The sequence below is a fragment of the Molothrus ater genome, chromosome 11, assembly GCF_012460135.2.
Source record: "Molothrus ater isolate BHLD 08-10-18 breed brown headed cowbird chromosome 11, BPBGC_Mater_1.1, whole genome shotgun sequence".
NCBI lineage: Eukaryota > Metazoa > Chordata > Aves > Passeriformes > Icteridae > Molothrus > Molothrus ater.
Window position 1 is genome coordinate 1,524,739 of NC_050488.2, and position 269,178 is coordinate 1,793,916.

Below are 269,178 nucleotides of genomic sequence, written 5' to 3' on the forward strand. Positions count from 1 at the left end.
AGGTATAGGTTGGGAAAGGCTTTAAAAGGGGAAGGGCTTTAAGGCCCTTTCCAACCTAAACTATTCTGTGATTTTATTTGTCACAGCTGTAAACCAAGTAAAACCAAGCCAAGTATCATGGCACTAACCAGCTTACTGATGATAAAGTAAATTTTAAGAATACTGCCTTCTTTATCATTAAAAGAAGACTGTATTAGTATGCACAAGATAGTAAAGCAAAGTTGTCTTTATTCAAAACTAAGCAAGGGTTTCTTGCTAAATTTAGACTAGATCAAGAGAGACGGAGAGGGTTTCTGCCTGTTTTCATCACATTATTTTTTACTAGATATGTTTTTAACAATAATAGGACACCCTAGGAAGGATCCAAAGAGCTGTCAGGGTTTTCACTGAATGCTGGGACATTTCCAGAGTACTCTGAATGATTCAAATAATGAAATGTGATAACTTCTGGATAAAACCCCTGTTGGATAGTTGAATATTGCTTAAACACCTTTTGGGTGTTAAATTGCCTCAGAAGGGACAAAGAGAGGAGTGATTTTGCTACATTCCCACCTTGCTCAGCCAAGGACTGGATGAGATACATTTGCTTGGAGAAAAACAGAAGAAAAAATTTAAAAAGTAAAGGAAAAAGCTCTTGGGTCATTAATACTGATACATCATAACTTAACAGTGTTCATCCCTGTCAGTCAGAACATATTAAAACAACCCACTGTTATTAACAACTCAACATCCACCACTTCAAGATGGTTGCATTTTCCAAGCAAATTAAGGCCCCATCCAGCTTTACCTGGATACATCATTCTAAGAATCCAAAAGGCCTTCCATTGAATTACAGCCAATTTAAATACGTTTCTTCTTATAATTTCTTAAAACCAAATACATTACACCTTTTTTTGCAAACTCAAAAGGTTACAAAGGCATGGGGTAGATTTAAAGAATTGCAGCAGGTTTTCCTAGAGGCATGAATTTTCCAGATCTGGTTCAACTCCTAAAGTTTTTAAATGACAGATTCAAAAGGAATTTAAGCAGATTTTGGAGTACCCTCCTGGAACCCATCTGTGTATCTTTGTCTTCTCTGTGTGCATCCTGCATTCTAAGCCCCCTTGACAGAGCTGTCCATCTGCTCTCCATGTTCTGAGTGTGTGTGTGGGGCCCTTTGGAGTGCAGTGCCATGGGAACAGCTCATGGGCTTTCCCTCTTCATGCTCCCACTGGAGCTGCATGCTCCTCTCCATCTCTGCAGCCTTCCCCTGGGGTCTGAACCTCCACTTCTCTATTTTCTCACAGACAAAGATAGAAAAAATTACTTTGGGGGCAAAACTTCAGAACTAGACAGAGTTGTTGCTTAGCTACACACAGGCATTTACATTTGTATTGCCTGTCAAGAGGAAAAAAGACAACTCCATTGGAGTAGCAGGGATAAAACAGCACTGTAGAGAGGTCACCCAGCCCAGCCTGATGCTCTGAGGCAGGCTCCTCAAAGCATGCACCACTCCTGCCAAGTTACATGTTGTTCCAGCCTGTTCTTAGTAGACCTCCAGTGGTGGATAATCCACGTCTCACAATGCAGGCCAGCGGCCAGGGCCCCGGTGGAGGATCCTTCCCTCACACCAACAATGGTCCTTTTTATTCTGTTCTGGCAAACACAGAAAGGGATTTCTTCTATCCCACAGATCAGGCTAATTCTCTTGCTTGGTTTCTGCCAGCTGAGCTTTGAAGATGCCCAATAATTCTAGTCCTACAAGAGTGTTACGAGCTGTTGTCTGACAAGCACATCATCAAGGGTAACACTTGAATGGTCTTTAAATTGTTTCTCTTAGTCACAGAATCAAAATAAAAATTAAAAAGAGACAGAAGAAACAGTACAAGCTTTAGACAAATATAAAAGGAATGCTTAGACACTATGAAAACCAAGGGAGAACATAATTACAGACCATGTTTCACTGAGAGCATGACTCATTAGAGAAGACTAAAAAAACACCTTAAACATATATATCTAACTGTTTGGCTGATAATAAAAGTGATAATTAAAAACTCCAGACACTTTGGGACTCCTTGAATCCCTCAGATTCTTCCATCCAGAAATACAAATCTAAGCACAAATCCTCAGGTGGTGCACGGAGTGTTCCAACTCCCCCAGGTGCCAGATGGCTGCTGCAGCTGCAGAGCATCTGGACCTCGGACAAACCACACATGCAGACCTATGGGATGGTGGCAAACAGGAGTTGGTTGTACATATGGCTGATGCTTGAGTGGTGCATGAGCCACATCAGGCTGGGCTGGCTGTGAACAACCACGTGCCCCAGCAATGTTGGGTGTGCTGGTAATCTCAGACAGCAGCCAGGGGAGGTACTTCCAATTCAAAGAGATTTGAAAAGGCCATTTCCACCCCCAGTATGCTCACCTGTACCTGTACAAGATTACTGGAAGCTCAGTATCTCACAGCACACTGTGTGTTCCATCACAGAAGTGGTTTGAGCCTGAGTTATCAGCAATGTCTTGCCAAGATTGCAAGGGGCAAGGTCATTCCAGATGTGCACAAGGACACAGCAGCAGCATGGTTTAGATTATGGTTTTGCCCAGCTTCCCAGCAATGGAAAAGAAAAGCAAAACTTGACATTTCTTTACTGAAAAAGTGGTAAAGTATTGGAACAGGCTGCTCAGGGCAGTAATGGAGTAGTAAGGCCAACAGGTAAGGCCAGATTTAAGGTTCTATGATGCCTGTCTTTTGCTGAGAAAAGTGAAAGAAAAAGAAATCCGTTGATATCTGATCACTGAATAGATGTACTCCAACAGGATTTACATGAGCACCCACATACACAAGATGTTGTCTGATGTGTGTAAATGCAGATATATAAAAATAGATACATGTATTGATTAACTCCTGCAGCTCTTTAAACCTCCCAGCTATTAAAAACTCCAAAAAGGCAGTCAAATTGCTTAAAAGCTTAAGGAAGAGCTACTTTTCAGCTTTTATTATTCTGCATTCAGTCCAAGAGCATTGCAGAAGTCTCAAGGCATGCCTAGAGAGACATAATCATGCTGGTAAAATAACCTCAAGATGCTTTTGTGGAAACCTGTATTATGCTGTGTCCCTGAAGTCCCATCATCCCCTGAAGATGATGTTTCCATAATGAAATTGCAGCTGCATGATATTACCACTATTGCATTTTAAGAACACATGCTTAACTGTGTAAGAGAATGAACAAGAGCACTGGAAAAAGCCATTGCACAGTAATCGTACTCTAGGCAATTTTCTTCAAAAAAATTTTAAAAACCCAGCAACCCTGATTTTACATAAGTTAATTGCAGAGGTGAAAAAATGTAATGAGAGGTGTTAGAATTGTGCCACAGTTAAAACACAACAGTCAGCAGGGCAAATTATGGACTGCTTTTAAAATTAATATCAAACGCCATGCACAAAAAACCTAAATATGTAAATCTTGGCAAAAATTCAGCTCTTTTCTTAAAATCAAATGTACAGGCTCCTCTTTGGAGTGTATAATGTATCCTTTGTGCCTCTGCCTAGCAACAAACTGCCTGGGGCTGGATGCTCTCAGGAGGGACATTCCTATTACCCAGACCTACCATCTCTTCACATCTTCTGCTGGGTTTTTAGGAGAAGTCAGTCCTATTTCAGGTTTCTCCATAGTAGTAGGGTTTCTCCACACCCATTCTGTCTGAAGCAATGGTGTAAGGTGGGTAGGCTGCAGAGTTCTTACATTAAACAGACTACTGCTGAGCTGTATTCTGTCACTGCACAGTTGTATTCACAATTACAGTCTCACACTCGATGTTGATTGTGTTTACTGGCAAGACCTATCTTGTCAATGATGACCAATGCCTAATTTGTCACCTAATGGCTTGAACATATTTATAGGACTGCACAAAGGCTTTAGACCCAACCTTTGCTCTCATATTGCCAAAGGCTATAATTAAATTTTAATTGACAGCCTGAATCCACCCAAGAGTTATTTCCTCACCTCTCCCAAGGGCTTGCAGGGTATCGTTCCCTGGACCTGGCTTGCACTTACTCAGAGCTGAATAGTACTCACAGGAGCATCAGGGTTTTTACCAAGCTTAATTCAAGATCTAGAATAAAGAGTAACACTCCTAACCTTTGTCTGAATCAAAGACTTTTCCATTTCATGTGATAGATTAGAATTCCTGAGGATGGTGGCCATTCCCCATGGGAGGGCTGCCAGCAATCCACCATGTACCTGCATGAATGCCTCCTACAGCTCCAGTCTGAACAGAGAAACCCCTTGACTAGTGGTCTCAGACCCTGATTGTCAATGATGAGGTTTGATAAACTCTGTAAAAAGGATATCTTTGCTCTTCCAGCCTACACCTCAGTAGAAAAAGATCTTCTGCTAGAACCAAAGGTCACCTTTGCAGCTGGGGTTGGAAGCTGTGGAGTCTCCCCCAGAAATGAGGGAAGGAAAGCACTGGCAGAGAGCACACATGAAGGTATTTGTCTCTGTACATGTTCACTTAACTTCATTTCCATTCTACACAAAAGCTTCTCCCACCCAAAACCACCCCAACAAGACCCCACAGCAATACAGATTTTAAATAAGGGTTTTTTTTCACATACAGGATGTGAAAGTGAATGGGACGTTTGATGCAGGCAGTACATTTTTATTCTGGAAGCAGCCTGGTTCTCCCTCCTGCCACTGTATATTATTCCTAGAAAAGACTACCAGCTAAGAAGGGAAATCCACAGCTACAGACTCTGTATAAACTGAGTCTGAAAAAAGAAAAGCTATTGTAGGCTAGGGAGATCAAACATGCAAGCTACACAACAGGTACCAAATGTCTTTTTTTTTTCATTTTAACACAAGCATTTTTATATGTTTTATTGCAGTATTGGTTCATGTTCAACACAGCAAAAGCTCACTGCAGGATTTCCTTCAACTTTGACAAGATCTGGATCAACTCACAAAAATACAGGCTCCCTTTCCACTACAGAATCACAGAACCATAGAATGGGTCAGGTTGGAAGAGACCACAGTGGGGTCACCTGGCCCAAACGCCCTGTCAATCATCTCCCTAAGGTCACTGGGAGAACTTTCTCATAAAAGATGCGGAGTACACACATGCATGACAAGCAAGAGGCTCACCCACAATCCACAACTTGGAAATCGTGTTGGTAGCAGCTCCCTGCCCATGAATGACTTCATCTCAACAATCAGAAGTGTCTGTAAAGATGCATCAGGAAGGTTACTCTGCACTGGCAGACTCAGGAATGTTGTCTGGCAGCCAGCACACACAGCTGTGCTCTGTACCACAGTACCACCCAGTTAGGATATAAACATTGAAGTGGGGTAGGCAGTTTAACTCTTTTTCCAGTGCATTTTTCAGTGTAGCTATTAGGGAGATAATGCCTGGCTGTGCCAGGTTGTTTCTCAAATCACTAGCCCCATGAAAAAGCGGTTTGGATTATGTTTGCATATGTCTGCAGATCTTCTCCTTAATTAGGCTGTTGGCCTTTCCAGTAACACTTTTCACAGCAAGCCTATAGTGAATTGTGTTTGAAGAGAATGGCCCTAGATATCCTTGAGCTTCTTTAAATCAAAGCAAGCTGTATATCTGAACCTGAGCAGATAAACAGAGAGATACAAGAAATACTTTTTAAATCTTACTCTCCTTTTGCTAATTCAGTGGCATAGCAGAAAAACATGTGCAAAAGTCTACGATTGTATTCTAGAATCATACTTCGAAAGACTTACCTCAAATGTACTGTCTACAAGCCTGCTTTACCTTTACTAAAAGCCTTTGCTTATTATGGGTAATTTCTGAAGGCATGTTTCACCATACTTTTGATTCTTGGCTTCTAACTTGAGCTGGAAACTGAGAGCAGCTTTCTTGTTTCAGTGCATACTCAGGCTCCTCAGCACAGCAGAAATCTCAGGGCGTCTGATGGCCTCAGCACAAAGCTGCTTTTTGTTCTGCCAATCTGGAGCCCACTTGATGTGATGGCACACCAGGTCCTGCTGCAGGGAAAGCCTTGCACACCACAGCACAGCTCCACGGCAGTTCTGCTCCCAGGAAAACTCTCCACAGGCACAGAGGCAGTAGCTTCCCCCACAGCCTTCCCAAAAGGGCAGAAATCCTGGACCTCAGCTCTCACTCAGCATTACCCACAGACACAGTTTTATTACTTACTTTGTTTGCAGCTGCTTAACCAGGCTTTAGCTCATTATTTAATAAGGCCCTTTATTTTGATTATTCAGGAATTTAAGAGTTTTGTTAAAACCTTTGTGAAAAACACAAAGTTAAACACAGCAGCCATTTTCAAATCGTCCGAAAGGATCAAAGCAGGTTAAAGAACTACAACGTGCAGTTGGTTAATTTGTGCTGGTTTGGCTCTGTGGGGCTGGGGTTTTTTCAAGCCTTGTGTACCTCTCCTTACTTGTACTTTCAATGAATTCCTGAATGGACAGGCATGCTGTCTACAGCAAGGCACAACACTTAAAAGAAAAGCAAATAATTTCTTGGGATCATTACTTCAACATGGTAACATAAACATATATTTTGTGCCTTGAGCAGTATCAGAATAAACTGACTCAGAGCACTGACCAAAGATGCCCTTTCCTACTGCTTTTGACACATTTATTTTAAAAAGAAATAAAAATTAAAAAAAAAAAAAGAGAGAGAGAGAGAAAATCTATTGTTGGATAGTCAGAGAAACTGACAGACAAGCTTTGTATATACTTAGTGGATTAAATTTCCTTTTATAAACTGGAGCCATTTCAATAACAATAATAGACTCCTAGATGTTGGTTTCCAACAATTCATCCCATATAACAGTGCAATTTCACTTTGCATTGTTTTGACTATGACTTGGATGAACACCATCGAAAGGCAGGATGTTGGGAGGATTTACATTGTGAACTCACCTTCAGACCTTGCCCTAAGGTTACCAAAATAATTTAAAATTCCTGGAAAGCCAAACTGATCCCATGTCTCAGTGAAAATGGAATAAATATCTCATTTCTTTTCCTAACAGCTTTGCTGTTCTGCCAGAACAGAACAGGATGGATCTCTTTACCTGCTAGCTCATACACATACCTCTTATTTTATCCCATTATATAGATGCTTTTAAGAGTCCACCAAAATTCATAAAGATGCATTTGACTATGTCTAGTCTGAAAAACAGTTAAGAACACTTAATAAAAAAAAAAAATTAATGATATTTGGAACCAGGATGTTAAAGCCCAACTTGGTGTCTAAACTGTATGGTCTTTGATCCATGTCACCAATGGATCTGACATAAAGATATCAAAGCTGAAGTTTTCAGGAGTTTTAATTCTGATTTCTTTTATACATTAAGACAAAATTATTTGGAACATATATGTAACCAGAAACTGGCACTCCTGAAGTTGAGACAATTGGACATCATAGTTTTCCTACAATATTTTCAGACAGGTGGTCTGGAAAACAGCCCCAGTTTTAAGCTTTTCATGCTCATGGCAGTTGTACTAGGTTTGGTAGAAATGTGGTTTTAGGAGGTAAGTGACTGATCAGTAGCAATTAAGTACATCAGAGCAGTTTTATGTCTCACACTTTGCATTTCTCCTGACACGAGTTCTTTAATGTCTATGCTCAAGGTATTAATGCCTCACTTCCCATACAGCCAGCACCATTGCAGAAGCCTCTGCCAGGGAAATCTGCAATGTTACTTACCCAGAAGGAGACTAACCATAATTGTTGACAATAATACCTGTCAATATTTACACTGTAGCATAAACCAAGGCTTACACCATAATATAAACATGGTGGCTGGAGCATGGTGCAGCCAGACTAAGGAGCCCACATATAGATTTCTTTCTCATCTTCTTAATTAATCTTTTTATCACCACCGATATTAAAAAAATGCAGCATTTCCAAGCTAGGCTGAAATTCTGTGTTTTCCTTTCTTAAAAATACGAAGGTGTTAATTTCTGTCTTGATCATTTTCTTTTTTAACCTTTTCAAAATTGCTGGTCTGTATTTTGAGTCTATAGTTGCAATGCTTTTATAAAGGTCCTGAGACTGCCCAGTGTTGTGGTGTAAGTATTTGTTACTCTTAAACACTACCATTAGAGTTTCTCTTCTGAAATAAAAAACAAGTGCCTAGAGATGCAGCACACAACAGCATCCAAACCACAACTGCCCTGGCCTCAGCATTAGGACATTTCCTGTCTCTGTCATTGATTATCTCTGGTTTGTATATTAATCCTGCAGGAAAGTAATCGCAGAGAAAAAGATAAATTCATATCTCAATCCCCCTGCCTACTTAGGAAGTCAGAAAAATGGTTTGGCGGTGCTCAAAAAGGAAATCCTCAGAAGGGACTAATGACTTCCCCTTGAATTATAACCCTTGCACAATCCATCACATTGATTTAGGGCCTCACAGTTCGCCCTCCTGATAGCCACTGCACTGCAGTGATTCTCTACAGTCCTACAGCAGAGACAGCTCTAGCTAAAAAGATTCAATTCTGCCTGCATCCACACCTTGAGCCCAGCCTTCCCTGGGCCTGTGGAGGCTGGCAGTAAATAAGAGCACAGGTGGGCAGATGCAGGCACCTGGAGTCTGCTCCAAGCACTGGATGTATCTTGTGTTTAGTCGCTGCAAGCTCCCTCAGGAACCAGATCCACTACAGAACTTGCATTTAGCAGTGCTTCATCCTGAAGCAGCTGATCCCAAAGCAAATCAGGGGATTCTGTGGCTGTACCCAGTTGTTATATCACAATGGGATTGGACACAGCCAGCAGTGCTGGATTTCCCTTTGGGGCTTACTCTCATTAGCATGCCTGGCTTGCCAATGCTTTGAGGCAGCAGCTTTTTCTCCTTCTATCCTCAGACATTCAAGTCACCCAGCTCCAATGAAGGTTCACAGCCTAGAACGGTTTTCCTCCTCCAGCAGATATGTGAAATTCTTTTCTGAAATGAAGGAGTGTGTTTTGCCTAATAAAGTGCAGCAGTGTAGCTGTCAGAGCACTCAGCTAACTCCTTTACCAACAGGAAGGATCAGGCCTGTGCCCCAGATACCATAATCATGGCTTTGTCACTGTCAGGGTCACGGTGATCTGCCTCTCACACTGCAGTCATGTCACTTCCCCTGAAAATACTTGCTGGATCAGCAAAAGAGTGATTTTGGATTGACTTTCTCTTTGCTCCCCAAAGCATTGCTGAGCAGCTCCATGCTGGGCTGAGACACTAAACTTCTCGCACTTCTGGGCATAATCCCAAACTTTTATCTAGTACTACCAACTTACCGCCTCTAAGGCCTATGATTTAAAGTGAAATTGCATCTTCACCCTGTAGACAAGAGGGACCTGAGTCTTGTCAATATAATCTGGACATCCCTGGGGTGGATGGGGAACAGCTTCATCCTCAGACCCTCAGGGAGGTGAGTTAACCAGGGTTCAGCTTTCAGGCAGATTCAGCAGCAGGATGCTCAATGAAAGGATTTCTTTAGGTAGAAGCACAACTGTTGATTTTAATCTCTGACTAGACAGAGGGTTTAAAAACCACGATCTTAACGCCATTTATCTATTGGAAATTTCCTCCACACCTCAGTATTTCAGTAACACTGGACTGATGTTCAACTCCTTCACATGAGTAATAGGAGCATTAAACAGAGATGTTGGCAGCACAGTTTGGCAATGGCAGAAACTGTCACAGCAAAGTTAAAACAGTAAAACATACATGCTAATGGGGCAGTTATCCTAAACTTACATTCCATGTAAGTTTCTACAAAGCTTCTATGAAAACAGATAGGAATTAATTATAACAAATACCCTGTAAATACAAGCTGTTTATATATCCATGGGCTATATAACTGACATTATTATATTCTTGATACCTTTCATACTTATTTTATGTACTATTATTTCCATGATCACTATACTCTAAGTCAAAGAAAACTATTCACAAGTAGTGCAATCATCAAGATTTAATAAAAACACAAGAGTCACTCAGCAAGTAAAAGTAGAAAAACCAACAATGGGAAATAATTGCTAGTATAAGGAAGTGAAAATGTGGCAACTGTGCTAATAAACTGGTTGAGTTGAAATTAGTTTTATACACTGCAACAAATATTTGGTGAAAAAAAGGAAGAGAAAGCCAGATGGCGCTGCTTTCATCAGGCAACATGTCTTGCAAGGAAAAGCCCATATGTTTATATGAGGTTTTGGAGATAGGAACCAGAAGAGAGAAATATTTGCAATGTCTTTCTGATAGTCTGCCAGTAAAACACCAGAAAATTTGTATTTTTACAGGCAGCCCTCACCATAACTGCAGAGGGGAATACAGACCACAGGCAGAATTAATGTCTACAGGTTCTGCTGAGGCCACTCAGCACTTCAAGGTGAAACAGATTTTAAAATTTCCTTGTGTATCATATTTAACAGCTTCAGTCCAGTCTAGTCTATAGGCTGAGATTTTACCACGTCCCAAAGCTGTCAAGTTTTTTTAATGTCAGCTTTAAAAGCAATGCCAAGGACTCCAACAAAGCCAACTATCCTTCTCTGGTTCAACCACAAGCTACTGGGCAAACTGTGAGTGGTGCTGCATGAAATTCAAGCAATAGGGATTTCTGGCCATAAAATTCCATCTGGGCTTGAATATCCTCTTACTATTTTAAACTGTGTGTCAGTAGTAAACAACAATCTGTGTTTGGTACCTATCTGGTCACTTTAAATCATCCAGACCAAAAGATTTCATGCGCTTTTCTTTAAAATTCAAACAAACAAATGAAAAGTTATACTGTCAAATTCTTTGCTTTTCAAAAAGCTTCTCTCTATGAATCTGGCAAAAGAAAGCATGGCAGGGATGGAAATTTATATTTGCAAATTCATATATTGGAATATTATCATGACAAAGAAACTACCAAAAAATGCTCAAAGGCCAATGAGCATGAGCCAGCCCTAAGTCACCTGGTGTGGCCTCACAGCTTACCCTACTTGAGCAAAATGTTAGGCTAGCTGACCTCCTGATGTTTCTTTCAACCTGGATTATGCAGAGAATCTAGCAAAGACTTCTGGAAATTCTGGAAAAAACAACCTTAATTAGGAACTCTTTCTAGAGAACAAAACCAGCCCCACTGCTTGTACACTCCAGACACGTGAGTTCCCATGCTGCACACATCGGTCACACTCACAAGCCTATTTCGCAGTATTTATGGGCACATGCAATGCATATAAACTTATCCCATTGCACACTGTGGAACCTGAACTCAGTCTTGAGAGAGCACAAAAACCCCAAAAGGGATCAGGCCCTAGAGCCCTGTGCACAGACGCAATCCTACTGCTACACAGCAGTTCTAAAGGCTTGACTGATGCTGCAGAACTGGGATACCTGGCAAACATCACCTGGTTTTTTGTTGTTGTATTTTTTGGGGGGGTTATTTGTTTGGTTTTGGTGGCTTTGTTCGTTTGTTTGTTTTGGAATTTGTATGTGTTTTGGTGGTTTTGTTTGGTTTGATTTGGTTTTGGTTTTGGGTGGGTTTTTAAGGTCAGTAATATTAATAAAAGACACAACAAATGGGGACAGGCTGCACCTTGGTAATGAAGGCTGCTTCTTTCATCCCTTCCCTCTGGGCCATTGCACGGCAGGAGCTTGGGCTCTTGGGGGCCTCAGCACTGCTGTCACCTGCGGAGCCAGTGCTCTGCCTTGTGGGGAAATATCTTTTTCTTCCTTCCTCTCTCCCTCCTCTCCCCATACATCTTGAAAGCTGGGAACCACTCCTGAAAACATTAATCTGATACAAAAGAACCCTTGGAACAGCAATTTATTTATTTTCTTTATTTTTCCTTTCCTCTTTTCTTTTTTTTTCTTCTTTTTTTAAATGCATTTCAATAGCATGCATTGTTCTATGACGTACATTTGGGAGTAATTCCATACACAAAGGCCTTTTCAATTAACTAGATTAGTCATTTCATTGAATTACTCTTTCCCAACAGTAGTTCTAGGGTCTGATTCTTCTCTTACTTACCTGGTTGCTGACAAGTTATGTGGGGACATACAATTCAGATTCACACCTGTAATGAGACCTGGCATTTTAAACAGATGCATTCTTTACTCTGGTTTACAGATAACCTCCTTCCACTCCCTCTTCTAGACCACTGCTGCACTTCTGCACAATCCTGATAAATACATTAGGTTTGATTTTTCTTTGAATTCTTTCTTTTGGGGTATACTGCTGCAAATGGTTCATCTCTGACCTATCACTGCCTATACATTTGATGAAAAAAGTTTAAATTCACCTTTCAAAAGTAAACATTAAATCCAAGATTTGCACATAGATGTATTTAAATCATTCTCCATCTATTTGATATAACAAAATCTATAAAAAGAATTTATTGATCATAAGAAAGTTCTGTTGGTGAGAACAACACAGTTTGGGAACATAAATGCAACTGACTCCATGATCTCATTCATTACCTAGATTAAGATTCAGCACCTCTGAAGTGAACTGAAGTACATCCTCTAAAAACGCATCACCACCTCCTAAACACTGTGTTGTTTGTGTATTTTGTAACAAACCGCTGAGTTACGCAGCTTCAGGCACATGCAAATGTGATTTTCTGAGCAAGACACTTTACCAGCTAACAGAAATCATTAACACAGTTTTAAAAAAGACAATGCTCAAGCACGGCAGAACTTTTATACCAGGCTTACCATGCCAAATTTGCAACTTTATATACCATTTCGTTTCAGCTCCACAATTTCCTCAACAAATTTTGCAAAAAACTACATCCTCTAATTGTACTAGTGTGTAAATATATACACATATATATATGCTGTCATTAAAAAAGGTGCAGAGATTCTACTAGGACTTTTGAAAGAAGAAATCAATATATAGAAATAGACTAAGCTATGCAATTTCAGCCAGAAAGTATAAAAGCTATGAAGTCTTTAAGACCAAGGATAAAAATAGGAGCTTTATTTCCTGCAATTGAGTCTCTTCTATCCAAACTCTTGGCATTTCTTTCCTATTTTAAGTACAAGGCTGTACCTAGTTTCTCAGATAGCATTGTGTTGTCACACTTGCTGAAGCAGGAAAGGTGCAGCAGTATAAGCACACCCCAAAGCAGGTGTTCCAGGAGGGAGTTAATAGAAAGCTTAAGCCAGGAGTGCCAGATCTCCTCAGAAAGTGTGCTCCAGAATTAGAGAACAGTACAACCACCTAACAACCTGGCAGGCTGTCATAATTTTCTAAAAAAATATGTAAAAAACTGATCATCAGACTCTCCAGGGAGGAATGCCAATAATTTGTGTAAAGGGCCAGGCTGGGGGATCACACAGCTGTCTCTGAACACGAGGTTTGGACTCAGACAACACGCTGCCATGCCATGCCATGCCATGCCGTGCCATGCCATGCCATGCCATGCCGGGCCCAGGCACAATCCTACGGTCTCCAGATGACTTGTGGCCATGCTGCAAATTTGTACTTCACATTCAGATGAGATACCCATGAGCACTCCCAGCCACCTCCATTCCAGAGAAGCCCAGAGCCATCAGGTCCCTCATCTCCCTAAAATCAGCCCTACCAGGCATAGTCTTACTGACATTTGCACTGCAGGCAAGTTGGCTGCCCAGCAAACAGCACCCAGCATTCCAGACTATGGAACAGCTGTTTGTTCCATAGAAACTACAGAGGCAGAATGGAGCAGCTGAGAGGCTGATTCAAGTGTACAATCAATGTGCTGTGAACACAGCACACTGCACAGCAATGAGTGACTGTGGAGGGCAGCAAGCCCAGGGGAAGTGAGCGCTACTGCACAGAGAAGTCTTTTGTCTAATGGGTAGTACTTGCTCTTTACAGAGAAAATTAAGTACCTTACACTTCTAAATGCATCAAAAAATAATCCAAAAGAGTATTGGTAAATTGTATATTCACGTTAAGAGCATTTTCACAAACTCCAGACGTCCCCATTTTAATGCTAAACAACTTGCATAGATGTTTCTGCTTATTTCTACATAGGAGCTTGCTCATTTCCTTCTGGCACAAGTCCAGCACTGCTGGAAACGTTCTCTTTCTCAGAAAGTCTGTTCCAAACATGTGTGTGCCAAGCAAGGCAGCACATCTTAAGCAAAAAAAAAAAAAAAAAAAAAAATTTAATCACTGGCTTCAAGATTTTAAATCCAAAATGGAGAAATGTGATTGCTGAAACTGATCTTCCCAACAACAGAGGCTGGAAATTTCCTTATTTGCTTCAGGTATTAAGCCCACACCAGTTGCATGTGAGCGAGCAAAACCAAAATCAGAGTCATGGAATGTTTTGGGTTGTAAGGAACCACAAAGATCATTTTGTCACAACCCTCCTGCCATGGACAGGGAATCTTTCACTAATGTCTTTCCAGAATGTCTGGAAAACGTTCTGAAAAGTCTTTCCAGCTCCTACTGATTAGGAAAGAAGGGCACTATCCTTTGCCTTGATTATTGGCTTTTCATGAAAGCTCAGAGTAAATAAAAATATTCAGGTCACTTTCAGGACTCTGATATTGTCGTAACCGTTGATTCCTCGGGCCCTCGGGCCGAGCGCTGAGCTCCGCCGGGCCCGGCCCTGCGCGGAAACCTCCGCCCGCGGGCAGGGAGGGGGAGAGCGGGGAGAGGCAGGCAAGGAGGCGGGGAAGAGCCGGGAAGAGCGGGGAAGAGCGGGGAACAGCGGGGGAAGAACGGGGGAAGGCGGGGGAAGGCGGAGGAAGGCGGAGGAAGGCGGCCCCGGCGGCGGGAGTGGCCCCGGGCGCGGTTCGGGAAAGCCGGGCCAGCTCCGGGAGCCGCTGCCCCCGGGGAACCTTCCCCTGCCCCCGCCCGGAGCAAGAGGGGCTCGGGCGGCCGCCATGGACTCTGGCAGCGAGACCCACGAACTCAACGGGACGGCGGAGGGCGCGGAGTCGGCGGCCGAGGAGCAGGTGAGGGCCGGGCCCGGCGGGACGGGGCGGGGGGATCTGGCGCCGTGTCCATCCCGCCGTGTCCTTCCCGAGGCCGGGCGGGACGGGGACTCTGCGGGGTGCGGTGGCGGTCGGTGCTGCTCGGTTCTTGCTGGCTTTTTAGCCTGCCTTCCGCGCGCTCCGCGCCGTTCCTGCGTGGAGGCCGCTGCGCGGGTTCCGTGTGCCCGGGCAGGGCCGGGCAGAGCATCCCCGGCCGCTCCTGGCTCCTACAGCTGTCACCTGTCACCAGGGGGCCACCAGGGCTGCTCCTGGCTCCTGCAGCTGTCATCTGTCACCAGGGGCTACCAGGACTGCTCCTGGCTCCTACAGCTGTCACCTGTCACCAGGGGCCACCAGGGCCCTCCTCGTCCGGGGCCCGCCCGCAGCTCGCCGCACCTGCAGGGCTCTGCCCACCCAGCTGGCTTGGGAGAGGACATCCGCGCGAAATAAGCAATTACAAAACCAGGAAGAATAACTGAAGTGGTTGTGCCTGTATGGTTAATTTCCATGCAGTAATCAAAATAAAAACCAGAATACACAGCTTTTTCATACTATGTATAGTCAAAACATGACCAGACATCCTCACTGGGAAATGTTCATTCGCATTCTGTTTAAGTATAAAGGATATTTGCAGAACATGCCACTTATCTGAAGAAAACAGACGGGTAAAAGAGTGTCTTTTATCTTGTTTTGGAAAGACTAAACTCTAAAGGCAGCTCTTACTCCAGCCTAAGTCTCTGACACACAGAAACCACTGTACTAAACCCTCTTCTGTGTCACTGGTAAAATGTTCTGGTTACAGACAGACTGGGCTGATTGTGTAGCACATCTGTCCTTCCTCCAACACTCCCTCCCTAACAAACATTTGGAGTCATGAATATGAAACCAAGAAAAATAAAAATCTGTTTTCAATAAATCCTGGAAATCCTACCTTAAGTTAATCAAGCCTAGGATATGCAAGTAAAGCTGGTGGTCTGGAGTGGTTTCCTCTAAAACTCTGACTTCTCAGGAGTTCTCTCATTTTCTTGATGCAGTTTTGTGATTGCATCACAAGTACTCTTGATGGGGTATTTTTCCCCCAATGTGGTCTGCTCCAAGAATTTTTCAGCAACTTACCTGCTTTACTGCATCTTCAGTTGCAAGAAACCCTCATTTTGTTAATCGTTCCCATCAAAACTCAAGTTCTCAGTGAGTGCCATATAAAGAATAAGCAGTGAGACATGCTATTCCATTGTTTTAAATGTATTTAGTGGCACTTCAGTGAACTTCATAAACACTTTCTAAATTTTCTCTCTCTCTCTCTCTCACACACACACACTCACACACACAAAGTATATGCAAGGTAAAACAAATAGATTTTTCAAAAACCCATCTCTGAATAGAAGATACCTTAAAAACTCTGCCAGTGTTCACAATTCCCACAAACAAAAGAACGCCCCAGCTCAGCAGCCACCTAAACCTGGAGGGACCATCTGCAGCTGCCTGAATCTTCTGTATTGGAGTCAAAAGTGTGTCTGCTTTGAGGAATGCTCACAGGCATCGGAACATGGGTCAGTCACTCTTGTTTCCTTCCTGCCTGTCCCAGCATCTGTCCTCTCCTCAAAACAGACTCTCTTGCACACCTTCACCACAGACCACTGCCTTCTCATACAGAAGAGCTGACATGAAATGCAGATGTAGTTGTTACCTTCAAAGCAATCAAAACATAAGAATTTTTAAAAGACCAGTTAAGCTCTCAGTAGATCTGAACAAGGGTCACACAGTGGTTTGATGTGGTTTATTTTTACTCCAGCATTCATTTGAATACATTTTTTTAGCAGATGTCAGGCTTTTGGAAGCAAGAAATTCCTTGCTTCTAGGATTGGTCTGGCATGGCACACCTCACTGACTAATATGTGTGATTACACCTGGCAGAAGTATCTCATCTCTTCTTCAAAGGATCTGTTCATACAAATACAGATCATAACTAGTTTTTCATCCATCTAGTTGCTTTCCGTGTTCATGGTCCATATTGAAACACTCTCCATCCACCATGTTGTAAAATCTAGTTTAGTCTTTCCAAGATAACAGGACGTGCTAGATGAAGAGTTAAGGAAGAGCTATGAAAAAGCTGAACAAGAATTGGATAGTAAAATAAACAGTTTTAATCATGCTATTCCTAAAAATGTGTTGAAGTCCATATATTAATTGAGGGGTAATTTGGAACATGAAAGTAATTTGAAACATGGCAGTTTCTTGGCATCATATTGCAAGTAACCAGCCTGTAGGAGCTTGAAATTATTTTGCTGCATATAGCCTGAAGTAGTATGTTCTCATTACTCATATCAAACTGAATTTGGAGTGTTCTATCTACTCCAAATATTGATACTATTGGTGTTAAGTTTTTGCTTGAATATTTTTAAGTAGCTAGAATAAACAAACAGTGTGTTAACCACACAAAATAGACAGTCCACAGCCCAGTTGTGAGAAATAGTATTGTAAGACCAAATGAGTGGAATGAGTAGTAATAATAATGCAAGGCAGAAAAAATTATACTGGAGCAAACTTCCATTTAAATAGCTGTGTGAACAAATTTAAGTTACTCCTTCATTTCACAAATTTAGTCATGAGGTGTGCTGCTTATTTTACAGTAATTTAATGAGTAGAAATATTTTAACTGGACCCTGGAACCAGTACAGCTTTAGGAAAACAGTGCTAAAGCTGTTAAAACTGCTAAAGCTGGCCCTCAGCAGCCTGTACTTTTCCCTTTTTTAATATTAACTTTTTTAGCTCTCAGAAGTCAACATGATTGCCACAGTTTTTTTCTTAATGTAGTCATGCTTGCACGATCTGTTTGTATAAAAGTGATTCTTCTTAAGCACAAAGTTTTGGAGCTGCTAGAAAATCATGATGTCTATGAAATACAAATACATGCTGAGTTTTTCCCTTTTTTTCTTTTTTTTTTCTTTTTTTTTTTTTTTTTTTTTTTGTATTTGCCAGCAACCACAGCATGTGATTGCAGAGTTCTCACAAACTAGTTAGTGTTACACTGGGTTGCTACTTGGGTGAACATCTCCCCTCTCTCCTCAAAATGAAATTTCCATGGGAAATGAAACTGATGATTCATTCCAGAGCCAGAGTAGGGGTTTTTCTCTCTTGAGTCAGTACTAAGCTGAACAAATGATCTAATGTCTTTTTGAAGGATAAACCACAGAGTATCCTCTGAGGCGGTGTACAAAGGATCCATTAGAGATAAGGAGGCCATGAGGATGGTGAAGGGCCTGGAGGGGAAGCCTTGGTCTGTTCAGCTGGAGAAGAGGAGGCTGAGGGGAGACTCACTGGGGTCAACAACTTCCTTGTGAGTGGCAGAGGAGGGGCACTGATGTCTTCTTGTGGTGACCAGTGATAGGACCTGTGGGAATGGCCTGAAGTTGTGTCAGGAAGGGTTAGGGTGGATCTCAGGGAAACGTTCTTCCCCCAGAGGGTGCTGAGCACTGCCCAGGCTCCCCAGGGAATGGGCACAGACCCGAGGCTGCCAGAGCTCCAGGAGCATTTGGACAGTGCTGCCAGGGATGGACAGGGTGGGATTGTGGGGGGGTCTGGGCAGGGCCAGGGGCTGGACTTGGTGGTCCCTGCGGATCCCTTCCAACTCAGCCTATTCTGTGAATCTGTAATCATCCATTACATGACTGATATGGCTTAAAATATTTTTGTTGGACAAATACTTTTTTTCTTTGTTGAATATTTTACCTGACTGCTTTTAGATCAGCAAGGTCTCTGAGATGGACGGGAGGTCTGACTCAGAGTGGCCATAAATGGCCCTTTGCAATTTCAGTGTGTAGGTGATGGAGATATGGACAAAAATTCTACAACTATAAGTATTATTAAATACTAGTGCAAAGTTGTTAGTTCAATCCTGTAGCGGTAAGTTTGATCTTACAAAAAAATAAAAGTTCTGAAATGGTGTTCTATTTTAGTCCTGTATTATTCCTTTTATGTCTGATCCATCTCTTTTTTGATTTAACTGGAATTTTTTCCAAACATGAAATTTTCCCTCAAAGATCTGGAAAAATCAGCCATGTGGTATTTTTCTGAAAGATTATTACTTCAAAACCATAGTAAATTACTTCTTAAACAAAATTCTTTTTAGCATCTTTTTATCAGTTCTGATTGGGAAGAATATTGCAGAACACAGTAAAGACCAGCCCCACTAAGTTCAGTATGGCTCAGCTTTAGTTCTGCACAGCTTCATTACTATTTAGCAAGTTTCCATTGTTTTATAATTCAGACTTATTCCTAAACACGAGATTTTCAGGAAGCTTGCTCTATGGCATTGCAAACCCAGAGGTCATTCTGGTCCATTCTCATTTTCAATCAAAGCTGTTGGCCCATAACATTGCATTAATAACTAACCCCAAATAGAAAGAAAACTGCTGTAATCCTTTCTATAACAATTTACTGTATTTAGCAAAGATACTTTATTGTTTTCAAATATTTCCATTTTCAGTGCTGTTTCCTTCCTGTTGAATCACCAGGTGGGGCTTCGCTGTCATACACTCAGCACCTAAGGACATTTGCTACAGAGCCGCTTGTATTTGCTTTTTAATAAATGTAACAAATAGATCCTTTCTGTACTTGAGAGGGACTCAGTTTTTCTGGGTATACCATTGAAAGAGGGAGTGAAGCAAAGCAGATGCAGAGTGTGTACTAACACAGAGGTACTGTGAACTGTGCAATCTTGGAGTGAAGGTTCCGTCAGAACCAAAAGCATGCCTGTTTATGACATGGCATTGTAGCTTTATCCTTGCAGAGTGCAGTGCTCTGGGCAAGCAAACAGCCCCTGCTTCTGTGAGGAGACCTAGAGTGGTACTGCCTGTGGGGATAGCACCATGTCACTGTGAAAATAGCTCTTCCATGGTATTCTTCCAGTCACAGATGGAGCAAGAGGAAGAGGCTTTTCACTCCCATCCTTTGTCTAACTGTGCATAGACCAGCAGGGCAGGTTGTTGTGCTGTGAGGCTGAAGCTTTGCAGCACTGAGGCCCTGAAGGCAAGCAGGGAATGGTGTCCCAGATGCATATGGCTCTTATATGTGAACGCACGTGCTGGCTTTGCTCAAAGTCCTTTGGAGACACAAACACAAGGCCTTATCTTGTCTCTGCCAAGGAATTTGAATGTTGAATGTGTGTGAGGAGATGTTTTGGTTGCACTAAGGCTGAAGCAGGTCCTGTGCAATGCATACTGCTCTTTTGCCAAGTGACACCTGCAGGAAGAGCACTCCTTTATGTGTATCCTAGAAAATCTCCAGACATTCCACTGTCCCTCTGTACTCCTGTGGATAATCAAAGCACAGGAAGTGTTGTTTGGTGCTGTCAGCTGCACATGTTGCTGCATTCCTGGAATCCCCCTGAAACCATAAAGCCACATAACCAAGTTCTACTATAATTTCTGTTGTACAGACTGTCACTCTCCTGAGGTTAAGGCAACATCTCTTTTTTCTTTACCTGTGTATATATTGCTGTGTAACACACAATCTGATCTTAAAAAGTACCCATGTAGTACTGACTGCATCAGCTTCAATACCTCTGGCAGCAGCCTTCAGCTTGCTCCCAGAAGACAAGGCTAATTTGCTCTTTTTTTTTGGATTTTTGTTTTCTGGTTTTCCAACATCAGTCAGGAGGCAGGAAGTGAATGTTTGAGGGGTTTTCATGATTACAGGTCATTTTTCCTGGTGGAGGCAAGATCACAGGCTGAGAAAAACCTCTGACATTTTCTGCTGCCCTATTACACTCAGTCAAACATTTAGGCTTGTGATGGATGACGTGTCTGGTGAAAACAGGTCAAGTTTGGTATTTAAATGCCCTGAAAAAACTGGCAATGTGTATATGAATATCTACCCTGTTTAAAAGGAGGCTTTTAGGTCTGGACTGTGGCAAGCCTGGCTTGGGAGTTGATAACGTTTAGTGCTGCTGAGGAGAGTAATTAGAGGGTGTCTTCTGCATTTGAGCTAACCTGCAAAGCCAGACTCCTTTCACAGGAGTCTGGCAAGGAGCAACGTATCTGGGCAGTAAAAAAGTCTCTAAGAAGTAGGTTTAAAGAAGACAGCTAGAACAAGTTTACTTTTCATATATTTCTCTATTATTTTTAAAGTCTAGAAGAGCAGAAAGAATAAAATTCCTAACCTGTTCAGAGACAGCAGGATAGAGGATCACTTACTCTTCCTTCCTCCTGGAGCTGGGCTGCTAACTCTAACCTAGTTACTCTAAGCTGCACCTAATCCATAGAGAAATAGGCACCGCTGGGAGACAAGCAGTGACATTTCAAGTCAGGTCACATGAATCATCATCAGGAAACACTCATATATTCATCCCATTGGGTTAACTAGCCCTAAGTTTGCCCTGCAGCAGGTTTTTATTTTCCTGTTTGTTTGCAGAGCAATTTAAAAAATACCAAACAAATGAAAAACAACCCAAACAGCTGATGTGAAAATGGGGGAAAAAAGATTCCCTTGTAATTGGGCAATTCTTGGCAACAACACATCATATGATATGATGATAGTAAAGTGGAAAAACATCTGTGTATGGGGGTATGGATGGCCCTGGACAGTGGCATGGTGAAGGAAGGAGTAGCAAGGAAAGGAGGGCAAGCAAAGCTCACACAGTGGCCAACTTCACATCTGTCTTTAAAAGAAGACTCATGAGTAAGGAAAGAACTTTTTGGATGTGTAAGGAGAGAAAGTGAATTTAATAAATATCTGTATTTTTAAGTGTGCCTTCAGGAGTAAATTAGTTACAACAACCTGTTGTTTGCTGGATTGTGTTACAGTGGTTTTTCCCTCCCAACTTTTTCTCAGTGCAAACTTTGGTAGAAACATGCTGACTGTTTAAACTGATCCTATAGGCAAGCTGGAAAAGGTGTAAAAGGGCAGTAGAAGCAGGCAGGTTTCTGCTCTCCTTCTGGAGGATGGGGCTAACAGGGGAAAGCTGCACAGAAGATCTCAGCACTGCTGTGGTTCTGCCCATATGGTCACAGGAATCATTTGATGGGCCAAGTGATATCCCACTCACCACCAATTAAGAGATGGGAATAACCATTTTCCTCTCTGCTGGCTCCAGCGCAGAAGGTGGCAATGGTTCCAAAGGAACAGACCCATCAACATCAACCACTATGCCAACAAGAAGAGCGCAGCCGAGAGCATGCTGGACATCGCCCTGCTGATGGCCAACGCCTCCCAGCTCAAAGCTGTCATGGAGCAAGGACCCTCCTTTTCCTTCTACGTCCCGCTGATCATTCTCATCAGTCTGTCGCTCACCCTGCAAGTTATGGTGGGAGTGCTCTTGATATTCCTTGGTAGGTAACAACAGCAAGAACCACTGACTCATATTTTTCTTATAGGACACAGCCTATAGGATGGTAAATAAACACCCTTTGCTTTTAAAAAGCCTTTACCTCAGAACCAATTCAGGTTAGAATCACAGAATCATTTAGGTTGGAAAAGACCTCTAAGATCAGCTAGTCAAAAAGTTAACCCAGCACTGCCCTGTTCACCACTAAACCATGTACATACATAAACATCACAATTGCACATCTTTTAACTATCTCCAGGGATGGTGACTCAACCACTTCCCTGGGCAGTCTGTTCCAATGCTTGACAACCCTTTCAGTAAAGAAATTTTTCTAATATCCAAAAATGCAGATTTTCTCTTGAAACCATAGAAATACTGCAACAAAGGGAGGAAAGGCAACTTTATGTGAAATCTTCAATTTTTATCACCTTTCTCCTACTCATTTGCCCATACTATGAATATTTTTCCTCCAGAAAGCCTGAGGAGGAAGGAAAGTTATGAAATATTGTAAAAGAAACATCAGTAGGCCAGACAGGATAGTGAGGTCTATCAAGTTTCATAATTATGTTTTTGGCAAGACTGTTACTTAATCTTATGACTGAAATGTATTTCTTCCATATCATATAAGAAAATAATGTGAATGGGGAACTCCAAAAGGGAAGTGAAAGTCAAAATGTCCATCGTCATGTTGGTGTGGCATGTTGTCTTTAGCTTGGCTGTGTTGCAATCAAGCTGCATCTACCATTGCCCACCTGGAATAAATGACACTGCCAATGGTAGGAAACAGCTGTGGATCATTTCTGCTAGTGATGTGAGATCATTTATTCTTATAACATTTTTCAAATCTCATCCTTTACCTTAGTGGGAACTAGATAACTGACCTTGGGCCTAATGTAAATGAAAAGCCAGACTTCACACATGGCATTTAATGAGTTTGGCATCCCTGACAATCTTTCAGTGTTCTGCTCACTTATCAGAGCTGAAAAAATAATGTTCTGTTCAAGGAGAAAGTTCCTAGGGATCCAGGATATACATGGCTTGTAATATTCACAGTTGATGTGGCTTGTTTCTTTCTTACAAAAGAGATGGAATACAGCTGTCTCTGCATTTGTTAGGGTTGGTGCAGAAGCAGAATCCAGGTCTTGGCTCAGAGGAGATTGCAGAAGGGGACTGGAAAAAACCCAACCTGTTGATGCTGGCAGGTGTGGGAAACAGGTAATGGAAAAATCAGTAAAATACATCTATGTTCCTCAGTTGAAGGCGTCTCCCTGGTTGCTTCATCAGGCTTTGAGGCTGTAAACAAGCTCCCTGTCTTTCTGCTGGGCAATAATTTCTCAGTATATGCTGAGATACTGCTTTTTAATGCTTGTTTCTGCAAGACACACTGCTTAAATGGTATAAATTGCTATTATGTTACGGGCCACATGTTCAGTCCCTTAGGTGGTTGGAGACAGGGACGACACACACACCTCAAAGCTCCATTTGACAAACAGCGTGTTTTGGTGTCCAAACCTAGTAAATATAGGGGATTTGAAAACCCTGGTCTCAACTGCTAATTGGTCTGATCCCCACACAGCGCAGCTCCTGACCAGTGAGATGTCTGCAGCTTAGGATGGAATGGAATTGGTTGAGGTTCCTGTCTGTCAACCCAGGGGCCAGTTTATGGAACCAGTTGGGTTTCTTATTTATAGCCAAATCAATTGCCCAGTACAAGCCAGCTTGTACTGTGACAAATTGCTGTCAATTTTATCATTGTCACAATGAGGCTAACAGAGCCCTTGGCTTATGGTGATGCACTCTTGGAGCAGTGTTGTCCTGCTAAGGTCAAAGACAGGAAGAAGACAGGAAACAGGACACAAAGGTATGAAAATGCAGGCATCAGAGCAAGAACTTTCTTTTCACAATGTATATTTTATAGTTTTGGCTTGCAGGAATAGTTTGTTTCTGTCCAGCCATGAAATTCTGTCTCTTCAAGCTCTCACACGGCCAAACAAAAGTCTGTGCCATGATCCAGTTTCTTTCCTTGAGTCAGGGTTTTATCCTGGGAACTACCAGTTCTCACAGTTTCTACTAGGCATTAAAAGCTTTTCCTCCTTCTAAAGAGCCTTTCATGAAAACAATGTGAGAAATGTTCAGCAAACTTGTCCTTGGAAGGGATTTGGTCATCTTAACTTTTTGGAAGAAAAGAAAAGAATGTCTTGAAATAGTTTCAGTGGCTTGAAATCATAGTAATCCATTATAATAAAATACTTGATGAATAACTGTTCTTAAGAACATTTTCACAAACACCCTCATCTTAAGTGCTGTAATTACAAAGATAGAATTACTGCAATTCTACTTGAAAGTTTAGAGCTTTTCCTAAACTGACAAGTATTACTTGTCTTCCCTGACCCTCCTGTGGACAAAGGGACAGCTCTGAAAGTGTCAGTTTGCCTTTCAGTGTGATTGCTTTTTACTCACATAACAGGTCAGGCCATTATTACCTTTCTATTTTTATCCAACTGTGCCAAATGCTGTTATTCTATGTTTCAGAACTAATGATTCAGTTTCATTTATTCTTCACTCACATGGAGTCCTTCCAGGTCCTATTGGGGTGCAAGCATCCACATGCCTCCAGATACTTTACAGATGTGTATACTCATTTTAAGGTCGAAGTATTTACTGAACTTAAATTATTTAATGCCTGCAAAGGTGTGCAGTAGCTTCTCAGGGCAGTTCCCCCACACTGTTCTTCAATGCTTTGCCTGGCCTGTGATGTTTGACTACACTGCTTTAGCAAACAGGACTTGAGCAGGTGCTCAGAATTCCTTGAAACCAAACAGCATTATTAAGAACCCCAGGTGAACCTGGCTGTTAGCACTTCAGCATCACAAGTGTGTTTGCGACCATTCAACAACAAGGGATATTAGTTCAGTGGTTCACTTCTGCAGTATGGAACACAGTGATGATGGTACAAGCAAGTAACAAGATTTATTTTGTGTTGTAGAGTCATAAGTTGTATGTCTATGTGTGTGCCTATCAGAAGGAGCCCTAGGTTTTATGTTGCTGTAAAAACTTGTCTGGTATAAACTTTCTCTCACATGTTGTGCACATGCAGACACAAGCTCCAGTGATATATGCTGTTGAGAACTTGGAGTCTCAACAGACAAAACTCATTCTCAAAACATGCTTCAGAATTCATCAGCACTCACTCCATCAGCATCAAAGGAATGTAGCCAAGGGTCTCAGCTGCAGGGCCCTTGCTGCCAGAGAACAGAGACAGGAAACTCTTGGGTTTTCACATGGTATTTCAGTGGGCATAGTATTTGGTCAAAGTTGGATCTGATGACCTTGGAGGTCTTTTCCAGCCTTAATGATTCTATGATGCCAGGCAAGTGCCCCAGACTTCTCACTGTCTTAAAACCAAACCTATTATCAGCCCGATGTAACTAATTTGTATGCTATCACAAGGCCTGGAATCAAAGCTTACACTCCATTAATGCTTGTGTGAGCCTCCCTCACTCCCTTTAGCAGTTCAACCGAAAAACAGCTGCAAGAAACAAAGGAAAATGTTTCCACAGCAGATGCTCTCTGTAGAAAGGACTGCAGCTACACTGCTCTGACACCTCCCTCTGTTTAACAGATAGAGTACCCTTGCTTTCTAAAAACAGAATCAGGGCAAAGGCAGGGAGTAAAAGGGAATACAAGCTGGGGAAGGGCACCAGTACAGAAAAAATCCAGCCCTGGTAATGAGATTTGTAGCATTTTAACTAGGAAATTCAACTTCATCCTCTCAGGGCTTCAAGTTTCATATATTCAAGACTGAAATAATTTTTAAATGCTTAAAGTCTGCAACAAAGCTCGGCTTCAAAACATCAAGAACTCGAAAGATTTCTAGTGATGTTAGTGCATCCATTACTTCCCATGTGTCTCCACAGAGATTAGATGCTAATTACTTGAAGTTAATAAGCTCCTTGTGGTTACAGACCTTCTCCTTAGCACTTTCAGTGACACTGCAGAATCTGACTTCCCTTTTAAATATGACTGATCCAAATAGCTTAGCATAAGATAAATTCTGTAACTGCAGCAGAAACCTTTTATTCTGGATTTTGAAATATACATATTATTAAACATTTTTTCTCCTTTCTCTTTGAAGTAAAATATGACCTTAACAACCCTGCAAAACATGGAAAGCTGAATTTCCTCAACAACCTTGCAACTGGACTAGTATTCATTATAGTAGTTGTGAATATTTTTATCACTGCCTTTGGAGTGCAGAAACCAGTTGCTGAGCCAGCATCAAGACAGTAAGGACCAGGTGAGTGTGGTCTCCTGCAGCATGAGGTAGCAGAGCACTGCATCCAGCAATGCAGAGCACACTGGAGCACTTCAGAAACAGCCACAGGCTGATCTGTACTGTTGAAGTTCTTGCAGATACCTGAGCTCACTTCCCATTAGTGCAAAAGCAGAAGCTGCTGGGAACTGGTAAGCTATTACAATGTGTTTGTGAATGTGGAGTTCAAAAGTTGATGGCAGCACATGTCACCCGTAGGAAGTGTAAGGATCGTCCTGGCCTAGCCACTCCTTTTCCTTACTGCTGACTGAGACAATAAGGGAAATAATGTTGTTCTGCTTTCTCCAAATGCCTCTCCTTTTTTTAAGGAAGGTTTGCATCCAGTCTGTTACTTAATGCTGAAGACAATCTGTTTCCAAGTAGCTAGGGCTGTTAAATCTGACATGTAACACTGCACATGCTGGAGTCTCTCAGTTTCTGGGCTGGCTCCAGATCGTGTGGCTGCTCTGTCCTTCACAGGACGGGGCTTTGCTCTGTGGGAGACTCAGCTCACAGAGATGAGCACTGTCACTTCACATGTGGCCATTTAGGACAATCTTGTTGCTCTACCTGCACTTGCAGCTTTGTTCTTTACTTATACAGAAGGATAAATACAGGAATTGTGGGGATCAAACTGGGTGTCTTCCTAGCTATGATGAGCAGTTTGGGAGGACATAAACCTAAATTATAGGCTCGTAATGCAAGAAGCACCATGGTCAACATCTGCCTTTAAAATAGCAGTGCTAAGTCTGTGCGTGCCAACATTGCTCTGGCACTTGGTCTCCCAGATGTCAGTCCAGGGTCAGAGACCTGCTGAAGAAGGAATGGCTGGGCTGACAGGCCATGGTTGCACTCTGTACTACACAGACAGCCCGTGCAAATAACATTACTGCTTTGTGCAAACTTCTACAAGAAACCCTTTCTCCATAAAAAAGAAGATACAAGGCCTTTAAACTATTAATCTGTAGATGAACGGTGCAACAGAAATCTGTAACAAAAATGGGAGTCAAACCAAAATTGATCATCAGTCAAAACAGCATGAGGAGAAATCATTGTAAAAAGTTACTAGGAAAATTAAGAACTACAGTAATTTATCTCAGGATATGGGTGTAATTTTCTCCTTTAACCAAAACCTGTGAAATTCTGGCAGTGAAACAAGATCGTTTTAATGCATTTTCTGGCCATAGTTGCTACAAACAGACTAATAAGTATTTAATTTTAACAGCGAAGAGCACATAGATTATCTGAGCTATTACCTGAAATGCAGGTAGAATGTTAATTTCAGGAGAACATGTTAAAGCAGTACTGAAGCAATAACCCCAAAATTAACACTGGCAAAACCAAGGGAGCTGCATGAAGGATTATTGGAATTTTAGCTGCCTTCATGGGACAAAACACACAAAACACCCGGGACAGAGGCAGAGACAAGGATCTGAAATAGGCATAAGGAAGCTCAGAACAGAACCAGAAGCTGTGGGCTCCTGCCTCCATGCTCTCACACATGCAGTTTCCTAATTAAACAGCCAAATGTGGTGTCCAGAACCTATTTTTTGCTGCAGACTTGTTAAATGTGAAAGTTCTATATTGCTTTGGAACATTACAGCTGTTGTTTGCTCATTTGTACACATTGCCCTTGCTTGCCATCTGAATGTAACCTGAGAAATAAGTGTTTTTCAGTCTGTTGCCACAGTCTCCTCAAAACCCTGAAAGAAAGGAGTAGCCATGCTCTGGCTTCACCTTTACTATTATGCACCCTTTTCCACCGAAAACTTAATTGCCCCTTTAAAGTAAATGTATCATTTACTATAATTCCTGTATCACTAAAATATCAATATCTTTGTGTTTCAGAGACCTGGAGCATTCATTTTAGATGCCATTTGCAGTTGAGCCAGCTACGCTGGACACAGTGGGGAAGAAGAAGCTGGACACACCAAGCAGCTTTCTCAGGCTTCCAACACACCTGTATACCTGAAATTTTCCCATGTCTTAATATTTAAATTGTTTGGCATCTAAGAGAAGGTTAGCTTCGCCCCAAGGATGCTGTTTTTCTGGAATATTGGCATTTCAATTTCTGAAGAAACTTATTTTTTTTTCAGAGAAGTGACATAAATTCATGAAACAAGGAAATATCATCTGGTAGCATTTCACAGGATTTTTCTTTTTACATGCCTTTGGTTTTTGTGGCAATTTGTCATTTCACGATGGTAAGGAATGTCAGGCCTTTGATTCTGCCGTGGTCACATTGTCCGTTTATTTCACAGCTTGGCACCAAGCCCATGTACTCTGTAGCCGAGCGGTGTGTAAAGGTGGCTCTGCTTTTGCACAGCTTTTTGTTTTGCATTTTTTTCCACTCTAGCTAAAGGAAAGATGAGACAAAAAGAAATAAGCAGCATTCTTTTGCCCAGTTTTGTTCACAGGTAATCGTTTGAATTGTTTCTTCTGGACACACTTAAAATTTCCTGTCCTTCATGCACAGACACAAATCACCTAATTTTTAATGGTTTCTTACCATGTATTGCTATTCTGTGTATTCTGTCCATTATATGTATTTATTTGAATCATAGAGTAGTTTGCATTCAAGGGACCTTTAAAGCTCATCCTGTTCCATCCCTGCCATGGGCAGGGACACCTTTCACTTGCTCCAAGGCCTGGCCTTGGACACTTCCAGGGATGCAGGGGGAGCCACAGCTGCTCTGGGCACCCTGTGCCAGGGCCTCACCACCTTCATTGTAAAAGGTTCTTTCTTATATCAAATTTCTGGAAACCCTATTACTAGTGCCACCTTTTCTAGGCTCTACTGGTAAACTGGAAGATCCAGGGTGAACTTTACCTGTTAAACTGGTACCAAGTGCCTGTCAGCAGCAACTCAAATGGCAAAATGAACTGAATTTTTCTCTCTAGTTCCCTCTCTCTCTTCCCATCATTGATTGCTGCAGTTTTGTTCCTTTTATGAGTTTATGGCTAAAAGCAAAATAAAATTTTCAATTTTTATTTTTAAATATATGTAGAGAGTTAGAAATGTCTTCTAGTCTCTTACCTGCTGGCTCAGGGACTTACACTTTTTCTAAATACACTATTGCTAGTAATAGTGTAGGTTACAATAATTTCTTCAACAAAAATATTTTAGTCATTTTATTTCCAAAGTATCATACCTACAATCAGAAAAACCTAAAAGTTTTCTAGATTGCACTTATATGTAAATGCAAGATGTAGATTTGTATGAATCAATTTTCTTGATGTCAATTTTCAAAAGCTCCTTTGTACATAAGAATAGAAGATTGATTTCATGTGTCTCATCTCATTTACAAGTTTTATTACTGACTTTTCCCTTTGGCTATGTCTCAAAGCCCACTGATGTACCAGACTTTCATGTATATGTTCTGTAAGAATTACTAACAGAAAACAAATCAAACTCACGTGATTAGTAATGGAATAGATATTCTTTTTTTATTTTCTAATTTGTCTTTTGTTGCTTCATTTCCATTGTTACATGTGTTTAACCAGTATCCAGCAGGCAGTGGTTTAATTTTGTGGGCTATACTAATGTAAACATAACTCAGAACAATTTCTGAAAGAGGCACACAGGACAACTTCCTTCCTGTATTTATTTTTCACAAACCACCAACTGCTGTAGGACTCTTCATGCCCACTGGCTGTCTGTCGTGGCTGTCACACTTCTGATGCTGCTTCCCATGTCTTTTATTGTGATTAAGTAAGATTTGCAAAACATTCTTATACATGAAATCTGTATTTTAAGTCTTTGAAGCCTTCAGAGTTCATGTATTTTTTAGCAGACAGAAGCATCTGCAAGTTGGTTTCAAGTATAAATAATTTAATCACAGGATTATTATTCTTTTAAGTCAGGTGCTGCTTTAAAATCCAGGCAAGTATCTCAGAGGGGCAGCAAACAAATACATATGTTTGACTCATTCTTTGGTTTGCTGTGCTTTTTCAGAGTTTTTGGTTGGAGGCAAATATCTCTTTTAAAAAGAGGTCATCAATAATGAAGCGAGATGAATTTTCCAGACTCTGTGGGGAGCAGTTCGTGCCAGGTCAGCCGTTTGCTCCTGTTTCATAAGCTCTGGGCAGGGTGAGCACTGCTCATGGTCCTTCTCATTAGTCCCTTCAGCATGCAGAATAGCCTGGGCTGGGATTTTCAGTGTAGCTGTACTTACTGAAGCAGGTGACAACAACCATATTTACTGGAACTCTGAGTATTTGTCTTCTAAACCAGGTCACTGCTGGAGCTCATGCTGATGCTGCCTCTTATATAAAATGGGCTGAAGCAGAAAACACCATCCTGGTTTCTGTATCCCCTCAACTGCCATTCAGTTGTTTGAATTGACAACTTCTTTACCTCAGTGAGTTTGCAGATGACACTAAGGTTGCTGGGAGTATTGATGTGTTGTCAGGCAGGAAGGCTCCATAGTTTTATCTGGAGAGGCTGGATCCAAGGCCAGCGATTGAGGTTGAACAAGGCCAAGTGCCAGGTCCTGTCCTTGGGTCACAACACCCCCTGCAGCTCCAGGCTGAGCCAGAGGGCCTGGAAAGGCCCTGGGGGTGCTGGTGGCAGTGGCTGAACAGGAGCCCAGGTGGGTAAGAAGGACCAGGGCACCTTGGGCTGTTCAGCACTGGTGTGGCAGCAGGGCCACGGCAATGCCCATCCCCTGTGCTGGACATGCTGGGGTCAGTTTTGAGCCCCTCACAACGTGAAAGAGCTTGAGGGGCTGGAATGTGTCCAGAGAAGGAAATGGAGCTAGGGAACGGGCTCAGCCTGGAGAAAAGGAGGCCCAGGGGGGACCTCTTGGCTCTGCACAACTCCCTGACAAGAGGGGGCAGCTGAGGGGGTTCTGGCCCTGCTCCCAGGAAACAAGGACAGGACGAGACAGAATGGCTTCAAACTGTGCCACGGGAGGGTCAGGTTGGGTGTTGGGAGGAATTGGACAGCACCAGTTCCTGGAGCAGGTGGTGTTTCTGATAAGCCCAAGAGAAGCTGAGCCCAGGTACATTTCTCAGATCGTGGTGCAACTTGAAAAGGGGCTGGGGGAGGCACCACCACCTGGACCCCACCAGCCAGTGCATGCAGCAGTCTTGCTGGAGAAGCCCATTAGTATTCATTCACAGGTGATCAACAAAGCTGAGACAGAAGCTGAGACGTCCCTAGAGAAGAAAGTAAACTGAAATAAATGAGAGAAGGTACTCCAGGAAGAGATAAATAACAACATGGTCATAGCAGGCCTTAGGGCAGAGTTTCCATCAGAGGCTGGGTTGCACCCAGGTGCTGCAGCATGACATGTCAGCTGTAGCTGGAGTTTCACTCCTCTCCCCATCACTGAGTATCCCCATCCTGACATTGGAACACGTTCAGCAGCGGTGGGAGGGCAGAAGGGCAGAAGCATGGACAGAACTGACCAAACAACTCGAGCTGATTGATAGCAGACAGCTCTTGGGCATGTCAGGAAGCAAACACACATTGTTGGAAGTACATCTACAGCAAAGAGACAGGAGAAAATGTGGTATATAAAGGCTTCAGCTGTTTGCAGGAATTTCTTCTTTTCACACTTGATCAAATTATTTTCACTGTACGAAATCATGAAGTCACAGAATCACTGAATCATTTAGGATGGAGGATACATCAAAGATCATTGAGTCCAACTTTTGACTGACTCCACCTGTAAATGCCCCCCCTCATCCTTGCTCCTGATGTTCATGTAGTCCATGGCTGTGCCAGTCACTGACGTGTCAGTGCAGGATAGGGTGTGAAACACAGGATACAATCTTTTCAAAATAATATCTAACCAATAATTATCCAACTTCCTAACAGGGTGGTGACAAAACATAACCTGCCCTCCTATGGGATACTATGGGTTATTTTGAATTAACTTTTCTCCTCCTCCACAGTCTGTTGAAGATTTTCATGGTTCGTTTTATCATTTTATTTTGGGTTCTCATAACGAGAACTATTTACTAACCTGGCTGCCTTCCCAAGAAGAGTGCCACAGCTCCAAGTCAGGAACAGAGACTTATCAATAGCTCCTCATCAGGCAAGTCAGGCTTTGTCAGAAATGGAGATGGCAAAAACTCCGTTTTCATTCAGCCTCCTTTCTGATGTTTTCTGCTCCTCTTTTTCCAGTCTTCCAGCCTAGAAGTTGCCCCACCCCTTTTTTAATGGTACGAGTTTTAACTAGTTGAGAGGTGAGTGTAAATATGGTGCCATGCTAGGAAGCACTACACCAGGATTACTGAAACATTGCAAAACATTTTCACTGGTACCAAAAATATTTCAGAATAAATCAGTTTCATCACCACTCAACATTACCACAGATTTCTGGCGGGAAGGATGAAAATAGTCTAAACTCTTGGGAAGGCCTAATGTTTCAGATTTGTTTTGGACTTGTGGAAGATATGGAGGGAGACAGCTATGTGTCTTTACCCTGAAATAGGAGTCAATTTTTTCTGTGTCAGAAAACATGATTCACCAGGCATGCCAGGGAGAGAACTGCTCAGGAAAGAGAGCCCTCAGGCCTCTTCATCCCTTGTAGAGTTTCAAATCCTGGCAACATGACTTGGGAACATGACTGAACTTCACAAACTGTATGAAGTGCACTAACTGGGGAACATTGGGAGCAAGCCACAATGTGCCTGTGTGGGTCACTGTTCTCCTTCGTACTCAATAAAAATTCTTTCTTCTCCATGCTAGTAGAAAAACAGGTTTGAAAGCCCACATCCCAGCTGCACTGGTAGGATGCCTCACAGCCTCTTGAAGGGACCCTGGTTATCACACAGAAGTCCTGCAATCTTCAAACCTGATATCACTGATAATATTTTGCTTAATTTGCATGTCCTCTTCATTTGCAGACAGAGGGTGTGATGGCATGATGTGTCTTGTTCATCTTTCCAGAGTCAGGACCAGCCTAGACTCATCCAGGGCTGAATTTCATCCAGCTCAGAATGAGGAATTTACTTCCTACTTGTTTTCTTATTGACTCTGAGATCACCAAGATGAGTTTCACTTGTATCTCACAGGACTCCTAGCTTGGGAATACCCTGAAAGATATCAGTGCAATTCTTTCATAGAAACCTGCTATCTAAATGATTACCATTAATAATAATTTTTATTTTCTGCTATAATTTTACCTGTTATACCTGGACTGTGAATTTGGTTCCAATCTGATGTTAGTTATCTCCCTACCTCCTGGCAGAACAGAGTTCTTTCAAAGCAGAGCAAAGTAGCCGCATTAAATTGGCTGTGAGCCAGCTCCAGAGGCACAGGTGAAACAAAATCCAGCTCTATGCAACCATTATGGATCAGGAATATTTAAGAGGCACAGGCATCATCTTTCCAGCCTTCACTGGGAGCTTTTAAAATAAATTAGCTCAGAGCCCACAGAGGAAAAACAACGTCAGCTCTCTCTGTTTCTGCTGCAGCGGAGCGTTCAGCAGGGAGCAGCCCCGGGGACCCCACAGCCCTGCAGCTGGCACGCTGAGGCACCTCAGGACAGCACAGAGCAGCCTTGGGCCAGCACCCACAGGGCTGGAGCACTAGGAGACCCCCAGGGTAGCTAAATCCAGGGCTAAAAAGGAAAACAAAAGCCACCTGAGAGTGATGAAATATTTTGCTATGGAGAAGATTTGCTGTAAATCATGCTGTGAGAACATGTCTCGCCTGTGATTTATCCAAGCTTCATGTGCAGTGGCACTCTGGCTGCTGGCACCCGACTTCACCTGTTACCAGTTTGTGAAGCACAGACTGAGTCTGAAAGGTTTTTGCTTTACTAGACACAATGTTATTAAAGATTTATCAACAGCACCACGGCAGAAAGTGTTTCCCTGTGACAACAGTGTAAAGTGGCCTGTGTTCCAAAATAGCAAGGGCAGCTCAGGATTCCCCTAAAATGTTCTTTTATGCCAAAGCAATGGGACTGAATTAACTGGAGCAGTGCTGCTGCATAGCTGTCTCATCTCCTGCCTCTGATTTCTTTCTTTCATTTGGCTCTAATAACATCTCTATGCAGTGGGTGACATGAAGATAGAAAATTACCCCCTCTCCTGAATCCTATAATTTTGTAGTTTCATCAGGCTGTTGTTTCACTCATATCCAAACCTTGGTGATGCCCCTGATGCTCTGCTCTGGTCCCTTCACCTGGCACCTGGCACAAGGCTGCTCCTGCAGAGGCAGAGGGTTGGGGCATGCTGCCCAGCACAGGCACCAGCACAAGCACAGCCTCCCACTAAGAGCTGCTCCTCTCCCCAGAGGGCTACAAACCAGTGGGCAAGGGGGGAAGTCCAGTTCCCACTCATCAGGGAGTCAGTCCACAGAAGGGCACAGGATGAAGTTTCTTCTCCTGATGAAGTTATCCCAGAGATGCTCCTCCATGACCACTCAGGCCCTGTTCAACAGAATCCAGTGCCAAGCTCTGGCATGGGCTGCCCAGGACAGTGGTGAAGTCACCATTCCTGCAAGTGTTTAAAAAAACATGTGGATATGGCACTTTAGGACATGGTTTAATGGTGAACATGGTGGTGGTTCAGCCTCAATTATATTAAGAGCTCTTTTCCAACCTTAACAATTCTATGATCCCATGATTATCCTGCTACAGCAACAAGTTCCTTTGATGGGATGCTCAACACTGCTCATAGAGGCACCCATGCCAGCAGTTCCCCCTTACCCAAAGGAACAGGCCAGAAACAAAATGAAGTCCCTTTCTGGGTGGCCCAAGTAGCACTTCAAATGAACTGTGTGTCAAAGTCCCTTTACAGCAAGCACCAGTGCACCTCCAAGGCTTCATGGGCAGTGACCCTTGGAACTCCCAAAATGACACAAAAGCAAGGATTCACCCAAAGACACCCAGTCTTTGAATTGATGAGCCCTGTTTAACTCCAGATCCCTAAACAAGCTAAGCAGAAAAACTGCAATTTTGAAATTGGGTGAAAATGTTAAAAATCCTGGTGCAAATACCCAGAAAAATTTAGCCATGAGAGGCAAGAGCCCAGGAGGGGTCAGTCAGCAGCCACAGGAGGGCAACAACCAAGGGGTGCTTCTGCAAGGAAGAGCAGTGCATTAACTACAAGAAAAACAGCAGCATTCTTCTCCCAGATTTTATTTCAATTTAATTGACAGCTTCACCCCATTAAAAAAAGAAATACAGTAATTTCTAAAGGATGTAATTCAGAGAAATTAATACAGGACACAGGCCCTGTGAAGTGCAGCAAACTGATTCTTGCCAGCACAGCCAAGGCATGGCATAACATGGAGTAACATCTGTGCACACAGAATGGCAGGGAAAAGCATCCACAATGGCACATTTTGATCAAATATGTTTTCAATTTATTACAATATGAGAAAAATAACAACAATTGAAAGAAACAAAAGGAATAACTTTGTCTTGGCAAAGGCACTTGTAACTTCCAATTCCATCCAGCAGCTGTAAAGCAGCCCAGTGCATCCCAGAATGAATCATCACTCCATTCCCACTCCAGCTCATCAGGCACATCATCCTTCACCAAGTCCTTTAAATAGCAGTCTGGCTTTAAAGAGAATTGTGCAAATTCTTTGTAGGATCTATCACTTTGCTTCCCAGCTCTCTGCACACAGACAGTCCCATACTCAGCCTTAACCATTACCATGGCTCAGGCCAGTACCTGTTTAGCTCCTGGACAATTCCTGCCTACAGCATGGCAGCCACAGTGTTCACCAGGATGGTCTCCACCCTTGGCATGGAACCACCTACAACCCAGCCAGGACAACTTCCCTGCACAAAGTGTGAACCATGTTTATAAATCAGTACCAGCACAGTTTCAGCAGCAAAGGCCAAGCTGTTCTTGACTTGCCAGGGAAACCAGAATTCTGCAGCTAAACAGCTTCATCCAAGACCCTGCTTGATTTATTCCCAAGTCTGTAACACTGTTTGCCTAAAAGGACCTGACTCCCATGCAGGTGCACATGTGCTTCCTCCAGGAGCTGAAAATGGAATTATCTCTGTCCATATGTGCTGCATAGATGTGCTTGCAGAGAAGCAAGCTCCTGAAAGAAAAATATTCTAAGAATGTCTCCCAGCCTGTGCACATGCCAATTGTATAAGCAGCCTGACATTCACTGTTCATATTAATAACTGGCACTAATGAAAGAACAAATTGTTTTCTATTCTTTGCTGTTAGGTCCTTTAACACTAGGATGAACCTAGACTCACTTTTTCTTCCTCCTTCCAGCTCTAACCCTTGGCATAGCTCATTCTGGATAATTTTTTTCCCTGAGAGATATCCTCATCTCAAGCAACCTCAGGAAGGGAGGAAAATGTAGCCCTAGCCATAGTAAAATTTCCTGTACCATACTGGGAAAGAATTCTTCCCCCAGCCCTGGCACAGGTTGCCCAGAGAAGCTGTTGCTGCCCCATCCCTGGAAGTGTCCTTCCAAAGCTCTCTAGTAGTTTAATATCTTTCTTATATTGTGATGCCCAAACTGCCCCCAGCACTCGAGGTGAGCCTGCCCCAGTGCAGAGCAGAGAGGGACAATCCCTCCCTGGCCCAACTGGCCATGCTGGGCCTGGTGCCCCCCAGAACAGGGATGTCCCCCCTGGCTGCCAGGGCACTGCTGACTCATATCCAACTTTCCATCTGCTAGGATTCCCAGGTCCCTTTGCATGGTGCTGCTCTCTAGCATCTCATTCCCCAGCCTGTCCATACATCCAGGGTTGCACCATCCAAGTGCACAATCTGGTACTTTCCCTCGTAGAACTTCACTGAGTTGGTGATTGTTCAGCCCTCCCATGTGTCCAGGTCTCTCTGTAGTCTCCCTTTACTTCACTGGGAAAGGGAAAGCCAAATGAATCTGGAACATTTTCTTGGTAGTCTGAAGTGCTTCAGGTCAGACATTCCACTCCCTGGAACGGCCCATGGGCTGGGAAGCAGCCTGCAACAGCTCCAGGGCATTCAAACCAGGGCCAGCAGCTGTGTCAGACTGGGAACAAGGCAGACTGGGATGAGGCACCAACAGGGAATCAGAAGACACAATGAATACAAGGCACACATCAAGGGAACTGGCACCCATAAACTTTTTACAGGTACCAGTACACCTGAGCTCAGGCAGTGATTATAAAGGGTCTAGACAAAACAGTTCTGAGATGGAGATCCATTTCTTAGTAAGGGCTTTGAGTGCATGTGTTTAAGTTCTTTTCTTAAATTACTTCTCACAAAAGGAAAGCCAGAGTTTTTCAAACAGTTGTGATCCTTCATTCCAGTATAGAAAACACATACGCAAACATGGCTTCAGACCCATGCTCACTTAAGAGATCATTTTAAAGCTTATAATAAAAATATTTTTTATACAAACAATAAATACTTCAAGCATTTACAAAAATACACGGTCCATTCCTATAAAGAAGGACATTTATAGCTGAAATTTTGAATACATCTGGAGGCAAGGCAATTATTGATTAAGCCAGTTAATAAAATCTTTGGTATGAGTAAAGGACATTTTTATCCACTGTTGGCTTCCTTTGGTGTACTGTACAGACAAGCAAAGATACAGCTTTTCCTTAATTTCTTGACATGTCTTCCAAATACAACATACAAATATTTCTAACATGTCTTCCTATGATAATAGGAGAAAAACCCAAGATTCTCCTGGCTCTTCCTATGACTTGCGTTTCTAAAACGGAATGATGAGAGGAAAAAGAGAAAGTGAGCAGTTAGATTTCCTTTTATCTAGGAAGCAGCATCTGCAAAAAATAAAAACCAACTAAAAATAACTCTAGAGGAAAGCCCATTTCCTTCAATTTGTAGAAATCAACTGCCAAGAGAGGTAAACAAGGAATCTGTTCAGATTCATTGCTGCAATCTCCTCTTCCTGAGACAGGAAGAGGAGATTGATCAGTTAGGGAAGGGGGCAGCTTCACCCCTGAGCACAGCACTGGATGGTGTGGAGCCAGTATGGACTGTCAGGTGGCAGTTAGAGCTAACACCCAGAGCCAGCAGCATGGGGCAGCTGTAGCTGCTGGAACTCAGCAAATCCAGCCAGCATCCCCCAGCCCTGGCCAGGCTTCCACCAGCTCCCAAGGGGTGTGGAGCCAGAAGGTTTTGGGCGTGTCCCATGACTGCTGGGAATCATGACCCATTGCTATAGCAACAGGAGTTCACATGACTACTGCATTTAAAAAGTGCCCCTATTGGTGGCATCTTCTGTAGGCAAAATATCCATTATTTATACCTCAGCATGTTTGCTGTGCAATTTGTATCCGGAGCTCATTAATGAATGATGACGCCTTGACCCACCCTGTTAGGGAGCCCTGTCAGATGAGGAGCCCAGCTCATTCCATCCCTGCTGAGGGAAGGCAGGCAGGAGAAGCCCCTGAGAAGCTCACCTGAGTTACAGCAGTACCAGAAAAGGGCCAGTCCTGCAGCCACGCTGAAACACGCCAGGAAAAACACTGGGCCTACAGAAAATGGCAAGAAAACACATTGAGACAGAGCAGGGCACCAGAAGTTTAGCTCAGCTCACAAATCAACAATTGCTATCAATATGCATAATTAAGCATATTCAAATGAAGCTAACATATTCACAATTCTGTATGTTCTGTAGCTAATGTACTGTGAAGCACATTTATTAGACTGCAATTAATTTTTACTACAGTTGCTCTGCCACCATTCCCTGTTCCCCTCTGCTCACCTACCAGCTACAGACTACGACATTTAAGGAAAAGTTTCCAAACCAAACCTCCTGGAAACTGCCTGCCTGGAATTACACACAGTTTAATGGTGATGGTCAGTACTGATGTTCAATAAAACCTTTCAAATTCACACTTAGCCACTGACAAAACAGCATTAAGATTTATATCTGCTTCTTTATTACGTAACACTCTATTTGTAGTTACTATCTCACTAGAAACAGAGATACAATTAAACTACACATCTACTTGTAGATACAATTAAGCTACACCTCTCAATTTAAGGTCAAGTGTACTGCCTCAACAAATTCCTGGAGCTGACTGCATGGACAAGGACATTGGAGAAACACCAAAGGAGCACAGATTTGGTTGTTCTTTGGCATGTAACCTCCCAAGGAGGGTGGCTAGTGGCCAAACAATCTCTAGTCTGAGGCCAGGTCAGAAAAAAAAACCCAAAAAACAAAACAAAACAAGCCCAAAAAAAACAAACAAACAAAAAAACCCAAAACACCTTCATTTTCTTATTTCCAAACACTTTCTCTGTTCATCCTGTACTGTTATGCTGCAGACAGCATCAGCAATGTGTAAACTCTGAACAGCAATTTGGTTCAATATTCACAGAAACACCACCACCACAGACAAAAATATACATTGAGTTAAACAGTGTTTCTGTTACTTATTTCAGTTTTTTCTCAGGAAACTGCAAAAAAGGCATAATTCACAGAAGGTGTTTTGAATCTCTCATTATTGTATCTAAATCTCTAAATAAAATACTGAACTTAAATGACACAATAGTTCATTATAAATGGTGAGAATTCTTCATCTTTATTTGAGATCTTCCTTTTCAAAATATCCTACCATGAAAAAAATATTTGTCTCTGTGATCTGGCATTGAACAGAGGAAAGTGAAACTAATTAATATGTTTTCCTAAGGAAAATATATTTAAGCTTTTCCTGCCTTTCCATCATTGCTTTCAAATGACTTGTAGTTAAACTGAGAGCTTAAAAAAAATGAAAAAAATTGAAAGCCAGATCAAAAAGTTATTGATGGCTTTATGCAAAATGAATAGACCTTACTGTTCAGGCATTGAAGAAATCACAGGAAATTAAGAGTTTAGCTGTAATAGTGTAAGTAATACCATTGTAAATATTGATTAAACTCTACAGTCTCTTCAATTTCCTGGCACTGGTTTCCTCGACAGTAACTCAGAACATTTTCCTCCATTAGTTCTACTTAACTTGTGACAGTAAACACATCATAAGCCAAAGTAGTTGCTATATACAGCGCAAATTACATGATATAATAAATTGCATCATAATCTGCAAAGCCATTCCATCCGGTGACACTGTATGATTTATTTACCCCTGTCATTTAGCATATATTGCTCCTTGTCAGTGTCTATCTCTGTGGGATCTGGGGTTTCTAGAAATAAAAGCAATACATGAAAAGTTAGTACTCAGCTCAAGCAAACAAACAAACATAATCAGCACATGCAAAATGGTGCAAAACACCGTATTTCAGAAAAATATCCAATATTGACATAAAGTATTAACCCCTCCAATGGTAAACCATTGCTAGAGTTAAAGTTGGACTGACCAAAAGACACAGGCATAGAGTCATCTGAATGCAACTACAAATAGCTGCAGTCCCACCTCTGATCAGCTTAAGCACTGACCACATAAATAACATTACACTTTTTTCCTAAGTTAGGAAAGCAGGAGATAATCCTTCACAATACCAGCAGTTTTCATTGTAATACATAGAAACTCTTTGTTAACAGATGCACTAATATCAAAACATCTCTATAATTTAATGTATCACCATCCTTTGTTTTTGAGCAAATCTCTGGGAATTGATGTATTTAGCAGGTAAAGCACATAGAAAGAACTTCTTGGTGTAGATTATTTACTAAATGCAGGTCTCAGCTGAAGGCATTCTTTAAAACTCTGTAGGTTCTACATGTTAACATTTGGCACAAGTAATTTCAGCCTCTATCTTTCTGCAAATTCTAGTAGAAAAGGAGGCTGGCCATAGGACAAGGTGTTCAGTAGTTTCCAGTCTGTGCAGAAAGACCCTTTCAGAGCTGCCTTTGCCACACAGATGTGGAGATTATGCTGTCTGCAGAAGGGGGATGCACAGCTGTCACCAGACATGGCAGAAGAGTGACTTTTCCTAACACATCACTGATCTGCAACACTGTTTTAGCCAAAGCTTTTTGTTGTCATGCAATCACAGAATCATAAAGGTTGGAAAAGACCTCTATGATCACCAAGTCCAACTGTCAAAGGGCTAGGAGGGTTAAAAAAGGAAAGGAAAAAAATTAAGAGTTCTGAATCTGGCTGTCAATAGGGAAGAATTTAAGACTGATTGGCTTCAACTGCTCTCCTTCTCTCACATGACACCAGGATGTAGGAGAGGTGCCTCGAAAACTGCCCAGTCCACCCAGACAGCGACAGGGGAACATCCATCTCCCCTGCTAAGGATATCCCTCTCTGTGGGGGGACAGGGCATGGCCCTGGAGCAGGACAGAAGCACCTGGTGCCCTTTGCTGTGAAGCCTGAGAGTCACCAGAGCAGCAAGGACTGCTGCAAAGCTCCCACAAGCTTGGTGTGCCCCTAGCAGCCTCACCCAGCCTGCCCCTTTGAGGAGCTGATGTCCTTCCTAGAAATTCCAACTAGGAATCCTCACACTGCACAGGAGAGCACAGACAAATCTCTGCCACTTCTATCACTGCATGGGGCTGATCCAAGCCTTTATCCTTTAAGTCTATGTCAGCATGGAGAGAAATAAAAACATTTTCTGAGTCCCTTGGAAACACCCATTTGCTTCAACAGCTCTGAGGCTGCCCATACCATGTGCCTTACCTCCCCTCTAGTGGAATGTTCAGACATTACCAGATACTTCATTGGCAATTTACACTTCAGGCAAAGAAATTTTGTTCTAGCATGAATTTTAAAGATGTCATAAAAATGAAAAAGAAATATTTGAAAGGATTTCCTCTGCTGAAAAAAATCTTTACATGCAGCATGCATACATATGTCCTATGTATAGCTGCATGTAATCTATTACAGAACTACAGAGTTCATCCATGAACCATCGATGGTTCATCTATGTCCTCATTGATAATTTCTCCAGCTGTTTGTAATGCTGCTTGTTTCAGCTCAGCCTGCATTTAGAAGAAAAGCCCCATGTTAGTGATTCTCCTTGTTCTTCATATTTACAAATTCTAGTGGCAGTTCTGTAAATGCTTTGTGCTAAATTTAACAACTACTGCTAAGAGCACTATAGAATGATAGCATGGTTTGTGTTGGAAGGGACCCTGAAAACCACCCAGTTCCAACCAACCTCCTGCCATGAGCAGGGACACCTCCGCTGACCAGAGTGCTCAGGACCCCATAGATTTTGGCCCGTAACACCCCTTAAGCACTTCCAAGAAGTAAAAATTCGAGTAACAAATTCTGTGTGTTGGAAGTCTGAAGGATAATGCCTTTGATATTGAAAATGTCCAAGTTCATTTAAATGAAAAGTTACTCCTCATATTGACAGAAGGAGCTTTTCCTGAAGCATAAAGGTGTTTGCAGTTTCAGCTTAAAAAGCTGCACAGATGTTTCTTAACCATTCAATCCAGAATGCAGACATTTGTTTTAATTACAGAACTCTAAGAAGCAGCAAGCATATTAACACAATCATCTAAATATTTATTTCTTAGGTCAACAGAAGAAACTGCCGAATCTCAGCACACAGTAAAGTTTTAACTCAGTTCTTTAAATTATCCTTATCCTTCTGAGGATGGTAACATAAAAGAGTGTACCAAGATAACAGAGAATTTAATGACTTTTCATGTTTACTGAAGTCAGCAGTTTGCAGCAGCAGCAGAAAAACTGTTTTTGGGTGCCACAAGGAGCTGTATGTTTAACGTGAAGCACTTCTAGCACAGGTATTAGCTATGCAGAGTCTGAACATGAGAAACCCTCACCCTGCCTACTCATGGCTACCTGAGGAAAGCGCAGAGTCACCACATAAGTCATGTGCAAGGATGAGCACATTTCTGCTCTAGCTAAAGGTGAAAACATCCCACAGACCCTATCCAAGTCTCCTTGTAAAGATACATTTTCAAAAATGGCTTGTGGAATATGCTATTGAACATTTAAAAAGCTTTAACTCTTAAACATCAAAACAGTCTTAAAATTTTTCTTCTTAGTGATTACACCAAGACTTCTCAAACTGCTCTTAATTCATAAAGGCTGTCTGCTAACTGCTAGTCAGCCTGGTAGAAAAACTTGTTTCTTGACCTCTACCAAAATAAAAATGATAGATCCAAGACAATTTGATTGAAGAGCCTGTTCTCCAAAGTGCACAACTTCTGCAAGGTGAACATCAGATCAAAGCATTGCCTTCAAGTTGCTGCGAGGCTCAGTCAGTTGGGACTGGGGCTCATCTGAGATTCTGAGGCAGGATGGGCCCAGACTTCTCCAGTTCAAAAGGGTTCAGGTATGGAAATGGGGTAACTCTGCAGCCTCCCCATGCAGGCAAGAAAATGGTCCTCCACCAGTTTGTGCAGGGTAGATACAAATGACTTCTTTCAAAATGAAAGACAAAATTAAGGAAATTACAATTTTACATTACAAAATCCCCTTACAGCTTTTGGAAAACTCAAGTCAGAAGGAATTAAGGTACACCCCAAAAATTATTTAAGTAACTTCTTTATTTGTATTATTTATAATCTGTTTAGGTTGTTTAAATGACCTACACTACATCTGAAATTAGGTTTTGTAATACACTGGTGAGGAAATCCACAACTCAATCAACTTACAAGTCAACTTACTCAAGATTTTCCTGCTTGGCAGGTCATTATACAGCTGTTCAGCATTGATCTGCAGAGCCCTGTAAAACTCCTGACAGTGTCTGTCTCCTTTCTTTTGGAGGTGTTTTAACAGATCTGAAAGCCTGGTATGGAGTGATGCCTTTGGGTTCCTGAACTGCAAGAGAAAAGTGCTCATCAGACAAGAGATTAAAACAGAACACAGATGAAAAGATCAATTTTACATCACTATGCCAGTTATGTAGCTTCTTTATAGAGCTTCTTTGATATTTACTAAAAGAATGGGCCAAAAAGGGAAACCTAAAAGGGACATACATGCAGTGCACAGCCCTGAGCTCCATGTGGTCAGCAGAGTCTGATGAAGAGCATATTGTCTCTGCCTCTCCTCCTTTTTTCTATCCCAGTCAAGTGAAAGACACTCTGCATTTGACATCTTCCCTGCATCCAAGCTGCGATGGTACTTGCTATTGTACAGTTTAATTCTGGCAGCTGTAGATAGAATATTTCAGCAAATCTTATAATTTGAAATAAAGTTTGATTTTTTCAAGTTTGCCCTTAGCTGCCTAGTAAGGATCCCCTAAAAGGCACTTTATACTGCTTATCCTAGTCCCAGTACTGGAGTGTTCATCATCCCAAGATTTCATATTTCATGGTTTTTTATTGTTTCCAGCCAATTAACTGCTGTACACCCACTTCAACAGGCACAAATTCCCATTACTCAGGTTGGCAAACAGTTGCAGTGGGAAATACATTTTTTCTGTAGTGCTAAATGTGATGAGTATTAGCAGACCTTACAAAGAGAAGGAAAATGCATCTCTAGCTTTACACTTCAAACCATTCTCAGTTTATTTCAAAAAAAATCCAAAGCCATTCTCAGCAAAACACCATATTTCATAGCAGCACAGTGGAAAACCTTTGAGGCATACTGAGTTGGGAACAATTGCTGCTTGAGGGGGACAAGAATGCCACAGATTTTACACAATACTCCTTATTCTGACAAAATTCCCACAGGGTCTTCCAGATACAGCTGAGATTATAAGCTTCCTAAACATTCAATAGAGTTGACACAAACTTGCCTGAATCTATTAAAAAGCAGTTCATTTCTGCCTAAGTGCAGAAGTCACAAATCATGTTTCAGATTCTTTATGGGTTTATTTTGAAACTCTTGAGGGAAGTGGCAAGACTGGCTCAGTAAATGATCTAGCTCTGCTCTACACCACAAAACACTATTTGTCTCCATGAAGTTTGATTCTGGTAGAATTGGACCTATTTTTCCTCACGTTCAAATACTGATATACCAAAACTCTTTGCAGACATGAAGCCAGTAGACGGTAAGTACAAACTATTGTAAGTAGTATTGTGGAAGCTCTTAGCTGACTTTAATTTGGTCTCCACACAAGATTAGAAGCTTTTTCTCCCTAGAAAGAGCTACTCATTTTGAAAGGTTCACATCAGGGAGGGTGGCCTTCCTCCATACATGGTGGCACCACTGCAAGATATTATTAACTCCACCCACTTCCCACAGCTCCACGCTTACTAATGGGACTAAAACCCCCCACTTCTCTACCAATACTTAAAATTATTAATTCGTTACCAAAACTGATTGAGCTAATATAGATGATTTTGTGGGCAGAGATGGATGCAGCACAGATCATCTTGTGTGCCACTCCACAGCACCTCGTGGGAGGAGACAGGCATGTCAGGCATGTGGTCACAGGATGGGTGCCCTCCTGCCCAGGGACTGGCTGCGTGACTGTGTGCCCCTGATCATGGCAGGGACCGTGGCATTAAACTGCTGCTGAAGAGAGCATTCTCTCCCATGACCACTTGGCACAGAGAACGTGCCAGCCCTGTGACTGCTCCTCTTACATGAGATGCCAGACATAAGTGGTCAGCAAGCAGGAGGTGAGGCAGGCTGGCTGCATGTGGCACCAAGAGTTGTGTCAGGAAGAGGGCAGCTGGGGTAGTGACCCGCAGAAGCAATACAGCAGTCAGAGACACAGCAAAACTCCTCAAATTACCTTTTCTGCTTCTTCATTGGTAAGAATTTGGGGATAGACTCTGTTGAGCTGAAGAACTATTTTATCAACCACTTGCTCATTCAGTCGGCTAGTGCTTGTAAGGAAATACATGTCATGCTGCAGCCGATGACAATACGACTGATCTAAAGATAAAATAACACAGAAGAAACCAATGCAATTAATTAATAAGCCAATTTTAAATTCCATACATTTCATTTTACTACCAGTGATTAAATAGCTAAAATAAAATTATCACCACCACCTAATATTAGCAAGCTGAACTATCTGTTAGGGAAACATAACACTGCCATGTGCTTTCAAAGACTCATCCATTTGAAATTACACAAATCAGAACTTCTGGCTGGTCACTCCTACTGCCTCTCTCCTTCCAAAGGGAGAAGGCTATAAATCATTTAGAAGTCAAGCTCTGAAGGATATTTAATCAAACACAGCCTTAAAGTTAATGAATTACTGCAGATAAATACTCTATCACTTATGAAATCAGATTATGACATTTAAGGCACCTGCAAGATGCTTCTCCCATCCAATGGGACGCTGTCATTCTGCTCTTGGAAATAATAAGGCTCATAAAAAAACTTATCATACATGACCATAAGGTGCCAGACTGTCTCTGCTAGAGCACCTGCAGAAAAAAACATCAGGGACACCCTTTCTTAAGTTCTTCAAACAGGGAGTTTGTCAGACACAATTCCCAACAGAGGAAGGGATATGCCAGACCCTGGCAGCAGCCAGAACGCTGGACAAACCCATATAAAGCACTCTGCTTTATATGCCTGTGCTGAGGTGTGTGGCTCCTGAAAGCTGTCACTAGCGCCCCTGGCACAACACAAACTAGAACTTTCAAGTTACATTGGTTGCTAAAAACCCCTTTGTAATTTTGTTTCTGCTTAACTATTTTTAGCATAAAACCCTCATGTTGCTTTCTGTACAAGAAACATCAAACAGGATTTTTTCACCATCCCCTGCCTACATTTCTTCATGATCTACATTCACTGCCTTTCTGGATAAAGCCACAGGGCCCTAAGGAGTTGCACTGCCACTTCATATTTATCACAGTAAATTAATAAATACAGCTGCATTGCAAATTTATAGGCCGAGATCAGTCCTTCCCTGCCCCGCTGCAACATGCAAGCACTCTCATCCACACCCAGGCCCTGGGAGCTTCCAATCACCTTTAGTCAGGCAGGTACACACTCCCAATTAATAAGTCCAACAATATTTACATAAGGACTCTGGACACTGTCTCTGACATCACTGTATCTTTATTATGGTTTCATCTTTGGTTTGTTTTCCCCTTAAAAGCCGTCTTAAGTTTATCAAGCAAACAAACAGGATCATTAAGGAGATAAATTTAAATACAACAGACATGAAAACCAGTGCAGCCCTCTGATGTTCTCTTGAACTTGCAAACATCCATTCCAGAAAGCTCAGTAGCGTCTGCTGTGCAGTGCAAACACGAGTTGCTACTTCCTGTAAAATTCCTGGGTGATTTTCATAAATATACAGAAAAGCTGGCAACTAAAACCTGGAAGGTTTGGATCTGATGATCAAACCATTTGTACGTGTCCGTAAGAACTCCTTTCAGAAGCATTTCAGGAAAGAGGAAAAAGACTCTCTCAACAAAATGTTAGCTTAACACTAATTTAGTTTTGCCTCTTCCCTTTCAAGATCACAAGAAAGGAATGGCAAGGATTTAAGAAGACTGGCTGCAGAGAAATGGTCTTGAGAAGATCAGATGGCACTGGTTACCAAATGCACCCATGAAGAGCAACTGGTCTGTTCCTCTGGGCTGAAAGGATGACAGAGAGGTGAAAAACAAGATGCCACCCTCCTCTGCTACTGTCGCCCACTGCCATGTGCTACTGGCAAGTTACCAGAAGTCAAGGGACTCTGACAGCAAGTCAAGAGAATCACAGAATCATTTAGGCTGGAAAACAACCTTAAGACTTTTGAGTCCAACCATTAATCCAGTATCATCACCATGTTCAGCACTAAACCATGGAGTCGTGGAGTGTCACATCCATATGCTTCTTGAACATTTCCAGGGACGATGACTCCACCACTGCCCCGGGCAGCCCGTAGCAGGCATGGGCAACCCATACCAGGCCTGGGCAATCCTTTCAATGAACGAATTTTCCTTAATATCCAACCTAAACCTCCCCGTGTGCAACCTGAGACTGTTACCTCTCATCCTGTCACTTGGTGCTTGGGAGGAGACTGACACCCACCTGGCTACACCCACCCATCAGGGAATTGTAGACTTCAACAACTGCAGTGAGCAAAATATTAAAAAGCATTTGATACTAGAGTGCGACATTAGGTTACACACAGTCTCAATCCTCCAAGCTCCAAAAGACGGCTAAAACAACCGGAGTCACCAGGAAAACTAACCTGTGTGCTCCCCAGGTGTAGAGGCACAGTACCAGCGAGCTGGATGGAGGCTAGGAGTAAACAGCAGACTTCGCTGCCACACAACAGGCAGCCAGTGTGCCAGGGTGTGAAACGTGGCACTGCCCGGCTACACCGGACACGCCAGGCTGGGGCTCCGCACGCCCCTGCTGCCTCGAGCCCCGCGCCCGGCCCCGCCCCGCCCGCCGTCCCACGGCCCGCCCGTGCGAGGCCCAGCAGCGCTGCCCGGGCCGGCCATGCCCCGGGGCGGTCAGCCCGACCCACGGCCGGGCCGCGGCCGCGCACCGAACCGCCGGGGCCACCGCGCTGGCGGGACCGCTTCGGGGCGCGGGGACACCGCGACATCGGCGCTGCGGCCCCGGAGGCTCCGGCCGGGCCTGGGAGCGCAGCGGCGCTCACCAAGCCGCCGAGAATCCCCGGACCCTGCCCGTCCCGCACTCACCGGCCATGGCAGCCCCGGCCCCGCCCGGCCCGCGGGCTGCGGCCTTCGGACGGCGGCCTTCGGCCTTCCTGCCAGGCCGGGACGGGGCGGGGCGGGGTGGGGCGGCCCGCGCAGGGCACCGCCTCCCGGGCCCGGAGGCGGCGGGGGAAGCGCGGAGCGGGGGAAGCGGAGCGCAGGGCTGGGGGCAGCCGGGGCGGTACCGGGGCAGGTCCCCCCTGAGCGCCCCCGTAGGCCACACCGGCGTTCCCATCGCCTTGACCTCCGAGGTAAAACATTTCTTCAAACGTCTGTGCTCACCAGCCCGTCCCGTGTAGAAGCATGAATTTACACTTGCACAGCCACAAGTTTTTAAACAATTAATGCATGATTCGTAAAGCCGCGATTTCCTTTTCCAGAAGAAATTACAGTGTCCAAAATACCATGTCTACATCTTCACAACATCCATGTAGAATTTATATTTTCCTTGTGCTGCAGCACAACACGCATTTAAGTGCAGCTGGACACGTAAGGTACATTGGGCAGGTAGTGACTCAAGCCCAAGGAGCAGGGACAATTTCTCTCATAGAAAGAGTTTCAGTGAAGCACGTAATTAGTTGGGATAGTTAACTTTGTGAGTGAAAAAGTACAAGCAAATCTGTGGATGTAAAACCTGCTATTTGTCCCAAATTTCATCAACAATTAATTACCTAGCAAGGAATGGAAGAGAATATGCCTTGCTAGGGATAAATGCTGCAGAGGATTGAAGCATTGTCAATTGCTGTGACATTCACGGTGCATATCCTTGAGAAGATTAGTAGAGTATATACATCCTGAGTTTATCCTATTTACCCTCCGGAATCCAGATCTTCCTAACAGCATGAAAATACATTTTAAAATAATAATATTAATATTAATATTAATATTAATATTAATATTAATAATAATATTAATAATAATAATAATAATAATAATAATAATAATAATAATAATAATAATAATAATAATAATAATAATAATAATAATTATTATTATTATTATTATTATTATTATTATTATTATTATTATTATTATTATTATTATTATTATTGCACATGGAGACCTTGATCACACCTGCATTGGTGTGATTTTTGGCAATGTATTTAAGTAAAGAAACAGAAATCTTGTGAAAAGTAACTTGGAATTTTGTAATTCCTTTTGTGATATATTTTAACATCATTTTGGATGGGGCTGAGCTACCTGGCACAGTGGAAAGCGCCCCTCCCCATGGCAGGGGTTTGGAACAAAATTATCTTTAAGGTCCCTTCCAATCAAACCATTCTTGTATTCTACAATTCACTTCCATATGCATATTAAACCATTACAGCAAGAGGGGTTGCCTAATACTAAGAAGCAGTGGGAGAATGTCATGCTGAGGATTTGTTTTTATGACCCCTTTATACCTCTGTGAATTCACTGCATTTTGTGCTCTACTAAAAAGTTTCCCTGGAAGCTTTTAGAAATTTTGGAAATTTTAAATTTAAAAGCTTTTAGAACTTTTGAAACTACTAGAATCTAAATCACTAAACAGAAAACCTGGTCATCTTAGTGCGATATAGACTGAAATCTCTAATATAAATCTAAATGTTTTTCAGCACACAGTGATTCAAAGCACAGTGAGTGAAGTGGAAACGAAAATCAATCCCTCAGGAATGCTGCGATATACAGTGCCACACTGCCTGGAGATATTTTTGTCCTGCAAACTCAGATAAATACACAAGAAGCAGAGGTTAAACATATCTCCTCCTCATGCCGGTGGCACGCAAGACCTCTGCAGCAGGATCGCTGTCAGGTTCGCTTTGCACAGACAGATCCTGGCGGAGCCACACGTCCACAGCAGAGGCCGCCGCCGTGCCCGTGCTCCTAGGGAGGGAAGGACCAGGCTGGGGCTGGTCCCGAACGCCCTCCCATGGTGACAGTCACAACCCGTGACAGCCACAGCGCGCAGCCGGGTGGGGAAGCCGCATCGCGTCCCTCACCCCGCTGCGGAGAGAGCGGCACGCCGCGAAGCCCCCGCTGCCTGACAGAGCCCAGTGCCCTTCCAAAACTCTAATTCATTTCAGAGTTCTGCCTCCGCATTTAGTGGCCATGCGAAGTGACCTGCACAACGTTTCTTTTCCCAGCAGACTGATTTCCTGCTTAGCTAATCTCAAAAGCCAGTACTGTTTCCCCCCGCTAAAGCGACCGATTTGTTTATTTAAGTGAACTATTTTACTTACTAAATAACACCCTTGTCCTGGCAACATTATCATGTAGTGTTTTATCTGTTAACTGTTGGATCACAATACGCTTTGTTGTTTTCCCACCGCCAGAGGACTGAATCTCTTTAGCAACAAATTAAATCTAGATAGCGCAAGCAGTTCCTCTAACAGTCTTTCTTTGTGCTTAAGAAAATACAATCAAGTATTTCTTAACAAGGTCAGATAGCGCACTAGGCTCCCTTCAGTAAGTTTCAGTCAATAATTTACCAAAAAAAAAGCTCTAAGAAGGGGGAAAAACGTGAAGGCAGTGACGGGTTGGCCACTCCCGTCAGAGCCACTGCCCCTCTGTCTCTGAACTCCTGTTCCCACAGATTTGCACCTTTCAGACCCTTGTTTTGCCCAAATTCCTCGCTACAAATGTGCACTTACAGCTTCTGTAGAACATCATCCATCGGTTTTAGGGTGGGTGTGTGCCGTGCCCGGCACACGTCCCACGCGGGGCGGCCGCAATGCAATTCTCCTTGATGGGATAAGCGGAGGTCACGGGCAACTGGGAGAAGCGAAAGTAAAAGAGGGAGGGAGCGAGTCCAGTTGTGACAGCCGGCAGAGCTCCGCCGGGAGCGATGGGCGGCTGCTCCTCTGTCCCTCGGAGTCAGCAGCAATTTGCTGATGATTTTAGGGGACGTATAACTAGCTCTGAAAACCAAGATGTTTGTTTGCTCAGAGTTATGAAGGCTTTTTGTGTGTATGCTAATAATTTCTAGAGTTGCTTTGCATATAAAATGGGATATTTTCCAATCTTATTTATATAGTCAGAGTATGATCATTGGTATGATTACTTTGTTGGCTAGAAGGAGATGAAGAAAAGAATTATCTGACTCCAAACACAAAAGCAGAAGCTGTGCTGCAAATTCCCAGCTCTTTATTCCTAACCAGTTAAGCCAAACCAGTGAAATGGGAACAGAACTGACTTGGATGAAACTTCCCCCAGAGGGTGCTGGCACTGCCCAGGCTCCCCAGGGAATGGGCATGGCTCCGAGGCTGCCAGAGCTCCAGGAGTGTTTGGACAGTGCTCCTAGGGATGCCTAGGTTGGGATTGTTGGGGTGTCTGGAAGGGCCAGGGGTTGGACTGGATGATCCCTCAGGGTCCATTTAAGCTCAGGATATTCTATGATAGCCTGGAGCATCCACAGGTCTGGAAACCCCTGGTCAGTTTTAACTTCCTGTATATTCACCTTGTACCTGGTGAATTACACACCCCTGGTTCTGCTCTATGCTACCCTATCATTGGAAATTTTAACAGCGTAAGTAAAACAAGAAGATGATGCAGATAATGAAAAAATTGTGTATCTCATTCCTGGCACAAGAGAATAATGGGCATGTAGAAAAAGTGTATACTGATCACACATAGTCCTGGTAAATACTGCACAGATTCTGGAGAATGAACAACCAGCTTCACAAACATGTTCAATACTGCACTTGGCTCCTTATCTAAAGCACAAATCAAATTGTACCCATGAAAAAAATACTCAGCTAATTATTTTTACAAAAAAACCAAAAAATTGAATTCTTTGAAGATAGGAAGCAAATAAAGTTGTTAGAGCATCCTCCTCTTAAAATAGGTGTGTAAATAAACAGTTGACAGATTTGGCAAACTGACATTCTGCAGAGCTTTGGGAAGGGAACAAAGCCACTTCGGGTACACATCTTCACATGGAAGTCATCCCTGTGCCAGCTCTGGGCCTCATCTGACCCCCACAGCCAGGAATGAATGAGAGGATGGTGTGCAGCCTGTGTGAAGTAAAGCCCTGGGCATGGGTTAGTGTAGGTCCCTTAGAGTTCTTGGGTCATCCTTGATGGAGAGCTGCTGCAGTGTGATGGTCTGCTCAGATGGGTGGATGCCTTTATCTTTTGTAAGAGGGATTTTGGGGATTTTAGTTGTAGTCATAGTCTTGTTTATGTTTTCCTCTTTAGTTAAATGTTTACAGAAATCCATAGGAGAGGCCTTTTTAATAAATAAAGGGGAATTGTGGAGGCCTGTGGACCTGCTAGGGGACTTCCTGCACCTATGCCCTGGAAGAATGTCCACTGGACTTCAACCTCTCCCATGGACTCCTGTGACATGCTGTCAGTCAACCTCAGTGCCACACCCCCTGTTGGCCCATTGGCTGTTCAACTGCCTGTTAACCATATGTGGTTAACAGGTTCTAGCAGTTTCTTTGTTCTTTGTACCCTCGTTTGTCTGTACCCCTGTCTGTTTACGCTTGTGTTTCCCTTTTGGTCACTGTAATCTTCTTCCCCGCTCACACTGTCAGGTAATTGTTGCAGCAGGGGCAGATGCTTGTTGCTGTTGGCTCTGCCCCTTTGTAACAGTAGGTGGTCCTGGACCCTCTACATCTCCCTGTGTTTGTCCCTGGACCCTTTCAGAGTGTAGGTGAAATAAGCTACCACTGGAAACCTATACAAAGAACCTTCCTGCCTCCGCTGTCTCACATAAGCAGCTGCTGCGTGTGAGTGTGGTATTTGCTGTGTGCTTGGTGGAGCGCTTACTCGTGGGGGCACTTCAGGAAGGTTTCAGCAAACAACCATCTGCCCGTGCTGCAACAGGTTAGAGGCCACTGCAGATTCCAGCTCATAGATACAGCTTAAGTCCTGTGGGAAAGACCTCTGTGAGCAGTGTGCAAGTCATCAGTTTCACAAAATGCACAAGGAAATGCAAGTGTTCTGTAGCAGAAATAGGAGCTTGAATCCAGCTGGAATCACTGGCCAGCAAACATTTAAGGGTTATAAGGTTTTAAATGTCTATTTTAGAGTCTCAGTTGTTTTTGTCTCCTTCCTGCACAGCACTTACTTCCCTTCTGACAATAAATTATATTTGCACGAGCAATAAAGCTAACTCCAGGGGGTGCAGCCATCAGAACTAAGCACAGTCCCAGAGGAAGCCAAGCCACAAATCTTTCACAAACAGTTTGGGTGTTGCTTCCTTATCTTGGTGTAACTTTGCTGCCTCTTGCATTAGCTGCCCAAATAAATGACAGTCATTTAGCTCTGGCACAGGGACAGTGAATTTACCTGCCTTCTGGGGTGCTTCCCATGGCTGCCAGCATCCTTGGCAGCTCAAGGGTGCACTTTTTGTCCCATCCAACATTACTCAGCTTCTCCTCATGCAGAACAGGAGAGAGGCTGTCTCCTCACACAAAGTGTTGACTCAAACATCCCAACAGGGAATTTATTTCACTTGCAGTCATATTATTGCATTTTAAAGCCAAATAATGAAATTAAAACACTAGGGAACTAAATAATGGAATTCTGTGAGCATAATCATAGAGATGGAAAGAGGAAGGAAATTCAAAAGAGCTACAGAGAGGCAGGATCAAGGATATCTTGGCCACCCTTCACATGTGTACCTTAAGCATAATATTGCCAGTAGGGCAGAACACCTCCCTCCCATGCCTATAACTCTTTTTAATCCTAGGCTGAGCTGTATCTTCTTTGTGAAGGACTTGTTTAACCATTTGCTCTACACTTCAGGGGATCAGAGAAAGCCTCCCATTCTGGTACTTTTGAGGTTCTCTTCTCTCCCCTTATTAAATTTGCCCTTTTCCATTTTCTAAGGGCCAGGCCCTCACCACCCTCTCAGACAAGAATTTCTTTCCTGTATCTCATCTAACCTTCTGGCAGTGGGGAACCATTCTCCTTTGTCCTCAGTTCCTCTCCAGCTCTCCTGGAGCCTCTTTAGGCCCTGGAAGAGGCTCTGAGGTGGCCCTGGAGCCTTCTCCTCTCCAGGTGAGCACCCCCAGCTCTCCTAGCCTGGCTTCAGAGCAGAGGGGCTCCAGCCCTTGGAGCAGCTCCTGGGCCTCCTCTGGACTCTCTCCAGCATCTCCATGTCCTTCCTATGCTGGGGCCCCAGAGCTGGACACAGAGCTTCGGATGAGATCCTAGCAGAGCAGAAGGACAGAACCATCTCCCTTGAACTGCTGCCCACACTGCTGGGTAGAGAAGCTGTCTGGGTCTGACAGGCAACTGAAAACTGCAGGCAGAATAGTTCACAGCACAACTATATCGTGATAAACACTAGCTAGTACTAATTGGATGAATTGAGAATGTAATTGGGTGGAGTGATGGGAAGTGCATCCATTCTCCTTTTTGCAGTGCATAGTGAGAAGTGTGTTGCAGGATGCACCTTGGTGCAACCTACAGTAGAACTGAGCTTATTAGAAACAAGAAAAAAGTCTTTTGCTGCAACTTTCATCTTACTGAGTTTCAAGCACGTGTTTTTGATCTCTGCAGAGTATGGCCAGGATAGAAGAGGGCATTTGCCAGCAAGCTACAGTAATTTGAATTTCAAAACTGAAGCTTCAGAACTGCAGGTTGTGAGATGATACCTGATTCATACCAAGGGAATATACCATAAAACAATTACTGCAGCCTGCTATAAGGTCATATTTCTACCCACGAGAGAGATGTGATGATACCCATTAAACAGACAGCTGATGACAGTATTAAGTAAGGCTTCAACTGGAACAAAAAGAACTATAAGTAGTATATACATCTATTTGCATATAAACAGTAGAAAAAAGCACTGTATCTGTTACTTAACTATTCAAAAAGGACAAAAGAAGAAAAAAACCCACCTTTTTTCCCCACATGATGTACAGATGAACAACAGAAAAGAAGGCAGGCTTTCAAAAGCTACCTCAGCCCTTTATTTAGAGAGGTCTCATAGGGATGATGCTGCAGTGATCCCGAGCTGGCTGCTCCAGGAAGGCTGCACTGCTGTCCCCACCTGCACACCAACTGCTCTTGCATTGGGACACCAGTAGAAGCTACAGGAGGTCACTGGTGGGGGCCCCAAGGTGTGCCACAGCATGACACCACATCCCTCCATGTGCCATCTCCTCTCCCACAGGCTGGCAGACCTGCAGAGGGGCCTCTGCTGCACCCAGTCTCACATGGTCTCTAAACACAGAGCAGATGAACTAAAGACCTTTCTGATACAAAACAATGCAGAATTTAATTAAAAACAAATTTTTTGTAGTTCTATCATGCTACTTTGTAAAAATATGGGGGACTTTTCTTTCTAAATTCTTAAAAAACCCACTGATTCAGAGAAGATTGGAATCTGAGGGGTGTGTAGTTATTATCAGCAACTTCATATGAGGCAAATATGCAAACTGGGTACCACCCCTCTAACTGTGCAGAAGGGCATTAAGCTTTTGCCATGGTCACACTGCACAGCACACCACAGAGAACACCTCTGGACTGACAGCCCCAATATTCATATCTTTATTTGTATCAGACCTTGAAGCATTTCTCTTAAATAACCATCTTGGAATATAGAAAACTTACAGTTCATATGAATAATGAACTTTCTGTGTTGTCTTTAAGGCACATATTTCTATCAACATTTCATTTTGGTCCAGAGAAGCAGTTGCATTTGAGACACCAGCTATCCAGGTATCTGACAGGTTGGTTTGTTGTAACTATCCTTATGACTGTAGACTTCAACAACGTGTACGGAGTTCACCGTCTGCAGTGCAGTGTTGTGTCTCAGTACCGTGTGTGCCCCAGGTGCACCACTGCTCTTGGCTACCTTCAGCAGGTGACTGTTGTCTTTGCAACACCCAGGAATGACGACATCCCAAGTCTGCTCTTCCTGGGACCTGTAAGCACAAAGGGTAAAGTTATTTCTGTTTCATTAATTCTGGTGAAGGTACAGAATTTGTGCATTTTATTGGCACATCAGGTGTTTTGCAAATGACTTGTGCTGTAACATGAAAAATTGCTTCTCCCAGCATCAAAACCAATTGGCAGCAGTGGGGCAAATAATTGTGTCTCTGTAAAACCTCAACAAGACCTCAAGTACCTTTTTGCTGGGTACCAACTGAGCACTGAGCACCACTGTGACCTGCCATCAGGGAACAGAAGCTACATGGGGTAATGCTGCACACCTCGCTGCCAAAAGAAAATCTTCTGACATACCTGCTGTTGTGCACTTATTTATTTTTTTTTATAGTATAAGGAACTTGGTTCCATCTTCTTGAGTTGGTAGTCAAAGGTCAAAATAAAAATCAAATCAAAGCAGCACACAGACAGAGAAGGACTGGAAAAAAGCTTTGCCTGGGCCAGCAAAACAGCCTTTGAAAAAAAAGTCTTTGCAAATTGTTCTGCCAGGATTATAGCTCAAGTCTAGGTGTGCTGGTTATAGAGCAATAAATCCAGTCCACCTGGGCAGAAGTCATCCCACTCTGATGTTTTTCCCTATAAATCTCTATGTTGTGAAACACTTCAATTACCCATAGTCCACCACTCAGGAACCCACACTGGCTAAAACTGTACTTGGAGAAGAAATGTACTCCTGGCTTAGCAACCCATTCCTCCCATTACAGGAACTATTAAGCTTTCATTGACATCAGCTAGCACAGGGTGCCCAGAGTAGCTGTGGCTGCTCTATCCCTGGAAGTGTCCAAGGCCAGGATGGATGGGGCTTGGAGCACCCTGGTCTAGTGGAAGGTGTCCCTGCCCACGGCAACGGGGGGGAATGGGATAGTCTTTAAGGCCCCTTTCCATCCAAACCATTTCATCATTATGTGATTCTATAAGTGTAGGGTGAGACAGTAGGCACCTCTCTTCCCTGCAATAGATTAAACCCTGAGGACATCAGAGGGACAGTAAAGGCAGTGAGGTTTCACCTCAGCAGAGGATGAGAAGAGCTATTAAGCGGGTTGCAGTGTCACCAAGGGACAACTGTGCATGCAGTGGGCTTTGCTATGTGTGCATGACCTTCAGTCAGACACAGTCTTCAGTTTGCTCTCCTCTCATCCTTGGAAGCTCTGTACTTTGTCCTGAATAAGCGTGACTGTTTTTTCAAGCACTTCAACTTTCCTTAACTCCAGTTCCCAACTGAGCTACTTCAAAACACCACAGCAAGGGATTAGAACCCTTCTCTGCACCCTTACCTGGCTATACAAACCTGCCCTGGGCACTGCACAGCCAAGTGCATGATGCATTTGACAAGGACAGACTGTATCTGACAGATAAAATTTAGAACTCCCATCAGAGGAGAAGAATAGCCATCACAGCATTTGTCAATGGGATTTAGAGGATTCACAAGAATATTCTTCTGTGTGACTTGAGAGATGCTCCTTGCTGGAGGGAAAACACTGTTAACAGGACATCCGAGATGTGTGAGAACGCAGCCACAAAGCTGCCTGGTGCTGGTACTGCCTCTCAAAACAGCTTTTATACTAGGGGATGGGAGGGGATTTTTTTCTTGCTGTATGCCTAGTGGCTTTGTACAAGACCCTGGGGTAATCAGGAAAGCATTATGAAAACAATAATAGCAGCTCTATTGAAAGCACATGTTGCTGTACATGCCCCTTTCTAGCTCTTGCAATGACAATTAAGACTGAAATTCTGAAATGGGTGTAACTTAAAAGCCAGTTTATCCTACCCTTCTAACAGGGCCCCAAGGTGAAACCACAGCTCACTTCCCCTGTCTCAGCTTTCTTTGAAACCTGCATGTTGAAAGGTACTGGGAAGATCTGAGCCTCTAAAAGGTGGTGGTGGGGAACACAGAGCACAGGAAAAACAAGAGGTAAAAAAAGAATAACTCCATGAACAGAGAAGCTCAAGGCTGGACCAGTCATGGGCAAAAGCAGGGAAAAGCAGGGAAAGGAAATCTGCCCCTCTCCTATGCTGGTGTCTTCCCTTCATGGTGCCATGCAATCAAACATTTTGTGTAGGGAACTGTATCAATTCCATACAATTGTATCAGTGAATGCTCTATGCGATGCAGCATTAAACCCCACAGTGATGCTGAAAATGCTGAGCTGCCTCTCCTAATAGCATGCTGGCTTTGTGATTTTTTACAAAATCTTTTCAGTTGGAATTCTTTGTTGTTGGATTGTCCTTATTTGCTTTTTGCCAGGTAGAATGGTAAAGCATCTTGTAGTCAGAAAGGTCTCTGGTACAAAAATTTCAGCAACTAAAAATATCTTCTGTGGGAGAATATACCAGCCTGCTTCTCTGCAGAAGGATTTTTTCTTCTTGGTAATATGTTCCAGCTGTGTGAATAGCTGAAAGGAGGACTTTAACCCTACTGAGACATGGGCTTTTCCACTTGACTAGCTTCTGCAGTCAGATCAACTACTTCACAGAGAATGTTTTGTAACTTGACTTGAGCTGTGAAAAATAATTCACCTCTAAGCAGTCCAAATTTGAAATGTCCAACTTCTTCCAAATGTTTCCATGCTAGACAAAAAACCACACCAAATTTCTTTGATTCTCTTTAGATTGCATTTTTGAGCTGGACTACTTTTTTTTCTTGTTGTCATCTTAGCTGGCAGAGAATGAAAAGGAGTTAGTGTACAGCTACATTCAGCTCTCCTGAGTATGGAAAATGCTGGATCATCAATTCTCCCTTACAAAAAATCAGCACATCCCTTGAGTCAAGGGAGTATCTATTCCAGGACAGGTTACAGGACTTTTACACTGAAAAGCAGAGCAACAGAGCCAAGGTGTGGCTATTTCTGACCATCACTAGGAAGATGATGCAAACTGAAATGAGCTCTCAGCAATTTCTTTACACTTGCTATCTGTGCTGCTCCTGGGACAGTATCTTCTACACATGCAGATATATAAATAGGTTCCAAAAGAGGAGTGCCTGATTCTTTAATGTCTCTTCATGCCAGAAGGGTTTACTGTTTGCTCTCACAATGTTAGACTAGGTTGTGCATATTTTGTCAGAACTAAAGTGGTTCCAGTTGGATTCAGGATCCCATTTCTGGCACAGAACACTTGCATTTCCTCGTGCTTTTTATGGAACTGATGGCTTCACTTCCAGAACAAATGTAAATGCTACAAACTACTTAAACAAGCACAGGACAGTTCTCTTCCTGAATGGATGCTTACAATTTAATTGATGTACATTACAGCAGTGGACAGGACAATTCTTTACAAATTTAAAAACTGGCAATGATGTTTATCAGAGCAATTGCTTATTTGCATTTCCTCACGCTGTATTCCTACAGCAACAGCTCTGCTGAGGCTGTTGCACTAGTTTGCTGTGAAGCTTTGCGTCCTTGCTGAAAACTGAAGGCACTTTTTAAGCTCTGTCATTTTGGGGGAGGTTTAGGTTGGATATTGGGAAAAAATTCCTCACAGAAAAGGTTGTCAAACCCTGAAATACCTTCACCTGGGGAGCAGCTACAGCTGACCGTGAGCAGTGGGTGAGCATAGGCCCCTCCAGCATTAAGCTGACCCCACTCTTCTTTTGGACACCCATTTTCTTTAACATAACGTCTCAGTGATCTTCATTCCATCTCTCAAACACTACTAGCAGCTGGCACAGAGGAAGGACAGCTGCCATTAAGTTTTTCTTTACTGATATTTTACCCTGTGTCGGTCATGTGGCAGAGGACAACCTGTCTTCTTGGGCAGATGCCTGATCCTAGCTCTCCCACATTGCTGCTTGCTGGGAAGGCAGAGAGCTGTTTGTCTTGGGTGGTGGGTGCCCAAGCAAGTGCTCCAGAGAACAGTTACTGCAGGGTCAGGTATTATTCTTCATCATAAAATAATTGACTCAAAAATAACACATCCTGGTACATCTTGCAGTCAGGCTCTGAGAGCCATTCCCAACATGCTGACAAGCCCTCTGCCCTGAGGACTGCTTTGGAGGCTCATGGGCATTGTTCTCCTCTAACTACGTGGCCCAGGGCTGCAGCTAATCTCCCTTCCCTGGACACAGACCCTTGTTTTCAGCTAATCTGGCTCAAACCTCTGCACTACAGAGAAAACTGCTATCTCTGCTGCTCTGAACTTCTAAGAAGCAACGCAGGGGAAACACCTCCCTCCGAGCAGCACCATGATCTGTAACTTGTTTTTCCCTGCTCAACATTATTTAGTGTTTTCAATAATATAATGGAGCAAATACGCTGTAAATACTTGCAGCTCATGCATATAAGACCTTTTTCTGCTAAAAATTGGTATGTTCATCCATCCACCTCATTATGATTCTTTACATCCAAATGAAAGAGGTAGCATCTGGAGTGACAGCACTCTGTAGTTAATGATCCCGGGTATTTGTACACATATTTCTTATCATTTTAAAGCAATTTGTTCAACCAGAAAAGCAGTCAGAATGAGAATCGTTATAATTAAAGCAGTTGCCACTAAAATCCAATGTTTTCCTGCAAAACTACATATTCACAATGTTTGTGATATGCTTCAAACATGAGGGGAGAAAGTTCTCATTTTGTGGCAGCCAGGTCCAGAACAGCACAGTGGATCCCCTACAGTCACACAGCTGGGCTTCTCTGTTATTTATAAGCTCTGCACATCAGCACTCTGCACCCACATTGTGTCACCTCACTGCAGCCAAAATTATCTTGTCAGCATACTAAGGCCCCTCTTTAACTGATTAGAGTGTTTTAATCTTAAATTTGTCTGTAAACCTTTATTTGTTTTGTAAACCTGCATTTGTTAATACCTTACCTGCCTGAAAGAATTGATTTTTTATATTATATTGCCTTACCTAAAAGAATCAGCTTTGTATTTTATCTCTTCTTACAGTATTTTGACCCTCAAGTACTGAATCAAAATGTTAATCTCAAAATCCATTCAATTAAGTCTGAAAAGTAGCACAACCTACATGCTTTTCTAGTCAAAAATAAATTAAGATATACTCAACAGAGTCTTCTTCAAGGGTGGAAGAGTTCTTACTCTTCCAGATACTTCATATGCTACAAGAATATGAAGCAGAACAGTTTCTTCAAGAAAAGAGAGAAAGCTATCATAAAAATGACTGAATTTTTCAGGCCTCCACCCACTCCCTTGTCAGACATGGGCAGCACTCATCTCAACTTCCCCTTCTAAGTGGGCTGCAGAGCCACTTCCCATGGCTGGGTTGCAGAAAACAGCATGTACCACAGCCCTGGAAAAGGCAGGGAGGAGAGGATTCATCCTCTGCCTCTTCAGACAGCTCCTGCCTAGAAAAACCAAGCAGGATTGCTGCTGTGCTCAGAGATCTCATGATGCATTGGGCAATTCCTCCAAATGTCTGAAACTTTAACACAAGAAGAGGATAGGGTAGGATAGAATAGGGATAGGGTGCTGATAGACTACACTAGACTAGACTAGACTAGACTGAAATATTTCAGTTGGAAGGGATTCAAAAGGATCATTGGGTCCAACCGCCTGACCCCTTTAGGGCTGACCAAAAACTAAACCTCATTACTAAGGGCATTGTCCAAATGCTCCTTGAGCAATGCCAGTTTGGGCCACCAACACTGACCTGCTCCAGGACTCTGTTCCAGGGTCTGACCACCCTCTTGGTACACAAATGGCTACTCATGTCAAGCCTGAACCTTCCCTGAGGAGTCTTGGTTAAATTCTCTTTTGGTTCTTGACCATGGATATGCAGAAATATATGGAATCTTTCCTTTGGGACTGCCCACCCTGAGTTTTGCTGCTGTTTTTCAAACATGCCACATGCCTGTATTTACTTCTTTGGACAATCAATACTGTAACAGCTTCACCACTGCAGCAACACGCACCCAGGTTTAGAGATTTCCTCCAGGCACAGGCTGCCAACATTCCCACCTCACACTGGAGGGGAAATGGTACTACAGCAATCACCCAGACAGGTAACATGTCCTTTCATTCCAGTCCTCCCAGCACAGCCCAGCTCCACGTTTGCACCTCCCCAGTACCTGCATTGTTCTCCTGTTCCCAGTAAGCCAGATGAACACAGGATGAGGAAACTTAGCCTAATTTGTTACACACACTAAAAAAAACAACTTGCAAGTGAAATACAAAACTGACAGGCCATTTGTTGTCTTCATGAAATCTGTCAGTAGAATTCCCACATCTCACCTTTCATGTCTATTCATTTTACAGAATTAAAGAATAGAAATTGCTTGAAATTACTTGATTAAACAGCTCTTACTTGAGTGGAAAAAGAGAATAAGGTGTAAATAAGGAAGGGTCACATCCGTTCCAAGAGCAATTCCAGGACAGTTTTATTTAGAATCACCTTTAATGACACTTCCATCTCTGATGAGAAGCAGTGCCCACTCTCCATACCCAAAACAGCCAGACTTTTGGCTAAGGGTGCACAGACTGATATACCTGCTCTCATAGCTGGTTTTAGCTCTGGTTAGTGTTTAGCCAGGATCCCATCAGCTCATTCAAACCTACTTTATTTTAACAGCCTTACCTGTAGAAGCCTTGGTTATCATATACCATCTTAGTCATGTCACCGAATACAGAAGGAATCCTGAGTTTCTTATTATTGTTGTTACTGTTCCTTCCCTTAAAACCAAAGTAAGCAGCTTGCATGTGCTCTAGTTCTTCAGTCTTCAGCTGGTACCACAGCTGCATTTCTCTGTGAATATACCAAGCAGTAGAAACAGTATTGTTATATATGGCTGTACAGCTGAGCTGTTATCTGACCACAGACCTGAGTCTCTAGAGCTTAAATCTCATTCCAGGTTTGTGGTGGTGTTCGCAGGGGTCCAGGACCAGGGAAGAGACGAGGATCTGACTCCATGTTTCAGAAGGCTGATTTATTATTTTATGATATATATATTATATTAAAACTATACTACAAGAATAGAAGAAAAGATTTCATCAGAAGGCTAGCTAAGAATAGAAAAGGAATGATAACAAAGGCTTGTGACTGACTGAGACAGTCCAGACAGCTGGACTTTGATTGGCCATTAATTAGAAACAACCACATGAGACCAATCAAAGATCCACCTGTTGCATTCCACAGCAGCAGATAATCATTGTTTACATTTTGCTCCTGAGGTCTCTCAGCTTCTCAGGAGAAAAATCCTAAGGAAAGGATTTTTCATAAAACGTGTCTGTGACACGAGTTTACTGAAAAAAGCACTTAAACACGTGCTGAACTTCATGTGTAAGCCAAACTTGTAGAGATTTAAATAACACCCTAAGATAGGGAGTTCTTCAATAGCATAAATATTATTGTGCAAAATAGTGTTATTTTAAGTACTGTCCAGCAATCCTAAAAAAAAAAAAAAAAAAAACCCAACCAAACAAACAAGAAAACGAGAACGATTTTCTTATGAGCACCAATGGATAGTTGAAAGAAATAAACCTCCAAGAATTATGTCCATTTGAGTCAGTGTTTTTCCAGACTACATGTAGTAAGAAAACTCATATAAGGGTGGGATGATGTCTCAGTGCTCTAATGGACCTTCAACAGTGACATCAGGCCACAACCTGTTATGTGTGAAAAGACTTCATATCCTCTCCATTTTATGGGATAAATTATTTCAGGAAAAAAAATTATTTTCTGTGACTTTTTGCATCACTGCTATTCTTAATGTTTCCAAAATCACCAGGCAGGTTGCAAAGACATTGACTTAAAAATGAAGGAGACAGGTAGTGTTGCATTTGCTAAGGCATAACAGTGAGGGCATATTCCCTCACTGTCAGAATTCTTTTTTGGAAATGTTCAGAGCTGTTTTCATGCTGCTCTCTGCAACTCTGAGGTGAGAAAAAAAAAAATCCACCATTTCTTTTCTTGTTTTTAAAAGAAGTCCAAGACAAAGAGAATCACAGACATTTTCACTGGCTGATGGGAGAAGATCAAATTGTGAGAACTGGTGACGCTGATTTTGGTGCCATTTCTGTCTTCTTGGGATGCAATCCTGCTCTTTCCAAAGAAAACAGCAGCCATGCTTCCTCAGTGGACAAGATCGATGAGGAGGCTGAATGGTGGGAGGACTTTCAGCAGCCTTTGTCCCTTTTCTCTTCACAACACATGTGATGTGGCAGTTTAGCTGTGAACATGGTGTTAGTGCTGTGTTGACAGTTCACCTTAAGGGTCTTTTCCAATCCTAATGATTCTATGATTCTATTAAACACAAGATGGCACTCAAAGATCACTAGACATCATGCAAGGCAGGTTTGCAGGCAGAGATGATCTCTCAGTTGACCAACTAAGAGCCAAAAGAAGCAGACATGCAGACCTCAGAGTTACAGGCAAGGCGAGGAGATCCTCTCTGCTCCATAGGTAGAGATTACCTCATCTTTCAGATCTGGTCTAAGAGACACTTACTTCATTATTTCCTCCCCAAGAGTTCTCATTTTGTTTCAAGTTATCAAGCCTGCAGCTTTTTGTCAGATTAATGATTTGTGCATTCAGAAGTCAATCCACTTTTCCACCTCCATGGCCAACAGAGATGCTGCCACTCCACCTGACAAGTTTCACAGAGGGTTATGTCACTTTTTCTCCCATGACATGGACAGTTTGGACATGACTTCAATTCTTTCTGACAGAAGGGATAAGATACACAATGCCTACGGTGCCCCCAGGTTTCCCCTTGGAGCTGGACTCTGTTGCCAATGGGATGGAGCAGCTCCTTCAGGAGACAGGGAAAGAAGCACAGGGGAGCAGGGAACTCAGAAGGTCTCAGCAAAAGGAATAATTTTACAGCCTGATGACAGAATCAGGTCATTATGTCCAGTGTGAAGGGCTTTTCTTTTGTAAGAGGAAAAATATCAAGTCATCAAAATAATGAGAATGGCTAGTTTTTACAAAACTTCATTTAAAATAAATGAATAACAAGGACTGTGATATGAATAGTCTTATCAAAAAGAAAAGTGGCAATTCCAAAAATGTCAATTAACCTTTCATTTCAAAGTAATTTATTTCATGCTACCAGTAAAAACCTGAGTATTATGACTGACACTAAAGACTTTCATTTTTTGACACAAAAAAGTCTTTTAAGAGAAACAGAAAATCTCTATTTTGGCTACACTTGGATTTCAAATGACAGAAGTTCCCCCTTCAGCTGGTTCCCACACAGCTTCAGATAAATCACAGCTCAGCATAGAACCCTACACTACTGTCTTCCCCAGTCTCCCTCCACTCCACTGGAGGGCCTGGTGGGAGTAACCAGCAAGAAAAGTGAGAGGTAAACCAAGTTCCTGTGGAAAGCTTTCTGCAGCAGTGACTGTAGGTGGGTGCTCTCGTGAGCACCAGTAGCCTGGCTCCAGCCTACAGGCAAATACGCTCCTGCTGACACTATCCACACTGAGTTTTTATAATGAACTTGATTGAAAATTTGACTTTTTCCTATTCCTGTTTATAATCCACCAATTTGTGCTCCAAGCCAGAAGACAAAATCCTCTGTTCTTCCAGCCCTATGCTGGGACAGCTTTGAGGATGCTCAGCAGATGGTGAGGCCTTGGATGGCTCTGACACAGGGAGTTTCCATTTCCCAGCAGTTTTCAAAGAAAGAAAGGGAAAAAGGAAAGAAATAGAGAAGAAGGGGAAACATTGCCAATCTTCAATAACTTGAGAAGAGAAATGCTGTGCCAGAAAATAAGACTTGTGTGTTCAGCTTCTGCATAATCCTGGGTAAATCCAGATCTGCCTAGGCCTGTTGAGGTTATCTGTTACTAACAGGCATCAGGTAGCTAAGTACTCTGGAATTCCAAGTCCTTCTACGCCTAAAGCCTGACCTACAAATTAAGGATTTCAAGTAATTAACATCATTGCAGTGCTGCAAGCAGCAAATCCTTTGAAGCACTTGTTATCACAGCAATGGGGTCCATATGATGTACACTCTTACACAGTTATTAAAACTGTCATCTTGACATACCTTTGAGTTCTTCTCCTCTCACTTTTCTTTGCACATTTGATCAGACAGCAAGTTAAGAAAGCCATGGACATCAGCAGAATGACAGCACAGCTCACAATGGAGGCAATTACTGCGACCTTAAAGCCAAAAGTCTCGTATTTTGATATGGCTGCAACAAAGCAAACACAGAATTGCTTCTAAGATCAGACCATAAATTTATCTTTCACATTTTCATTAAACCATGCTGAAGCCTGCTGGCTTCACACTTCTGCTCAGTGAGGACTTCCACATTACTATGTGTCAAGATACCAGAGAATCTTGGCTTCAGCTTTGACCTATGCAAGCCTCAAACTGGACTATGTAAAAATCTCATGTTTATAAGTTACTAATGAATTGTTCACAAGCATTTCACCACTGCAATTAATTAAACACAGTGCCCTTAGCACTGCAGTAGCTTAAAAGCACAAGTCTGCAGATGAGCTGCAAACTCTTTATTAACAAGGACTGAAGCTACAGAAACGAATACTAACACAGGTAAATGGGATTAAAGAAGCCGTTTAGAGCAAGGACAGTTCCATGTAATTACATCCTCTTTGGCAAGCAGCAAACAGGTCTTCCTCTGTTTGGGGAAGGATACGGGATGGAAGAAGTGATGTGCAGGGCTGAGTGTTCACAAGGATCTGATGCTGGAAGCGAGTCATCCAGACAAAAGGAGGAGTAGGAATGTGATGTGGCACAGCTAATGCAGATCTCTGCCAACTCACTTGGAGCAGTAAGCATGTCTTGCTTCAAAACTCAGCTAGTTCTCCCAATGTCACAATGACCAGCATCACAAACGGTTCAGCTGACCTCCACACAAAGCATTATATTTCTGCAGCCTCTGGGGGAATTGGGGGAATGATTTCTCTCATTTTTTCTTTTATGGGATCTCCAAAGAAGAGGTAAGAATAGCTGAGTGTGGGAGAGAGTACTAAGTGTCTGTAAGAGCAATGTATCCACTGGGGATTTGAAATTATACAAGGTCTGAGGCACCTCAAAGCTCAGAGGTACCAAGTTTTCCTTGGGTCTACTTCTGGTCAAACTATTAGCAACCTTAGAATAAATAAGCAGAAACGCAGCTAAAAGATAGTTAATGGTGTTGTCATTCAGACACTATTTATCTATATGGTAAATTTCCCGTGCAGCTGCAACAACCAAGAATTGTTCAAAAAATATCACTGTGCTTCTTTTACAGCAAATACATTGTCAGAAAAGACTGCCAGGAGATAAAAGGTCCGCAAATATGTTTGCACATCAGTTGGTCATTCCCATAGTGTTGGGGTGATTTATGATGATGGTCTATTCCCTGATTCTCTGCTTTATGCCCCAATATGAATGCTGTGTCTTTAACATGGGTCCGAGGGAAGGGGGAGCACTGGGGCCCTTTGCTGGGCTTTTTCAAAGCCTCACTGCCCCAGCATCTGGGAGTGTGGTGCAGTCTGCCTTTTGCTTGGCTAGTTTGGGGTTTTTTTGTTAGCCCAGGCAGAAATTTGTTTGGTTTTTCTTCTTTGCTTTTTTTGGGCTTGGAGAGGCTGCAGCAGCAATCCTTCAGCTGCTTTTCGAGGTGAATTGGACAGTTTGGTTTTGATCCAAGATCAGTGAGAACAAGTGCCAGGAGAAGAAATTGGCTGGGCCCGGCCGGAGGGAGGGGCTGCTCCTTTTTGGCCCCAGACCCGGGAAAAAGCCCGAGCCGGGCAGGGAAAGCACACCTGCTTCACCAGGGGACCAACAACAGAGATTCACCAGGTTCCCATCTGTTTGCGCCAGCTGCTGCGTGAACCTTTTGGTTTTTTCTCTGAGACAGGAGCTGGTGTCATCTTTCTCCCCACCCACCTGCTGGCCGTTGTGGGTTTTTATCTTGCTCTGGCATTTTGGTTGTTTTTTTTTTTTTTTTTTTCCGGGGCTGGAGGGTGTGTGTGTTAAGGTCTGACAGTTCAATATCTAGCATTTATTTACTTTTTCTCCCGTGCCGTGTGGGCAATCTGTTTGTCAATAAACGGTTGGGTTTTTTCACTTTCAGCCACTAGTATTAATTTCTTATTGGTGGAAAGGGATTGTTGGAACCCTATTTTTCAGAGGAAACACTCATTCCAGAGTGTTTTTCTCCTAAATTTGTCTCTAAACCAAGTCACCCATACATTCTCTAAAGAAGCATACAGCTTTTAGCTAGAGGTACAGTTATTCCAGGTGCTACCAGTGACATGAGATCAGGGACGAATCCAACAGAGTCTTTTCTGTGTGTCATGATAATGGCATGTCAGAACATATATGGAGTGGAATTACCATCAGTGGGGCAACTTTGAAGAAAATTGAATTTGTATTTTTCTTTGCACAGGTATCTAGGAAGAATCCTAACATTGCAGGATAGGCAGGGCAAAAGGAACGCACTGCATCCCAGAGGGAGGGGCACGGTTTGGGAAGAACCTTACGCTTGCAGGAGGGCACTCCGGCTGTCCACTGCGTGCTGTTCCCTTCCCAAACACAGGTGACGATGGCCGCTCCCTCCAGCTGGTGCTCGGCGGAGCACTGGAAGGTGACCACTGTTCCCACCTCGGTGCCGTTGCCATGAAGGACCTGCAGCGAGCCGAGCTGCGGCGAGAGGAGGTGGCTGCACTGCCCTGCAGAGCAAACACAGACACAATGCAGCGCCGCTGCCAACAGCGAAGCCATCCACTGAGGTTTCATTGACACCAGACTGTAAATCAGTCACAGTTAATGGTCAAAACAAATACCAGACCTCGGGGCGGCCAATGCTGGCTGCTCTGCCAAGCATCAGCCCACGGCTACCCTCCATCAGTGCCATTCAACTGCTCCCCTGCCCTCATCCCCAGCACAAAGCAACTGATGTTGTGACATTATCTGCTCAGACTGGAACATGTAGAACACTAAAAACACTAATAAAAAGTAATTTCTGAGTGGCACGGTCCCCTATGGATCCCTGTATTGTTAGATTCTGATTCATTTAGTACTCAGGCTGGCTGGGAGTATTCATTACGTGTCTTCCTGCACACAGATTTCCAAGATTTACTGGACTGATCATGCAGTTCAGCCTACTTGGTAGTATCTTGGCATGATCTGACTGAAACTTCTTATCTTTACAAGCACTGCATGTCTGTTTGGCTTGGCTGAAAGGGGTCAGCAGGGTCAAAACCACAGGGAAGAGCATAGAAAGACATATACATATAACTTATCTCACTTTTTGAGTTACAAACTCTGCTTTTCAGTAATTCATTAATTTTTAATACATTTTTGTTCATTCCGCTTTTCTATTGCTTTGTTGTTTATACAGCTGCTCTCTGAGCTGTGGAGCAGTTCTCCTCTTGGCCACCTAATGTTAGCCATTAACTTCATACACTAAGTTTTATTGTCACAACATTCCTTGTTCACAGTAATTTTAAACAAAACTTTCAATGAGAGATGATTAAAAAACCATATAACATCTAGATAACTTCAAAGGTAACAAATACTTTTTCTGGGTCTGTACAGAATACTTTTCTGGGTCTGTGCTTTGACAGAATCTAGAAACTCGGATATTTTAAACATTTACAGAATACCAGCACTGCTTCTGCATTAGAACCCAAGTTCCCTATTTTTCACTGGCTTTCCAAAGACTTGAGAAAACTCAGAGGCATAGTGCTGCAAGCACTATGATGACACATACAAAAATATTAAAAGCACATCTACAGGCAAAAAGAAGTTCTCAGCCTCCCTGAGAACATCCTGACAGAACCACATGTTGTTGGCAAACGTATTTTATTTTGAATGCTAAAACTCCCCCCATGTCATTATTGTCATTAAGCCCCTAAATCATACCACAGCAGGCAGGTGTCCCACCTATCTATCTCCAATTCATGCTCTTAAATTCCCTGTCCCTGGAAAAAAAACCCAAAGGAATCTCAGCAAAAGACCAAACAGAAGTCCCAGTGACAATTACTAAGCTAATCTACTGAGTAAATATGCAGCAAACACTAGCTTTTAAAACCATAGCTCTTTAATTCCATGCTGATTATTTCTGTTTGTTTTGCCACTTCTTTCAGCCTCTTACTATGGCAGAAATTGGCCTCAATGAGAGCAAATATTTTCTATAGGACTGATTTCTCTTCACCTCTTCCCGCCCACATCCCATTCCTGGAGCATACAGGATGAGTTGGACAATTTTCCTTCTCACTCCAAATGAGTATTATGAGTTTGGGCTTTTCTTTTTATTTTAATCACTCTGTGGTTTACCATGAGAAAACATTGTCCTAATCTGTAAAATAAAGATTTTACATATAATTGTTTGGTTTTGGTTTTTTTTCTCATTTTACAATTTCAAGGCTATTTTTAGAGATCAGTCCACATTTCTTAGAGTTCACATTGGTGACTCTTGTAGCTGCACAAGATGCAAAAAGTAATTGGAGCTGAATTGGACTTGATGCACACCTGCTGGGCCACAACATGCGGCCTCAGCAGAGGCATTCAGTATACCTGCCAGTTTACCTGGACTCATTGTTCACTCTTTGTTCTCCAAAGAACAAATAATTTGGCACTGGATCCTTTCTTTCAAGACATATTTCATTTAATCCAGCACTGACCATCCCGAGTAAGACGTGCAGCTGTAGCTGCTGGAGTGTTTTGAACCTTCCCGCCCCGTCCTTGCCCAAGATGGTGTCTGCCAAGACATCAAACCTCTGAATGGCAGTGACCTTGTCAGCACCATTCCTCAGCTGTGGGCTTTAAATTATTTTTGCTCCACTTGAGCTCTACAGAAATGTCTACTAGCCAGCATCCCCTGAAAATGTGGGTATTTCCATGCTTTGCCCTGGGCTGCAACAGCATCATAGATCATGCCCAGATGATCATTCTCATATGAATGTATTTGGGGCTGGAACTACAGAGGTGCCTCTCAATGAGAGTTACACATCCAAAACCTTCTGTACCTGAGCTGAAAGTTCATCAACAACTTCATGTACCTGCACTTCTGCAGAGGAGAAATGCTGTTCTTCTTTTAAGAACTTTCAATACCACTTCTTCCCACTAAAGCCAAACACTTAAATGTGTCACTGCTTTTTGCTTTTCACAAATGCATTTATTGAAATGCCCAGATGGAACTTTGCCAGAATGACCTTTTGAAATTTCAACCAAGCTGAGATTCAGCTTCTCTGCATAAAATTTGCCCTAATTTTAATCATCAATTATCTTCTAAAAATGCTTTTGGAAAACTTTCCTGCAAGCTCTAGTGTCCTTCACTTCTTTCACCTGTAATGTTTTTGTAGTTAGCCATGGCATTCACTTTTCTGCTGGGCTAATTTTACCCTTACATCTCCAAAGAATCATGTTTAAGTAAGCTTCCGTCCTTATACTTACATAAGCAGATGTTCCATATAGACTTCTTTTTTGAATACTCTTCAGGCACGTTTATCAGACTAAATCTACTACAATCAAGAATTTTATTATTGTTTTTATTGTTAGAATTAATTATATTTTTGTTTTCAACTGAGACTGGTGTCTGAGGCTGCATTGCTGCCTGGTAAAACACAAACATTTGTGCTGACCAGATTAACATTTAAATTTGTATTTCTTTTATAAATATCTAGAAAATGTTATGTTCAGGTCTTGGTTTGCATAACTGGCACCCAGAAATGTAAAAATGAAAAACTGTAAAATTGAATAAATCCCCTAATTAGAGAGCTGGAGGCCCTCTGCTCTGGAGACAGGGTGGAAGCAGTGGCATTGTTCAGCCTGGAGAAGGCTCAGGGGAGAACTTAGAGCCCCTTGTAGTGGCTAAAGGGCCTACAAGAGAGCTGGAGGGGGGCTTTAGAAAAGGGCCTGCAGGGACAGGACAAGGAGGAATGGCTGAAACAGGGTAGATTTAGATGGGATATTGGAAAGAAATTCCTGTCTGTTAGGGTGGGCAGGCCCCGGCACAGGGTGCCCAGAGCAGCTGTGGCTGCCCCTGGATCCCTGGCAGTGCCCAAGGCCAGGCTGGACACTGGGGCTTGGAGCAGCCTGGGACAGTGTCCCAGCTGAAGGTGTCCCTGCCATGGCAGGGGTGGCACTGGATGGGCTTTAAGGTTCCTTCCAACCCAAAACCTCCTGTCTACAGTTCTATGATTCCAGTTTCTGCAGCTATTTCTGCAGCTTTTTGTAGAGCAGGAACTGATTTATACAAACGCAATTCTGAGCTTGGCCTCATGCTGAGAGGATATCCAGTGTTCAGAAAATCTCTGAATCTGATGCTGCTGTCTGGCAGTGCAGAATTGCACTGGCTACAACAAACAGGTTATTGCATATGACAAATAACTGTCCTCAAAGTAAGACAGACACTAAAGCATAGTGTTCTCCATAACTCTTAATGCACCCAACCTCTGGGTTCAGAAATAAACACATACATAATTTCCAGGCAGTGAAAAATAGAGAGTAACGTAAAAATTAAAATAATTCAAAATATCTCTTCTCGTGTACAGCCAGGATTATCTGTATTGCAAAACTGATTCGTCAAAAAGAGGAAACATATGGTTTCACTGTCAGCAAGCTGTGGGTTCATGTTTTGCTGATAAGAAAAAGAAATGAGAGAGCAACCTAGGCATGCCTGCCTGGTAAACATTTCCTGTGCTCCTTCCACAGCAAAACAGTGAGTAAAATCAAATACATTGCATAAGTATCTACCAAAATTATCTAAACTACACAAGTAATTACCTGGAAGCATGCTAGCAAGGCTGCCACTTGCTGTCTGTGCAGAAAGAGAGCGATCCATGTCTTTGGCTCATTATTCCCAGAGACACAAAGGTTACCCCTTTATATTGCTTACTGTTGGGAATTGATACCACTAAAATATGCTGGAATAACTAGATTCCAGAAAAAAAGAGAACACTAGGCTCTATCAACTCTGTAGAAAATAAACACACCAATATTATTGCTGTAAGTCTCTTTTCCTAGAGAAGCACACCTCAGAAACTGGTGTCCCTGAAATCACAGGCATGTTAAGCATCCACAGCAATCTCAAAGAAGAGCTCTCAAGAGCTCGCTGTGTTAAAAAGCAAAAGAAAAGCAGCTAGAAGTGAAATATGAAATAAAGCAGATGTAGCAAAGCATCTTGCATAGAGTGAAACTGTCTGGCCCTGGCATTGGTCTCCTCACCACCATGCCTTTGCTTCCTTGCAGAGCTGGCCTCAAGTGCTGCCGGGGCTGGGCTTTTAAACCAACAAACGGCCACCAAGATCTGATCCTCCCACGAGAAAATCCAGATGCTGGCATGGCTTTTAAAGAAGTTAGTATAAGCATGATACCAGACTTACAGTAAGAGAGCGGGGTGAGACCCAGGCTATAGAAGCTGCAGAGATTAACCAAGGTCCCCAGCTGTGCTGCAATCCCTGGGCAGCTGCTGTGAACATGTGGGAAAGCTCTTACAGATCTGTCTGCCTTCCAACACACAGGTATGGCTCTATGAAATTATTCCCTGGGGGAAGCTTTGGTGGTTCAGGTGTGGCACAGACCACATGCACCAAAACACAGGCCTCTGCACACCCATCACTGCAAGGACGCAGGGTCAGGCTTAGCCACCACTGCTCCAGGAGCTTCACACCCCAAATTCTGATGGAGACCTGCAAGAACTGAACAGCAGCCACAGGACTGTTCCTCTGGGTCGGTCACATAGAGGAACATCTAGACAACCGCACAGGGTAAAACTTGCAGGTACCTAAGGAACACATCTGTCACAGCACATTACCTGAAAAAAGAAATGCAGCTTATTAATATGCAGTTCTGGCACCTGCCTCATATTAGCATTTCTGAATGAAAATATTCCCCATAAAACATTGCGTGTTTCTATTGATCAAACTATTTTTAAAGTGTGATAGAGGGAACCCAATATCTAATGATTCTTACAGGCCACCATTAAACATTTGTAAAAACATTTGTAAAAAAGCTTTTTTTTCAGAAAAGCTAGTTCTCCCATTAATACGTAATTTCCATGCAATTAAGAAGGAGAGCAAAAAGAGCAAAAAGGTATTTGAAGAGAGTTTACTTCTGTGTTCAGAAATCCATGCTCAAATAAGCTCTCTGCTCCTACCCCTGTTATAGCAGATACCTCAGGCTCACTCCTACCCACTTCCTTAATTTTATTCTGTTGTCTGTTTAGTAGGTAAAACTGATTTTTCGGCACATGTAATTTACAACATGCAAGGGCTCAGGTGCTGAGACTCCCACATCCATCACATTTTGGGCAGCATTGCTTTCATGGAATCACAGAATGGTGTGTGTTGGAAGGACCCTTAAAGCTCATCCCATTCCATCCCCTTCTATGGGCAGGGACACCTTCCACTATCCCAGGTTGCTCCAAGCCCTGTCCACCTGGTCTTGGATCCAGGAATCCAAGGGGCAGCCCCAGCTGCTCTGGGCAACTTGTGCCAGGGCCTCACTATTCTTTCAGGTCACCATGGGACTTGCAAGACATGCGAGTCCCAGGGCAAGTGTGCACTTTACCTCTGCCACCAGAGCCCTCTGTTCTCAGACAGGTTTTGGTGGGCACATCCTTGCTGGTGTCCTTCATTGGGCCAGTGAAGTCTGGATTTTTATAATTTCAACGTTCACCATTATTTTTTCCCACTACTAATGAATAATCTCTCATTCAATAAACAATTGTAACATTTCTGCAGAGGGTGCAAAGTGATCCGCTAGTTGGAAAGCCAGCAACTGAAGAAGCCAAAAGAAACCCCAGATGTATTTCCACAGGGAAAGCACATCTCTGTTAGGAGCCATGGATAGAGGAAGGATGAAGGATGCCCCACCAGAAAAGCGGACAGGACAGAGGTTGTGTGCTGCCCCATGGGAAGCCTCCTGCAGCATCCCTGGAGGAAGGGCAGCATCCCTGCCTGCCCACTGCCCACCCTCAACGTGCTCCACTCTCCTCCACTGCCCTGGGTGCTGCAAGACACAGAGCTCAGCCTGGCTGCATATTTGTCTTGCTTGGCTCTGGGTTATCTGCCTTCACCAACTCTTTGATCTGGCTTGTGCACAGCAACAGGCACGTGCTGGGGCACTGAACAGGGCTGATAAGAGCAGATGTGCCTGGACGATGTGGCCGGTGGCCTCTTGCTTCTGCACGACACTTGCCAGACTGGGCATAACCTCTATGGATGGCTGGGGCCACACTGCACTGACCTACTTGACCAAAAAAGTTCTCAAGGAGGAAGGCCCCAGAGCTGGACAAAAAACAGTTCAGTCATTAAAAATCCACCCCCAATGTGAAATTTTAGGTGGACCAGATCTGCATGCTACTTGATGGTCATATTTTAATTTTTGCCAAAAAGCTTAAAACATAGGAATTGCATTTCCACAAAGAACTGATCTGTAAAGAATATAGAAACTTTTCAACCTTTTATCTTTGCAACCACTTTCCTGGTTTAAAACAGATGAGGGAATACAGGTTCGTTGTTTTTCACGGGGAATTTCCAACCACCCTGTTAAGCAAAACAAGCCGGGATGATACAGACCTTACCTGCATTCCCTCCCCCTGGCTGGCCCACTTTACCTTCCCTAAGTCTTTCCCAAGAGCAATCTGAAGCTAATCCTGTCCTTGGTTTGCTGTCTTAAGCTGCAAAATGCACACCACAGAGCTGTGACCTAGCATCCACAACTGTCAACAAGAATTTCTGTGAATAATTGGTTTTTCAGACACCAGTCTGAAAAAGTTAGCAATATCATGCCTTTTATTATGGTGACAGAAGTCATTCATGGGCTGAGAAACCAACAGCCAGATTTAAAACCCATCTCTGTGGCTTTATAATTTTTTTATTTTTCTTCTCCCCTGGTTGGTTCTTTTCCTGACAGAGTTTGGCTTTCCTGTTCTGGGCTTCGCGCAGAGAGACATGCAGCCAGCAGCTTGGCCACGGCCACCAGAGCAACCTGCAAACTGCTGGGTGAGAGCCATGCAGCATCCTGCCAGGAACTGCTCAGGCACAGCAACAATTAACAGCACAAGTCAATATACACACCTGCTTTCATCCTCCCTGCACACAGGAATTGCTGCAAGATGGCACCAAGACAGACAAGAATGCCAGTATAAGGACAGGGAACCAGTGCATTGTGTTTGCTTTTTCCCATTTAAAAAGTCAAGGACTGCAGGTGAGTTATGCACAGAATGACAAACAGCTCGAGAGAGCAGAGGACGGCAGCCCCATGTCCTGCCCTTCCTTTGTACATAGCTAGGGAACTCGGGGCTACACGTGAGAATTCAGCTTCTGGGCTGAAACAGATTAAAATTAATCAAAACCTTAGTCCTAATCTAAATTTCTGCAGGTATTAAGAATAATGGGCACCAGAGCTCTCCTGCCTGTGCAAAACTGCCCCCTGGTTTTGTGGGGCACCACTTCTTAGAGCAAAGTAGAACCCCTGTGTCCAGTCCAGATGCCTCTTTTGACCCAAATCAACTAGCAAAGATCTTAAAAATAACTGTGGCCGTAAGCAGAAACCTTCCTGGGTGTAATTCTGCTTTTACATGAAGGCACAGATTTCTGCTCTTCTGAACAGGAAAAAATCAGACCCCAAAACTTGCCCTTTGCAGCTCTTTGAGCTCCCACAGGCCAAATCATCCTCCTACACATTGTTCCCAGCCCACACATGCACTCAGGGAATTTTGTACACCATCCCTTCACCCTACTCAACTTCTGTCCCCATTTTGACCTCTCCTCAAATTCATTCCCAATCAAAGCTACTCTGCTTAGGAGTCTGGAATACACGAGCTGCCTTGTGACTGGCTTTATTGCATCCCAGAAATAACAATGGAATCATCTCTCCAGGTCTATTGGAGGAAAGGCAAGCAGTTAACCCATCCCTTTCCCCAACACTGCTTCTACCAGCCACCACCACTCCAATCTGGGCTGAGGTAGCTGTGACTGCTGCCCCCCACAAGCAGCTACTGACCCCCCTAAAGATGCTGCTGGGCCACAGGGGCTGTGCTCTGCTGCAAAGGCTCATTTGTAATCCAGGCATCAGCTCAACTCCCATCCCTGAGACCCTCAGCAGACACAGGAATTGATTTATTTTAGGGAGCAGTTGCTCATTCTGCAACTTCTGCATTTCTCTCTGTCATCTGACAACCAAATGAGAGGCAGACGTTCATGCAGACTGCAAAATCACCTCTCTGCCAATCCTGATCCACTTGGCCAGTCAAAACTGTTCTTTAGAATAACATGGTTGCTCATCTGCAGCTGCATTTCAAAGACAGCAAGTCAATAAAATGCCTAAACAAAAACTGACAATTCTCCTATGTGTTGGCTTGTCTTCATCATAATATTGAAGGCAAGACTCTACAGTGCACATAAAAAGTCAGTGGCAATCATGATTAGTAAGCAAAATCACGCCGATTCTATCATAGTTATAAATCTCTTTGCTGTAGAGTTGCAGTGATGTTTGGGGATGCTCTGCTTTTCTAGGGGAAAGGTCCAAGGATGTCTTGGCTCTGACACAGTGGGAACAGCAAAACTGGCAGCAGTTTTGCCCTTTAAAATAGACCACACCACCCAGAAAATGCTGGGTTATCCACTGTCATTGGGGTGCTTCTGTGTTTTAAGACTGACTTGTGATTTTTTAAATTCAATGTTTTGGATCCAAAGCATTCAGCTCACCTCATTCATTAGCTGAAATTTAGATGTCTACTAATAGTCTGTCTCTCTAGCCTAGGTAATTTCAGAGTAGCTAGGACAAAGCATTGGAGAATACCACTTCTCCAGTGTATAGAGAATAGTGTATAGAATACCACTATTCCCAAGAGGGAATAATCTTGCACTGTGGAGGACTCAGAAAACCCAGAAGCTCTCTTCCTTCTCAATTTTGTACTGTTCTAATGGTTTAATGACGAGCACAAAAATCCTTCCCTCAAAGCAGTATCAATGCCTGGTGCAAATGCCTAACCATCCAGATTATTAACTCCTTGCAGTACAGGAGATAAAGCCAATTAGCAGACATTCTGCAACTGTCACTTCTTTTACATTACTTAATACAAAGTTTGACTTTGAGCTCATGGATAAACAAGAAAGGAGAAATAACCCTGGGGAAATGACAAGTTGTATCACTTTCTGCCCTGTGGAAATAGAAATTTGGGATCCAGGTTTTCTTCTGCAGCCTAAAAACGGAACCACATCTGAGGATCGCAGGGACAAGGTGATAAAATTCTATGTGGCCATACTGCAGAGCAGCAGCGCTCCTGGCTTCCAAGAACAACTTTGTTTTTGCTGTCCTGGAAGAGCAACTGTAAGTTCTTAGTAACATAATTTCAGTTTCTGCACTGCCAAGGAAACTCCAGAAAAAATAAAGTTGCTTACAACAAAAGAACAGACAGCTTAAGTCACACCATAGGTACACCCACCCTGGTACCGGCATCCCACCATGGCCACCAACATCCAGGCTACAACTGAGCCAAAACATGCTGTCCTGCCCCTATCCTCCAGCAAACTGCAACTTCTATCTGTTCTAAGCAAGAGACCCCATCCCTTTCTTTCAGTGGTGTCTGCTAGATAATTCCTTCCACAATTGGGTCTGAATAGAGCATTCACTGCAGCCTGCAGCATTTCCCACCTCACAAAACCTCTCCCCTTCCCTGGAAAGTGGAAGAACAAGGCAGAACAGCAGACAACAGCCTAGCAGTGAGACCTACTAATTAAAAACCTGTCATAATGAGTGTTTCTGCCAGATCCTGCATTAATTGTTTCTCTGTCTGTGGCTGCACTGATGTGTTGTCAATGCATCTCTGTGTTGGCAGAAGTACATGCTACCTGGTCTGAAAGAGCTACAGGAGGGTATTAAGGAATGAGAGGAACCACAGCAAAAAAAAGGTAGCATCCTGGATAACTGGAGGGCCAGAGCCTCCCACTTCAGCAACGTAAGGACTAAAAATAATGATATGCCTTTGTGCTTCTCTCTCTTTTTCGTGTTTCACCCAAAAGACCCCAGTATAATCTGGGCAGCTTCAGGGGCACCAGTATCTCAGTGGCACAGGCTGACAAGAGCAGCCATGGCAATTCCCACAGGGCAGGAGAGTGCTTAGGTCACCTAACACAAGCCTTTCAGAATCTCAGAGGCTTTTCCAGAGAATTTACTGAGCCTGGCAAGCACTGGTTGATGAGTGTCCACAGAACACTACCACAGCACGGCAGTGACACTGTAAACGCTGCTGTGACAACACAACAGCCACAGTACAGAAGGCTTCTTCTCAGCTCCAGACCTCTGTTGTGCTCTTCCCCTACACATTTGCTGACCTTCCCTCGGGGTAAGCCAGGCTCCCACAGTTCCTCAGGGAAGCATACTGCTGACCCTCCCCAATCAGAGGGTGGGATCCCTGTGAGTCCTTCAAAAGAAGGCAAGACCAGGAAAAGTGCAGGGTGTTTGAATCTCACAGCTGTGAGTCAGGAAGCTCTAAGACCTCTAAATACTACAGGCATCAGGGCTGTACTAAGGAACTTCCTTTAATTTCTCTCTCATTCATGCGTTAATTCAAATGGAAATCCTGCCACATTTTTTTCATCCTCTCAGAAGGAACATGTGAGGGAGTTTATTTGTGCAAGTCTTTATTATCACCTTATTGCTCATGGTCTGAAATAATGTAAGGGGGTAGTCAACATCAAAAAGGATCACCAATAAGGACAGGATGCAATGAAAGATACTGTATACTGTGCAACAATTGGCAGCAAACATTGATGTATAAATAACATGGTCACATTTAGATGAACGAGAGTTTAATTTAAAATTATATAAGTAGCCATCGTTTTAGCTATCTAAACTGCTTAGGGTTGCAACCAGTACATCCACCTGACTCAATAGTTCCAAATGTTTTTTTTGCGAAGGTGGAAATGCACCATGGAAAACCCCCATGAAGCAACAGAGAGGGTGAAGAGTCGACACCTAGGTAAGGTCTGGCAAAGCCCTGGGTGCTCAAACATCACTGCTGGTCCTACAGCCAGTGCAGCACAGCCAAGCCCTCACCCAGCATATTCCAGTTTAGCACCTTACTGAGAACTCCTGCTCCACAGTTTTGGTCTAGTTGGCTTGGAAAAAACGGTCTTTTTTGTTCTGGCTGGAGACATGGCTCAGAGGTACCAGGTCTATAGATATCCAAGGGATTAATTGAGGGTGGATTTCTAATTTGAACAGCAAATAGTTTTTGGCAGGTTAGCATTCCTCGCTGTTTTGTCACAGATCTATGCAAAGCAAGATTAACCTACACAGAAACAGAAAAGCTGAGCGTAACACAGGACATGCCACTTCCAAAACTCCTTTTAGTGTTGGCAAACCCAGCCCCACAAGACTTTGACACAACACATAAAAGCAGCTAAATATACATTATTTTAAATAAGAGAAAAGTCAGTAATTAGCAACACTATCAGACTAGAGCAACAGGGTCTACACTTGGGTTTGAGTTAATTCTCTAAGCCCATTTTCCAGAACTTGTTTTGCATTTTCAAATTAACCTCTATATTAAATTCAAATTAAACAGTCAAGCACATTCAGAAGATACAATTTAAAGCATTGCTACTAGCATTTAGCTAGTAGCTAAAATACATTTGCCAATTTCCATAGGCACAACAAATTCAGGTCATTAATGAAGTCTGTTAGAACTTCACGAGCCAAATAAATTGCAAGGATATGAGAGGACAGGCTGCACATGAGAAGGAGGTCTTTGGATTTCAGCAGCACTCAGCTCTGCTTGCATTGAAGCCAGGGAAAAGCCCATCTACTCTGTGATCTGAAGAAAAGAGGAAGAAACCCCCACAATCAGCAGGTCACGGCAGCTGCACCAAGCTCTAGCATCCTTCCATCTCACCTTGGTCCTGGACTGCAGAGGTGGCTGTGGCTGGGAATATGCATCTCCTGCTGCCCAGGCCAGCAGGTCCAGACCATGGTTCTGCTCCCTCCAGGCCCAGACACCCACCAATGCCACAGCCCTGTGCAGCAAACATGTCCCACCAGTTCAGACCCTCCCTCACCTCACATTACCTCCAAATTATTGAACCCACTTAAGCCAAAGAGGTTTTGAAAGGATGTTATGGTCTATGTAATTGAATTGAGTAAGAAAACTCCAGGGAACAGAAAGATAAGAAGGAAAAAGCTTTGCTTGGTTTCTCATTCCACCAATGAGAAATGTATTAACATATTCCATTAAAACACTGATATCTTAATTTCCTTCCCAGCCCGGTGATACACACCCAGGAGGGATGTCTCTGAGAACCAGCACTCCCTTCTGCCCCTATGCACTCGTCCCCCGTACCGGGGCCATCCCAGCGACTGAACCCCAAACTTCTATCATTGAACCGCAGCGCCTCCTCTCTGGGAGCAATCACCCTCCCCAGGGCCCCGGCAGCCCCCGGGTGAGCCGCTCGGACGGCTCTGGAGTGCGGCTGCTGTGTAGCAGCCCCGGCGGTACTCGGCCCCTCCGCCCGACCCGCGGTCCAGCACTGGCCCCGCTCGGCTTCCCGAGTGTAGCCCCGGGAGAGCTGTCAAGGGTCGCCGGGACCTGCCGGGACACCCCGTGCCGGGGTGGCTCCGGGACACCCGTCTCGAGGCGGCTCCGGGACACCCGTCTCGAGGCGTGCCCGAGAACTTCAGGGTGCGGATCACCATCCCCTCCGCACCGAGCGGCTGCAGGGACCGGCCGGAGGCGGCACGGAGTGGGGCGGGAGGGGCCCCTGCCCGGCGCGGGGGTCCGGAGCTGAGTGGGAAGGTAATGCAGCCCCAGCTGGGGTCTCCCGCGTCCCTCCCCGGGGACATACAACACCTCTGTCCAGGGATACCGCATCCTGCACACCCCGCATCCCTACGCGGAAGGGATCCTGCACCCTGACTGGAGTCTGGCGCTACTCCCGCTGACATCCTCCCTCCCCTCTGCTGCGACGCAGGAGGGAACTTGCGAGAGGAACGACGCGGGACCACGCTCGTACCTGTGTATGCGCGGGGGCCGCCGCTGTCCCGCCCTAGCGCAGAGGTGCGCGGCGTGTCCAGCCCGGGTGTGCTGGCGGCCGGCATGGCTCCGCCGAGCGCCGCCGAGCGCCGCCGCGCCGAGCCGCCCGGCAGGTGCACCGCACCCACACCCGCCCGCCCTCCGCCGGGGCCGGGCCGGGGGGAGCAGCGCGGCACGGCCCATCCCGTCGAGCCCCGCCGGGCGCCCGCCCCGCGGCCCCTCCGCGACAGCCGCGGGGCGGGGGAGGAGGGGCAGCGGGGCGAGAGGAGGGGCCACTCGGGGCTGGCGCAGCCGGGCCGCCGCCGGAGCTTCGCGGCCGGGGATAGCGCCGTCCCCTGACGGCCCCGGGCTTTGTCCTGGCCCTTCCCCGGCCCGCGCGGCGCCCCACGAGCGGCCAGGCGCGGACGGGCAGAGACTGCCTGGCCCTCGCTGCCCGCCCTGCCTAACCTACCCTCTGCTTGTCCTCCTCCACTGCCTGCCATCAGCCCCCGATGCAGCCAGGCTGGTGCTCAAAGCCTGCAGAGCCTCAGGTACCTCAGTCTGGTTTTCATAGGTCTAGTCTAGCAAACACTGTATACTGATCTTTATGTGGTTATATTCCAGGAGCAGAATCTCTCACATACATCCAGTTTATGGTCTACAAAGTTGTGCTTGTTTTCACTGGGATCTGCAAGTAAGCCCACTGAATGGTTCCCAGATCCATCATCCTATCCGGGGCTGGGTGGCACACACAAACATGCATAGGCTACTTGGCAAAGCCCAAGTGCCTTGTGCATGCTGTGTGTGTCATTTTGTGCTTGTCACATCCTGGCCATGTCTCCCCTGCCACGTACTGCCCTTGCAGCATTACCACAGTGAGTCTGGGTCTCAGCAGTGTTTGCTGACATCCTTGATTTGCTAACACTGGCAGTGGATCCAAAAGAGGCCTTTAATGGTCTGCACTGTGTGTCCACAGAAAACAAGAGGAGTAACAACTGGCTCTGCTGAAGAAGCTCTGTATGTTGGTGCTGAGCCTATAGTCTGGGGCCCACACCAAGCACTGCAGCTATTCACACTCTCTCCACTTGTTATACCTTCTCATTTTTTTTTTTTCACCTGGAATTAGAAGGAAAAAATAGTCTGCAGGAACAGATTAGAGAGATTGAATTCCAAGGTACTCGAAATCCAAATACACTAAAAAACCTCTTAAGGCTCTTCTGGAAATGTCAAATAGAGCAAGATCATGCCCACATGAAATGGTGACAGCTCAGTGTGCTGCTGTCCATAGCACTCTTTCCTATGAGTTTACCTGTCAGAGAGGCCTCAGGAATATTGCAGATATAAGGGACTGCTATTTCCATTTCTACCACTAAACCACACTCATAAAGCAATGCTTGGTCACATTATAGCAAAACGCCAGCATTTTTGAAAATGCTGCAGCAGCTTATGAATTAGATTTGTATTTCTAGTAATGCCAAATATTAATCAATCTAAGTCAAAAAGAAACTGAAGCTCCTCCAGTCAAGTCCAGTGAAACCAGAGGAATACCAAAGACAGAGAAGTAGTTTTTTCTGTAAGCCACTACCCCTGCAGCTGCTGTTACAATTTCAAGTTGAACACAAGTGTACACAAGCAAGTCAAATCTTTCCTTACAGGCACTTACAGAAGAAAATTAAGCAGCAGCACCTGAATTCCACTCACCTCATGGCAGCATTCAGATTTGCTTTGTAAGCAAATCAGCAACAGCACTGGTTTTGCTCCACATGTCCTGGAACACCACAGGCAGCCCTGTGGCATGACACCCCAGAACATCACTCACCTCCCTAGCTGCAGGTGAGTGCTTTCATAATTTTTAATACTGCTGGTTTCACCTTGAGCATTAGGGGAAGCCATGCAGCCTCAGCCAGACACTTGCTGCTTTTTCTTAGGGATTATTTAACTGTTGGAGTTCACTAAACTGCCCTAAGACATTGCCTTTCTTTTAATCCTAGTTATCAGTTAGCCCGAGGCATGCCAAGGGCACAAGACTACTGAAGTGACAGTCCCCAGCAAAGCTGCCTGGACAGCTGCAGGCACCAGACGTGGACTGCCTGCCACTCACTGCCCACCCAAACAAGGACATGCTCCCAGATCCCAGCCCGGTGATGGCAGCTTTCCAGCCCTCCAGCAGCAGCAAGCTGATCCCCTTTCTCCTCTCCTGGCTGGCCCTGCTGCAACCCCCTTCTTCTCTGAGCCTCAGGAGCTGAGGCTGGCTCAGCTGAGCATCAGCCCCTCAGACCCAGGCAGCGACTCCCGGGTTTACCTACGCTGCTCAGAGCCTTCGGCAGACTCTGTTGCTTGTTCTGTAACTCTTGAAAAGGAGAATATTAGTTCTCAGCCTCAGCTTCTGTTTAGTTAGATCACACATGCACAGGTGTGATAGCTAAAAACTCAACAATTAGATTGCTGAAAGAAAAGTGTGACCTTTAGAAGTGACATGAGATGATCTGGTGGGTTGTCAGTTCTGTTGCCATTACTGGATCAGTGGTGTGCTGCCGGCCCAGGGAGATGGCTTCACTCTGCCCCCGACTTTTCCTCTTCCTCCTCTCCCAGCTGTAAGTTTCACTCACAGTATCACAGGATTAACTAGACTGGAAATACCTTTGAGATGACCTAGTCCAACCTATGACCTAACACCACCTTGTCAACCATACCATGGCACTGAGTGGCACGTCCAGTCTTGTCTTACCCATCTCCAGGGATGGTGACTCCACCACCTTCCTGGGCAGCCATTTCCAATGCCAAAGCACTCTTTCTGTGAACAATCTTTTCTTTATGTTAAGCCTAAACTTCCCCTGGTGCAGCTTAAGGCTGTGTCATCTTATCCTCATGTTGATTGCCTGGGAGAAAAGCCCAGCCCCCACCTGGCTACACTCTCCTGTCAGAGAGTTGTAGAGAGTGATGAGGACTGATAAGCCTCCTCTTCTCCAGGATCAACAACCCCAGGTCTCTCAACTGGACCTCACAGGACTTGTGTTCCAGACCCCTCACCAGCCTTGTTGCCTTTCTCTGGACACGCTTCAGCCCCTCCATGTCCTTCCTAAACTGGGGGGGCCCAGAACTGGACACAGCACTCAAGGCAGGGAGTGGAATGAGGTGGGCTTTAAGGTTACTGCCCATCCAAACTATTCTGTGATTTTATGATAGATGTGGGAATAAAGTGTGGCTTCTCTCAGCAGGGAGGAGTGATGCTCTCCAGTGTGGAAGAAACCAACCTGGTCCTGTGTTATCATCATATTGTGACGCTCCCATACCTCCTCAGTGATTTCTCGTGGGCATCTCCTCACAGCAATGACTCCTCCTTCTTCACAGTGCAGCCAACAAACTCCATCTCTCTCCTCAACCAGCTAACCCACTCTTTTGTAGCACTCATCATCTTATTGGACACAGCTGTGGCCTGTTCCTGATCTTTGGTGATTAGTACAGCTGCAACTTCCCAGGTATGAGACTACCTTCTGCACTATATTTTCTTACATTCCATCCCTCCACAATTCCCCCTTTTCTTTTAATTACAAAGTTGCAACATCTCTGGAAAGATATGTTTGAGTAAATTGATATTATAACATATTCACATATCTCACTTAGGACTAACAGTATACAAATGTTCAGGCAACATGTCACAGCAAGAACATCAACCTAAGGCTTTTCATAAACTAATGTTGTGTTTACTGTCTTTTGCAGGGCCCTTTGCAAAAGATAGTAAACCCAGTACAATCATCTTTTGTGTAATTTCTGTTTAACTCTGGAACGTGTCTGTGTGCTGACCTTGATTTCTTACTCAAACTTACATTTCATATTATCAGAAACTCTTACACTTCTAGAATATTGACAATATCAATAGCTGTACAACTTATAAGGCAATCACAAGAATAAGTTAAAGGCTATGTATTAGGATAGTAACAAACCAACAGTTACATAGTTTTATCAATAGCTATACAATTTGAACAACATTGATCCAGTATCTGTCAAGTGTACTTAGGCTTATGGAATATAAACTTTTACACTTATGCCTAATCGAAGATTAATAGTTGCAATTCACAAACAAAATGCATATGTTTCATCAGCAAACGAATACACCATACTGAATGATAGAGCTACTCTGTCCCCAGCTCCAACTGCTCTTTTAATAATTTTCTTCTTCCTTTTACAGTTCTTTGTTGTATTAGTTGGCCACTGCAAGCCTCTCTTGCCCTGCTCTGTTTCCCATGTAGATAAAACAACCTGTTCTTCACTTGATATGTTATTTCCCATTGTGTCTCCCGCCTACCTGTGCTGCAGGTGTCGAAATCTGTCGGGCCCAGAGCAGGCAGCCTCCCCTGCTGCTCTCAGTGCTACGCTGGGCTCCATCTCCAGCTCGCCCTACAGCCCATCCCCAATCACATCGGGTTACAGTGGAGATGGCCACTATACAATTTTAGAGGGCTTCTCTTACATGTTGTCTGTGCAGCTCTGGCTCTGCCTCTCAGAGTTCCTCATTGCTTTTGTTCTAGTGCTCATGTAGCAGCAACTTAGCAAACCATATGTTATTTCTCATTGTGTCTCTAGCAGCTCACCTGCACTCCAGGTGTCAAAATTTGTCAGACCCAGACCAGGCAGCATCCCCAGCTGCTCTCAGTGCTACGCTGGGCTCCATCTCCGGCTGCACCTCGCCCTACAGCCCAATCCCGAATCACATCAGGCTACTGTGGAGATGGCCACTATACAGTTTTAGAAAACTTCTCTTACATATTGTCTGCTCATGTAGTAGCAACTTTCCCGTTGTGTCCTGCTACACACACTGCCATTCAGGGGGAACCTGGCACTGTCCTGGGTCCCCTCTGGACAGCGGCCATACCTTGGTAGGGGGCATGGGGCTTGGGGCTTGCTCCAATGCACCAAATAAGCAAAGTGTGTAGCGTCTGCTCCTCATATCCAGCACTCTTCTTCTTGGAGGTGGTATCCCATACATTGTCCCAACTTCTAGGCTCCCAGGTCTGCCTCTCTATAGCTCATCTGGATTTTTAGGCTCTCAGGCTCTTGGTCTGCCTGACTCCACCATCTTATTTCTCTTAGGCCTGCATTCGTCATCCTGAATCACCTTGGGATCACATTGCTTAATATTTAAGTCCTTTTTCCCAAACCACCACAGGATCACCTCCTTACTGTTCTCTCTACAGCTCACTACCTGAATCACCACAGGATCATGTCAGAATCATATCAGGGTCACCAACTGTTGTCATCATATTGTGAAGCTCCCATACCTCCTAAGTGATTTTTCATAGGCAGCTCCCCACAGCACCAACTCCTTCACAACACAACTAACAAACTCCATCTCTCTCCTCAACCACCTAACCCACTCTTTTGTAGCACTTGTCTTCTTATTGGACACAACTGTGGCCTATTAAGGGCAGGCCTGTTCCTAATCTTTGGTGATTAGTACAGCTGCAACTCCTCAGGTGTGAAACTACCTTCTGCACTATCATCTTTATTTTCTTACATTCTATTCCTCCATAGTCCTGTACCAGGGAATACTGCATGCAGGGACCTGGAGAGTCCTTTCTGCCAAGGACACGCTGTATGCCCATGCCCAGCTCCATTTTGGCTCTTCCAGTGACTCCCCTGGGTTATCAGTGGCACAGAGCTCTGCTGTGCTCATGTAAAGATGGCTCATGGCTGATTACATGTGACCTGCTTGCTTGCTGCAAACTCCAGTGTGTTTTCCTTATTTCTAGTAGGTGTTAGGGAGATGGTGGATTCAGCTTGGGGCCGCAGCCAGGAACTATTTTCTTGTATTACCATTAAGTGCAGTCCAGTGCCATAGTACAGAAAAAGACAGCAGATATATCCCATCCGAGCCTGAAAATGCTAAACTAATTTGAGGAGGGAACATTTTTGTTCCTTCTTTTATAGAAATGAATAAATACAGTGTGACAGGCCAAGTGGCATCAATACACATTCTGTTTGTCAGTAGCTTGGAAAAACAAAACACTCTGAGAACAACCATTTGTGTCTTCAGTCCAAGATATAATGTTGCTGTGAACACTCACAAAAGCTATCTCCTCCAGCATTGTTTGGGGCTAATCAGCACGATTCCAGTTAAGCAGACATGGCCTTACAAATTAATTTATTAATTTCCTTCTCCTAATATCTACTTTTTACAAATGTCAGGATATTGATTCTATACCTGGTCATTCTCTACCAGAGATGAGCTTTATATTTTATAAATCTCAAGTAAACAGAAACAGAATGATTAGGGGGATCCCAAAATCCATCCAGTTCCACCCCCTACATTTGCCAGGGACACCTTCCACTAGCCCAGGCTGCTTCAAGACCCATCCAACCTGGCCTTGACACTCCCAGGAACGGGGCAGCCACAGATTCTCTGGGGAGCCTGTGCAAGGGCCTCACCACCCTTCTAGTAAAGAATTTATTCCTAATATCCAGTCTAACATTGCCCTCCTTCAGTTTACAGTTGCTTCCCCTTGTCCTATTGCTCTATACCCTGGTGAATATCAAGTAAATTTCCCTCATTTCAGAGAAACACCACTCACTTGGTGAAACCGGCTCAGAACCTGTCCTGAACCACGGTGCCTTGGTAAGGTTGGTGTGGTGAAGTTGGCACATGTGATCAAATCTGGGGATCTGATCTGCATAACTCAGAAGAGGATTGAGCTCATGTGACACCAGCAAGTGCTTTAGACCCTTGCATGAGGTGCATATTAGATTTGCTTTTATCCCTTCAAAACAGCAAAAGGAAGCATTCTCTAAGGAGCATAGTAAAGCGTTAGTGTGCTGTTCCTGAGTGACAATTTCATTACAGACTTACAGAAATGCATTATTATCCTAAACCTACTGCATACTTCAGAAATCAGGGAAGAATTGCTAACCTGCCACAAATTTGACACAAAATTGATCTCTCAGGCAAAAAAAAATTAGCAGCCATTGGAATAATACTGTAGTGTCAGGTTTTCTTTGTGCTAGGAGAAATGGCAGGAAATTCACCGTAGAGGGAGAACATTAACTATTTGCAAGCCAAGACCAATGAAAACCTGCTGGGTCTTGGCTCCAAATATGGAGCGGACATCCTGCTCAAGTTTCCTGTGCATCTAGGGACAGCAAAAGCTGTGCTGTAAATCGCTGATTATCTCAATCTTAGTAGGAAGCAGAAATGCTTAAAGATCAAACAAAGCTATATGGTTGGATCCTCAGCTAATTTAACAGTGAGCTGTAATGAAATCCACCCATTTACACCAGCCAAGGAGCTGCCCAGTGTCCATTCTAGCAAATAAAGATTTCTTTTATTTTATGGTGATGCTCAGTACTTTTCACAGCTCTGCATTTCCTCTGTGAAATTTTAAATGGATTGTTGTGTCGCCACATTTCTCTTCACAGAGAAAAGCAAGGCACAATTCTTCCCAAGAATATTTCTGGGTTTCACATTCTCTGAACCTCAGAGAAAGGAAAAATTATTTTTATCTCATTTGCTGTGCCTGTGTTTGTGTAAAAGTAGAATGCAATATGGAGATTGTTTACCCAAAGTGATGGTGTTTTGTTTCCTTGGCCTGTCAGGGCCAAGTGAGTGTGTGTCAGGACTGTTGGCTGACAGTCACGCGATGCTGTGCAGTTGTGTGCAGTTGAGTGCTTGGCAGATTCAGTTTAGATGTAATGTAATATAGTGTAATATAATATAGGATAATATAGTATTATAAAGTAATTAATTAGCCTTATGATAAGATGGAGTCCTCCTCATCATTCCTCCCTGCCACGGGGATCCCTGCAAATACTATATTGTTGCAATTCTATTAAGCAATTTTTATTTTAACCTTTTGCACTTTTCAGTTCACATAATGGATTTGTCAAGGTCTCTAAGTGGTGCATTCAAATCTAATTGCACAGATGCTCTGCAACATTGTTAGTTTGCTCATTTAGCAAAGGGCAGTGATTGAAGGATATGCGTACACATGTCCAGCATCAACTTCAAAACAGACTGGACTGATATTGGTTAGTATTTCTTCTTCCAGCTGGCTTGAGGGACTGAACAAGGGACAGTATTGCCCACCAGCAAAGCCCTGGCACATCACTATTGTTCAAGACAGTCAAAATGGCACAAGATGTTGAAAAGAGAGAATATTCAAGTATTCTTTGCCCCAGATATAAACAGTCTGGGACAGAAATGTGAGAAAAAAAAATTCCGTGCCCCAGCATCTGCCCTTGACCCACCTCATGTCCTGTGTGGCCAAAGAAAAGAGACTCAAGGAGGGGAAACAAATGTGATCAGAGCTACCCAGCAAGGAACAAAGAAACAGACTCTTTAGTTACAGAAAGAGACACCTGGGAACATACAGGAGAGTTCTGTGCAACCTCAGGGTCCTGAGGAAGGTTACAGGGAAGCTTTTCAGTGCTGCTTCCCAGGCTAGACCTGGAAGGTGCCAGCACTACAGCTTCAAAACAGGGAAGAAGCTTTCTAGCCAAAGTGGGGTTTAGGTACAGAATTCTTTGACACAAGCTATTATGGATATTTAAAAAAAAAAAAAAAAAAAAAAAAAAGAATTTACAGTGAAAAATATCATTGGCTAAGTTCTAGGTCAAAAATCCTCTAAGGGGTTATTAAAGGGCAGGCCATCTCTAGCTTGGGATATCTTTGAGCATCAGGCAGCTGGCAGTCACACATGTTCCTTCACATCTGCTTTGGAGACAGGTTCCTCACCTGGCTAAGCTGTGTGCTCTCCCAAATCCACAAGCCTCATCTCCACATCAGTGTTGGAGAAGGACATACACACAGTCCCAGTGTGCTCCAGCACACAGTGACTACTTTGTTCCATCTCTGAAGATGCTTATAATGGACATAAAAACATATCCCTCATTTTCACTGCTCTACTGTATTTTATCTCTCTGAGCAGCTTCAGCATCAAACAAGAAACTCACAGCTTTGTCAACTTTCTCTCTCAAGAAGCTGTGAGCATCTGTCAGTGACAAGGAATTCCATGAGAACACAACAAAAAAAAGATCAGGGATTCACATTCCCTCCCTTGCATCACCTTTAGAAGCAGTTTTACACACATGTATATGATTGTGCTCACCTCGTGAGGACTCATGGGGTTCAGATTTAAGAAATAAATTAATTCTTCCCGGTGAAGGTGGTGAGGCCCAGGCGCAGGATGCCCATAGAATCTGTGGCTGCCCCATCCCTGTGAGAGTCCAAGGCCAGGTTGGGCACTGGGGCTTGGAATACCCTGGGATAGTAGATGTCCCTGCCCATGGTAGGAGGTGGAACAAGATGATCTTAAAGTCCCTTCCAATCCAAACGATACTGTGATTCTATGATTTAGCAAAAACCCTTATTTGATCACAACCAGGCATTGATATGGTGGCACTAGTTCTCCTAAACCCTCAGTCAATGAACCCTGTGTAACCCATCATAGCCAACAGAGGCTGGAAGATGAGTAAACCAAATGAGCACACTGAAATCTAGCCTTTTTATAAGATATTAAGGCGAATAATAAATAGTCCATATGAATGGATCAGTCCCATTTGCCTCTGTGAAAACCTGGCCCAGATTCCCTGGTGCTGATGGTCTGCAGCAGACACAGGAGATTTCCCAGTTTTCCTGTTTCTTAGTAGATTTGTCCATGCCGACTTTGACCCTGATGGACCCTGGACACAATACCCCTGATCCTTTAGATACCCGTGAGCAATTTGGGGCCAGAGATATTAAAAGGTCACACATCATTTAGCAAAAACACAACTTCCTTCTTCATGATTTTGAATGGAGACATTGATTTCAAATAAAACCTCTTAACTGACTGGTTTGATTTTGTGTAGTCTTGGTGTTGACAGTGAGTCTTGTCCAAGCTCAAAGATGACAGCGGTAGAGCTCAGGTATTGCTTGTACAGTACCAAAGGCTCAAATGTAGGTGGAGATGATGTAGGTGAATCAACTGGATCCAGATAATTTCTGGAATGCTGTGTTTCTCAGAGTTGTAGTTCAATGTCATTTGTCATCCTGATCACTTCACTTTCTCACCATCTACAAAATAAGCCACCTACCAACAAGCATCTCACCTCTAGGAAAGAAATAAATAATTTGATATTGGCCCCATCTGTCTGCTCTGTCACTGCCTTTTTCTCTTGCCAGTTCTTTGTATTTTTGCCTTTACCAGCTCTTCTTTCTGAAGGCATAACACCACATTTTAATAGGAAAATTAATAAATAAACACTCAGAATGAAAAATTTGTGGGAATGAGATTAAATACAGCTAATTGATTTGTTAATGAAATCTTCCTGAAAGAAATCCAGGGTTGTTCAAACCCTTTATCTGTGATTGCCAATTTACAGAAAAAAATGCAGGAAAAAATGACAGACATCAGTTTAATTCAGGCGAGAGATGATGGGCACCTTGGAGAGAGACAGCAGCTCCTGGAGAAGCAAAGAAAAGGTTTATCCAGCTGTTGACAGGAAGGACCAAGAAAGCTCTCTCAAGATTTGTGAGGTTTAGCTCCCAAACACAGCAGAACTTTGGCATCCTGCAGTGCCTGAGAGCCCAGAGCACCACAGCTTGGTTTAATTCTGCACCAGCCATGCTCAGAGCAAGAATGTTGTGTCTATCTGGCAGGTAGGGTCCAGTGCGTTGACCTGACAGGCAGAGTCAGAAGGACCTGGTGGGTTTTAGTTCATGGTTGCAAGCAGCAGAGTGGAGATTTGTTGGTGCAGCTCCACAGGCCAGATCCCTCATGCACTGAGAAGGTTCTTGCCTTATTGTGAGATTTTGGCATATTTTGTGAAATGTGCTCAGGACACCGCAGCTATGGGTATTGTACTTTTAATCCCCACTTAATCAAAATTCAGTCCCCTGGTTGAACTTAACTGCTGCAGCCACATATTAAATTTTTTTCTCAGGTCTTATCATGGCCAGCATATATAATTCAGCTCTATGAAGAGCTAGAAAGGGGCTATTAGTGGCTTAAATCTTATTTATGCACTAATACGAAGGCATATGTAGTATTTATGGGATGCTTAATCCCTGTGCTAACCCTCTGCACAGAAGCAGGCTGAGCTAAGAAGAACAGCTTTTATGACAAAGGAAAGTCTAAAGCTTACAGCTTTTATGACAAATACTGTCAGCAACACCTATTTCTTCAGCTTTGGGAGTTCCTACTTCCTTCCAAAGGAGAGAAGATGAGGAAGGAGAATGAAACAAAGGTCCTAACCCTCCAGCCTTTGATCTGGATGAGATTAGATCCTGCTGTAAATTTAGGACAAGCCTTCCGAGATGTGTGGTGATTTCTCAGAGCTTGATTGTGATTTCACAGCAGCACTGTGTTCTGGGACCTTGTGCTGGTCAATCAATGCCGACCAAGAGAGACTCTCCAACAACAGCATTCTGTAGCCTAGGGCTGTTCTCTGAGGGTACTTTGCTCTTGCATTGCTGCATGTTGGTTTGTTAATGTACTCACTATGCACATTTCCCTTCATTTGCTTAAAATCATAGAATGAGAGAATGCTAGCACATTGTAAACAAACAAACAAACAAACAAACAAACAAACAAAAAGCCCACCTCCAAACCAGAAATGTTTCTAAAAGAGTAAATTTTCAAGCACTCTACATCATTACATTTTCAAGGAAGCTTGGGAGAAGAAATAACACACACCGGAAAAAATTCCTTTTCATGGTAAAAGCTACTCTTCAAGAAATCTTTTCTGTGTAGACTGTTGAGAGAGGGTGGATAGGGAGGAAAGATGCAAGTCTCAAGAAAATTTTCCAGTAGATAATCAAATACATGGCCTATAATTTTTTATCATCATGGACTTCAGATATATGATTTATTCACCAATGTAAAAAATAAACCAAACCCTAAACAAGGATAAGTCCTTTTCTGTAGGTCCAAAAAATACTCACTGATGCATATCACTAATTTTCAACAATCCTAAAAAACTCTGTCTGTAAGGAGCATTTCTTCCTCTCTATCAATATCAGAAAATGTACAAGGCTGAAGAGGAAACAAAAGTTAAACCAAACCATTTAAAAATACAGTACTGTGACAGATTTTATTTCATTTTGATTGATACTACATGCTTACTACGACTAGGAACAGACATGCCTTTTTTTTTTTGGTTTGTTTTAGACTTTTATAATTTTTTTTAATCTATATTAAATGTTGACCTAAACTTTGCTGTGCCTTGGAAATCTGGCTCAGGAGTTAACTGCAGGAATTTTTATTTAAATAGATAAGCATTTATGTTTGAAAATAAGACAAAAACAGGTGAACAGGAAAATTAAATTACAAATTCGGTTCATACAAATATCTCTTACACTATGTAATAAATCCTGTTAATTAGCTGAGGTCTTTTAAAAATTCTTAAAATACTTATGAAACATTATTTACAAATTATATAAATAAAATCTAGGCCACTTAAATTAACCAATACAACAAAAAAGTCACCTTTTTGTATTGTACGTACTAAAAATGTTTTTGTTTATTGATCATAACCCAGTTTGCAGTATAAAATGTTTGTTCACTTACATCAAAATGGGTTCCAATAGAAGGAAGGAAGGTATTGTTTCCAGAAGAAAGCAATCGATATAATAAATGCTTAAAATCAATGAGACTTCTTAATGTTCTGTTCTGCACCACTTGCAGTCATTTTTAGAAGTCCCTTCTACACTATTTGTCATTTGAACAGCTCATCTCAAAACAGCAGAGACATGGTTTTAGCAACAGGAAAATACTCAGTACATTGCTCACACATCACAAAGACCTTACCAGGAGGGCGAGGCAGAGAATGGAATGTCAGTGGCCAGCACAAGCCTTTACAACATTTAACTTAAAAGGCAGCATTTATAGAACTAATCACAGAATATACACATCCTGCACTCAACAGCAATCAAAAGGACTGGAAAATATACATTTAGGAAAACAAGACTGATGATTTTCCACTACCTTCGTTAAAATTAATGCTTTGCTCCTTGCCTTTTGTTTTAAAACCAGCATTGACACCACCACCAACTATAACTACTTCTTTCTTTAACATAATATATGGCAGGTAACTACTGTACTTGAAAAATGTACAATAAAAGGTGAGAAACCACTGAACTTCCTATGCAGACACATGAAAATATAAAGCCATATAGATTCCAAAGTGCCATGAATACCAAATTCAAGTGATGGTTTATAGCATGTAGGAAAGAAACTAAATGAAACTTGCTCTATGGGTTGCTGAGCCCTTCAGCTGTATCCTCAGTCTCTCCTTTGGCAGCTCTGGTGAGAATTTCCATCCATTTCATCTGCAGCTCTTCATCTTCTGCACTGAAATAGAGAGTTTGATGGGACTGGCAAAGCTTAAAAACGTGCTTCAGATCAAACTTCTCACCAGAACCTGGTAAACTGACTTCATAGCCAGGCAGAGGGATTGGACGTGGGCTTCGTCCATCCTAAAGGAGAGAAAACAAATGTAAGGATTCAGGACCAAAGGGACTTTGAGGTGGGAGGGGGGGTACACTGCATGGAGCCAGCAGGCACACACTGCAGGAAGCACACAGATGCAGTCCCAGGCTCCTTGTTCAGCGCTGCAATGAAGGAAGCGGGGACAAGGCAATACCGACTGCTCAGCTTAAACCAGCAAAAAGCAATGACTTAGTGGTGCTTTATTCTTACGTCACTGATTTCCTTTCACAGTAAATATGGCCAGGGATTTTCATATAATTTCATGTAACTTATGCGAGTGCCTTTTACAAAACTTCCTCTGCATTAGGTACAGGCAATGGCACCCAGCCTAGAAGAGTTTGATGTTGTCCCTTTTGAACATCATGGGATATTTTGTAGGATTGGTTAAAAGGAAGCAATTAAGCAAAGCTGGACCCTGCGAGATACCAAGGCAACTAAAGGGCAAGGGAAAAGTCTTTGACAGAAAAGACAATTTTTGATTTTCAGTAATTTATGATGCTTTTGAGAGATGTCAAGAAAGCCAGTGCTAAAATTCTTGACCATCCTTTCATAGCCAGATTCACTCACACATCTAAGGATCAATACAGCTCTCTAGCAGTCACATCTTGAGCATCAACCAACTCCTCTCCTAATCTCTCAAGAAAGACATATTTTAGCAAGGCAAGGTGTGCCATGGCCAAGCAACCTCTTCAAGTGCTCCCAGCAAAGTGTTTCTAAAGATGAGTCCCCAAACTGAAGTCTGAATCACACAGGCATCAAGCATCTGTACAAAGCTGCCACCTTCTGTAGCAGCTGCTTGTGTTGCAGCCCCATACCAAAGCTAACGAAGCATCCCACAGAGAAGTGGCAAAGTCATTCTTTTGTCAGCCCACACCAAATGCAGATGACTTGGTAAATCTGGAAGAGGACCAAAACTCTGAGAACAATGGTCAAAAAAGTTGCCTACTTTCTCCACACTTTGTCTAAAATAATTAAAGTATCAAAACTGCTCACATTAATGCAGACACATTCATGAACTAAATTGGCAAGAAATACAGTCAAAAATGTATCACAGTTTATTAATACAGTTTATCAATACAGGCTTCTTGATTTATTCATCTATTGCTTGTTATTGTAATGCAAAAATGCCAGAGTCCAATTGCTTGAAGATCAAGCACTGTTCAACGAGATTTAAGGCAGCTTTAGGCTAAACACTGAAGTTACACTCAGTTCCCATTTGAGTGTAACTAGTTGTCCTAAATGAAGCACAGTTTCTATTCCCTGAAACCACAGTCACATCCCTAAAAACAGGAAGGTCTTGCCCATGCAGAAGAACTGGCATGTACAGAGCAGCTCCTGCACACGTGGCACTGTTCAAGCAAGCAAACATGAGACTGATGAACACAAATGCACAAGAGCACATGCATGCTCAACCATGCCTGTTTCACTGGTCTTGGTTTGGAAGAGTAGACATTTAGACTTGTCAAATGGAAAATTGTAGGTTGCCCATGACAATGACAAATGATATTATTTGTAGCCACAAAGTGCACTGTTGGAGCAAATTGATGTTTGAATTGTATGTGTTGCACCTACCCAACATGTGCAGACACAGGCAAATTAAGCAGTCTGCCTTTGGTCTTGCATCCTCCCTTAATATGCTGCCCTTGACACTTTGTCTGTACCTGCCTGATCCAAAAGGAAGGGATTTACATTATCTCTGAAAAGCTGTACTACTGAGAGGTAAAGGTGAAGCACTTGGCCTTGAGGAATACCCCACCCCCAATCCAGACTTCTCTTTGGGACTAGCAGCATCTGTGGATGTCCTTTGCCGCTGAGCCCTTCCTCCTACCTGAAGCCCAGCAAATCCAGCAGCTATTATGCGCCCATGAGGAATTCCAGCCTTATACTGAGCATGTAAGTAGGATTTACAGGCCTTATAAGAGAGATGAAATTCATGTTTTCATTTTAAGAGCCTACAGGGTTTGGTTGTTTGGACTGTATTTAAAAAAAAAATTTCTGTGTGCAACATAGTACAACTGCAAGATACTGGTATTTCATCAAACCAAAATACCCAGTGCTGAAAGAACTTCACTTTAGGGCTGATTACAATAATTTTCCTCAGATAGTGTGAGTGACAGATAAAAATTTAGTGGATGTGTAATACAGTCAGCAGTCACATGCACTGTGCACTCATCCTGACTCTCAGCGGCACAACACAAATGGGTTATTTATCTAGGTCATTAGAACAGCATGTATTTATTGTTTTGTTACAGCCATTGCAACATCCAGGGTTTAAGATTTGGGAACAGAATACTCAGTGCCACCAGACAGGCAGTTCTGTTTCAGGCACCCCTGCATACAGACACGCCTCTGGCACTGCACAGTTCTTTGCAGTGTATAAGCCCTTTGGACAACAATGACCCACCAATGGCATTATCCGCCTCCTACTTCCAAGTGGGCTTAGAAAATCCATGTTTTTTTCTACCCAAACTCTACTCTTTATCCACTCATGATCTAAGCCCAACCTTACACAAGTCATCGAGAGACTCCTGTGATCTTCAGAACCAAAAAAGGGCAAGCAGAGTTAAGTGTAGGGCAAGGTAAAGCTTCTACTAAACAGGATCAACAGGCAACCAAAAATACCAAACTTCTCAAAAAACCCTGAGATCAATTTCAAACTTAGCTACTCCCTTATTTTCTAAAAGTAAATCACATTTACATGATGAATGAAAAATTTCTCTTTATAAAGCAAAATTTTCTCTTGGATCAAGCCTGATCTGATATATATAAATATAGCTATATATCCGATATATACATAAATACAGCTAATGTACTAGTACAGCTCTAGCTATACTAGTTTTACCCTTCATATTTCTTCAAAATCCATTACTTTTCCAGCTATCCTGGAAGCCTTTGCACATCTCACTCAGGTAAGTTCATGTCAGAGCTTTGCAAATAGCTGTGCATTTTACAAGGCCAACGGGGGCACACGGTCCAGGTGTAGTATTTGTCAATCAGATAAAGGGGGAGCTTTACTCTGAAATGTTTTATAAAATCACAGGGAAAATTTATTTCCTTGACTGATCCTAGCCACAAACAGATGCTAATAAAAAGAAAACCTTTTTATTGCTACAACTACAGCAAGGTAATTGCTGGCTGAATTCAGTTCCATTACTACTTCCATCCCACACAGGAGATAAAACAAAGCTGTGCATAAATGTGTCAAATGCCAAATGCAAAACTGGATATGGGGAATCTCCTTTCAGCATTGTTGTTCTTCAGTGCTAAGGAAGCATAACAGATATTTCTGGTTTGGATATAGATGTTTCTATCCCTTGATTTTCATCACACACAAATGCTAGTTAGCTTCAACAGTGTATTTAGAGACAAAAAACTTTTATAAATGTAAGTATTTCAATTAAAGATAAAACCCCATGATGCTATGACAAGGAGTTTTGTAATTTTTCAGGCTGAAGAACATCTACATTTTCACAAATTCCTCTATCCCATCAATCCAGAACTAGGTTTAAAAAAAAAAGCTTGAACCAGCAGCTCCAGCAATTGCAATATCCAGCCTCCTTTCCAGCTCTATATATGTAACAGGAAAGTGCTTTCCCTAATGACAGCTTAATATAACCCTTGACTACACCTGTATAAAACCTTGAAAAAGGTAAAGCATAACCTAATTATCCTTGTTTTGTCCTCTTCTTTTTTAAAAAAAAATTGAATGAAAAAGCAATGAGCTTTAATATTTGGTCACAATGGTATCAGCAGTAAGTACAGATAACAAGGTAACCTAAAATCTCTGAGGTTTTGTGCTATCCAGAATAGGAAATTCAGTTCTGTTGTTGAAACCAAGCCAAATCCTTGGACCCATTTCTCAGCTCGACATGTTTAAACTTATGCTTTTCTTTTTCTGTGTGTTAGCCCTCATGAATGCCATCTTACCTGGCTGCTTCCTTGCAGATACAGAACAAGAGGTTCACTCTTGGGGATGGTCACCCACATTTTGGTCCAAGTCTTCCCTTTTTCAAGGAACTGGAGGTAGCTGCTGAAGAGGCTGTTTTCAGCCACAAGGATGCTTTGCTTCTGGATGATGGGGAAAAAATAAAACAGACCTGTTTCCATTTATGTTTAAGTGCACAAAATAGTTAAAATTAAATATAAAATACTCAAGTGGTGCAGAGTCAAATAATACTTGAGGGCAAATGTTGGATAGGCCAAAACCAAATAAGAAATTAATAATTATTATATACAATTAAGAAATAGCACAATTCCATGCAACAGAGGCAGAGGCTGAACCACCATTCCCAGCAGACATGAAGCTAAATTCAACTTCCACCCAGTAAATTGAAAATGGTAATTAAGATGATGCACCTCATTTCTTGCTTAGCAAAGTAGGCTGGGAGATGACTTCAAATTAATGCAAAGGGTTTATTAACAGAACCTCTTGTGCATGGTGGAGCCAAATCAGAGTGCAAAAAACAAAACTGAAGAAATTGTTGGGCTCTCATAGAAAGCAAAGAAAATCAAAATTCCTGTTTGCATTAGGATTTGCACAGAAGCCTTCTGAAGATTTCTGGCAGCTGCTAATAACATTTGTTAAGTGGCAATCTCTTCAGCTTCTACTAAGCTTGTTAAGAAAGTTTAATGTAAATAGAAGGGAAAGAAAAAGCCTGACTTTTCTTTCTATACACTGGCTTTCTTGCATTTTACCTCATCCTTTGAAGATTTAACAAAAAAACTAGCAGCCTGAGTAGAGGAGGGGAAAATGATACTTTTCCCTGGGTTTTTACAGCATTTTGTTGTAATCTCCTTTCTGAAGTAAAGCCATGGGTCCCATTTCACTGGTTTGCCTCTCAGCTTTTCAGATCAACAGGGCTCTCTCTTCCTGTGTAGGTGCAGGTTTGCACCTGCAACTTTTCCTACTGAAATAGTGCTGCAAAGTTTGTCATGAGATATCACAGACTGTATTGGCACCCATAAAGAGCTCATAATCTGTAGTCACAGCTGGAGCATATATCACAGAATGGCTGGGGTCAGAGGGGACTGTAAAGACCATGATACCATATCTGAAGGTTCTGATGAGGTCAGCTTCCAGATCCAGAACTTCTTCTGCACTCTGCAGACCCAGCAGCTCAGGCCAAGGGGGACCTGCGGCTTTACCCCACCCTATTGCTGAGATCTTGGATGTGTTTAGGTACAAAACTGTCAAAGTCCCCAAGCAACAGAGTTGCTACGTGGAATTAAAAGTGAAAAAACAGATCTGATTTTTTGAAAAGTTACTATGCACAGCTCAAGATTGGAAATACACCATAATAAAAAGAAGTCAGAGGGTTTTCCTTTTTTTTGTAAGTTTGGAAGCTGAACCTTAGCTGCCAAACCTGTATGCATCCTTGTGTAATCAGCATCCTATGATGAATGCTTACCATCTACAAACAGCATCCAGGCTGCAAGCATGTTCAATAAGATTTATAGGTCAGAGGATTAAATACCATGGTGGGGCAGAAAAGAAAACAAATTTGATTAGCTTTTACTAAATACACTAAAAAAAGAGAGAGTCTCACAAGGTTTCTTAGCCAAAGACTGTACCTCTGCAGCTAGTCTTTTCTTCTGTTCCCCAACTGCTTCCACTCCAGGGCTGCAGGGGCTTGCTGGGAGCTGCAGGAAACACTCTTTACACACGCGATTATGGCGGCTGTTATCTGCAAGTGGCTTAAACTCAGAGCATTTTGCACAGATCACCTGTAACAGACAGATGGTGTTTAATGGTGTCATGTTTAAAGCACAATCCTTTATCAAAGAATTTGACTTACAGAATGGTTGTTAGTAAAGCAAAATTCAATGAAAGCTAATGTAAATGTAAGATAGAGAGACCAATAGAATATTCACTATATCTACCTCCATTAATAATTAATGTGCTTGTAATCCCATGCCATATACCAAAATACCAAATTAAGGAAAACTTATGTCTTTGGGGAAATACTGTATGACTAACATCATACAACTTTGCTTTTTTTGCCTTTTCTTACAAGCTTTTATAAGTCAAAAAGAGCTTAAGTTGACAAAGCAATTAGTGCTTTTTAATGGTCCTAAGAAAGACTCATTTTCAGAATGAAAGTGGCTGACATTCCTCATCAATCAAGGACATCCTGGAGAACTGAGTAATCCAGAAAGTACCAACTATTTTAAGAACATAGTCCAATATATATTATCCATAAAAATTATTTGTCTGTCTGATCTGTCTCAGCTGCCAAGCGCATGCAATAGCACATTGGGCCCAAGGAACCAGTGCTTGGAAACAATGCTGGATCTTCAGCTCCAGAACCTGTTTTCATGCTAAAAATTTGTCCCTAATACACCTGCTCCAGGGAGACAAACTGTCTCCAGGGTGTCAGCCTGATGGACATCCATTCTGAATTTCTGTACAATAATAACCAAAAACCCACAGCACACACATATGTTGTTATATGGTTCACTGCAAGACTTTATTTACTATATGAGGAGGACTGCCTGAAGTCAGGAAGTGTTACCCAAACAAAAGCAAGACAGCATTTTTAGCAATATGATAGTCTTTCCTTCAGAAAAATTAACTTCTTTAATTCGAATGCTATTGCCACACCACAAGGCATTGCACCAAAAATGATGGTTTAATGATAAATTACTCATTTTATATTTCTTGTTATCTCTTTGTTCCTGGGGGAAAGCCATTATTTCATTTCTTTAGTAGCACTGATTTTGCAATGGGATATTTTAAACCCCAGAAGTGTATTTCATGATTTAATAAAAGCAAACCCAGAAGACTGAAAATCCCAACTCTAGGGTAGAAATGCCTCCTCCACAATTTAATTTCAGTTGCTGAGACTGAGGTTTCCTTTAACACTTTAACTATACATTTAGATCTCTCTGCAGCTGAAAATTTATCTCTACTTCAAATGACTAACGTTATTTAAATAACATTACTCTTAGTTACATTAGGAACACTGAATGAAGTTTCAAATAATTTTGCAGAAATCCATCTCATCTTGGCCATGGTTGATTTACAGAAGAAAAAAAGGGAATTCAGGCATTGATAAATGGCTCTAGGTGAGGTGGCTAAGGGCCTTCAGTAACCCAGCCTCTGGGATGGATTTTCTTTGGTTTTTCAAGCAGGAGGAAAACACTTTTGCACAACATTTCTTTAGGGAAAGAAACGAATAATCACAGAGTATGCTGAGTGGAAAGGGACCCACAAGGATCACCAAGTCCAGCTCCAGGCCCCACAGAGGGCATCCCCAAGCGTCACACCCTGTGCCTGAGAGTGTTGTCCAAAATCTCCTGGAACTCTGGCAGATTTGATGCTTTGACTGTTTCCCTGGAGAGCCTGTTCCAGTGCCTGACCACTCTCTGGGGGAAGAACCTCTTTCTAACATCCACCCTAAACCTCCCCTGACACAACTTCAGGCCTTCCCCTTGGGTTCTAGAAAGAGATCACAGAAAGAGATCAGAGTCTGCCCCTCCTCTTCCCCTCAGAGAAAGTTGTTGACCCCAGTGAGTCTCCCCTCAGCCTCCTCTTTTCCAGGCTAAAGAGAAGAAGTGCCCTCAGCTGCTCCTCACATGGCTCCACTTTGCCATCTTCACTGCCCTCCTTTGGATGCTCTCTAATAGCTTAATACCATCTTTAATACTGCATGTTCAACTGTTCATTTTAGCAGAGCTGCTGTCTGGGTGAAGCAAGGCTGTCTAAAGGCCATTGCTTCTGCAAACAAACTACAACCCCCTCCCCAGATATACGCCCATCCCCACAAAAAGCACCACCTTTCTTTCTATCCACTGAGGCACTGAATTTGCCTTTAAATCGGCACAAACTAGGACCCTTGCACCAGTTTTGCTGCTTTCCCCCCTGATATCCAGAGAGTAAAGCAAGTGGAAAAACCTGCTCTGTCAATGACTTGCCGTGAACCAGGATGTCTTTTAGCCCCTACACTGATAAAATAAAAAGTTGTCTTCTATGGTCTCTGCAGAAGAAACCCAAGAGCTGAGCGTGCTGGGATACTTACAGCCCCACACTGCTTACAATGGTGCCGCCTCTTTGTGATGGAGTTGAAGCTCTCACTGCAGCTCTTACAAGACTGTTTCTCTTTTTCTCGCTTGGATTTGGAAGATTTCCTGGAGGAATCACTCTGAAATTAAAAGTACAAGTATGTGATTAAAAAATAATGGCAACATTGTTCGTAGATCCTCTTTGGGGTTCACAACATTTTAGGAAAGAATTTGCATGACTCTGCTGCTTGCCTCAGCTGGAGGGCTGGTTCAACCATCAGGGATCTCAGGAGGACATAATGTGGTCTCAGCCCCTCTCTGCCCACTCATCTCCTTACCACCATGGAGCAATCTCCTCTCCTTGTTTGTCAGCGCAGAGGTGGTGGAATGGCCAAGGTGGGCATCTCAAGAAAACTTCTCTTCCAGCACTCACCCTTTCCTTTTTCAAGGTGCATGTTGACTTTGTGAGTGCGCTGTAAACTTCCCTCTCTTGGTGGGAAGGAGATGTGAAGATTTGGGGGAAAATGGCTTGACTGAAGAAGTAAATGTATTAGGAGTGGACTTTGCACCACCCAACTTCAAATGCTTAATTTTGAAGTTTTCTTAGTCTCCCTCCCAGCATAAGATGAAGCATAAGGCTCCTCAGGAAGGCAGGGACACCTCTGCCAGGGACCTGCACTCTCTGGGACCTGCTGTCTAGATGGCCAGGCAAGGTTAGCCTCTAAATCCAAGCCAATACCTAAAGTCACTCAGCAAACCTTATTGCACAATTTCCTGATAAATTGAATAGCATTACTGGATCCAGCATAAACTGGACTTCCCATGCCTGGAGGTATTTAAGGCCAGGTTGGATTCAGCTCTGAGCAACCTGGTCCAGTGGAAAGTGTCCCTGCTCATGGTGGAGGCTGTAACGAGATGATCTTTAGGGTCCCTTTCATCCCAAACCATTCCATGATTCTATGATTAACATGCCAACGTGCAGATCACAAAAATACAACATGTCATATAAAGATGTCTTTAAGTGTTTGATGAATGCCAGCAACATTTCACAGTATTTCTCAACATTGTCAGAATACAGTGAGAACAGAAGAGTTTGAAACATTGCTATTGTAGCTGCAGAAAAAAATAATAAAAATTAAAAAGTCTTTATTACTTGGCAAATTCCAGAGAGCTATTATAAAAGAAAGACTTTTTCAACAAAATGTTATTTAACGACTGACACTGAAAAAGAATTTAAAAAATCCCTTTCCATTCCTGTGAAAAAGATGAGACCTTCCCGCACTGGCAGTGCCCTCGTGCCACCCAGTGATGGCTCAGGTGACTTTATCACAGACTCATAACACATGGTCTGAACAAAGAGGCTTTTGCAGCAAACAAGGATACACATTATAACTCACATTGTTCATCCTAGATAAATTTAACAATCACTTTGCAACTGTGTCATTTATTACACAAGCTACTTTATTTACTGCTGATGCCTTTTAAAGGAGGTGCTAACACAGAGCCACCCTCGCTTCAGCATCTTGATAATAATGAGCTTGAATAATTGCCATATTTCTCACCTTTCTCAATATACCCAACTCTGTTTTGAAGCTGCTAAGTCTGACTGGAAAAAACACATAAAATCTGTTCAGAGCCAGGATCTACTTCTTTCAGACTAGGCTGTTTTGACTGCTAATTTGCTTTTACTCTACTGCATGTAACTCTCTAAATCTTGACAGTTTCCTTGAATTTTAAAATTTTGGTGGAAAAATAGCATATATCCCAGCAAGAGGTACAACTCATGTGACTGCAAGATGAAGGCCTATGGCAGGCCTTCTTAGGTGAGCAGACATCTTGAACTTAGTGAACTATGCAGCCTCCATTTGCTTCTGAAATGCAGGGGAGAATCACCAAAAAGCTGGTAGGAGCAGCAAGAAAAGCAGGGGGTTTAGAAGGCTGCTGTTACCATTACTTATTACTTGCTATACAGTTGGAGAATCACGCAGTCCCAGAATGGTCTGGGGTGGAAGTGACCTTAAAGTCCATCCAGTCCCACCCTGTCTTGGGCAGGGACACCTTCCACTAGCCCAGGTGGCTCCAAGCCCCAATGTCCAACCTGGCTTTGGACACTTCCAGGGATCCAGGGGCCTGCCACAGCTGCTCTGTGCCAGGTATTTCATTCTGTCTGGGTTAGCAGGTAGAAATTCAGCCCCAATGTTGTTCATGTGACTCATAAATACAGTCTGACAAGACTCTAACGTGAGCAGACACATGAGCTACAGAGCAGTTTCAATTCTTTTCCTTCTGATTATGCTCTTAGAGGTGTATTTTCCATTTATAAATTAACTACCTGGAGCAACCCACAATGGGGTTGCAATCAGCAAGTGTTTCTGGAAATGCTAACTGTAAGTGAAAAATAATTTTAAATTATATAGCAGATTTTGTACTTTGTATCTTTTAGTTTGTTTCTCTACATGCCAAAATTATATTGGCAAGACTGTGTGTAAGACATTTTCCACAGGCTCACATTTCCTCCTGCATACAGAAGTCTGAGCATAACCTGCACTAGCAGTGCAGAGCAGCAAGAGAATTCAGCAAAGAGGTACCATGATGCAATAGACAAGCAGATGATCCTTCCTGCAATAGGACTTCATTGTCTGGTTATGCAAGCGTGAACGTGAATGCTGAAGAAAATCCCAGAAGCCTCTCAGGCAAGCTGGGGAAGCACAGGAAGGAGCTCCCAGTGTGCTGGCCACCACTACCACCAAGTGGTTTGCACGTGAAGCTGTTGACCACACAATGTATTGCTTGTGCTCTCACTGATCTGTACTAAAGGGATGTCAGCACTAAAAATTCATATTTTCTGAAGCTGCAACTAACATCTTTATTCATTATTCTCTTGATATTATTCATTTTTAGCAAAATTAGAGCCCAGAATCAATATTACAAAATTTAGGGTATTTTTGTCTTTTTGATCAACTCCATATTTTTTTCTATGTCAGGAATTAAATTTTTCTTTAAATACACGATTTAAGGAAAATTACTTAACATATCAAGATATGCTATCATATGTAAATCACTGACACAACAATTTATAATCAACTAAAAAAGATACAAGTTTTTTATTTAATTACAAATAAAATGTATATACTTAAGACCAACCAAAATTTTTATGTAGGCTTGGGGTTTTTTTAATACTTTAAAACATATTTTTTTCTAAGTAGTTCACTAAATACAGCATCTGCAACTCAAGGCACAAAACACTAATCACAAAACTGACTGTAAATAAAGTAAAAATTGTTAAGTGAAAATATTAAGTGAAGACAAAAAATAACCAGCAAGGAGCACACTAATCACAAACCCTTATAACTTGGGTTTTTTAATAGGTCAGTTTGCTGGCTTGTTTAACAGCTTTGAATTGACACTGTGCACTCTACCAGAAGGTTCCAAGCTTGGCCAGAGGTCTGGAGGTGCTGCTAAATGGCTCCTTAGTTCCTAAAATCATCATGCTAATACAAAACATCCTACAGCATGTCTCTACAGGTAAGGGTATTTCTGGTGGTTGGTTGTTCTTGTTGAGGCTAATCTTGAGTAAATTCAACTAACCCTAGGCATTTCCTGAAAATCTTTTATTCTAGAAGAGAGAGATAAGAACAATAAAAAATAGACCTTATTAAGGACTCAAACCCTTGGTTTGATTCAGCAGCAGTTATAGCCATTTTACTGAGCAAAACGAATAATATCTTGAAAGTATATTTTGCTTTCGTGGCAGGCAATGTTTTACAGGCCAGAGATACACAAAAGTACTATCATCTCTTCCTCTGCATTAGCAGAAACATGGAAAGCATACTGTGGAAGAAGTGTTACTCAAAATGTGGTTCTGGAATGAAATCCTGAGTTATACAATGCAACAGCATTAATCAGATAGATTTCCTGGTATCTTTTTGCCGTTCTCCCTTCAATCAGTATAGCTCCCTATCACAATTTAAATACATGCACACAAAACCAACCAACCAACCAACCAAAAAACCACCAAAAATCCTCACAAAACAACAAACAAACAAAAAAGCCCACACAAATCTCCCCCTCTCCAAACCCAGTGCTACAAATTGAAGGAATCAACTCTGATGTGTGTGCAGCATGTATCTACTACTGAAGGAGTTATATTGCTTTAAGAAGTCTATTCATACTTTGAGGAGAAACCTCCTCATATCCAGCACTGTTAATAAAGTAATGTCAACTTTCTAACCCAGCAAATTGGTTGAAGAGTTTATTTCCTGGTTTTTGTGACACATCTGAGCAGGATTCAAATTCCCCGATGCTGCAAATGGCAACTAGCTGTGGGTATAACTTAGCCAGGAAACTGCACAGCTGAGGCCACAGACAGCAGGATATAAACTCTATAAAACCTATATTGAAGTATGATTATTTTTTCCTGCTGTAAAATAAACATAACCCACCTCCCAACACTGCTCTGACTAAAGTATTAGCTTCAAATTACTCACCCCTCCTAATGCACCACCACCATCTGCTCCTGGCATTGATTCAACTGAGCTGGTGCTGGCTATCTGAGGAGAAAGAGAATGACACAGAACAGTTTCAACATGGACATTCTTCCTCAAATATATAGGGAAGAGGGGAAGGGAAGGGAAGGGAAGGGAAGGGAAGGGAAGGGAAGGGAAGGGAAGGGAAGGGAAGGGAAGGGAAGGGAAGGGAAGGGAAGGGAAGGGAAGGGAAGGGAAGGGAAGGGAAACAAGGTGGGGGTGGTGGGGGAAGAGAAAAGAAAGAGAGTTTGCTTTCAGCCCTCAATTCTTTGCTTGTGAGCACACTTTAATTTATAGAATCAGATCACAGAACCATAGAATGGTCTGAGTTGAAAGGGATCTTACAGCTCATCTTGTTCCAGCCCCCTGCCATGAGCAGGGACACCTTCCACTACCCCCAGGTGCACATGTTGCACATGTACTCAGCCATCCTCAAATATGGGGTGGGCTGTGATGTGGATGATTTTACAGATGGCACTGAAGTGCCAACCTTCCTTTGGGTGCAACCTGTTCCTTACATGCTGCAGAAAGCCAGTGCCAAAGTTTGAAGGACACTTCTCTATTGGAGCCTGCCAGCCAGACCAGCAAAAGCTCTGTGAAGGTACTTGATTCTGAGAGGAACAAAATTTACTCTATTAAAACACCACTCCGTTAAGTTTCTCTTCTTCATAATGCATTTCAATCCCTAAATAAATGTGAAGTGACATCTCCATTTATACAGTTATGGAGATGTAGATGTACTAAATACACATAGATGTTTGTATATCTATATATATATTCCTGTAGAGTTAATATATAATATTCATATATCTATATGTATGCCATATATATAGACATATATACATTCAATAGTATTCAATATATATAAAGTGCAAATAAGCTTTGTACATTGAGTATCAAAATCACAGGCTACATTCTAAAAAGAATGGAAAACTACCTAATCTGCAAATGAATTTACAGGGAGTTTGCTAGTTTACACAAGGTTTTCAAACTATTAGATTCTTTATGATAAATTCTCCTGTTATTCCCATAAGTCATTCTTCCTTTGCCAATCAGACAACATCTCTTATTTCAAGATTATCCAAATGGCCAGTACATTTTGGCACTCTGGCTTCATTTCATTTTAAAGCAAGAAGGTTTAATCTCTGTTTGAGTGGCCAAATTGAAGAGCTATTCATTCTGATGCCTCATTGAGTCTATTTATATTCTAATACAATCAATCAACTCTTTAGAACAAGGAAAGGAGCAAATGCATCCTCTGGGACCAGGGCTGTCCCACCCTAGAGCACTTCCTAAGGGAATACAATTGAATTAAGGGAAGCATCACTACTCAGCTCTAACCAGCTATTTCTGCCTCTGCAAAAACCCAGCAACCCTGAGGTGTTCACATCATCTGTTCCTCAGTCCTCTGCAAAGGGGACTCTTTTCACTGGAATCCTAATCAACCCAGCATTTTACTCTGCCTAGTAAAATGACATCTGTGTGCTGTGATGGGACTTGGAAAAAGAAAAATGTGGAGGAAAAACAGGATTTGAAGAAGAGCTTGAGAAAACCCCCAGCAAATTTAGGGAAAAGAGTAAATTACTCCAGTTGCCTATTCAGATCCCCTTGTCTGTTTGTTTATTTGGAATAATGTGCTAAAAATCAAATACCCTCTACTCTTATCAGGAAAATATTTCAAAAGGGCTTCTCCCTTTTACATTACCATTACCACTCACACTGTCTCAGAGCTGGTAACAATACAGTTATTGACATGTTTGTCAGAACCACTCAGATCTATGGGAAAAGAAACAGCGGCATCTAACATTCATGATTTAACTAATAGAAGCATTCTCAATCTCAGATGCTAGAGATGTCACTTCCACAGAGCTCAGCTCTCTGCAGCACTTTTCCTTGCCAGCCTTCCAAGACTGCACAAATTAGGTCTGTCACCACACCAGGTGCCTCCAACTCTTCTGAGATGAAGCAGTGGTGAAAGAGGTCCTTCTCCTTGGGAACATTTTTAGATGGTTTTAAAAACAGCTTTCACAAAGCCTGGAAATGCTGCAGGTGAAAAGGGAGGAACTAAACCACAAAGGAACCCTAAAGCTTTCTAAAAACCCTTCTTAAATTACTACTGCTACCACAAAGTATGGTCAGAGTTGCATGCATTAGTCATGAACTGCAACCAGTCCTAAGCACCGTAACAGAGAAAATGTATGGCCAAGCATGGGAAAAAACCAATTTGACTCTTTTTGTACAGGTTAATTTCTATTAGCTGTTACAGATCCAAACAGGAATCCATGATTGCATATCCATTTATTGAGAGAAAAACAAGGGTCACTTTTCCCTCTAAAGTTGCTGCCCAGTTTTCCATAGATGATATGTCTGGTGGATGCTACCTAGTGCAGTGTATTGCAGTTAGAATGTTCTCAGTATTTGTCCAGTTTTCCTTAGAGAAATACTTTCAGCCTGTTTTAACAGTAATTTCTGTCACATTTAGCTGTGACATCAGTTTCAAAGCTGATTATCTAGAGAAGATAATCTCCTAAAAATGCAGGTTAGTATTCTGGCATTAAAGAAATTACAGTACAGACTGCATTAATATCACAGCCAGGGATAAACCAGACTCCTGCCCTGCTTGGCTTTTATGAAGAGTAGAATATAAGTGGGAGGCTACACCATGAACACAGAAGCAAAATCAAATTTGATTTACAAAGCAAAATAATAATAATGAACTTGACCAGACGCTGTGTTTTAATTACATAGAAAGAAATGAGTTTATTAGTTTGCTTATTGTTTGGGCTCTGAATGCAGCCTGGCTGTGAATGCAGCCATAAGTTAACTGAAAAATATAGGCATGAATTGACTATTTTCTATTTTTTCCCCAAGTATTCTTAGCTGATGAATAGTTCAGGATAAGTAAACTACGCCAGATTCTGAAAATGACTCATTGCTGGCAGCTATCAGTAGCAGTATTCTAGACTCTATGGAGTGTTGAGGAGGTCTTCAAACTGTCAATCTGATTATGTGGGGATGAAAGGCATATCCAACATCTCTCCTGAGGCTCCTGGAAAACCAGGCAGATAAAAAAATCCAGATTTTTTATCTGAGTCACCAAATCAGTCCTGAATATCCAAGGAGAGATGTCAAAAATGGTTAGGTACCAAAACAAAAGAACCCCAAACAAACAATTTAGTTGGCAGGGAATGGGGAAGATAAAAAGCTCCCAAAGTTGAATCTCTGTAGATAGACCAATGGACCTTCTCTCCCTCTGCTCCAAGATCTACCATCTTGGTAGATGTCATAAAAGTCATAGGCAGCACCATATGATATTCCTAAATATTTTGCTCTCTCAAGACCCATTCCTCTTTAGTTTGTAGCAAATGCCTGTGCTAAGGTTATCACCATCATTTTCAAGTTGAATGGAGAGATATGGTCCTGATGTCAATACTTCTAAAACAAAATTCCTAGCAAACACAGAGTGATACCATATGGCTGTAGAGAAACAATAAACTTTCAAGACTATACTACATATTTAGCTGAAGAGTGTTTTTCTGAAATATATATACTATCTAGAAGAACTGTATTTCAAGATCCTTTTAAAATGCATAATTTTCCTTCCGAGTCTTTAACATATTTTAAATAATAATAAAATAACATCAAAGAAATAATCCCAAAATGCATCTCTGATGAGATGGGGAAAAGTAATGAACAATATCTCTCAGGGACACAAATAAAATTCCAGACTGCTAAGCACTTAAAACATTGAGGAATTATACCTGTTCTGCTAAAAAAAGCCACCAGCCTGGAAAATATGCCTGATGGGTCTCTGGCAATTGAATTGTCCTGGGTAATTTATTCTGTATCTGCATGGCTGACTAACTGTGACTGATAGACATTTGAAAGCCAGAGAAATGGAGATTACTGCCCTGTAATGTCATATAAAAATCCAGAACAAGACTACACTATTTTAAAGTTAGCTGTGCAAGTCTCAACTGCTGGTAAAACTGTTCTGGCAAAGGAGAACGAAGCACTGGTACTTACTGAGGAATCAGGAGGATGCTCCTCCTCTTGTGAAAAAGAGCTATTGAAAGCTCTGAAGGTCTCACTGTTCTGTTTGTGCTTTTCTATTGTGGCTTGAATGACCTGAGACAAAGATGTCAGCAAAGATAAGAAGCATCACAAAAAAAAAATTCTCTCATAGGAAGATCACTTGGTGAAAAACCCTTACACTTGTATAAATGAAAGGGACACTTAAAAACCTTAAGTGGTGGTGTTAAACCCATTATTGTTTCAGTTAAAAACTAAGACTGCCATCAGACAGTATTTCTACAAGTCAAACTGGAAGAATATACAAGGTCTGATGCCTCAGTCTCTTCTCATACTGGGCTTGAGGAATGCAGGGAAGGGGAGCCCAGCTGGAGCCCCCAGATACTTTCTGGGGCCAGCTGGTCAGCACCAGGACCCTGACTGAGTTCCACACTTCTCCATGAGCAACTCCACCACACTGGCCCACCCAGCTTCCCTGCACAGCCACATTAATTCAGAACCCCAAAACGATGATTTCAAATGCTGCCTGCATGGTGATTGCCCTCCTTATCATTGGTGCTTTGTACTAACATGAATCCATTCCCTCTTCTCCTCTTCTGTCCTGTTAAAACAAAAGAAAAATAGAGAAAACATCATCGTTCTACTTAAAATATTTTCAGTAAATTCAATTCACAGCTTCACAGCTTTATATCCATTAGATTTTTAGCTTTGCTACCCACTATTTAAAAACATTATTGATAATTATTCACAGTAATTATTACCAAATGCCAAAAATACTTGAATTGTTGACACAGTGGACCCTACAAGCACTACTATAAACACTGCATTCAATAAAGGCAATCAACACACTTTGACTTAGGACCAACATTCTCTTACATATCTGTTACCCACCTCTGCTGCTCACCTCATGATTTAAAGCTCTGTCACACTAGCACAGCCCGTAGATAAATTTCACAAACCTTCAAAGACAGAACAAGTATCATACCTGGCTTGCAGTTCCAACGATCTCTTTTTTCCTGTTATGGAAAATGTATGAGCCACATTTTGCTTGGCAATTTCTTGGACCTGTAAAAAGCACATCAGCTTTTTTACTCATTGAACTTGTCTTTCCAACATTTTTAATGACTTACAAATACAGTCATTCTTAGAAATGCTTAGTCAAAAAGATCATTTGGAATAAAGTATAGAAGTAGAAAAAATAAGGGACTGTTTCCATAGTTACCTGTCTTGCTACAAAACTCGCATGTCTGTATCACCAATCAGACTCCTATGGCAGGTGGGGGGGTGTGTCAGCCAGGGGACAAGGTAAGGCACTCAATCCAAACATGTCACACAGTCACCATTACTATGCTCCCTTTTTGAATGATTCTTATAAAAATTTCAAAAGCCCAGCTGTCAGAGACTGAAATGTTATAATTTATGTCTTAAACATCTTCATGAAAGACTTTTGCTTGTTATAGCAAAACTAAAAGATGCAGAGAAAACCACCAAAACAAAAGATGCAGAGAAAACCACCAAAACCCTGAATGGAGCCCTACACTGCTCATTGATGAAGATAAGATAAAGTGATTTAGGGGAGAAGAATACATTCAGAGAGAGATCAAGCTTAGCACCTTCAGGGTGGAAGTCACAGCCCCAGGGCTATCAGCTGCTAGGCTTGAACAGACCCTCACACCAAAGGGTGGGGGGAGGAGAGGTTTTGGGTGTGTGATGAAAAAACCTCTGATTCGAGCAGTGAACACCCATCCTCTGCTGTGCAGAGGAGCTCAGCTGTGGGCTCCTTCACCCTGGCAGAAACCGCATCCACATGAAGGACAGCAGAGTCATGGTCCATCAAACACCCTCCTACAAAGGGGTCCCCAGACCCTGCACCAGAGATGATGCAACAGATCCATAGTGTTGCAAAGGACAGTGTCAAATATGCCCTACTCAGGGAGGCATGTGGGTGTTCCCACCTGACCCAAGCCACTTTATCAATCCACTGGATTCCCTACTTTCCAGCGACAGGTGGCAGGGGGACCCTCACCACCAAGAACAGCAGATGGAGGGGAGCAATGAGATGTTGTTGGGACCCTGGGAAGTGTGATATGTTTCCACCTAACTGGTGTCACCTTCTCCCTTTCTCCCCACCCATGCACACCTCTTTTTCTATTTCTTATTTTCTCTTTCTTTCTCTTTGCCTCTTTTACTAATTAATAAAATATATCACTTTTTTTTGGCATCAACATTGAACTTCATTTGGTTTTAATCAAGTTTTGGGATATATTTTGAACCTTTCTGGGTTCGATCCATTTTATTCACAGAGGCTTAGTTTCCTTTGGTCTTCTGTGTTAAACTGGTTCATAACACCAACCAACCAAAAAAACCCCAAAAGAGATAAAATCATAGAATCACTAACGTTGGAAAAGAACATTAAGATCCTCAAGTCCAACCATCAAAACAGCACCATCACATTCACCACAAAACCATGTTCTCAAGTGCCACATCCACATGTTTTTTGAACACTTCCAGAGATGGTGATTCCACCTGGGCAACCTGTGCCAGGGCTGGAAAACCATTTCAGTGAAGAAATATTCCCTAATATCCAACCTAAGCCTCCCCCGGTGCAACTTGAGGCCGCTTCCTCTCATCCTGTCACACGTTAGAAGAGGCCAACCCTCACCTGGCTACACCCATCTTTCAGGCAGCTGTAGGAAGTGAGAAGGTCTTGCTCCTTATCTCCAGAATCCCCCCATCTCCCTCATCAGACTTGTGCTCCAGACCCTTCCCCAGCTCTGTTGTGCTTCTCTGGACACACTCCAGCACCTTAAGGTCTTTCTTCTTGTGGAAAAACTGCATTGATCCAAAGTGATCCAAAGCTAGGTTTTAGAATTCTACTATATTTTTACATTCATACAATGTTATGTATTTAGATTCAGCAGGGATCCAAAGCTATCAAGAACATTAAAAAAAGAGAAAAGAAGAGATACAAACCTGCAGTCCTGCAATGTCCATCTTCTCTCGGACACTGAACTTCTGGCCGATCAGCCTCAGTTTTGGCACACAGTACAGCACCATGCTGTTAAACTGCAATGAGGCAAGAGTTTAACTTAGGCAGTTACATGCTAGACACAGCCTGCACTGTGAAGGTTTAGGGCTCTGGTGTGTTTTAATCTAAGAGATAGCTCTCAAGAAGAGATTTAAGGTGAAAGTGAGACTGATGGATCATTACTGAAAGAAGTGGGCAGACAGAAACACCTCAGCCAGTCACTTCTCCCTTCTGGCCCTCCCTCTGAATTGGACTTCCTTGAAAGCATGAGAGCTCTTCTCCCAGTGCCAGTGAGAGCTGGCCATCTCCTGCAGCGAGGTGGTTTGGCTGGAAACCACCTCCTGTGGCACTCTGCAAAAACTCAGCCTCTGAGGAGGGAGATGGAAAAGACCCCTTTGGGCCAGTAAAGGCACAGCATGAGAGAAAGAAGGAAATCCTTGAGCAAAAAACTACAAGAGAAAACTGCTGCTCAGAAGGAGTAGCTGGGCTCAGCTGGTGAATGCTTTTTGTCTTTAAGCTTAGGAAGATGTAAACATACCACAGAATCATAGATTCAAAGGATGGTTTGGGTTGGAAAGGACCTTAAAGTCTATCTCCTTCCACTGCCTGCCATGAGTAGGGACCCCTTCCACTAGACCAGTGTGCTCTAAGGCCCATCCAACCTGAGCACAGCCCTGAAAATAATAAAGCAGCTGAAACACTCACCAGGAATAAATACCTATCCTGTGCTGTGCCATTCTTCGCTGAAAGTTTCTGAATTTGTCCTTCTTTAATGAGCTCGTTGGCTGGGTTAACAATATCCTCTTCACCACCCAGGCGCTCATAGACTTCCAAAAGCTTGTGCATCTTTTCCTGCCAGTACAAACACCCAGCAATTTAAATTAAAAAAAAAAAAATTATTCCATGTGGTCTATTTTCCACTCTTTAATTTCTGTGGTAAATGTATGTAAGTTGAAAGAAAACAGTCTTTCACTTCCACTATAGCTTTGCATTTATATTAAAACACGTTGCATATTCTTCAGTGCTATTCCCCACTCTGGATTAGTCATACTGGATTAGTTATACTTGGATTGTACCATTTAATGACACTTTGAGATAAATTTATTTGATACTTTTAGACTATTACTATTCAACACTAAATATGTATTATAGAATGACAAAGGTTGAAATAAATCTCTAAGATCATCAAGTCCAAATATTAATCTTTGGAACTTTAGAAGCAATATCCAATAAAATCACTGGCCAAGCTGGAGACCTGTATGCTACCAAATAATGGAAGCATGATTTATTTCTTTTACTGCACCACAACAAGAGTAAGCAGCCAATAATTAATTCAACCATCCACTAACTTTTGGGGATTTTGCTACAGCATTCACTTTCCTTTCAGTCTGGCTTGGACCTCAAGCAGCAAAATTATTATAACAGCCTTTTCCAACGGGTTCTTGTGTACTAACAGAAAAAGCAACCGACACAGAAACCAATGAGCCAATGAGTTGTTTCATATTCCTGATATCTGCAGAGATACTGTAAAAAGCTCCCAGGAGTTAAGAGGCCCAAATCCAGAAAAATTTCCACCAAAATATATCCTTATCAAGAGAACATGCCAGACTCAAATAGAAACAGATGGTTTCCTAACTATGTTTTCAGACATACTGGAAATACACAGACATCAGCTGGCTACTTCCCCATAGCAGCCACAGGAAACATGGTCTCATGGTGTCCCCACCAGCTGAGAGAGGAAGTAACGGTCTGATAGGGAAGTGAATATAAACCTTGAACCTAAGCCAGATACACAGCATTTCAGGTCTGTTTGATACAAAATGTCCTGAGACACCTGGGTGCACCAAAGGGATAACATCTGCAGCTGTAAAGCCCATTTACTTTAACGGTAATGCACTACCTCTTCTATATTAAAACCTGTGCTAATGTCCAACATCTCCACATCTGACTGCCCAGCTTTTGAAACACAGCTTTCTGAAGCTACTGATGCATGCAAAATGCACATTCTGTGCACTTAAGATGGGCCAAAATCAAATCAAAGCAACCTTCATTCTTCTGTTGAAGAACTGTAGGACTAAAAAAACAGTGTGAAAATCTGCAAGGACACCTTGTGAATAGGCCTAATTGGAACACTTTCAACACTTTTCAAGGACAAGCAAATAACAAGTTTTATGAAGACTTCCTTTTTCAACTCATTGGGTCCTTAAGAATGAGGGAGATGGAATTTAAGCCAAACAAGCCACAGAAAACTGCATTTACAATAAAAAGGACTCAGACATCCAACACATGTTTAAAGCCTGAGTGACAGGCAGATATTCCTCTCCAGTTACCGTGCTGAGCCTGTAGCACTGGGAGGCCTTCAGTTTAGACAAGTGTTTCAGTCAGATCACGATTCCATTCTGGAATTGCTACTCACCATCTTCCGGATGGCTGCATTGGAATGGTTTGCTGCTGTCGATATCAGCTCCAGTGACTCTGCAATAAAGGTACCAACAGTTATGCATTCTCTAGATTATATCTTTTAATAGCACCTTGGGGGACAGGTTCACCTCTCTGAGTAGTTTGTCCTTCAAAATTGATGATACATAAGCAATTATAGACACAATCAGTTCTGCCTGTTCAACTGATCTATGTTTCATCTTTCTCTCCTAAAAATCTAGATGAGCCAAAGCACACAGTGACAAAGAACCCTCACTTTCTAGGAATCACCTATTAAAAGTCAAGTTTCACTTAAGTCTTCCCAAGCATATTTTTAAGATTGTTTTCCTAAAACAGGGATTATGGTGATATGCCTGTTTATGGTGATATGGACACTCTTTTGGTTGAGAGCAAAAACTCCTTGTAATCAAGAGAAGTCCACTTCTCCTGTTTCACCATATAAACAGAGTCTATCTGGCTTTCTTGGCAAGAAATACACATTTAAATTCAATACAAATTTAAAACCATTCTTCCTTTCTTCCTCTGGCTACTGCAAGGATGTCTTCCTGTCTTTGTCCTTAGCCACACAATGGAGTAAACAAAAATTTAGATGTTCTACTACAGCAAACTTCAACATATTGTCACTGTTTGTTTGCCAAAGCTGCTTTCATTCCTAGAGCAGGTATTCCAACCGTTTTCTTCTCAACTCCAAAAGCATTCAAAATCCCTTTGTTTGGTAATAAGTTGATTAATTCAAATCTCCATTTCTACCATAGTCCTGGCTGTAAGTATCTGAACACACAAAGAAAAACTCCCCAGGATTTCATTGTGCTTTTAAACAGAGAGGCGTTTACATGTACTTTCAGCATCTTTCCTGTCTGGAGATTCTTCTGGAAGTTTCTTTAAATAGTCCTTCAGGAGAAGCTCATAACGAGGAATCCTTTGCACTGGTTCAAGCATATGATGCTGCAAAGTCAGGTTTCCACACACCTCCTGTTTCTGTAATGGAGAGAAAACAAGAACAGGAGGGTTTGATTTTTTTCTGCCTTTGGTATATAACAGAATGAAAAATGACCATTCACATACAGCCAGAAGAGTGTACAGGAGCTTCTCAAGCCATCATAGGTCGACAGGCTCATTAGGTTGGAAAAGACTGAGATGATCGAGTCCAAACATAAACCTAACACTGCCAAGGCCAACTCAATCAAGTCCCCAAGTGCCACATCTGCATGTCTTTTAAATCCCTCCAGGGACAGTGATTCCATCACTGCCCCGGGCAGCCTGAGCCAGGGCTGGACAACCCTCTCCATCAAGAAATATTTCCTAATATCCAACCTAGACCTTCCCCTGGCACAGTTTGAGGTCATTTCCTCTTGTCCTGTCTCTTGTTTGCTGGAAGCAGAGCCCAGCCTACCCCACATCTGCCCCTTCCTGTCAGAGAGTTGTGCAGAGTGAGAAGGTACCTCCCAAGCCTCCTTTTCTCCAGGCTGAGCCCGTTCCCCAGCTCCATTTCCTTCTCTGGACACATTCCAGCCCCTCAAGCTCTTTCTTGTTGTGAGGGGCTCAAAACTGACCCCAGCATGTCCAGCACAGGGGATGGGCATTGCCCTGGCCCTGCTGCCACACCAGTGCTGAACAGCCCAAGGTGCCCTGGTCCTTCTTACCCACCTGGTTCAGCCACTGCCTGTTCAGCCACTGCCACCAGCACCCCCAGGGCCTTTCCAGGCCCTCTGGCTCAGCCTGGAGCTGCAGGGGGTGTTGTGACCCAAGGACAGGACCTGGCACTTGGCCTTGTTCAACCTCAATCGCTGGCCTATGATCCAGCCTCTCCAGAGCTGGAGAGCCTGAGAGCAGATATCAGAGCTGGCAGCTTTTATGTGAATCTTCATCCCATGTCAGGCATTTTCTGCCGATATGCAACTATCTTCTTTCAGAAGGCTCAGAAAAACTTTTCCCATCCATGGCCCTGTGCAGCATTGTTCTCCCAACTTCATGAAATCACAATGACCCCAGGAATGTATTGCTTGCCAGAGCTTACTGTATGAGCAGTAGGCACACTGCTCACACATCAGCTTTGAAAGGCAGAGCTCTCTCAAATTCTGCTTCTTTTGCACTTGGCCAAGAAGGGGAGGAGATTTGAGTCTGGTTACACAAAACATCATCCAATAAGGCACCAATGTGCTCTGCATACAATGGCACTGAGTATTGCAGTGTACTTGTTTTCATAGGATCCTGCGAAGCAAAAGAATATTTTCATTTAAAAGAGGAGAGATGAGAATCCACAAGAAGTTGCTGCTAGTGATGTAATCTGACTCCACAGCAGCATGTTAACCACAGACACACACAAGCTCTTCTACACAGCATTATTTTTACATCAGCCCACTAATGTGGTCTGCTCTCATGTAAACAACCTCTCTATAACCATGTTAATTTCACTGTGTATTTCTCAGAGAAAGGAACTTCTTTCAAGTATCTGCAATTTCCTCATAAATATTCCAGCCCACACCACACTGCTGACTCGCTCCATTCTCACAGCAAGACTGGAGATAATGGGATGAATGTCTGAAAGAAAAATATTAGCTTTCTTTCCAGAAATTCAAAGGACTAAATTTGATAAGTCACAGTCATCAACTTATTAGTAACATTTGATTTTTGTTTTCTGCTTTCCCTAATTTAACATAATTAGTAACAGTGAATGCCTAATGCTGTATATTATATATACACTACTCCATTAGCAGCTTAGGTAGACAGTGCATCCCTGAAGGATCACAACACACTTCAACTGGTATGTTGAAAACTATCAGTGGCTTTTGATAGTGCAGAGATATGTCAAATAAGTGGACTAAGCATTCTGGGTCTAATCTCTGCCTCCTGCAGCTATAATCACCGAGCAACAGAGCAAAAGGTGCTGTGTAGGTGTGACTAAATAACCTACAGTGCCCTTCTGTCATCAGCAGGCTTCCGAAGTGCATCTCCTGCCTGCATTGCCAGTGCCCACACTGCCTGGCAAGAGTTCTGCTCAAGCAAGAGCAGAGCTGCCCATGGTCTGGAACCAGTGTAGACCAACAGGTGACATACATAATTTATGTTGGAACTACTTGGTGGGAAGAGACAGTTGCCTGTGCTGTAGGGAAAACAGTCCCAAATGGATTACCCTGCAGAAAGTCATGGCTTGCCACAGGCTGAGGACAGCAAAACACAGTGCTGGTGTGCATGCCCTTAGTGGGAGCAGGATGGGTACAGACAAAAAAGGGGTAAGAAAAGGTCCTGTGGAGCAGTAGCATGGCAGGAAAGGACCTCCCCCAGTCCTTGTTTCTCCAAACTTCTGTCTTGAGTCCCTGACACAGCCCTAAACCTCCACTCAGGGCCTCTCCTCTCCCAGCTTGCTAGGGGATTACTTGATTCCCGACAGCTGGCCCAGCACAGTCCTCCCATTTAGGGCAGGCAGCTGTGCTCCCTGTTCAGCTTAACCCACTCCTTGCCAGCCCTTCCTTCCCAAAGGATGGTATCTGCCTTCCAAAGACTGGCAGAGGGATGCTTATGAGCATCCTGGAGCCTGCATCCATTCAGCTGGCCCAGGGGACGAGTGGGATAGAACAGTTTTATGGATACATCAGCATAACCAGAGCTCTTCCCCTCTCCCTGCGCAGCTTTTTGTGCAATTATGAGAAAACACATGAAAATCCATCTCAAGCATCCTCCTGTGGAGTTGTGATCCTGAGAGCTGCTTGCCACTTTGGAAGCCTCAGAAAAACCAGACAAACAGTAGATGCTGTTAGTGACATATCCAAACTTAAGCACACCCACCTCAGAATGAAACTGTATTTAATAAAAAAAAAAATTAAAGTTAGAAATGAGGAAGACAAATTCAAAAGAGTCAGAATTACTGGGCCAAGGGTGAAGTTTAATTCTGTGATCAGATACTCCTCTTAAACCACAGAATCACGGAATGGTTTGGGTTGGAAGGGACCTTGAAGACCATCCAGTCCAACCCTCATCCACTGTCCCAAGTTGCTCCAAGCCCCATCCAGCCTGATCTTGAACATTTCCACGGATCCAGGGGCAGCCACAGCTTCTCTGGGCAGCCTGTGCCTCACCACCTTCACAGGGAAGAATTACTTTTCAATATCCCATCTAACCCTGGCCTCTGTAAGTTTAAAGCCATATTTAAAAAAAAAAAAAAAAAGTTTGAGTGGAATAAAAACTGTGTGTGAAATCTATGTACCAGAAAAAGAGAAGAAAGGAATGCCACTAAAATGGTGTAATTTTAGTATGTCTTATTATCTTGACAATGTGTGTCATTAACTGGGAAACAAATAAATACACTGAATTAAGTGAGGATCTCTCACTCCTGGTTCTAGCCAGCAGAGAGTTAATTTTTTCCAGTAGCCAGGAGGGGTGTGGCCAGGGCCTCAGTGTTAGTGGATAACACCTCAGGTCATTGCTAGGCTGGAAGAGAGGGCCTCATTTCAGAGAAGGTTCCTTATGGTGGAGCAAGTTGGCACATGGAGCAGTTTGGGTGATGCTGGTCCTGACTGGAGGGAGTGGTTTCGGTGAGTAGCTGCAGCTGGATTGAACTCTGCACTCTCTTTTTGGTACACCTTTATTTTTGTTATTAATATTGTTGCTCTTACTGTTAGTTTTCTTATCTCATTGTTTCCAGTAAATTGTTCTTACATGATTTTTGCTTTTTGTGCCTCCAGCTCTCCTCTTCAGATGCTCCAGAAGGAGGGGAAAAGGGCAGTGGGGGGGGAAAACAAAGGAGTAGCACCGTGGTTTTGGACTCTCTAAACTGGGGATTATCATTCCTAAACCATTACAATCTCCAAGTCCTATTATGCAAATTAAAAACATACCTGTATATTCTGAACTACATCTTTGAATGGAGAGGACCGCTGCATACATGTGTTCACTATGTCCATTGCCCTGTCAAAGTTCTTTACATACTCTCCATACATTTTCAGAAAAGGAGCAAGTTTCTGCAGGATATCTCCTAGCCGTGGGTTGACGCTCCTATGGTAAAGAGACAGGTAAGTACTGAAATCTCTGGAAATGAATGGTATCTTCAGAGAGAAAACACAGCTGTAAGATTTCCACAGTTGTCTCCCACATGCACAAGCATTTACACATATGTGCAATCAAGACAGGCTAAGTTCAGTTTATGGTAATCTATGCAATATCCTAGATCATAGATATGGTAATCTATGCAATATCTTCTGTTACAGTTGTCCCTGCAAGTGCAAGCCAGGCACAGAGGTGCTGAGACTCATTTACTCCTTCTGGTCACTGACAAATGTGTGAAGACTGGACTCAGACAAGACAGAGGCAAACTGTGGTCCTGTCTTGATCAATCATGGGACCTGGAAAGGTCAGCACTATCTGCACCTGCCACTGCAGGACACCATGCACCCAATGTGTCCCCTCAAATTGGGTTTCCTAGATCTGACTTACAATTAACCTTTCTACCTATCACTGTGTTTCTGCCTGATCTACAGCTTACAGCATCACAGAATCATTAGATTTGGAAAAGACCTCTAAAACCAGTAAGTTCTACCTTCAACTTCTTATAGTAGCCAAATTTGAAATGGTATTTGAAAATATTTATTTCAGCTATAGGGCCAAAAGAAGCAATTTTATTCCTTCCTAGTACTGTAATTTCATAGTACTGCAATAATAGGAGAGTGGGAATGCAGTAATGAAAAACAGCTCTAGTAATACTTCCAACTAAAAAAATGCTCACAATATATTCTGGAAGTTTTGAGTGCTCAGGCCTACTCCTTAAGTCAGAAATGTTTGAGAATTAGTAAAGAACTAACGTAACTACTGCATTAAACAATAAAAAATTTGGAATTAGACTAGGCCTTATGGTTGCTACAGTTTCTTGAAAATGTATTTTTTAAATAATTGTAATGACAGCTACCTACCATTCTTGTGTAATTCTTGTTTTGAGCTCAGGAAGAAGAAATTGTCCATGGAAACAATAGATGGAAGAAATATTTGAGAAGATGCCTGTTATCACTTCAGATGAGATCCCTGCTTCGGACAATTTAGTGCAAAAAACCTGCAGAAGGAAACAAGACAGTACCAACATTTTTAACAAAAATCAGTCCTAGATATGCTGATTTTAGATTGCAATTTTGCAAAGCTGACTGCTTAGAACAGAGCTGCAGATTTTGACCCCTGGTAGCCAGTCCTTGGAGTCTTAAGGAGGTTCACAGAATTTAAGCGTGCTGTCACCCAGAGTTAGATATACCACTAAAGGCTATTGAAAAAACTAGGAAAATTTGAGCTATAATTCAGAAAAGATTGAAATGACTGAGAAGATCAGACATCTCATATTTGAGTGCAAGCTGCAAACATCATTCAGTCCCTGAAAAGCATTTACTGCTATTTACACAAAGTAAAATAAATAATGTGATTGGGTTTTTCTCAGTAGGAAAAATTACACTATACTGAACAAAAGGAAAAGACATTCCCTAGATTTCTATGGTCCAGAAACAGTTTCTGTTAATCTAATACAAGCACTGTAAGTCTTCCATACAGCTCCAAGAGTTGTACGGTGAATCATTCTCCAAGTTACAGCTTCTAACAGTATTTCTTGCCAGGTGACAGTTTTCTATTTTTTTTTTCTTCTACTCATTTTTAAAAAGCACTTTGCTAGAAATGTGTCTCATCCCCATTTTTATTTCTTTCCTGCATATTCATGGGTTTTTTCTTTGAGGCAATTATAGAAATGTCAGAATTGTGCAGTGTCAACTCAAAGTCTATGGGGAAGAAAGTTCAGACTCATCACACCAGTTTCACTTCATCCCCATGTGTAAACATGATGGGCAACAATTACAAAACAGACTGGTAAAAAATAGTTTGCTGTAGGCTCAGGGCTAACGCACGTGGCCCAATTTTAGTAAAACTTCAACTTCTTGCACATCAAAGAGCAATCACAGATTTCATCATTTCTTAGTGCCTTCATTATCCCTGTGATTTCCTCTCCCCATACACCCAGGGAGGAACCAAATGCTGGCAGTGTCTGTGTCTTGGACTGCTGCTTTCCCATTTCCCTTTCTGCCATCCCAATCCTCTGTTTCCTTTCAGAGAACCCTCTTGCTCAAAGCTCACATCTGGGATCCACAGCACACAGCCTGACAAGCAAACTCCATCTTCCACCTACACACAGCATTTGTACTGAGCTACAGCTTAGGCAATGGACAGGAGACATCATTGCTGCTCACTGAAAAGAAAGGAGAGTTAATTCAAAATGGAATTACCTGGTCCAAGAGATGGAGTCTTTTAACATACGCTTCTTCTGTGTGGAGCAGCTCATTGGCGATGTTGAATAGCTTCTGGGGCTCTGTACACTGAAAAAAAAGTCACAAATGACACAATCCATCTGCATCTCCACACCTAAGTTCCACTAACTCTTCTATTTTTCATTTTGTCAGTGGCCAAAATCCTACTAGCAGAGGAGCCTGGAGTGAAAGAGGTTAACACATTTCAGAATCTGCCCCACATCTCTCAAAAGACCACTCTGCTCCAGAGATATTTTAATGCTGTTTTCTGAAAGAGCAATTAGTAGTGCAATCAGTGTCTGGTCAGGACATCACTTGAGTTCATTACGGCTTTATAAAAAGAACCAGAAACATCCTCTAAACCTGGAAATAAGTCTAGTTAATTTGAAAAATAAGGCAATAGACTGTAAATCAACTGTTCTCATTTTTGGATTCAGGTCCTGTAACTAAAATGAAAACTAGAAACCAGGCTGTTTGGCGAGATTTCTACCCTTGCCAGCACAGCATTACTCTCTATGGCATATTTCTAAGATTTTTGTGCAGCTTTATACACACGCCAGTTCCCTGGAAAGAATTTTCTTCAAGGTAACCCAAATTACTCAGTGAAGCCTTTCATTAAGCTCATAATAAAAAAAAAAAAAGAGAGAGAGAGAAAGGACTACTTAAAAACTCTAAATACAGTTTTAAAGCACTGACTTTAGGCACTGTTCAGCCAAAAGCTACATAGACCCTTCACTCACTAAGTGCTTAATAATACCTGAATTACTAGAATACAGGCTTGAGCTTCCCAACAATCTTTTAAAGTGTTAGACTTTAAATACCATGCCAACATATAATGAAACCAGTCCAGAACAGAGTGTTGGCTGGCTTGCGTTCAGGAACATAAGCATGGAAAATGGGCAGCAAGGATGATCAAATGTAGGGAAACTATACTGGGCTGGATCCAGAAAAAAAAGACAAATGCACTGAAGGGAAGAGGTGCATTAACGATTCCTGGAATGAAGAACATTGACTGGGTGCAATTAATCACTATTTCTATGGGAAAACTGAAGGGCATCAAATAAAATCACCAAGGTTCCGCTTCCTCAAGAAACACAACATTGCTGGCAGTAACCTTCACACAGGTTCACAAAAGAACCAGAAATATCCACAGAGGAAAGATTTAGCTGAAGTCTATTAAACACATGGGGCAATTTCCAGTTCAGGAAGTACCTGGGCCTGTCACCAGTAGCAGTGCTCCATCCGAAATGTCTGTCTCTGGTGCTCACATTTGGGGCAAAGACTTGTAGATATAACCCTGTGAGCCACCATCAGATTGTTGGAAAACATCAAATAAAGGGTCTCTTTAAGCTTCTTCAACATTACCTTGTTTTGTTTCCAAATGAAGTTGATGAGAAAAATTTAAACACCTGCCCTCCACACAGATTCAGACAAACTGCAGTACAACTGAAAACCTCAAAGGTTTTTCAAAGAAAGCCATGAACTCCAACAAATCAGACCCACAATTATCCTGCATGGAATGAGGTGCCACTTGGCATGAAGTACCCATAGCTCCAAGATGTAAGTATTATTGAAGGAAAGTGAATAGCTTTTGAAGCAACATCAGACTTCCTTTGAAGCAATCCAGGCACAAATTTGAATTATTTCCAGGCACAAATCTGAAGATAGGCAAACATGCCATGAGTGAAGTTTTGACATGGACTCTCTCTGCCCCGCCTCTCAAATTATTCCAAGTCAAGTCAAATACTCTTTTACACTCTTTCAACATGCTACACACATCGTGCTCTGTTCACTATGTATTAATATTTAGGGGAAGTGAAAAAAAAAACAAACCACAGCACAATAAGTTTTGAAATTGTTCCAAGCAAATACATCTTATTACAGTTTACACTGAAGTGCTCTGCAGGCTCAGTCAAACCCAGTAACTACAAGGATCTCTCACTGAGAAAGAAATTATCTACTGGTGTTGCTGGGCACAAAGGAGCGCTCAAATGAAAGGCACTGATGTAACCAGCTGGCATGCCAGTCACCAAGAGCATCCTTTGAGTTGTTTGAATTCAGAACTGGAAAATACTTATTTCCAGAAGTAAATCTTTACATAGCACAGGTACTTTTTTAGCTCCTGACCTTCACCATCTGCAATTCAGTTTATATTTCAAGAAAACTTGCTGACATCTGCTTAAATACCAAACAAGAGCTTAATAGACTCAGCTTCAGCTCAGTTTTACAGAGTGACTCTATCTTCAGAGATAGAGTCTCTGCTAAGCAGAGAGGTAGGCACATTTTTCAGATAAATTTGCAACATATTTGTCTTTCAATGGGCATAACATTTTAAATGAAACTATAGATTAATTAAATGCGAGGCAGTCCCATTCTTCTAACTTCATTTTGTGCCATGGTGGGATAGCTTTAACAAAGCCCAAGCCATCATTCAGTCCACTAGGAACAAGATATTTCATGGTCCATGTTTCTAAAGGAAAAGTAAAACAAACCTGCAAATTGAGATTATGCTCTGCTTTGTGCAGTGTTCTTGCTGAGTGACTGCTTGCCACAAGCCACAGCATCTCCTGTGCAGTCATTCCCTAGAACCTTACACCTACTGCAAAGGCTGGACAGAACAGTGTGGCTGGCGGGGTGACAAGAAAGATGAGAAAATTGAAGAGGAGGTGTTGACTTCACAACACAGAAAGTTCACTCCAGTGCTCGAAGCAGCATGATGCACTTTCACTTTGTGAAAGATTCAAAAATTAATTTTCAGCTGCAACTGTCCATAAAACATTTTAAATAAAAAGAAACAACAGCCTGAAATCAAACAGAACCAGTTTCTAATGAAGGTCAGATTCACACTTAGAATGCATTTGCACCTTAAATCTTGCAGCAACCATTTTCATACAATGGGTGTGCACAACTACATTCAGTCAGCATTGGTCTCACATAGGGCACGTAGGGCTTTCAGCAAATCTTGCAAGAGAGCTGCTGGGATAGAGCTTAGGTTAAAATCATACATGGTTATGCTTCAAAACTCCATCAGTCAGCTCTCAAAGACCACAAAAAGTCACAGAAAGATTATAGACCACTTCCTACTCAACAATCCTGAAAACAATACAGAAAAGTTATCCTATGCTTGGTTGTCTTTGTTGCACTGAAATCACATTTTCCTTAAGATATTTAAATAATGATGATGTCATATCTGAATTTTCTCAACCAACATTATGACTAAAACATTGACATACAGACTTTTTTTCTGAATATACATGGAGATAATATCACCCAAAGGTCATAGTAGCAGGACTGCAGGCCAAATTTTACAACACACACTAGACAATGAAATCAGATGTGAAACCCCAGCCACGTACAGGCAGAATGGAAGCACGGGTCCATGAGTGCATGAGACCCAAGGGGGGCTCCATTGTTACTATTGACACATCAGGAAGCATGACAGAGGGAGAAAAGCATTCTTTGGTGATTACAAATGAGCATATATGACTCTTAGTGAAAAACTGCCTTAAAAAACCCCTCGAAGCACTGATACCCCTCCCAGAAGCATTACTCAGGCTCTCGGTCAGTCAGCAGAAGTCTTGGGACTTTGGAGCACGACAGTCCCTCAGTCTCACTTTCATGTCACTTCTTTTCTTTGCAGCCATCTTTGTAACCATCCAGATTAATGTGCATCACTTCCTGGAGCTCCTGACATTTTCTGAGACATTATCAAAACTAATAACCTCCCCTTGGTTAATTTTTATTTTGATAAAAGATAACTGGAAATCCCAGTAAATCACTCCTGAGATTTTAAAACATAATTTGTGCTAATAGTGAGCCCTGTTAGACTGCTGCAGACTCCTAAAGAATCACTGCATAGCTAAGCCTACACTAAATAAAACATTACCACTCACATATCAGGTAAGGTTACCTTCCCCAACCATGAGCTGTGTGCAAGTTTGGGTGGAAGACAGAGAGATAACTAGAAGTAGAAAAAGATAGTTATTCATGATCTCTTACATTGATATCCCTAGGAGTTACTGAGCCATCATTAAATCACTCTGTAGCTGTACTTATGATTCTCCTCCAACTATAACAGCTTTCATATTTAATGAGACCACTGGTTACCTTCATGGTGCAGCTGCAAAGCCTGGTACTAGGGGTAGGAGGGGGAATGCAGGAAAAATGCTTTCCCAACTTAAGGCTTTTCAAAGGAGATGAGGGCCCCCCAGCTCCCAGGCCAGCAGCTGATGCTAATTGAATTCTCTCTTCTTTCAAGCAGGAAAATTATCAGTTTTGTCAAGGATGATGTGAAATTCCAGCCTAAGAATAACCATGGAACATGTCAACTTTGAATCACGTTAGCTCTCCTTGCTGGAAGCTATGGCCCTTCACTCTAACCCTGAGTCCATAGTGCCCTAAATCTGCAACAGAATCAAAGAGGGGAGCAGGAAATGAACTCAAGTTATGCCAGGAGAGGTTTAGATTGGATATCAGGAAAAAATTTCTTCACTGAAGGGTCAGGCATTGGAAGAAGCTGCCCAGGGAAGTGGTGGAGTCACCACCCATGCAAGTGTTCAAAAGACAGGTAAATGTGGTTCTTCGAGACACAGTGGGCCAGTCAGTGTCAGAGTAGTGGTTGGACTCAATGATCTTGGAAGTCTTTTCCAACCATAATGATTCTGTGATTTTATGTGGACACTTGACACAGAAATTGGCTTTACCCAATGTGTCCCCAGAAGAGGGCACAATCTTTGCATTGAAGAAGAGGCAGCTGCTCTCTCAGCCTGCCTCCTCTATGTGACTGCAAAAACCAGGTGACTTAGTGTAGCTTGGTGAGCCTCAAAACTGCCTTTGGGAAGGGGAAATAAACTCAAACTGCATGGGAAAACATGCAGCGCATCACATAAAGGAGGGAGGGTAATACAAAAAAACCAAAACAAACGAGTTTTCTTCTGGAGATACTTCTCATATATTCACCAGGTGAGCTCCAGAGAATTATAGCCTCATAATTTTGTGTCATTCTTATTTCCTACTATATGGACACATAACCTAAGTACCAAGACTCAAAACCAGCCATCAAATCATTGATATCATATGAAACAGTGCTATTTGTCAACAAAGCACTTCTTAATCATATGGTAAAGTGTTCAGTTTGGGGTTGTTCCAGTTGGTTTGATACAGTATTCCTAGTCCAAACTGTAAATTTAATTACCAGATTAAAGATTTTTAATGTAATATATTATTTTCCAAGAGCTGGTCTTTGATGATTGTTATGGGCTCCTACCAAGTCAGGAAATTCTACAATTCTAGGCTTTCTTGCTGGCCTGTTGTAACTAATAACATATCTTTCAAGTAATATTTCAGTGGCACACATGCACATTATGAATATAAAACAATTAAAGTATGTCACAGTATGTGTATGTAGGTATAAACACACTTGTCAAGCTCTGAGGTACAGAACTTGCATGTCATTTCATCATTCTTTTATTTATATCAGATGATTTACCTAGAAACTAAGAAATGCATTCTGATGTCCAGATTTCCCAAGGGACAAGCCCTTGACTGGCATAAATCACTATATACTTGGTGATTTCAACAGAACCACACGATTTATAAAAACTGAGGTGTGGACACTGCACTTCACTAGCTACAGATCATTAGCTGCAACTGCTCATCATATTCTTTAAAACACAAAAATCCCACATATTAACTTTACTGTCATCATGGCTTGGCAGGGGGGGGGAAACCCTAACAAACCCAAACACCTGCAAATACAAACAAAAAGAGCCACCAAACAAAAAGTACAAAAAGTGGAATATTTTGCAGATATTTTGCAATATTCTGTTCTGTTTTTCTGGAAAAATCGAATCCCTTTTAACAGCACTATTTCTGAAAATAACTGTCTTGATAAGCTGATAATCAAAGGAATCTGTCATTAATCTTACATAGCTGCTGCAAACACACAACAGCCTGGACTACATTACTCTGGAATCAAAGAAAAATCTCTTTTCCAGCTACAGTTTCCTGAAGAGTAATTTGACATAACTACCATTAAAACAACTTCTTTGCACTCAAGAAGTGGTCACATCAACAAAAGCACAGGTTTCTGTAAAAAAACACTCTAAATTTTGTGTGAGACAAGATTCTGATCCTGCCCATTCTATTCAGATGCAAGGTCCTGACCCTGCAAGATGCACTAGCCAATTAACTCTCTGAATAATAGGGAGCTCCATGGAAAATAACATGCTCTAACAAGCTGAACTGAGACAAACCCAAGCAACAAACACAAGGTACGAGTCTTGACTTACAAAATATCTGAATTTTAACAGCTAACCTCTGGCTGTGATGGATTCTCTTATATTAAACCTTTTGAAGCAAGCTGGGAACCTTTCTAAAAAACTATTTAGGTCAGAAACAAGTTAGGACCTGCATAAAGCAGGAAACAATACTGACTATCATGATCCTTTGATGAAAAACCAACAAAACAAATGATCCAAACAATGTATTAAAGTGATGCAAGCGTCAGGAACTGGTTTCTGAGCACGCGATAGCAACAAACAAACTCCCTTACCTTGTTTACATCCAAATACTCCAACTTTGGCACTTCTGCTATCTCTTGCTCCTCACTGCTTCCTTCATCAATGTCACTGTCGTCATCCTGCGTGGAGTCTCTCTTCTGCTCCACAGAGGAAGGTTTGGTGCCCTTTCGGTCAGGTTCCATCTCTCCTGGGTTCCCAGCCATGCTGGGCTTCTTCTGCTCTGCCCCTTCTTCACTGGGGAATGCTTCCCCAGTCACACTACAAGAAGGACTGTCAATGCCACTGTCTCTGTTGGGGATTTTACCACTCCCATTCAGTTCTGCAGTTGAGTCTTTACTGCCAAGCTCTTCTTGGGACTCTTTGCTCAAAGTCACAGCAGTACAGTCTTCATGGCTTTTGCTATCACCTATGCTCAGCTCTTTAATTTTCATTATGTCTGCGTTAGTTAGATCCATGCTGCATGGTATGCTGGGCTCAGTTTCATCCAATTCAGTTTTGTCATTTGTGGAAGAGTCACTGGAAGCCACTGTGTCACGGTCACACAAGCTCATCTGCTTGGATGAGTCCAGGCCAGGTTCCATTTTAAGAGCTAAATTTAGCTGGTTTCTTTGAAGAATATGTACAGGTTGCCTGTGAATGAAAAGAAAGCACCACAGTCATATTAATACTCAGGTTTCACAAGTGCCCTGAAAAAGAGAGGGTGGTGATTGCCATTTGATTCAAGCACCCCACTGACAAATCCCAGAAGGCAAGAGTGTGCACATTTGTAATAATAATGATCACCCAACAACACCCAACGAAAAAACACCGCCCCTACATTCTACTGAAATGGCACCACCAGAATCCTGGGCCTTTAGTGCTTTCCATGTCACCTTAAAGAACAGTCTGGTTTGAGGGTTTGGAGAAGAAATCGCCTCTAAAAAGAAGCAATTGGTTCTGGGCTCATTTAAACAGAAACTTTCATTCTTCAACAGAACCAAGCCCTTTTGGCAAGGTGTTTTCTGCCAGAGAGGATGTACTGAAGCATGAGAAGGCACTACTCTTCCTTTTTCAAAGATACCAGGTTCACCCAGGTGATAACACTCCAAGGCACAGTATGATGACTGTCTCTATCTCCCTCTTTGTGGAAAAAAACCCATCATTTAGCTCCATCAGGCAGATTTGTTCTTCAGGAAAAGTTCTTGTGTGTTTGCAACATGAGCTGGTTTTACAGCAAAATAGATATATTTTATCCAATTTAGTGTCTTTCATTACAAAGTTTTAAAACAGCTGCTGTTCTTCATGACATTGTTTCACAGTACCCTATATCCTTCCCTGCCTCCAAGAAGCAAGATCTGATGTTTATTGCATCTTGGACAAAATACTCAATTAGTTCATGTCATAACAATCAAGTTCCTATGATGCAATTCCCACATCTAGCCAACTTACCAAAAGCAGACTGTGGGCTACTTGCCTTTGTTAGAATCTTACCAAATTCAGCAGGTCTTAAGCTCCTTAAGCATGACTGCATGTTACAAACTAAAATTTGCAGCTTTTATTAAAAATATTCTTTATCCTTAGTGAAACTTTGCACTTCCAGTAGAAAACATCCCAAGAGGACCTTTCCAGGGGATCATTATAATTAATATTTTCTATTATTATATTCTAAGTTAAAAATGCAGAAAAGGGAGAGGAGAGCAGATCTGGCAAAGTCATATTTACCTAATACTTTCAAATTTCTCAATGAGCGTGTTGACTCCTGCTGATACTGGTATTTCTTCCTCTCCAGGTGCTAAGCTCCTTGATGACTTGGGATCAGCTGGCAAAGGCCGAGATGGTGCAGGAGGAATTCTTTCCTGCCCAGGTTTGAGATGGACAGGCTTAGGAGGTACTAATGAAAGAGAAGGGAACAAACAGGAGGATAAATCTCCATCTTCTTTATCCTAAACTGGGAACAAAATCCAGACCAAGATTTCCTCATTTTTTATGAGCGGCACTGGTGCAGTCCTGAAGTACTGCTTACACCAAAGCAAGCTGCTAAAGAAAAATGACAGGCTTCTATTTTGTGTCTCTACAGCTGGCTTAGCCATGCTAACAAACTGAGCAGCTTGCAGCACTGCACTGCTTCCTCATTACCAAACAGGATGCAGAGCTTACGCTTCAGTTTGCAAGTTTGCTTGCCATCTCAATCACACTAATGAGCTTCCCCTTCCACGACTTCTCAAAATTCTGGTACCCCATTGAATGTCTTATATTGAGGAAAAAAAGGTAGAGGGATGAACCATGTCCCAAAATAAACCTAACCCCAGCATGGATTTCAGTGCCTTGAGTTTGCTTGGTCCAAAATGCCACAGGCTGAACATAATGGCTTTTCTTCCTCTCATTCTCTCACCCCCCTCTCTTCTGTGGTGTACTAGTCTTCACAAATTTCCTTCCTCTTTTGGTTCTATGTTGCGTTATATATGGTATAAATAAAACAAGTATTGTAAGAACACTCACATTTCTCTTCAGGACTCACAAGGAGGCCAAGGGACAAAGTTTAATACAGTATTTTTTAAAAATGGCATTAAAATGTAATGTCATTCTAAAAAGATTATTCAGATCTTACATTAGTTGCAGAGTAAATTATTTAGCATAGACAGGCAGTAACTCATGGCAACAAGTTCCCATGCTGTCATGGTTTCATATAGGGAAAACAACTCCCATAGGAAGAACTGACATTGGAAGGCAGGAAAACTAGCTGTGGGATTGTTCCCAAAGCACACACTGAATGGAGTAGGACTGCCAAGTGTGCCCTCCAATTTAGACTATCCAATGAGTTGACACATTAAGTGAGGAAATTCTAAGTACATGTTGTATTTTGAAAAAACATTTTTGAAAACGGTTTCTTGCAACCATTTCTGACTCTGATCATCCAGTTGGGACATGTGATCAGCATTGTAATGGGGCTTGAGTTAACAAGCCCCATTGTTCTGAATGTAATTCCAGGGTTACTTTCTTTAGGAAGATAAACAGAGGAATATGCACCCAAAAAGTCAATTCCCATTTTCCCTTCCTTGCATAAGTCCCTTCATTCTGCATTTGTTCTAAGATCCACATCAGCCCAGATGTCTGCCCTGCTCCAGCAGATGGGGAGCTGCCATAGTGGTCCATAGCCAGACAGTGTCTGAGGTCAGTGATGAAGAGGTGTTAAAGCATTTTGGAGTTCTGAGTATAGGTCAGATTTAAAACTTCCTGCATTACTGAGTTTATTTCAGCATGAAAGAATAAAATCAAAAGTTTTAAGGATTTGAGCTTTAAGAGGACACGTCCTATAAGCGGACTGATTTGCCCAGTCTCCAAAATCATCTGAAATTCCTATCATAAAATAAAGATGTTAAAGTCCAATTCTGAAAAGACCTCTACAAACCCTATCTTACACAGGAATAACAGGGAAACAGGAAAGAAAATCTTCTTGCATATAAATGGGATGGTGAAGATCTGTGTTTTGTTCACCAAGTTTTCAAGTGCACACCATGTAATCAGTGAGTGTCTGACCATGTTTCTCCATGTAAAAATAAAAAATAACCTAAAAACAAGTAACCACACAGACATCTGGTCCATCAACCAAAGACAAGCTCTGCGCTCCTTACAGAGGGTGCACAGTGCAGCAGGCAGACATGTCAGAACCTACCCCACATACCCCATCAGGCCTTCCATACACCCAAGGTTTTATAATACTATCAAAGCATTTACACTGGGTCTCACCACTGTCCTTGTAAAGATTTGATGTCTTTCATGTTAGTGGATTCATCTGAATCACCTCAGACACAAATTCTGCACTGGACCAAAAGGAAGCAGGAAAACACTTCATTAATTCTGAATTTTTACCTACTGAAGTAATGTTGAGAAATGGAGACTTCGACATGGAGGCAAAGCCACTAACCCTATCAAGGACTACTTAGCAAGCAAAATTTCAGCCACACCAGATGTTCAAGGCCACCTTGGTTCAAGGCCAAGTGCACCTGTGTCAGGGCAATCCCAGATGCAGACTGGGTGGAGAATGGATCAAGATTAGCCCCAGGAAGAAGCACTTTGGGGTGTGGTTGTCAAGATGTTTCACATGACCTGAGCACATGCACTGACAGCCCAGAACCTCATCATGTCCTGGACTGCATCCCCACCTATAGCATGAGCACCAGGTAATGCAGATTCTCTGCCTGTGCTCCATTCTGGTGAGACCCCACCTGCAGCTCTGGAGCCCCCAAAACAAGAATGATGTTGACTGGCTGCAACCAGAGGAGGCCACAGAGATGCTGCAAGGCTGCAGCCTCTCTGCTCTGGAGATGGGCTGAGAGAGCTGGCAGGGTGTTCAGCCTGGGGAAGAGAAGGCTCCAGGAAGAGCTTAGAGCCCCTTCCAGTGCCTAAAGGGTCTCCAAGAAAAGTGGAGAGGGACTTTGGACAAGGGCCTGGAGCACCAGGACAAGACAGAATAGTTTCCTGACTGACAGCAGGGTTAGATGTGATATTAGGAATTAATTCTTCTTAATTCCTAATTAATTTGGAATTAATTCTTCCCCATGAGGGTGGTGAGGCCCTGACACAGGTTGCCCAGAGAAGCTGTGGCTTCTCTATCCCTGGAAGTGTCCAAGCCAGGTTGGACACAGCTTGGAATAATCTGGTCTACTGGAATGCATTCCTGCCTATAGCAGGGGATGGAACAAGATAAGCTCTACAGTTTCCCTTTCCACCCAAACTGTGATTCTTTGGCTCTAATTAAATCTAGAAGTTTGCTACATGGAAGATACCAACATTACAAAGCATTTTCAGGTGCCTCCTAAAGGCTGAAGCCATATGCTGGAAAGATATCTCCTCATTCCTCCTTCTCCTTAAGGTTTTACACAGCAGCTCATGGCTTCAAACCAAGCTAACTAGGGCCCCTCCAACTTTCTGAAATACACATATAGAAAAAACAGTTTACATCCTCAGTGATTGGAAATCAGTGCTCATGAATACAACAGCAAAGTATTTGCACCAGGTGAATTCATTCCAGTTCTCACTGAACAGACACTTTTGCTATTCCTTTTTGTTGCCAGTAATAACAACATTCATGGAACAATCACTAATTAAACTTGGGCTACCAAGACCTCTAGGTGAAAGCTCCATAAAGACACAGACCTTGTGAGATGTTTCAAGCATGAAGTAGTATATTAATTTAATGTTTAAGGTTTACTTCCAGAAGCAGATAATACAATGCTTTCTTTGTTGTTGTTTAAGGCTGAATTGCTTTTCTATAGATATTTTAATTGGGATGGGGTGGTAGTGCAATGGCTTAGAGTTTACAACACAAAAATATCTTCTTTTTCAGATGACAATGACCATCTATCACATGAATCCATATCTTCTAAACATTTTGGTTTATGAACTTAGTATCTTCTTGAGACTTAGCTTCCTTTGTTCCAAACACCTGTCAAGTTCCATACTTTTTGCATCTCCAATTCCCTTGAGGCAAGCACCCATTACACACATTCTACAAAGCATGGGGTGGTGAGAGTAAGACTCTTGGCAAGCTGGCATTACAAAGACAGACCACATGTCATTTCACTGATGAAGAAACATGAAAACAATTTCTACTCTTTCAAGAAATTTCCTGCAATCTTTTTTGTAGAATTCAGAAGCCTGGGGAGACCAGAAGAACAGCTGGAACACACTACTTCCTGGCTCCTCTTCCATCATATTTTGGTTGTGCCATCTATTTGACTATTAGCTGGCAGTTCTGTGGAAGTACCACAACCCACAGGTGATTGGTTTAGCTTCTACATCATATTTTCAAAATACGTTTGCTCCATTTAGGCATTTCCTGTTGCCATATGTAGTTCTTACAATAAATGGAAAACAGACCAGGTTTTGACAGTAAGATATTATTACCTAAAATACTTCTAAAAAAATTTATCAAAAATATAAACAATGTTGTTAAATTCAACTTACGCTTCACAGCTGCATGAGGTTTACCAACAGGACAAGAAATATAAAGTGACAAGTTAAGTAACTGGTTATTGCTGAATCAATTTCTTCTTGAAGGCTTCTCTAGGTGGTTATCTAACATTGGAAAATTAAGATAATAAAACCATACCAGCTGTACATTAGAATGCAAAAGTAACTGTTTTGCTATGACTCAAACTGAAGCAATAATTTTAAAATATTATACTTCCTGTGCAATAGAAGCTTGTACAATTTCTAGAAGGACAAAGCCACCTACCTTGGGGTTTCTGTAGAGGATGCATTTTGGCCAGTGCAGTTTTGGTTTTGGGCTTCCTTCCAGCCTGATGGAGACATTGTGCTGAGCTGATGTGCTGCAGTTCCCCACATGCTTCCAACACAGGACTGGAGTCAATGTGACACTTGATTTGAAAAGGACAACAAGGGCAACCTGAGGGAGGGAGGGAAGGAGAGAAGAGAGGGAAGGAAAGGAGGGAGGAGGAAAGGAAAGGAGGGAGGAGGAAAGGAAAGGAAGGAGGAAGGAAAGGAAAGGAGGGAGGAAGGAAAGGAAAGGAGGGAGGAGGAAAGGAAAGGAAAGGAAAGGAAAGGAAAGGAAAGGAAAGGAAAGGAAAGGAAAGGAAAGGAAAGGAAAGGAAAGGAAAGGAAAGGAAAGGAAAGGAAAGGAAAGGAAAGGAAAGGAAAGGAAAGGAAAGGAAAGGAAAGGAAAGGAAAGGAAAGGAAAGGAAAGGAAAGGAAAGGAAAGGAAAGGAAAGGAAAGGAAAGGAAAGGAAAGGAAAGGAAGAAAAAAAAGTTAGTATTTGTTCTGTCGATCCTGAAGAAAATTTGTGCTACTTCTGGAAGTATATCACTCATTCAAGTTCCTGAAGAAGGGAAGGGGGAAAGGAGAGGGGTGAGCCATTCACTCACAAGTTATTACAATCAATATACCAGCATTAATAATCCCATTAAACTGCCTGAATGATAAGACAGGCAGAATTTCCACAATCCTGTCTTTAATGAATTATTTACTTCTTTACCATAGGAACCCAAAATAAAAGAGCAAATATAAAAGTTAAAAAACATTTCAAAATTATTTCTCAAAAAAATTTCTCCAAAAAATACAAGTGTTGTAGCATATAATGTTCTGTTACTTGATAAAATACAACTGTATTAGAATGATTCAGAAATATGTTCCATGTGGTGGGAATGGTACAAGTGCCATTTCTTCAGATTTAATCACTCAAGTTATTTATTATTCCCCCTTATATAAAAGATTAACATGCAAAAGCTCCAGCGTAGAAGATGCCATTAAGATACAATCCAGTGGCAACAGAGAGAAAGATGTTATTAATATGATTGTTGGTTTTTTGGTTTACATTCTTGATTCAATTCTGTGAAGACTCAGAAAACAAACCATCATGGACCCCGCAGTATTTGATTTGGAGTTTTTTTGGATTTGTGGCAAGGCTACATAAAACCCTTATGTCAGCTTTACTAGTGTGTCATAAGAAGGCTGAAAAAAGAATTTAAAAAGGAATGTGGTTTAAAGTTGCTGCTTTTGAACATATAAATATATGGGGTTCTGGCAGTACTCAGAAATAGAAAACACATAATTTAGAAATTTGACATAAATGCACTAAAAAATGGCAAAGAAAACATTCTTTCCCTATTACTGTTTTGAACTGGACTAGCTGAATTTACCAGAATCTCACCAGAGTAGAGGGTGGCCTACATCACATAGAAAGGATACATCTAAAGGTGAAAAACCAGTTTTTGCCTTTCTGTGATGTCTTCAACAACATGGCTTTAGCTTCAAAAATGCAACCTACTTTCTCCCAGATTCCAATTAAGATCAAAAGCCTGAAATGAAAAGCACTCCCATTCACATCAACTAAATTTTCCTAGATTTATATTAATGGTATTAAATCAGGATGTGACCTTTTGAATAAAGCCCCTGGAGTCTGAGCCATGCAGACTGCAGATTTTGTTGTCAAAAATAGATTCAGATGGCACAAATCTACTTACTGATCTCTGCCACCCAAATATACAATCCCTGAATTCCCCATGTATGGATGCCAGTTGCTGCTGGTTGAAGCTTCATTAGCATTTCTACCACAAATATCTTCTTTTCAGCAGATTTGAGACCAGCTATTAAAACATCCTTCCAGCTAAAACCAGGAAACTATAAGTATTAAGTTCTATTCAAATATAATTTCATTTAACAGAAAAATGCAGTGAAAACAGAGAAGATTATTAGAGCAGATTAATATACTGCAAACACATCATCACTGACAGAATTTACGCTGATGACTTGGCTCTGGGTACCAAAAGCTCCCTGTGACAGTAGCAGTGCTGCTACAGGCCAGATTTTAAGGGGAGGGACTAGAACTTCTTCCTTATGAACAGTAGCTCAACACAGCCAGAAATTAAAACAGTGCACAAGGGAAAAGCCTGAATTCGAGAAAATTAAAAGGGCAGCATGCAGAAAACAGAGCCCAATATTTCAGCAGGTATTCACTAGCACGTGACTGGAATGCAATCTAGCAATGTTGTACGTTCTTAAAAACTGCTTCAGTGATCCAATTCCTCAATGGACAAATCTCTGCACCTACCATAGCTCTAGAAAATATGAGAAGACCCCTCTAACCTGTGCTGTGTTGTGTGACGACACAGGCACAGCACCGGTTTCAGATCTGGCAAAGCACTGAATTCCTGGCAGATGCCAGACACGTCCACAGTCCCCCACAGGCGCTGAAGCAGGAGAGCCACAGCTTCTCCTGCCCTCAGGCACCACATACCTAGGAGATCCCCAACTGGACAACCAAAGCTGAGCCCAGCTACCCCATGCTGACTTTGGATAAAGTACCAGTTACCCTAAGCATTCCCCATTCTTTTTCAACCACTGCCACATGTTGGTATCAGTTTGTGAAATTTCAAAAGGAATTAAACCCCAATTCCTGTTTCTTTCCTCCTGGGATTCATTGCTGTGAGCCACCTTACATTTATACTGAAAACAAAAGCTAGTGGTTCCTTCATTGGTTTCAACTGTGTGGCACCACCAGACACCCCTTTTGTCTAGGCTAAAACCTCTTACGAGCTACTTACAGTATTGCAAAGTAGGTGTTTTGACCCTTATTTTATAAATTCACACATTAATTCTTTGTCTTATGCTGCTTTATTAGCTCCAGCATTTTCCTCAAACCTGCTTAAAGCTCATCTCTTCCTCCTGTCCACGGCCAAGCTGAGACTTCAGCAGGGGTGTAAGGCAGTGTTTGTGCTGGGGCTGTACAGCCCTGCTATAGAACCCAGCTCAGTGACACTGACAACAATTAGCTTACATTTTTCAGGCATTCCAAAACATCAAGTTCAGCAAAAAGAGTGATAGCAGAGTTACCACCATAAGCTTTCAGAAACAGATGCAATCAAACAAACATTATGTTTCAAAGCAAGCAAGAATCTGGCATGGACTGCAATTCCCCACCAAAAGAGAGGAATACCACTTACTCGTGCTTGAGCAGAGACTCACACATTTTTTCTTACTTGCTTAAGCTGTAAGACAACTAAAAAGAAGGAAGAACAGCTCCTGCTGCAGCTTTCATTTCATGGGTTAAATGCCATGTTCACAGGAAGTGACCTCCCCCAGCTCACTTCCGACCACCACTGCGGTTGGTGAGTCAAAGCATATAAACGTGGCAAATGCCCACGGAGGAGCTGTGCTAAGCACAAGTCACAGGAGATTACTCTGGGTTTGAGTTTCAAACCATCTGAAAGGCAATACAAAGAATGTGGATGGTTTAGAAGCCTGAATCTTCTGTAATAGAAAAGAGAAAGCTAGATCATGGAATCATAGATTCTCAGAATGGTTTGGAGCAGAAGGCACCTTAAACAAAAACCATCTTGTTCCAATCCCTTTCCATTAGACCAGGTTGCTCAGAGTCCCATCCAGCCTGGTCTTGGATGCTTCTGGGGATGGAACAGCCAGAGCTTCTTGGGGCAACCTGTGCCAGGACTTCAACAACCTCACAAAGAAGAATCTCTTCCTAACATCCAACCTAAACCTAAGCTCTTTTAGTTTGAAGTCATTCGCCCTTGTTCTATCACTACATACCCTTGTAAAAAGTCCATCTCCAGTTCTCTTGTAGGCCTCCTTCATAATTTTATAGAGTTTTTTGATTAAATGTAGTTTGATATTAATGCAAGAACAGTCAGTAACAGCAGTAATATGTCATGGAAACCAACAAAAACACAGTTCTCAGCATGCAAACTCTCAGTCTGCTTCACAGTCTGAGAAGGGAAATGAGGGACTACAAAAAGTGGCAATAATGAGGGACCACAAAAGTGACAACAAGTGCAATTCTACCAGCATGGGATGGAGCTTGCTAAAAGATTTACATCAAATGTCTTGAAGATGTTCAAAGATTCCTCTTCTCCTATCCTGCTCTTCCATCAGAATCTCCATGGGAAATGATAAAGGATGAAGCAAAATCTAAAATTTTTGAATGAATGCTGCATTGCTGGGCAGACTCCACCTCGGAGGAGACAGCTGCTTTGAGGGGCTGCTGCTTTGAGCTCTTACGAAAAACACAAACCTGACAAACCCTGACAAATTGCTCAGTCTGAGCAGGGCTGCCAGAAATTTGCTCTATTCAGTTCATCTCACACCACCACAGAAACACAGACACAAAAAAAGTTTTTTGTGAAAGAAGCACATTGCTGAAATTAACAAATTTGTGCATGTAAAGCACATGGACCAAAAGTTTCCCTAGACCTATAACACTAGTATTTGGGAATTTGGGATTTGGTGTACCTTTATCCTGTCCTGACTAATTTTAACTGCCTTAGGTGAGGATGCTTTCTCTAACAGATGTTTCATAGCTTCTCAAGTGTCACTACTGAACATCATTGTCATTGTATCTTCCATAAATCTGGATCAAAATACCCCACCTTTATTCTCATTAGATTTTCCTATGGTACATTCCTGCAAGCTAATCCAAATAAAGGCTGTGCTTTACCAGCACTAGCACACACCTTCCATCTCTCTTCATCTGAATCACAGCAGGCATATTCCTGAGGAGTTTTCAGCTCTGACTTCTGTTCTTCTTGAACAGGTTTTTACATACAAAGAGTAAAAACCTCTTTTACACACTCATTTCAGTGCAGTCTCTGTATCTGTCATTGCAATGTTGTTTTTATTGCTCTATCCAGAACAGCACATAACCCAGGTACCTGTGCAAAGCTTTTTCAACACTTCTCTGCCTCTGGGACATTTCACACTTGATCCTGCAGCAAGGGATTTCTCCACAACTGCTTTAAAGGAACCATTACAGAATTTTCGTTACTCATTTAATCTGGTATACTTACATTTGAAGAATTAGCTTTTCAATAGACGTACATCAGCCCTTTCCTCACAACAATAAAGCACACTCCTTGTCCCACTCAATGCTCCCTAGACAGAGTACTACAGTACAGTCCTCATTTTCTATCTTGCATGTAAATAAAAAAACTTCACACTGCAGACCCACATTTCTCCAGCTAGAAACACTCCTGGCACCATTAGTTCTACATGAAGCAGGAATGCAGTGTCAGTACAGGCTCTCTGGCCCCCCACCATTGCAGGGGCAGCTTGGGCACTAGGGCCTTTCTCTTAGATATGGGTTAGCTGGCAAACTGCTATTGAAAACTGGTTATAAAAGTGATTCTTAAGTGTTTACTTTACATTTATATAATTACAGTGGTCAGGAGAAGATTTCTGAGTGACATAAAGGAGAAGCTTCCACATCTAATTCTTTATTGCAGCACTAATTAACACAGATGTGTAAACCAAATTCCTGACAAAATCTTCATACCTACCCAATGACAAGGTAAAGAAAAGGCAAAATTACAAGCACATCTCAGAAATCCTGCTGCTATAAAGTCATTACATACAGTTTTACACTGGGGCAAGGAAAAAAAAACAGACAAAAAAAATCAAGCAGGCACTCTACTTTCAGGTGTTTTATGTTGCTCTGAGCGCAGCTGGCCACTACATCCCCCACAGACAGCACAAAGCAAGGATCCTTCCAAGGCCAGTCAAATATGCCCCATCGTTTCCACCATAGTGGCAATGATACCATCTCTTGAGACGTAATACAGGATCAACTCAACTTGCCACTGAGTTGCCACAGAGAAAATTTAAACTCCTTTCGAGGACAAAAAATCAGAATCTGTCACTAACTGTATGGAAGGTCATCTTTCCCTAGTTAAGAAGGAAAGTGGTATTTCTTATTTAATTTTCATTTTGTAGCAGTCTGCCAAGCAAATTCTGTCCAAAAAATGAGTGAAGGGGAAAAACACATCAGCTGAATGGGAAGAAGGGCCAGCTTCCAGCCCTAGGTATTCCAAGGGGGCCTGAGGAGTGGAAGCAACAACCAGAAAAGCCATACTGAGAACAGAATAAATTCACTCAAAAGGAAAACGAGAAAGAAAAAGCACCACAGAATATATTCTCCTCCAAGACTAACAACAGGCACAATAAAGCCTTGAAACAAAAATATTTTTCTTTCCCGTATGAAACAGGATGTGGTACTGCAGTTAGCAAGAACTTACCTTCAGCTCCTGGGGTTATTGGTACAAAGTTAAAAAAAAGTCTTGTGTTTTTACTGACTGTGTTTTGAGTCCTCTGTTAACACCCACAGAGACTGAGGACATGCAGTCTGCTGCTCAGCCCCAGCCTCCCTTCAGTCACAGGAGTCAGCCCCAAATTACAGGGTTGTACTGAAACCTCTCTGTAAGAAGGCACCTGGCTCATCCAGCTGGCACTCCAGGGACAAATCCAGCCTGAGGATCTCCTGCAGAGAAGGAGGGACTGTGGTGAAGCAGCTCCTCCTTGTGCATCACTGTTATCAAAGCTCTATATGGACGCAAGTCCCAAGAGTGGAAAACTCCACATGTAATTATTTCTTTGCTAATAAACTTCTAAGTGATTATAATCTAAACTCTGCTGAAGAGTAGATGAGGACTAATGGATTTTGTGGGGGCTTGGGAGATTTTTTCAAGTAGTAATATATGTTCATGTGGTTTAACGCAAATATTGTAATTTCTAGATCTATGTCTGCAGTGCTGCTGAGTGGGATAATGAACTACACAATAAATGTCCTGAACCAATGTCAACATTGTGTGCTTCTCCACAGTATCACAGGATCACAGAATGGTTAAGATTGGAAAAGATTTCTAAGAGCACCAGGTTGAACCATCAATTCCCCCATCATCTGCATGTGCTCCACTAAACCATGTCCCCCAAGTGTCACCTCTACACATTTTTTTGAACATTTTTGAAGACTTCCACTTTTTGAGCACTCCACCACTGTCCTGGGAAGCCTGTGCTGGGCTTGACCTCCTTTTCAGTGACAAAAATTTCCCTAATATCCAACCTAAACCTCCCCTGGCACAACTTGAGGCTGTTTCATCTTGTCCTGTCAATTGCTACCTGGGAGAAGAGACTAATACCCACCGAAGTGGCAACTCTCAAGTTCTTCCATGCTGTTCTGTGACAAACTTGTACCAAAGTTATTCTTTCAGCTTTTGTTTATATTTGTATCCCTTTGGAGAGTATCAGTTTGGCCTTAGGTTTTGTCTCTCAGTTGACTTGGACACAGATGCCCATCAGCAACTTTTGCATTAGCATTTCTGTCATACCTCAGAATTTGCCATATCTTTACAGATCTGGTCCCTGAAACTTTGGCATTATGATTTCAAACCTCCAGTGACATTCCCACACAGGAAACAGACAAGGAACACAGGAAACAGGTTTCCAATTTGAAAAAAACGTTTAATTTCTCTGTCTAGGGCTGGAGACTATTCATTGGTAAGCAAATTCCTGCATTTAGCCACAGTCTTCTCAGTATTTATATTTGGCCTGCTCTTCATATTGACATAGAGAGAATAGATGTTAGGGGATACTGAACACCAAATCCCCATAAATGAAGGCAGTTACAAACTTTTATGATCTAACAAAATATAACAAAGAGGCTGTGAAAATCTCATTCTTCTGGAGGAAACATTTAGCTCATTTTACCCCTCAAATGAGGAAATGGTTTAATTAGGCAAAAATGATCATCACAGTTACTTTCTGTGACACAAGATCGAAGGTAGAAGAGAAAAACCCCTGAGACTCTTCCATCTAGTAAGAAAAGCAGGTTAGATGACATAAAAAGACTGAGGCATAAAGAGTGACAAAGAAAAGGAGAAGGAGCCTGGGGTAGGTGTCAGCCAGCCTGACACTGAAGGAGACAAAAGCCCTGCCAGAATGCTGCACACATCAGGAGATTCAGCCATCACATGGGACTGTCAAACACTGTTCCTCTACTAGAGAAAATGGAGGCAAGAAGGGATGAGCAGCCAGACTAATTTCTTTGGTGCATACAAGTCTTGTCTTACTTTTGTGTGATGAAATGCAAAGCAACTTGTTTAACTTCAGCAGTAGATTTCAAGACTTAATTCCTGCATTGGCCAAGGTGCAGATGCCAAGGTCCAGATATCGAAGTCCATCTTAAGTTGTTGCATGTGCCTAATTTAGAAGGGAAAAGGGGAATTGGTTTTTATTCATATATTTCATTATAACTAACATGAAACCCAGAATTCATTAATTCGTAAGACCGTGTTTTGCTTTGATTTTTTCTTTTGCAAAAGGATTCATTGAAGATGGAAGATAATGGGCCTTCCTCTAATTTTTTCCTGAGTTCAGGATTGAATATTGGGCAGATAACATGCACAGAGTAAAAAATAAAGTAAGCACTTGAAACAGGCTAAAACACTCAAAGAAGTTCTAGTTATAGTGAAGTATTTCTGACCATAATTTTACCCTCATTGTTCTTATTCTAGCCAGGTGAGCATAAGCAAGGGTATTTCTCTGACTTACAGGACAAGTCCCACACACCACCGCTGTGGGGTCTTTCAGCACAGCAGCAGCATTCCAACATAGATTTTCCTCCTCCTGCCTCTTCCCCATTCAAAGTCACTTTGCATCCCATGTTTCTGGTAATTAACTTGGTTTAGCTCTGGTCTCCAGATTTAGTCTGGCTGCTTCCTCCATGACACAGGGATGCTTACCCACGGACAACTCCTGGTCTCCCAGAAGGGAACACCCCATACCAAACTGATCTCTCTACAGTGTCCCCAGAGATCAGCCAAAGGAAGCTGAGCATGACGTGCAGTGTGTAGCTGCAACTATAAATGCATTTTCACCGCGGATTTTCAAAGATGAAGCTATCATTTTGCCTGACAGCCTCAGAGCCCTCACTGATGTCAGATGTCTATACCACCTCTAAGATGGCCACACTGGATGAGCCTCCTCTAAGATGCACATACCAGATCCTGATGAAGGGATGCAGGCAGAATCTTTATTCAGCATTCCTGAGGCTTTCCTCTTAGATGAGCACAGTTTGTTTTTTTCTTTTCCCCCTGACAAGTAAAAGGTTTTTCAATATGATGAAAGAGTCACAATTAATAATTACACTGATTTTGCAAATCAATGAACTATTTCAGCCTAATAATATACCTGCAACTTCACATCTGTACTACTTTAACACAGAAATTGCAACACCAAAGCGATCCATTACTGTGAAAACTTAAAGAGATTTATTCTACAAACAAATTACTGCAGTCAAAGCCATCTCAATTTGTTCCCTTCAGGTTACCTGCAGCTGTGTGATTTACTGTCTTTGGGATTCTCTCCCAAGAACAAAGAGAAAGATGGCAGATCTCCAATTCCCAGAGTTGCAGGAAGAGCTTCTCTGTTCTCCGAACAGAGAAAAGCATTACACTGCCCACCTTCCAGTGATTCAAAAGACAAAATTATGAGAAACAGCCCAGTCAAGTCCTATGAGCAAATTCCAGTCTTCATTCAAAACCATGTCAAAAAATGCTTTGTGTGCTTTGTTTCTTCTCTTACTGAAAGCTTACTAAATTATTCCTAATGACAAAAGCAGCATGCAAGGATCTCTCTCTGCTCAGCAGATGTGCCTGTGCATCTTCTTAATGCTACACATTGCAATGTGTAAGATCTTATTTAACCAACAAGATGAGTAAAAATTACCCTCCACTTAAGATTTAATGACAATATAATTCGTCTCCAACAGTGTCCCTACCAACTTGCTTTCTCTTTATAATCCTGAATTGTTTCATTAGTTTTAGTAAACCAATAATTAGCCTTTGCTGATTTAAAAGTCTATTTAGGTACTAAATAAAAGCAGGTAAGTGAAAAGTAGCTCAAAACTGAGCCCCGGTTCTTTGCTACAGAAGTAAGCTTTGCACGGCAGGTCTAGCTTTTCTGTGTGATCACAAAGTGCTCACTCCACACTGCAGATATTAAGAAAATACAACTTCATTATTGAAACACACAAGGAGTATTTTTACACTATTTTGACAGCAGAGCGGCATGTTTCAAAATTCAGAACAATTTCAAAATAATCACTAGAAGAAGACATATTTCAGCTCTCAGTGTGGCTCAGTAATGTCCTACTTGAAGTTGAGAGCTTTGATAGAAAACGGCCAAGCCACAGATTCTGTGAGCTTGGAAGGAACTTGTGGAGATCACCCAGTCCATCCCCTCTGCTCAAAGCAGGGCCACTCAGAGTAGGCTGCTCAGGACCTGGTTTGACTAGGTCAATCACACATATTACAATGTGATATGTATAATAATATTTTTGTCCCATTTAAAACAAATGTAACAAAATAACAATGTAAATTACCAATAAATAATGTTCTCAAATAATAACTCCTTTATTGAGAAAAGACACAGAATAAAACATTTCTGACTGATAATCTGAACATGAGCAGCAATGAGAAGCAAACAGGTTGCCATGGTGCCTCGGCTGTGGACTGGGTGATTGAGTGCCACATGGGCTCACAAAAGCACAGTCGCAGTTTGGAAGAGCCTTTAAGAGCCTGAACAGCACTGAGAGGCTAACAGCAAAAGCATCCCTAGTCCTGTGCCTTTTTCTCATATCTATACTTCCAAAAAAACAATCCCACACAATGACTGCAAATCCAGTGCAAGAAAAGCCTTGGAGGGGTCTAGCCACTGTGAGTCTACTTTTTGGAGACTTGGAGCAGCCTATGACGTTGACCAAAGGTCCACACTACACTGCACTGATTTCTCAGCTGACTAGAGAACACCATCTTTACCCTTCTCTGCGGCCTCAGGCTCTGCACCCTGCACCTCCAGAGACCTACACACCCAGGTTACCCCAGAGCCACTCCTGAGGTCAAACTCCATGTCTCTTCCAGCTCTGAGGGGACACACAACCATATTCTGTATATTGCAGATGGAGGAACCAAGAGCAAAGAGCACTCTTTCACTCGCATGGCCATCTCCTTATGTTAGATGAATGCTTCCTCACTCTGTGATCCAGAGTCTCTAAGATCCAAAGTGAGAGCAAGAAAAAGAACCTGGGAAAGGTTAAAGGTGTCCATGGGAACAACACACAGATAAATAAAGTGGAAGAGACTGAAAACCACTGAACCAGCTCCAGTATTTTGGATCCCAGTCACAGGATAGGATAAAGTATCTTTTATTTCAGCTTGACAAGCTCCAAAGAAAGTAACACCAGATCAAAGGCCTGTAATATAGAGTACAGAGAAAAACTGGAGTAAAAGGAATTAGTATTAGTTTTCCCAACAAAACTTCAGTTAATTAATTATATCTATAAGAGCTATTCCATCTCTCCAGTTATCTACAATTGCACTTTTATCAAATCCATAGCCACTACAACATGAAAACCAAGGACATTTTTCAAGAACCCAAGTTATCATTTGGGACATCGCTTATAAATCACAAAAAATAAAATCCAAGTGAATGACTGCTAAATTTTCATTCTAAAGAAAAAAAAAAAAAAACAGACTTAATCTCAAAATTGAATTACAACTCTGCCAGAAATTATTTTAAAATAATTTTTTAAAATAAATAATTTTTTTAAAGCTGGACAGGAACAGGCAACAATTTCAGAATCAGATCATTAACCCAAAATATGCATTCAAATTACTATTGTGAAAATAGTACACATTCTGTCTTTCACTTCTGAAGTTAACTTAGAGTGTGGTCTATCATTACATAAATTATAACAGGCAACTAGCATTTTCCAATATGTATGTATAGCTAACGTGGATAATTATAAACTATGTCACTTGCACAGGATAGCTGAATGTTTGTGTTTAAAATTATATTGCATAAAACAGCACATACTGCATGGCAGGCACTGTTTCAATTAATCTTTCATTATTGGAGAAATCTCCATGCATACAATGTATGTTTGTTGGCAAAGCTGCATTATTAAGAAAGGATGACTGGAAGGATTTAAAAATAAAAGTCAATACAGAAATTTAGATGCTATTAAGAAAAATGCAAAGAATTTTCACTGTACAAGAAAAACAGTAAAAGAAAATCATTACAAGATTATTTCAGATAATAAATGACTCTTGTAATGAATTTACAATCTTGAGCTCTTATAATAATTGACAGTGAAAGTGTAATTTAGTAATAACATCATAATCCTATCAGTTGCTTAGAAGGGGTTATGGATAAATAATTTTTGTTTGGTTGGAGTTTTTTCAGATCGATTATGGCATATTGGCCCCAGAGAGCTTTAAATGCTGCCAACTTCACAAGGAGAGGAACAAGACACCTTTCAGAGCAACATCTTTACATGTAAAGTGAGGATCTGAGTTGGCACCCATCAATAAAGAACAAAACAGTAATATTAATAGAACTCCAAATTGCCTAGGACACATCCTGCTTCCTTTTGCAGCATGCTGGTGTCAGCAAACACCACTGAGCCCTCCATAGCCCTTCCAAAAAAGAAAAACAAAAACCACCAAACACATGCATACACGAATTGCGATAAGGTCTGATTATGCCCTGGCCACCCTGCTCCACTCTGGGAATGATTGACACACACCAACTCATTGACTGTCATTGATCATGACACTGTGTGGCACAGTCCTTAGCCACACTCCCCTGTGGCAGTTGGGTCAGCTTCTGCATATGATGGGCAGACCCCTTAAAACACTGTGATGATTATCACCACACAAAGTTACTGCTCAAAAGACACCTAGCTCACAAATAAACTGTGGCTAATTCAGAGATGCTTAGAGCTCAGATGTCATCCCTCCACACTCAAATCTGGCATTCATAAATGTCTGCAAAGTCTGCACCAGCCTTGTCTCCCCACCTGCACTGCTCAGGAAGGACAGCTCTCCTCAGAGAAGCCAAACAGGATTGCTGCAGTTCTGGCAATTTCTAAGTTAGGCCAAGCGCACAGCCGGCCATGCACAGACCAGCACACAGCCCTGTTGTTTCCCCACCCTCACTCCCTACCACACCACTGTGCTGTGGGGCCATTCCTCTTCTGTGTTCCTGCCTCACTTCTCAGTTCCCTGCAAACACTCCATAGAGACACACTCAGAGGGACCAGCCCTGAGCTCCAGTGTCCACTGGCTAAAGCTGTGATCTCAGAATGGAACACTTTGATCGGTTTCTGTGATGTACTGTGGCAAAGGAAAAATCAGACTGTCAAGCAAAATAATTGCTTCAAGATGGTTTTTAACTGAAAAGCCCATTTTCACTAATGGTCAGGAAGAATCAGGTATTTTGCTCCCTGCAGAGTTACAGAATCACAGAATGGTTTAGGTTGGAAGGGACCTTGAATGATATCTTGTTCCAACATCTGCCATGGGCAAGGAAATCTTCCACTAGACTAGGTTGGTCAGAGCTCCATCCAGTCTGGCCTTGTGAAAAAACAAACAAAATAAAACTAGAAACAAGTTGAAAATCCTAGGTAATCTCTCCAATTTTCTGGTCACAGATCCAAGAGTGTGTCTTCTTTCTCACCATAGTGCACCTTCTCTTCCTGCCCAAATACTTGAATGCAACTCCTACAGCACTCCCAACCCAATATCTACAAAGAACATTCTTGGACCAAACAGATCCCTCTTCCTCTCAGAGCAGCCAGTTTGGAATTCTCAGATGCACAAAAAGGCAACATCCCCTGCTACAGATATATGTTCAGAAAGGCACAGAGCACAAGATGCACTCTACTGAGGACTACTACATTCATCTTCTACTAATCTTCTACAAGGAGATACATTTGATAATAGGAACGTGTGACTGGCTTAGTATAACAAACATTAAGTGCATCAACCTCCAGTTCTTTTTGCACTTAATAAAAGTGGCTACCCAATACATGTTGTAGCAATCTTACAATTCTGTACCTGTCATTTAAAAACATTAAATAACATTAGAATGCCAGAGTGCACAGCATACACAAAGCGTAGGCAGTTTTCAGAATAAGTGACCCAACCAGGGATGTTGTCCAAATATTTCAGTTTAGTGACCTCATCTGATGATGGAATTACAACAGCTATATTACAGTTCCATGAAAGAAGTCATTCTAGCTATGAAAACTATACAAATTTCTTAATATCAAAATTCAATTTATCACACATTCTGAACTGTATTATACACTAGGGTTCCTCCTTCTTCTGTACAGTAAGATATGCTTTATTTCAAAACATTTTCAGAAATAAAAATATAATAGCTATATAAAAGCCATAACAATATATTGGCTTCTTTGATTAAAGAACCTAAATTGTAATAACATTTAACAGCATAAAGTTCCAATTCACTCAGCAATCTATTGGAAATACACATGATAATGTTAAAACTACTGGGTTTTGACATTTGAAAAAAAAATTAAACAAACAAATTGTTACATTTGATTGTTTAATCACCTGAAAGTGGCAAAGGCTTCAAGCAGTTTTGGTGTTCAAAGAGGATGCAAACAAGCCTTTTAAAAGTCATCACCATCTGGGCATCAGGGACAATAGGCAGGAGTTGCCTCTCTCCCCAGGGACATACACACAGTGTAAGCTCATCATTACCATCATTATGCAGATCACACCATGGATGTTCAATGACATTTTACAGACAGATAAGACTAAAAAGTCCTGCCCTTAGGAACCAAAGCCTTGGAGGACAGGGCAAAGCCTGTATACCACACTTTTCAAACTGGAACTATCCATGTCACTGAGAAGTGATTTATGGGTCAGAGCCCTGCAAAAAGTCAGTAAGACATTGAATTTTGTAACCATTTCCTCAGAAAAGACTACAAATTAATTACTTGAAGATTAAAGGTAATCTTCAAAATGTCTGTGATTACTAGGAAGTCAGCTCTGACTAGTGCTGCAGGACATGATGAAAGACACAAGTCATGGTTCTCGAAAGCCCATTTAGAGACTTATTGAACATCTCACATCTTGCAAAGCAACAGCAGTGCAACTAAGAACATAAACACAACAGAAACTACAATTACAAAGTCAAAGTCTGGTGCTACTACTTGACAGAAGATATTCCCCAGTCCATTACCAACATAAACCCTCCTGGCTGTCAGTAATGCTCTGTATTTCTTCAGTCTCAGTCCTCCATGACCTAAATATTCACTGATTAATACTTCTGTGTATTTAACTCTTTGAGGGCCCTTCATATTTTTCCATCCAGGCTGGTCAGAAGAAACACAAGAGCACTGGGCAGCTCCTTTGGAAGGGAAACTCAACACCTGGTAAGACCAGCACACTAGCACCACTAGCATTCCATGTTTTGTATCTATTGTCATTCTGCTTCTCATAGCAGTATTTTCCATTTTAACAAACCAGATCAAACACCCAATTGCAGAAAGAAATGTTAAATCCTGGGCTAAAGGACAGAATTTTACACAGGTGCAAGATACATGTGGTGGGACTAATGGTGTGGTTTAATACTACCCTTAGCGTCCTCCTACTGAAAGAGTCTTCCTGCCCTGCTCCCTCAATCACAGGCATTATTCTTCCTTGGAACGTTTTGACCCAGCTCAGAACTGACTGAACTGATCCCATGCATAGGGCAGTGGTGTGAAAGCTGCACTCAGGATGGAAGCCAATAAGACCACAGGCAGCAGAAATAGGAATTGGGCTTGGAGGCATCTTCTACAGTGGTACTGCAAGCAGGGCTGCTGTTGTAACAGGTCCTACACTCTGCAGAACCCTGGGAATCACATGGTTTACTGCAACTTAATTGGCCAGCAAACAGAAACACTTCATCTCAGTTATTATTATGCAATGGCATGGAAAAAAAAAATATCACAACCTCTTGTTCTGCAACAAAATACTTTTTCACTGGGAATCAAAAGTATTGAAAGAAGTATTCGAAAACTGATACCATTTATTCCTCTTAAAAGCAAAGTCACCTTTACAAGGAAAATAACTCTAGTTTGATCTTTCCACCTTCTCAGACCATAGCATTTTTACCACTCATTCACTAAATATAACCCAAGTTAAAGCAGTTTGTCTTTTATAACTAAAGAGGTCAAGACCTTGAGCTTTTTCAGTGAGGTGTGTTTTCCAGACATCTACAGTTTTCGTGGCAAGGGTTTTTCATTGTCATATCACATTTATAGGGGAAATTAAACTTCAACTGATCCCGTGCTTAAGTGAAAAGGCTGGTTTTGGTTTCCTGTTGGAACTTGCATATGCAGAAACTTCCTTTTTTGGGGGGGGGGGAGTGGGGGAGCAAGGCAAGAACAATAGCTCTAAAAAAAACAAGATTCAGTTTTAACACTGAATTGTGAATTTATACACTATGATGAAGTCTTCCCTTTTTTTGAAGGGGTGGTAAGTGGGACTCAGTAAGAATTTTTAAACTTTGGATGTAGTTCTTCATGGCAGTCCATACATCCACACTCTCCATGTACTAGGAAGGGACAAGAAGCAGGATTAAAGTGCAAGCTAGTGCCAGTCTCTGACACACAGCAAAACCAGGTTGTTCCTAATAAAATACTGCAAATTAATTTAATCCTATTTTGTAGGACTGAAACCAAGACTTTTCTTTCCCCACTTAGAAATGAAAAAAATTAGTAAGAAAAAATAAATACAGATGCCTTGATTTCAGGTGACTGTCATTGAGCTCTTAGAGCACTACTGCTGAGAGCAGGTGGAGTAAAAAGCATCATTTTCATCACCAGAATCCTAAAGTACCAAGAATGCTGTAATGGCATCACCAGTGTCACTCTGCCCTATCCCCACTGGATTTTCATATGTTAGAGCTATTTCTTTTGGTGTTGATTTCCTTACAGCATCAAGTTTGACTCTAACCCTAGAAGTAAGAAGAGGTTTATTGTGTCATTTGCGGTTGGGGATTTTTGGCAGGGAAAGGAAGGGTGGGTTTATGTGTTTTGTTTATTAGCTACTCCTAAATTTGGGACTTTCAAGTTTTTGCCTCTAATATTATGTATCCTAACTGTAAGAATCTTGAAAGCAAGGTATGTAACCACAGAAGTCTATATAACAAACGCCACCAGTCTCTTGCTCTTACTTGTTTTTTCTCATAACAGATTTATCTCATTATTTGAGCCTCTAGCTCAAAAGAAATCTTTTCTCAGAAATGTGAGATGAATTTCTGAAGGACTAAATTTTCCTCACATTTTCTATATTTAGAACATTATAACATCACGTAACTTCAAGAAAAAGGGAAAACAGGCTACATCACACAGACATACAGCACTTCAAAGGAGATAATCCTACCCAGATGTAGAAAATTTCTTTTAAGCATTACTTGAAAATTTTGCTCCAGCTTAAGACAGAACTCAACATTTTTCCAAAGTAGAAAAGTCATTTTATTATTCATTTGGCATCAAATAAAACATTAGATTAATGGGTGTCAAGAGGAAAATGCGTGGTTCTTCACATTCTCATGTTGAGATGTAGTGTAATAATACAAGGTGAAAGTCACTGTCATGTTGTACTTACTTTTCAATTGCCCCAATACTGAAACATACTCACAGCTCTGCCACAAGGGCAAGTAAATCCATACACTCTCAGAAAATGTCACAGACCTACTTTCTCTCCAAGTTTAGATAGGCACAAGTGACAACTGCAATGATTTTTACTTTCATTTAACCAAATTACCATGGTTTTTCCATCAAGTATGATGATAACTGAGAAGCATGTAATTACCCTCCTCTGCTGACACTGAAACGCCACCTCCACAGAACATCTAGTACATTATTCCACCAAATTCACTATCAGTTACATAGGTTGCTGCTACAAGTATGAAACAAACACCTCTCCAACCCTAGTAACTCTGCCAGGAGGGAGCAGAAGACAGCACCAGGGAGATATCTATAGGTAAGATGTCTCCTCCCCAAAGTAAATACTCTTCTAGAAGATTCCTAAGCTGGATCACCCTAAAATATTAACCACAAAACAGGCACATCTAGCTCCACACATGTGCCCATAGCTGTGGCAGTGGAGAGAAATCAAACTCCACAACTCCCCATCAAAGCCTTTTACTGTGCTGCCACTACTGCCTTCCCTGCACACCCTCTCTAACGTGGGGAGTCTTTCATTCCCTTCTGAATGGTGCCAGGGCCTCAGGAGAGCTCAGAATGCCCTGTATGGTCCAACTTCTCACAGTCTGTGTTCACCACTCCAAAATCTGTAAGTGGTGATGGAGAAAGAAACTGAACACAAACCTTACTCCCCTCAGGCAGCATTACTTCACTATGTCCCAACAAGTGCAGAGGAACAGCCAGCACCATATCTCGCAAAACCCTCTTCCTCCCTGAGAGGTACACTCAGCATCCCTTAGCAAAGGAGGGTAGAAGAACTGTTTGTTTCTTGACCATGATCAGTCTTTTTTATTGTCGTCCCCGAACTTGCCCCTAACTCCAGGCACTTCTGTACAAAGATTCTCTTACACATTAGCTTGCACATAACTTTCAGGAATCTCCAGGCTCTGGGTCCTACATGGGAACACCACACAGGAATCCTCAGGACCATGGAAAAGCTCAGAAGTTTTCAGATCTGCAACAACAAAATTGCAGTAAAGGCAGACCCTTAACTCCTGTCGAAGGTGCTCATGTCCTTGTTTAGATCCTACCTCAATTATACCACAAACTGAATAATACATTGGACTGAGCTTAATCCAAAAAAGCTCTGCATACATAATTTACTTTAAGAGCTGGATATCATTAAAAGTCCTGTACCAACAGGAGCTGTAAGATACTCCCTAAAACAGCTTAGGGAATGCCCAAATAACAAATATTAAACAAAAAAAACCAAAACAGCAAAAGCATGGAGAGAAGTCTGATCCAGGTCCCCATGTTGTCATGGTGACTTCCCAGTCATTTATGTACTTCAGACATATTTAGAAAAAAGCTATATTTTCACCCCTCCCTGCCAAATAATGTAAGAAAGGGAAAAAAACCCTGCTAGCTTGTCCCAAGCCAACCAAATGGCAACCAAATCCTTTGATCAGGTAGCACCCCTGAAATATTTTAACCAATACTTTTCCTGCACTGTGAATCAGATACTCAGAAAACATGGAAACAGACATCAGCAGAAAATTCTAATTAATAATCCATCCGATACCTTTATCACACAAGACTCTGAACACACTTGAACCAGACAGGTTTCTGCTTTCAGATTATTAAAAAAATAATTACTTACAATATCATTTAATTCATCCCAAATTTGCAGACACTGTTTGCAAGCAATTGGTTTTCTTTTACCAAGTACTATGTGTTCCACATGCCGCTGTTATCATACAGAGCAATTAAACAGTCTTAGACGGTTCAAAAAGCATAAAATCCTCTCAACATTTACATGCAAATACTGCATAAATATGGATTTAAAAAAGCAAAAAATCAATACAGCTCATTATGGAGCTGTACAGAAAGAGCAAATTTTTTACTACCAGTACTAAACTGCTCACACTCAGCAAGCACTGCCCAACACCGCCAAACCCCCCCCACTTCTACACCAGGAAAAGGCTAATGCATAACACAGTCGAGGAGGAGGCATCTAGTAAGACACCATTTTCTACATCATACCTGAAAAAGCATTACAGACTCCACAAGAAAGCGCTATTTGAACAGATCACAGCATGCACACTTACCAGCAGCTCGCCAGCCCAGCCATCTGCCCTTGCCCGCCACCTACCAGCATTCAGGAAATCATTGCATTTGCTTCACAGACAGACCATTCTGATGACCCTCACCCTCCCCATTAATCAATTAATGAAGCAGGACTGTTTTTTCCTTACTAAGCAATGTACGGACACTAAGCCACTTGAAGGTTGCCTGTTCCTTCCTGCTGCAGGGCCTCCCAAATAAAAATTGCCCAGCCAAATTCAGGCTTTTTCTTTTTTTTATATTCATTCAAAGCTGTAGGAATACACTCAGCCCTTGACAATGCCAGCTTGCATGATGAAAGAGCAAAAGTAGTTTTGAGGCTGCAGAATGCCTTCTGTGGGTTACCATGGAAATAAATGTGGCAAGGGGAGGGGGCTTCGCTGATGGCAATTGCTGCTACTCAGTGGAGATGTTCTAAAGCCAGACTGCGTGGGAGTGTAGTCCAGGAGCAGAAAATGTATTTTACTATTACTACTATAATTTCATCTGCTCTCCCTTTCATTTGCACCAAATTTCACGTAGTTGAAAAGCATGAAACTTCCCTGAGATGCTGAGGGGATGCTGGTTGAAACAAGTGCGGTGTAAGATCCCTCCAATGAGGAGCTGAAGAAACTTTATTTACATATCGGAATTTACACAGATAGGAATTAATGCTCAATCGCAATTAAAACTTGATTGACAAAGATGAACGTGTTGCAGAGCTGAGGATGTAGCAAGGAGGACTAGTTTCACAAAGGCTTGATAAGAAGCATCACCTTTATCATGAAAACACAAGGCAGCTTTCCTTTACAAAAAATTCTCACATATAGTATGAAACAGATCACCTCAAGGATCTTGTCCCTTGTGAAACTGAGAAAAGTTCATCAACAAAAGCAGGGTGGACACTGTGGCACACTGCTCCACAGTGCTCCTCCATGAGATCCTGACTCACACCATCCCACGCTTCCCCTCCTTGCATCTTGTCAGGGTCCCCACGGAAAGTCAACCAAAATAATCCATAGGAGGTGGAAGCCTGACACCAAAATCCCAGTGAGAACAGCCAATACAATTTCATCAAACTGATTATATTTTATACAAATTTAGTTAGTATTTTTTAGAATATTATTAGTAGCATTTTTTAGATATTAAGAAAAATTCTTTAATTGAAACAGAATGGCTAAACATTAGAACAGGCAAACCAGAGCAGTGGTGGAGTCATTGTCCCTGGAAGTGTTCAAAAAACGAGCAAACATGATGTCTGGTGACATGATTTAGGGGCCATCATAGGATTCAGTCAAATGTTGGACTTGATGATCTTGGAGGTCTTTTCCAACCTCAGAAAGAGGTAAGAGCTGCTCACTACAGTGACATTAGCACATTGCTCCAACCAAAGTGCAAAACTCACTGTCCAATATTTGCCACAAAACAAAGCAACTTCCACAGTCATCAGTTTACCACTGATTATTACCAATGTAACTTAATTTTGCACATCAAAAAATTCTCCAAGCACTGTCTCTGAACACACAGAAAAGGTTTTTTAACAGTAGTTAATAAATAGAGAGCTACACCTTGGCACACTAGCCAGACCTCCTCCGCCTCTCTGCAGAGGATACCAAGAAGCCTGCACCAACACAAAGCCCACTTTGATTTGCAAGAACAGCAGCTAAAGGCAATCCACTTCAAAATCCACCATTTATTTACTTATTAATTCCAATGGGCTTGTTTAGAAACTTAAGCCAAAAAGAGAGGAGGTAAGCAAGTTGGGGACCATATAAAAGGACGGAGTAAAGCCGGGGTGGAGACAGTGTGAGAGCAATTACAAGCCAGCTGGGCACAAGGCTGGAAAAAACCTGTCAGGCTTTGGAGTTTCTTCTGAAAACCCCAGTGCTGGCTGCTCCACAGCTGCTCTAGCCAGCCCCCACGCAGCTGCCTGCTCCCTGCAGCTCCTTCATCTCTCCAGTCCCATGTCAGAGAAAAGGAGACAGCACTGAGGCCCCAAGAGAAGTGGCTGATATCTTCTACCAAAGCAGGGACCAGGGGAGAACTGGTTTGAGAAGTAACCTAGGCTAGGTCCCTTTCTGACTCCTCTCTCACTTGCAGCAATTTCTGCCCCAATCTGAATTGAGAGAAAGAAAAAAAAATATGAAAACATGGTTTTTGCAACATGTCACAGCGGTAAGATGAACTAGTACATTACATTTACACATATAAAATCCCTAGAACACACACTGCCGGGACCTGAGGAAGGCAGGAGCAAACAGTCCAATCCATCATTTCCACCTGTGTTCCTCCTCAGCCAAATACGAGTTCAACATTTCTTTACAAGACCACAAATCAAAAACCGTAATACAAATAAAACACAAATCTGATTTTATGGTATCACAATAAAAATCAGTTTTGCTGATCACACCTGACCCAGGTGTGATCCATGCTTTCCCAAGTTCCTCCAGGTAGCCTCGCCATCATGTCTTTATAACTGCCAACAGCAAAATTTCACTCACAGCAAAATCTCACTTCATACGCAAAGTCAAGGAAGAGCAGAATTAAATCTGCCAATGCAAGCACAGCAAAGCACTATAAAACGTTAGCTACTACACACAAGCAATGGAGAAAGGCTGAAAGAGCTTAAAAATCCAAAGAGCCGGAAACCAGAGCAACCCAAAAGCACAGAGCAGCTCTGCAGGGCTCGCCTGGCATGGGCTTAATGTTTCTAGCCACATTGCCTCACACCATGCCAGCTTTCCACTGCGCCCCTCTCCCAGCTCCAGCAGGCACCAAGCGGTGCAGGATGGGGCTAGTTCAGAGCAACTCATGTCCACTGTCCAGCTGTCGTCCTGACGCTTCTGCCCGCTTGTCTCCTCTCTAGGAACCAGTCTATCTGGCTAATAAATTTTAGGGAAAAACAGAAAGGAAAAGGAAAAAAAAAGTATGTTTAGCTCCCTAGCCCTTCTGCTGACCACTCTGAAATGAGCCTGAGGAGGAAGAAGGGACTGAAAGCACAATGCATAAACCTCACTTACTCAGGAAACCAGATTAAAAGCCACACCATCAACTACCAGGGGAAGATCAACAAGACCAGGGAGCAGCTCAGATAGATTATTCTTTTCTTTAAAAGGCACCTGCTAGGGAGAGACAAAGGTATACAGTGAGGCTGAGCAGAAGGCCAAGAAATTGCAGGGAGAGCATATATTGATTATTAAAAGTCAAGAATATATTGATTTTTATGTGTATCATACATACCCAGGTATGTCTTGGAAAGGGCAGCCAGGAGATTTCTCTGAAGCCACCCTGAACAAACAAAAAAGCATCACTGTTTTAGACTTTCTAACAGCTAAATAGCAACAGACTGACCAGCCAACATTTCTGTGATTATGTGGCTAAAACCTTTGTGCTCCAGGAACATACACATCATAAAAATCATACCTCGTCTCCTAATAACAAGGCAAGGTATCAGATGTGCAAAGCTGAGGGGAAACACAGACTTTAGTCTTTTATTGCAAAAACATAAACAGAACAAAACTGACAAATGACTGGCTATTCAATATTACATGATCCTCCTGTAATCTTATTGAAGCTTTTTATCAGAACACTGCATGTGCAAAGAAATGAAGAGTTGATCTCGTGGTTGGTGGTAGCTTTTAGATGACTGACAACCTCTTATTGGAAGAACAGACATAAAATTACAAAAAAAAACCCCAAAACCAAAAAGGAGACATTGTTAAGGATAAACTATCATTTCAAATAATGTACCCAGAAAAGCAGGGAACAAGTTGATATCTATTATTTGTTTCCCTTATTTTTTGTGTTCTGACAACTACATTCATCTGCCAATGAAACAAAGGAAAAGTCAGCTTGCCTAACTGCTACATCTGAGGCAGACACTTGGACACTTGCATTGCTGTATATTCCTACTTTCGCTAGTTGCATGCACAAAAGTTAAACAAAAAACCAAACTAAGAATATGGAATAAATCACTCAAGCCACAGTGGAGCAAGCAAAAGAGCCTTTTTTTTTTTTTTTGAGTGGAATAAATCTTTTAAATAACCAACAAAAATACATACAATTATTAATCTGTCTAAGAGCTGCACAAGTGCATCGTGTTATCTGGTTCCCAAATAACACCACTAAAGGTGAAATGGTACATCAGCCCACGGAAATGTAAATTTATAGAGGTCCCAGTTACATCCGTGGACACGCTGTGGTTTGCAATATGTATTTTTATAATTTTCTCCTGTGCAGAGCTAACTGGTTAGAAAGGCAGAACACTCAGGGTACTTTTGTGAGCTGTACAGGTTTGCCATATATTTCAACCTAGTCCAAGTCACCTGAAAGGAAACAGAAGTGATTTTTTAAAGGATGACTTTTCACAATTCTCCTTGAATTTTCAACATTTGAACACCATCTCTGCTAACACCCAACATTTCCTTCTCATATGGCAGCAGAAAAAATCCTCATATGCACTAATAAGGCATATAGATGCTACCCTACAGACCCTGGCTGCTATAAATATCAATTTTAAAAAGCTATATGATACAGTGCTCATTAATTATTATTTCCTCCTGCATGTGCAATCACTACAGGGGCACTGCAACTTTAAAGCTTGATCATTCTGATCCACTAGGAGTTACCTTAAAGGCATTAAGACAGCAAGAGGATTTTACCACCATTCTGTTGCAAAGAGCAGCTTTTGAAAACCAAGTAACTTTTGAGAAAATAGAAGTAGCTCTGCTGTCAATCACTTCTGCTGCCAAAATACATTCCTTTAAGAACTCAATATCTTTGCTCTTTTAGTCTTAAACAAACTAAACAGAAATTTTTGCCTAGGTCATAGAAATTTCTGAAACTTATTTTAGAAACTCCCTGCATTAAGATCTGCAGTAAAAATAAAGAGAGAGATTTAAATCACTTACATGGTCTAAATGGTGCCAAAAAAAGGTTAAACACCCAAATAATTTCACCTACTTAAACTGGGTAATTTTTCTACTAGAACAACTGAAACAAATACTCCTCAATAAAGCTAGAAAATGGGTCTTCAGACAGCTCTTATCCAGCCATTTCATACCACATCTTCAATAAGTGCATTAAATTTCACTGTTCTAATAATAGGTTATAATTAATATTATCATCACTGACAACAGACAGGCAGTGCTGACCATTTCTTTAAGCACAAACACTTCTGAGTTTCATCCTGGAGCTGCGTGTCCCTAGAGTGTTTTGCCCTGGAATCAAACCAGGAGAAAATCCAGAACTGAACCAGCGTGAAGGGGGAAACAGGGGGAGCTGGAAGTTCAACTCAATGAAATCTGTCAAGCAAGAATGAGAGGTGTGAAGTGCCTTTTTCCACTTTCATTTTATTTTCATAGTCAGAAAATGCTTTGAAAGTAAATAGAACTTATTTGTATGAGGTCACTGATGGGAGCTGTATATTTCTTCCAAAACATTTGGAAAAGAGGAACCAGACTTGAAAGCATAAACTATAAACTATGGCATGCACATTTATTCACAGTTGACTTTGCAAGTTCCAGTTTGCTTTTTATCAGGACAAAATCTCATGGTCTCATTTCCTTCAGTTAACAGTGAACTTCATTATTAAAACACGAGGTTTAAAATAGACCATGACTTCACCCAAAAAACAAAGGTAGCCTTTGTGCAAGGGGAACAACAGTTGTATGCTCTGAATGGTGCAAAACACAGCTTTAGTAAGAGCATGAGTGAGGCCAATTATTCTTAATTTTTTATATGCAATTCTTAACTTTAATACATGTATATATGCATTCATACACTATACATATATATATGTACACATATACACCTTGACAACCACTCCTTTTAATAACTTCAAACTTAAGGAGACATAGTTTGCTAATGTTACAGTAATTGTTCATGATTAATTTTATGTATCATCTCTTTAAGAAAAATATTAATATAAATCTATCCACAAATAACATCACTGAACAATTTTCTTCCCAAAATCCCTATCACTGCTCCCATAGCAGACAGTGCACAAGAGCAGCACACTGTGCTCAGGTCTGTGACATACTGAAGTCATCAGTGAGGAGAATGAATCTCTGCAATTAGCTGAATACATGCGTATGTACAATGAAGCAACTTGCTGTCTGCATTTCCAGGGATTTCACAGCTTTTTGGAAGCTCGGGGATGTGGAACACCAGGGCCTGCTCTTGGTGAGAGCCCTTTGACAGCAGTTTGTTGGACCATTGGCTGTTTCTAATTTTATTATTCCTACAAAGGCACGCAACAATCCCAAAAGAAAGAGGCCCATCAAGATAGGCACTGTGCAAATACTTACTAAAAACAGGCTTTGTTCACAGTTCAATCAAATAATGCTTTAAAATGAAAGAAAAAAAAAAAGTTAAGTGTTGCCAAGGTTTCACAGCAGGAACAGAAGTGCAGCATGGACTCCTGGCCAGTGTCCTACCCAGCTCCTGGGACAGAGCTAGCTCCCTTCAGCACTGGTTAGCGAGCTGGTAGTATTGTTTCAAATAAAAAGAAGTAAATAGGAACCTTTGTTCTCCCACCCCACAAAGTAAATAACTGAAGTATATGTATTCTTGGTGCACACAACTCCTCCACATGGGGGAGGCAGGGGAATTCTTGTGGGAATCCCCTACTAAAACACTGGCAGAATATCACTGGCACTACAGAAAGCAAATCTGTACATTAGTCACAGCCCAATGCAAACAGCATGTACAATTCTGCAGGAAAAAAAAAAAAGGAAGAAGTACAGAGAGACTGACACCATGCAGAGAAGTTAGTATCATTTCATGCAAGAACCAGTAAAAAGAAGAGAGTAGTATCCCATATTGATTCAGTTGCACTGAGCAGTAAGAGTATTTGAAAGAAATCAGGTTTAAATCAGTTCTTCCAAGCAAAACCTCAAGTTTTTCAAAGAATCTAAATCCTCTTCATGGCACACTAAAACAGGGTCATCCCACTGCTGCCATACAAGGTTTAATAGATCAAAGATTTTGTCTTCCACAAGTAGAAGACCCTTGGATTGATTGTCACAAGCCCATTAAAATTGTTTTTAAAGATACTTGTTAGCACATGGAAAGTGCCAGGTGGGCTCATATAAGGATTTATACCAAAGTAACACTATCCAGAGCAGAAACTGTATTTCTGTAACAATCTATAATGTAAATATGGGATGTCCAAAACAAGGGCCAATTCCCATCCAAATTCCATAATACAGCAGCCTTAGACAAAAAGAAGTGTAAGGATTTCTTGAGTTAACATCTATTCTTCATGACTAAGGGTGACAGAACCCTGCAATCATAGAATCATTAAGGCTGGAAAAGACCTAGAGATCATGAAGTCCAACTGCCAACCCAGCACCATCACGTTCACCATTAAACCATGTCCTCAAGTGCCACAGCAACATTTTTTTAACACTTCCAGGGATGGTGACTCCACCACTGCCCTGGGCAGCCTGTCCAATGCTTCACTTTCAGTGAAGGAACTTTTCCCTAACAGTCAATCTAAATCTTCTCTGGTGGGGAAGAGGTCATTTCCTGTTGTCCTGTCTCTTGGTCCCTGGGAGCAGATCATGATTTACCTCTGGCTGCCCCCTTCCTGTCAGGGAGTTGTAGAAAGAGACGAAGTCTCCCCCAACCCTACTTTATTCCCCCCATCTCCCTCAGCCACTCCTAGTGCTCCAGACCCTTCCCTAGCTCTGTTCTCTTTCCTCAACACACTCCAGACTCTCAAGGTGGGGCCCAAAACTGAACCCAGGATTTGAAGCACAGCCTCATCACAGCTCAGCACAGAGGAAAAACAGACTTCCCCTCTGGGCTTCTTTTGGGTTCAGTGCAGCATCTTCTGCTGGAGCAGGCAGAATGCTACACTGCTTTCCTCTACTCAAACATACAACTGGGCCACCAGCGGTCCTTCTTTCTCTTACTTAGTTTCCAAATTAATTCAGAAACACCAAAAATGGTGTTAAAACAAAACACTGCAGAAATCTGCACAGCAACAAAGAGCCTGTGATCATATCAGCAATTTTTACATAGACTATTGCTCTACTTCTGGTTTATGAAAAAAGCTTTAACACTCAAAGCTTTATTCTGCAGCTTTTGTAATTAGTTCTATATATGCATGCTTTCATGAAAAACAAAGCAAAAGTCTTTTTGTTCAATTTTGCCTCTCAATTTATCCTTTGCTCAATTGGTCATTTCTCTACCAGGCCTAAGAGGTACAAATGCCCTTGTTTCATCGCCAGGAAACAGCAGCAGCACACTTGCTTGACATGGCAAATCCATGCATCTCACTCCACACCAAAGAAAAAGTTTAAGCTTTATAGATACAAATTTTTAAAAAAAATTTTTAAAAGGAAGAAAAAAAATCTACTAGTTTCAGTATTGCATTGATCCAAAATCAGTGCCTGTACAAAGATCTGCAAAATTCAAATCAACTCAAGCCTGTAGTATTTAGAGCCCTCATCTTGGATTTTGAAATGTGTTCAATCATAATTAATCAGGCTTAATAATAATCTTAATATACAAAAGGTGTTTTTCAAAACACCCCAAAAATCCCAAAGCACTTCATGAAGTAACATTTCCATTCATATGAAACAATGTATCAGTTACAGACATTCAAACACCTCTCAGCTGAGATTTTTATAAGCTTTTGGTGAAGGGACCTAGACAAAGAACTACAAATCAAAAGACTCAATTTTGAATTTTGCCAGCTGCTATTTTGGGCGCTGAGCATGGCAATTTGGAGAGCACTGCTCTGTGACCAGAGCCTGGTCTGAGATGCTCTGGACCCAGAACTAGCTCAGTACCTGCAGAAGAAGCATTTACTTTAGTCCTTTGATTTTTCACATAGCCATGAAACTGCACCCTGGCTTGAGGAACAAGGTCACAATGCATTTGTCTTGCACTAAGTTGCCTATTTTATGGCACGCAGGGCTTCTGGTTTGAATGTTGTTCTTTTAAGCACAGCCTCTCACACAGGTTTAAAATGTTTGGCACAAGACAGTCCAAAAAAGCTCTTTGTTGTAGCTTGCTGCCAAGAGGTTTGGACTTAGGATGGTTATCATTTGTTCCCTCCATACTAGTGACATCCTTTAGACAAACATTTGGCAATGCACTCTTGGCTTAAAAAAACCCACATTTTCTCAAGGAAACATCCTTCCAAGTTAAATGAATATGAAAAATTAGTATCTCTGTATGAAAAAGGTGGAGAACTACTGTACTGGTTATGAAACTTGGACCTGTTGGATTACAGGAAGAAAAGCAGGGCACAAATGAAGATAGAAAAAGGCAGAACACCACTTCCAATAAATTCCCAAGTTTCCCACTGTGAGAAAATGTGTGCAAATGCAGTCAAACAAATCACCCATGCCCTCAGTTAATGTCAGCAGCACTAAAACAGAGCTGCACTGAACCACCCTGTGACTGGTGTCCCACTCCACTCTTCCCCGACCTGTAAAACATGATTTTATACACAAGTAATTTCACGTTCATATTAAGGTAAATATTTTGTTGCCCTTGGAACATTAGAGTCTCCTGCCTGGCCTTTAAGAGCTCTTCAGATCCTCTTTAATCCAAAAGAAAATAAATTTTATGCATCTTTTGCCCCCTTCAGTAATACACCTTGAGAATATCCTGGATTTTTTTTTTTTTAAGTGAAACAAGTTGATTTTAAGACAATTTTCTGGACACTTGTAGTAAACCTTGCACAGCAGACAGAGCCCCAGGACTGTTGGGACTGGTCCTGCAAACACATCACAGCGCAGCTCCTCTGGAGTCCCACAGGCACCCAGGAACTGCATCTGAGGCAGCAATAATCTGCTATTACTTATTAAGTTGGGCTTCAACAGATGTTTAAACAGAACTGAGGTTTATCATCAATAAATCTGTCATGCTCACTTAGCTTTGCCTCTAATTAGGGATGCATAAACCTCCCCCTGTTCAATTTCAAATCTCTTCTGAACACAGTTTAAAAGCTCCGTTTGTCTCACTTACTGCTTTATGGTTTTGGTCAAATTCTTTTATGGAGTTTTGAGACAAAACTGAAGGGAACAAAAGCGTTGATCATGAATATCGTAAGAAAAGTTGTGAAAAAAGAGTGAAAGTGAAAAAGAAAAGATTTGGGGAACAGATGGTAAGGGAGGAGGGAGGGCAGCAAAGAACACAACAAACGCATACCATGGCCTGTAAACTATGGCCTGTAAAATCCCAGCCTGGAGGATTTGTAATTGCTGTCAATATTGTGGTAAAACCTGCAAAGGCACCTGGTCTCCACCACACAAATGGATATTAAAACTACTCACATTCTGATGAGTTTAACAGGGTAAGAAAACACCCTTCTTAGGGTCTTTACTCCCACCAGTAACCTCTCATTAAACAAGAGTATAGAATCATGGAAGGGCCCTCAAGGTTCATCTCATCCCATACCCTGCCACAGGCAGTGACACCTTCCACTAGCCCAGGTTGCTCCATGCACTGTCCAGCCTGGCCTTGAACACTCCCAGGGATGGGGAGCATTGTCTGTACATATCCCTCAAATTTTACAAGTACCAAAAGAAAGCATTTTGGAAATAAGATGTTCTGAAATTTTTTCTAAATCAACATAGGAATACAGAATTTTTCATGCAGGACCACTCATGTTTTCATCCTTAAGCATCAAGTGTCATCTGGTGGACTGACTCAGAACTGCACCAAAGAACCTCACACAAAAAATTTTGCTAGGGAGGAAAAAATAAATGAACTAAACAGGGACAATATTTACCTATGGCCTCAGAAATGTAAAGAATAGAAGTCCAAACCTCTGCCAGGTGCAGGTATTATGAAGATCAGCCATAAGATTCTTATAACACATCCAGGGATTTGGTGGACTTACCTCTCTGAAATTTGGGAAACACAAATTTTTTATGACTTACTGTCTAAAAAGCTGTATGCCTCCAACAAAGACATGGAAAAATCTCAGTCAAATATTTATTTAGTTTTTTAATCTAATCTGAGATCCATAAGTAACTACCTGAATCTAGAACTGGAGCTTTAAAGGAAATCTGTCACCTTGGGTAAAATGTCAGGCTGTTTTCCCTCATCAAGAAAAAAAAAATTCAAAGGAATCAAAAATCAGATGCCTTAATCAAGGCAAACAGAGATGCTGCAAACCTTTAAATAAAAGCAAATTTTTAACTAGAAATCAAACTTCATATTTCTTTTTGTGCCTTTGAAACGTATATCCTGTGCTTCTCTCTCAACCAACGTTAATTAGCTCTGATATAATGATTTTTAAAACCAGACATCCCCTTTTTTTCCACTAAAGAGAAGTAAGAGACTGAGCCAAGAAGGAAAAGATAGATTACTAGAAACTCCTACTAATGAAGCTCCTGGAGACAAATAATAATAATTTTTTTTAAAAACCAAACCTAAATAAACAAACAAAAAGGAGCCATTACCAGGATCACCACAAAATTATTTTCTATCAGTTTTAGTGCTTCAGTTTTAAAAGTAATCCCCCCTCCAAATGAACATATTACTTTAAAGACATTGATTGTAAAACACATTTAGCAATCTTGATAAGCAAACAATGGGGTACACACCTCCAAGAAACACTCCAGTTTATAGGAAGAAGACAATTGTTGATCAACTTAGGAGGCAGAAAAAACAGCAACATCTTCCTGACCTTTCAAACAATTTCATTGCTTATTGTGGAAGGTCATGACTACTGATGGCACTAAAGCAAGTTTTAATTGTTTGAAATCACAGCAAAAGCCAATTGTCAGAGAGGCAGCCCAGCCTTCACAGCATGGCTTTATTTGTCAAGGTCCTAGAATGATCTGGGCTCAATGGCATTTTAAAGATTGTTTCATTTCAACAAGATGTTCCTGCCATGGGCAGGGACATATTCCACTATCCCAGAGTGCTCCAAGCCCTGTTCAACCTGGCCTTGGACAGTTCCAGGGATCCAGGGGCAGCCACAGCTGCTCTGGACAACCAGTGCCAGGGCCTCACCACCCTCACAGCGAAGAATTTCTTCCTAAAATCTAATCTAACTCTGCCCTCTGCAGTGGGAAGCCATTTACTGTCACTGTCACTCCAGGCCCTTTTCCAAAGTCCCACTCTAAATCTCTTAGAGACTCTTTAGGCACTGCAAGGGGCTCTAAGGTCTCCGGAGAGCCTTCTCTTCTCCAGGTTGAATGCCCCCAGCTCTCTCAGTACAGCTCCAGCCCTAGCTGGTACAATCACGGGACTGTATGCTTTTAATTCCTCTTGTTCATTTCCCATGCTGTATTAATGTGCATAGGGGAATTTAAGCTGGGTCCTAGTGAAGCCAATCTACTGGCTGGAGTGGAATTGCTTTGCACTGTTCTTCAGGTGCTCTCCTGCTGACCTGTTACCATCTCCAGGCTCTGGGTATCTTTAGCTGTCACTACCATCAAACCAGAAGGAGTGCAATGGATTGAGGTTCTCCTACTTTACTTTTTGGGTCTAGTGGCTGAGTTCTGTGTTAGACTGGGTTGTTCTGTGTTATGCAGTCAGACATTTGCAAACATCAATTTCATCATTATCCAAAGTCAATTTGATGAGCAAAGAACACCTTACAGACACAGAATTAATCTGCACTCTGACACTTCTTTCCTGTGTGGGATCAAAGAGAAGAGTGGCCAAGGCTCAATTCGAGCCTTGAGTCATAGTCCCACCAAGCTGGCTGTCAAAATTCACGGTGCGGGTTTTCCAGGGGATGACAAGTGATATGTCACTATCCCCATTTTAGTGCTAGCCAGAGGGGTCCTTTGAAGCTATCTCCCACCTCACTTCATACTCCTGTGTTTTGGTTTGTAGCCAAGCACAGCCTGGGAGCATATGACCTGCTCTCTCTCAAGAGGACAGGCATTGAGTGAGTGTGTCAAGCACACAACAGCAGCTGACAGGCACGTGGTCTTTCAGGGTCTACCGTGAGCTGATCTCAAAGCCCTTCACACTCACACCCAGGGCAGATGGTGAACCTCAGCACCACCTTCCTTCCACAGATCCAGTTCCACAGGCTAATGCAGACATAGGAAATACAAGCTATTCTTCTTTCTTTGATATTTTTAAGTAAACATCTTACCTAAGCAAAATCTACCACTAAATAACAAAAACTAAGAATACATCCCAAACGGAACAATGTCCACTATAACTGCTTCCCACACCTCAGTCAGAAACAGAAATACTCCAAGAATTGTTTATACTCCTCCCTTACAAGCCGAATCCAGTCTTCCCCCAAAACTGAGACAAGAGAGAAGGCAACCACCAAGTCCAGTCTATCCAGAGCAAGTGAGAGCAGAATTCTTATCAGGAATTTCTAACAGGAAGCATTCACTAAGAAAAGGTTTGTAGAGACTGTTAGTCTCTGCATTCCAAGTCACAGTTGCCACTAATAAATACCAATGCTACGGATGGAGAGAATCCATCCAGCTGCAAGGGAGACTGTGTGTATCTGTGCACTCTGGATCAAGCTGAAACTTAAAGATTTTCCAAAACACCACTAGTTCTTCATGCCTAGAGGTGTCTTGCTAGCAACACACTAGCCTAGATATCCAGCCCAATCTTTTGGGTAGCCTTAAAGCTGATCCAAGTCCAACAGGGTTTTCTAGACAGCTCAAATAACCTAATCCTGTTTTTTACAGACTCCAAATAAAGTCCTCAACTGACCAAGATGAATTATGGAAGAGAAAAAAAGCTTCAGGAGGTCAGAGGAAACACAGCCTCTTCTTGACTTTCTCAACTGCTGTCAGAGGTCCAACTGAGCCCACAAAGACCAAAAAGCATTACCTCAAAGCTCAATGCAGAAGTAGCTGATTCAAAGTGTAAGCACTGTATACTAACACCTAAAAGTCAGTTTTTCAATTATACAGTGTTAGTCAGTACTTGAAACAGGACAAGCTTCTGATTCTCCTGATTAGAAACCCTCAAGCAACCAAGTGCAAAACATGGTCTGCCTAACTGCAGAGAAAGCTAGAACACTAGAGCAGCACCTTACCTCTCAGTAATCTCCTAGTTCCATGCCTAGTTGTTTTAGGTGAAATCTAAAAATACTCTAGGTAGCTAAAGAGGTTAATAAAATTGTTCGTTGGTTTGGTTTGTTTTTTTTTTTAATCAGTTTACTGCAATACCATGCATTTACTCCTGGTGCTCCTAGGTAAATATGATCTTGCTATTAGTCCTAGCAGAATAAAACACTCTCTATATATAATAAGAGGAATAAGAGGAGCCCTCCTCCACAAACTGCACGGCAGCAATGGTGCCAAAATTAAGCTGTGTTACAGCTCAAGGCATCAGAATGTCTTACCACAGTGCCGAGTAAAGCCACTTCAGTGAGAAGTCTTCATGCACAATTAGGGATTGCAAACCCTGTGTTTAGATGCATGGAAAGAAGCCAAGAGACTTACAAGAATTAGCAGGGCCATATCTTGAGTTTCCTACAACACCCACTTTTTCCAGTGAAGGAGATCTGTGGTCTTCTGATGACTCCATCAAATGCCACTTTATCCAATACAAAAAAGATGTAAAGCCACCATGACACCAGCTTCTAGCTAAAGGAATCTTTTCCTGACATACATCTTACAGATTCATTAAACGCTCATCTTTCTAGTTTTGCCTTTGGTGCTGGTGCCAAGACTGCTGGCTGCCAGTACAGTAGTAACTCAAGTTTGTAATGGGGGAGGGGGGCAGAGGAGCATTCCTGACAATATTAGCAATTAGGAGTTTCCAGTAACACCAGCAGAGCACTGACTGGTGAACAGCTCTGAAATGCAGAAAATTATTTTCTTCTCTCAGACCTGATCGGCCATTATAAGACAACCTCTGTTACCACTGTGACTGCAGGACCCCCAGAACTCTGCAGAGACAACAGTTTAGATTACTCACCAATGAATAAGACCATTACAAAGCTCTTTTGTTTGGCAGAACTCAAATTCTCCCACTTTTCAGCATCACATTTTTCCCTTGCCTTCAAGTAACTATCTCAGCCACTGATCACTAAATATCCTTTGTTTACCTCAAAAATGACAGATACCTTTCTGTGACTGCTGCAATTTTTTCCTAATCTCCCAAACTGAAAGAAATCTAGTGTTTCCAGATGGACCCATGTGCTTCACAAGCTGAAGCACAAAAATAACTTCTTCAATCAATTTCTACTGTAACAAACACACCCCTCCGACAAAGAGGAAAATGAAGGGGGGGGGGGGAACTTTGTTCCTACTTTTATTTTCCCATTGGAACAGAGTGGTGTAACAGGCAGTAAAGATTTTTTTTTTCCTGTCATTTCCTGCTCTTATGGACCAAAGTCTTTCATGCCACATAAACAATAAAATTTCTATCAAGCCTGCAAATACAGAGTGGAAAAGATAATAGAAGAACTATTTAGAATAGCCTAGGCTTTTACCTAATGATATTGACATGTTGAAGACAATCCTCAATTGCTAAGCACCCCAGATCTTAAACTAAGATTACTTTACAATCTGTATCTTCCAACACTTTTAAAGATAATCTAAGGAGATTACCCAACATTTGAATATGGAAAACACTCATAACATGACTTGTAGGGAACTCTACATTTGGTTCCGATCTCTGAGCATGCTTGGGACCTAAATCTGGAGAAAATAAATATCCATTTTCTTACAAAGCTGAATCTGCAAGGGAATATACTGAACCCCCATGAACTCAGAATATTTTTTTTCCCTAACAAGATACACATTTTTCCTCTGCTGTACTGGGTCTGCTTAGTATTGCAAGCTGACTACAGTACTAAAACCTCAAGTGTCAGTGCTTGTTTCTGAAGTGTCATCCCAAAAAGAACACTTGTCCTGGGTTCCAGCCAAGACAGGGTTAATTTTTACTGCAGAGCCCAGAGGTTATGCTGTACTACTTCACATCATTTTCCAGGATGGGGGAAGGAGTCCCTTCCAGGTGGCACAGCATGGTGTGGTCAGGTATTGTCAAGGGTCCTGCATGGTGATGAGCACATGAATTGTTGGCCTCTTTCCTGCTCATTCTGTATTACTATTGTTGCTTTTACTGTTAATTTTCTATGTTTTCAGTAAATTGGTCTTCTCTCAAGTCATGATCTTTATCTGCTCTTTATCTGATCTTTTATCTGATCTTTATCTCTCCAATTCTCCTATCCCGCTGCCACAAGGGAGAGAGAGCAAGTGGAGCATGGCTTGGAGAGTCTTGGTGGGAACACTTAGCTGGGGAGAACATTCCCAAACCATGACACCATGAAACCAGGCATGCCGACAAAGAGCGGAAAACATGTCACTGTTTATAATAATCCTGGCTACATGATATAAAACTATGGTGTGCCCACATTTACAAACACTGCAAGCCAACTTTTAATAGTGGGCTAGCCTACCTGAACTCAGAAGATAATGCTTCTTTTCTAGTGGAAAATCCATCCAGGGATCAAATAACATATAATGGAAACTAAAGCTGAGCTTACTATACTGCGCTATACTGCCAAGGATCTGCTGTTCGCCTTCACTGGGATGAAGCTATTCCAGCATGTATACAACACATAATGTTATTTTTGAAGGTCTTCTTAAAAACCAAACACACTCAAAAAATCCCAAACAAACAAAATAACCAAACCAAACAAAACAAACAAAAGAAAAACCCCAAACAAAATCAAACAAAACCAACCACAACATCCTCCTCCCACAAAAAAACCCCACAAATCCCCCAACAAAAACAAGAAAAACACCCCAAAACAGTACTTGTAACAAAGATTTCTCTATCTTCCCAGGTAGAAGACCCTTAGCCATGATGGCTAGACCCCAGCTGAGTTTACATGGACAGCCCCAAAAAGGAAGGAGCTGACTACCTGCAAGTTGTTTTAGCAGAAGAGAGCTTAATGAGTGCTCTAAATTTGGAGACTAGCACAGGGAAACAAATCAAATCTAGACACAAATAGCTTTTTTTTACATGGTCAGTATGACAGAAGCTGAGGGAAGAAGAAACTGGAGGTGTTTGCATTAACTTTCTGGAATAGTTAGTGTGCTGGGAATGTATTCAGAAGCAGGTCTGCATGATGGGGTGTGGATCTGTCAGCTCAGATCTAACATTCAGGAGACAATTGCCAGCACTGAAAAAAAAAACCTAGAAAGAAGGAAGCCATACTCCTGATTTCCCTCAAAAAGCAATTAGTTAAAAAAAAAATCCCAACCCTACAAGACAAAACCCTAGCCAAAAAACACATTAGATTTAGTATCAGTAATCAACAAAACCAGAAAATCAGAACAGATATAATGTGTAGGATTGACAGAGAGTGGCAACACTGACCTATCTAGGATAACTCCAAGAGACCAGAGATGTCAATATCTTTAATGAGTATGGTACATATTTCAGCCAAACAACAGAACCAAACACTGTCACTATCTAGCCTCTACAAACATTTCTATGCTTTCTATAAACTGCTGTAGAAATCCACAGCTGAGCTACACTTCAAATCCTGCATAAATCAGCCTCTACCATGACTGTCATTAAATAAACCTAAAAATAACAATGTAGAAAAAATACAGACTTCTACTTTTTGAACAAACTAGTTCAAATCTTGCAACTGTGACATCCAGCTCTTTAAAAATGCATTTAGTATATTCTAAAAGGAAGAGGAAAAAAAATTTGGGCACTACAGTTTAATCAATATCAGCAAGTGGAAATCAAGACTCTACACCACATCTTGAATAGGCCAGCTGAGTGCAGGGCATGGGGACAAATTCAGAGTCAGCTGAAGAGTCAGCTAAAGATGCAGCAACACATTTTCATCACTGAAAACCAAACCAAATACAAGTCAAAGCCAAAACAAGGAAGTATAACAATCTACATCCAGTTTCTGCATATTCATATTACAGAATTACATATGGTTTGCATTGGAAGGGACCTTAAAAACCACCACATTCCAATCCCCTGGCTATGGGCAGGGACGCTTTCCACTAGACCAGGTTGCTAACATGGAAAAGACAAACATATTTGATAAATGTGGTCCTTATGAAGAAAAATCTTGTTAATTACATTTCTTTTATTCTGGACATTAATTACACATTTATTCAGTAGACACATTTATACAAGTCTATTACCCAGCCGTAACACGACCTAAAAATATATATAATTAAGACGCATCATTTTAAGCAGAACTCTGATTATAAATCCATCAGTAAGTTGAACATTACCACCATATTTCCAGCTCAGGCTCCCTTTTGGATAAGCATTTTTTCCAACAGATTCTCCTTCTCTGGGGATGCAATCTGGGCATGCAATCTGGCTTATCAGCTCTAGTCCTGTACTGGTTACCCACTGACATTAGAAGACATCGAAGAAGCAATACCCAGGCAAAGCTCTGGCTACTCTGTTCAGAGAAGGCTTTATCTTGCTCCAGCCTGTGTTAATCCCCGGAAGTGTGACCGCCCTCCAATAAATCTATCTGGCAGCAGAATCGTCAGGGGGAAAAGCTGTAAAATTTCTTTGGGTTGTGTCTTTTAACACCAAAGTTGCTGAAAAGCCTACTCTGCTTCTAAGTGAAATAAATTACAGTAATCTTCACTACACCAGACTGAAATATAAGGATTTGGATTTGAAGGTCTGCCACAAGCCTTCTCAGCAAGGGCACACCACTGCAATCCCCAGCATCAACTTAAAAAATCCTTAAACCACCATCTGATTTTCAAGTCTTAAAAAAACAAACAAAACCAAAATGGAAGTTAGAGAATCACATTCTAACTACTCCCCCTTCTATAAATGTGCTACCCTTGAAAATTCTTACTAACATTTTTAAAAGAAAAAATAATTTTATTTCATAAAAAGTATTTTAAGGCCTATACTGCAAATGATGACTCTGCAGTATTTTTAGAAACTAAGGCATATGTCATTTAAACATCTTTAATGCATTTCAAAAGATAGATCAATATATCGATTTACCAATCAAATGGATATTAGATTAAGTCTCATCTTCTTTTCCTCACTATCTGGTGAAATAAAAAATCAGCTTTTAGCGCCAAGCACCTCCTCAGTAGGTGCCTGAAGGGATTCCCTGTGGGATGCATGGCACTAAGGAATGACAATGACAATGGATTTTGTTATTTATCATATCACCACACCCAGAATTCTTCAAGCTACACCAAGAGATTACATGCTCAAAAGCCTCATTTAATATGCAAAATCACTTCTTCCATCACAAGATAGAGGAACATAAATTCAGTGGGACGTGGGAATTACATGAAATAAAATTAAAAATCAGGGGAACAGCAGCATAGAGTTATCATAACTCCACAAACACAACCTATCTAAACCTCAATAAGTTTTGGATATAAAACTAAAAGTTTTAGAGGGCCGAAAGTAATGCACAAAAATGTGCATTTTTGCAATCTGGTCTCCAGAAGGATCTGAAGATCAAGGCTAAATTCAGCTCAAACTGCAGTAACTTGGGGTTTATTAATTTTTATTAGTCAGCCAAGCAGATGCAACAGCAGAAAAATTTTAGAAAAGATGTCATCAGGAATATCCTGGAGCTTCCATAGAACTGTGTCACTCAGAACTGAATATGTCAGAGGGAAGAGACCAAGAACAGCTGGAAATGAGGAAAAAAAAAAAAAGTGTTAGGTTGATCCTAAGCCACATCAGTAGTACTCAAGGATTCCTCAGGCACTGTGAAGTGGGACAAACAGATGACCAGGACTCAACAGGAGTTTGATGTTCATCCTATAAAGCTAATGGAACAGATCAGGAAACAGGAGACAGAAAAATCTAATGTGTCTGGCAAATTTGGAATATAGTCTTAGCAGCCAAGACCTTTGCGATTGGCAGACCCAAGCAATATAGGTGCAAAAGCAGACGTAGGGGAATCCAACAGCCACATTTAAAACCTGTGTTCTCGCAGTTTAAGATTTTTAAGAGCATTTCACCAAGGCTCTCCCAGATTACAGGCACCACCTATGACTCCTGGGTTTCTGACCCTCCATGGAAGAGAGAGGAAGCCACCACCCCATAGAGGCTCTGCTGTCATCAAAAATCATTCAGCAAGATCCTGCTCAATTCTCCATGAAAATCCAACAAAGAGGGAGTAGAGAAAAGGGAGCAATAAAACCGTGCACACTGTGCAGTTGGAGGCAACTCACCTGCGGGTTCCTTACAGCTTTGAATGAATCAGCTCAAACACAAAACTCAACACTTTGCACAGAGGAGTGGGTGGGAACATCCACCCCACCCTCCCAATATATTGTCATGATACAACATTTTAACACTTCAAACATGCAAGTAAAACAACTTGGCACAACTCTGTATACAGCTTCTGAACAACTAGAGCTTCTTTAGCAGCCATAAGAAAATGTCAATTTCTGTGGAGGCCGTGAATTCTGTGAGTCAATGAACCCTCCAGCTTTAAGACACAATGGAATTTTTAAACAATTGAGAGTAAGGGGAAGAAAAGAAATAATAAAACCACCTCTTGCTGCCAGTTATTCCATAACCATTTGCTACAAAGGTTTTCAGTCTGTGGCCAGAACCCCAAAGTAGAAGGACAAGTAACACAGCAGCTCTCCTATACTCAACATTTGCTTCGGCAGTTTCTTTGTCCTAAGAGGATTAGCAGTTTTAAAAATAACTTTTGGGACTTGCATGGTCTGGAAAATACCAATAAAACACCAGACTATCCTTTCAAGTGAATAAGAAAGGCATCTGTTCTGCATTCCAAGTGAGGCAACTTTTTTGACTGCACAGCCATCAAGATCAAGCAGCCATAACGCCGATCAAAGACCCAGTTCCAACAACTCCACACGGCATGGATAAGACAGGACTTTCTTAAATTACTATTTTTATTTTACTATTTTGAGGAAATCTTACTCTCCCCTAGCTGGGAACACTTGCACTTCCAACAGTAAATTAGAAATGGCAAAGCAAGGCATCTATTTGCATAAGATGAAAAAAATGTTAAGAAATGCATTTCTCAACCATGCAACAATTAGAAGGGGACTTCTCCCCACAGTGCCGATATTTGGCCCCGGAAATTCTACAGTCAAGAAACAGGCTGTAAGAATTTCAATAGCAATTAGTAAAACAGATCCAGGAGAGTACAGCAGGCAGCACCCTTTGTTACTCCGTGGGAAACTTCACTCTGAATGGATGACTCCGACAGCCAGTGAGAGCGATTCACAGAGGTGGCACACCTGGCTCCAACAGGAAATAGGAATGGCGTAAGTTTCCTCCAGGCAATATTCATCTACCCCCAGTGAAGGGCTTTGCAGATATTCAACAAACAAGGAAAAAAGGGGAAAAAAATTAAATAGAAAAACCATATATGTTACTTTAATACAAACCCCTAAGAGTTTCAAGATATACACTACTACAGCCTGGGGGCTAGGCCTTAATCACTGTCAGTTTTTGTAGGTTCAGCACAGCTCCAGTACAACCATGTCAACCAACAACACAATTTTACCTATGGGGGCACAATCACCTTTTCTATCCAATTTAAGAGGGAATACGATGCCCAGCTTGCACTGGGTTATGTGTTCAGCTATCCCATGCAGGTGCACACAATCCTGCTCTCCTGGCAGCTCACCAGCAGCAGCATGGAGCTGCAGTGTGACCCAAGGGCCACACCACTACCAAATCCCTGGAGCTCCAAGCACAACTCAAAAGGTGTGGCCAAGGTGGGCTTGTATGAGGAAGCTCCATCCTCCACCAAGAACCTCCATGAGAAACCTTGCATATTTCTCCCCCAAAAGGTGTGAGAATTGAGTACACTCTCATCCCCTGTCTTTCCCAGAAACACTGCAGCCAGCACAGGCCATGATGCTGGATTGAAACAGCAAAATCCAGGGGAAAAAAACAAACCCATGGGAAGCTGAGATCTGGTGGTATTTTCATTCACTGGTCTGCAGAGAGATCACTCCTTCCTTTACTGCATTTATTCAGCTCTCTGTTGGTGCTACCCTGGAGAACTTCTCCCTCACTTCTGCAGTAAGGGAATTCACCTGCCCACAGGTTAATCTCCCAGAGCGTTTTGTGCAGGTTTCCTTTTCACAAAATTCAGATTACTTACTAATTTTGACTTTAAAACCCTCTTTCTTCAAAATCTCTTCCTACACCCCTATGAGGTTTTTTTGCATGGTACTCACTTTTTCCTTCTTTTCTATCTCAGTCTTCTATTCTACTTCTTCATTCTCTTCTGTTTTTACACAAACAGTTTTATTCAGCTTTTTAAAACAGTGGGTGAAATTCAAATCACAAGCCCCATCAGACATATAGGGCCAGTGGCAGAAAACACAGTATCTCTAGATCTCGTTCTGGAAGTGATAACCAAATTACACTTAGCAGGTGATTCATATCAAACATGGTAAACCCATGTCTGGAGGCTTCTTTGGTCTTCCTTTCACAGTTCCTTGCCCCAGTGTTTGGTACATTAACTTTCACCCTGTCCCAACCTCACGGTTCAAAATGATTACTGAAGTAGCAAGAATCTCATGAATGTAAATATTTGCTCAGGGTTAAATTACCAAGAGAGAATTTCTGCTCAGAGCCTGCAAGCCCAAAAAGAAAGAATAAAAAGAGGCCAAGAGTTTAAGAAAACTAGACCCCAGTGTTAAATCCCTTCATTATAGTCAGACACCTGCCTGTTTTTCAGAAGTATAAAATAAAGAGGAGAAACCTCCGACATCCAAGTGATATTTAGATGTCACCCTGTCTTTCAAAAAAATACTGGAACTACTGGGTTCTTCAGACTTTTAGAAATTAGATTCTTTAATATGAAGACTGCTATCCTCCAAAAATCTCCATCCAGATGCCATGTAGAGATGTGTATGCTGTTTGCACACACTGTATCCAAATGCTCCATCCCAAGGATAGAGGCTGGGCTTCCAATAACAGGCTGACATCTAACCAGTGTCAGCTTTGTACTCTGTATTAGTGTTTTAGCCATTCACATTAATTAACCAGCTTGCTGAGTACCAGAATCTATCTGTAAAGATACTACACTTTTAGCAGTGATTCTGTACACTTCAGTGGAGATTACTCAAAATGCTTCAAGAGAGAAAAATGGGAAATTGCATGTGCAGTTGATTCATTCAATAGTCCAGCATAAAAATGCTCTCTCCTTGAATATTCATTAAACAAAAGAATTTCTGTGAAGCAGCATCAAGTTAGATGAATAAAGAAGAAATAAAGAACTAGAGCAATCTTTCAAAAGGGGACATTTCAGGATTTTAAAATGCAATTACAGTAAAGTAATTGCTCATGGCCATGCTGAAATGTGCGAGGACCTAAAAAGTTTCAAAGCTCCTCACCTCTCACAGCAATGGTCAGTGGTCTGCTCTGTCCCTGCTAGTACCTTGAAGGTTCTGTCATCCCAAAAGATGCATTTTTACTATGACTGGGAAAAAAAAAAAAATAAACAGATTTGAAGACCATTAATTCTACATTACTCTATTCACTACTCAATGACTGCTTCTGACCCAACCTCAAGAGTGCCCTCTGAACAGCTATCAATACTTCCAGCACATTTAAATGTACTCTAGAGGCCTATGAAATTTTAAAATTTAGAAACAGTTTGCTAGTTTTGCTAGTTTACTAGTTGCCTCTAGTAACTCTGAGCTCTCTATAAAGTCACCAGCATTTAAGACACCAAAGCTGGTAACACTTGACATATTTCTTTGAGACACAAAACACCCTTCTCAGGCTATTGGTGCCCAACACGAGCACAGAGAGAGACCAACAACACCACTTGGGGATGCCGTGTGACAGTGAAGCCAGATTTACTAGGTCCACGATTAACATACATTACATCATTCAAGCACTACCAAGCTCCTCAACAAAGGAGAAAAATCCCATTTTAGCACTCCTGCAACTTTTTTATGCTGATGGTTACCTGTGGAAGAGCTGTTGTTTTTAGAGTCCATAACCACAAAATTAATTATACTAAGAGGGAGAAGAGAAAGACTGAGGGACAAAAGTATTGTGCCCATATCTGAAAGGTTATTCAAACGGCCTGGCTTCACAATAGGAATTTCATCCCTCTTTTAATGGAGGGACTATAGATGAGTTGATGAACTCACTTTGCTGAGCCCCTTAAGGATCCTGCAGGGAGTCTTGTATGCCACGATTGAGATTATGCTATGTCAACAACCTCCACTTCTCAGCCTTCCACCTCAATTCTTCACCTAGCCCTTTCACAGCAGTTGAATCATTGGCTTTCTGTCCCACACAACGGGGGACAGACATTAACCCCAGACAAATAGCAAGAAAAGTGCAACCCAGAAAACAAGGAAGCAGGTAATACCAATAAACTCTTTCACAGAACAACAAAAAAAGCAATGGAAGTCAGTAAAACCAGAAGAAAAGGCAGGGAGAACAGCATTTTGTGAGCTAGTGGTCAGGAACCACAGAGGCAAGCAATGTGTTTTAAATAATGCCACTTAAACTCAACAAGTTAATGCTAAGAAGCCAGACCACAACTGCAGACCTGGGTATTTCTCATAGAAGGACATGGTGACCACTGACAGAAAAATAACAGCCGCACCACCAAGGGAGTGGAGATGAGCATGAGGCTGTCGCTCCAACTAGCATCACCAGCAGGGACACCCTGTACCAGCACATTTTCTCTGCACAGGCTGGCACAGCACTCGCTGGGTACCCAGGTAAAGCAAACACTCAGTATTGTAATATCAGGAACTCCTAACTGCAAGGCAGCACAGATAGAATGAACAGCCACAAACTGTGAAATAAAACCCAAAGACCCATTAAATTTTAAGATGCTGCAAAGTGTAAAATGCAAATCAAGTTATAACAATCCTTGCTTTTAGGACCTGGCTGTGAATGGGAGGAGGGAGAGTAGAGGGAGGGGAAAAAAGTTCTCCTGGAAGCACTTTCCAGTATACCTCACTATTGTTCCACCAACAAAGGCATCTCAAATTTCAACACTCATAACCTCCAAACCAGCCAGAGTTCTGTGCTGTGACTTGACTGCCTCCCAAATGCTCCAGAGAATGCAACAGTGAGCTGCAGACATCTATTTTCAATTTCACATGGATTTTCACCATGGAGGTCTGAGGTCCTGTGCTCAGGGGTGCCAGGCTCAGCTCTCAGCAGGGTGTTCAAAGGGGTTGGCAGAGAACAAAAAAAATGAGAGCCCTGAGAGCTGGTGACAGGCATGCAGCATGGATCAAGAGCTGTCACATCATGGAAAGGACTTCAACGATACTCCCTCCTACTTTCCTCCTCCTCCTCTCTCTCGCTCATATCCAAGTCCATCTTAGCTCAGGTTATGTGATATGCTCTGTTCCCACATCTGAAATATATGAAGTCACATTATTTTTTTACTTAAAAGGAACTTTCAGCTAGTTCAGAGAATTTGAAACAAGAGACATATTTTCAAAAGAGTATCAATATTCATCATTGTGTAAGAATCACAAGTCATTGTCTCTCAAGTGAAACATCGAATTTCACAAATCTGATGCTGCCAATACAAATGGATATTACAGTAGTTATTACTGATTTTATCCACCACTGTTCACTCAACTCAAACGCAATCAATGGCTCAAATGTCTAACACAATATCTGTATCCAGGGAGCTAGAAATAGTAATTACTTAGGTTTTACCAGTCACCTCTTTTAGTTTCAAATTGAGTTTTCAGTAAATGAAAAATTTAAATTTAAAAATTAAAATGTAAATTTCAACAAAACAGCTTGAAGAAGAAAATTAATCTTACTCAAAATCTTACTCAAAAGCATTTCAGAAGTTCATAGCTTCTGTGTGCTATGTGGTAGAAACCAGTGCGCAGTCAGAGGAACTAACTAAAGCATTAATCACATCATTGCTGCATGTATACTCCCTGCCCTTTCAATTCTCACACAGACCCCTTGGTCACACTCACTGACCAAAACAGGACTATTGCTGATCTCCAATAATCTTATCAAGATCCCCAAAAAAAAAACAACCAGACAATCTGGAAAAAAACCCCATGCATCCATAATTATTAAGCTTGGTCAGCAGAACAGACATGCTTCAGTTAGGAAAATTCAGTGGTTTTTAAGCTTATTGACACGTGGGAAGACATAGCTGTTCCCAAATCTTCCTGCAGAAATTAGGTGTACATTTTTCATTGAAAAGATGTAGGAAACAGTTGGACTTTAGATCATACTTCAGAGAGCAGCACTGCCCACACCACTGCACCTCACACAGCTTGAGAACAAAGCTTCCTCAAAACCAAACACATTGAACCTGATCAGGGAACTCAGAGTATAAAACCATTGGAAAACCATGCAACAAAAAACTGCCTTGAAAACAATGCAGTGCAAACAATGCACAACTAAAAAATCATCACCTGGGATTTTGACTTCTCAAGTCTGTCACTCCTGGTGTCACAAGGTTTCAACATCCCACTTCCACTACCACTGATCTAAGGCAGTCTTCCTCATTCTGGATCACGCTACAGAAGCTCATCCCACACAAAAAGCCATGAGGACCATCATCACTATGATTCTACTGCTTTTATTGTTTTGAATGTAATATTCTCTCTTGCACCTCTGATACTCCAAGACCAAATACACTCTGCAGTCCCAACCTTGTCCTACATTATCACCTCAGCCATTGTTAGGAGCTGGGGAGACACCCACAAGAATTGTGTCGGTCAGTATTTCTGTAGCATTAGCACGCTACACTGGACTTCCTTAAGGAATGGGCAACCTAGTATCAACTCCATCTTTCTTCCTGCTTCTGTAGAAGATACCTGCCAGGCCTTAGATCTGCACACTCGGCAAGAGGCAAAGGTCCTCTGGAAAGAGAAAGTCCTGACTCCACTTTCAGCAAAAGTTTTAGACATACATTTAAATGCAGGAAATTGTGGCAAATATGACTGAACAACAGCAATTCCAGCTCCATTCAAGAACGATTCCAGCCAGGACTATGCAAGCAGGGCACATCAGATCAGAGCCATAAGAGCAAGCAAGCTCTACATATTTCCCTTATATTACCACACTCTGAGTCCCCTGACTCTGAAAACAGGACTAAAGCTCACTGGTTGATGCTCTTCAGTAAGATGCACCACACTCAAGGAAATCACAAACACACACATACAGAGGGACACATATTGCACCAATCTAAAAGCAACTGACATTGCAATTACATACTGCTTGTATTGCAATTTACAAGCAACTGACATGAGAGCCCTGACTCTTTCACTAACAGAGCAGGAGGCTGCTAGCATGGGCATTTCACATAGCAGGCTCCAACCCATGTGGGAGGACCAGCCTCTAAAAATTAATGTACTGAAGATTGGTACACAAAGTTCAGGAGGTTCCAGAAGTCAGATTGCCTGAATATCTCTGGATCCAGGGCAGGTGGGGAACTTCAGCAGCTCTGAAACTCGCCATCACCTTTCCTAGGTTGACCCAGCTTTTGTAGGTAAAAACAGGACAGAAAACTTCCACTTTTTAAAAATAAGAATTTATTTCTTTAAAAGGAGTTCCTTCAAACTCAATTTCATTTTTATAATTTTTCTTTAGCATTATTAAGGTAAGAACACTTACAACATAACAAACTGGGTCACAAATGAGCTAAATCAGGAACAACCCAGCTTGATTATTCCAAGGGATATCATAAACACAGCTCTGCTAGATGGAGAATGAACTCTAAAACATCCTCCTAGCATTGTGAAAAACAGCTTTCTATGAAAGACAAACTTCTTCTAAAGAATGCAAGAATCCTTTTATCAATGTATTGGTCACCATACATAATCCCTTTCCATTCCGCATGCTTCTCAACAAAACCAATTCTGGTCATTAACAATTGCCAATAGTCTCTCCCATTCCTTGGTGCTGCTATGTATCAGGCACTGCAAGATTCTTTTATGTTGCAGAGCTGTTTTCCTTTGTGTTAAAATTCCCTAAAGCTTGCAATGGAAAGTAGAGTATATCCCTTTAACATAGTTACACCACTCTTAATATTTGGAATGGAAAATGTGACATAGGTACTGAGGTTTAAAAAACAGCTACGATTAATGTGGCCAGTTTTCTAAACATAAATCTCTTCAGGGTTTTTTGGGCTTTTCGCCCCCTTCCTTCCTTGTTTCTGTTTTTTGGGGTTTTTTTGTTTGGTTGGTTGGTTGGTTTTTTTCCACGAGAATCCTGGTTTTACAGAGACAGCCACCTAAACATAACAGATCATTATGGTTCAGAAATTTCCAATTTGCAACTGGAAATGGTTTATGTTTAGAGTACTAACAGTTCCAAAAGGTATTTAAAAAGGAGAGAAGGAAAAAAACCTCAGCATTTCATAAGTGCCTAAATATGGATTGGCAGGAAATAAATTTAATCTCTACAGTTAATAGCAGTCTTAATGAAATTAATGTTTAACAGAACTGATTTTGTGTGGTTTTAGGAGAACTAAAAATATATTTACACAACTCAGTGCTGCATTTACTCAAACATGGATTCCCTGGCCATTGTGAGCCGCACAGGGACGCGGGGTCCGCGGCGTGTGTGCGGGGGCAGCTCGGGGTGAGCCCGCAGCTGGCGCTTGCGAGGCCGCGGGCAGCGCAGCCAGCGCCGCTGCGGGTCCAGCCTGGGGAGGGCGGGCCGGCCCCCCGGGCGATGGGTCTGCATCAGAACCGCGCCAGCCGCTCGCGGGGGCAGGGAACGAAAAGAAAAAATCAATTAAAGAAAGAAAGTTAGTTGAAGGCGCCCCCGAGTCCGTGCGAGCTGTTCCGCTGGGCCCCGGCCTCCCCGCGGCGGAGCGGCCCGACCCCAAGCTCCCCGCCGAGGGCGCGGGCGGAGCGGGGCCCTGGCGCCAGCAGAGCCGGCGGGACCGCGCCCGCCCGCCAGCCGGCGAGGGGAGGGCAGGGGAAGGAGGCGGAGGCGGCGGCGGCGGGCCCCCACACCTGGAGCGGGGCCGGCCCGGGAACCAGCCTCCCCGCCCGCGCCGCAGAGACCCCGCGGCCCGCCGAGACCACGGCGCCGCCTCGCTCCCGGCCCGGCTCCCCGCGGCCGCCGCAGCCTCCACCGAGAACACGGCGGGCCAGCGCGAGGCTCCCTCGGAATCGCGGCCGGGGCGCGGGGAGCTGGGCGTAGCCTTACCCTCCGGCTCCATCTGCTCCCGCCGCCGCGCTCCGCCGCTCCCCGAGCCGCTGCGCGCTGAGCTGGGCCGGGCGGTTACAAAGGCGGCCGCCGGGCGAGGGGGGTGGGTTTCCTCTCCCTCCCACTGCAGCTGCATCGCGCCATGAGGCGCCGCTAGCAGGACGCGGCGCCCCTGAAGGCGGCGGAGGCGGGATGCCCCCGCGCCCCCGCCCCGGCCCGGCCCAAGTGGCAACGGGACACGCCGGAGGGGCCGCCCCGGCTGCCAGGGGACCAGGTGCTGCGCCCGGCCCGGGGGCAGCGGCGGGGAAAGGGCGCACCCGCCGGGGCTGGCCCCTCCCTAGGGCCGGGAGCGGGGGCCAAGGGGAGGGGGGAAAACACCCTTTCCTGCCCCCTTCCCGCCCGACCCTGGGGAAGCAACGCCTGCCGCTTGCGTGGCCCCTTGCAAGGAGCTCCCCCTATGCCAGACCCGTGCTGGGCTAACCGGAGGCATCCCACTCCCCCCTGAGTGAACCGGTGGGCTCCGGGATGCAGCGGCAGGGAGCAAGAGGCCCTCAAGCTCCTCATCATTCGCATGCCACAGGGGTGTTTATGGGCCCCTTAGTGGACTAACCCAGGGCGAAGCTCAAAATCACGTCACAAGGATTAGAAAGGGAAACCTAAGGTCTACAGGCTCTACACCGGCTATTGCCCTTGGAGCCAAAAGCTTCTCGGTGCAGCTGCTGGGGGCGGCTGTGGGACACATGCCGAGGCCCAGGAGAGACCCCGGGCTGTTCGTGGCTTCTCTGGCTGACCTGTTATTCCATGTACGCATCAGAGAGCAATTCAGATACTAATTCTGTCTGAGGGAACAAAACCCTGCCAGCCTCTTCCCAGCTCCTAGAACCACTCCAAAAAACAAGAGCTTCTTAAATAGTCAGACCCGAAAGCCCACCTGACACACTACTCTGTGCCTGGACAGGGAGTAGGATGCTGTAAGTAGGAGGGATTGCAGCAGAGTTGGAGGGCGATGCTCTCTTTTGTAGCCTGTCACCCTGGTGAAGTGCTCCTTCCACAGAGGTATACCCCTGCTTCTTCAGGTGAGGCACATATTTAAAGGAGAGCTTTCTGAGATTTCCCAGCTTCTCATCAGAAGGAGTAAATAATACAGAGAAAAACAAAAGTACCCATCAAGCAGTCTATCTCTGAAAACAAAAGACATGAAAAATGGTCTTCACAAAGGCATTTACCTTCAGGAAAAAAATAGCAAAACAAGAAAATGAAAAGTTATCTGTGTTGGGCTTCAGTCTATTTTTTATTACCCAGTAGTTCGTCATTGCTCTTTACCTTCCCCTGAAATAGCCAATGTTGATACAGGCATTAGTGTGGAAATATACTGTCGAGCACTTCAATAGTGTGGTGGAATGGAAACACAGTTTTGCAGTGACATTCCCAAAAATAATTTCCGTGGACTAATCATTCCAGAACAAAAGTAGCTGTTCTAGATCAACTCTATGAATAGGGTCTAGATAAATCAGAGTAAGAAAGCAGATTCATCAGTGATGAACCAATCTGGATTTTTGTCACTTTGAAAATCCAACCTGTTATTTTCCAAATCCTACCTTAAAGCATTAATATACATACCCAAATTTAATACACAACGAATTATTTCAGAAATATATTACTGTAAAAATGGATATGGCTCTCTTAGATTAGTCCTGTCCTTTAGGTCAGTGAGGTGGGTCTTCTCTATAGCATTTTCACCAGAACAGAGCCAAGCTGGCCAGTCATTGCTGCATGGTTATCAGGTATAATGGATATACAGCAGCAGAAACAAGCTTACAAATTGTTGGAAATTTCCCAGGTTCTTTGCTCTCATGGAAGCAAGGTCCATGCTATAAAGTGTGAAGCTGAGACAAGCTTTATTTTAAGCATTTAAACTTGTTAGATATAGCACCAGAACACCAAATAACCAGCATCCCTTAAAATTACCTATTTATATCCTGTCCAATTCTTTCCCCACCCTAGCCAGCGTTTTGATTTGTTTTTTTCTCGAGAATTGGACTATTTTTCATTTTAGGCACTCAGTATCTACAGTCTGGGTTATCTGCAGCATTTGTTTCTCTGACCAGAATCAGTTAAGTTATTCTGCAGTAAATCGTATAGTCTCAGAGAGAAGTTTCAGCAGATAAGTAATAAAGAAGGGCTCTGTTTTGCAGCTCTGCTAGGGATTGGAAGGAATAAAAGCTAAGAAAAAGGTGGTCTGACACTGCCAGAAAAAGAGCAAAACAGAGCAGATTTAGGAAGACAAAAGAAATTGCTGGGACACCTCCCCTGAATCTGGAACTTTCGTCTCACCTGAATTGAAAGGCATGCAATCCTTTAAAACTGTGAGGAGCAAAATGTTCCTGGGATCATTTACAGCACAGTTTGTAACTGTGACTCTTGAGTAACAAGCATGGGATGCCACCTTTTGCTGAGTTGCTGGCAGTAGATATATATTCAGCTCTATAAAGCCCTTTTCTTCTAACCTATCTCAGTTAGGTTAGAAGTTCTTACGTGAGCTGTTTCCCTTCATGTCTTATGAAGGAAGTCATAATAGAAACAAGTCTGCCTTGTCAACATTTCTGTCATTTCTGCCATTCACAGCGTTAGTCTCAAAGAAGTTGAAGATTCTCTTAAATAGATTAGAAACTGGTTGGAAACCTCCTGCAGTGACCTGGACCTTGCTGAGGACCTGAAGGTCTTTGTTTTATTAAATTTTAGCAGTGAATTCTACTTTGGGCCCAGTACAATGGGCTTAAAGCTTCTTTAAGCTTTGAAGCACTGGGCATGTCATTGAATATGGTCCTTATCTTGGGCCGGTTTTAATTGTTTTCAATCCCTTGGTATCTAATGCACATGTGTGCAAGGGTAAGAGTAAAGGGCCAATAAACGCAGTGTGAGCAGTTAGCAAAGTTCATACAGATATTCTTTGTCTCCAAAAAATAAAAAATTTGCCTGTCATATTGCATTAAAATTCTGTTACAAGATGAGCTGTCTCAATATAAAGTAAATCTTCTTCATGATAGTCTTTGCAGTTCAATGAGGATTACCACTGCATGTCCAGGAAAGATAGATTTAATGGGGGAAAGAATAACCTCTTCTAGATTTAAAAGGACATTGGAGCCAAGGCATTGCAAATACATGGGGTTTTTCTGCCGCACTTTTCCTGTAGGAGATGCATGTTGTGTTTTGTTCCGGATCACATAATCCTTGGGGTGACCTTCATGTGCTTTTGCACATGACACTCTACAGCAAACACAGAGTTCCTTTGTGCACAGAGTCCTTATTTATAAATCTTGGAATTTTGATTGGAGTTTCTTCTCTTTCTGAAAAGACTATTTTTCATGTGAAAATTAAGATTTGAAGATTACTGTGACATCTTTTGAGTATTTGTGCAATCTCATTCTCATGAATTTGAGGCTGGGCCTTTGCACTTGCAGATAAAGCAGAACTGATTTATTTCTCATTTACAAGACTAAACCAGAAAATGCAATAAAATCAAATAAATTTTATGGGAGCACTGAAACTTATTCTGTTGCTTTTAAATTTGAAAAAAAAAGTTTGAAAGAAATTATTGATCAAAGCTAGTTTTCAAGAGAAAATTTATTTAAGCCAAAACTCTACTGTGGTAGGGTTTGGGTTTTGTTTTAATGATATCTTAGGCAATAGCAAGTCTATTCCTTATTCACCAACCCCTCTTACCACAAGAAGCCAAGAATCCAGAAGAAAAAAACCCATAGAACAATATACAGAAATAAGGAACTGCAGATAAAAGTAAAGCAGCCCTCCATTTGGGACACAGGTCCTGTGGCAGCTTTTAAACTCTGACATGAGATTTTTATAGCAGAGTGGAATAGTATTTTAGCTGCACATCATGAAGTAATTGAACATAAATATTTACTGGGGCTTGAATGTTAATTTTTCTTAGCAATGAGCATTTCCAATCCTGGACTTTCTAATATCACTAGTATTCTTTATACACTGACTTCACAGTTTGGTTTTTTTTTTCATTTAAATTGATTCAGATATTTCTAAGCTAATACACCTCCGAGTTATTATTTGGGCTCTCTGAAAGCAGAATTAGGTTCATACAACAGGTAATGAATGATCAGTGCACCACCTGTTTTAGGAGCCTGATCTTCACAACTGAAAATGTCCTCTATGTCCAAGGAGGGCACAAGAGCCATTCTTCACCTTTTCAATGCTGGGCTGGGGAAAACAGTAATCCTGTTGCCATTGCTTGACAAAAAAACAATGAGCTACAATACAAGAGTGGTGGATTCATTCACTTCTGTCTCTGGGGTATAAAATGAGGGTGGATCATTAGGGGACTCATAATATGCTGACCAGAAAGACTACACTTGATGTGTGACTGTCCTCACCGGAGAGGATGATGAGGATGAGGAAGTGTTGCTGACCACTAGCTAACAGCCAATATGTGTGACAGATACCAGAATCCTCACCTGTTCAGTCGGTGTCTTTCCGTTTATTGGATGTTACCAGAATACCAGGGCTGAACTCATGACAGAGCACAGTAGCATTATAGAAACTTCTGTGTATAGATTAGGTTCTGTTTACTGTGGGTTTGCATTATATTTTGGATTACTTAAAGCTGTAGACTTGTATGCTTGTGCATACAAGCATTGTCAGATGTGCACATTAATTTGCAGCAGTGGGGGTGAACTCAGTGACCCAGAAGATTCTTTCAGGTCCATGCTCATAATTTATTCTTGTATCACATTATAAAGTAAATGAGGAGCTATAGCTTGTCACCATTCAATTGAACACTTTTAAACAACACTGACTTTTGTGTTACCTTCAAAAACAAGATGTGCTTTAAGAATTGAATCATGCATCAAGGGTGATGGGTTTCACAGTCAATGACTTTCAGGAACACAAATCTCATTATTCAAAAGGAAAAAGCACAGAGGTACGTAACTGCTTTTAACAATGAGCAAATTAGAGTTAAGCCCTTTCAGAAATTAAATAATCTAAAGGGCATTGCAGATTTTGCCCAAGATTTTCAGCACCCTGAAATCAGCCAAACTGAGGTTCTGTCAGATTGCTGCTTTGATTAGAAAGGTAGTAAAACTGGACTCTCTGTCAAACAGGAGAGGTAAATACTCTTTTTTCCTGAGCACCACTAGATTAGAAATTTACTCCAGAAATGTTGATTTCTAATACATGCCATAGTGGTCTGGCAGACATAAGGTATAGCTTTTAAACAGAAAGAGGGAATTTCAGCACTTGATTTTTGTCACCCTAGTCACTGTTAATCTGGGTTCAGAAACAAACAGTGACTCATTTTGAATTCTGATAAAAGAGTTCTCATCTCTTTTTTTTGTTACTCTATTCATCAATTATGGAATCACTCCATTACTGAAGGGTGACCCAGCAAATTAGCTGAAGCCAAAATATTTAGTAAAACTTAACTCTAAAAAAAAAAAAAAAACAAAGCAAAATGGTTAGTACTATATTTCTGTAATCTATTATTAAATTATCCAGAATACAGATGTATGCTTTCTGAAAACAGATTCTCTATGACTCTTCATGAAACTACGCAAAGGTCCTCATAAAGTTTCACACCAGCCATCATCTATTGCTCTTCTCACAGATGTGGCTGGTCTATGTGTTACCAGGATCTTGGTGATTTCAATAGTGTCATGAGCTATTCAAGCATCCCAGGGTGATCACCACATTCCTGCCCAGCCTGGGCTAGGCTTTGCAGAGTCATAAAGCAGAGGCGGAGGGAAAGGTCTACATACAGCTCCTGCCCTGCAATGACATGCCTGTTTTCTGTCACATGGGAGATATAAATTATATAAATTATATAAAGCCTGAACTTCCTTGAAAGTTACAATCTGTGGATTTTTAGCCAAAGCACTTTTATTTCTAGATATTTATCTCCCAAAATATATACTAGATTTAGTTTTTACCTTGTGTAGACATTTTGGATATACTTAATAAGCAGGAGATGTTAGACTGTTTGTCTTCATACCTATATTTTCTTAGCTGTCACTATGATGAGCCAAGGCAGGCTTTAAGTAGTGTGGTCTTCACTAGCAATCCATTTGTGAGGCTTAAATACCTTTCCACCAGCAGCAATTTTCCACCATATTACTTCACTCACAAGTAAAAAAATACAATTGGAGATGAACTGAAGATCCAAGAGTGGAGTTTCTGGTGGAGTTCCTTCAAATCTCTGAGAGAAATCAAATCTTACCAGGAGTGCTATTAGCCTTTAATTGTTGGTTAAATAATAGAATTATTTGCTACTTTTCATGTAGCAGGTTTGTCTGCTAGTGAGAAATTACACCAATTTTCGCAGCTATGCCACTGGGACTTATTGTAGTTTCCACATCAGTTCTTGGCAGCAAAACTGCCTAAACTAATGAAACTAGGCGTGTATGCAGTGTGTATGTGGCCACGCTATTCATTACATAATGAGATTCTTGATTGCTTTCAATAATTTTAGCTTTGTTCCTCTCTGTACAATAGGATGATGTCTGCTGCAGGACCCTCAGCATTGCCTGCCTGGTTTCTTACCTTTCACAAAGTCCCCCTGCAAGCTGGCAACGCCAGTGAGTGGTGAGCTATGTGGAAGTGCTCACTTATAGGTAGCCACATCTCCCAGCCTGGCCTCTGGCTGCTGGACTCAGCTGGGTCAAACCTTGGCCATGCTGATTGAAGCAGTGGTCTCAGACTTGGGGTTATGGACGGGCAAAGTGGAAGGTGCAGACCAAACTCTCAGTGGTTGCCAACCACTCTGTCAAACCTGTGACCTAACACAGCTGAAGACAGCTTTTGCTGCCCCAACCCATTTCTGCTAGGCACTGAAATTAACAAGCAGTTAATTTGTGCAGTGTTCTATGCCCAACGGATCCTGCACAAGCCCAGAACAGTTATGTGAGACACGGACAAATGGTGAATACTCAGGAAGTGAACTGGTTTACCAGAGCAATAAAAATAAAAATTAAAAACAAAACAAAACAAAACAAAAGAAACCCACCAAAACAAAAACTTCTTCACAATTGTGGTTCCATTTATTGTCTCTCATGTGACTCAGGGTAATCACCTGCAGCACTGGTATCCATCCATAAAGCTTCATACCCCTGAGCTGCCAAGCCAGTGACTCGCTCACAGTGCAAGCAATATATCTGAGGTGAGCTGTACAAAACCACAGGTAACCATGGCAAACCTGAACAAAAGGGAGAAGGGCAGGGGTGAAGGGGAGAATTCATGAGACAAAAGTCAAATCTCTTAGTGTAGAAGTGTGACCAGCTTTGATCTGCTCTCAGCTCCCATTTTCCTTGAAGAAGCAGAGGGTCCTGTGAATTGACGAGTCCTGCTGGCTGGTGCTGCCTGGCCCTGCCTGGCTCTCTCTGGACCTGTCTGGCTCTGTCAGGCCCCGCCGGGCCCTGTCTGGCTCTCTCTGTCTCTCTCTGGTGCTGTCTGGCACTGCCATCTCGTGTTCTTTGCCAGAACTGCTTCCTGATTCCACACAGCTGCCAATAATTATATTTTGCATGTTCAGGCATAAGGGCCACATCCCTTTTATGTTTCTTACTAATCTTCAATTCCCACCACGGATTCTCCTCCCTTCATGTAGAACACAGTCAATGTTATTTCTCCAAGCTGACTTCCAAAGGGAGTTGCTCTGGACATTCAGCAACTGGGTAATAATGTGTACTGGTGAGAGCTGGTAGCTAGGGAATTCTGTCCACTTGGAGAAAAACAAAACCACAAGGAACTTACTTTTACAAACTGAATCTTATTTTTGAGACTTGTTACTAAACAACCTCTTGATTACCAGCTAAAAAGAATTAATGCTTTTCCCATCTTAATAAGGCAGGGTAATTTTAGGATACTCCTTAGAGCCAGGTAAGATCACATGATAAAACCTCCCTCCAACACTGTGCATGGCATGTCAGCACTGCTTCCTGGTGGAGACAGCTGACTGCTAAACAGGAGAGAGGTTTCTGCACCAGCTCCAGGGCTCTGGATACATGGCTCAATGAAGGTTTTTTGTTCATCTGGTAACAGAAGGAAGCTGATGATTCACTGCTGGATCAAGTATTTCATTCTTTATCCCTTGATAAAGCTTTGAGGTGCATTCATTTGAATTCCAGGGTAGAAGCCACAGAGGAAAAAAAGCTAAGCAACATTTGAGATTGGTAGAAGCTGCCTGAATGTTTAGTCAACATAATTAGAAATAACTGTCATAGTTAGTACCAGTCTCACCGCCTGAAATTAAAGGGAAATTGTTTGTTATTACAGAACTGCCAAATTGAGTTTTTTCGCTAAATGTGAGTTAGCATGCGTCTGAATGCTGAGACAATGTTAAACTGAAAACTTCTGTGTAAAAAATAGGGAGTAAGGTTTTGTGGAGAAGATATAAAAGAAATTACGTCAAGCAATATGAAGAAGCATATAGTTAAATGAATTGTTTCTTATTCTCTCCTTAAAAATGAAGGATTGTAATTCCTCAAATAGATTACTGTTTGAAAAGCAGAAATGATCAGTTTCAAAAAAAACCTTAAATGCTATTGAGAATGGATCATGTGATTGCTAGTGAGAATTTATTTTTACAAGTTTCACTCTTTTAACATTTTTTCTTCCTCTTATGATTGCTTTAAAACTATATACTAAATCATCAGCATGGAAGTTTCTCCTGCCTGTTAAGCCTGCTACAGTATTTTAGCCTAGCACATTCAGAGCCCAAATGTCCACCTGCTGACATTTCTTTTAAAAGTAACATCAGAGATGCTTCAAATACATAAAATTGTTCAAAATTCTTGCAATGTAAAGATAGTCACAAGGGTAGATATTTGGCTATATACAGTGTACTTCTAATATGACACGATTCAGTCAAAAGCCACAGTATTTGGGAGTTCTACCCTGAAAGTAATTTTCAGCTCAGTTAAATTCTTATTCTCATGAGGCTGATGGGAGGTCTGGACATGCACTACTAACTCACTTCAGCCTGCCTTAAACTCACCTCATTTACATCTAGCTAACTCAAGCTTTGCTCATGTATGTAACTTTCAACTGCAAGCAACACATTACACACATTGTCCTGGTTAGATATCAGTATAGATTTGATCTAAATTTTAAAATTTTTCTCAGGTTTTCTCCAACACAGTCACAAAACTCAGCTTTCATTACACTGCTCCCACTCAGTATATTACCTTTGCTTCAGAAATACTCTAGAATCAGATCCAGCTTGTTAGTTGGCTTTCTTGGGCTTTTTGAGTTTTTTAAACAGTTGCTGGACCTAGGGCATTTTACAACCCTTTCACTTGATAACTATCAAACCTGATGGCTTAGTTCAGGAGCAGTGTGTCCCAAAGTGACAGGGCTGGGTAAGGTAAGGGGCAGATCAGCTCTCAGGTTACCTCTGAGATACCAGTAAGAATAAGAAAAAACATCCCCTCCTCAGCTGTGATTACTTCCTTCTTGGGGAAACTTGCATTTGCACTGGGAAGCAGTATCCTCCCCTCCTTTCCTGGGAAAGGACAGATGAAGCTATCTTTTGAGTGGTTTGAATGATTTTTCCAACAATGACTAATGAATGTTTGCTTGAAACTTTGATAAACATTCAAAATAACACTCAAAAATAACAACACACTCAGAATAATCACATTAACTAGCACTTTGCTAAATTATGAGCTCCCAGAGGTGATCTTTTTTGTTTTTAATTGTTTCTTCAAAGTTCTTGGATGCAAAAACCCCTTTTCCTGATCCTGTAGGTCCATCTACTATATCAGCCTTTAAAAATCACAAGAATGTGAATATATTTTTTAAACTCTAACTACTGTAATTATTTGTCTAGCCGAATTTTCCCACGTTATCTAGGTGGATCTCCAAAAAGCACCTCAGTCTTAATCTTCATCCCATGAAACCAGGTACCTGGGAACTTCCACGTCTCTGATCTTTAGGCATCTCGGTACATCAAGAAATCTGCCCTGTTCCTCTTTTGGGAAGCGAGCAACTTGTTTTCAAGCCTCACTTGCAAGAAACAAAGAATCACTGCTGGATTACTGTCTCCACAGCAAGCAGGAGTGTGACATTTGCTGGCAGATTCCTCTCCCAGAGACTTAACTCCAGCCACATCTGCAGCTGGAATGCTGAACCCACCCTCCATCTCTGCAGAGGCAACTTTTCCCCCAGGGCTTAGGGAGGGGATTTTTCTACACAGAAGAGAGTAAAAAAAATGAATGTTTTCATAAATAGCCATTCACTAGACAACTTTTTAATGTAAATACTCTCCTTTGACAGTTTTCTCATTTTCTTTCTTACTAAAGCATTCTTGAATCCTGTTTTACTGTTTCACAGGTCTGCTCTCACATGCATGCAGATGGATTTACATGTTTCTTCTGCAGATTATCCTGCAGGTAAAGCTCCTCTTATAGAAAATGCAGACCTCTACAATCAGGGCAAGTGTTCCAGCACACATGCTCTGCTAGTTCATCGCGTACCACTGAACAAGTGTTTTCAATGCCCAAGGAAAAACTTGCATCTTGCGCTCCAGCTATAATTTATGTTGATGAGCTGGTGTCATGCAGCTGACTGCTACCAGATAGAGAAACAACCAGCAGAATGGTTCTGAGAATCCTACCTGGGGGCACAAGAGTTGTTAAACTAGAGTATAAAACTATATTGAATGTTTCTAGGGGACAACATGAAGTCACTGCTCCAAGAATATCTTTGTATTGATGGGGCAAACCTCAGCCTTGCCTTCAGAATTTTGGCATTCTCTTTCAGGGGCTTTTTGTGAGTTTGTTTGCTAAGTCTACTGGACAAACATCAACTTAATGGATTTTCACTGAATCCCTGACTGGTTGGATGGGACTTTAAAGACCATCTTGTTTCTCCCCCTGCCATGAGCAGGGACATCTCCCACAAGATCAGGGTGCTCAGGGAACACTGCCAAGCCAGGAAATACTTCCAGGGAAGTGTTCAGAGCCAGGCTGGATGGGGCCCTAACAGTACATGAGTATTTTGGAGAGTATATGAGAAATTAAGATGCAATTTCAGGATGAATTGCCAACACTGATACCATAGTTCTACCCTTAGTTTCCCTGTACAAGTGTTTGCAAGGGTGTTCAGTGACACACATTAAACCAGTCGGATCCAGGCCAAAACTAGCCCATGAAGATGCCACGGAATAGGAGAGGATGGTGTTTCCTGAACGTGAGCACAAATGATTAATTTTCTAGTTCTGCGGAAAACTTGATGTGACGTATTCAGTTTCTTTCAGATAAAAATTAGTATTTATTTGGCTCCTGGCTGAAAATCCCCTCAGCCAACTACTTAAACCAGCACCTTCTTAAACCACAAAACCAACAGGCAGAACACACAATTCTTTTTGTCTTTTATTGCTCCTGCCAATGTGACTACCTTTACGCAGGCACATTGCTTTCCTAGATTAAAAACTGTTTTATTAATCTGGAAGCAGTGTTTTGACCTCCACTCCTCTTCCTAAGGTTATCCAATTAACATAGTTATCATTTTAAGAAGCATAACTTTTTTGTTTTTCAGGTCTGTGTAAAGGTTACTTGGCAAGAATACATGCACAGGACGTTAAATGGAGACCAACCCACCACTAAAAGGTAATGCACATGGAACATAATACAGTACTTTGACATAATTTCAAATAAATACCCACATACAAATGTAGTAATTTTAAATGCAACAATATTTCTTATGAATCAATAGTGTAACAGAAGATGGAAATATAAGTCCCCACATCTAGGAATAATTTTGCTTTTTCCAGCAAACAGAAATCTTCTCTGCACTTTCAATATTAATTCAATTTGTACTTTTTTTGAGAAGTGGGAGGGCTCCCCTCCAGCAAGTACCAATTAAATCATTCACATGAGCCTCACCAAGCCATTGAGAACCTGGCATGGCTTGTTGATGAGCTTCTCTCTTTCTGTTTGCTGAAATCACAATTAGATACAACATGCAAGGGAGATCCCAATGTGCTGTGGTTCACATATGCACACAAGTGCTGTGGCTCCTGCCCCCACCACCGCCCACAAGTGAGCAACATTCCTGACACATTCCCAGACTGATACCATAAATGTGGCCATATACTGCTCATCTGCTCAAGATGAGTCCATCTGGCTCCCAAAGTGTAGTCATGTTTGTTCAGGTTTGTGGTTTTGATTTTTTCCCGTCTATACCCCAAATTTGCAAGGATTTGCATGATGAAATATCATTGACTAACAGAATTTTTTACAATGCCTTGAATATATAAACTCTATAATAAGCCTACCATTAAAAATGTGCGAAATGGGAGTTCACTTTGCACTTATTGCTCCACATCTTTAACAAATTCCAAACCAGCCATTCCATTCCTCCTAAGTGACAGGACTTAACCTACGCTACTCTAAGAGTCTCCTTTCAAATTATCAAAGGCACTACTGGCAATAATGAGTGACAGAAAGGCGCTGACAGATAACACCCTATCACTGACCACTTTAGAATTTTTCTTTCTAAATGTACCATAATTTGGCACAATAAAATGAAAAAGTAACAAAACAATTCCAATTTGGAATTTAACTGGTATAGTTGTATAAAATTCTGTTAATCGATAATACTTCAACTTCCTAAAACCCAGGAATTCTGGAATTTATATGTAATACTACTTATTTAATATTTTTCAAGTGCCTATTACTGTTTTAACCAGAGCAAAGTCAAGTTTTCTTCTTGTTACATTGAACTATTCCTAAGAATAATAATACAATATGAAAAAAACCCCAGAATTGGAATACCCTGGATTTCTTAATTAACATGGCAGTTAAAAAAATCAGTAATTTAAACATACAAAGCATAACATTTTAATAAAAAAAAAGATGCTGAAGCACAGCACATAGTTCAGCAGAGCTCCTGCTTTTTGTTGAAACTCTTTTCTAATCACAATCTAGAGCCCCCCCCCCAAATCTCTGCCACATGCTGATATATAATTCATAAGTCACAAGTTTCAAATTGGAGAGAGACTATGAGCACAAACCACTGCATTTATATAAACCTTCTACATAAGGAATTAAAGAAGCTAAAGAAAAATATCAAAAGTGCACAGGTTTAACAATCAGGTAAAAAATGAGCATCTGCAATGAAGTAAATTCCCCCATCCAAGATTTCTAGGACAGCACAGACTAATATGGTGAGGATTACATTTGAAGTAGGTTTCTTCAGCACTTGTAAGGTTTCTTACTGCAGCAGCATTTATAGGTAAAGCTTGTTTGTTTTATAGCTTCAGGCAGAAAGGGAAGGTTTCAGGTAGTATATAGGAAAAGGTGTTTTCAAAAGTTAGGATCAGGTCAGTGGTTTCCATTCTGTGTGCAATGGGCCACCACTCTGAACCAGAGTGAGGAGGGCTAAGAAATGTGTTGCACTGTTGGAAAGGCCTTCTCCAGGGACTACTCTACAGCTGAAAAATGGAAAAATAAAATAGCATTAGGAAAAAAAAAATCAGTGTTTATTTCTCAATCAACTGAAAACGTAACCCCATCCATGTGCTGCACAGGCAGGTTAGTTGGCTGAGGGTCTGTTATCTGGCTAGGGGAACAGCAGCCACTCCAGCTCGCAGATGCCTTTCCAGTGGGTGAACAAGGCTTTGTGGGGTCAGCCTGGAAGCAACAGCTTTGCAGAAAGAAGGATTCTTACAAGTACTGAATACAGCTTTGCTATTCGAGCATAAGTTAAAAGCAGTGAGTGTGCAAGAAATGTTTTCAGTGAAGCTTTAGGTTCTCCAGAAACATGCAGGTCAGAATATCATGCAGGCCTATGCAGAGAATCATTCAGAAGAGCCTGCTTGCAGAGGTAGGTGATGGCTTAAGGAATTTTCCATGCTTTACCCCAACCCATTGAGACTAATATGAAAGACTTACAGTAAATGAACATCTCAAGAAATTGTTAATCAAGAATTAAAAGACTCAGTCTTAAATATTACCTAGAAATACAAACGGTAGGATCAAATCACTTTACACCATTCCTCAGTTCTTTTTCTGACAGGATAAACCATAACAGTGATAGACTTAAACAGCAGGCTGGCTGTTAAGGTTTTTTAAATATTTGCAGAAATGACTGAAGATGGAAATGATCACTAAGGCTATTGGGCTAATAGCAAAACTGCTCACACTTGGAACTGACAGAAGGAGCCAAGCCTGAAAGCAATAGTCACTGTCTGGTAACACTAGAATTGTTACAGAAAATTCCAACTAATTCAAAGAAAAAACTAACAATGCATTCAATTAGTTTCTCCAGTTTACCTTTTTGCCATCAGTATTTTGCAAAAGTACTGTCACTAGAGACATGGAAGCAGTGAAAACTGTGTTAAAGCTCCCTACTATGGTGGAAGCAGAATTGTAACTGAGTCTATTAGAGCAGAGAAAGTTAGCATTCAAAAGCCTGCTTTCATGATGTATTAAATTGTACTTAATGTAGGAGTGAGAAGAATAAAGGCCTTTTGGAAGATTGTGCAGCAAAGAGAAAAGCAGGATTGAAAATTATAAAAGGTATCTCTTCTAAAATATCAAGCCTGCTATTTAGCGATATTAAAGCTCAAATTCAGGAGAATTCAGTATTTTCTAAAAGAAGTAGTAACAGACACACAGGGCCTAGTTTCTAAAACCAGAACTGAAATTTCTTTAAGCCCCAAGCAGTCATGTTTTAGAAATGTATTAGAATTTAATCACTTGAGGTTTTTTGATTCTTCTCAAGATCATTAGACGAAATTCTGGCTCTGGGCTGCAGTATTTCCATGGTTCCCAGCTTTGAAGCAAAGTTACATTTGTTTAAAATCTCACTGTAGTAATTTAGATTTTCCCCCAACATGCCTAAAAATATCTGGGAAGCCAAAATTTCCCATGGTTTCTCCTCAGTGGGAAAACCAGCCATGCTCTTATTAGCTTCTGTTAGCATTGTGTGTGCATGGGCAGCACACGGAGCAAGCTGGGAGCAAGGACAGGGACAGGCAGGGGAGCACAAGCACAGCACAGGGTTAGAATGGCTTTGGGAATCATGCACTCACCAGCACAGGCTCACATTTCTTTTAGTAACACTACGGGCATACAAAAGTATTTGAAAGAGTACAAAATGAACAGGGCTTTACATTAAAATAAAGTCTGAGGCTAGGCACTTCAAACTCCGGGTTAAACAAAGAACTGTGCCTTTCTGTGCTCCACAAATTTTCCACAATTTTAGAAGCAACATTTTCAATCTTTTTCTGTTATGTAGGCACCAATTAGAAAGTACACTTCTATACTGTCAAACTTATTGTAATTAAGTGGGTAGAAAGGCCCCTTAAAAGTTCAGTATCAGACAAAGGTTTATTCATTTTTAAAGATTAATATGTGCACTAAGCTACTTCATAAATCACTATTAGCAGGATGATCTGGATCAATTTCCTGTGCCTCTAATGTAGAGCCCTGTGAAACACATGGCTTGCATATGGAATGCAGTGTCTTCCATGTACTTAAAAAAATGATCAGGGCTCTGAAATGCTACCTATTTATGTTAATACTGAGAGCTGAGAAAAACTGTTTGTGACCAACAATGCTAGACCATAGTCACATTAATTCTACACATACATATTGTGTGGCTACTTTCCTGCAAAGGGTATCTCTGATGGGTTCTTTCCAAAGTGTTATGCTTGGAAGGTGCAACATAAGACCACACAGAACCTTTCAGGACATAACTTCTTAAAGTGGAACTGTCTACCAGGTAGAATCCCAATTATTAATATTTTAAATTTTGTATCAGATGGAGTTAATATTGCATATTTTTAATATAAATGTGCAAGTTTCTTCTGATTATCCCTCTCAAGAGAGGGATGCAGAGTGTCCCAAATGTACCTGGTTTTGTTTTAGCTTTTATAGCCTATAAAAGCTTTAGGACTTTGGTTAGTGGTGATACAACAGCAAGTATTTAACATCCACTACCACAGGCAAATTAAGTTTGACTCCAGTTTCCAAATGTTCTGAATTCTGGAGACAGCTCTAATTTTAACCTTTGTTTTTCACCACTTAGGCCACAGTAACAAAGAAGGTTTTCCGTTTGTTTCTGCCTATGAAAGCATTTATTGAAGTATGCTGCAACCCTGGAGAAGGGATCACATTTGTGCTATACAAACTACAGTAAGTAACACCAGATACATACTCTATCAGGCGTACTCTTAACACTTACCATAAACAGCAAACCCCAGATATGCTAATTGTGGAAAAAGCTAACAGGTTTCCACTATTAACTTGTTAACAGCATCCCCATACTTATGCATTACTTACAGTTAGGACCACTGTAATACATTTGTATTACCTGGTTCAGCAACACACTAGTACGAGTCAACTCATTGTGACATTAGATATCGGGGATTTACGCTGACAGTTACAGCATAAAATAAGATGCAGAATATGGTTTTTCTAGACATGTGTCCTAGTCACAACAGATTTTATATTTCTCACTACAAAACACCTGGTTGTTCAGGGCAGATCCTTCAGACCTGTCCCCACAGGACCGAATGGGACTTACACTGGGGTTACTGCCCTTGGCTTTGGAGGCAGACTTTGTGCGCACCCTTTTGGACTGCTCGTGGTCCAGTTCCAAATGTTCCAGGCGCTGGGTCAAGGCCAGTTTCTGTTGGATAGCCATCCGAAGCAAGGAGTTCAGAGTCTTCTTCTCATCCTCGGCTGCTGCAAGTTGCCGCTGCATTTCATCCAGCTGTGTGACATACTCATCACATCTGCAATGAAATACATCAATCTTTAGCAATACTGGTTCCATTATAAACACCTTCCAACATAAGCCCTTGTGTCCAGCCTATATAGCAGTGATAGCTTTGCAGCTGCTTATATACACATTCTTGAACAGGAACTTCAACTAAACTTGTAGAAAACCACAACTACTTCTCACTGGGGTTCTAAGAATCCCACACTCAGCACTTCATGTTTGTGGTTTTCAAGATGGTGTATAATTAACAGCCTCCTTGGAGAGAGGAAGTGTGGAGCCTGATGTATCTGTACTCATGTCTGAATGTCAGTGAGATGTCCTCCCACAGCAAGTAGACCCCATGCAGTCATACTGCTTTTGTCTGGGCTTACAGAGTGGTTCTAAGCTTCAGGCTGGAAAGGGTCTGCGGACAGCAACAGGAGCGTTGTGAAATGGCCACCTGAACTGTGCTGTTACTCTACACAAAGTCCAAGTAAGAAATATTCAGTGGTGACTGAACAGCACTATTAAAAACAAGCATCCTTCAGAATTCTACTTTAACCTACTCTGATTATGCTGTAAGTAGTGGCTGTCTTCTCAATAGCAAGTGGCCTTTATTTAATTGTTCTCACCATCAAAATCAATTTTAGAACAATTAAAAGAACTGTGTTAGTGGGAAGGCTGTGATAAAGCTATATGAATGCCTCAAGCTGTTCCATCTACAGTCATTGTCACTGAGTCTGGAAGCTGCTTAACTTAAAAAATTAAAGTCTACCTGTAGGTCCATATAGATAGAGACAACATTTATGCATATGGATAGACAAGTAAATATTCATAGGTACCAGCTGGAATTTACCATCTGCAAAGTACAACTTCTTCATAAAAGCAGAAATATCAGCAGAGAATTTCCTTTAAATTTTGAAATGGAAAAGCTCCTGACTTAAAGGGAAAGTTATCCTTAGGTAATATAAAGCAGACTGCAAAAAAACCCACCACAAAACAAAAACGCATTGATATGCAGATTCATCAGCTGTGCTTATGCTATCAAACTCTAGTCTCCCTTACTTTAAATAGCAGAATTAGGCCTATATGCCTAATTATATTTGCTTGGGAATATAAATAGGAAAAAAAAAATCCAGATTTTTATTTTTGAATACATAGAGATGTTAAATAGCAACTCAGTAATATGAACATATAGTTCATATGCATGAACTAAAACTGCACTGCAGCTTTACAGACCAGGAAGTTTGGGTGAGTTTGGGGCCCCCACATGCACAGGAATCTGTCCCCTCGCCTCTCTGGGCATCCTGCTCTGGAGTTCCTCACAGCCTCTCCCACACTATGCAGCCCAGGAGAATCCAGTATGTGAGGGGTCTTTCTTAAAAAAAAAAAAAAAAAACAAACAAAAAAAACCCCAAAACAACAAATAACCAAACCCAGGAACCTTAAACTTGTTGGAACACCAACACCTGCCCTTCTCAGTGTGGTCAGATGGACTTATACCAACTGCTACACTCCAGGGAGTGGAAGCCAGACTCTGGGCCAGATCTTGTCCCATTGACCCATTTCAGCTCTAGAGACAAAGTAAGATTGAAACAGCCCTGGGAAGTCTGAAAAGACTAAAATAATCTCAAAAGTGTAAGAGTCTTCCCCTCTGAGGGAAGGTGTCACCAGCTCCAGAAGGAGGGTGTGGCCACGAAACTGAACAGCTCCCAGCCTCCTACTGACCCTGGGCCCTGCTGCTCCAGAGTGTCAGAGAGGTGTTTTCTCCCCCTGGGGGTGGGAGCAAGACACAGGCTAAAGATTTCTGGGAGGACAGAGAGGCTGTGGGGTTTCACCCTAGCTTTCAAACTCACTCATGACATCTGAGGTGAAAAGCAAGGTCTGGTTATATTAGAAGTGACCTTTCTGCTATCTTTTCTGTGCACACCTTGAACCTGATTCCTTCCAAGCTCCGCTACTGCAAACCAGGGGGATGCCCAGAACAGCATTACCAATTCCTTGAGAAATGAAATGTGATTGCTTCAGCAAAATATGATCTGGCACTGGAGTGACCTGTCCCTGTTCCCCTTGTTCATGCTCAGTATTATAGTTCCAAAAGATTTGGGACATATAAAAAATATGCAGAGGTTCCCCTCTGCTCTCTTCCAGCTTCTTTCTTGTAAATTAAAACATATCCACATTTTGGTACAGAATACAAAGTTAATGTAGCCCCAAAACTTGCAGCTCAGTGAAACAGCGCCAAGATTGCTGCTGTCTTGATTTGTCATGCAGCAGAGAAGTGTTAATCCAGGCCAGCTAAAGCAAGGGGAAGAGAACTCTTCACCGCCATCCCATTTGGAACAAAAAGAGATAAGGAAGAGAAAACTAAACCATTGCAGTAAAGCAGAGCAGGGACTTCCCACACCATCTTACTTATGTTCTGGTATCACTCCTGCCTCTTGACCAAGTACAGCCAGTTGTGCCAAAGCCAATGGCTGACTGGCCTTTCTAGGCCTGGCATCTAGCCTAGAAAGCAGTGAAGTCTTTCCCATGTGAGCCAAGCTGTAATTAAAGCCAGGATTCTGACTCTAAAAGATTATTGTAGCAAGTCATTATCTCACAGAGCTTCCTGTTAGCACAGAAATTTAGAACATCAACTTACTGTCCCTAGAAATTACAAGGTATTCACTATTTCAAATACCTAAATTGGTTGCTTGTTTTTTTTGTTTTCCACAGAACTCTATTTGGGGAGTTTTTCCTTTCTTCCCCACAAAAAGGGAAGTGTTGTCAGTAGCATATGTGCAGCTGCAGTTTGTAACTGTACCTGAGCGACCATTTTCTTCTATAGAAGAGATGACTGGGGAGAAGCAGGAGCATTAACTACTCTGCCTACACACCATCCTGCACCCTGAACCTGCTTTCCTGATTCTTTAATCCAAAAGGAATCATATAGCCGCAAACTCAAACCTTGTCCTGGTGCAAGCATGGCTGTCCTGGGTCAAGGAACATCACACTGTACAAAGCACAGCAATCATTTACTGGAACAAGGGGATAAGAAGTTTTCTAGAAGTGGCTGTAGATGTTGCACACAGAGGTGGACTGGGATCTGCACTGCTTTCTTCCTTCATGCTGCTCACTGACTCTCAATTTCATTTTCCCAAAAAACCCAAACCAAAACCCAGCAATGTTGCCTCCCTAACCATCTAGGACGACACAGGCTCTGGACCTGATTTAGATGGTGGCAGCAGCAGCTATAGCAGCATATCTTTGTGACCTGTGTATTTTTACTGCTTTGACAGAACAATTTTTACCATTCCCCTTTTACCATTCCATTTGTCATGTGCTAGGCTACTTCCCAGCTATATATTCAATAAAATCAGAACAGATGTCTTTCTTTTAAGAACACCTTTGAAAGAAGATCATTTGGCTTTCAGGTTTTTAGGAAGAATGTGAAATTAGTATCAGCCTGCTTTCACACATTTGCAGCTTTAAGTAGATAGTGAACACAAGGCTCTGATTCTGCCCATTTTCTTAGTACTGGTAATTAACAACAACAAAAAAAAAGAAGCTTAAGGAAACATCAACTAGATTTTTAAAAACAACACCAGCTATATACAAATATATACACCAAGAAAATAAACATCCTGAGTGTTAAATATAATGATGAGAAATAAAAACTATATCTTCTAAAACTCTCTGAAGCCAAACTATTGAAAAACCTAACTTGGCATTTTCCAAAGCTGCATACCACTGCTTCCCACAAACATTGGTTTGGCCTTAGTTCTACAGACCAGTTTATGTAAGGGTCAGCATGTAATAGTTTTAATACCATTTATATGTAAATTCATTAGTAAATCAAGCCCTGTTCCAGAAGAAAAAAAAAAAAGAAAAGAAAAAGTGATGTAACCAAATGCACCTGGGCATACCCATATTTTTCCCCTCTTCCCTGCAATCAATGAAGACCACATGACAACTTCCAAGAAAACAAGACAGGTGACTCAACAGTGACTGAAGGAGGAACTAGAGAAAAGCATCAACTACTTCTACCTCGAGAGATTAAACTGTCAACCCACTAAGGAAATTCAAACATGCAGGATTAAAATCACAATTTCTCAGCTTTATTAAAAACTGGGAAACGTATTAGCAGAGACACAGTTAAAATGAGATGAAAATGAGCACTGACTGCATTCAGCTGTAAGAGATCAGCCACCTGCTGTTTCTAACTCAATCTTTATATTAGAAATTAATAGTAAAGACAGATTTTTAACACCTTCCCCCCACCTTTTCCTTACCGAGGCTCTAATTCCAAGCTCTTCAGCTCTCCCCACCCCACACCACCCAAGCCGTGCATGTGCTTTGCTTTTTACATCATACAAGCACTGACACTTTCTATGAATTGTCAAACATAGCCAGGACTTGTGAATCTAAAGCATGGAGACAAATAATTGTTGTTGCAGTAATCTCCTGTATTTTAAAGTAACTCACTTTCCACTTTGATTAAAACCAAAAGGGCAGACAAACTGCCAAACAAGAGCTGGCACAGTGTACTGTGAGGAGCTCTCTGCACACCATTATTATTTCACAAGAATGCATCCTGTGGTTCACTCTCTTAGCAGCAGGGTTCAAGCAGAGCACCAGGAACATGGGAAGGTGGTGTGGACATAGACACTTCAACAAATCTCTGGAAGAAGACTTTTACAACCCAGGTCCAGGGCCTATCTACAAAAGGCACCTTCACCAAGGTTGAATGTCAACATATGCAGCACTACATTTTAGTTCTCAGACACAGAGTCTAGAGCAGGCACCTCAGTGCTGTAAATGTGTGTGCACAGCATCATTTATGGGGTTTTGTAGCATGCCCATTGGATAGTGAAATGCCTTTGCCCTGCCTCGACATCTCCTTGCTTTCACAGGGATGCTGACAGCCCAGACCTTTTTTAGTCTCTAGATGCCATTCATCACCTCCAGATCTAGCACCAGGAAAAGGAGGTAAATGCTGTTATTCCCTTTCTGGAAATGCTCAAAGTCACATCTTCTGTGTCTAGCTTTTCTGAATATTAATGAGGAATAGCTGAGAGAACTGGGTTTATTTAGTCTTGTCAAGAAGAGGCTTGGGGGGATCTCATCACTCTCTACAACTGCTGGAGAGGCAGTAGTGAGGTGGGGCCAGTTTCTTCTGCTGTGCCTGCAGTGAGAGGATCACAGGAAATGGCCTTGAGCTGAGACGGGGAGATTCAGAGTAGGTATTAAAAAACTGTTTTCACTGTTCAGGTGGCCAGGCATTGGAATAGGCTGCCCAGGAAGGTGGAGGAGTCATCCTCCCTGGAGGTGTTCAAAAAGCATCTGGATGCAGTGCTGGGTGATGTGGGTTAGAGGTTAAATGGTAGTGCTGGGTGGACAGCTGGACTCGATGATCTTAAAGATCTCTCCCAAACTTGATGATTTAGTGATTCCATGTATCACACCATAAAGCACAAGTAAGAAGCAGAAGCAAGTTCCAAAGACAAAGCTATCAAATCATCTGACACAGGTCAGTGAAACAACAGATGCCAATTTCAGGATGGACAGCCTAAGAATGCCAGGATGTTTGCAACATCTTTACCTTTTCCTAGATCATCAAGGTAAAGCAGAGTCCCATCTTCAGTGTAGAATAAATGCTCATTTTCCATTGTTAAATGTCACTCCTTCTCAGAGCTAATCACTTCAAGAACCAGGGAAAACAGGTAATCTCCCAACCAACTTGAATAAATACTGCCACAACAGCTTTATGTTTTGTAGCAGCACACTATAGCCACACATGTTCCTCATGAACCGGAGCATATCACAGACACACACACACACTGCAAGCAATGATCTTGGGAAGAAGCACCTACTGCTTCACTCTCTGCATTGTGGGTGAGAAGGATGTTCAACTCTTCCCCACACAAGCAAGGAATTAAATTTTGTGGAGTTCATTATATTTGTTACCTTGTAGCAAACATAGCTCTCAGGGAAGAGAAGGTGGCAGCATCCTCCTTCAAAGCCTTCAGCTCATTTCGCAGCTTCATCATGGTCTCTGTAACCATCGCTTTCTCATTCTCATACTTGCTTTTTAAGTTGGCAAGGGCTACTTCTGCAGTCTGTTGTTACCAGGGAGAACAGAAACATAACATTTAATGAAACTCTTTATCAAATGGCTGGCTTAAAGATTTTTAATCACTATTCACATAATGAAACATTTACTTTGTACTGGAATGTTAAACTTGTGGTGAACCTATCTTGTACAGATAAAATAAAATTTCATTTCTGAACACTGGGAACAGACATAGTCATCTCTTACTCCCATTAACCATGCAGCAGCATTAAGGAAGTTACAGAATATAGATGTAGTGAAACCTATCTACTAGCAACACAAAGGAACAAAACAATCTGCTTAGTATCTCAATACTTAAATGCATTTGTCAATCACTAGCGCAGTTGCCTCTTATAGCATCTTACTTATCTTACATTTGGGACACCTTTATTAAAATGTGCAAAAGAAAACTTAATGTGTTTATTTCATTCTTAACACCACTAGTAGTTCAGTAGACTAAACTACCTTTTCTTTTGAGACCATTTAAATTTAAGCATAGAGAAGAAGATGAAGCGTGTCACATGGTGCTTCAATGGCAGTTTTTTTCACCTACTGCACTGCTAATGTTGTTGAATGTCCAATCCCCAAAGACTATTTTTACCTTTCACCTCTGTTCTTTTGACCACATTCTTATATCACATTCTCATTTTGGAAGGCTCTCTTTTATTTTGGAGTTTGAGAGAGAACAATACTTAAATTTCAGAACTCTTTTAAGGGTCACTACTAGAATTCTTTCAAGTAGAAAATAAGATTATCTCCATTTTAGGTGTCCTACATTAAATATAACCTAATCTAATACAGACAGACAGTAGATTGAAGCTACCTTAACCTTATAAAAGTCTCAGGAGTACATGAGAAGCTGAAGTCAATTACAGCTCCAGTGCTCATCTTCAGATGGGACAGCTGGGTTCCTCTAATGGAACAGCCAGCTTCAGCCTCAGACTAGCAAAATAACAGCAACGAAAGCCCCACAGAACTGAGGGAATGGCAGAATGAATTAAAAGAAAAATTTTCTTTTGCTTATGACCTAGTTGCCTAACATTGTAACCTTCAAACCTCTAAGACCTGGTTACCTGTTTGTTGGCTTTCAGCACAGTTCTCAGAGTTGCTATCTGTTCCCTCTTGGTGCTCAGCAAGGATTTCAGCTTCAGGATTTCTTCCATAAGAGCTTCCTTGTCTTTGTCCACCACTGGGCCAAGCTCTTGAGTAGCAACGCGCTGCCTGGACAGCTCAGTTGTTCTGTCCACAGCAGCCTGCAGGTGCTTGATCTGATCCCGAATTATAGCAATCAAGTTGTAAATGTTCATTGGTTCCTTCCGAGGATCTGACACAGGGGATGGCAGAGATGACACCGGGGATGGGCTGCTGTCACCACTTCCATTCTCTGCCTTTCCCAGCTCAATAGTTAACAGCCCTTTAGAAAGAAGAATGGGAGACCTTCTTCCCTTGGCCTCTGGACTACTGCGTCCACCTTTACCTTCCTTGTAGTAGTCCAGCATCACTCTGTTTGGAGTTTCATTGTTGCACATGCAGACATGGTGGTACAAATTGGCCAGCTCTTCACTGAAGGTGACTAGTTCATCTTGAGCCACGCTGAGGCTGCCCTGTGTTTCTCCAGCGACATCACTGACCTTCTTCAGTTCCTTCTCCAGCCTGGCCATCTGTTCTCTATCATGCCTACTGGACTTTTCCAGTGAGGTGATCTTTTCAGTGAGAGCTTGGCTCTCAGTCTCATATCTACTCTTCTCTTCCTCATACTTAGACTCACATTCTTTGTATTTTGCCTTCAAATTTTTGAGCTCTTCCTTCAGGTCAGTAATTTCTGCCACAGCCACTTTGTACTTGCATTCCAGGATCTCTGGCCCATTGATGTCAACTTCATAATAGTCTCCATCTTCATGGCTATCTCGGTCCTTCTCATTATCAAGGGCAGACTGACGCTCCTTACTGGCCTGGAGCTTCTTCATGGCATTCAGATTTTCAGTGAGCTTGCCAATTTTCTCATGCTGCTCTGAGAGGGCCCCCCGTGTATTTTCCAGCTGCTTCTGAGATTCCTGCAGCGTTGTTAACAAGTTAACCTTCTCTCTTTCCATCTGAAATGCGGGAACATAGACATCTATGTTAAGGGAATTGTATGACTTAAATGGTTTTTACTCTAAGAGACAGCAACTTAGCCAACAGTCCATATGGTTACAGAAATTCAATCACTTGCACATTATAGGAAAGTCTCCACAATATATTCTAAAATTATCTCCAGTTACAGTGTTCATTGCCAATTTTTTCTTATCTCCTCGTCAAAATGCACATTTTTACACATTTATTCCCTAGGTGATGGTCTCATTGTGAAAACTTCCTTTCAGTTAACAACAAGCTAAATTTTATTGCTATCTTCTAAATTATCAAATAAATTCTAGAAAACACCGAGTTACTCTATGGTGAAAGCTTGGAACTTCATGAAAGACTCAGAAATACCAAAACCTTTTCAAGTTTCTCCTCTTAAATTTCTCATTTTTAAAAATTCTGACAGCTTTTTGCATAAGGGCTTTTTCTTACAGAACATAATTTAAAACACGTCTGACAAAATATTAGTAGGAAACAGAAAAGTGCACCTTGTTCTAAGCTCTCCAACCTCCTAATTGCACAAATATAGCACAGAAATGCTTGGTGCTGATTAAGACTTTATGCTCTTTGAACTAATTACAGAAAATATGAGTACAAAACTTCTTTTGATGAAGGTGATTGGAGTAACTTTCAATTTTGAAACAAACCACTATTGTTCTCAGTAGTGACATAATGAAGTAGACACAGCAAGTATTTGCACAGGAGATGCATTAGAACTTTCCACCAAGGAAAGGACATGACTGCCAACTCCATTGCATTAAAAACAAAAAAGAAAGGAAAAGAAAAAAAGCTGTGGTTTTTCACTGACAAACATTTAACATCCTCAAATTCTAAACCAATTAAAGCCTTTAAAAATACACTATAAACAGTACCATGTGAGATACCGAAAAGACTGAAATTACATCCCAAATGAACTTTAGGAGCTATTTGGAAGTACACAGCTTTTTAGGAAACCCATTTACCTGCACAAGCTGCTGTTTCAGCTTCTGGATTTCAGAAATGTTTAATTCACTCAGAAGATCTGAAACCAGACTTGGGGCTGGAGGGAAGCTTTCATTTTTCTTGGGCGTTGAAGTATTGTTTTTACCATTGCTGAGTTTGCTGAGGCAGTTTTGTTCAAACCCATTCATGATTTCATCATTATTGGGCTCTGTGGCTTCATCGCTGAACTTCAGCCCATCCAAAGAGATGTTTAAATGGCTGTTGTACATGGAATCATTGATGTTCATGTAGTGAGACAGCTCCTTCCGAAGGTTGTTCTTCTGCTCCCGCTCTGTCTTCAGTGTTTCCAAGGCCTCCTCAAGTTGGCGCTCAGAGATCTCCTTCAGCCGGATGGCATCTTCCAGCTGGCTATTGAGAAACTCGGTTTCCTCTTCCAGCCTTTTGATTTCATGTTTCAAGCCTTCAAACTCCACCTGGAGATACACAAAGTGGAGGGGAAATCTCTGATGAAAATGTCTGCCTGGGAGGCACCAAGTCATTTTGCTTTTGAATGCTTGATATCACTTAAATATTGTAGAAATATAATACTTTTTTCATTTCTGGAGTCTAGTTTTAGCACTATGACTGTAAACATGGCTTATGTAATTTACCTTCACAGAGACTACAGAATAAATTCACTAAGCAAACTGTCAAATGAGCTCGTCTATTCCAGCTCAATCAGGACAGGTGGGAGATACAGTGTGTCTGATACAGAAGCATCCAAAAACAGTCTTTCCTAGCTCTACATGCAAACATTTGTTTGATTAAAAAATTCCCTGGCCAGACTTCCCACAAAGTTAAGCTTCACATTTCCAAAACAGGCATGATAAAGGTACACTTTGACACTGCTTCACTGCCATTCAAATACACACCACTGGGTTAAAACTGTGATTAAGCTCTGCTTTGATACATTCAAATTAAAATGCTTTAACATTTCTCTCATTATCATTTCAGCACATCTTGAAAGGGCTACAATTCAGATTCTACACTTCAGATCCACATCGATGAGTTTGATGGCATGCTATCTATCATGTCTAGTACTGCACTTTTCTAAGTCTCTCTTGCACTGAAATTATGTACACAAACAATTCATGTAAAATTTTTAATCACTTGGGAGTAGCAGGGAGGAGGCAAACAAAGAATATTATTCTTTACTCTGAAAGAAGGGAACTCATACCATATGATATCTCCCATTATTTATTTTTTGCCAATTGCTAAATAAATTTTAGATGTCAACATAGAGCAAGCTGGGAGTGGGGACCACACCCAACTTACAAACCAGGAATCAAGTATGTTAATTCAGTGTTGCCTGGGAAAACTTGATGGCTGCTTCTAGTTGCATGAGTAACTAGAATAATTAAAAACTAGAATAATTAAAAGTTCATCAAGTAGGATTAGGACACGGTAGAAAATTAATCCACTGCCATGAAAAGAACAAGCTCTTGGTTCTGCATACTTCCACTAAGATAAAATACTTCAGACTGTAGTCTATTTTCAAAGTTTCCAGAATAAAAATACAGCAGTCAATAACTACAAGCAAATATTGAGATAGCATCTGAGGTTAAATTTAGCTCAGGCCAGAATGGCAGCATTCTCCAGTATTGTTATTTTAGAATGAGAACATGGAGCTGGGAACTTTCACCTGCTGCTCTGAATATGATGAATGAGAAAAAAAGGTAAAATCCCAAAGTAACCAACTACATTGGTTTGATTTTACCAATTCCCTCTGTCTTCCAGCCTGCATCGAGATCACAACAGCCCCTTTTGTCCCTACTACAGGATGTCAGAGTGCCCAAAACTGCATAATTAAACCAAATATATGCAGATGAGAACAGGTCCAACCTGGAATCCTGTTTTGCACAGTGAGGCCCAAAGTAATAAACAGAGATACAGAGTTTCACTTGGACATAAATAAAATACATTCGATATCCCACATATCTAGCCTGACAGGGCAGCTTTCATTCATTACACAGAAGGACTTCTGCAGCAAATTCTACAGAGATTTTACTATGTGCTGACCACAACAGATGGTATTAACATTCAGTTTTCTAAAGAATTTTGATTTCAGGAATATTTTCATGGAATTGTAGAATCAGAGAATAGTTTGGGCAGGGAGGGACCTTAAAATTAATTTCATTCCTCCCCCTGCCATGGGTAGGAACGCCTTCATCTAGACCAGGTTGCTCCTCCAAGCTCTGCCCAACCTGGCCTTGAACATTTCCAGGGATGAGGTAGCTGCAGCTGCTCTGGGCAACCTGTGCCAGGACCTTACAACCCTCACAGCCAAAAATTTCTACTTAATATCCCATCTATCCATGCCCTCTGGCAGTGGGAAGCCATTCCGCCTTGTCCAAGGTCCCTTTCCAGCTTTCTTGGAGCCCCTTTAAGTACTGGAAGGTCTCCCTGGAGCCTTCTCTTCTTCAGGCAGAACACCCCGAGCTCTCCCAACCTGTTTCCAGAGCAGAGGGGCTCCAGCCCTGGCAGCATCTATGTCCTTCACTTTCCCAACTGAGCTTTATTTATGCAATGGAACCGACAGCTACCTGAAGAATAAAAATAGGAAGTCCCACACTGATAGATGAAGATAAGTGAACCATGCCAAAGACCACATCTATCTTAATTAGCTCCACAAATGATAACTCAGGGAAGCTCTTAAGAAATTCCAAGAATGCAGTTTTCTAAAACTCTGGAAATAGCTGGAACTGCACAATTAAACATGGCCTTTCAGACAAGCAGTCACACAGATGTGACAGTGCAGAGCAACTGTAACAGCATTCCAAGTTTATTGAAAGTAGCTAGAAGAGTAGCACAGAAACGAAGAGAGAAGATAAGAATAAAGTAGCAACTAAAACATGTTTCAGAAACATGTTCAGAAACACTTCTATTTCCAGATACTGTAGAAGGGAAGGATGAAAGATGGATGGATGGATGGATGGATGGATGGATGGATGGATGGATGGATGGATGGATGGACGGACAGATGGATGGATGGATGGATGGATGGATGGATGGATGGATGGATGGATGGATGGATGGATGGATGGATGGATGGATGGACGGATGGATGGATGGATGGATGGCGTTGTAAAGAGACACTGAAAAACTACTGCAGCAAAAGGACTAAAACAAGTAACAAAGCAGAGTGATAGAGACCTTTCTTTCATCAGAGAAAGAGAAGGCAATGGAAGGACTTGGAAGTCAAAGTAGAAGCAATGAAGTATTATGATTGTGTATGGAGTCAGAAAGGACAAGTCTTGGTGCTAAAATAAAGAGCTTCTAAAAAGTAGTACAAAGATAGAAAATAAGTAGGTGTATGCTCAAATGAGACAGAATCATACTGTAACACAGGAATTAACTGTACTACCAAAGCAATGACCACTGGTTGGAAAACTTGCCTGACTTTGCTTCAGGACAGACACTTGTTTCTGGAGACAGATGTTTTCCTCTTCAAGTTCAGTATAGTCTTGCAGCAAACGTGCTTCTCGGAATTTATATTCTTTAATATCATCTCGCAGGCGGGCCCTTTGGATCTCCACATTTTGGTTGACCTGGAAAAACAAACAAAGCAAAACAAAAATGGTGGCACCTGGATCAACTACAATTAAATTGCAAAATTTTATATCTTTTATATCTTTTTTATATGCACTAATTCATTGAATTATATTGAAACATATTGAAATTATACATTTTCCCCTCACCCTCCAAAATTACAGAAAACCAAGTCATTTACACAATAATTAGATTTTGTATTCTTGATTTTTTTACAAATCCTCACTATCGACTCAAAAAAAGTCAAGAAACAAGCAGGGAAAGCAGCATTTACACCTGTGCTGTTTCACTGGCTGTAGCAACCAGCAAATGTTTTCCAGACCAGAAGTCAGTACCCAAATCTGTTTCAACTTTAACAAGAAGGGCCTTTTCACGAGAGAAAGACAGAGTCAGATGAGTCCAGATGTTCTTATTTGGACATATATTTGCTGCTGCTTTTCAACAGACATTTTCTTTATAACCAGAGCAATAAGTTGAAAACATGATACAATTAATCCTTTTGGAGAAAGACACTGAGTTAAAACCCATGAAGCCTAAGATCTCAGGTTGAGAAAAAATAGAAACTAGTTGACATAAAATACTCCCTTCCCTTAGCCCCAAGACTTATGCAGGACTTAATGAAAGACTTAAAAAAAAAGTTAGCATGGTTTTGAAAGATAAGAAGTAAAAACCAATATATTGGTGTAGTATGACCTTGGGATCTTTCATGAATGTACACAGACACTTTAATAAATTGAGCTGGAACATAGAGAGCTATAGAAATGGCTCACTGCACTTACTTTTTATTTTTTCCAATATTATTTTCCTTCAAGTCCTATCTTCAAACACTTAACTCATACAAAGTGAAAAAGTATGTTCTAAAACATTAACAGAATCAGCTTCAGAACTAGGCAAACAGGGAATACAGTTGCCTAAAAAAATAGTATTTTTGTAGCTGTGCCCATGATATGACCGAGTAGTTTCCCACACCTCTAATTCAAAACCACTGCTACCTGCTGACAGAGGCAGCCTGTCACTTCAGCTGGCATATGGGACCTGCTGCCTGATCTCACCTGTCCTGCAGCCCGAGAAAGCTTCAGCCTCAGGCCTACAAACTCAGATTCCCTCCGAGCTCTCCACTCCTGGCCAGACACAGGCACGTCAGTGATGACTAAATATGGTCTCAGCCCTTGAGAGTGTGCAGCAGGGTTCCACTGAATAACCACACAGGTACCAACAGGCACACGCAGCACACTGAGATAAGGGAAATGTTTGCAGCTGGAGGATGTGCCAAGAACTGAATCTGGCATGTTTTGAATACAAACACTGAATCACCTGCAACTGTTAAGACTAATAAACTTAAATTACAATGCCCTCACACATCAGGTAAAGATTAGACTATATAAAATTGTCTGTTTGTTTTTAGCCTGAAAGAGAGCACAACTTCACAGCACAACAAGAAATCAAAATTGCTGCAATCAGACACTACAGTACACCAATACAAATTACAAGTTGCTATAGCCCATATTCCATGCCTGAGTAAGTGTTGACTCTCTATCTTTGCACAAACCCAGGGCCACAGGGAAAGCTGAAGGCTGACATGAATTCACATTTTTATGTCTCCTTAAAAGGTGACTGGAATGTGGCAGTATCTGGAAAGAAAAATCGCCTCCAGTTGCAGTGACACTGGAAGCAGACCAGAAATCTGCTGCTCAGCACACTTTGAGAAGGGACCAGAATCCCTCACAGACACTGTGCTACCTCTGGGGTGGGCAGTTTTTCTATTAAGCTAGTCTTAAAGGTTGGGAAATACAGACAAAGAGTTGTGTCTGTGTTTCTAGAACTCTTTCCCTGTCTAAGGAGAAGGCTTGATTCCAACTCTTTTCCACAAAGTTAAAGGAGAAGTTAACCAGCATGTTTGATCACTTGTGACCGCTTGTACCACAAATCTTCTCTGTCATATCCCAACAAGAGGCACCAGTGAATCCCCACATCTCCAGAAAAGTAACCCACATTTCCTCATCGATTTTACCACCAAATATTATCCCCATATTTGTTACTATGTCCTAAAGAAATTACATGAGACACTTGCAGCTGAGGTCACATGGAGTGAGTTGAGATTCAGATATGGACTCTTGGATAGCCTTCCCTCCTGGCAGGGGAGGCCAGTTGATTAGCTTAGGACTAGACAAGATTAGACCCCAGTGCTTCAAAGGAAGGTGGAAGAAAGCTCAGGAGTAATAACTGCTGACTGTTTTATCCATCCATCTGTGGTTTACAGACTCTGTAGTTTTACCAGACTGAATTTAAGCAATAGTTTGAATTTAAGCAATAGTCTCAAAACAATCATTTCTGCACCAGTACCAGAAAGACTTCAGCTGAACTACAGATTTTGTAAGTAATTAAACTCTTTAAGTAACTTCTCAGCAATTATTTCCCCTTAAAAATATGTGGTTTCAATAGCAAAAAAATAAAAGGTCAAAGCAATTATGTTAAGCAAGCTACATAAATGTAAAAGCCACCGCTTCATGAGAAAAAACTCAAGACTATAAACTTTCCTATCCCTCTCTTTGTGCATTTCAGTGTTTTGTTATAATCTCACACCTTCAGAAATTAAGGAGGAAAAAGGGATAAAAAGGGAAATTATGCCACAAATATTTTGCAGCCAGAAAATCTGCACTGGGAATGAAGCAGCAAAGTACATCCAAGGGTCTCTGTGCTTGGCCTAAACAGGTTCCTCTGCTTTTTAAGGCAGCAATTCTGGAACTGAGGGAACTGATGCACAGTACCTACAGGACCAGCATGACCAAACATGCAGCCATGACTATATAAACCGTGTCTGTCAAATTGCCTTTCAGCCAGGAGCAGCTGCTGGGAGCTCTCAGCCTGGGAAAAGGAACAGGCTGCTGTCTGTCAAATCGCCTTTCAGCTCAGGAATCTTCCCTTTTTTTTGGCTACATAGCACCAGAAAATGTAACAAATCCAAGCTGCAGTGAACCCTGTGCATCTTTGCTCACCTCCTTCAGTTCCTGCGCAACAGAATTAAGGCGTTCATTTTCAGACTGTGTGTTGGCAAGGACATTTCTTATCTGTTTCAATTCTGTCTGCAACTCCATAACCTTCTTCATGTAGTATTCTTCTTTGGTAGCTGATTCTTGAATCAAGGTTTCCTCTCTGCTCTCTCCATCTGCTGCTACTTTCTTGTGGTTGGTATGGGCCTGTCCAAAAGCCTAGGAAAGTCAGAAAACACATTTTTTATCAATAAACCTATAATTCTGCATAAGTAAATTCAATGTTAAGTAGTTGAAAACATTTACCCTCATATAGTTCTTCAAGGCAAAGGAATGTAACCTCTTCCTACATCCTCCAACTCAGATTTACAAATCCTAATAAGTGGCCAACACTGCGCTCTTGAAAGTAAACCATAGCACCTAAACAGTGTTTTTTGATGCAGAATGCTTAAATAGAACCTCATATAAACCCTTGTGGGAGGGAACAACAATGTAGTGACTCTGCTGTTGAAACACGACTGGCTTTCAGCCAGATGACTGCATGACCAGATACTGCTGCACATGCATATTCTCTATAGTGGGGTTAGATTCACTTCTGCAAAACCAGAATCACTGAGAACACATCTGGCATTAGCAGCCTGTTCCTTTTCCCAGGCTGGGAGCTCCCAGCAGCTGCTCCTGGCTGGTAGATTACAGCCCCCTCCCTTGGGCTTGGAGACGTTGGCAGGGCTGTTCCAGATCCAGGCTAAGCCAGTGGGGTCACACTGGCTGAAGTAGGTCAGCGGACAATCCTCCAGCCAGCTTGAGACATCAATCCCCAGCAGTGTGCCAGCAAAGGTAGTCAGAGGCAGGTCAGAAGTCCAACCCACTTGGCACAGCCTGCCTCTGGCTAGTCCTGACATTGGCATTATTTTTCCTCCTCACATTTCTTTTGAGGGTCTTCATTTTGCTTGAAACCGTTGCAGGTGATGATGGTCCCTGTGGTAGTGTTCTCCACATGTGCCCCCAACCCACACAGACACCCCAGCTGCTGTGGTACAGAACAGCCTGCGGCTGTCACTGGCACATGTTGGAGAGCAGAGCTGGCCACTTCCAGTAGTTATATTTGTAACACACGGCCCAGCAGACTGGCCATATTCAACAACATTAAAAATGTGATCTTTTAAGCGTTGCACACGCTTGCACCACAATTCAACCCAAGGCATATTTGGAGCTTTCAGGTGCCACAGTATCTTTTCGGGATGCCAAAACATGGCAGATTTTCCTAGTCAACATTAATATCAGGCCAAGTCAAGGACAGAGAAGCATCTCATGAAACTCCTTATCTAGTCATAAATTTTCAATTGATGCCAGCTCTTCAGAAAAATACTGTCAAAGAAGAAAAAAAATCTGCTTTGAAGAGAAACAGATTTCAGTGTTTTATTACTTCTGTATATTGCAGCAGGCACATTAATAGCACAGAAACTACTGATTATACCAGGGCCGAAACAGCTGATCAAGTATGCTAACTCTGCCTCTGATTAAAGGAACACAGATATTGCTCCTATCAGACTAAATTTTATTTCAAATAAGCAAGTCAGAGATATAGGAGACAAATATCCATTGGAGAAATTCTAGCCAGATTCATCAAGATAACCTAAGGGAAACTAAAAAGTGCCATATTTCAGACAAAAAGCACCATCTGGTGCTGTTAAGTCCTTGTCAAATGAATTTCAACAAAGCAGCTTAAAAGCCTAATACCCAAGATCTCCATAAATGTTAAAGGGATAACAAAAAGCACACTAGCTCCTCAAATACACTATTTTTTCCCTGTAATAAACTAAGATCCACCTTTAAAGATCAGTATGGATGACAAATCTCTGGCACAGAGAAAGGGACAATGGGTATCTCTTTGCCCAGTGAAGTAGCACCATTTGCTCAGCTGCAGGATGCCAAAACAGCAAATGGAAGTTCAGGATGCTTAAAGCCACAGCTGATCACCCAGACCTCAGAGTCCAGGCATGATTCCATCAAGGAGCTCAGTAATGTCACTAAAGGAGGGATTCTTAAGAATAATTGTGGAGACCCTGGGGTCTCCTGGTTTAGGGACACTCAAGAAGCCTCCCTCAAAAAGCTGTTAAGACCCCATTGTCTCCTTCCCTTATTCCTTTGTCCCTGAGCCACTCCTATTCCCTGATGGGCCCTTATCTTTGTACTGCCTCCAGACCAGGGTCACCCTTGGGGTCCCTTGGGAGAGAGAAATGTGGACCCTCCATGTGCGCATGCCTGGGACCTGAAAATGTTACCCACCGGCTAAAGAAAACATCTGTGGATACCATGCAAAGGCCCTTTTTGCTTCCTTACCCCGGACTTTATTAGCAGCAATAATGGCTGCAACAAATAATGACTTATTTGCTTGTGAAAGTTCCAAGGCAGATGCTAGGCCATGGGTTTCTTTAATATCTGGAAAGAAAATGTCATCATTTTGCCCAAGTCACAACTGACAGGGAGTATTTAAACACAGAAACTGCCATAGAGGATGAGACTTTTTAAAAATCCAATATCCTGTCTTCTAGTGAGGCTAATGCCAGATGCTTCAGAGAAAGGTGCAAGAAACCACATAAGCTCTTCAAGCTGGGGATTGCCTTAAACTTTAATGGAGAATGCCTAATTTGGGAAAGCTACTAACTTTGAGTTACCCATGTAAAATACCTCCTTATTTTTCAGAGGTTTATGCATTTTTTGGCCTCAGTAAAATCCTACAACAATAAATTCTATATATAAAATCTTACTCTTACATGACAGCTTTTCATCAGTTTACAAGTTTCCCACATTTCCATAAAAGAACACATATTTTTGCTCAGGCTTGAAGGTGTGGTGTTAATCCCATGGTCAGCTGTCAATCACTCACTATTTTTTGAGACATAAATCACAAGTCTCTAGTCTCTGGTGATGGCAAGGTGAAGTTCAGTAGCTTATCACTACTTTTATGTGTGAGAGGTTTTTCCATTCACTACAGCAAACTCCCTTTTCAGAAACTGCCTTTTATTATGGCTTGTCCAAGCTGGTTCCATTCCAACCAAATGGAACTGCTCACACACAGTAACTGCAGAAACAAGCTCATGGTCACTCCTACCAAAGGATGCTGCTGCTCCTTGTGGGCTCCAGTTATTTCTGCACAGTAAGGCTGTTATTTGCTCTCAGCCCGCATGCTTGTGAAGTGTCAGCAGAAACCCTGCCGTTAGCTTGAGTATTGCTGCCTGGAGTACAGAACTGTGTGTAAACAGCCTCTGACATACACAGAACACGAGACACCTCCTTCAGAGTCATAGTCATCGGGACAGACAGCCTGGAACAATGCAAGCTGCATGCATTTATAAGACAACACTTGAAAAAAGCACTTCCATTCCAACCAAGCTTTGTTATCTCTCTTATATGTACTTAGAAACAACCTCAGACATCACTGTTACAAGCCATTTTCATAACTCCTATGGAGAACAGGAAATTAACTTTTAACAAAACTGTGCAGAATTACAGGGCAATGCAATTACCTGCCATAACTACAGCCCAGACCTGTCTTAAATCAAGCTAGGAAAACTGACTTTTTACTGCTATGCACGAAACCCCTAAACCTTCATACATGCTGGAGTCCAGCACCTGTCCATCTACTTTCGCTTTAACATTATCTAAAGCACAGGAGCAGAAGTCAGTTACTCTACTCTTCCTCCTCTTCCAAACCCCTACTTCCATCTACTAGGGAAGAAAAGTGTTCACAGTTATACTGGAATGATAGACTTTGGAGTATCTCTTCACAAAATAAAAGCTTCTGATGTGAGGGCTGCAAAACATCATGTTTTGCTCAACAGCTGCCTCTAGGAATTACGAGACATTAATGTTAAGGGATTATCAAAATTCTTATCTTCCAGATTCCCAAGATCAAGGAAAAAGCAAAATCAAAGAGTTCATGAACCAAAATGCTGTCTTACTATTTGCTCAGCTGTGCTTGTCAGTGCACTGGAAAGCACTTTTCTGGACAAAGGTACAACTTACTCACAACTATCTCTTCAGAAAGCTGCACGAGACACACATCAAAAGCCCTCCTTGGGTTTAACAACATCTGAAACCAACATAAATGAACCTCTACCCCCAACATACAACCTCAAATTCTGTCATACACAACTCCAAATTTTGTATAGCCATTTACCACTGGACCAGGCAAACATGGAACATTTCCCAGTGGGGACTCGCAGTTATGTGGTGCAAGTGCACCGAATCATGCAGATGCTAATATTTGGTCCTCGCTCATAACCTGCTGCCAAAGCTGCAGATCAACTGACACCCTGTCAGGTTTTCTTTGGTCAAGCTGCCATCCCCTACCAGCTACACCAGTCTGTGAGGTCCTTCTCCTCTCTTCCTTCAAATACACTAAGACAGCATTGCCCAAAGGCCAATTACAACATCCCTGACACATACAGAAAATTTACCATAATTTGCTGGTGAAGGTTTACCAAAATTAGTATCGAAAATGCTATTAAATGCACTTTCATGTTTACAGAATTACATCAGCAGACTCAAGGCATGTAGAAAATACATGCTATCAAATTCTTAAATAGCCCAGAAAATATCGTTGCTAAATTAAGGAGATTACTACAAATTTCAGATGATAACGTCTTAAATCTCAAGAATTTAAAGCTCTCCACAACAATTATGAATGGAAAAAAGAATCTGGACAGCAAATGGATGAGGCAGACTCATCCAAAAACTGCAATGTTATATAAAATGGTCAAACCCAGTTCACTTCAAATGAAGCCCTGGATCAAGCTACATTTAGACTGAGTTTAAAGTACTGATTTCCAAAAGACAGACTTAAAAAAAGGTGACGCTTCCTCTAGGTTTGATGATAATACAGATTCATCTGTTTATGTTGCAGGAGGAACAAGATCCCAATCATGCAGATGCAGATAAGCTTTCTGCATGAAACCCAGTACACTGAAGGAAGCTTTCATATCAGACTCCAAGCTTTGAGAAGAAAGTTTTCCCAATTCTGTGAAGTTTAGCATACTGTTAACATATTAAGTTCTTAAAAAATTGTTAAAATTTTAAACATGATCTTTGAAAGAAGTTCTTTATCACAGTGCAGCTGTTCACAGAACACATGAAATGTGAAGAATCTCTGAAACATGCTTCTTAGAGAATTCTAAATGCTTTTCTCAGAACAGCTGCTGTGGTATGGGAGATGCACAGATTGATCTCAGTCATGCTCAAAAAAAGACTCTCAGGCCTTCAGGAAAATCAGAACAGTTCTGCCTTATTTGCCTCTATAATCTGTCACGCCAGATCTCTACTTAGCCCAAAAGTCATCCAAATATGGAAGCTGGTTATGCTTCCATATTTTCTGGGATCCTGAACTAGACTGCTAAAAATACAAAATACTGGGATGCCACTATCAAATAAAAACTCCCAAAGAGATGCTGGAAAGGGCTTTTTCTGAACAAACCCTGTATGATCTCAAATCCTCTACTAACCTCTGCAAGGAGGCAATGTTCCTAAAGGCCTGTCAAGAGCTGATCAGAATCCAGATGCTGCACAGGGACTGTTAGAGGCTCTGGAGACTGCCCTGCATTGTTTCTAGGGCACTACCTTCACCCTGTACCTGTCTTTTTACACACATCAAAACACAGCAACTAGGAAAGGTCAGAAAGAGAGTCTCATGGATGCTTAAAGCAGAGACACTGACAAGGAAAGTCATAGCCCATGGGCCTTGAGATGACACAGATGAAACAGAGGAAGTGACATCCCACTCATACTCAGTCAAAATCACAGGGAGGTTCCTGTGCCATGCACAAATACACCCAAAAAAACAGAAAACAACACAATTATTTCAGTGAAGGAGTTTCATAAAATAAGTTGCTTAAAAATTCATTTGTCATCTAAACCTGAACTTGTGTTCTCCATTTAAAGGAGAAGGGAGGGAGCAGAGAGAGACAATTGCTTATACATGGGATGAAAAAATAATAGAGGGAGAAAAATCTTAAAAGAGCACAGAACTCCACAATATAAATCAACTTCTGGACATCACTGATCCCCATGCTCATTTCTTCTCCAATGAAGACTCCTTTGCCTGTGCACCTCCTTTCTTCCCGTTTTCCAAGCTGTGCATCCAGCCACACATGATGCTGAAAATGTCAAGCAGCAAGGGCAGTCCTTAGTAAATGTCACACTAGCCTTTTCTCTGCAGTGAAACACTGCTATATGATGATGCTAACCATCCTCAACAGATGAAGCAGCATAAGGCATTAACCCTTTCCTTCACTCACACAGTGATGTTTAATTGATGCTTCAGCCTTTCTTGCTATCACAGTCACATTAACGTGGCTGCTGCACCACCACAAGCAGACCAGAACATGCACAAGTTCCTCCAATAAGCACATTAGGAAAAGAGGAATTAGTTTTAAACTCATTGACAAGAAAAGCTGACATAAACACGGGAGAAAGGCAATAAAGGAGAGCTTGTCTGAAAAGAGTCCCTTGCCTTTCTCAATCAAATTTAAAAAGCAGAGTGATGCTCATGTGCATGCATGCACCAGAAGAGCAGTACCATGTACATCCACCACCAGAGGAAACACAAACAGCGGTGCCTATTCACCTTTGTGGTGAGGTTTGAGAGCACTCTAGTAGATATGTTTCTGTTTCTTTTGTACTGAAGATCAAGAGGGATTTGCAGAAACTGCCCCTTTTAGAAGGCTATCATTAGCTACTTTTGCAATGAAAGAATGGTTTACCCATAAAAATTAAACAGAACCCAAGCCCCCAATAAGAAAAGGTGCCATTAATCAAGATGTCCTTTTTTTCAAAAAATAAGGATAAAAGTCATGAGACTAAACATCAAACAGGACATTTTCCTTCAGTTGCTCTCTACCACTACTCAAGAGAGATTCAAGTCTTTTTTCAGGAGGCTTTCTACCAATTAACTGAGATTAGCACTCATCCTTCCCCTCCTAGCAACAGGCAACAAACTGTGATCAAGGTACACATGCTCTCTCCCTTTGGTGTAAGAGAATAAAGCCAGCCCTGCCAGGAGTCATTTCTGTCCGCTCTGACTTCCAAGCAGAGGTCCTGGAAAGCTTGGAGTTAAAAGCCAAGGACATTAGTCACAAAGTATTTCATTCATCACTGCCATGAAAGACTGTGGGCATCACTGCTCTTGAAGATGTGAATGCTACTTTTGTTTCAAAGTTTGTGCTATAAATTACCTAAATACATATCCTCACAAAATGTGGTCTCTGTCACTTATAAACACATGTGACTACTGACATCAAAAGTACATTTCCTGACATGGTGGAGCATTTCCTTATCCCCAGTGTCCTGCTCTGGAGACAGTGGGCAGGACGGTGTCCCCATGGCCACCTCAGAACCTGCTGCTGCCTTCATCATTAATCAACTTCCCATAAAAGCCACACAACCAGCAAGACCCCTTCACAGCCCACCAGCAAGTCCAGCTGTCGCCAGCAACTTCAACGGGCACTCAGCCAAAGCCTGGGATTTTAGTTTTGGTTGTTTTCGTTGTTTGGTTAGTTTGGGGTTTTTTTTTGTACTAAAAATTCCTATAACTGTAACAGGGAAGTAGAATTAAAAAGGACTCAATTGCATTCTACTGAGTTTAAGCCAGAGAGGAATGGAAGTTTTGGTGAGCATTCATTTCTGCTTTCTTATAAATAAAGAAAAGGTGCATGAGAGGGGTGCATGAGGTGGAGTGACAAACAAGTCAACAGAAAAAACTACTCCTTTCAGGATAATTTTAGGTCTGATGGGTTAAGGAAGAACAAAAAACAAGCTATCCTGAGGCATCTTTCTCTTCTGTGCATCAATTAACTACTGCCAGGAACATCTACACAGCTCCAGACCAAGCCTCAAAGAAAAGAAAGATGGAAATGTGTAGGAGAAGGAGTTGATGCTGCTGAACATCATCACTATTTAGGGGCTAGACAGCAGAGGAGACTAGAGATTTCTACTTACAAGTGCAAAGGCTCCCCTTACCTGCCTACTGTGTTATCGAAACATAGCTGAGACTCACTCTTCCCAGAAGTCACACTGCAGGAAATTTGATCATTGGTTGCTCATTTTTAAACCCCTCTGCTAAATTTGACTGAATTATTTATTTGTACAGGCCAGTTCACAACGTTGGCTGATCCTGTTAAGCAGGTCATTGGGTCATTTTCCCCTGCATATGAAAGGAGAAGTGACTGCAAATGGACTCTTTACAGTAGTGTCTTGTTAAGACTGTGTCTCCTCTGCAAGCACTTGAGCTAAGCACCTGTCAGGACATGCATTACAAATAATTGCGCAGAAACTTGATGTGGATATTATCTACAATGAAATAATTTTTAGAAACTGAAAACCAGGCACAGTGATCTGTAAGTATTACACTAGATCTCTAGCAGCTGACCTAAAAGAATAATTTCAATAAAGCCCATAATTAGTCCTGAGAAGATATGTTATGAACCTTCAGAGGGTGCAACAGAGGGTGCCTCACACAGCCTTTATTGTAATAATTCCTAGAAGAAAAAGCTTTCATCTAGTGTTAATAATCAAATGATACCCATTGCTGTTCAGTAAATGCCTGATCAATAAATCACTGGAAAGTGAGCAAATGCATCATGGAGTACCTCTGCTGACACCCTTTTGCCTTCCTTCTCATCTTCACCTTTGATAAGAACAATAGAACAATACTTTTTTTACTCTTGTCAAATAAAGGGAACAATGCAATCTTGGAGAAATAGATATGGCTGACAAAGCAGAAGGCATGCAAAACAATGATATTACACTTCCTCAAAAGTGAGGGTTGAAAAACAGTCACCTAAAAAGCACACCAGAAATTGAAGACCACCAAAGAAGACCCCAAGGAACACATTAGGACTTCCAATAAGGAGGGCAACTATGTAAAAGAAAGTATCACATACGCATCAAGTAAGCAGGCACAGCTAATGAATATATAATCAGAGTGTACCATTAAATCTCTGTTTACCAGGGCACTCAATCAGAGCAGGAATCCTCCAAGTGACCATGGCTGCAAAAAAGAACGCCTGCTTTCTAATACTCAAAACCGCATTAGACAGTTTCCATCTGGCTAATTTTGGTACCACCTTAACCTATCCTGTGGCAGTGTGGGGCTTGAAGGCTGGATGGAATTAAAACACAACATTTCCACTAAAAGGTCCCGCAACAGCATGAAAGAAAAATCAAATGAGATCTCAGTCCTCAAAACATGTATATGTCTGTCTTTAAAGTTAGGAGGAGTTATACCTACCTAAGACAACTCACAAACTTACCAAAACCAACTTACACTTAACAAAGCCAGTATATGCATTCTGTCCTTCACATTAGACCAAAATGCAAATAGTTTAACTGCCCCACACATGACTTGCATGAAAAACCTTTCTTTTTCTATTTGCACACAACATTTTGCCTGCAGTCTGTCAGGCATATGCACTGGGAATGTGTGTGGCCTTGCAAGTAGCAGGTGACCGAGTTCCTCTTGGCAACCTTGGATCTCTCGACCAGCACCACTACCTCCTTCATCCACAGCCCAGCTCACACACAGCCTGTGGCCAGCCACCACTTGGGCGCCAGTACAGCCACACAGATCTCAGCTCCTCATCTGCTCCTCACCATCACAAAGGCTCTCGCACTTCCATGAGTTTGAGAGTAGGCTCTTTCTCCCACACACAAATATCCCCAGGGGCCAAACACTACCATAAACTACATAGCAGGTGTAGATTCACAAACAACAGCTTGAAGGAGATTTGGTACCTTCAGGGAAGTTGTGAGGCTTTTCAAAACATTACATCACTTCCCACCACGTCAGCCCACTCCATACTGACATCAAGCATCTTCCAAATCGTCATGCAACAGTGAAGATTTGTGCACGCTCCAGGAAAGAGTCCAGTCCTTGATCTGGCTTTCATTTTGTTAAAATAATGGTCTACACTTTCTTTGGAGAAACCCCAGTTAACACACAAAATAATTCTAGACTGCCTTCCATAAAATGTTGCGGTGTGAGCTGGAGAGAAGGATTATACCTTCCAGAGTGTCCCGGCAGCGCAACCTTACAGCAGAGCTCAGTTCCCCTTAGGTACCTGTTAAGTACTACACTGTAAGGAAACAAAGTGACATTGTAGAAATTTGAAGAATCAGGCTACTCATCTACTGTTGTAAAAGCCTGCTGAACGTGCTTCAACATGATTAACTCCAGAATTCAAAAAAAGCTGCTGCAAGATTATGAACTACTTTTCTATAAAAGGAACATAAAAATAAAGCACAAGATATAACATTGTTGCGCCCATACAAGAAAGATTACTTATTAATATGAGCACAATCCACTTATGCAACCGATGTTGAAGTGTAGGCTTCTACAAAGTCAACCAAGAGTTTAAGTTGGCACCAAAGGAACTGCTCCCTGGATCAGCAGACAGTCCCAAGAAATCAAGTTTAACCTCTCTCTCACTCCTCTGCCCCAACCCAGCAGTTGAAATTAGAAAACCAAGAAGATAATTGTTTTAACTGGGAGCAAGATTAAGAGGTTCAGGAGACACTGCTGCCACTCACTCTTTAATTATTGGTAACCAAAGGAGCACACACACACAGTGGTGATAGAAAACACTTTCCATCCTCTTCACTGGCTTTGCTTCCCAACCAAGGATGTTTTATCTGTATGGATAACAGTAAGCATGAAATCCTCCAGTGATATTCAAGTAAATGTTTTCCTTTTTTTTTTTTTTAATACAATAGCTAATAGCATACAGCACTCATTGCAAGAGGACTCCTCCTAAGAACAAGGCTTGCCTGCTGTGCAGGCACACCCACTCTAGAAATAACACAAGGAAGTAAGTTGCATCCTGCAAAACATATGTAATGTACAGCTTATTACACTGCTGCTTATTTACCAGCATAGTGGCTTCCCCTGGTTCTGACAATAACAGAAACTTCCAGGAACAAACTCCATAAGGAGTCAGAAATACGGCTGCATAAACACAGCCCAGTACATATAAATACCTACTAGTTGGTGGTACCAGAATGAACCAGGGCATGAGGCGCTTTGGGGGGAAAAAAAAATTTACCATCTCTGACTAATTATTTAAAATACCTAAGCAGATTTTCAATTACTGAAGTATTAAAGGAGACTAATGCTAAGTGTGGAATCACTTCCTGCATATGTCAAAGTTACCAGTGCTCATGTGAGCTCTGTTGTTCATGTACTTTTATGCAGAGAGCTTTATAAAAACCAAAACTACTAGTCAGGATTTCTGGTTTTAGTGGTCTTCAATCATTCTCACAGAGGCATGCACACGTACACGTGCACAAACTGCACAAGGCATTTCATCCAATGTACCATTGGTAGCTAGTTCTGCATTGCAAAAGCAGACATTTTCTTGTTATCTAATTGCCCTTTAATTAAGAACTCATTACACCTGAATAACAAATTTATTTCTCCCCTAGAACCTAAGCAAAGGTCCAGACAGTTTAACCCAAATACAACTGCATAATCTATTGTGTCCTACTAGCACAGTATTTTCAACAAATTCCAGAGGAGTCTCTCGATTCCTTCTGACATGTTCTGCTTGCAACCTACATCCAGGAACAGTACACATATTTGAGCCTCTATTTTAAGGTTTAGGTAAAAAAGCAAGAAGGGCGAGGGACAAAACCTGGCCTTCTCGCAATGCAATTTCTACAAACACCCTGTAGAGAGCAACTGCCAGCTGCAACAGCCACATGGCCAAGACACTGGTGTGCACCAGTTAATCTGGAGCACACAGCTCAATCGATACTTGATGTGGCTGGCGAGGCACTGCCAAGCGCCCTCCAATGTCTGTCTGACAGTAGTGTCAATGTCAGAAACAATTCAAGGACGGGGTTTTACCATCGCTTAAAAAAGGGAGGACAAGTGCATTTCCATCTCTTCAACTCTAAGAGACACTTTCTGAAGTAAAGGGAGGATTAGGAAAGAGAGATACAAAATACAGGAGGAAGTGAAGCCCTGGTGCATGACTTAAACACTGGCAAACAGGAAACAGAGGCCTCCCTTAGGGCCCCATCCCTGCAGGGGTCCCAGCAGCACTGCATAGGAAGGGAGAAAGCCCCTCAGCACATGACAGCACAAGCACACTGGCAGCTCATTTACAGGGCCCTGTAAAGATTACAGCAGTCACTGCTCATTTTGGAGCAGAATACCTGTCAAAAACAGAGCAATAAGAGGCAGTCTTTGCTGGCAAGAGCAGGAGTTTTGGCAAAAACAGCCAGCCCAACAGAGAGATCTGCACACCATCATCTACATGCTGAAGATGTTATGGATCCTGCCCCTTCGTTCAAGCCCATTCTAGCAGCATCCAGCACATCTAAAGAGACTGCAGTTATCCTGGGATGTGTCAATGCTCTGTGGCCATCTGAGAGGTCCTACATCACCACGACACTACCAGCTGCAAAGCAAGTGCCTCTTCTCTCCAAACATTCAAATACTTTTCATTATTTAAGTTTAGCTTTGTTTTCTACCTTATGAGCAAACCCACAGTCTCCAAAGTTCAGGCCTGATGGTACCATGGGAAGTCAATGAGTCTCATTGCTTGCAAGACAGAGCTGCCAATTACAATGGGAAACCTTACCTCAGCAAGGCCCAATGTCCAAAATCAAGATAAACTTGGGAATTCTCTAAATTGGATGCAATCTGAGAAACCCACAGATAGCTTGTGAACACAGTCTGTTCCTGACTTCAGAAATCTTTCACAGAAACTGTAACTAAAAAATTAAAAAAAAAAAAATTAAAATCCCCGCCAGAAACCAAAATGGAGCTTCAGAAAACACCCAAACAAAGCCCACAATGTTCTGTCCTTGCCAGGAATGAAGCAGCAAGCAAGCAACAGCAAAGGGTCAAGAAAAAGCTGTCCTCAGATTTCAAATTAATCAAACACAATTGCTGGCTACTGAAAAGGGAGCAGAATTAGTTAAAATAAATGACTGAATAACAACAGGACAAGAGCCTGATTATTACTGGACGTGGCAAAGGGTGATCTTTTCTTTGTTAATTACAAGACTGTAAAGAGAAGTTGTGTAGATTTTTAAATTATTGGCTGAACAGTATAGCACCTTGTCAGAGAAGAAAAACATATAAAAATTCTTCAAAGTTAAAAGATGCATAAAAACTTGCAAGATTCAACATAGAAAAGATGGAACTACCAAACTCTTCAGAAAATTGCACAGCAAATATTCATTACACACAAAGAACAATTAACTACAGTTAGAAATTAACAAAAATATGGATCATTACAAGTTCCAAAGGATGTCTTGAAAAAGCTCTGTCTTGGGAGTCCAAGGCCAAGGTCTGAAACCTGAAATGACAGCACTGCTTCAGAGGATCCAGTGAAAAACAAGGAAGAGTTGGAAGAGCACGATGGATTCACACATAGTAAGAAACTGCCAAAACCATTAGAAAGGAAATTGTCAAAGACAAGAAACTTGAATAACCTACAATGTTATTTTATCCTAAGGCCTTGGACATTCAGAATTAAAGGGCAGTAAATTAAATCTGTGAATTTTGGAGACTTTGAAAGCAGATCACAAAGCTCCTAAAATAGCTTTACACAGCTAAGTCAAACCATAAATAAATCTTATATTTCATTAAAGGATTAATTTACAACTAATAATATTGAGACTTTGTAAGTACACATAAGGGAATTATTTTCTTCCCTCTCTTATTTTAAAAATTTAAAAATAATTGCATGTTCTTCATCATCTCAGGAGACAAGAATCTCCACGGTTATTCACTTCCAAGTGCAAACCCAGGTATGAAGTGCTACTGATGCACATCCCATATGATTTCACACCTCCTGTGCAAAGGTGCAGAACTCCTGTAAAAGTGCAGAACTATGTGGTCTGTGTGGTAGGAAATAAATACAGCCACCATAAGAAACATAAATCCTGGCCACGAAGAGCAGATCCCAGATTGCAACAACACAAGGGAGTACTAATGAAGAGACAATAAAATATTACTCAAAAATAAAAATGAAGCATTTTTCTTCCAATTAATGGATCTGATTTTATTCTGTACTCATAATTTCATCACACCCCTGATTTCAGCAGGGCAAGACACTGCAGCAAAGCAGAGCTGAACAGCAGGAAGCAGAAGGAATGTTTACACTCCTGAGCAGTGCTCTCACTGCCAGATCCACTGAAAAGAAATCAATGTTATTATCATCTTTTAAAAAAATGCATACAGGAAACCTCATTTGGAATCTTGAACATGTAAGGGACTATCACTCTAACTGTTCCAAACATTAATTCAAAGGCCACTTGTTACCACAACAGCTGTTCGACCAGCTCTTCTGTTTTGCCTATGTTTTTGCTTTCTTAGATGGGGAATGTCTATGACAGATTCATTCATGTCTGTCACCATCCTCCAGCCAGAGGCCCTTCATGTGGTTGCTAACTGAAAATGCATCTTAAAACAAATAAACACATCTTGACTTAAGTTCTGATCTCATGTTCAGTAGGAACGCAATGCAGGTTTTGTTGCCTCTATTAATAATTTAAACATCTCTATTGAAGGTTCACTTGCCCAAGGTCATGCACCTGAGGAGGTGATACATGTGAACCCCTCTGCCAGCACCCCTCACTCTTGCACTTGGGTGAGGACCAGACTATTCAGGAGCCATCTCTCCTAGGCCACAGACAGATCAAGAAGGCCCACACCAGGTCTGATCTTTGTCGTAATGGTACAGACACTGCTATATAGAATCATAAGTGAACAGGATGGGGAAAAAAAGTCTTACATAATAAGGATTTTAAGATAATTTTATATAGTAGTATATTTCAGATCCTATTGCTAGAATCCCACTGAAAATCTCCAAATTACTTTTTTCCCTCAAGGAACTTGCATAAAAACATGGAATCAAAGCAAGCTTCTGGATATGTTTCACTGATAAGCTGCCCACAAACCTCTGTCCCCATTACTACTCCCTCCTTCCATCCTATTTGACTGCATTTCTTTAAACAAATCCACATATTTATGAGCAAATAAACATTTTGACTGCATTTTGCTCTACACAGTAGTTCCCCCAAGGAGAGGCATAAAAGCCTAGTCTTAACAAGGGCTTGAAAGGCAGTCTCCTCCTGTCCCCAAAGGTGAAATTTGTTGTTTATTAATCCAGTTCAGCAATTCCAAGAGCAGTGAAAAGTTAACCCCCCTTGATTTATGTTGTGGCAGTAGCCTCACGTAATAACAGTAATTTAAACTACAGTTTTACACACACAGCTGCCGTGATTAAAACAAACCAATCCATACTGCCAGGACTGTTTGCTTTCATGCAACACTTACATAGCGCATGGCTGGTGGCTAGTGAGTGGACAGCCAACAGCATGGACCCAGCACACACAGTCAAGGCAAAGTCATCTCCCATCACCACAGCATCCAGGGTCAGGACTTCACAACAGGTACCTCCCAAGTTTCATATGGTATGAGCCGTACAAGGAAGTGGTAAATAACTACTTCTCCATACACCTCATAGGGGACTTTGGAGTTGTATCTACAGGCAGATCAATAAAAAAGCATGAGTCCTCTCCACACACAAACCATCCAGGACCATTGTTGTACAGGTTGGTTGGACAGTGGCCCAAACAATAAGCTGTTTTCAGAAAACCAGGGATTCATCCTCTTATGTGGCATGAGGGAGGGATTAAGCCTTAATTTAGCACCATTTAGAAAAGATTACCCTTTAATTGCAATAGGAGTTGGCAGACACTGGCAGCAATGAAAAGCCTTTATCCTGCAAAGCTTCCAGGCAGTCAGTGACAGCTCCCAGGCCAGCAGCAGAGAGCCAGCCCATGCTGTCCCCAGCCAGCTGCTCAAGGCCACTGGACTGATGGGGCAGAATGCGGCCCCAGCTGCATTTCAACTGCAGAAACAAACCCCTCATTCATTGGCATTCATTGGGTAGGGTATGTGGGGCTGCCACAGTGCACTGAGAAGCCAAAGCTGTCAGAAGGGCTCAGCTGCCAGTACCACCCAGAGCTCTGCCCAGTGGGACCCAGCTGGTTTGGGCAAAGATCCAGTACTGGGGATATGCCCACTTCCTGCCTTCTGCTATCAGACTGGCCCAGTCAACAGAGGAAGATCCCCATTGACCTCAGCTCTGCTATTCTCTGGTGACAGGACAAGAGAGGTGTCATGCTGTATTTTCTGGCACTGAGAACTCTGCTAAAGCAGATACCTGACATGCCTAGGTGGAAGGCTGCCAGATCCCTGCCAAGGGTTCCCATTGCTGCTCAGGAGCCTGTTACAAATGTCTTCTGATTTGGAGCAAAGCTAAATGCTCTTCGAAATTGGCACCCAGGAAAATATAATTCTTGTTCAAACAGATTTTGTTGCAGCAGTAACATGTGTTTTTGCATCTGTGCTGGATTTATCCAAGTTTAGGCTGGCATAGGACATCCCAAAGCCTACAGCAGTTTAACTCAGCCAGCTTTATTTTTAAAGATTCAATAAAAAGTAACAATTTCTATGCATAGACAAGGCCTTAAATCAAGATTTAACCCCCTTCCTCTCCACTTCTTACCCATGCTGGGCAGTGCCTGGCATTTCTGACAGCCTCAGGCCTGAAAGATGAACCACTGTCCAGCTGGCTGAGCCATCTCAGCTTACTGGGAACCAGTGAGGGGAGAAAGAGCTCTGCAGCATGGAGGCTGGGAGCTGGGAGCTGAAGAAGAAAACTGTGTGACTGATTAGATGAGGAGCCATGAGAAGTACTAGTGTCAAGGGAGAAAGCAGGTCTTGTAAGGAAAAGACAAAGAGAATGTGTTCAAGGGAAAGATAAGAGATGACGGTCAAGACAGTGGTACTGGGCAACAGCAGCAGGATGAGGGTAACAGCAGCAGGATGATCAGTGGCTGCAATGGAATTCAACAGGAAACCAAGGAAGAGGAACAAAAACAAGCACAGGATAAAGTAGGAGTGGGAAGAAGAGACATGAGCCTGTAAGCTGCTTGTCCACTTCAGATATGAAAAGGCAGCCTCATCCTCTTTGTGTCCTAAGTGCTTCCAGTTTCTTAGCCTGTGGCTGAAGTTTGTCTCCTACCCTGGAAGAAAACCTGACCAGTAATTGTGTAATTTGCTCAGGGCATTCTTTCTAAAAAACTTTCAAGTTTTGAAAGTTCAACACCAAGTAGCCCTGCATTGCACTCAAGAACACCTTAGAAAAAACTCAAGAGTATATTATTAGTTATCCTTGGACATTATTACACTTAGCATTCACTGTCACTGCTACCCTTGCTGCTCATTCTCAAATGAAACACTGGATACATCCATACAGGACTGATGTTTAAAGTAAAATTAATCCAAAATAAAATTCTGATCAGAACATAGAACTGAGAGTTTCATCTTGTACTCTATGACACACTGAAGCAGACCAGTGTTACTTTTTAAGAATACAAGGAAGAATTTTGTCTCTCCAGGAGTTCATTTCATATTTAGAGTTTGAATTTCAGCAAGTTGATTTGTTGCATTATAAATAGACACTAGTTTTAGGCACATGAAGGCCACAAAGTTAAAGAAAAAATGAAATAAATTGAGTAAGAGGAACCCTAGCCATCCACACAGATGTTATTCAAACTCCTCAAACATAACTTTTCCATTATTACTGCAGTCTTCTGCACTACAAAAACAAAGAGAAACAGACATATACCTATTATCTACAGACCTGAAATTTCAAGACACTAGATCAGTAATCCAACAGCAAAACACTACAAACTACACTCTGCTGCAGCACCAAAGGCAGCATTAAGACAGTTCTTAAAACACAAGAAGAGAAGTTAAACAACTCAAGAGTTAAACAACCTGAACACTGGAGAGCATTCCTGGGTACACAGACACCAAGTACTAGGCTGTTTCCGATAGCTCTAGAATCCTTTAGAAGTAAAATGTAGCTTTAGAGACTCATTGAACTAAGAGGCAATGCAATAAAACTTGGATCTGCATGAACTCCACATCTCATGGAGACTCTGTTCCCTTGCTGAGCAATGCCTACTGAAGATTAAGGCAACATTCTTGATACAAAGCCTAATGTTATGTGCAGTAAGACAAAACTAACACATGACTAGCACAGCATGGTACCAGGCAACAAATGGAGCTCAGGGCAAGAAAAATACCTTCATCAAATTAATCACTTTCTATGGAGATGACCCCTGCCACAGAAAACAATGATAATAAAACAAGAAAATACATTTCTCATAAAGCACACATGCAGTGTCAACCTTAATGCTCTTTCAGGTCTATTATGGGAAAAAGAGCAAACACAGCCACATTGAGAGCGGCAGATCACAGGGCTGATAAATGCTCTTTAAGGCCTGTTCTCACAAATCCCAGAGCCAAGAACCTTAAAAACAAACAGATGCCTCACAGAGGCTTCACCAGCCCCAAAAGCCTCCCTGGATGAGCCAGATTCCAAGATGCTCCCCAGCTGTAGTCTCTTACACTGAAGACCATGAAAGGAATTTATGCCTTACTATCCTCCCCAAAAACCCTAACAATAGGGAGGTAAAATGGAACATCAGATCAATTTTAATGTTAACGGACTTTGTGTCACATTAAAAGGGTCCATTTGCTTCAGTCCCAATAAGGCATATATATTTTAGGGCACTCGGCCACACAGGCTACATTAGAACAACCAGCTACAAACCAGTAGCTGGAGTAGCTATTTTTTATTTGTGTGTGTGTACATATATATATATATATATATATATATATATATGTGAGTCTGCATATAATAGCCGCTCTGTCCCACAAAATTCCTTTACTGTACTCTTATTGTTTGGCTTCTACCTCTTTCCCAAGTGAAATGAGTAGGCATTTCTCCCTGGCTCCTTCTACAGAGAGAAAATAAGAGTAAGCTGATTTATTATTAAGTGCTCAGATGGAAAAGCTGTCTGAAACATAACACTGCTAGGAAAGCTGCACTCTTCCTTTCCATGAGAGCCTGGAAAAAAGAATATTTCAATGGGAAAGTTTTCCTCCAAACTTCCAGGACAGACAATGCTCAAGTCCACTCTCCCAGCAGCCTTGACGCCAAGTCTACAACCCAGCCCTCAGAGGCCCTCTCTAATTCCTAAAACCCTCCCAGATTTCAGAAAGAAGAGATTGCAAGGTATGTTCTTAAGCCTCAGTCAAGCCATGAAGAGTCCCAGCTATGGTTTTACTCCAATTCACTACTATGCTTACCTCCACTGTGAAACCTGAAGGACAGAAAAGTGATACAGCTCACATGAGTGAAAATTAGTCCTGAAATACAGGCTTCCCCCCCCTCCACAAGAACCCCACAGAAGTTAAAGGTAACCACAATTCATTCACATTGTTTAAGGAGTTACATTAGCAGTTTACAAGTATAGAGAATTGAATGATGCAGAATACATGCAGAGGTGAGAGGAGGGCTTCAAATTTGCCAAACATCAGAGTGATTAATAGGATCACTGCAGAAGTCTACATGCACGAATTAAACTATAAAACCCATTAAATGCCTGACAATGACAGATGATTAACTCTCCTCTGCATTCCTTTCCTAAGGGGTAATACTGCAAGTATCACAGTAGACAGCATTCTGTCAGCCCTCCTGAAGTCCAGACACACAACTAATATATCTCACGTGCTCCACTTGGTAAAATGTAGATTCAGCTACTCAATCCTTCAGTGTGTATTCACTGACTAAATAGAGCAGGAGGGGATGAACAATACGAATTAGTTCAACCTTCAGAATTTAAACTATGGGGCATATTTTAAAGCACAATATGTAAAACACACACATATGTAAGCAACAAAGTAACAGTATTGTAGATACTGAAGACTGGAAGGGAGCTCTTGAAGGTTATATACTCCAACCTTCCTGCTTAAAAGCAGGGTCACCACTAAAAACATGCTCAGGACATTGTCCAGTTGGGATATCAGTGACTCCCAAGATGAAGGCCACATAGCCTATGGGCAAAGAATAGAAAATAAGTTACATTGTTACAATATGGCACATTGTGTTTGTGGTTACTTAGGTATGTTCTCAGTCTTTAGTTTTTATGGACTGCTCTGTAGCAACACAAATAATACTGGAGGCTAGAGCTGAACAACTCCTCAGCTTGATTTCTTCCAAGTGACTCAAATCTGGTCTTAAAATATTTCTATGATTACTGAATGATCATAGGACAAGACTTTTTTGTATCCACTGTGGGGAGGGGGAAATGTTTTAAAACAATCCTACTTCCCAAACACTGCTCTAATTTAGCCATTAAGTGCAAGTGGTCCTGTTTCCCAGCCAATAGTTTGGATATCTTGGCTTCAGCCCACCTTTAAGTAGCTTCCTGAATTGGACTCAATTAGTATAAAACATACATGCAAAAAAAGGAGGTATACCTTTGATAACCCCTAAAGAAGAAACTTGCAAAAATGCCTTCTATTTTCCATTTTGTCTGAGTCAAATGTGTCTGAAAGGCAACCTGACAGAGCTTCAGGTGGAAGCAGATGTTATACTCGACGCTGTAAACTGCACCAAGAGCCAGAAGTGTCTAGTGCATCCATATGAACCTTCCTACCAGCAGATGCTCCTCATCAGCACGTCCTGAACCCTTTTCATCTATGCCAACCACTGTAACATGAATCTCACTCAAAAAATACAATCTCTCATCACTTTCTAAATCAGCTACGTGCTGCAGTGTGGCACCTTCCCAGGGAACATCCCATCTCTGCTGCTCACCGTCACAGCGCCTAGCATGCTTGCCCCAATAAACCTTCTTGAGCAAGAGAACACCAAGCTATTAACAGGCAAATCTGGTGTAAGACCAACATCAGCTCTCCACCACTGACAGACTTGACTTATCTGTCTGCAAAATCAAACTTTCATGTGAGGCTGGCTAGCAGTTTCTTAGTTAAAACCATATACTTTCTGAAAGCATTCCCAAAAGAGAGCCAAGTGGAATTCCTTTGCACAGCTGTTGACCACAGTGAACCAAGACACAAGTAAGACAGAAGCTTTTATTCACATGGATACAAGTCTCATAAAACTACTGTATTATACTGAGCCAGAGAAAAATTCAAATCTAGACTGCTGCTGGATGATTTCTGCTGAATCGGAGACCTGCATTTATCAGACAAGAATGTTTTGGCAAGATGACCTTTCTTTGTTTGATAGTATATACCAAAGATGGGGGCACATGCTACATGACACACTTGTTACTGCTTGTGACCTGTTGGGGACAGTCACACTCATCCAACAATAGCCAATTCCTATTTCAGAGGCCAAATGCTCTCTCCAAATGACATCATAGAAAACCACTAAATAATTATATACTGACTGCTTGAAAATGCATTTTTCATTTCCTTCCTAGTATCACATTGGTGAGAAGTTTCACCCACAGCTTCCAAGAGCTAGAGGGCTGAGTGGACTACAGAAATGTCATGCAGCAGCCACTTTGGGCATCACAACCAAATTTCTCCCTCAAAACACACACAGCCTTGTGCAGCAAGATGTGAAAAAATCCCATCTGGTTTGGAATTACCCATTCATACAACAGAACAAGCTCCAAACAAACACCATTCTTCATCATCAGAAAACACAGTGGATTCTGACCTTGGAAAATCAGATGTAGCAAATTCTCTGTGCACAGGAAGCAATGGATCTTGTTTGATTTGGGCAGGTTGGATCCCAGTTATGGTATTAGGTCAGTATACTTCTCTGCCTTGGAGCCAGAGCTGAACTACAGGCCCAGTTCTGTACAGCACTGACACTGAACATGCATAAGGACTTCCTAATGAACTTACCAAATACTGTCTCACTGCCTACAGCACAGCACTCTGCACCATGCTGGGAGCTTGCCAAGCCCCACACCACACGTTGGCAACAACTGAGGGGTGAAAAAAAATCATTTAATGAGACAAGGACTGCAGCATGCTGCAGAGTCTGGGCCATCCAGCACAACTCAGCACCCCACCAGACATACCACTTGTTTCAGCGAGAGCTGTATAGGGCCTTGTATGGCACAGCTGCTTTCCAAACATGGACACAGGACTGCAGAGAATCCATATCCATTCCCACACTGAGCTTTAACTACGCTGGGGCCGAACACCCCAAATTAGCCCCATATCCCTGCTTGCTCAGAGCCCCAGTGGCAAACCTGTCTGTGGGCAAGACAGACTACACCTTTTAGAAGACTCCTAAGGTAAGTCCCCACTCCAAAGTGAGGTGACCCTGACATCTGCTGCCTGGTGTATATTTCAGCCAGAAAACAGCAGAGAAGAGAGGAGGGGGAGGAAAGTAGGAGGTAGAAGGAAGGAAGATGAGCTGGAGAATGGGGAAACGAAGAAAAAAAGCCACAGTTTACAGCTATTATACTTAAAACTTTGGCTCTTCCCTGAAATGGAGGGTCCTCCATTCATTTGGATGGCAAAGTTGATCTATGTCATTTCCCTCTGCTGAGGTTTTGTAGACCATATTTCAAACCCGCACTATATTCCTCTGTTGCTGGGTTACCAAATCTGAACAAACAATTCTCTGCAGTCTGCCAAAAGCAGAGAAAGCAAGCAAATGAATGCCTGGAGTATGCATCACCCTCTGGAAGCCATCTTACAGCCCGAAGCTGCTACAGATTACTCACAAGCTTACATACCATAGAGTGAAAGAGGAAATGGTGAACTTAGGAAGTCTGGGGGCAGTGCACAGACTTGAGAACTGCTGTTCCCACCCTCCTGCCTCCTCCTAGTAAAATCAGGCAATTTTCCAAATCATTAGAATTCTCTTGCAGACTAGAAGAAAGTCTGGTCAAAGGGATATTTTGGGTATTAAGTCAAAGGGATATATTAGGTATTAATACCCCTGAAACTAGCAAGCATGTTTCCATAGATTTTGAAAGGATGAATCAAGATTTGAAATGAGGAAACCGCAACAGCCCATTTGATGAAACACCAGTGACTCTAGGTTTAAGACTTTCAGTTTCCAGGCAGGACATCTGCCACATCAGCGGTTGCACAAACTTCCACTTCAGGGGTGTGGGAACACATGGATATCCCCCATTGTGAAGCCCTCTGAGTTCACTCCAGTCCTCAGCAATACTGCTTGGAAGGAATCTTCCCCTGCAGCGCCTGTGCAGAGAAGCCACAAGCATGCAGCATTTGGTCTAGTGTTTCGTACGCAAAGATGGTCTGCCCCTGTTCTCTGAACACCCAGGCAGCTTCCCATCCCACCTTCAAGCCCCAGCTCCCAGGTACCCTCACGGACTGCACATTGAAGGATGCCAAATGCAAGGCTCTAAGGAACAATTTATTTGTGTAAATACAAGAAATGCTACAAGAGAGACTATATCCTGGGAGAGACCTCAACCAAAGCCACCAGCCTGAACAACACTGCCACTGCAGTATCCCCAAGACTGCTAATTCCCAGCAGCCAGGCCAGACAGATCCCGCTCGCTGTGCAGCTGCTGTCTGGGGTGTTAAGGCAGCAGCTTCACCGCCAAGCTCAGCAGAAAGACTAGCTGAAGCTGCTCTTCTCATTCCTTGTTTGCTGCTGCTTTAACACACTCTAGGTGAGGTGGTACCTGCACAGCCACATACAACATGCCTGTGACACAAACTGGGGTACTGACCTAATTTAAGAACAAAACCAAAAGAAAGAAAAAAACAAAGAAAATTTGGCACAGTTCCACAGCATAGTTTTACTATATCCCCTCCACTGGACAGCAAACACTCCGCGCTGCCACACCCCCGGGAAAAAATAGCTAGCAAATTGCACTACTGCTGACAAACATCAAAACCTCGGGTTAAACTTAATGAAAAAAATTAGAAACAAATTATCTAATGTCTACTAGCGGTCAGGGACAGACCTCATTTTGGGCCAAGGCACAGACAAGCACCGCAAACCAAAAGTAAAACATGACTTTTCCCCAAGACCCAGCTCTCAGCTGAGACTACAGCAATTTAGGGAAAACCACTTTTGCAGAAACATGGGGGTTTTTAAATAAGTTTTAAAAGTTCCTTACTATTCATCCAAATACTTATGGTTGTTCTAATACATAAGGTATAGTTAATTTTATCAGAAAAAGACCAAGAAGAACACCCAGCAATTTCATAAAATAATCTGAAATCATAATTTCAAGAATATTATTTATTATTTTTAAAAAGGAACAACAGGAAAGAAAATAAATTTAGTAACATGAAACATTACAGGTTACTATTTCTAGTACACCAGGAAGAATTGGAGCATTTCATTTTTCATATTTTGGTTTCTTCCTAAATAAGGATATGTGAGAAAAGTAGCTTTTCCAAAATATGGTACTAAGTGTCTATATCACTGCAAACATCAGAGTAATATCAGGGGTGCCTCTATTCTTCATATAAAGCAACTATGATTTATCAAAATATAAGAGGCCTAATTTACACAGGAATATTTTGCTTACCCCACCCACAGCTTTCAGTCTAATTTGACAGTAGAGACAGCAATTGTGTTCTAACATTTCAAGTGCAGCAGGTGTTGAAGTCCAAGTAACAATCACCACTAAGTCCCCAAGACAGATTCACCAAAGCATAACCATTTTCACTTAATATCTGCAAATTTGCTATCAGTTTCCTAAATTCAATTTGCAGTTGTACGTTTCCTACTCCAAATTTACATCTGTATAACCAGAATTAAATTTCACCTAAGCTGGCCAATTTAAGTAAACATTTATTTTATTAAATCCTTTGATTTTAACAGCACTGCAAAGTTAGAGGCAATCTCAAAAATATTAACATTCTTTCCTTTCAGCAGGAATCAATATATCACCTGAATATTTAATAGGAAGAGGCTGCAGATGTGTACCTGAGGCTTAGAGGTACTGAAACTGAACATCATTATTTACTATAATTAAATACAAAGACTTGGTGAATCCACCATTGATTCATGTGCACAGAGGGTCTAATCCCAGTCTGTCATGAGTTTGTTAGGTACCTTTAGCCTAGCTGTTTCTTCCCTCTTTGCCTTTATGTTCTTACACACAAAATGAGCACAGCAGTACAAACTGGCAAAATGCACTGGATAAATCCAGTGGGGAAAATCACTGCTACTTCAGCAAGCAGTTTACAATGTCTGTCTACAAGGTACACAGCACTACATGAGGTAGACAGGAAAGGCAATGATTTCTCCTTCACTTCTGAAGAAGAGCAGTTAAACATTACATTAATAAAATGTAACATAAGGAAATGTTAAACCAGCCTGGATGAAATACAGTGTACCAAATTAACTAGTACATATGTAAGTCAATTCAGCAAAACTTCTGTCAGTGATCACAGATCTTCTACACCCCACCTCAATATAAACTCAAACAGCAGAAATATTACAGCCTGGGACACATCACCTCAGCTGCATCATACACCCCACTTGGGCTTCATGGGAAATGAAGCAGCAAGGTCTTATCTGAGTGTTTCTTTTAAAGTCAGCTTGCAAGATTACCCAGAAATTACCAACAGAGAAGTCATAAAATGGCATTAAAGTCAATACATGATTCTTAAAGGCAAAAAACAGAAACAAGGGCCACTGTTACCATACAAAGAAATTAAGAGCCCTGTGGAGATCTTGCTCCCCCCTTAAAAACCACAAACCATCCATGTTACGCTAACTGTGACACACTAACATATGCTTTTAGACTTTAAGGATAGACATAGTCCACTTATGAATTTTTGCATTGTTACAGAAATGATTAATCATAACACCCATGTTTTCCAAGGGTTTAAACACATTTCTACAATCACCAATACAAGAAAACCTCTTAATCAGAAAGGAGCTTTGGACAGCAGCCAGTTTTATACTGAGCTAGTTTCTGGTTATGAATCTGACATCTCAAAGCAACCCTGAAGTACTGAGCAAAGCCAATAACCTCTTTTTCAGGCAAACTTTCCATGCCACATTCCCCCACAAATCATCAGGAAAGCAATAACTGAATCCTCAGACAATCACTTTGTGAGCTGGAGTGCACAAAGGTGTGATCATATGTATCATCCACGTAAGAAAAGTGTCTCTGCTTAGGCATGTAGTCAGCCCTGTCATTTATATAATTGGCAATATCACAAAGGCTTGCAGGGTGACTTACCAGCTGAAACAAAGCCTACAGAAAAAAAAACTTAAGTTACTTCATCTCCTAGAGGGAGTAAAAAATGAATAAAATTATATGTTCACAACACAACGTAGTATTTTACTACAAGAAAACCAGTATCTTATTGATCTGAACTAGGGAAAACATTTATCATAATCTTTACTACAGTTTGAAATTAATTCCTTTTTACAAAAGCAAAGGTGGTACTGCAAATAACAGTAAGTCTTCCTGGGAAGACAGTTTGTATTTCAGTTTTGTTCTGTCAAATAAAATGAGAGAAGAAATGCAGGAGAAAGTACCTTAAAAGATATATGAGATCAAGTCAGCACACATACAAGTAAAAGAACAAATTTAGAGAAAACCTGACCCCTGTTAAAAGGGGGTTGGTGTGGAGGTTCAGCACGGGAAGGACAGAGCAGCTCCCCATTTTCACCAGGACAACTTGGACTGCAAATACTGAGAGTACACTGACACCTTTACCAAATGGGATACCACTCTGACAATGCCATTCACACTTACCAAAGGGATACAACAGTGGAGGTTAAGGCTCTGAATTTCTGACACATTGGGGACTGGGTGGCAGGGAGGAGAATCTGCCCAGAAAGATCTGATGACTACAGCAGAAAAGCCTGTACTTTCAACAAACTGTATCATAAAGTTCCTATGCTCTGAACCCGTTTACCTATGGTATGAACAGGGCCATGATACAGGAGTTATTCATAATATTGAACTAATTAAAGCATATCCAGATCTACAATACTCAGCAGGACAGAAAACCACCACATGCTTGCCCCACACCCTGCCTAACATGGCCTTGTGCTGCTTAGCTTCTCAACATAGATGAACAAAGTAAGCTCTATAGAGACTAAAAGGGTTATACCTCAAAAGGCTGCATGAAGTCACGGTTAAGAAGCAAGAGATGGAAAGCAATACTGTTCTAGTTTCACATCAATCTCCCACATTCCCCAAGAACAACTTAAGTAACCCAAGGTGGAGTCCCTTTAGGTTGGAGTGTGACATGTAGTCTCATATGGAGCATTCCTCTAACTGAGTGTGGGAAAAACAGGTGCATAAAACAGCAACAATGATAAATTCCTTCTCCAAGCATATGCTTCATACATCTGCTAAAGGTTTACAAGATCTACAGCAAACCAGACTCCTGTACAGCATCACAGGAAAGCAAGAGGAGCAATGCTCTTTTCCTGAGTAGGCTATCAGAGTCCTCAAGCTGTTCCCAGAATTGTCTCCTTCCCAGGTTTTGACTTAATTAGAGCAGGACATGAACACACAAAGCAAATCCTTCAAAATGTTAAAAGCAAAAAAGAGTGAATCATTGCTGATTCTGCCTTTTTTTTTCCTTTTTAAATGCTTTTACAAGCTTCTCAATTGTTACAGCCCTAAATGAATAAAAAGACAGTATCATCAAGCTTTTTTCCATCGGCAAGTCAAAACATGTAATGCCCAAACACACATAGCACAGCCCAGTGACTAAAGCACTACCTGTGATGGAGGCATCCTGGCTCCCACTGGTGTGTCAGACACTGCCTTGCTGAATGAGGTTGGGCCAGTCCCATAACCTCTCCACGCTATGTCTCACATTCCACCTACCAACTAGGTTTACTGACTTTTCTCTCCCTTGAGCTCAACTCCACAACTGTCTCTGCCCTTGACTTCCAAATTTCTGTTCCTGTATGCTGCTGTAACTGTGCTGGTCTCAAGTGGCTTTAGGAACGGCAGCATATCCGTTCAGCTTGCATATTTAGTTAACAAGTTTATAGCCATGTAATTCAAAGTAATTAATCTCTTTGCTTATACTTGTTTAATGCAATAAAAGCAAAATAAAGCTTTATTTACAAGACCAAAAGATATATAGTAAGCAGGAAGGGAGGGCATTCACCAATTCAGCTGATTTTGTACCAGTCTGTTACAAGCATTTATTTTTCCTTTGAAATACTGTATTCTGATTTTACTTTAAATCCATCTCCAACTGAATAAACTAAAGCTAAGTCCCACTGGATACAATTTGTACGGGTCAAATCCACCTATATTCACCTCTTAGGCTGTATCACAAGGCAAGGCCTTAATCAGCTGAAAAGCAGCACTAGGTTTGCCTGCATGCCAAATCACTGAACCAAACAAAGCTATACACAGACAAGTTCCCATAGGCCATGCTCTACAGTGGGCTGACAGGATCAGCTCATAAGGAGCGCAAACCACCACTATGCATTCTCTGACTGCTCCCCTCACAGCACTTTTCCCACATTCCACACCTAGAGGAAATCTTGCATGAGAAGAACTCAGTGTGCAAATTGCCTAATACAGCGTTTCTACTGACAAACTTTACTCTCCTGTACAGATTAGGTCTGGAATTTCCCTTAAAATAGAAAGTAATAAAAAAATATGACAACGGCAGGACCTGCACCAAAGCTATATGAAGTGTCTGCTGTATTATTTTCGTGGTGGTCCCCACTGAGTAAGCGATTAACACCAACGTAAGATTTCTCCTTCCACACAAAAGCATATGACAAAGGCATATGACAGCATCGCCACCGCACCTTGGTCCCGGCCCTCGCCCCCCCGCCGCCTGCTTGGGTTTTGCTCAGGGGCGCGGTGGCGGCAGCCCCAACCCCGGGGAGGGGCAACCCCGACCCGGCTTCTCGCCCTACAGCAGCCCTGGGGCGGCCCACCTACTGGATCCCGAGGCGGAACGGAACGGGACGGAAAGATAAAGAAAAGCGTCTACCCGCTTCCCTCCCCTTTCACCGGAGCGGAGGTTGGAGCAGAAAGGCCTTTTTTTCCCATCCCTTCCCTCTTCTGGGCCGGCCTGCAGCCAGGCACCTCGGAGCTGTCATTTTGGGGAAGGGGCAACCGCCCTGCCAGAGCCAGACCGGCTTGGGAACCCGCCGGTCGCCCCACAGCAGCCCCGGGAACCCTCAACCTGCCGCCCCCCGACTCCAAAGCGGCCCCGTTCCCAATGCTCCGCGCTGCCTTCGCCCTTCCACCCGCCACGGCCGCGCTTGGACCAGGCCGCCCACCTGCCGCCGCTCCGCCTCACCTCCTTCAATTGCTCCATCTCGGTGCGGATGGTCTCGTACTCCAGCTCCAGCTCCTCATACTGCTGCTTCAACTGCTGCTTCTCTTCTAGCACTGCCAGCCCGTACTCCGCCGCCTGGATCTTCTCCCGGGTGGTCTCGCCCAGCTCCTGGAAGAGACGCTTGATCTCGCTCCGCAGCCACTCGGGCCCCGACTCCATCACCAGCCGGGCGTACTCCTCCTCCTCCATGGCCAGCGACATGTCGGCGGAGGGACCGCCGGCCGCCGAGGCGGATGGGCGAAGGGGTGAACGCGCAGCTCACTCCTAACAGCGGCACGGCTCGCAGGCGGCCACGGCAGGGCCCACTCGGGCCGCCATCGACGGGCCAGGCGCGCGCCGCACCCGCCGCAGATCCTCCCTGGATCCCGCCCGCCGCCTTTGCACTCGCCGCAAGCGCCGAACGCAGTGAAATCATTCAAAAGGCACGGCCGGGCCGGCGCCCCGCGGAACGCTGGGAGTGGGAGTCCTCAATACTCGCCGCGCCGCGCACCGCGCGGCTAGCCGGACTACAGCTCCCGGCAAGCACCGCGACAAGCGAGGGTGGTGGCGGGGCAGGAGGAGCGCGACCTCTGCCGGGCGGCGCGGGGTAGCGCGACGGCGAGAGCGTGGGGCCGGCTGTGCCCGGGGACGGCCTGGCCGGACAGCGAACGCACCCCGGGCCCCCTCAGTGACCCCGGATACAAATTCGGGCACAGGCCCTGGGACCACGGGCACATACCCCGTGTACACACCCTGGCGGCCCAGACCACGCTCAGGAGGGCTTTCGTGGCGGGTTTGAGAAAGCGTCGGGATCAGCTAGGTGTGAAAGATGAGGCCCGAGCACCACAGTGTGTGGGGAGGAAGACGTTCCAGCGCGGCGGGCGGTGCCACAGCAGCACGGAGAGAACAGAGGGTCACAGAAGATTGGCACCAGCCCCACACCAGCCAGCACCACATGAGAGCTTCCAGCATCCCACTGTTCCCGGTGTTGTGCATCTAGGGGTGGAATATCTGCTACAAGGCGTTCTCTGCTCACCGACCGGGACCAAACCATGTCCCTCGAGTCATCCTGAAGATAACCACGGCCATGGGACAAGGTGTTCCCCTATGGCTGAGCTACCTGATGAAAGGAGGGATAGGTTGCATCAAGAGCCAGTGCCGTGACCAGCCATGGGACAGTGACACTTGGGCAGCTGTAATGTGCTGCCTGAAAAGGATTTGCCATCTTGTGAGGAAAATGGCATCAGTCTTTGCCCCAGGTTACACCCATTGGGAACATTTGGTGGCAAAAGCACTGGGACTGGGACACTCATTGGGGCACCACGAGTAGAACTAATTTCTAAAACATAGTGATGACTGAACAGAGACAAACCTCTACTAGTTAGACCATTGCAATTCCTAAGCAGCCCCATAAAGGTAGGGTGTGTCCCTGTGGGGTGGGGAGATGCCTCACTCCCATAGTCAGGAGCCCTACAGCTTCATCATCCCTTCATACAGCAAGTGCTGCTTGGATTTTCTTCCAATGTCAAAAACAATTGGTAATGAACTGGTGAGCAAACAGCAAGCATAATAAAAACAATAACGTGTTTGAGCACTCCACAATGTCTCAAACATAAAGGAACATATTTACTCACAGCTGCAGGGTTTTTTCAAGCTACTTTGAACTTCTGCCTGTGCGCTTATTCCTTTAATAAGCTGTGTTGTGGCTGAATGCTGCCTGTTAGTCATAAAGCTGCCTTGGTCAATTTTTCTTCAGGGTCCTGACACTGTCTGGAGCTCCCTGTGCATCAAGTGCAGGTATGCATTTGTCTGTGAGCACTGATGTGACACTCAGTCACCCAGACCTTAGAAGCAGCAAATCAATGTCCTCAGCCTAGAGCGTGCATGTGAAATTCCTTTAGTTTTTTCCTTTCAGAATTCTCAATAGAAGGCATTTTCACTCTTGTGTGCCTCTGTACCATCATGACTGTCACAGAATGTTTTTAGGGGTTTAAACATTCTGATTCTTTGATAAAGATAAGTGGGAAAATGACAGCATTACCTCTCCTCCACACACTGTTTTTCAGTATTAGGATTTCTTCATGGCCTTTTATGTTTTTCTTCTGTCTGCCCAAGCAGGTAGCATTGCTAGTCCCACCCATTCACAACTGATTCATCGTTAAGATATTTTTAATAATAAATACTGGCTTGTTTTTTTTTACCTCATACTTTCAGAGCCTTCATTCCAGGTTTTCTCTGCAGCTCTATGCTCAAGCACATTAGCTACCCTTCAGTGCTCCTCCCTCTCCTAAACTGAAACCTGCATGTAATGACTTGCTCTCAGGACACAGAGCTTCAGTTCACATCCTGAATATTTCTGGGATTACAAGTGAATTGTGAGATCTAACTACTTTGAGGGGTTAATAGAGATGAGCTGATGAACTAATCATAGCACAAGAGACTTCACTGGGTAATTTGTTTTCTAGGTCATATCTAGAACTATTGCTTTTTTCTAGGTTTCAAACTTTCTTATTTTATAAACTGCCCAAGATGCAAAGGCAGAAACTATAAATACTGTAATAGCTAATTTGAAAGCATTCCTGCCCATTTTCAGAAAACTGGAGTAACTTGTCAAAGTTAAGGTTCCCATCATCCTTCAAGGTAGTGATGCAGGATAGTAAAACCTTGTATAATGAGTGGAGGAGTACAGCCTGGCTAATGCCCACCAACTGCTCCTGAGCACAGCCAGAGACCATTGCCCATTTCCCCAAGTCACTGTCCCCAAACTCCATCAATGCAAAGACTTAGCTGCCACCCCACTGATTCAAGGTGTCATGGCCAAGTGTACTTTGGTGATATAGACTTACACGACAGCTGGAAATTGTTGCTCTTCTTTTTCCTGTTGAGATTTTAAAGCTATCCACTGAGAACTAAGTGGTAGAATTATACAAGAACCATCTTGAGTGCTAAAATAAATTTGGGTAGTGTTTCTTCATGTGGAAATTAACCTGCAGAAAAAATTTTCCCTAGTGTAAAAGTCATAGCAAAGGCAAAGCCCTGCAATGCTAATTTTATTTAACCTCAGTCCAAATCCCCGAGCAGGTAGGCACTCTAATCCAATGCTGGAAAACACATTCAGGTATCTGAATGTGTAAACCAATCTAACCTGTGCTTAAAATTGGGGTCACTGCAGACAGGAAAGTCCTTCTAGATGTCTTTCTTTTCATACATTACTTTGGATAAATTCAAGTGTACCACAACTAGGGTAGTACAGCACATCATAATTTCAATCTCTTTTTTTATCCACTGCATTTGTGAACAGCTTAGCTATAGCAAACACCAGAACAATAAAGCCTTTAAGTTGGCCCTGGAACAGCCATAAGAAACCCTAGCACGCTGTTCCAAATTTCTCATCTTATTTTCTACAGGAAAAAACCCAACTTTAGGCATAAGACTTTGGGACTGCTTAGATGTTTCGTAAAGGTATGGTAATGACCCTAGGTGAAAATGAACTTAAAATCCTCTAGACTGTTCAGTATATGTAGCCTATAAAAAACCACATTATTTTTCAAAGTATTAAAACTCATTCTGGAGGGAAAAAAAGGAACTGCATGATCACCTTGGAAGTACTCAAAGGGGGTTTTAGGAGAAGAAAAGTTTTTTCCTTCTCTTTTACACAACAAGTAAATTCCAGAGAAATAATCTGTCAGCACCAAGATACTTAATGAAGATTGGTGTAATGACTTGAATGCTCTTTCCCTGTTTATCACAGCTATGAGGATTAACATTTAACATACTATTGTTCAGTGCAGTATGTATTTCGCTTTGGTTGAGATCTTTATACACAGACAGTCAAAAGAAATTTTTTAAAACCCCAAAACACAGAACCCACCCCAAAATAAAAATCCACCCTGCCAAAAGACAAGTAGCATGAAGGAAACCTGATCCCAGTACTGAAAGGGAGCTGATATCTCCATCCTCAGGCTATTTTCATAGGGACTCTGATTGTTGACTTAAGGTGACCTCCTTCATCTACAACAAAATTTCCAAGCAAAGAGCTAAATCAGCTGATGAATTAGCACAAATTCTCAGATCACTCTGGCTGGCAGGAGAGGGAGAAATGAGAGAGGAAAAAGAAAGAGAGATATCTTCAGATTTCAGCTTTACTCTGATATTCAAGTCCATCTGTGTTGCCCTCAAAATTACAGTTGCTACTGCCTTCAGTTTTGCTCGCTGCCAGTTGAAATGCTGCTCTTCCCTTCACAGACAGCCATTGCTCTTGCCAACAGCATGAGAAAGGAAAAGCAACTTCCAGGTGGCAAACTGTCACCTCCAGTGGCAAGAGCCCTTGGTCCAAGGCTTCCATGGCAGAACTGCTGTCCTCCATCCATCTCTCTGCCATTCCACATGATGCTGCCTTTAGGTCTGGGGAAAAATACCTTGAAAACATCAGACACAACCCACTTCCACAAGCACAGATGCACAGGAACTGCAGTCCCAGTACAGACCATTGGGAGTGGGTAGCAAAAGTGAAGCTAACATAAGCTATAGTCAGCGAAACATTCCAAGAGAGCTGTATGAACCATGGATGTGGGTCTGATCTGGTGGAAGGCGATGTGGTGTATGGCGCTGAGTGATTCTAGCTGCCAGGTGAAATAAGCATGCTACTAGTTCAGACACATGGGCTGAACAGAAAAAAAAAACCCAAATAATACAAAACAACACAAAACAAAACCACCAGAAAAAGAGCTTAACTGAGGTAAATAGTAATGGCAAAGGATTAATAGGATCCACTGGGATTCCTGGCCCTTCTTTCTCTGGTATGTGTGATGATTGTCTGGTAAGTTGCTGTGGCCTTGAACATAGAGTTTAAGAGCTTCTTATTTTACCTTCAGGAAAGCACAAGAGCAATTAGGGGTCAAGGTGGCTCTAATAATTTGCTAGATGCTTTTAGCATGTTTACCCCAATTTCTGTACTGGAGGGAGAAATAGGAAAAGCGTCTATTTAGTCACTATTGGAGAGAAATTATCTCTTGTCCAATTTTGAGACAATTATTAAAATTCGAAGCATGTTTACAGAAGGAAGTATCTGGAACAAGTAATTTTGCAGCATGACTGAAACAGTTTCTGCATCCTTTCCCGGTCACTCAGTTCTGGGATCATGGTGCAAGCAGCTCATGTGAACAACAAGCATCGGCCCTGCACCTCTTAGAGAGATTTCAAGAGGACAAGAAATAACAAATTAGAGAAGGCAATAAAGAGACGTGTTATTAACCAAGGATGGATGTGCTTCCAAAATTCAGGCCAGAATTTACTAAGTTCAGATTATTTGTAGGAAACAAATGACAGAGAGATGGCTCTCTCTCCTTACCTAAATAGGTTTGCTCCAAACCTTAGAAAGTACCTTAGAAAGAATAATTTAGGTTTCTCTGTCATAAATTGTGGATGCAAATGCACTTTCCACTGTGCTGAACTGCTGTGGAAAGCATGGAAGGGAAGGTGGTAATTCATTTTTGCAGGCCAGTAATAAGGTACGCATTGCTGAAGAATGTGATGGAGAAATTGCCTAAGACAGAAAAATTTAACAAGTAGGTCTGGAGAAACTGGCATCAGGTGAAAAGCTTAACACCCTGCTGGCAGAGATGCATGTGGTGTCTCTCCCATATGAGGAGTAGTGGAGGGGTCACCTACATCCTTCCATGTGCTCTGAAAAACCATATCAGGTTATTTGACCAGAGTATGCAAAAGGAGGGAGGATTAGCTCCTCTTCATTTGCTTTGGCTCCTTCTCTCTAAAATGGGGCTCCAAATATCCCATCCCTCCACAGGACTGAAAAAAGATGCTGTGAAACCTGTGCTCTGTGCAATAACCAGAAGGATTTGGTATTTTTTAACAATTATCATGGATGCAGGAAGTAAGGCTTGAGTTGCCCACTAGGAGTGCAAAGAAGGTAATTTATTAACCACTTCATCATGATTGCTCTTTGCTGCTTGGCTTGGTTGAGCTGAAGGAAGTCCTGAAAAAAACATTTATTCTAAGAAAGGTTACCAAAGCTGACAGTCGTTGTCTGCATTGTAACTTCCACTGGGACATTGAGAGAGGGATCTGGAATGTATATGCAGTCCTGGGATCAGGAGGTTTTTAATGGCCAATGCATTTTCTGCAGATGTACAAAGTCTCATCTGACATATGTATACTCCACGTGGATCTTATTTCCCAGTAATTGGAGTGTAACTGATAGGCTGCTGTGCTTCTTGAAAAGTGTGTGCTTTGCTTGGAAAGTATTGGAGTCTTCAATGTCTTTAAGGGGGAATAGAAAACTTGTATCTAGACAGAGATATCACCGTTGGGGAGTCTTAATTAGATATTAACAACTTAGGTGGGAAAGCATTTTCTGGGGATTAGTGACCATCTGGGAGAAACCAATGGCCTAAGAAACCCTGATCATTAGCGTATAGGCCTTGTACTTAAGGTCATCAGTAGGGCTGTAGGGTATGGCTGTATCAGAATTTAAATATCCGTTAAAAGGCACCTTCTGACCCCTGAGTAGTTTGTCCCTGATTTGCAGCCAGCTGCGAATAAACTGGTATTATCCTGAAGGTTTTGAAAGTATTCAGAGACCCTGTTTGAATGACGGATAAAAGGATCACAGATCAGGTAAGCTTTAATCTCTTCAGTTTATAATATCCATCAATTAATTTATTTTACAATAAAGGCTTTACCCTGGAGCTCATTAGAAGCAGTTTTGATGGTGTCAGTCCCCAAAGATGATAGTACCTTGGTGTCTCAGATTTCTGCCTGGAATATCCACTAGCAAGAAATGTTTCTCAAAAGAGGTGGGAATTGCAGGATAACCCACCCAAACAGGGAGATATTATTGCTTTGGTATGAAATTTTGGAAGTTTAAATTTTTAGCAGTTTTATACACGTTTTGTATTCATACATATAGGTATGTGCATACAGAAAGAGAGAAAGAGGGAAACAATGTCATGACAATGAGGTCCACAATGCTCTAATAATTCTGGACCAAATGGTTGGATTATTTCACCATGTCATGTCTCTCTGGCTCCCCAAGACAGGTGATGGAACATGCCTTTGGGTTTTTAAGCAGGCCCGACAATTGCAAACATCTTCCTGGCTTTTTGCCTTTATCTTGAAATCTGGTGCTGAGGCGAGAAACGCCTTGGGCTCATCCCCGGCTCTCCGGTGCCGGGGGTGACTGAGGGCTGGATCCGGGGACACGCGGAATCGGGAGGAAGCCACAGCGAGCGCTTGGAAGCTCAGGGCCGGGGTTGAATGGGGCCGAGGGCAAGGACTGGGAGTGCGGGTTAGCCCCACCTCCCCGCCGCGCTTGTCCCACGCTCGCCCGGTGACCGGTGACGTGAGAGGAGCACGAATGGCATTGGCGAGCGGGCCGTGGCATAGCCAATGGAAGCGTGAGGCGGGCGGGGCAGAGGCGCCGGGGATCTACCGGGCACCAGGTGACGTCAGGTGTAGTCCGGGTCACCATTGGCAGCTCGCTCGGCAGCGGTCCGGCAGGGACCCTGCTGGCTCCCGGCAACTGAGCAGAGATGGTCCCCGAGCAGCCTGTGGTGAAGACCTTGGGGAAGCAGCTGTCCTGCAGCAGCCCATGAAGGTCCACACCTGCAGAGATCCACCTGCAGCGTTTGGAGGAGTCCAATGTCGTAGAAGGTGGGTGTGCCTGAGAGAGACTGTGACCCTATGGAGACACTGTGCTGGAGCAGGTTCCTGGAAGACCTTGTGACCCTGAGGGCAATCCACACTGGAGCAGCCCGTTCCTGAAGGAGTGACCCCACAGAAAGGACCCATGCTGGAGCAGTTTTTGAAGAACTGCAGCCCACAGAAAGGACCCATGCTGGAGACATTTGTGGAACACTGTCTCCTGTAAGTGGGACTCCACACTGGAGCAGGGTGAGGAGGAAGGAGCAATGGACAATACAAAATGAACTGATGACAATCACATCCTGCTGTGGGGTGTGTTGCTCAGAGTCTCCCAGAACCTCAGCATGGCTCTTTCATAGCTGTCAGGCATAGTGGAAGGGTGACAATCCTCCATCCTTCCAGCTTTTACAGAGTCAGGAAGGAAGCATGGGGGCAGGAGTCAGAAGTGGAAGAGATCCTGATCTAAAGGGTGAGGTCAGCCCTGGAGATGGAGCAGCTCAGTGTACTAAAAATGTGTCAGGGATGTCAGGGGTGTTGGTTCCTCCCTTCCCTTCTCTCCCCAGTAAAGAGCTCATGTCTCTCCATCTCTCCCTGATTTGTGGCCTGCACCATCACACATCTCACTCAGCAACCCCACAGTGGTCTGGCCCTGGGTTGTGACTGCCCTGTCAGGAATAGACACTGGCCATGGAGAGATGTGGAAGGGACTGGCAGAGGACTGGCTTCTCCTGACATGCCAGATGCGGACCAACCAGAGTCCAGGAAAAGGAAGAGTCTCTGCTTGCAATAGGGAGTATCTCTAGTGCGCCGAGGAGTTTCCTGAGAAAAGCTCCTGAGGGGGGAAGAAGGGTGAGAGACACAGGAACCACATGTATCAGAAGAAGTTTACAGCTGTTTAATGCGGTGGTTTTCCAGAACAAAATCAATCATGTTGGTGCTGATGGGTCAGGGGTGGGACATGAAGTAAGAACAGAGAGCAAGCAGCTGTTGCTGTGTGGGTAGCAAGGCCTCAAATGATGAATTCCTGGGTCTCCCATGTAGCCTCGTTACCTTTCCTGCAAAGACTATGTGTGAGCTGTGGTGACAGTCTCAGGGACTTCACCCCTACAGAGCTGCTGCAACCCCTGAACCAACCTATATGCCCATAAATCTTACAGCAGGAGATGGGAGGGAGAGCTCACCTGCGCTTCCACCACCAAAAACCCCCAGCAAAGGCTGTGGCCACAAGAAGCAGCACTGCAATGGTGATGATGATGGTTGGAGCTGCGCTGCGGTTTTCTGGGACAGGGAGAGAAGAGGGTGACTGTGTGAGGGTGGCAGCGCCAGTCAGGAGCTGCCCCTCACAGGGCTAGGGGCTACTATCTGCAGCCTGCACCCCATCTCCCACAGGTGGCACCTACCCCATGGGATGAGAAGGCTGCGGGTGCCCAGGCTGTGGTGGCGCACACGGCAGACATAGCTGTGCCCATCACGGGGGGCCACGGCCAGGACGCTGCGAAGCTGGTAGGTGAGGTCAGCATTGGGCAGGATGGTGCTGGTGTTGAGCGCCGGGCCCGGAGGCACCTCCTGGCCATCCCGCAGCCAGGCCACGCTGATGGGACGGGGATAGAAGCCAGTGACATGGCAAACAAGCAGCAGCTGGTCTAGGCTGGGGGTGCGGGCGAAGACCGTGGCCACAGGCAGCTCTGGGAAGTGAGAGCAAAGGGGTGGGGCACAGCTGGGCCCCAGTGTGGGGGCCTTTGGGCTGGCTGTTGCAGGGTCAGGGTGGTCTCACCTTGTCTCTCTAGAATTTCCTTCCCATACCTCTTCAGGGTGAGGAAGTTGCTCTGGCATACCCAGATAGAGAGAAGCTGCTCCAGGAGTATTCTGAGAGACTTCTGCCTGTTGAGGCTCTTGCTGACCAGCTCTGCCACCTGGGATGGCTGCCGGGCCTCCCAGCCCTGTTTATCTACCTCAAAAGCTACGAGGTCTCTGCCATCCCAGCCAACATTCAGGAAGCCCTGGCTCGTCGTATTGGGGTACAGCACACAGCCTGCACGGAACTGAACCACCAAGGGGTCTGTCAACGGCAAAGCCAATGGAGAGGTCCCATGAGTGGGTGGAACGTGGGTGGCATGAGGTGGGATGTGTCTGAAAGCACATTCAGGGATGCAGTGGAAAGCAGGGTGCAATGGGCAGCAGGGGATAAGGCCATGCTTCAGGAGACCCCAGACACCCTGCAAGCCCTCAGGCCCCTTGGAAGAATGGAGTGGATACTGGTGTGGAGTGCTTGCTTAAAAAGAATTCTGTCCCCCAAAGTATTTGCCCCCAGTTTTCTCTTTCATGATGTGTTTGTCACACATTTTTGCTTTGTCAATCCTTCAGCTCCAGTAAATTTGCTGTGTCAATCCTTCAGCTCCAGTAAATTTCGTGGCAGCTCCCTGACATACAGAAGGGCTCCTTGTGCTAGATGGCAGAAGCCCCAAGGGGTATTTTTGGTCTGCTGCCCTACCCACTCCTGCTAGTCATATTCCGCAGCAGCTGCAGTGTTTCAGCAGCTGTTGCACCCTGCGAGATTCCCCCAAATGCCATCCTGGTGGGGAGGAGGCCACAGCCAAAACCTGGGGAGAAGGACTAGGGATGTGGCAGGGCTCGTTTCTGTACTCACAGTGCTGTTTTGTCTGCTGAACTGTGTCATGCACAAATCGGATCATATTGCGCAGAGCGATTTTGTACTGGGACATCATCTTTTCCCCGTCATCTTCAGCTGCAGCCTGGCTGACCCAGGGCCAGTGGAAGTGGATGCTCCAGTTGGCTGGATCCAGTGTTAAGATGGCTATGTCCCCTACGAGTGCCACACATGACACCTCAGCAGAGCTGATGTTGGCAAAGAGGCTAGTCAGGAGGTACTGGATAACCTGTGGCTCTGCTAGAAGAGAGGATGGAGACAGGAAAGGGTGCAGGAAGGAGATGAGTGGAGGTGCTAAAGGGGAAACACAAAGTGGAGGCGCTGGAGGGGAAACAGGGGATTCAGACTAGATAATAAGAAAGAAATTTTTTAAGTGAGGGGTAGTGAGACACTGGTACATGTTACCTAGACATATGATGGATGTCCCATCCCTGGAAACATTCAAGGCCAGGTTGTTTGGGCAGGGAAGGTGTTCCTGTCCATGGCAGAGGGGTTGGATTAAATGGCCTTTAAAGGTCCTTTTCACCCCAAATCATTCTGCACTTCTATGATTCTATGCTCTTCATCCTGCTCAAGGTTGCTTTCCTGTCTAACTTCCTCTAACTTCACTGCTCTTTTTCCTTCTCTATTTTTCTTTCAGCAAAGCGGTTATCTCCTGCAGAGGATTTTAGGCATTTTGTCCCCTCCTTTCCATGCCTCCCTCCTGGCCGCAGCTGCTGTATTATTGTGCAGAGCAGATGAAAGGGCACCTTGCTGCTTGTTTGGAGTGATGTTTCCCCCCAGGAGAAACACCTGTGCCAGGACCTGTATCTGCCAAAGATATGGACATGGTACAGAGGATATGGAGGACGGTTGACAGAAAAGGGCATTTTGTCCAGATTTGGGGGTCCCTGATAGGGCCAGGACACCAGCCAAGCCCAGAGATCAGTCCTGACTTTTTGTGTCTGATGCTGCCTGCCCCGGAAGCATAAGGGCTCACAGGGTTGTGGTAAAACTCTCTGTGTGACAGCAGTGCCCAAAAAACCCTCTGACAGGTGCAGCTCCCTAATGAATGAGAGGCTGCTGGAAGAGGCCCTCAGCACCATGTGGAGCTGAGATCTGCCTGGCACCCATGGCCCATGGGCTCCCTGCATGGGGAGGACATCTTGCAGGGTAACTCCACACCCAAGGCCTGGCTGGGGACCACTGTTGTCTCTTCTGGTTGTGTGCCCAAGGCCTTGTGTTGGAGCTGGTGAGGCAGAAGTCCTGAGCTGGAGGCAGGAAGGGTGGGCAGACAAGGCTTGTTTGGATGGTGCACGATGGGAGGTGGCCCTCTGATGCTGGGAATCATCCACCCCCCCTCCCCGATATGGCACAGTGGCCTGGCCATGCCGCCCCTGAGCAGAACTTGTGGAGTTCTCTGACAGGGCGGGGGTGGTAAGAGTGGTTGAGGTGAGTCAGGGCTCCCACTTACCCTCTGGGTCTGCCCACATCCCAGGGAGGAGGATCGGAAGAAAGAGGAAGAGGAGGAGGTGAGGGTGCTGCATGGTGCACGCGGCAAGGCTGAAGAAGCAGCAGCAGTGACTGTGGGAGGAGGAAGAACCTGTGGGAACCTAAGCTTCAACCCAGCCCAGCAGTCACTGCGGTGCCTCTCCACCAATTGGAGAATCAATGTGTCAAGGGAGGGGCCCAGAGGTCCCAAGCCGAAAGCTGGGGATGTGTGGGAGGGACAAAAGCTGAAATAAGGTCGTGAGCACAAAACGCCCTGACAGGCTGGGGCTGGGGAAAGCTCAGCCAGAAGGAGAAGGTGGGGAAAGAGAGACCCATGAAACAGCACTAGGAAAATAGATATTCAAGCATCCAAGCTGGGTTTTCCTGACTCCCCCTCCCCACCTATTGTACTATCCCTGTTCTTGTGGGATGCATCAGCACCAATGGAGGTGACGATGGCTTTTGGATTTCAGACCTGACTGGAGAAAGATGGTTGCTGTCTTCTCAACCCCTTCACGGGGAGAAGGGATACCCTCTCCCTCTCCTGGCACCTCCAGCTCAGGCTGCTCCTGCGTCACTTGCCTAATTCTGGGGATGGGGCTCCCAGGGAGGAGGCAACAAGCTGTTCTACCTAGACCAAAGCTGTAGGACACTGCTGAGGAGCCCCTGCTCTGCTCTAAACACCTGGGGGTGGGGCTAGCAACTCCCCTTTCCTTCCCACCAGTTTTGATGAGGAATCCAGTCCCCATCCTCAAGAGCCCCTTGTGCATGGGAACAGAAATGGTGGGAGCCATGCCCCTGCTCAGTCCCCATTGGCAGCAGTGTCCAGTGCTGGAGGGATCAGGGGGTGACCAGAGTCAGCCTCTCCTCACAATGTTTCCAATCAACTCCTCCTCTCAACTCCTCTCCTCAACATGCAGTTTCTCTTCCCCTCTTTTGGGTAGTGCCTGCACTGGGGGCAAAGGCAGAACCAAAAGCACAAGTTTGAGGGGTTCAGCTCGGTAGTGTCCAAACACTGAATACTTTTGTTTCCATGGAGCTGTCCCAGAGAGAAGTAGGGATGCTGTGGTGGTCTGGTAGGCCCAGAAATGGCACCAACTTCCCCAGCAGCATGACGCAGGGGATGTCCAGCTATGCCACCACAAGGTCCACATCCCTCCCACTAGTCCTAGACCTAGAGGAGACTGTTTGGCTGTCAGGACGGCAAAGTGCAGCCATGGGGCAGCCAGGGAGGGAAGAGACAAGGGGGCTTTTGTCTCTGCAGTCCTGTGAGGTGATCACTTGTCCCCATGGCTTCCCCTGAGACGACTGCTGGTCACTTCTTGCTGAGCAGCTGAGAGGCCATTCACAGCCTTCTGTCCTGTGAGTTGCTGAGTTGCTCATAGGACAGGAGCAGGCACCTGGCTTGTGTGGGTGGTCACGATGTGTTCAGCCCCCACAGAAATTCCTTCCATGTCTCCCACTCTCCCAGTGGATCTGCTTTAAAGTTCTGCTTTAGCACTTCCACTTCTCTATTGAATGTACTTCTCATGTTAGCAGTTTTTTCACTTCCTTTTTTGCTCACTTCTTCCTCCTTCATATTTTCACTTCTCTGGTCTGAAAATGACCCAAGAAGACAGGGGACTGTTGGTCCACACAGTCCGTTGGTCCTCAGAGTCCTCTCAAGGGACCATGGTTCTCAGAGTCACACCCAGGTTACCACTGGTCTCCACAGTTTCCTCAGGTGACATCAGTCCTTAAAGTCCTCTGAAGTGATTACTGGTCCTCACTTCCCCCCTGCCCTAGAGTACTATTGGACTTTGAGGTTCTCATGTGGCCACTGGTCCTCAAAGACCCCACAGGTGATATTGGTCCTTGCAATCTCCCCTGAGGTAAAGTCTGTAATCCCCCCAAGCTGGTCCTGGGGGAGTTGGAGTGGAGGGGAGAGGATGCAGTGCCTCTGGGTGCCATACTGGGCGTGTGGGTGAGCAGCAGCAACCACTGCACTGGGCTGTGATGTGGTGCCTTTAGAACCCTCTAAAAATGCCTGGATGGGGTGTGTCATTGTAAGGTCTCTTAGGGGATGTGAGCAAACACTTGCAGACACCCCTCTGGTACCAGCTGTTTGTGGGTGTGGAACTGTAGGGTCTCTTGGGAGGTCATTCACATGAACAGCTTTCCTCAACAGGTTTCCTCACTGGCTGCACCTGATCTCCAGGTCTGCCCAGTATCATGAGTGCTGCATGATGTTCCACTCTGCTTGGGACAGGAATTGCCCCATTTGCCCTGTGGGTGCCAAGGCCACAGGGAGGCATGCCCATACCTAAGTGTTTTATCTGCCTGTCCCAAGTCATCAGGACCTGGGAGAGGCTTGGTGTCACTCCTCTTGCAGGGAGTTCCTTGAGCCATATGATGCCAGCAGGTGACACTGGCTGCTAGGGAAACACAGTACTTACCCCAGCATTGTGGTTTCCAGGTTCTGGCCAGGGGAGAACAAACACCATTGGATTTGTGATGGATATGGCCACGAGGCAGCCAGGTTTTCTGGCTTGCCATGGCTGCCAGACTTATCCTGGGAAACTGCAGGAAGTTGTCCAGTGAAACCAAACCTTTTGAAGCTACATGTTCAAGTTGATTGGGAGCATGAACTACATGCCTTCCTGTGTGTATGTGAACTCTGCTATGTTTCATGGGACATGGGCTTCTTTTTTCTCCTTTATTGGGAGCCTTGGGGATACTTTACCCTCATGTGCACAGTTGTTTATTTCCATGCAATATCTGAGAACATGTTCATATACGCACAGGCACACATGTACTGTTTTTCCCCCATGCCTTGGTGCTTCCTGCAATTTAGTGCCAATAATTCAGTGGTGTTTCAGCTTGCATACATGGCTGATCAAAAACTCTCCAAGCCCATTCAACTGCTAAGGAAAGGCATATTATCTTAGTGAAAATATGAATGGTTTATTTTTGTTTCATACACATATGCAGCTCCCACACATTACATCAGAGTTTCAGTATTACTTAGCACTTTGTAAAGCCATTTCTGACCAGGTTCTGTTAGTCTGTGTGGAACAGTTCAGTCTTAGCACAAATATTTCTGGAATATGGCTAATAAAGGCAATTTTTAGGAAAAAAAGTACCAGAAAGTGACAGTAGAAGGGGACAGCTTTCCACCTTCTGACAAAAGTGTTACTGAAGCAGAACCAGGAGAATTTGCCATTGGATGTTGAGGTGCCCTACAGCATCAGTGGGTGGACTGGCCAGTGCCACAAGTGAAGAGACGATCATGTGTAACAAGGGAGGAAGTCACAGATGTGCACTTGCATCCGTTTAGAAAATTCAGGTGAGTCAAAAGCTCAGATTTCTCTCACCAGGTTTCTCTTGTTCGTCTCTGAATCAAGTTAGTCTTGCAATTGGCAATGCCCAAAACTTAGGTGAAGTAGAAAAAGGTAGTTCTTGTTACTCTGTAGGCAATGGGAGGGAATGAGGACTGTTGGCTCTCTTCTGAGCTAAGCTTCTTTGCTCAGGATGGAGTTCCTGGACTCTGATTCCTCCATCTGCTGGTGCTTTCTGAAACAAGAGGGAAATGGCTGGATGCTCCATGGCAGAGACCTTGTGGGAGTGCAGACAGCATCTGCCAGGGTACAAGCAAGAGCTTTGCTACTCAGTGCAGAAATCCCACGGCATTTCTTTCTTTCCTCTCTCACTGCCGCTCCATGGGCCAGACAGGGACTGACCTTTGTCTCCACACCCAAAGCAGCGACATGGCAGCTACAGCCATGGCTGTAAGCAGCCCGGCCATGAGCCCTGTGATCAGCACCACTTCTGAGTTCCCTGGGAAACATAAGGAGAAGCTGCCATGAACTTTCTGGGGTTTGCTCCATCTTGTGGTGCAGGGTGGCTCAGGACCCCCATCTCATCTCCCACAGGTGGCACCTACCCCATGGGATGAGAAGGCTGCGGGTGCCCAGGCTGTGGTGGCGCACACGGCAGACATAGCTGTGCCCATCACGGGGGGCCACGGCCAGGACGCTGCGAAGCTGGTAGGTGAGGTCAGCATTGGGCAGGATGGTGCTGGTGTTGAGCGCCGGGCCCGGAGGCACCTCCTGGCCATCCCGCAGCCAGGCCACGCTGATGGGACGGGGATAGAAGCCAGTGACATGGCAAACAAGCAGCAGCTGGTCTAGGCTGGGGGTGCGGGCGAAGACCGTGGCCACAGGCAGCTCTGGGAAGTGAGAGCAAAGGGGTGGGGCACAGCTGGGCCCCAGTGTGGGGGCCTTTGGGCTGGCTGTTGCAGGGTCAGGGTGGTCTTACCTTGTCTCTCCAGAGCTGCCCTCCCATAGTGCAGCAACTCCTCCATGTCATTGACACAAGTATCATTGAAAAGAGTTTCCACCAGCTCACTCAAGGCGGTGTAGTTCTGGAGAAAGGACTGGACATACCGTGACAACTCGGTGTCCTGGGAGAGGGTCCAGGTGGAATTCTTTGTGTCAAAGCTGAGGAAATCCTGACCATTGTAACCCACATAGACAAAGGACAGGGAGGTTCTGTTGGGGTACAGCATGCAGCCTGCTGTGCACTGAACAACAAAGGGGTCTGTCGGGGCAAAGAGGAGAGAGAGGTTGCGTGAGGGGCTGGGATTGCCTTCCTCCAGACATGGTCAGTGTCTCCTATACAGCACCAGCTCTATCAGATCCTTCCCCACCTCCCAGCTGCTTTTCAAGAAAGGGGATGCAGTGAAGACCGAGCACTCACAGGGGATGTCCTTTTGCATGGCCCCTTCATTGATTAGATGGTTGAACTGCTGCAAATAGATCTTAAGCAGGTTTTCAATGGTGTCCCAGTCGGCACGGGGAAGGGCTGGGTGCACCCAGGGCTGGCAGAAGCGGATGGACCATGTGTGTTTATCAAGAGAACCAAGTTCGATGTCTTCCAGCAGGCCCAGCCCCTCTATGTCCGCAAATGAGGTGTTTTGGAAGGTGCTAGTCTGGAGCAGCCGGACAGTGAAGGTCCCTGCATGAGACAAGAGTTGACAGGGAGGAGATGGAACTGGGAGAAGAGGGCTGAGGAAAGTGGAGGAACTGAGGGATGGGTCCTTGAAGTTGCAGGGATCCCTGGGTTCCCCATAAGCCCCTTACAGCATTTGCAGCCCCAGTTCCCATCTTCTGCACCCACCTGGGGTGGCTGCATCCCTGCTGGGGAAGAGGTGTGAAGCCAGGGGACAAGGAGGAGTGGGGAAGCAAGTGCCCAAGGTGGGTGTGAAGCAAGAAGCCTCTCCCCAATGGAGTCCCATGGAGGTAGATGTGTATGAGCCAGGGGTCCCACTTACCCTCCAGGTTTGCCCATGTCCCACAGAGGAAGAAGAGGCAGAGGAGGAGGGAGAGAAGGCAGCAGCAAGGGGACTGCATGATTCCAGCAGTGAGGCCCAGAGTGTGCAGCAGTCGGTGCGCAGCAGGAAGAATACTCTTGAGAGATGTGGCCTCAGATGTCTCCTCAGGCTGGCTCTGCCTGGGCAGCTCTGCTGGTGCTAATGGCCCTGGCAGCAATGGGGCTGGCACTGAGGTTTAGGGGAGGGCTCTGAGGTTCCCACTTGGAGTGAGCTGCGGCATCCTGAGTATGGCTGTGAGTGCTGGGAGAATTTGATTGTGAGCAAGGTTGTTCTATTACATGCAGGAGCAGTCCCTCATGGCTGCAGCAGCACCCTGACAATCAGGGTGATGTGGGTGAACTGAGTCCTCTGTTCTACCCCCCTTTCAGGTCAATGTGTCTCTTGGCCATGTGCTGCATCCATTGCCCTGATAGGAATATCCTTTACTTATGTCTGGCATATCTGGCCCTGCATAGAACAGACATTGCCACCTGCTCTGCACTGCCAGGTGGGTTCACAACATGGCTGTTTTTCTCACAGGGCAGGCAAGCCTTATTCTGACCCCAGGGCCTCATGCCTGAGCTCTCTTTGCCCCAAGGCTGTGCACTGGTCCCATGCCTCTTTGTCACCTCCTAACCATCCCACACCCAGGCCACTCTGATGGGCCACAGGTATATAAGCCAGTGATGTGGCAAACCTGCAGGAGAGCTGGGCCATGGCCTTGGAAAGCTCTGAGGGATAAGAGAGTGAAGGAGAAAAGTTGATGGTAATATCCCTTGACCCCTCAGCACTGCTGGTCTCATCCTGGGGAAAGGACTTCCCAGAGTTGAGGCGATGAGCACTTCCAGCCTGGATCACAGCTGTGGGGTCAGGGGTGGCTGAGGAGGCAGTTCTCCAGGAGCTCTTCTTGGGGTGCAAGAAGTGAAGGGAGTGGAGCAGCTATAGTGTGGTGGTCACCAAGGGGAGAGATAGGCTGCAGGGCCTGGAAAGGACTGTTTCCCACTGACAGTCATCAGACTCCTGGGGCAGTGGCAGTGACAGGATCTTCAAGCTGGGATGGGACCCCATCATCAAGCCCATTCCAGGGAGTTGCAGTGGATATGCAGCTTCCCCATTTCCACAGAGCTCTATCCAATGCCATGGGATCTGGGAGCTGCCTCTTTGTTCCCCTGCACCTCACAGTGTAGGGGAGCCTGAAGTCTGCCCTGAATGCCCCGACAGGGGAGGGTCTGAGGATCAGCTGCAGCCTGGCAACTCCTCTTTCCTTCCCACCAGCTTTGGTAAGGAATCCAGTCCCCCTCCCCAAGAGCCCCCTGTGCATGGGAACAAAAATGGTGGGAGCCATGCCCCTGCTCTGTCCAAATTGGCAGCAGTATCCAGTGCTAGAGGGACAATGGGATGACCAGAGCCAGCCTCTCCCCACGATCCCATATCCACTGCTCCTCCCTCACCTGCAGTTTCTCTCTCCCTTTCCTAGGGGTGCCCATGTTGAGGGTGAAGGCAGAGCTAAAGCCACAGCCAAGGGGAAGTCTGAGGTGGGGTGTCCTGATAACAACCAAACACAGCAGAGGTATCCATGTTGGTATGTGACCCTTCCAAGCACAACTGGGATCAGGTGTCACTGCTCCATGTCACCATTTTTGGTGTCTCCAGCTGTAGGGACATGGGGAAGGCCCATATGGGGATGCTGCAGGATGAGCTCCAGCACCCCATGACACTGAGTCAGATATGGGGACAAAAGGACACCAAACCCCTTCCCTTCCATGGAGCTGTCCCAGAGAGAAGTAGGGATGCTGTGGTGGTCTGGTAAGCCCAGAAATGACACCAGCTTCCCCAGCAGCATGACGCAGGGGATGTCCAGCTATGCCACCACAAGGTCCACATCCCTCCCACTAGTCCTAGACCTAGAGGAGACTGTTTGGCTGTCAGGACGGCAAAGTGCAGCCATAGGGCAGCCAGGGAGGGAAGAGACAAGGGGGCTTTTGTCTCTGCAGTCCTGTGAGGTGATCACTTGTCCCCATGGCTTCCCCTGAGATGACTGCTGGTCACTTCTTGCTGAGCAGCTGAGAGGCCATTCACAGCCTTCTGTCCTGTGCAGGTGCATGTGACAAAACTCAAATAACATGCAGCCCCCTGTACCCCAAGATGAGGTCCAGTGTACACAATCTTCTTATATCTACTCATATTTCATTTCTCCTTACTGGTGGAAATAATCACTAGATACAAAATTGTTAAATCTCACAGACTCCACAGAAACAAAGACAAACCCAAAACAGAGGGGTACTCCCCCCTTTCAAGATGGCATCTGCCACAGGCAACCATGTTTAGGGAGACAAAGGGAAAATGCAGTCAGCCTTCCTCCCTGCTTATCTCTCCAACAGCAAAGGCGGCTGGCACATTCCACAGGTGATACTTAGCAAACAGCTAGAAATCATGGAGAGACTTTGCCACACTGGGGCAGAGAACTGCAAGGCAAAGCCAGGCAAAGCAAAGCAGCTGGGCTGGGTGACTTGGTGCCTTTTTGCCTCGGCTGGGTACTGCTGGCAAGCTCTGGGCAACTTAGACTGGAGCAGGGCCACTGTTCAGTATGGTACAGTGCTGCTGATAGGCACTCCTGGAATTTGCCTTGAGGCAGGCCAAGATGCAAGAGAGGAACAAAAGGGAGGTAGAAAAAGCAAAGCCCCAAAGATTCTGCCTTGAGCAAAGATAACAAGGCAAGAGGGGTCTGCCTGAGAGACCCCTGACTTTGAAAAGGGGTCTTTGCGCCTTTCATGTCAACTTCCATCCATGGCACTGGATCTTAAAGAGACAGTAATAAGTTTGGGCACAGATAGATATGGACTACAATAACATCTTGGGTTACCCAGGACACATGCTTATTTGAAGTGGGCCAATCTTCCTTCCTGCCCTTTCCCAGGCTCAGTTTTTCCTCAGACTTCTCTCCTCCTGCTCATTACAGCTGCAAGTCACACTTGATGCCATTACCAACGTTCAGGGTACAGGTTCTGTGTACAGTGTAGGCTCTTGCTTTGCCTGTGCTCCCACCTGGCTTCTCTGCAGACTGCAGTCCCTTCAGGGGTGGGAGGGGGTGGCCCTGGCTGGCAGGTGACCCTCCCATCCTGCTGCCCACTCCCACTCCCTCAGGGGGACAGGAGAGAGAGAGTCACAAAGGCATGAGAAAACACTCATGGGTCAAGACACAGACGGTTTAACAAAGGAAAGAAGCTCTCTCAGGAAACACTTCCTCATATCACACTGTGGCCAAGGATGGCAGGAAGCTCTGGAGACCACTGGGCCCAAGCCCTTGCCCAAGCAGAGTCACCTATAGCCCAGCTCAGGGGGTCGTTCAAGAATGATAGATAATTTAAAAAGCATAAGCATGGCAACAAAAAGCTGCCTGAGTGTGGCTTGGTACGTCC

At 42.6% G+C, this 269,178-nt stretch overlaps 6 protein-coding genes and 2 long non-coding RNA genes across 19 annotated transcripts in view; 1 reads left to right on the top strand and 7 right to left on the bottom strand.

The window, feature by feature from the left end:
- The window catches only part of LOC118691573 (uncharacterized), a 20,326-nt gene extending 15,167 nt beyond the window's left edge, over nucleotides 1-5,159 (bottom strand). Inside the window, exon 1 of the long non-coding RNA XR_004981032.1 lies at nucleotides 5,123-5,159. This is a non-coding gene — a long non-coding RNA (uncharacterized LOC118691573). The remainder of the gene's footprint in view (nucleotides 1-5,122) is intronic.
- A 9,546-nt stretch (nucleotides 5,160-14,705) lies between these two features.
- On the top strand, nucleotides 14,706-30,019 carry NINJ1 (ninjurin 1). Of its 2 annotated transcripts, XM_036390918.2 has the most exons (4): nucleotides 14,706-14,907; nucleotides 22,019-22,253; nucleotides 26,385-26,546; nucleotides 28,410-30,019. In XM_036390918.2, the coding sequence occupies exons 1-3, from the start codon at nucleotides 14,836-14,838 to the stop codon at nucleotides 26,537-26,539; spliced, it is 462 nt and encodes a 153-aa protein (XP_036246811.1). In that variant the 5' UTR covers nucleotides 14,706-14,835; the 3' UTR covers nucleotides 26,540-26,546; nucleotides 28,410-30,019. The 2 variants fall into 2 exon arrangements, with proteins under 2 accessions (XP_036246811.1, XP_036246812.1); XM_036390919.2 differs by lacking the exon at nucleotides 26,385-26,546.
- On the bottom strand, nucleotides 29,983-34,968 carry LOC129046793 (uncharacterized). The gene is made up of 2 exons (XR_008508566.1): nucleotides 34,828-34,968; nucleotides 29,983-31,721 (listed from the first exon to the last, which is right to left on the bottom strand). It is a non-coding gene; the product is annotated as an uncharacterized LOC129046793 (long non-coding RNA).
- Nucleotides 34,969-35,646: 678 nt separating this feature from the next.
- CARD19 (caspase recruitment domain family member 19) lies at nucleotides 35,647-56,564 on the bottom strand. Of its 5 annotated transcripts, none has more exons than XM_036390916.2 (6): nucleotides 56,505-56,564; nucleotides 46,068-46,210; nucleotides 44,050-44,203; nucleotides 40,587-40,646; nucleotides 38,921-38,992; nucleotides 35,647-38,208 (listed from the first exon to the last, which is right to left on the bottom strand). In XM_036390916.2, the coding sequence occupies exons 1-6, from the start codon at nucleotides 56,509-56,511 to the stop codon at nucleotides 38,096-38,098; spliced, it is 549 nt and encodes a 182-aa protein (XP_036246809.1). In that variant the 5' UTR covers nucleotides 56,512-56,564; the 3' UTR covers nucleotides 35,647-38,095. The 5 variants fall into 5 exon arrangements, with proteins under 5 accessions (XP_036246809.1, XP_036246807.1, XP_036246808.1 ...); XM_036390914.1 differs by lacking the exon at nucleotides 56,505-56,564 and adding an exon at nucleotides 51,585-51,691; XM_036390915.2 differs by lacking the exon at nucleotides 56,505-56,564 and adding an exon at nucleotides 48,940-49,035.
- Nucleotides 56,419-82,864, bottom strand: SUSD3 (sushi domain containing 3). 2 transcript variants are annotated; one of them, XM_036390913.2, is made up of 5 exons: nucleotides 82,720-82,864; nucleotides 69,238-69,426; nucleotides 66,791-66,938; nucleotides 63,373-63,540; nucleotides 56,419-56,818 (listed from the first exon to the last, which is right to left on the bottom strand). In XM_036390913.2, the coding sequence occupies exons 1-5, from the start codon at nucleotides 82,802-82,804 to the stop codon at nucleotides 56,605-56,607; spliced, it is 804 nt and encodes a 267-aa protein (XP_036246806.1). In that variant the 5' UTR covers nucleotides 82,805-82,864; the 3' UTR covers nucleotides 56,419-56,604. The 2 variants fall into 2 exon arrangements, with proteins under 2 accessions (XP_036246806.1, XP_036246805.1); XM_036390912.1 differs by lacking the exon at nucleotides 82,720-82,864 and adding an exon at nucleotides 72,155-72,758.
- An 11,898-nt stretch (nucleotides 82,865-94,762) lies between these two features.
- Nucleotides 94,763-187,261, bottom strand: FGD3 (FYVE, RhoGEF and PH domain containing 3). Of its 5 annotated transcripts, none has more exons than XM_036390897.2 (20): nucleotides 186,953-187,261; nucleotides 138,208-138,378; nucleotides 133,692-133,860; nucleotides 132,023-132,620; nucleotides 125,449-125,538; nucleotides 124,108-124,244; nucleotides 123,040-123,196; nucleotides 119,044-119,182; nucleotides 118,182-118,240; nucleotides 116,471-116,617; nucleotides 115,711-115,803; nucleotides 113,723-113,802; nucleotides 113,308-113,338; nucleotides 112,732-112,833; nucleotides 108,667-108,729; nucleotides 104,197-104,319; nucleotides 101,750-101,902; nucleotides 100,106-100,246; nucleotides 97,751-97,839; nucleotides 95,972-96,165 (listed from the first exon to the last, which is right to left on the bottom strand). In XM_036390897.2, the coding sequence occupies exons 1-20, from the start codon at nucleotides 187,086-187,088 to the stop codon at nucleotides 96,087-96,089; spliced, it is 2,757 nt and encodes a 918-aa protein (XP_036246790.1). In that variant the 5' UTR covers nucleotides 187,089-187,261; the 3' UTR covers nucleotides 95,972-96,086. The 5 variants fall into 5 exon arrangements, 4 of the variants coding, with proteins under 4 accessions (XP_036246788.1, XP_036246789.1, XP_036246791.1 ...); XR_004981037.2 differs by having other exon boundaries at nucleotides 96,051-96,165; nucleotides 97,751-97,843; XM_036390895.2 differs by lacking the exon at nucleotides 97,751-97,839 and having other exon boundaries at nucleotides 94,763-96,165; nucleotides 186,953-187,184.
- Nucleotides 187,262-198,335: 11,074 nt separating this feature from the next.
- On the bottom strand, nucleotides 198,336-248,992 carry BICD2 (BICD cargo adaptor 2). 2 transcript variants are annotated; one of them, XM_036390868.2, is made up of 8 exons: nucleotides 248,592-248,992; nucleotides 219,428-219,640; nucleotides 216,278-216,430; nucleotides 212,864-213,316; nucleotides 210,854-211,873; nucleotides 209,636-209,787; nucleotides 203,510-203,720; nucleotides 198,336-200,411 (listed from the first exon to the last, which is right to left on the bottom strand). In XM_036390868.2, exons 1-8 carry the CDS (start codon nucleotides 248,829-248,831, stop codon nucleotides 200,406-200,408), a joined length of 2,448 nt encoding a protein of 815 aa, XP_036246761.1. In that variant the 5' UTR covers nucleotides 248,832-248,992; the 3' UTR covers nucleotides 198,336-200,405. The 2 variants fall into 2 exon arrangements, with proteins under 2 accessions (XP_036246761.1, XP_036246760.1); XM_036390867.2 differs by having other exon boundaries at nucleotides 198,336-203,720.
- Nucleotides 248,993-257,149: 8,157 nt separating this feature from the next.
- On the bottom strand, nucleotides 257,150-266,000 carry LOC118691757 (uncharacterized). Its single transcript, XM_054516068.1, has 11 exons — nucleotides 265,982-266,000; nucleotides 265,147-265,404; nucleotides 264,706-264,987; nucleotides 264,332-264,616; nucleotides 264,129-264,225; nucleotides 260,393-260,502; nucleotides 258,919-259,176; nucleotides 258,046-258,330; nucleotides 257,672-257,956; nucleotides 257,453-257,549; nucleotides 257,150-257,326 (listed from the first exon to the last, which is right to left on the bottom strand). The coding sequence occupies exons 1-11, from the start codon at nucleotides 265,998-266,000 to the stop codon at nucleotides 257,281-257,283; spliced, it is 2,022 nt and encodes a 673-aa protein (XP_054372043.1). The 3' UTR covers nucleotides 257,150-257,280.
- Nucleotides 266,001-269,178: the final 3,178 nt, after the last annotated feature.

Coding starts and splice junctions, on each gene's coding strand:
- BICD2 (XM_036390867.2), bottom strand. CDS start 248,831: ATGTCGCTGGCCATGGAGGAGGAGGAGTACGCCCGGCTGGTGATGGAG. Junction 213,317..216,277: donor CTGTCCTGAAGCAAAGTCAG/GCAAGTTTTCCA, acceptor GTGTATCTCCAG/GTGGAGTTTGAAGGCTTGAA. Junction 209,788..210,853: donor TGCTGAAAGCCAACAAACAG/GTAACCAGGTCT, acceptor TGGTAACAACAG/ACTGCAGAAGTAGCCCTTGC.
- NINJ1 (XM_036390918.2), top strand. CDS start 14,836: ATGGACTCTGGCAGCGAGACCCACGAACTCAACGGGACGGCGGAGGGC. Junction 14,908..22,018: donor AGTCGGCGGCCGAGGAGCAG/GTGAGGGCCGGG, acceptor TGCTGGCTCCAG/CGCAGAAGGTGGCAATGGTT. Junction 22,254..26,384: donor AGTGCTCTTGATATTCCTTG/GTAGGTAACAAC, acceptor TTCTCTTTGAAG/TAAAATATGACCTTAACAAC.
- SUSD3 (XM_036390912.1), bottom strand. CDS start 72,353: ATGTTAATCTGGTCAGCACAAATGTTTGTGTTTTACCAGGCAGCAATG. Junction 66,939..69,237: donor CGGAGTGCCCTCCTGCAAGC/GTAAGGTTCTTC, acceptor GCTTTGTTGCAG/CCATATCAAAATACGAGACT. Junction 56,819..63,372: donor GATAACCAAGGCTTCTACAG/GTAAGGCTGTTA, acceptor TTGTGCTTACAG/GTCCCAGGAAGAGCAGACTT.
- CARD19 (XM_036390914.1), bottom strand. Junction 44,204..46,067: donor CCAATGAAGAAGCAGAAAAG/GTAATTTGAGGA, acceptor TTTCTCTTGCAG/TTCAGGAACCCAAAGGCATC. Junction 38,209..38,920: donor CTGGTACTGCTGTAACTCAG/GTGAGCTTCTCA, acceptor ATTCCGTTTTAG/AAACGCAAGTCATAGGAAGA.
- FGD3 (XM_036390895.2), bottom strand. CDS start 187,088: ATGCAGCTGCAGTGGGAGGGAGAGGAAACCCACCCCCCTCGCCCGGCG. Junction 115,804..116,470: donor AGGATAGGTATTTATTCCTG/GTGAGTGTTTCA, acceptor GCCTCATTGCAG/TTTAACAGCATGGTGCTGTA. Junction 104,320..108,666: donor GTGGTGGTGCATTAGGAGGG/GTGAGTAATTTG, acceptor TTTTAATTTCAG/AGTGATTCCTCCAGGAAATC.
- LOC118691757 (XM_054516068.1), bottom strand. Junction 258,331..258,918: donor TCAGCAGACAAAACAGCACT/GTGAGTACAGAA, acceptor TGCCGTTGACAG/ACCCCTTGGTGGTTCAGTTC. Junction 257,550..257,671: donor CAGCCTTCTCATCCCATGGG/GTAGGTGCCACC, acceptor TCCCTGTCCCAG/AAAACCGCAGCGCAGCTCCA.